Source organism: Phyllobates terribilis, unplaced genomic scaffold, assembly GCF_046119375.1.
Source record: "Phyllobates terribilis strain yellow unplaced genomic scaffold, ASM4611937v1 Scaffold_1__5_contigs__length_1240528914, whole genome shotgun sequence".
In the NCBI taxonomy this organism is placed as follows: Eukaryota; Metazoa; Chordata; class Amphibia; order Anura; family Dendrobatidae; genus Phyllobates; species Phyllobates terribilis.
Genome location: NW_027362761.1, coordinates 366,072,554 through 366,360,911, shown reverse-complemented (window position 1 = coordinate 366,360,911; position 288,358 = coordinate 366,072,554). Strand labels below are relative to the sequence as shown.

General features: G+C 44.1%; 1 protein-coding gene across 2 annotated transcripts; it reads left to right on the top strand.

The window, feature by feature from the left end:
• The first annotated feature begins 53,316 nt into the window (after window positions 1-53,316).
• HECTD4 (HECT domain E3 ubiquitin protein ligase 4) lies at window positions 53,317-267,998 on the top strand. Of its 2 annotated transcripts, none has more exons than XM_073676353.1 (76): window positions 53,317-53,794; window positions 97,033-97,547; window positions 100,704-100,793; window positions 104,721-104,851; window positions 107,225-107,333; window positions 116,525-116,663; window positions 119,041-119,211; window positions 121,165-121,357; window positions 122,183-122,344; window positions 123,646-123,759; window positions 124,139-124,279; window positions 125,608-125,840; window positions 127,710-127,855; window positions 128,653-128,723; window positions 129,463-129,568; window positions 133,103-133,223; window positions 135,511-135,633; window positions 151,515-151,639; window positions 157,081-157,234; window positions 157,796-157,896; window positions 180,166-180,364; window positions 180,481-180,600; window positions 181,619-181,723; window positions 182,776-182,939; window positions 183,129-183,362; window positions 183,823-184,015; window positions 188,284-188,388; window positions 188,475-188,563; window positions 188,812-188,987; window positions 189,078-189,213; window positions 190,453-190,594; window positions 190,725-190,891; window positions 191,852-191,998; window positions 192,769-192,953; window positions 195,482-195,635; window positions 197,981-198,261; window positions 198,555-198,744; window positions 201,340-201,421; window positions 203,346-203,548; window positions 203,791-203,926; window positions 204,869-205,051; window positions 215,574-215,738; window positions 219,331-219,500; window positions 219,745-219,860; window positions 221,880-221,983; window positions 222,064-222,225; window positions 222,702-222,850; window positions 223,160-223,239; window positions 223,453-223,616; window positions 223,789-224,026; window positions 224,118-224,254; window positions 224,524-224,650; window positions 225,107-225,244; window positions 225,512-225,648; window positions 226,560-226,720; window positions 227,458-227,639; window positions 227,802-228,007; window positions 228,139-228,269; window positions 229,128-229,333; window positions 230,465-230,644; window positions 231,671-232,959; window positions 238,815-239,022; window positions 244,082-244,305; window positions 244,523-244,674; window positions 248,966-249,069; window positions 249,155-249,278; window positions 249,452-249,642; window positions 251,984-252,130; window positions 252,534-252,653; window positions 258,303-258,458; window positions 258,754-258,857; window positions 262,198-262,419; window positions 263,418-263,584; window positions 265,173-265,368; window positions 265,462-265,684; window positions 265,809-267,998. In XM_073676353.1, exons 1-76 carry the CDS (start codon window positions 53,645-53,647, stop codon window positions 265,943-265,945), a joined length of 13,203 nt encoding a protein of 4,400 aa, XP_073532454.1. In that variant the 5' UTR covers window positions 53,317-53,644; the 3' UTR covers window positions 265,946-267,998. The 2 variants fall into 2 exon arrangements, with proteins under 2 accessions (XP_073532454.1, XP_073532453.1); XM_073676352.1 differs by having other exon boundaries at window positions 135,511-135,639.
• The last annotated feature ends 20,360 nt before the right edge of the window (window positions 267,999-288,358 follow it).

Sequence of the window (288,358 nt, the reverse complement as noted above, 5' to 3'; positions counted from 1 at the left end):
AATATAGGGACAGTAGTTGAGACAGGGTGACACTAGACCTAGCTGGGAGGTCTCCACTCCCCCCCCTTTCCCTAGTGTCTGGACTCCCTGTCCCTCTTCCCTCTGTGTTGCACTAAGTCTTTCTCACACCCTGCGTGACACCAGGATTGGGGGATGAGGGGTGCCATACATACCAGGATTGGGGGATGAGGGGTGCCATACATACCAGGACTGGGGGATGAGGGGTGCCATACATACCAGGATTGGGGATGAGGGGTGCAATACATACCAGGACTGGGAGATGAGGAGGCCATGCATACCAAGATTGGGGGATGAGGGGTGCCATACATACCAGGATTGGGGGATGAGGGGGTCATGCATACCAGGATTTGGGATGATGGGGCCATAGATACCAGGATTGGGGAATGATGGGGCCATACCTACCAGGATTGGGGGATGAGGGGTGCCATGCATACCAGGATTGGGGGATGAGGGGTGCCATACATGCCAGGATTGGGGGATGAGGGGTGCCATACATACCAGGACTGGGGGATGAGGGGTGCCATACATACCAGGATTGGGGATGAGGGGTGCCATACATACCAGGACTGGGAGATGAGGAGGCCATGCATACCAAGATTGGGGGATGAGGGGTGCCATACATACCAGGATTGGGGGATGAGGGGGTCATGCATACCAGGATTTGGGATGATGGGGCCATACATACCAGGATTGGGGGATGGTGGGGCCATACCTACCAGGATTGGGGGATGAGGGGTGCCATGCCTACCAGGATTGGGGGATGAGGGGTGCCATACATACCAGGATTGGGGGAAGAGGGGGTCATGCATACCAAGATTTGGGATGATGGGGCCATACATACCAGGATTGGGGGATGATGGGGCCATACCTACCAGGATTGGGGGATGAGGGGTGCCATACCTACCAGGATTGGGGGATGAGGGGTGCCATACATACCAGGATTGGGGGATGAGGGGGAAATGTCTACCAGGATTGGGGGATGAGGGGTGCCATGCATAACAGGTTTGGGGGATGAGGGGTGCCATGCATACCAGGATTGGGGATGATGGGGCCATGCATACCAGGATTGCGGGATGAGGGGTGCCATACATACCAGGCATGGGGGATGAGGGGTGCCATACCTACCAGGATTAGGGGATGAGGAATGCCATACATACCAGGATTGGGGGATGAGGAGTGCCATACATACCAGGACTGGGAGATGAGAAGGCCATGCATATCAAGATTGGGGGATGAGGGGTGCCATACATACCAGGATTGGGGGATGAGGGGGTCATGCATACCAGGATTTGGGATGATGGGGCCATACATACCAGGATTGGGGGATGATGGGGCCATACCAACCAGGATTGGGGGATGAGGGGTGCCATACATACCAGGATTGGGGGATGAGGGGGTCATGCATACCAGGATTTGGGATGCTGGGGCCATACATACCAGGATTGGGGATGATGGGGCCATACATATCAGGATTGGGGATGAAGGGTGCCATACCTACCAGGATTAGGGGATGAGGAGTGCCATACGTTCCAGGATTGGTGATGAAGGGGCCATGCATACCAGCATTGGTGATGAGAGAGCAATGTGTTCCAGGATGGAGAAATTTACCAGCAGCTGCTGCATTTCACACCCTAGGCTTATACTCGAGTCAATAAGTTTCCAAGTTTTTTTAGGTAAAATGAGATACCTCGGCTTATACTCGGGTCGGCATATTTAAAATATATGGTATTTTAAAATCATTGAGTACGTGGTGCCCATAATACTGCAGGACTGTGGGTTGCATTATACTATATGGGGGCTGCATTTTACCCTATGGGGTGTGTAATATACTGTATGGAGGACTATGGAAAGTGCATTATTGTTACAGGTCTGGAACCTCTGTGCCAAGGTGCAAGGAGGGACCCAGAGGGGCGTGACTAAGTATCCACCCGAACCGGCCCTGGTCGTACGGCAGCTAACGACACCGTGACCAGGGAGGATCCGGGCTGAGGGACCAGGTGCTACTCCGGGGACGACCTTGTAAGAGAGCAGGTGGCTCCCACGGGTCAGATGGCTGGGACTGACCGGTATGGCGGATGGACACGGCAAGCAGGCAGAAGTCTCTGGTAGCCGACAGATCGTCACAGTTCGAGAAAGCAGGGCAAGTAGCAGTCTTTAGGTTTACCAGGAAGGTGGTCACAGCAAGTGACGGCAGGGTCTCCAGGCAGGCTGGCAGGAAACAGGCAGGTGCTCCCAGGTGAGCGGGCAGACAGACGTGGCGGGTAACTGACAGGTAACTGGTGGGCGCTCCCAGGTGAGCAGGCAGACAGACGAGACAGGTAACAGGCAGGTAACTGGTGGACGCTCCCAGGTGAGCGGTCTGACAGACGAGGCAGGTAACAGGCAGGTAACTGGTGGACGTTCCCAGGTGAGCGGACAGATAGCCAAGGCAGGCAACAGGCAGGTAACAGGCAGGCAACAGGCGAGCGCACCAGGTGAGCAGGCTGGCAGGCTCGGCAGGTAACGGGCAGATAACAGGCTGGCAGGCAGGACGAGAAGTCAGGCTAGCAGCGGGACCTGAAGGCTGAAGCACAGATCAGACACAGTGCAAACAACTTTGCTCGGGCACCTCCATTTTGGAGGAGGTGCCTTAAATGTGGGAAGTCCTCTGGCCATTGGCCGGGGACTCTTTAGAAAGACGCGCGCTGTCCCTTTAAGAGGGGGGGGGAGTGCGCGCGCGCCCTAAGCACTCTGCTGGAGGAAGAACGCGCGCCAGCCACAGCAGGGAACGGAGCGCAGGGAGAAGCCGCGCCAGGAGCCGGGGGTGAGAGAGACGGTGTCCCTGTCTGACATGGGGCAGGGACGCCGCTGCACCGACAGAGACAGGAGCGCTGGAGGGGCCCACGTGAGGAGCGCGGAGGTGAGAGGGACGGCGTCCCTGCCTAGCAGAGGGCAGGGACGCCGATGCTACAGTACCCCCCCCACCTTACGCCCCCTCCTCTTTAGGCCAGAAAGAAATTTATCAAGGATGAGCGGGGCATGGATGTTCTCCCGAGGCTCCCACGTCCTCTCCTCAGGACCAAACCCCTTCCAATCCACTAGAAAAAAGGTCTTTCCTCTTACCCTCTTGGTGGCCAGAATGCTCTCTACCTCAAACTCGTTTTCAGCGGAAACCGGAGCAGGAGGCGTACCTGAAGACTTGTAAAAAGACTTAAGTACCACGGGTTTGAGAAAAGATACATGGAAGGAGTTGGGGATCTGCAAGTTGGCCGGGAGTTTCAATTTATAGGCCACCGGGTTGATTTGCTTAATAACTTCCAGTGGGCTGATGAACCGGGGCCCTAACTTGTAGGAAGGAATCTTGAGCCGGACAAATTTGGACGAGAGCCAGACCTTATCTCCAGGACGGAATTGGGGTGGATCCAGACGTCTCTTCCCAGCCTGTCTCTTCATCCGCTCGGAGGACAGAAGAAGTGCGGATCTGGTACTCTCCCAAATGGTGGAGAATTCGCTAACAAGAGATTCCGCGGCCGGGTTGTCCACCGAGGCGGAGACGGGAAACGGGATCTGGGGATGTTGGCCGTAGACTGTAAAAAACGGGGATTTGGAATTGGATTCGTTCTCGTGATTATTGTAGGAGAATTCGGACCACGGTAAAAGATCCACCCAATCGGAATGGTGGGCATTAACAAAGTGCCGGAGGTAACTAGTTAAGATTTGGTTGATCCGCTCTACTTGACCATTGGACTGTGGGTGATAAGCAGAAGAGAAGTCCAAGGTGACCCCCAGCAGTTTACACGTGGCTCTCCAGAAGCGAGAGGTGAACTTAACCCCTCGATCGGACACGATGTGGAGAGGAAGACCATGGAGACGGAAAATATGATGAATAAAGTCCTTAGCCAACTCAGATGCAGACGGAAGACCCGGCAGGGGAATGAAGTGGGCAATTTTAGAGAAGCGATCAGCAACCACCCAAATGACCGTACAACCAGCAGAGACAGGGAGATCCGTTATAAAGTCCATAGTGATGTGTTGCCACGGGGCAGCAGGTACGGGAAGAGGCAGAAGGCGGCCGGCTGGCAGATGTCTAGGAACCTTGTTGCGGGCGCAGGACGCACAGGCTGAGACAAAGTCTATTACCTACTTGCGCAGGGTAGGCCACCAGTAATGCCGGGCAATAAGCTGGAGGGTCTTCTTTTGGCCAGCATGGCCCGCTAGCTTAGACGAATGTCCCCAGTGCAGAACCTTCTCTCGATCAGGTACTGTCACGAACGTCTTACCAGGTGGAAGACGATTCAGATCGAAGGGAGCCACTTGCATTACCTTGGCGGGGTCGATGATGTGCTTAGGCTCCTCCTCTAGATCGGAGAACAGAAAGGATCGGGACAAGGCATCGGCTTTGATATTTTTGTCTGCCGGGCAGAAATGAAGAATGAAATCAAAGCGGGCAAAGAACAAGGACCACCGGGCCTGGCGCGGGTTAAGTCTTTGGGCACTCTGGAGGTAAGCCCTTTGTCCGTATAAATTATTACCGGGTGAAGAGCCCCCTCGAGCAGGTAACGCCACTCCTCCAGTGCCAATTTAACGGCTAACAATTCTCGGTCTCCTATAGAATAATTGTGCTCAGACGAGGAGAAGAGTTTGGAGAAGAAGCCGCAGGTTACCATTCTTCCGGATGGCGACTTTTGGGTGAGCACCGCTCCGGCTCCGGAGGAGGAAGCATCTACTTCTAAGAAGAATTGTTTGTTGCAGTCCGGACGGTGCAGCACAGAAGCGGAGGAGAAAGCTTGTTTCAAAGAAAGGAAGGCCTCTTCAGCCTCGGGCGGCCATTCTTTGGGACTAGTGCCCTTACGGGTGAGCGCGGAGATAGGGGCAGTCCGGGAAGAGAAGTGCGGAATGAAGAGGCGGTAGTAATTGGCGAAGCCCAGGAACCGCTGAATAGCCTTCAACCCCTCCGGTCGGGGCCACTTCAGGATGGCAGAAAGTTTCTCAGGATCCATTCGTAGGCCGGTCTGGGAGATGACGTAGCCCAGAAATGGAAGCGAGGACTGCTCAAAGAGGCATTTCTCAAATTTTGCGTAGAGGTGGTTCTGCCTGAGCCTGAGCAGGACCTGACGAACGTCCCTCCGGTGTGTGGGAAGATCCAGAGAGAAGATCAAGATGTCGTCCAGGTACACCACCACGCAGGAGTAGAGAAGGTCACGGAAGATGTCATTGACCAACTCTTGAAAGACGGCGGGAGCATTACAGAGGCCGAAGGGCATTACGAGGTATTCATAGTGGCCATCCCGGGTGTTGAATGCCGTCTTCCATTCATCCCCCTGGCGGATACGGACCAAGTTATACGCCCCACGGAGATCCAGCTTGGTGAAGATTCTGGCACCCCTCAGACGGTCAAATAATTCAGGAATGAGCGGAAGGGGGTATTTATTCTTCACCATGGTCTGGTTAAGGCCTCTATAGTCTATACAGGGACGGAGTGAGCCATCCTTCTTTTTAACAAAGAAGAAGCCTGCTCCCACCGGGGAAGTAGATTTCCGGATAAATCCCCGGGCCAGATTCTCCTCGATATATTCAGACATGGCCCGGGTCTCGGCAGCGGACAACGGGTAAATACGCCCACGGGGTGGAGTAGCGCCGGGTACCAGGTCGATTGGACAATCGTATGGTCTATGGGGGGGGTAATGTCTCTGCTTCTTTCTTGTTGGAAACATCAGCATAAGACCAATAAGGAGCCGGTAGACCAGGTAGATTGGCTGGAGTAGGAGAAGGACGAGCAGGACGAGCGGAAACTAAACAAGTCTTATGACAGTACTGCCCCCAGCGAAGGACCTCTCCGGTCTGCCAATTCAGCACGGGTGCATGTCTCTGGAGCCAAGGAAGGCCTAACAAAAGGGCATGAGAGAGTCCAGGTAGAACATGGAAGAAGATCCTCTCAGAGTGCAGCATTCCCACCTGCAGAGTCATGGGTTCGGTGATGAGTTGGATGGTTAGTGGTAAGAGCCCTCCATCCACGGAGACGACAGATAAGTGTTCAGCCAAAGGTTTAGTGGGAATGTGGTATTTCTCTACCAGGGACTGGGAAATGAGGTTTCCGGCGGCTCCAGAATCGAGTTGAGCTAGTTCAAAGTAGCGGTTCTCCCCGCAGAGGATAGAGACCGACAGCATTAGAGATGGAGGGGGTTTACTTTTGTCTAGGACGACCTCTCCGAGCGATCCTAGACACTGGCGTTTCCCGGCCTCTCCGGGAAGGAACGGATCCGGTGCTCCTTACTGCCACAGTAGAAACAGCTCCCCTCGGCACGGCGTGACTCTTGACGGGTTTTGACCATCTTGGTCTGGTCGAGCTGCATGGGCTCTGGCGAGTGTGCCCAGGGAGTTACAGAGGAAGAGACGGGTCTCTGGAAGGTGGGAGCAAGGCGGGGAAACCTCCTCTCACGGGTGACCTCTTTGGTACGCTCCTGGAACCGGATGTCAATCCGGGTGGCAAGTGTTACTAAGTCATCCAGGGAGGTAGGAATATCCCGACCGGCGAGTTCATCTTTAATCCGGCCAGATAGGCCTTCCCAGAAGACGGACACTAGGGCCTCGTTATCCCAGGCAAGCTCGGAAGCAAGGGTACGGAACCGTATGGCATATTGGCCCACGGTGAGACTCCCCTGGCGGAGGCGTAGCAGAGAGGAGGCGGATGAGGTCTTTCGTCCTGGTTCGTCGAAGACTTTCCAGAAAGCCATGAGAAAGGCTGGCAGGTTGGACACCAGGGGGTCTCCTCTCTCCCATAAGGGATTTAGCCAAGCCAGTGCCTCCCCAGTGAGATGGGACATGATGAAGGCCACTTTGGCCCGGTCGGAGGTGAATTGGTGTGCCAAAAGTTCGAAGTGCAGGGTGCACTGGTTAATGAAGCCTCGTGCCAGACCGGGGTCTCCACCAAAACGAGGCGGGGCGGATAGGCGTGGACCGGGAAGGGATGCCATGGTATTGATGGACAGCGACGCTGCCGGGGTAGGAGTCGTGTGACTGGAAGCAGGTCCCGATGAAGCAGTCAGTGTGTCCAGGCGGGAGTTAACATTACGCAGGTGGCTCAGGATGGACTACTGTTGGGACCTCTGACGGGATAGTTCATGGCATAGGTCCGAGAGCGAGGGAGCTTGGGTGCCACCAGGTTCCATGGCCCGAGCAAACTGTTACGGGTCCGGGAGGTGGAACCTCTGTGCCAAGGTGCAAGGAGGGACCCAGAGGGGCGTGACTAAGTATCCACCCGAACCGGCCCTGGTCGTACGGCAGCTAACGACACCGTGACCAAGGAGGATCCGGGCTGAGGGACCAGGTGCTACTCTGGGGACGACCTTGTAAGAGAGCAGGTGGCTCCCACGGGTCAGATGGCTGGGACTGACCGGTATGGCGGATGGACACGGCAAGCAGGCAGAAGTCTCTGGTAGCCGACAGGTGGTCACAGTTCGAGAAAGCAGGGCAAGTAGCAGTCTTTAGGTTTACCAGGAAGGTGGTCACAGCAAGTGACGGCAGGGTCTCCAGGCAGGCTGGCAGGAAACAGGCAGGTGCTCCCAGGTGAGCGGGCAGACAGACGAGGCGGGTAACTGACAGGTAACTGGTGGGCGCTCCCAGGTGAGCAGGCAGACAGACGAGACAGCTAACAGGCAGGTAACTGGTGGACGCTCCCAGGTGAGCGGTCTGACAGACGAGGCAGGTAACAGGCAGGTAACTGGTGGACGCTCCCAGGTGAGCGGACAGATAGCCAAGGCAGGCAACAGGCAGGTAACAGGCAGGCAACAGGCGAGCGCACCAGGTGAGCAGGCCGGCAGGCTCGGCAGGTAACGGGCAGATAACAGGCTGGCAGGCAGGACGAGAAGTCAGGCTAGCAGTGGGACCTGAGGGCTGAAGCACAGATCAGACACAGTGCAAACAACTTTGCTCAGGCACCTCCATTTTGGAGGAGGTGCCTTAAATGTGGGAAGTCCTCTGGCCATTGGCCAGGAACTCTTTAGGAAGACGCGCGCTGTCCCTTTAAGAGGGGGGGGTGCGCGCGCGCGCCCTAAGCACTCTGCTGGAGGAAGAACGTGCGCCAACCACAACAGGGAACGGAGCGCAGGGAGAAGCCGCGCCAGGAGCCGGGGGGTGAGAGAGACGGTGTCCCTGTCTGACATGGGGCAGAGACGCCGCTGCGCCGACAGAGACAGGAGCGCTGGAGGGGCCCACGTGAGGAGCGCGGAGGTGAGAGGGACGGCGTCCCTGCCTAGCTGAGGGCAGGGACGCCGATGCTACAATTATATTCTATGGAGGACCATGGGAAGTTCATTATACTATATGGAGGATTATGGGTGGTGTATTATACTATATGGAAAGCTATTTGGGGCCATTATAATATTTTGAGGGCTATGTGGGGGCCGTTATACTGTATGAAAGCAATTATACGGTTTGAAGGTTTGTGTAGGGTCCATCATACTGTTTAGAGGGCTAGTGGGGGCCATTATACTGTATGGAGGGCTGTGTGGGAGCCACAGTTCGGGGATCATACTGTGTTAGGGTCACCATACTTTGCCTTGGGAGTTGAAGTGGGGTACAATAGGGTCATTATACTGTGCATGTAGAGGCTAATGTGGAGGAATGCACCATGGGGGTATCATACTGTGTTTGGGGGGCACTTTTATTGACATCATACTTTATTGGGGCAATGAAGGAGGAATCTAGGACTTCAGCAGGAGGAAAATTGCTATGTAAAGGCTGGAAAGTTGTGAGATCTGCTCTTCTGTGACAAGGACAACTATCCAACCAGATCTAGTAGTGTATACATAGAGAGAGACCTGTCAATCAACTAGAATGAGGCAGGGAGTAGGTTTACCAACCATCTAGAAATTCCTGGTAAGTCCATACAAATAGGACACTTTTTTCCACTGTCTGTAAAAAAAAATTAGATGTGTTCGTGATTATTTTTGATGGTGGAGAAACTTGTACAGATTATTAAGACTGTAATTATTATCATTTTACAGCTCATATGAATATTGCTAATGTCTTCATATCAGAATTATGGCCTCAAGACATATATCACTCAAAATGTTCAAAGAAATCAAAATGTTGGCTGTCCATGATTTTTGGATATGTTATGAAAAATCAAGTTGGCAACCCTGGTGGGGAGTAGCCAGTGGTGGATGCTCAGTACTAGGTATGTCTCTCACTATAGTCCCTGGTTGGCTTTTTAAATTATGCCTATGTAGACATACCTGGCTGCAATTGCACAGCCAGACTTCGATTCATGATGAGATGTCAGCTAGATTCTCCTCTGCCCACTGCATGATGAGCACACACTTCTGTTCTCGTAGAGAACCTGGTGCCTATGAGCTTGTTAAGGAACAATATTGTCACTAGGATGTCTGGATACTTGACATGGGAATTTCTCACTGATCAACATTGTAGCCTTGCAGCGTTGGGGTCCTAGGTTCAAATCCCACCAAGGACAACATCTGCAAGGAGTTTGAGTTTGTATGTTCTCCTCATGTTTGCGTGGGTTTCCTCCAGGTTCCCCAGTTTCTTCCCACACTTCAAAGACATACTGATAGGGAATCTAGATTGTGAGCCCAAATGGGAACAGGGATGGTGTCTGTACAGCTCTGTGGAATTAATGGCTCTATATAAGCGAGTAAAATAAATAAATAAAGATGATCCTGGAAATGAAGAAGTCCTAATCTGACGGCTCTCTAACAAGCATTTAAAGATAAAGGTCCACATTCATTAAGTCTGGCATTTTGTATGCTGGTCTTGATGAAGAGTACACTGCAAATATCAATTTTAGTTTATGCGGTAACTACAAATTTCTGGTGAGCTCTCTTAATAGGAACTCTGGTGGTGGCCAAAAGACCCTATTTAAAGGGGTTGTCAAGTCTGAAATGAAAGTCTGCAGTCACTACATGTGTGATGCACACACTGTTATGATTCTCCTGTATTCCTCATGCTGGTGGGTGATCACAGAACTGCATGTACAGGCGCATCTCACAAAATTAGAATATCATTTTTTGTTAATTATTCTCATTTATTGAGAAAATGACTTTTGTGTTTTCATTGGCTGTAAGCCATAATCATCAACATTAACAAAAGTATCACTTGAAATAGATCACTCTGTTTGTAATGACTCTATATATGAGTTTCATTTTTTGTATTGAAGAACTGAAATAAATTTTCTTTTTTTGTTGATATTCTAATTTTGTGAGATGCACCTGTATGTGATTTGCATGCTGACTAGACTCATCTGGCTTCTCTGTGGGTGGGTGGTTTTGTGACTGCATATATGCAATTTGCATACTTGCAGTTGCAGTCACATGCCAACTAGATTCATCACCTAACCCCCCACCCACATAGGGAACACAGTGAAATCGTGATAGTGTGCACAGATCTGCTCCAAAAAAAATCTTCAAAAACTCAGTGTGCCTTTCAACCCAAAGATTTGTAGACTTTTGGCTGCCAAAAAAACCTTGACCTGATCTTAAACCACTAGATCTAGAAGGCTGACAGTTCAATGCACTCTTAGGGTATGTGCACACAACATCTTTTTCAACTAGCCAAAAAACATCTGTTTTTCAAGTGGAAAATGCTTCCAAAAACTCTCCTTTTCTGTGGCAGTTAAGCTGGTGTCTTTTTTTAGCACTTTTTTTACATTTTTGATCCCCCTATGGGTTTTTGGAGGATCTTTTTGCGGCTGTTCTCCGGGCTTTTTTAAACTCCATTTAACAATGAAGAAACTGCTACTGATTTTTCATGCAAAACTGCTGACAACACGCTCAAAAAGATGCCCAGGTGTCTTTTGAGCTTTCCTACTGGAAAATATAGAGCATCTTTAGAGAGGAAGACAACTAAAGAATGGTCAGGTCACTTCTTTTACCTGCTTTTGTTTCTTTGGAAACCTGAATTGGTTAAAGAGAGGCTCGAAAGCCTGAACATAGGAACAGCATATCTTTTTTACATATACGTGAACATGTTCATTCTTTTGAGGGTTTTCTGGGCACATTTCTAGGTGGTCTTCAGAGCTGCTCCAAATCCTCCAGAAAAAAAAAAAAAGTGAACATACCCATACCCTATGTGCCCACGTAGCGTTTTATAAGCGTATTTGCTGCGGATTTTCCGCAGCGGAAACGCTTGTAAAAGACTTGTCAATCCGCACCCCATGGTCCCCAATGAGAATCTGCAATTCTATGCCCATGCTGCCGATTTTTCCGCAGCTTTTTTGTTGCGCATAAAAATCCGCAGCATGTCATTTAATTTTGCGTTTCTGCATGCGGAATTGCCTTTGCAATGCAATAAAAAACGCAAGGCAATTCCGCATGTCGAAAACGCGCGATAAACGCTTGCGAAATTCCGCATGCGTTTTTCCGGGAAAGGACATGCAGAAATGAAGCGCAAATTTTCCACTTCATTTCCGCAACGTGGGCACATAGCCTTAGAGTTGAGATTTCAAGGATTCTTCTGGGCAGAAGACTAATTGAGTCTCTTGAATCTCTGTGGGATAAAAAGTCTTTCAAAACTTTACAGAAAGCACCTTCTGTTTCCCCTTCTTAAAGATGGTTGTTCTTTGAAAAGCTAGGAAACAAATTACCCTTGTCCTCATTTTTAGGATGTCTCTTGAGTAAAGTATTCCTAAAGGTTTAGAAGTGAAGGAAAATCTATTTTTTTTAAAGCCTGGTCACCACAAGATCAACCATTTGATAGTGTGTTCTAGGCTTTGAAAACGTTGTCCTTAAATTTAAAACAGTTTTGAAGCAACTTCATAAGTCAGATTAATTCAGGAAAGACCTTAGCTTTCACACTAGATAAATATATGAGATTCCATTTACTGTCCTTAAAAACTGTATATTTTAAACTTCCACTGTTATTTAAAAAAAAAATAGAAATTCCAGCAACAGAAAAAATAAATGAAAATACTGTTTATTCAAAATCCATAAAAAATATCACATTGACAACAATATAAAATGGGGGGCAAAAAAGACAGAGTGGGGCCTGTGTTTCGGACATCCATGTCCTGACTCATAGGTTTGTAAAATGAAAGTTCCCCATATATTTATACACATTAGGTTTCGCAAACATACAATCACAAAAAAGTAACGTCTGTATAAATAAAAAAATATAATTACACACATCAAAATCGAGGGAAACTAAATAAGGAAAAAAAGACATGAATAAAACGTGCATACTATACAATAAGTGTCTGAAAAAAAGAGAAGAACATTCTAATAGAAATACATAAGGTCAGAGCGGTGATTTAAACCCATAGGCACACGTGCATTAAGTGGGAGTATCCAATATGCTTCTATGCTAAGCAAAGCTTTGTGCCAATCACCGCCCCTTGGCCTGTCGACTCATTCCATGCCGATCAGGGCCGGCGTCACCACCCGGCGCACCCGGGCAAGTGCCAGGGCCCTGGACAGCGGGGGGGCCCACTCATCTTGGTTGGCTGCTATGTGAACGCTGGTGCTGCCCGCGGCGTCCTGGGTTACCGCTGGCCGGCAGAGCCGCAGATGCATTCTTAGCCTCCCGGTGCTGCAGAGCGTATGCGCCGGCAGTGCAGACATCCGGTCAGATGATGGCACCATCTATTCTCAACTGTCTACAGCGCATGCTTACTTCAGCCTGGGTCCCTCCTCCGAGCTCGAGCTCCTCAGTATTCAAGCGCCAGCCACAGCCAGCAAACACCGACTGCCGGTAACTTTATCTGACTATCAGAGACTGCATTTCTTATGCAATGTCTTTCTATATATAGATACAGTGACAGTCACATGCATCATCATGTATCTATATATAGAAATACATAGATATATTATATATAGTCAGCATAGCACTGTCTGCAGTCTGTCTGCAGCATCTTACAGGAAATCCTGGTCTGACCTGTCTGACTGTGTGGAATGGCAGAGAAGGAAGTGGCAGGTAGGCAGGGGCAGGGATGATGGTGACAGTCTTCTCCGCTATAGGAGGGCTACACTGTAATGGTATGTGACCCTTTCTCCTGGCACTGTCTGACCACCTGGTGCCCATCTCTCCACTATGTGGGGTCACTGGGTGAGTTACTGCCATGGCTCCTGTCAGGACTTTGTGGGGCCCATTCTTCTGTATGGAGGACTATGTGGGGCCCATTCTTCTGTATGGAGGACTGTGTAGGACCATTATACTGTATGGAGGACTATGTGGCCCATTAGACTGTATGGAGGACTATGTGGGACCATTATTCTGTATGGAGGACTATGTGGGGCCCATTATACTGTATGGAGGATTATGTGGGCCCATTATACTGTATGGAGGACTATGTAGGGCCATTATACTGTATGGAGGACTATGTGGCCCATTAGACTGTATGGAGGACTATGTGGGACCATTAGACTGTATGGAGGACTATGTGGGACCATTATTCTGTATGGAGGACTATGTGGGGCTCATTATACTGTATGGAGGATTATGTGGGCCCATTATACTGTATGGAGGACTATGTGGGGCCATTATACTGTATGGAGGACTATGTGGGGCCCATTATACTGTATGGAGGATTATGTGGGCCCATTATACTGTATGGAGGACTATGTGGGGCCATTATATTGTATGGAGGACTATGTGGGCCCATTATTCTGTATGGAGGACTATATGGGGCCTTTATACTGTATGGAGGACTATGTGGGGCCCATTATACTGTATGGAGGACTATGTGGGGCCATTATACTATATGGAGGACTATGTGGGGCCCATTATACTGTATAGAGGACTATGTGGGGCCATTATACTGTATGCTGGACTATGTGAACACATTATACTGTATGGAGGACTATGTGGGGCCATAATACTGTATGGAGGACTATGTGGGGGCATTATACTGCATGGAGGACTATGTGAGGCCATTATACTGCATGGAGGACTATGTGGGGCCATTATACTGTATGGAGGACTTAGTGGTGCCCATAATACTGTATGGAGGACTATATTGCCCGGTCTGCACTGAGCGCTGCGAGGATTTGCCGGTTTCTGAGCTATTGTAGAATTTACAATAGATATCACTCATGTAATGTAAGAAGTGAAATCTTTGCCATTGTTCTATATATATCTATATTTCTCTGCCGTATCTGTGCATCATGAATCGTGGTATGTGTTAAAGGGGCCCACTGAGACTCTTTCGCCCGAGGCCCACGAAAACCTGGAGCCGGCCCTGATGCCGATGACCCTCAGTGAAGAAACATTACCCTAATGAACATCCAAAAAATGTTTGGACAATCCCAAAGATGAACGGCCGGACTGCATACAGTCGGGTGAGGCTGCGGTAACATGTTCAGCAATTCTTTTTTTTAACATGCGCGATCTGCAACCTATGTAATATTTATCGCATGCAGTGCAAATGGTAATATAAACCACATATGTGGTGCTGCAATTTATATAGGAATTTGTTATAGGTTTTATCCGTATTGCTAGAAAAAACATTTGTTTTGATCATATGTTTACATAAATTACACTTGTTACCTTGCATTTGAAGGATCCTATCATGTTAAGCCAAGTATAATTATGAACTACATTGTTGGAAAAAAGACTAGGTGACACTAAATCGTCGATGTGGAGGGCTTTATTAGCTGCACATCTGATCCCTCCCGATAGTAATTTATATAAGATCATGCTGATAAAGTATTGGTAAATATTTGTGTAATAACTGTATGATGTTTGAATAATATGTACTAAAAAGTGATTTTTTTCCCCCTTTGTTAACCTGTTCCCATTATTCCTCTGATGGTCCATTAACCGGTTCAGGACCGCCCACTGTACATAAACGTCGGCGCTGCCTGGGCTCTGTGCAGCGCCAACATTTAAAAACGGTGGGTGGTCCCGCAGCGCTCAGGACCCCCAGGGTCCTGCAAGCGCTGCAGTTCCGGTGCCGAGCGATAGCTCTGACATGTGACATCATGGGGACCTGATTGGATCAGGTCCCCATGATGTTAACTCGTTCCTATCTTCTAGATGCCGCAATCCATACCGATCGCGCCATTTAAAAGATAGTGACAGCCGGTGGTCAGTGATCGGGACCCCCACATACCTTAATAGCGAGGGGATCCCGCTGCAGAGCGCTTGCTGTGACCTCTGACCTCATCGAGACCTGATTGGCTCAGGTCTTGATGATGTCAGCGTCACACCAGTAAATCAGAGAGATCACTGGGGAAGTTTGTTGTAGCAACAAACTTTCCCGGGTGATCTGCCTGATAAATACACTGTTTCTCCTCAGATCTCAGTGAGAGAGCAGAGGAGAAACAGTGTGACAAGAGCTGTGTCAGTCTTGCCACTGTGACATAGTAAAAAAAAAAAAAAAAAAAAAGAAAGAGTTAGGCTAAAGTTAGGGTTAGCTCAGGGTTAGGGTTAGTCAGTCCGCTCAGTCAGTCCCATCAGTCAGTCCAGTCAGTCGGTCAGTCGAGTCCCGTCCCATCAGTCCAGTCCGGTCAGTCAGTCCCGTCCGGTCAGTACAGTTCCAGTCCGGTCAGTCAGTCTCGTCAAAAAATATAAAAACAAATAAAATGGCCCGTCAGACTTATATCGCAGAGGAGGTGTATGCCCTGCTGTGTTCTGACACTGATGACAGCGCAATCTCAGATGGAGATGTGGATTTTGAGGGCTTTAGTAGCGGCGACAGTGAGAGCTCAGACATGAGCAGTGATTCTGGTCCATCCTCAAGCCCAAGGACCAGTACAACAATAGGGGCAAATAGCGCTACTGGAGAAACGTCTCCAAATCAGGTAACACTGCCCAGTACAAGCGCTGTCCCTGCTACTAGTGAATTGGCGCACGCCAGTGTACAAAGGGCTTTGCCACTTGATATAGCATTTCGCAGATGGGAGGCTTTTTATTCGGCTGCTCCATTCAGCCCTGATTTCAATCCCATTCCTGGTATAAATGTGGAGGTGGAAGATTTTGGACCAATTAATTTTTTTAATTTTTTTTTTACAGACAGCTTGCTAGAGCATATTGTCGTGCAAACAAATTTATACGCGTCCCAATTCATAAGCCAGAATCCCCGATCTTACTATGCTAGGGCAAATTTATGGACACCAACTAATGTCCCGGAAATAAAAAAAAAAATTAGGACTTAAATTTGCCATTTGCCATGGGACTTGTTAAAAAACCGAGCATTCGATCCTACTGGTCCAACCGCCCTGTTCAATCCACCGCTATGTTTTCAGTCGTTCTTCCTAGGACCCGTTATGAAATGCTCAGGATGTTTTGGCATTTTAATGACAATAGTCAATGCCTGCCCAGAAATGCCCCAGAACATGACAGATTATATAAAATCAGACCCATCATTGAAAATTTGTCAGAAAAATTCTTAAGGCTCTACACCCCAACGCAAAACATTTCTATAGATGAGTCGCTTGTAAAATTCAAAGGAAGACTGCACCTCAAGCAATTTATCCCATCTAAAAGGGCAAGGTTTGGAATAAAGCTCTATAAAATGTGTGAAAGTTCAACCGGATACACATCCGCTTTTTGCATATATGAGGGGAAAGATAGCCAACTAAAATCGCCAGGAAGCCCTACTTATCTGGGGACATCTGGAAAAATTGTTTGGGAGCTGATAAGTCCATTTTTACAAAAAGGATAAAATCTGTATGTGAACAATTATTACACCAGTATACCCCTATTTAAAAGTCTGGTTGAACACAACATCGGAGCTTGTGGGACCATTCGTAAAAAACGTCAGGGGTTTCCACAACCATTGGTCAACCAAAAGTTCCAAAGGGGGCAGTCAGGGGCTGTACGCAACAGAGAGCTGCTTGCCCTCAAGTATAGGGATAAGAAGGATATCTTTGTCCTCAGCTCGATCCACACAGATGCCACAAGGGCCACTGTAGAACTAGGATCCACCACTCCGAAGCAAAAACCTGTGTCAGTCATTGACTACAACAAACACATGGGGGGTGTGGACCTTGCAGACCAGGTTCTACAGCCATACCAGCTATCAAGAAAGTCCTATACCTGGTATAAAAAGTTGGTTATTTATTTGTTTCAGGTGGCCACATACAATTCTTTTGTGTTGTACAAAAAAGCAGGAAATTCAGATACTTTTCTTGATTATCAAGAAAAGGTAATTGAAAATCTTGTTTTTGATAATGTTAGCCCCGCTCATCCGTTAGAATCTGAGGATGTGAAAAGACTCACAGAGCGACATTTTATTGCACTTATTCCAGCAACAGAAAAGAGAAGGAACCCCCAGAAAAGATGTCGTGTATGTACTAAGAGAGGAATGAGGTGTGATACCCGCTACTATTGCCCACAATGCCCATCATTGCCAGCCTTATGCGTCACTGACTGCTTTAAAATCTTCCACACAGAACCACGTTTTTAAACTGTAAAAATGTATCCCATTTTGTCATTCAAACATTTGGTTCATTTATTGAATGACACATTCGAGTAGAGCTCACTTAATTTCCAGGGGGGGGGGGGGGGGGGGGGGTTCTCCAGAATCTAAACCTTCCATTGCGTGCTTGTTTCTGGAAATCATCCATTTAGTTAAAATGATCACTAAACCCATAGATGAATTCCCAGAGGGGTGTCATTTCCAAAATGGGGTCACTTCAGACGGGATTCTGCAGTTCTGGTACTTAGCGGCTCTGACAAGTGCCAGAACAGCAGAATCCCCCCTGAAGTGACCCCATTTTGGAAATGACACCTCTCTGGGAATTCATCTATGGGTTTAGTGACCATTTACCTATCTACCTATTTTCCCACCACTAGATTAATTTATACAGAGGAGTAGATTGTAAAATTCGGTCACTTTTGGGGATTTCTGCTGTTCTGGCACCTCAGGGGCTCTCCAAATGCAACATGGTGTCCGCTATCGATTCCAGCCAATTTTGCATTCCAAAAGTCAAATGGCGCTCCTTACCTTCCGAGCCATGCCGTGTGCCCAAACAGTGGTTTTGCATCACATATGGGGTATCAGCGTGCTCAGGAGAGATTGCACAACACATTTTGGTGTCCATTTTTTCATGCTGCCCTTGTGAAAATTAAAAATTTGAGGCTAAAGTAGCAGTTATGTGTTAAAAAAGTGTTTTTTTATTTTCACACTTCAACATTATAAAATTCTGTGAAGCCCCTGGGGGTTTAAGGTGCTCACCATACATCTAGATAAGTTCCTTGAGGGGTCTAGTTTCCAAAATGGGGTCACTTGTTGGGGGTTTCCTCTGTTTAGGCACCTCAGGGGCTCTCCAAATGCAACATGGCGTCCGCTATTTATTCCAGCCAATTTACCATTCCAAAAGTCAAATGGCGCTCCTTACCTTCCGAGCCATACCGTGCGCCCAAACAGTGGTTTTGCACCACATGGGGTATCAGCGTGCTCAGGAAAAATTGCACAACACATTTTGGGGTCCATTTTTTCTAGCTGCCCTTGTGAAAATTAAAAATTTGAGGTTAAAGTAGCAGTTTTGTGTTAAAAATTAGTTTTTTTTATTTTCATACTTCAACATGATAAAATTCTGTGATGCCCCTGGGAGTTCAAGGTGCTCACCACACATCTAGATAAGTTCCTTGAGGGGTCTAGTTTCCAAAATGGGGTCACTTGTGGGGGTTACCTCTGTTTAGGCACCTCAGGGGCTCTCCAAATGCAACATGGCGTCCGCTATCGATTCCAGCCAATTTTTCATTCCAAAAGTCAAATGGCGCTCCTTACCTTCCGTATGGCATATTAGCGTGCACAGGAGAAATTGCACAACACATTTTGGGGACCATTTTTTCCTGTTACCCTTGCGAAAATTAAAAAATGTTGGGCCTAAGGTAAATTTTTGTGAAAAAAAGTTAAATGTTCATTTTTTCCTTCCATGTTGCTTCAGTTCCTGTGAAGCACGTGAAGGGTTAATAAACTTCTTGAATGTGGTTTTGAGCACCTTGAGGGGTGTAGTTTTTAGAATGGTGTCACTTTTGGGTATTTTCTGTCAAATAGACCCCTCAAAGTGACTTCAAATGTGATGTGGTCCCTAAAAAAAATGGTTTTGTGAATTTTTCTGGAAAAATGAGAAATCGCTGGTCAACTTTTAACCCTTATAGCTCCCTAATAAAAAAAAAATTTGGTTCCAAAATTGTGCTGATGTAAAAAGTAGACATGTGGGAAATGTTATTTATTAACTATTTTGTGTGACATCTCTCTCTGATTTAAGGGCATGAAAATTCAAAGTTTGAAAATTGCGAAATTTTCGCCAAATTTAAATTTTTTTCACAAATAAATGCAAGTAATATCGAAGAAATTTTACCACAATCATGAAGTACAATATGTCACGAAAATCTTTGAATCAGGGGGATCCGTTGAAGCGTTCCAGAGTAATTACCTCATAAAGTGACAGTAGTCAGAATTGTAAAATTTGACCTGGTCACGAAGGTGAAAACAGGCTCTGGTGTGAAGGGGTTAAAAGGGAATCATGTGATTTGTGAGAAGTAACAGATAAAGCTCTATTTAAGGTAGAATGTTTATATCCCGTTTTTTTACAGTATTAATACATTCAACTTGATATTCAGAAGCAGCAGAAAACACACGGCGAGACCTAGTGAATTCGCCAATGGATAAATTGCAAATAATGTGAGGGGGCTGGCAATCGTGGCATGCAGAATCGAATTGTATGTTTCCTATTTAATGTGGTGTGAATGGTGCCCTGGTAGTGTCCTGACTCCCAGGGGGACAGAGAGTGTGGTTGCTAAGGGACCCGCTCTTAGAGGGACCACCCGAGGCTAATGCAGGGGCCATAATACAGCTTGGGGACTAATGCAGGGGCCATTATACAGCTTGGGGACTAATGCAGGGGCTATTATACAGCTTGGGAACTAATGCAGGGGCTATTCTACAGCTTAGGAACTAAAGCAGGGGCCATTATATAGCTTAGGGACGAATGCAGGGGCTATTATACAGCTTGGGGACTAGGGACTAATGCAGGGGCCATTCTACAGCTTAGGAACTAATGCAGGGGCCATTATACAGCTTAGGGACGAATGCAGGGGCTATTATACAGCTTGGGGACTAATGCTGGGGCCATTCTACAGCTTGGGGACTAATGCAGGGGCCATTCTACAGCTTGGGGACTAATGCAGGGGCCATTCTACAGCTTGGGGACTAATGCAGGGGCTATTATAGAGCCTGGGTACCAGTACAGGGGCCATTCTACAGCTTGGGGACTAATGCAGGGGCTATTATAGAGCTTGGGGATTAATACAGGGGTCATTATACAGCTTGGGGACTAATGGAGGGGCTATTATAGAGCCTGGGTACAAATACGGGGGCCATTCTACAGCTTGGAGACTAATGCAGGGGTCATTATACAGCTTGGGGACTAATGCAGGGGCTATTATAGAGCCTGGGTACCAATGCAGGGGCCATTCTACAGCTTGGGGACTAATGCAGGGGCCATTCTACAGCTTGGGGACTAATATAGGGGACATTCTACAGCTTGGGGACTAATGCAGGGGCCATTCTACAGCTTGGGGATTAATGCAGGGGCCATTATACAGCTTGGGAACTAATGCATGGGCCATTATTCAGCTTGGGGACTAATGCAGGGGCCATTCTAAAGCTTGGGGACTAATGCAGGGGCTATTATAGAGCTTGGGGATTAATGCAGGGGTCATTATACAGCTTGGGGACTAATGCAGGGGCTATTATAGAGCCTGGGTAACAATGCAGGGGCCATTCTACAGCTTGGGGACTAATACAGGGGCCATTATACAGCTTAAGGACTAATGCAGGGGTCATTATACAGCTGAGGGACTAATGCAGGGGCCATTCTACAGCTTGGGTACTAATATAGGGGCCATTAAACAGCTTAGGGACTAATACAGAGCTATTATACAGTTTATGAATTAATTCAGGGGCCATTATACAGCTTGGGGATTAATGCAGGGCCATTATACGGCTCGGGGATTAATGCAAGGGCCATTATACAGCTTGGGGACTAATGCCAGGCCATTATACATTATACAGCTCAGGGACTAATGCAAGGACTATTATACAGTGTGGGAGCTAATGCATGGGCCATTATACTGCTCGGGGACTAATGCAAGGGTTATTATACAGTGTGGGACCTAATGCAGGGGCCATTATACAGCCTAGGTACTAATGCAGGGGCTAATGCAAGGGTCATTATACTGCTTGGGGACTAATGCCAGGCCATTATACATTATACAGCTCAGGGAATAATGCAAAGACTATTATACAGTGTTGGAGCTAATGCAGGGGCCATTATACAGCTCGGGGACTAATGCAAGGGCTATTATACAGTGTGGGACCTAATGCAGGGGCCATTATACAGCCTAGGTACTAATGCAGGGGCTAATGCAAGGGCCATTATACAGCTTGGGGACTAATGCCAGGCCATTATACATTATACAGCTCAGGGAATAATGCAAAGACTATTATACAGTGTGGGAGCTAATGCAGGGGCCATTATACAGCTCGGGGACTAATGCAAGGGCTATTATACAGTGTGGGACCTAATGCAGGGGCCATTATACAGCCTAGGTACTACTGCAGGGGCTAATGCAAGGGTCATTATACTGCTTGGGGACTAATGCCAGGCCATTATACATTATACAGCTCAGGGAATAATGCAAGGACTATTATACAGTGTGGGAGCTAATGCAGGGGCCATTATACAGCTTGGGGACTAATGCAAGGGCTATTATTCAGTGTGGGACCTAATGCAGGGGCCATTATACAGCTTAGGGAGTAATGCAGGGGCTAATGCAAGGGCCATTATACAGCTTGGGGACTAATGCCAGGCCATTATACATTATACAGCTCAGGGAATAATGCAAGGACTATTATACAGTGTGGGGGCTAATGCAGGGGCCATTATACAGCTCGGGGACTAATGCAAGGGCTATTATACAGTGTGGGACCTAATGCAGGGGCCATTATACAGCTTAGGTACTAATGTAGGGGCCATTATACAGTGTGAGAGCTAATGTTGGGGGCATTATACAGCTTGGGGAATAATTTAAGGGCCACTATACAGTGTGGAGGGTAGTGTGAGGGTATTATACAGTTTGGGTGCTAATGTGGGGGCCATTATACAGTTTGGAAGCTAATGTGAGGGCCATTATACAGTTTGGAAGCTAATGTGAGGGCCATTATACATTTTGGGGGCTACTGTGTGGGCCATTATACAGTTTGGGAGCTAATGTGGGGGCCATTATATAGTGTGAGGGCTACTGTGGGGGTCATTATTTTGTGTTTTGGGGGAGCCGTGGGGACATCATACTATTGTAGGGGACTGTGTAGAGAGCAATTGTGGGACCATCATATTGTGTATAGCAGAGCTGTGGGCCCACAATACAGTGTATAGGGGAGCTGTGGGCCCATTATACTATGTATAGGGCAGGTGTGGGCACATCATATTGTGTATATAGGAGCTGTGGGTGCATTATACTGTGTATAGGGGAGCTGTTGGCCCATCATAATGTATATAGAGGAGCTGTACATTGGGGGAATCAGGGGACATTATTAGATGTTAAGTGGGCACTTAAGAAGCATTATTGTTATAGAGGCATTCAGAGTACTATGACTGTCAAATGTGCACAGGGGGCATTATTATTTTATATGGGCAGAATGTAGATGCTGTTTTCTAAGGCACTTGCACTAATATTTTTTAGGGGGCAAATTTACCACCTAGAGCACATATGTCAAACTCTGGCTCACAGGGTGAGTATATTTGGCCTTCGAAGTGGGGCGGGTCACCCGAGTACATTTGGCCCGCGACTCCTGGCCGGTCCTCAAACCGTCATCACACTTTCAACTATATCGGCATCCTAGATGCCGATACAGTTGAAAGCAATGATGGAGGAAGGAGCGCCAGCTGATGCTCCCTCTCCCATCAATCCTGTTCTGCCTCTGACGTCTCAGTGTAGCGAGCGCAATGACGTCATTACAACACACCTGCTGAGATGGGCGGAGGATCAGAATACACCATGAAGAGACCAGAACAGCGGGAGAATGTGAGGCCATTATACTGTATGGAGCACTGTGTTGTGCTTATTATACTGTATGGAGCACTATGTGGGGCCCATTATACTGTATGGAGGACTATATGGGGCCATTATTCTGTATGGAGGACTATGTGGGGCTATTATTCTGTATGGAGGACTATGTGGGGCCATTATTCTGTATGTAGGACTATGTGGGGTCATTATTCTGTATGGAGGACTATGTGGGGCCATTATTCTGTATGGAGAACTATGTGGGGCCATTATTCTGTATGGAGGACTATGTGGTGCCAATTATACTGTATGAAGCACTATGTGGGGCCCATTATGCTTTATGGAGCACTCTGTGGGGCCATTATACTGTATGGAGCACTATGTGGTGCCTATTATGCTTTATGGAGCACTATGTGGGGCCATTATACTGCATGAAGCACTTTTTGTGGCTATTATACTGTATGGAGGACTATGTGAGGACATTATTCTGTATGGATCACTATGTGGGGCTATTATACTGTATGGAGCACTTTTTGGGGCCATTATACTGTATGGAGGACTGTGTGGGAATTACAGTTGGAGAATCATACTGTGATGAAGTCACCATTCTTTGTCGGGGGAGGTTGGGTGGGGTATAGTAGGGTTATTATACCATGAGTGGAGGGTAGTATGAAATAATTCACTGTGGGGGTATCATACTGTGTTTGAGGGCACTTTTGTTTGCATCATACCTTATTATCTGTATTATTCAAGGTTTTTTATCCTTTGTTATTACATATTTAAATTAGACCATTGGGCCATATGCTTTTTACTGCTCTTACATAACATAGTATATTATTAAAATATTTTATTAATTTGATCAATTAATTAAAATGCACTTTGTTCGGGGGACAGTCACTTTAAGCTTGTTTCCATATGAAAATGTTTATCGTTATATTTGATAAGGAAAAACTTCCTCAATTGTAGAGATTTTTTTAATACATTTTTTTTTAAATCAAGGTTGGCCAGTGCTACCAAACCCATGGGTATATTTTTGGCAGCACAGTCCCAACATATTAGAGGGTGGGCACAGAGGGCAGTGAAGGGGACTATTCAGGCGGTTATGGAACTTCATCTTAAAAAGAGTCCATTGGTAATGGGTCTAGAAACGGGACTTTTTGGGAGGATGGGCAAGTCATACCCGACCTGTGGCCTAGTCCATAAATTGTGGACAAGGGTGAAGAAGATTAGAGGCATAGTGGGGCTGACGATGTATGCTCCTATTTGGGATAATGAAAACCTATGTGAATTTTACAAAATAAGAGAGCTGAGAGGCTGGGTGGCAAAGGGTATACAATATATCTACCAACTGATGGATAATCAAAGCATCAAAACCCTAGAGACGCTGAAAGAGGAATTTCACTTATTGGACAGACACAGCTATCAATATACACAGGTTAAACATGCGTTTATTAAACAAGGGAAAATTAGGAACCTATCTGTTCAAAGGGATATCGTCATTGATTATACAGTATTTGTATGGGGGGATGTACAACAGGTGTCATATGTACGGTGTATGCGGATCTGCTTCACACCTTTCTACTGAATTATCCTGTTTTGGCTAAGGGAAAGTGGGAAGCAGATATTGGTACCATTGAGGATGACAAATGGGAATCCATATTAGAATATATCCCCAAGCTGTCTCTAAGTGAACCTGCCAGAATGTCCCAACTACTTCTTATTCACAGAGCGTATAGGTCGCCTGATTTTTTGTTCAGAATAGGAGTACGGGAGACCTCGGATTGCCCGAGATGTGGGTCAGAAGCTGCCGGTATACTACATGTTATGTGGAGTTGCCCAAAACTTGCAAGCTATTGGTCTGAAGTAGTTGCCCTAATTGAAGGGCGTTATCACTGTATAATTCCTAGAAATCCAATAGTTTGCCTGTTGGGATATGTGGAGGAACTTGTGGGGAATGATATTGCAAAATTGGCAATTGCCAGACTATTATATGCAGCTAGAAAGGTAATAGCTAGGTATTGGGTGCGAATGGAACCTCCCTCTAGACAAGAGTATATAAGGCAGGTGGATTATGTGGTACGGATGGAGGAAAAAAATATTTTAAAAGGAAAAATGCCAAACTCAGTGACAACCTATGGGCACCATGGAAGGTGTGATTAATGCTATTGAAGGGAAGATTCCGGTGAATACACTACGGAATGCATTGAAATGGTTATAGGATGTTTTGTGTGATATTGGATCATATCTTATATAATGACGAGGGATTATTGTTGTCTGTTAAAGGGGAGGGGGGTTGAGGATGGGGTTCCTTTTGCTAATAAGAAAATGGAAAATTGTTATACTGAAGTTGTATTTCATTATTGTTTTTTTCTAAATGAATAAAAATTTATCTGATTTAAAAAAAAAAAGGTTGGCCAGTGACTTTGTCCAAGCTTTTTTTTTATTTTGGAACTCTGTGTATATGAGTTTGACATACCTGACCTAGAGGGCATGAAGGAGACATTATTACTATGTTAAGGACACAGTGGTGGGCATTATTATATTGGGCACTAAGAAGAAGGCTTGGGGCCCTTGTGCAAATAATGTGTCTGAGCCCCGCTCCTTTTATGGCGACAAATCTCCAGATATATATATAGCCACACACCTACAGTGGTGTGAAAAAGTGTTTGCCCCCTTCCTGATTTCTTATTCTTTGCATGTTTGTCACACTTAAATGTTTTAGCTCACAAAACAAATGTAAATATAAGACAAAGATAACACAAGTAAACACAAAATGCAATTTTTACATGAATGTCTTTATTATTAAGGGAAAAAGAAATCCAAACCTACAGGGCCCTGCGTGAAAAAGTGATTGCCCTCACTCCTTGAAACATAAATTAACTGTGGTTTATCACATCTTTGGGAAGCGGAGTTCAATTTCCCTAGCCACACACAGGCCTGATTACTGTCACACCTGTTCTCAATCAAGAAATAACATAAATAGGACCTGCCTAACCCTGACAAAGTGAAGTAGACCAAAAGATCTCCGAAAGCTAGACATCATGCTGCAATCCAAAGAAATTCAGGAACAAATGAGAAACAAAGTAATTGAGATCTATCAGTCTGGAAAAGATTATAAAGCCATTTCTAAAGCTTTGGGACTCCATCGAACCACAGTGAGCGCCATTATCCACATATGGTGATAATTTAAACACTTAAGTGTAACAAACATGCAAAAGAATAAGAAATCAGGAAGGGGGCAAACACTTTTTCACACCACTGTATATATAACTTACATAGTCTCCTCTATTATGTATATTACTGTCCCTTATTAGTGCCCTCTCTTTTTATGTACAGTACCGTAGCTTACATATTGGATTATATAGAGCCCTGATTTTTATTACATATCGTCCTCTCTTGTTAGATATATAATGCAATGACGGCTGATGGAGCATGGGAAAGCTTCTTTTCTGATTGAGGCGCTGATGGACTGGTCTTCTTATCACCGGCTGCTCCATCAGCTCCTTCATCAGCAGTTATTTTATATCTAACAAGAGAAGACTATGTAATAAAAGAGGGCGCTGTGAATAACAAAAATAACTAGAATACGCTATATAAGGGACGATGCTATACATAACAAGAGAGGGCATTATGAATAACGATAACAAGAATACACTGTGTAAGAGACAGCACTGTACATAACAGCAGAGGACGCTTTATAATAAAAAAACGCCTGCTTTTACAGACGCCATGAGCATGCACTATTCTGATCCCCAAAATCGTATCAGAACAGGACATTCTCTGACCCTCACGGACCTCATTCTCAGATCCATAATTTTCATCGATGTGTGAATGGATCTATAAAACTCTACGAGTCCATGCATCGTCCAATAAAAAATATCTGGCAGCTGATGTCTCGTCTGATTAGAGCCGTTTTCTGCTGTTTCTTCTCCATCTGGTCAGACCTTCATGTCGACAACTCCCAGCCACCACTCGTCTTGTCACGATGATCACCACAGCCCTAAAAATAGCAAGATCACATATATTGTATACATACATATGTCTCCCCGCACTGCGCCCCTGACTACAGATATGTACCACACCATTAACATGCTATTAGCCATGCAGCAATCAAAATATAAAGTGATAAGAAGCACTGTTCCCTCTATTAACTATAATCTCCACTGACCAATAATCAGTCTCTGTGACTCTCCCCAATTAATTTTAAGCTTATTTGCACACGGTACGTTTTTGTTATGGAAAATATGCAAGGCTTTATAGTACAAGCAAAATTAATGAGATCCCTGAAACTTATGAACATGTTGCTTATTTTTTTCCTTGCAGATTAAAATCTGCATACTGTTAATTCTTGCAGTGCATTTCACGCATACTAATGAGTGGAGGAAAATATGCAACAAAAGCATATCAAAAACTTGGCAAAGAAATGTATTTAACCGGTTCAGGACCGCCCACTGTACATAAACGTCGGCGCTGCCTGGGCTCTGTGCAGCGCCGACGTTTAAAAACGGTGGGTGGTCCCGCAGCGCTCAGGACCCCCAGGGTCCTGCTAGCGCTGCGGTACCGGTTCAGAGCAATAGCTCTGACATGTGGCATCATGGGGACCTGATTGGATCAGGTCCCCATGATGTTAACCTGTTCCTATCTTCTAGATGCCGCGATCCATAGCGATCGCGGCATTTAATAGATAGGGACAGCCGGTGGTCGGCGATCGGGACCCCCCACATACCTGTCAGCGGCGGGGATCCCGGTGCTGTGACCTCTGACATCATCGAGACCTGATTGGCTCAGGTCTCGATGATGTCAGCGTCACACCAGCCAATCAGAGAGATCACCAGGGAAGTTTGTTTTAGCAACAAACTTTCCCGGGCGATCTGCCTGATAAATGCAGTTTCTCCTCCGATCTCAGTGAGAGAGCAGAGGAGAAACAGTGTGACAAGAGCTGTCAGCCTTGCCACTGTGAAAGTAAAAAAAAATAAAAATAAAAAAGAAAGTAAGAGTTAGGGTTAGTGAGTCTGTCAGATCAGTCAGTCCTGTCAGATCAGTCCAGTCAGATCTGTCAGTCCTGTCAGATCTGTCAGTCAGATCTGTCAGTCCTGTCAGATCTGTCAGTCAGTCAGTCCTGTCAGATCTGACAGTCAGTCCTGTCAGATCTGTCAGTCCTGTCAGATCTGTCAGTCAGTCAGTCCTGTCAGATCTGTCAGTCAGTCCTGTCAGATCTGTCAGTCAGTCAGTCCTGTCAGATCTGTCAGTCAGTCAGTCCTGTCAGATCTGTCAGTCAGTCAGTCCTGTCAGATCTGTCAGTCAGTCAGTCCTGTCAGATCTGTCAGTCAGATCTGTCAGTCAGTCAGTCCTGTCAGATCTGTCAGTCCTGTCAGATCTGTCAGTCAGTCAGTCCTGTCAGATCTGTCAGTCAGTCAGATCTGTCAGTCAGTCAGTCCTGTCAGATCTGTCAGTAAGTCAGTCCTGTCAGATCAGTCAGTCAGTCCTGTCACATCAGTCAGTCAGTCCTGTCAGATCAGTCCGGTCAGTCCAGTCCGGTCCCGTCCTTTCAGTCCGGTCCGTTCAGTCCAGTCAAAAAATATAAAAATAAAATGGCCCGTCAGACTTATACCGCAGAGGAGGTGTATGCCCTGCTGTGTTCTGACACTGATGACAGCGCAATCTCAGATGGAGATATGGATTTTGAGGGCTTTAGTAGCGGCGACACTGAGAGCCCAGAAATGAGCAGTGATTCTGTTCCATCCTCAAGCCCAAGGACCAGTACAGCAATAGGGGCAAATAGCGCTACTGGAGAAACGTCTCCAAATCAGGGAACACTGCCCAGTACAAGCGCTGTCCCTGCTACTAGTGAATTGGCGCACGCCAGTGTACAAGGGGCGTTGCCACATGATCTAGCATTTCCCAGATGGGAGGCTTCAGATTCGGCTGCTCCATTCAGCCCTGATTTCAACGCCATTCCTGGTATAAATGTGGAGGTGGAAGATTTTGGACCAATTAATTTTTTTAATTTGTTTTTTACAGACAGCTTGCTAGAGCATATTGTCGTGCAAACAAATTTATACGCGTCCCAATTCATAAGCCAGAATCCCCGATCTTACTATGCTAGGGCAAATTTATGGACACCAACTAATGTCCCGGAAATAAAAAAATTTTTAGGACTTACATTTGCCATGGGGCTTGTTAAAAAACCGAGCATTCGATCCTACTGGTCCAACCACCCTGTTCAAGCCACCCCTATGTTTTCAGTCATTCTGCCTAGGACCCGTTATGAAATGCTCATGCGGTTTTGGCATTTTAACGACAATAGTCAATGCCTGCCCAGAAATGCCCCAGAACATGACAGGTTATATAAAATTAGACCCATCATTGAAAATTTGTCAGAAAAATTCTTAAGCCTCTACACCCCAACACAAAATATTTCTATAGACGAGTCCCTTGTAAAATTCAAAGGAAGACTGCACCTCAAGCAATTTATCCCATCTAAAAGGGCAAGGTTTGGAATAAAGCTCTATAAAATGTGCGAAAGTTCAACCGGATACACATCCGCTTTTCGCATATATGAGGGGAAAGATAGCCAACTAAACCCACCAGGATGCCCTACTTATCTGGGGACATCTGGAAAAATTGTTTGGGAGCTGATAAGTCCATTTTTTCAAAAAGGCTACAATCTATATGTGGACAATTATTACACCAGCATACCCCTATTTAAAAGTCTGGTTGAACACAACATCGGGGCTTGTGGGACCATCCGTAAAAACCGTCAAGGGTTTCCACAACCATTGGTCAACCAAAAGTTTCAAAAGGGGCAGTCAGGGGCTGTACGCAACGGAGAGCTGCTTGCCCTGAAATATAGGGATAAGAGGGATATTTTTGTCCTCAGCTCGATCCACACAGATGCCACAAGGGCCACTGTAGAACTAGGATCCACCACTCCGAAGCAAAAACCTGTGTCAGTCATTGACTACAACAAACACATGGGGGGTGTGGACCTTGCAGACCAGGTTCTACAGCCATACCAGGTATCAAGAAAGTCCTATACCTGGTATAAAAAGTTGGTTATTTATTTGTTTCAGGTGGCCACATACAATTCTTTTGTGTTGTACAAAAAAGCAGGAAATTCAGATCCTTTTCTTGATTATCAAGAAAAGGTAATTGAAAATCTTGTCTTTCAAAGTGTTAGCCCCGCTCATCCATTAGAATCTGAGGATGTGAAAAGACTCACTGAGCGACATTTTATTGCACTTATTCCAGCAACGGAAACAAGAAGGAACCCCCAGAAAAGATGTCATGTATGTACTAAGAGAGGAATGAGGCGTGATACCCGCTACTATTGCCCACAATGCCCATCATTGCCAGCCTTATGCGTCACTGACTGCTTTAAAATCTTCCACACAGAACCACGTTTTTAAACTGTAAAAATGTATCCCAATTTGTCATTCAAACATTTGGTTCATTTAGTGAATGACACATTCGAGTAGAGCTCACTTAATTTCCAGGGGGGGTTCTCCAGAATCTAAACCTTCCATTGAGTGCTTGTTTCTGGAAATCATCCATTGAGTTAAAATGGTCACTAAACCCATAGATGAATTCCCAGAGGGGTTTCATTTCCAAAATGGGGTCACTTCAGGGGGGATTCTTTAGCTCTGGTACTCTGAAAAGTGCCAGAACAGCATAATCCCCCCTGAAGTGACCCCATTATAGAAATGACACCTCTGTGGGAATTCATCTATGGGTTTAGTGACCATTTACCTATCTACTTATTTTCCCACCACTAGATTAATTTATACAGAGGAGTAGATTGTAAAATTCGGTCACTTGTTGTGGGTTTCCTCTGTTTAGGCACCTCAGGGGCTCTCCAAATGCAACATGGCGTCCGCTATCCATTCCAGTTAAATTTCCATTCCAAAAAGTCAAATGGCGCTCCTTACCTTCCAAGCCATGCCGTGCGCACAAACAGTGGCTTTGCACCACATATGGGGTATCAGCGTGCTCAGGAGAAATTACACAACACATTTTGGGGTCCATTTTTTCTGGCTGCCCTTGTGAAAATTAAAAATTTGAGGTTAAAGTAGCAGTTTTGTGAAAAAAAGTTAAATGTTCATTGTTTTCTTCCACATTCCAAAAATTCCTGTGAAGCACCTGAAGGGTTAATAAACTTCTTGAATGTGGTTTTGAGCACCTTGAGGGGTGCAGTTTTTAGAATGGTATCACTTTTGGGTATTTTCTGTCATAAAGGCTCCTCAAAGTCACTTCAATTAAGATGTGGTCCCTATAAAAATGTTTTTGTAAATTTTGTTGTAAAAATGAGAAATCGCTGGTCAACTTTTAACCCTTATAGCTTCCTAACAAAAAAAAATTTTGGTTCCAAAATTGTGCTGATGTGAAGTAGACATGTGGGCAATGTTATTTATTAACTATTTTGTGTGATATATCTCTCTGATTAAAGGGCATGAAAATTCAAAGTTTGAAAATTGCAAAATTTTCAAAATTTTCGCCAAATTTCCGATTTTTTCACAATCAAACGCAAGTGATATCAAAGAAATTTTACCACTATCATGAAGTACAATATGTCACAAAAAAACAATCTCAGAATCAGGGGGATCCGTTGAAGCGTTCCAGAGTAATTACCTCATAAAGTGACAGTGGTCAGAATTGAAAAAATTGGCCCGGTCACGAAGGCAAAAACAGGCTCTGGCGCGAAGTGGTTAAAGCAGCGTTCTTCCTGCCAACAAGACATGCAGCAGAATTTTCTCCTGCAAATCCTGAACGTGTGCACACAGCCTTAGTCCATGTCCTGTGTCCCGCACATTCATTATAAGTCCTTGATAGCATTATAATGAACATGAGGGTGGGAGAAGACATTATCAGGAACTGAGCATCCTCTGCCACCTCCCAATTCATTACAAGTCCCTGACAGCGTCTTCTCCCACCTTTCAATTCATCTTCCCCCCTCCTCTCCTACTTCCCAGTAAATTTTAAGTCCCTGATAGCATCATAATGAATTTTGAGATGGGGAGAACACTATCAGGCACCTTCCTACACCACCCAATTCATTTTACATCCATAACTAACGTTCTCCTCCCCTGTTCATTGGTCTATTGTGAGTCCCCCTTACTCCCATTCCAATCCCCCACATCCTTCATTGTGTTCTCCCCCACATCCCATCATTGTCCTCTCCCTCACATCACATCATTGTCCTCTCCCTCACATCCCATCATTGTCCTCTCCCTCACATCCCATCATTGTCCTCTCCCTCACATGCCATCATTGTCCTCCCCCTCACATCCCATCATTGTCCTCTCCCTCACATCCCATCATTGTCCTCTCCCTCACATCCCATCATTGTCCTCTCCCTCACATCCCATCATTGTCCTCTCCCTCACATCCCATCATTGTCCTCTCCCTCACATCCCATCATTGTCTTCTCCCCCACTCCCATCATTGTCTTCTCCCCCACTCCCATCATTGTCCTATCCCCACTCCCATCATTGTCCTCTCCCCACATCCATCATTGTCCTCTCCTCACTCCTATAATTGTCCTTTCCCTACTCTCATCATAGTCCTCTCCCCCACTCACATCATTGTTCTCTCCCCCACTCCCATCATTGTCCTATCCCCACTCCCATCATTGTCCTCTCCCCACATCCATCATTGTCCTCTCCTCACTCCTATAATTGTTCTCTCCCCACTTTCTCATTGTTCTCTCCCCCACTCACATCATTGTCCTCTCCCCTAATCCCATCATTTTCCTCTTCCCACTCCCATCATTATCCTCTCCCAAGTGTATTAGAAAAAAAAAACACACTCACCTCTCCGTCTGATCCCTCGCAGCATCGTTGCTTTCTTCATCGTCAGCAACTTTCAAAATGACACAGGTGCACTGCATGCTGACGTCATCAAGTTACGCGCACCTGTGTCAGAGAGAAAACGCAGGTCAGGGAGCAGAGGACGGATTCCTGCAGCTCCGCTGCCATTTTCTCCTGTAGCCAGCGGAGCTGTAGAATTGCTCCCTGCCCAGCATGCTGCACATGACGAGGGCAATCTGGCTATGCGCCCCTGGAGCCTTGGGCCCTGAGCAACAGGCCAGATTACCCTCATTATTAGCGACCCTGCAAGGGCTCCCCTACACCTTCGGGCCGGTGCTGCTGCATCAGCAGTATGTACGCCCCTGTACCACACAGCAGATGCAGTAATAGGGACACGACAACAGCAGCTCAGTATTGGGGTACCAGTAGGATGAGGAGTTTGTGCAGGTTTGAAATAGATGGGAATTGTGCTGAAAATGTGATAAGTCAACAGTGTCTTTGTTGTAATCTCTGAAGACGAGTCATGGCTGGAGAAGTTGTTATGTATGTCGGGGCCAGATGGAAAACAAGGGAAAAGTGAACGACTCCATAAGGCCGTGGTCCCACTAGCGTATGGCATCCGATGCGATATGCTAATGACATTCGGCTGCAAGCGGGAGCCGAATGTCAGTGCTCCGATCCTCTCGCACAGAGAGGATCGCAGCACAGCTGCGGAGGAGACAGAGAAAGTAATTTCTCCATCTCCTCTGTTGCAGGCACCGGCAGGTATCGCACTGCACTCAAGTGATATCCAAGTGCAGTTCGATGTTTCACACGCACCCATAGGCTTATATGGGTGCGTGCGATCCGAATGCAGCATGCAATCACAGCATGCTGCGATTTTTTTCCAGCCCGATCGCAATCCTATCGGCGCTTGAAAAAAAGAACGCTACTGAGCACACCATCATAGGATTAAATTGGTCCGAATGCAATCCGATTTTTTATCGGAGTGCATTAGTCTGATTTAATCTTGTTACGTGTCCGGGAGGTGGAACCTCTGTGCTACGGTGCAAGGAGGGACCCAGAGGGGCGTAACTAAGTATCAACTCGGACCGACCCTGGTCGTACAGCAGCTAACGACTCCGTGACCAGGGAGGGACCGAGCCGAGGGACCAGGTGCTACTCTGGGGACGACCTTATAAGGGAGCAGGTGACTCCCACGGTACAGATGGCAGGGACTGACCGGAATAGCAGGTAGGCACAGCAGGCAGGCTGGCGAGCAGAAGCCTCCAGATAGGCTATCAGGTAGACACGGCAAGTGACGGCAGTAATCTCTAGGTGGGCTGGCAGGTGGTCACGGCAAGTGACGGCAGGAGTCTCTAGGTGGGCTGGCAGGTGGCCACGGCAAGTGACTGCAGGATCCTGCGGGTAGGCACGGCAGGTAACAAGCGGGTAACAGGCAGGTCACAGGCAAGTGCTCCCAGGTGAGCGGGCTGGCAGGCACGGCAGGTAACAGGCAGGCAACAGGCAAGTGCTCCCAGGTGAGCGGGCTGGCAGGCACGGCAGGTAACAGGCAGGCGACAGGCAAGTGCTCCCAGGTGAGCGGGCTGGCAGGCACGGCAGGTAACAGGCAGGTAACGGGCAGGTAACAGGCTGGCGGGCAGGACTGGTAGTCAGGCTAGCAGCGGGACCTGAGGGCTGAAGCAGAGGTAAGAAACACTGTGCAACAACTTTTGCTCGGGCACCTCCATTTTGGAGGAGGTGCCTTATATATGGGAGGACCCTCGGCTATTGGCCGGGGACTCCTTAGGACGGCGCGCTCGGCCCCTTTAAGAGGGAGGGAGCGCGCGTGCGCCCTAAGCACAGTGCCCAGGGAGCTGCGCGCGCCAGCAGCAGGAAGAGGAGCGCTGGAGAACGCAGAGCGGGGAGTGAGGAGGTGAGTGGGACGATGCTATAAATCGCAAGTGAGAGTGAGCCCAAAGAAAGAACGTCAGCTGTAAGTCATTATCAATAACTGCACAGTAATTTCCTATATGTTATGCAGGAATGATATCTGCTACCATATGGTCACCATATGGTGGTAATATACTGTCGATTTTGGTCTTTGTAGACACCTTTACCAGTAACAGAACAGTCATCTGCTGAGGTTTCCCTATATCAACGATTAGGCTGCGCCGCCGTAGCTGTAATCAGGATTATTGGTTAGGGGCCCACTGAGATGTTTCACCTCTCCCTGAGCTGAACCCCTAGCTACGCCTCTGGTCCTGATCCCTGCAACTTTAGCACTCTGGATTCTCACTTGTCTCCTCAGCCTGAGGAAATCATCCAGCCATCTGCTGCAACATCTGTCAGACATGGTATAAACTTTATACCATAGAAATAGCGCCGCTCACAGGCAACAATGACCACGCAAGGTATTTACAAAAACACTTGTTTACACAAATTAAATCGATGGGGACATTGTTAATAGTCGTGAACAGCCTCTTTAATAAACCATACGTTTACCGTCTACCTGAAAGCTAATCCTTTACAAGGGGTATTCTCAAGTTGTCTATTGAGCAGCTCAAAGCTATACAGTCTCCTTACTTCTTAATTGATTGGGGGGTGCTCCTCCTTGAGTGATAGTTCTAGCCAGGGGTTCCTTCCTGCAACAACACATTAGCTGTCAGTGTTTGTACTGAAGTTTACACTATTATCACTATATTTACATATAGAGATAACAATGTATTTGAACAAGAACATGGCCCAGGAAAGTGAGAGCCATGATTATGAGAACTGCTCTGGAAAATGCTGATGAAGCAGGTTGTGGGATTGTGATTCTACAGGATTGATAAGCACACCTTCGTCAATAGTTAAGAGGGAGTGGGAGGGAGGTTAGCAGCTAGCTGCTGTATAGAAATCAATGGGCTGGAGAGAGCTGACTGGGATGTTAGGAGTTAACTCCTCTCTTGGAATGCAACTACTGCACACACTTGGCCAAGCTCTGGTGGCCCAGTTCCTTGGAAACAAGCTATACACTAGGTAAAATAAAAGTTGTCATTGCAGGAGAATTACAAAAGATAGAAAAAACAAGATAATAGCAAACATGGTTATTTTAATTCTAAAGCAATTTAATAACATGAGAAAGTCCTTTTAAACCCCTATGGGTTGCATTTGTGTGTAAACTGTTTATGCTTAGACGTCTGCTACATTTTGTATAGTTGCCAACATTAGAAGTATTTATTTGGTATATCACCTGTATTAGTGTAAGGGCTTGCATTGATTGGCTGTCTAGTAGCTCCTCTCTACAATACAATATATTACTGTACTGCGTGTACCGTACCATTCTTTACATGTGTCAGGATGACCTGGTCCTATTGACACCAGGTGAGAACAGCTCAATTTTATTTTTCTGGAATACTATTTTTGCACAGGACCAAGAAAAAGCTTCTGCTATCAGTATAAAAAGTGATAGATTTTTTGTTCCTTTATTTCTTTATATTTTAGGTTGAAATTTTGTAGGCTTTGGAACTTACTTCTCACGTCAATATATGTTCAACATGCTATGGCTGACAAATTAGTATTATAACTTAGAGAAACCATAGTGTATGTATAACTCACCACTTCTTGGCACTCAATAGGATTAATGAAAGGCCATCAATTGACCACTGTTTTGAAGAGGGGGGAGCACTGTATACACCATCCATATAAATAGTGACTAAAGAGCTGTAACTGGGAATTGCTGGGCCCCTCATTATTCACCTACCGAGTCAGGGTAAACCACTATATAAGATAGGCCAATACAGAAGTAGCCATGGAAGGTGATTGCTGGAAGTGCCATAGATCTGCAAGATGGTGGAAGTTCTGAGACGTGCCCCATATGCTTTGCTTTTAAACTAAATCTCTGCATCTATTTAAGGGAACCTGTCAAGTGAAAAAATTGTGTTAACCTACAGATATGGGGTTAATCTGCAGGTTAATAGTGTTCAGGGGCTGTGCAGCCGCCACAATGAAAGCCCAGCTTCCGGGAGAAAATTAACTTTATTTTCCCCTGCAGCCTCGGACTTTCAGTCATAGAGATGTGACTTCAGTCACCGCTCAGTACATAATGAGTGGCGGCTGTAACCACGCCCTGGCACTGACTGACAGCCAGCTCAGCACTGTAGCACAGCTGAGCTGGCTGTCAGTCAGTGTCGGGACTTGGTTTAAAGCAGCTGCTAATTATGCATTGAAACAGTGACTGAAGCCACGCTGGCGACACCTCTAAGGCTATGTCCACACGTTGCGTTTTTGCTGCGTTTTTTTTAATGCAAATTTTAAGCTGCGTTTTACAGTACCAGCAAAGTCTATGAGATTTCAGAAATCTCATGCACACACATTGTTTTTTTTTCCTGACTGATTTGGCAAACTGCTACATTTTTGAAAAATGCAGGATGACACTTCTTTCAGCATTTTTTCACCCATAGAAAGCAATTGGTAAGCGCAAAAACTCAGCAAACAATGCAGGTATCAGGTTTTGCTGCAGTTTTGGTGCAAAAACCTGAGGAAGTTGAATCATGCCTTTTTATGTACTAAACTTTATCAGCAAGAGAGAAATGTACCCTGTCAAAAACACAGCAAAAACGCAGTTAAACCTGTTTTTTTTAAGCAGCTTCTTTACTGCCAAGAGGGCAGGTTTTGCCTGTGGAAAATAACCCAGCAAAAACACAAAATGTGAACTAAGACTGATAGCCTGAGGGTGCAGGAAGGTATAAAGTTAAAATGGCATCAGAATGCCATTTTGACATTACAGGTTCCCTTTAAAACCTTTTCCTGCCATGGCCAGTTTTTGGTTTTATACTTTCATTTTTTCTTCCGTCTTCCAAAAGTCATAACTTTTGTATTTTGCTGTTAACATTTACAAATGAGGATTTGTTCGTATGTTTTTTTTTTGCGGGATTAGTTTACATTAAGAAATTATTATATATTATATATAAAATGAAAAAAACAGGAAAAACTGCAAAAAAAAATTAGTTTGTGTCATCATTTTCTGAGACCCACAATTTTTTATATTTTCATCAATGGAGCTGCTCAAGGGCTTATTTTTTTTGAATGGCAAGCTTTGGTTTTCATTGGTATTATTTTGGGTAACATCAAAAGTTTTAATTGCTTTCATTGCATTTGTTTGGAGAAGTGAGGCAACCAAAAAGCAGCAATTCTGGCATTTCATTTTTTTTTCCTTTACAGCATTTATCATACAAGTTAAATAATTTAGCATTTTTAGATATCAGATATTTGTGGACATGGTGATGCCAAATATGTTTTTTTTTAATTTTTTGCATTAGGAAAAATGGGGGGAATGCAATTTTTATGATTTTTTTTACTTGCCACATGATACTACCATCCTATCACATTCCTGCATTGAGTATTTAACCTAGCACTTGCAGCTTAAAGGGGTGTTCTCAAGTTCTTAAATTTCTCTAATTAGACAGCATGAAAATAAGCAAGTAGTTTACTTGCTTTGTCTGTATGCTGTCATTCTCCTGCAATGATAGATTTGATCTGGTATAGTGTACAGCTGGATTCCATGGAGCCCTACCGCTAGTGCCTGGACACAAGTGCTCCGTAGTTACATTCCAGGAGAGAGGATTACTCTTAAGATGGCAGACTGATGGCCGTATTTCTCGTGTGATGATTGCATCGCAATCCTCGGATTGACCGTCGGCTCTCCTGACCTGAGCGTGATGGCTGCATAAAAATACATCACACTGTCACGCTCAGGTCAGAAGAGGTACCGGGCCAGTCCGTTCACTGCGATGCCATCCTCACACAAGAAATACGGCCTTCTGTCAGCTCTCTCCAGTGCATCACTGTCAGAGCCAGCTGTCAGTCAGGGCCGGGCATTCTTATAGCTGTCGCTTTCTGTGCTGTGAGTGGTGGCTGTAATTGCTCTGGGCACAATGAATGACTGAAAGCTGTCGGCTCCCAGAAAAAATAATGTTCATTTTCTTCTGAGTGCCGCACTTTCAGTACTGCAGCCGGGCACCTTCATAACGCTATTTACTTGTAGATTAATCCTACATCTGCAAGCTAATAGTGTTATCCAACGTGACAAGCTCCCTTTAACTATGTGACCTGATGGACAGCAGAGTAATTAAAGCTAAAAGGGAAGCTATTTTGAGAAAGATGACCTATTGTTTAAATGTTTTTTTGTTTATTTGGCAATGTTATTTTTTTTCTCATATCACAATCTTGATTCAAAATAAAAGTAGAAATCTTGCCATTTTCACACTGGCCACTGGGGCTTTTTTAGACTACCTTCAGAATACAGTACAGCCCTATCTTTTGTACTGAAGCATCTAATGAGTGTGTACAAAGGTCATTGTGAAGGGGGGAGCAGGGACAGCTGTGACATCACCTATTGTGATTGTTGGATCCTGTGTAATCAGCTGTGTACAGAGGGGTCTTGTCATGACTCTGTTGTCAGATGTCCAGAGGCCAGGGGCTCCTACCCTGTCCCTAATGCTTGGGGCGCTCTAGCTATCCCTGTTTCCCGGATTACTTTTAATGGTGAAGACAACGGGGCCACGTATCTTGCTGAGCTCCTGAATCTACCCTCTGTCTGTTCCCTCCCCCCACCCAGGGAAGAGGGGAGTAGTAGTGTATGGAAGTACACCAACTAGTTTAACAAGGTAATACGAACAGGGATAAAGGAAAATACCAATCATGCAATTATGCTCTCACAAACAACAGAGGGAAACATCGGGGAGTGAAGAATGGGGGAAAAAAAGTACAAGAAGGAGAGTATTTGCACGCAACCAAAACCAAACAACAGTCTTAGATAAATCCACTAAACGCCTCCTCAAACAACAAAACTCCACCAACTTTTGAACCATGCAGCATGAAGCTAACTCTGGCACTTCCTGATTGCCAGAGGCCAGAATATATAGGAGAGGGGAGTGGCCAACACTGAACAGCTGGGAGCATCAGCACAAGCAAGCTTCCAGGAGCTATCAACTGAAACAGATTAACCCCTGCACTGCTAGAAGAGACCTGCACCGTTTAATATGAAGGTGAAGTGCTTCTAATCAGTGGAGGAGTAGGAGAAATCAGACGCTGCGGTCTTCTGGCTCCTCTCTATCGCAGTAAACCCGTGACAGGTCTCCTGTCATTGTAATCCTGCCTCTGCTGATAAGGAGAACTCTTCCTGAAAGAACAGGAAGTATGAGTATAAAAAAGCCCCAGTGGCCTGTATGAAATTTGAAAGATTACAAATTTACCTTTTTTTTTTAAATAAAGATCGTGATGGAAAAAAAAATATTGCCAAAATGTTTCAAAACTGCATGTAGCACAAAAACCTGATGAAAACAATAGGTAACTTTCTGATGATGGCTTCGCTTAAACTGCCATCTAAAGGCAGATCTTAAATAGACTCTGTGCATATATAAGCCACTTCTATGGGCTGGCAGCTGCATTCTCATGTGCATCACCTACAAATGGAAACTTTAAAACACTGCAAACATGATGAGGTAGTTGACATCTCTGGTATATTTAAAAGGAACATACACATCAACTTTGGTGTATTACATTTTGCGTTTTATTCCCTTACCAGGCACTTTATGTCTGAGTGGCATTGTAACACTTGACTCCCTCACCACCCTTAAAGAGAACCTGTCACCAGGTTTTCCCTATTTAAACTATGACCACCAGCTTTAAGGCCTCTTTTACAGTATTCTAGTAAACTGTAAGTAAATCCCTAATCCCCTCTGCATAGCAGAAAAAAGACATTTTATTATACCCATATACGGTGTGGTCCGGTCCAAGGATGGGTGTCACTGGTCTTGCTTGCTTCATGTGGATGACGTGTCCTATGTAATCCATACAGTGTTCATCAATCGCGCTCCTGCACATGTGTACTTCTCTCTGCCCTGATGAGTTCAGAGCAAAGTACTGTAATGCTCATGCCCCGGGAGAGGCCAAAGTGCGCCAATGACCCTGAAGAGTTTTGGGAGAGCCATTTTTCTTACAACCTTTTTTTGCAACCTTCTGATTGGACATTGCCTAGTTTGGAGCAGATTCCATTAGGAGCCACTTTAAAGACAACGGATGCACTTTCTTTTTTCCCACCAGGAATTTTTCAAAATCTGAAGGAGAAAAAATGTTCAAAACACTGTATGTTACACGCACGCCGCTAGGTTCAGATAGGGCGAGACGGGTTTCATGAATTCTTTGGAATCCTGGGGGAACCGTTACTCAGGGCGACCCTAGGCTGCAGCTTCTCTCAGGCACACAATAGATTCAATTGCTCACCAAACACATCTGACTAGAGTCTTTTTCAACAGTTTAACAGTGGAATTTAATCTGAATCACTGTCAGTGCAATTCAAGGATATTACAGCAACAATCTTCATTACAGTACAATCCGATTTTCTTGAGCAACCGGCTCCAGTAACAATACAGTAGTTTCTTCACAAGGCACAGTATTATAGTCTCTTCAGTAGCATAATTCAGCATAGATTAGATCTCTTAGCAGCACACTTCTATGCATATACAACCACAGGCTTTTCTTTTACAAGGACACAATAGTACACAGCATTCTTTTTTTCCTGCATGGAGATGGAGGGGGGAGGGTTTGATGAGGGAGATGATCCCTTTGACACAATTCTTTCCAGTCCTTATCTTCCTGCCCGATAATACTCTGCACTGTTAGTTCAGGGAGTTTATCTGACCTGTGTTTAGTTTCTCTCCAGATCTGAATCCTGTTCAGTTGCCTTCTGTCAGATACAGATAACACACTACCTTTCTCTTCGGCTTCAGCCAGACTACAATAACAAGTTCCCCACAATCCCCCTGGGGCTCTGCTAAAACACTCCCTGTCTCCTGTGACTGTGTTAACTCTTATAGCTGCTGGATGCTTTTGAAGCAACAGCACTACTTCTGCATGTTACATATACATCTCAACAGCAAAGTGGTTTTACAATAGAAATGAATAATACGAGTCTTTCAAGTACTCCCAAAACACTACTCAAAAAGCTCTGTGTGCACATAGCTTAAAGCAGCCACTTTGCAGTGTCAATGACTCTCTTAGGCTAGGGCTACAAGGCAACATGTGCCATGTGACATTGAAATCATAGTGTCGCATTGCGACTTGCCATCTAATCATTTCCTATGTTGTCACATTGCAGTCAACTGCAACTATGATACAGAGTCGCAACTGTTCCAAACGTGTTGGATTTTCAATCGCTGGCCGCAAGCAACATGTGACTCACTTGCAATAGATTTTAATGCAAGTTGCATGAGACTGAAACGTGTGAGCTAATTATCTGTGGTTTGGCTATTTTATTTACAGCAAAATCTCAGCTCTAACATAGTCAGGTGACACTTGTCCCCATCTAGCCTCCAACACTTGTCACCATCTAGCCCCCGACACTTGTCACCATCTAGCCCAGCAATACTTTTCATCATCTAGCCCCGACACTTGTTCCCATCTAGCCCTGTGACACTTGTCCCCATCTAGCCGCGCAACACTTGTCACCATCTAGCCCCGCGACACTTGTCACCATTTAGCCCTGCGACACTTGTCACCATCTAGCCCTGCGACACTTGTCCCCATCTAGCCCCGCGACACTTGTCCCCATTTAGCCCCGCGACACTTGTCCCCATCTAGCCCCGCGACACTTGTCACCATCTAGCCCCACAACACTTGTCACCATCTAGCCCCCGACACTTGTCCCCATCTAGCATGTGACACTTGTCCCCGTCTAGCCCCGCGACACTTGTCCCAATGGAAGCCCCGCGACATTTGTCACTGTCTAGCCCCACGACACTTGTCACCGTATATACCCGCGACACTTGTCACCGTCTAGCCCCGCGATACTTGTCCCTGTCTAGCCCCGCGATACTTGTCCCTGTCTAGTCCCGCGATACTTGTCCCTGTCTAGTCCCCGACATGTGTCCCCATCTAACCCCGCAACACTTGTCACCGTCTAGCCCCGCGACACTTGTCCCAATCTAGCCTCGCGACACTGGTCACCATCTAGCCCCCGACACTTGTCACCGTTTAGCCCTATGACACTTGTCACCATCTAGCCCCGCGACACTTGTCACCATCTAGCCCCCAACACTTGTCCCCATCTAGCCCCGCGACACTTGTCTCCATCTGGCTCCACGACACTTGTCTCCATCTAGCCCCAGCCATATGAACACATATAGAAATTGACGTCTGCTCCACATGCTGGCGAATTCTGTTTATCAGAGTGCGTGTTGTGGGGTCACCTTGTATGCTGCCAGAATGGAATGTAGCTCATTATCAATAAGATAATTACCACCACTACATTTTAGATCATGTTCTTTATAAACTTTATGAATGAGACATATAGAAACACCCAAAGCATCAATCTGCCCTCCATAGAAACCTCAAGGGGTTTTCCACTTTCACTACAATGGTGCCCAAACGATTGCATCGTTGTAAAACAACAAACACACATATTGCTCATGCTGCTCTGGTCTCTGTGTTGTAGCTGCAACGGTGACATCACGTCACGACTACAGACAACATCACCGCTGCAGCTGCTCACTGAGCTCAGCGGTTTGTGCCATCATCAGTCACTGAGCTTAGTGATTAACTGCAGAGGTGTTGTAGTCGTGACGTCACTGCTGCAAAATAAAACAAAGGACCAGAGCGCTGAGCTCTGGCCCCGAGGTGGGTGAGTACTATTTGTTGTTTTAGAACTGTGTCATTGAGCACCTTTTTTGTGAATGTGGAAAACTCCTTCTTTAATACATTAACCCATTGGTGATGTGCTGTACATCTACAGCAGAAGTGTGCTATCATTCTATGGAGAGGAGTCAGGAACAGAGCTCACTCCACATATCGCAGGTGCCAGTGGAGTTATACAGCCAGCACCTGAAAGTAACAGCTGCAACAGTTATCTTAAATGCCGCTATCAATGGTGGCATTTAGGAAGGGGGGTGTTGCTATTAATACCCAAACACAAATGTGGGGTGCCGATGGGTTATCATGACGTACTGAAAGCCTGTGTGTCTGCCATATTACTACAATAGACTACAATACTAACACTACTGTATAACAATGTGTTGTGTAGGTAAGCAAGAGATCGTGGTTCAAAGGACTAATAAAAATATTTAAAATATAGATAAAACCCCAATAAATATAAAAGTTTAAATCGCCCCACCCGCGATTACCAAATAGCAAAATCTAAAAAATACAGCAACATTGTCGTGCGTGTAATTGTCTGAACTAAAAAACTAATGTCAAAATATCTAACAAATATGGTTGCAAAGAAAAAAAAAACATAAAAATGACTGAACTGCTGATTTCTTTGATCACATCACCTCTTCCAAAAAATAGAAGAAAGAAAATCAAAAAGACAAATGTACCCCAAAATTCTATCAATTAAAACTACAACTGGCTCTGCAAAAATAAGCCTATCAGCCAAAAAATAAACGTTATGGCTCTCAGGACTGAAGCTATATATTTTTTTTAAGGTATAAATAGTTTTATGCCCCAAAATGATAAAAGTATTCTAGGAGTGAAACATATATTGGCTAACGTGAAAAACTGTATTTGCAAGCTTTCAGAGCAGAGGCTCAATCGTCAGGCAGGTTTTACAAAATTTTTTTTTTAAGCAGAAAGAAAAACATTATATAAATTTGTTATCCCCATGACTGCACTGATCTGAAGAATACTACGAATAATTGCTGTAAAAAATGACTTGATAACTTCTAAGTGAACGTTGCAAATGCAAAACTCAAAAACAAAGGCTGAATTTCAGATTTCTTTTTCACCCATTTTGAGTTTTTTAATATTATACTGTAAAATGAATAGTGATTCAAAACTACAACGTGTCCAGCAGAAAAAAAACAACTAAGCCCACTCTGCAGTCCGCGCACCACTCTGTACTACATGCACCACTCTGTAGTCTGCGCCCCTTTCTGTACTACATGTACCACTCTGTAGTCCGCGCACCACTCTGCAGTCCGCACACCAATTAGTCCACACCGCACTCTGTACTACATGCACCACTTTGTAGTACATGCACCACTCTGTAGTCCACGCATCACTCTGCAGTCTGTGCACCACTCTGTACTATGTGCACCACACTGCAGTCCGTGCACCACTCTGTACTACATGCACCACTCTGTAGTCTGCGCCCTACTCTGTAGTTCGCGCACCACATTAGTCCGTGCACCACTCTGCAGTCCACGCACCACTCTGCAGTCCATGCACCACTCTGTACTATGTGCACCACACTGCAGTCCACGCACCACTCTATACTACATGCACCACTCTGTAGTCCATGCACCACTCTGTAGTTTGCGCACCACATTAGTCCGTGCACCACTCTGCAGTCCGCGCACCCCATTAGTCCACGCCCCACTCTGTACTACATGCACCACTCTGTACTACGTACACCACTCTGTAGTCCACACACCACTCTGCACACCACTCTGCAGTCCACGCACAACTCTGCAATCTGCGCACCACTCTTTACTATGTGCACCCCACTGCAGTCTGTGCACCACTCTGTAGTCCACGCAACTCTGCACACCACTCTGTAGTACGTGCACCACTCTGTAGTATGTGCACCACTCTGTAGCCCACGCACCACTCTGCATTCCGCACACCACTCTGTAGTACGTGCTCCACTCTGTAGTCCACGCACCACACTGCAGTCCGTGCACCACTCTGTAGTCCGCGCACCACTCTGTAGTCCGCGCAACTCTGCACACCACTCTGTAGTACGTGCACCACTCTGCAGTCTGTGCACCACTCTGTAGTTCACACACATTAGTCCGTGCACCACTCTGTACTATCTGCACCACTCTGTGGTACGAGCACCACTCTGTAGTACATGCACCACTCTGTAGTCCGCGTACCACTCTGTAGTACGAGCACCACTCTGTAGTACGTGCACCACTTTGTAGTACGTGCACCACTCTAGTAAGAGCACCACTCTGTAGTACATGCACCACTCTGCAATCTTGGTACAACTGTCACGGGTGTCTCAGAGGTGACAGTCGCCCTGCAGTGGGTTACAGGAGATCTCCACGTTTGGTATTGCATACAGCTGCTTAGATAGGAGGCTGTCTTTAGGACCGAGCGACTACCACTCTCTTGCTAATTTGCTCTCTGGCCTTAGTGTATATATACCTGGTGTGTCTGAGAGGGCGTCGCCGGTTATATTCATTTCTACTTGTGAAGCTTAGCAGGAGCAGTACCTCGTCCTCTCTGGAGCTTGAGGCCTTGTGCACATTTGGAGTTCATCTACAGCTAAGCAATTTTCCCCTGTTTTGTCTACCCTTGTTGTCTTTAGAGTTTTAGTCGAGGTTGACTAGTGCTCATCTCCTTCCATCCCTAGCCGTAGTCTTACGCCAGGGAAAGTAGGGCGAGGCACGCGATCGGTGATAGCTGAGAAGGCTATATAGGGACGTTAGTTGACACAGGGTGATGCTAGACCAGACTAGGAGGTCTCCACTTCCCCCTTTCCCTAGTGTCTGGGCTCCCTCTCCCTTTGTGTTGCACTTACACCTAACGTGACAACAACCCTCCATGGACTCAAAGCACTGGACAATCTCCCTTGGATAGTCACTTACATGCGACTTATCTGCCACACGGGGCCTTTATCAGGCCACACCTCTTATTTTTATGCCGTGATAAAGGCCCTGTGTAGCTGAAATGTCGCATGTAAGTTTTTTTTGTACATTGTTATTGTGATGATACAGCGTAAAATCTTAATAAGACAGACGTTTAGATTTGTTAATCCAAGAGAAATACCCTATTATCATTGCGTATTTGTGTCTGCTCAATAAGAACAGACCAGTATTTATATAACCCTGAATGTTGAATTCTATTCCTTTGGAAACAATCATGTTTACAATGCTAATGACAAATTGTACTAGGGGTCAGATAAATGTTTGTTTGCAACAGCCCCTGTGATACCAACTATGTAAATAAATTAGCTAAAACAATGATAGCTGAGCCTTGCACCTTTACCTCTGAAATGTGACTGATGACGCTTGACCTGTGGATGTGTACTTAAAAAGGACATGTGCTTCTGTAGCAGTGAGACTTGAAACAGAGATTGGAGAAATGAGAGACATCCTTCAGGACAGCAGATGGATTGCATGGCATTACCCAAAGAGACACAGATTTGAATTCTATATGATTCTAGCCTAAGGGTACGGCCCTGACTGGAAAGATACGGATCTGTTCCATTAACCATCAAAGAGACCATGGATACATTTTGGGGAGACCAGGAGAGGACGAAGAAGTCACCTGGCCCCATGGATATGTTGTTTGGGGTTGCCAGGAGGGACCCACCAGTCGTCTGGCCCCATGGATACTCTCGGAGAGGCCAGGGTGGGACCCTCGAGTTTCCTGGCATTGTACCTCGACGGACTGCTAGCTTCCTAAGCTTGCCGCTACCTTCTCTCTGTGGGGGCCCACCAAAAGCGGGGGGCCACTGGTTGAGGTAGTCGGCCCTGGAAGTCTCCAAAATAGCAGCTGTTCTATCCCAGGTGGGTGGAGAAGGAAGGGTGAGACTGTGTAATGTTGTACCATCTTGGGTATTTGCTGGGACTGCTCTGTGTGTTTATTTTCCGCTTTGTGGTTCAATAAAGTATTGCCACGCTGTTTTACCCTCACCCTGTGTTGTCTGAGTAGCTTTACACCCAAGGAAGACCCCCGGTCTTCACAGTTATCAATAAAGTGATTATCGGAAGGAGCGTGTCTGCTGCTGGGAGTCCTGGATTTTTCACATCGTGGGCGCCATCACATACATCTAGTTGGATCTCTGGTATTAGGGGTTCCCAGCAGTGCAGTGCCCCCATAGTAGCCAGTTACAGTGGGAGTCTAAGCCGTGACAATGACTAGTCCTGGATTGGTAGTGAAGCGACGGTGATAACTGTGGCTCCAGATACATCCATCTTCCTGAGCACTGGTACTCGTGTATACAGCCATGTATGCAGGGTCGTACTGGGCTGGCGGGATACCGGGAATTTTCCCGGTGGGCCCCGCCCCCTGCTGCAGAGGAGAGGGGGAGAAGAGAGCAAAAAAAAAATCCTGCGGTTTTAAGGGGCACGGGCCCTTTAAAAGCGCAGGCACAGTGTATGCGGGGACGCGCGCACGCGGCGTTCATTACCTGAACCACCGCGGCGCACATCCCTGTGAAGCAGCTGAAGCGTCTCCCTTCGCCGGCCGGCTTATGACGTCATCGTCATGCGCCTGCTGTGAAGGAGGCGCGCAACTCAGGAGGAGGACGCCGCACGGGATCGCAGGAAGGTAAGAGGTGTATGTGTGTGTGTGTGTATGTAATGGTCTGGGCCCCTGGCTGGACACACAAGGGGGGAATCCCAGCTGGACAGTGGACAGACACACAAGGTGGGGAAGCCCAGCTGGAAAGACACACAAGGGGGGAAGCCCAGCTGGACAGACACACAAGGGGGGAAGCCCAGCTGGACAGACACACAAGGGGGGAAGCCCAGCTGGACAGACACACAAGGGGGGAAGCCCAGCTGGACAGACACACAAGGGGGGAAGCCCAGCTGGACAGACACACAAGGGGGGAAGCCCAGCTGGACAGACGCACAAGGGGGGAAGCCCAGCTGGACGGACACACAAGGGGGAAGCCCAGCTGGACGGACACACAAGGGGGGAAGCCCAGCTGGACGGACACACAAGGGGGGAAGCCCAGCAGGACGGACACACAAGGGGGGAAGCCCAGCTGGACGGACACACAAGGGGGGAAGCCCAGCTGGATGGACACACAGGGGGGAAGCCCAGCTGGACGGACACACAAGGGGGGAAGCCCAGCTGGATGGACACACAAGGGGGGAAACCCAGCTGGACACACAAGGGAGGAACCCCGGCTGGACTCACAAAGGGGAACCCCGTCTGGACACACAAGGGGGGAACCCCGTCTGGACACACAAGGGGGAACCCTGGCTGGACACACAAGGGGGGAACCCTGGCTGGACACACAAGGGGGGACCCTGGCTGGACACACAAGATGGGACCCAGGTTGGACACACAAGGGGGGACCCTGGCTGGACCCAGGCAAAGGATGGGTGAGCAGGATGGATATATGGGGGGGCAGGCTGGACTCATGGAGGCCAGGATGACATATGGGGGGCAGGCTGGACATATGGAGGTCAGGATGGATATATGGGGGGGCATGCTGGACACATGGGAGGCCAGGACGGATATATGGGGGGCAGGCTGGACACATGGGAGGCCAGGATGGATACATGAGGGGGGCAGGCTGGACTCATGGAGGCCAGGATGGATATATGGGAGGGGGCAATCTGGACACATGGAGGCCAGGATGGATCTATGGGGGGGGCAGGCTGAACACATGGAGGCCAGGATGGATCTATGGGGGGGGGGGAAGGCTGAACACATGGAGGCCAGAATGGATATATAGGGGGGGGACAGGCTGGACTCATGGGGGGCTAGGATGGATATGTGGATGGGCAGGCTTGATACACGTGGGCTAACATAAATATATGGAGGGGCACGCTGGATATATGGGGGGTGTCAGGATAAATATATATGAGGAGGCAGGCTGGACACATGGAGGCCAGGATGGATATGTAGGGGGAGCAGGCTGGACACATGGATATATGGGTGGGGCAGGCTGGACACATGGAGTCCAGGATGGATATATGGGGGGGCAGGATGGATATATGGGGAGGTGTCAGGATGGATATATGCAGGGGGGGCAGGATGGATATATAGAGGGTAGGCTGGACACATGGAGTCCAGGATGGATATATGGGGAGGCAGGCTGGAAACATGGAGGCAAGGATGGATATGTGGGGGGGGGCAGGCTGGCCACATGGGAGGCTAGGATGGGTATATGGGAGGGGGCAGGCTCGATACACGTGTGCTAGGATAAATATATGGAGGGGTCAAACTGGACAAATGGGGGCCAGAAGGGATATATGCAGGGGGGTGTCAGGATGGATACATGGAGTCCAGGATGGATATATGGAGGGGCAGGCTGGAAACATGGAGGCAAGGATGGATATGTGGGGGGGGGGCAGTCTGGCCACATGGGGACTAGGATGGATATATGGAGGGGGGAGGGCAGGCTCGATACATGTGGGCTAGGATAAATATATGGAGAGGCCACCCTGGACATATGGGGGCCAGAAGGGACATATGGGGGTGCCTGGCTGGACAAGGGACTTAATTACTGTTTGGGGGCCAGATTGAGGAACATACTTTATTAGTTTATGGTGGCCAGTGGGGAACATTATTACTTTAGATTCCAATTATTATTATTACATTATTACTTCAGTAATATAATTTACTTTTTAGGAAACTGTTTTCCATGGGATGGGACAAAAGAGGAGTCCTGTTACTGTGCTGGATGGCACTATGTTGCTTTTTTTCTTCAACTGGTGTAGTGTAGAAGTCGGGGGGGAGTGGGAATATTCTCTAGAAGAGATCAGTTATTGATAACTGTGTGTTATTTTCTGCATAGTCGATTCCTGGCTGGAAGAAGTGATGGCCGTCTGTGCCTGATGAAGAAGAAAAGCGAAGATGAAGGACTTCACCTAGAGACGTCACTGGTGAGTCAGTGTATTACATGTACACTTACACTACACACGTGGTCAAAATTGTTGGTACCCCTCGTTTCATGAAAGAAAAACCCACAATGGTCACAGAAATAACTTGAATCTGATAAATTACAAACTTTTGAAAATGAACAAATGAAAGTCAGACATTGCTTTTCTGCTTCCACAGAATTTAAAAAAAAAATTAACCTCATGAAATCGGCCTGGACAGAAATGATGGTTCTTCTTAACTTAATATTTTGTTGAACAACCTTTTGAGGCAATCGCTGAAATCAAACGATTCCTGTAACTGTCAATGAGACTTCTGCACCTCTCCACAGGTATTTTGGCCCACTCCTCATGAGCAAACTGCTACAGTTGTCTCGTGTTTGAAGGTTGCCTTTTCCATGTTTCAGCTCTTTCCAAAGATGCTCAATAGGATTTAGGTCAGGGCTCATAGAAGGCCACTTCAGAATAGTCCAATGTTTTCCTCTTAGCCATTCTTGGGTCATTATCCTGTTGCAAGACCCATGGACCTGTGACTGATACCAAGCTTTCTGACACTGGGCAGCACATTTCTCACTAGAATCCCTTGATAGTCTTGAGATTTCATTGTACCCTGCAGAGATTCAAGACACCTTGTGCCAGATACAGCAGAGCAGCCCCAGAACATAACAGCCTCCCCCATGTTTCACAGTAGGGACAGTGTTCTTTTCTTGATATGCTTAATTTTTCTGTCTGTGAACATAGAGCTGATGTGCCTTGCCAAAAACTTCAATTTTTGTCTCATCTGTCCATAGGACATTCTCCCAGAAGCTTTGTGGCTTGTCAACATGTAGTTTGGCAAATTCCAGTCTGGCATTTTTATTATTTTTTTTTTCAACAATGGTGTTCTCCTTGGTCGTCTCCCATGAAGTCCACTTTGGATCAAACAATGACAGATGGTGCGATCTGACACTGATGTTCCTTGAGCTTGAAGTTCACCTTTAATCTCATTAGAAGTTATCCTGGGCTCTTTTGTTACCATTCATATTATCCGTCTCTTTGATTTGTCATCAATTTTCCTCCTGTGGCCACGTCCAGGGAGGTTGGCTACAGTCCCATAGATCTTAAATTTCTGAATAATATGTGACACTGTAGTCAAAGGAACATAAAGCTGCTTGGAGATGGTCTTATAACCTTTACCTTTAACATGCTTTTCTATAACTTTCTTTCTAATCTCCCGAGACAACTCTTTCCTTTGCTTCCTCTGGTGCATGTTGAGTGTGGTACACACCATGTCACCAAACCTCACAGTGAGTATCTGTAGCCCTATATACAGGCCCACTGACTGATTACAAGATTGTAGACACCTGTGATGCTAATTAGTGGGCACAACTTGATTTAACATGTCTCTTTTGTTACATTATTTTCAGGGGTACCATAATTTCTTTCCAGGCCTATTTCATGAGTTTAATTTTTTTTTAAATTCTGTGGAAGCAGAAAAGCAATGTCTGACTTTCATTTCTTCATTTTCATAGATTTTTAAATTTATTATTACTTTTGTCAGATTCAAGTTATTTCTGTGACCATTGTGGATTTTTCTTTCATTAAACGAGGGGGGTACCAACAATTCTGATCACGTGTGTGTATAGTATATACAGAGCTCCTGTGTATGTCACTGGTGATCACTGTATTATGTATACACTATATACAGAGCTTCTGTGTATAATGTCACTGGTGACCACTGTATTACCTGTACACTATATACAGAGCTGCTGTTTATAATGTCACTGGTGATCACTGTGTTACCTGTACACTGACACTATATACAGAGCTCCTGTGTATAATGTCGCTGGTGGCAATAACAGTGTTGTTAGTATTGTGGTTTGTATTCATGATCAGTATTGTAGTATTTGGTCACTTTGGGGTGGTAATATGTGGTCTGGTCATGGTGTGGCCGTATTTGTTCCTTGTATGTGGTATTATTCAGTCACTATGTGGTGGTAATATGTGATCTAGTCATGGTGTGGCGATATTTGTCCCTTTTGTATGTGGTATTATTGGTGTTGATATAGTGAACTGTGTTGTGTATGGCGGTCATTTTGTTCTTGCTGATATTTACTAGGAAAAGATTTTTTTCCATTAGGCCACAGCCCCACCATCAGTATTTGGTTAGTATTTTTTCTCAGGAGTCGCTGCCAAAACAAGTAGTGGGAGATAAATACAGAATTGGTGACTTGTTTCTATTATACCTTTTGTCTGATTGTTCCTCATCTAGTTTTGGCTCCCACTCCTGGAAAAAAAATACTGACCGGATACTGACCAAATACTGATAGTGGGGCCGTGGCCTTAGAGATTAAATACTTGGACCAGAGTGGCAGAGATGCACTTACAGGGGTTCTCCGGTGAAAACAAGTAATCACCTCTCCACAGGATCAGTGATAATATTGATTGGTGGGGGCCTGACTGCTGGGACACAATTGGCAGAATGTGGAGCTTTTCTCCCCATTAGACTGGAGCTCATGTGAGATGCGACCACTGATCCATTCATTCCTAAAGTGGCTGTGAGCGCTGCTCTTTTTTGGAAGACCCCAAGAGAATGACTGGAGCTGCGGTCAGACGTCCCACCTGCCGCTGCATTTTAAAATGGGGATAAGTGTCCTGTCAGGGATAAAACTTCCCCATTCTTCCGATAGGTGCGTTTTCCAATGTTCGGACCCAAACGATCAATAAGTTACCACCTATCCTGTAGAGCCCATGGATCGGTGATAACTTGTTTTAACCAAAGAAGCCCTTTAATGCAAACTACAGTAATTGTACATCCCAGTCATAGTATGTGCACAGTAGATGTGCAGGAGCCGCCAGTCAATGCTCCACTATAACAGGGATAGCGGATATCAGATATTTGCATATGGCTGTAGGTGGGCCCCTAGAGTCAGTTCTCCCTGTGGGCCCCAGACACCCCAGTCCGACCCTGCATGTATGTCACATGCATGCCCCTGCCCGTGCCCAGCCCTGCGCCCTCATCTACCTCCCACACAATGACTAATGACGCCTCTCAGCAGCAGCAGCAGGTACAGGCAGCGCGGTGCACGCCGGGATCGCCTCACCAGCCAATATGGCGTCTCCGTGACAGCTGTGCCGTTGCTGCGCTCCCGGTCACCGGTGTGTGTGGTACGGACGGGTACGGGGCTCTGCCCATACTGCCGCTAGCTCGGAGGACATTGTTTGCCCCTTGCCTGGCACAGGCTGCGGAGCTGAGCGGTGGCTGCCCCACCCTGCGCTGTGTGTGATGCTGCGGGTCACCGAGTGTCAGTGACTGTCGGGGGATGAGGGAGCGGCCCGCGGGCTGACAGCAGGGCAGACATGGGCTCGGTGGCGGCCGGGGATTCGGCTCAGTGGCTGTCGGTGAAGGAGGAGACCATCTTTTTACATGACGGGCTCATTCGGGTCACTGATCTGGCGGAACTACCGAGCGAGATCGGGGTGACGGAGGCCGGGGACACGGACCTGGAGGTAAGGCCGCCCCCCGCCGCGGGTGTGATGTGTCGGTATCTGTCACCTGCGTCGTGTATGTATGAATACACTATGTCGGGACATATCGCAGACGCGCAGCCTGGGAGCACAGCTTCTCCTCTGGGACCTCCAGGACATTTACATCGCCCCTTCTGCAATTCCTGGGTCAGGAGGTCAGATCGCGATATATCGCTGTCATAGCTGATCGGGAGAATCCCGTGTGATCCATGTAGTAAATGATAATGTGTCATCCCTGGGCTGTTATCTGCATGAGCGGCCATCACACAGGGCAGTGTATGAGGGGATGGTGGCCCCCTCACCGCTGGGGCCCTACACCCATCACACAGGACAGTGTATAAGGTCCATAGTCTGCTCTGGAGGGATGGTGGCCCCCTCACCGCTGGGGCCCTACACCCATCACACAGGGCAGTGTATGAGGGGATGGTGGCCCCCTCGCCGCTGGGGCCCTACACCCATCACACAGGACAGTGTATGAGGTCCATAGTCTGCTCTGGAGGGATGGTGGCCCCCTCGCCGCTGGGGCCCTACACCCATCACACAGGGCAGTGTATGAGGGGATGGTGGTCCCCTCGCCGCTGGGGCCCTACACCCATCACACAGGGCAGTGTATGAGGGGATGGTGGCCCCCTCGCCGCTGGGGCCCTACACCCATCACACAGGGCAGTGTATGAGGGGATGGTGGTCCCCTCACCGCTGGGGCCCTACACCCATCACACAGGGCAGTGTATGAGGGGATGGTGGCCCCCTCGCCGCTGGGGCCCTACACCCATCACACAGAACAGTGTATGAGGTCCATAGTCTGCTCTGGAGGGATGGTGGCCCCCTCGCCGCTGGGGCCCTACACCCATCACACAGGGCAGTGTATGAGGGGATGGTGGCCCCCTCGCCGCTGGGGCCCTACACCCATCACACAGGGCAGTGTATGAGGGGATGGTGGCCCCCTCGCCGCTGGGGCCCTACACCCATCACACAGGGCAGTGTATGAGGGGATGGTGGCCCCCTCGCCGCTGGGGCCCTACACCCATCACACAGGGCAGTGTATGAGGGGATGGTGGCCCCCTCGCCGCTGGGGCCCTACACCCATCACACAGGGCAGTGTATGAGGGGATGGTGGCCCCCTCGCCGCTGGGGCCCTACACCCATCACACAGGGCAGTGTATGAGGTCCGTAGTCTGCTCTGGAGGGATGGTGGCCCCCTCGCCGCTGGGGCCCTACACCCATCACACAGGGCAGTGTATGAGGGGATGGTGGCCCCCTCGCCGCTGGGGCCCTACACTCATCACGCAGGGCAGTGAATGAGGTCCATAGTCTGCTCTGGAGGGATGGTGGCCCCCTCGCCGCTGGGGCCCTACACCCATCACACAGGGCAGTGTATGAGGGGATGGTGGCCCCCTCGCCGCTGGGGCCCTACACCCGTCACACAGGGCAGTGTATGAGGGGATGGTGGCCCCCTCGCCGCTGGGGCCCTACACCCATCACACAGGACAATGTATGAGGGGATGGTGGCCCCCTCGCCGCTGGGGCCCTACACCCATCACACAGGACAATGTATGAGGGGATGGTGGCCCCCTCGCCGCTGGGGCCCCTGTTCCCATCACAAAGGACAGTGTATGAGGCCATAGTCTGCTCAGGAGGGGATGGTGACCCCCTCATCACTGGGGCCCCTGTACCCATCACACAGGACAGTGTATGAGGTCCATAGTCTGCTCTGGAGGGATGGTGGCCCCCTCACCGCTGGGCTCCAATGATATGTCCGCCCTTGCACCCATCACTCAGAAAGGACAGTGTATGAGGCCCATAATCTGCTTTGGAGGGGATAATGGCCCCCTTACCTATGGGGCCCCTGTGCGGCTGTACTATTGGTATGTCTGCCCCTGCACCCATCATACAGAACAATGTATGAGGGCCATAATGTGTCTGACAGCTGCTTAGGAGGGGATAGTGGCCCCCTCATCTATGGGGCCCCTATGTGGCTGCACCAGTGGTGTGTCCGCCCCTGCACCCATTACAGCTCATCTTATAGTATTGGGCTGCATGATGACAGCTGGCAGTGAGCGGACAGTATCATTGTTTATAATGGTTTTATAGAAATGTAACATTACTGGTAATGTCTTTGCTACAATTGTGACAGTGATGGCTGGCTGTAATGCCCCTGGTGATGGCTGGCTCTGATGCCCGGCTGTGATCTGACTCTGACTACATGGGTGCTGCCACCATAGCTGGCATGTTCCCTTCCACACCCATCTCACACCGGAGATGCTCCCAATAAGCCTTTGTCCAAGTATCACTGCACATGGATTTTGTCAGTGGTTGAGGCCTTTGTACTGATCTCACTCGGCTCAGAGAGCAGGTGCTCTTCTCCCTCTCCTTCCTAATGATGAGCGCTCATAATAGTCATTCTCCCTCTGCTGTAATGCACGGCATCTGTCCAGGTTGTCAGGCTCCGAGTCTGTCAGAATGAGCTCATTAGGATTTCAGCACTAGAATAGTCTGTAGAGCTCGTGTCTGGGAAAAATACACCCGTGACATACCAGGACATGGGTATCTATATGTGACATCCGTGCACATGCCCCCGAGACGTGTCCTGTCCTGGTGTGTATGTGGACACTACATGCTATTTTTTGAGCCAGTGCCAGAAGAGGGTAAAAAAAAGAAGGAAAAGCATAAAGGAAAGATTGCTGTCTCCTCTCTTATGTATCCGCCTGTGTCTGGCTCCATACTATGTTATTACCAGTTCCAGCTGTATATTTGGCTGAGGGAACCTTTCACCATTAGTTTGGCTTATAAACCGTCATCTTTGATTCCATTCTGATTCCACTGCGCAAGCGCGAGACTTCAAGCACTGTATAGATGACATAGAGACGTCACCCACTTTCTTCCAGATAGAAGATTCAGCATTTGAAGGGACCAGGGTGGCTCTGATCGCTGTCTGGGTTCGCCCATTAGACCGGATCACACAGTCTACATTGCTGCACAAGACACATATAAATCATTTTTTCAGTACTATGCAAGGGCGCCTTTGATGATATAAAGGATTTGTGGGAACCCCATTTACATGATTTTCATAGAATAGAATCATAGAATAGTAGAGTTGGAGGGGACCTCCTGGGTCATCTGGTCCAACCCCCTGCTCAAAGCAGGATTCACTAAACCATCTCAGACAGATGTCAGTCCAGCCTCTGTTTGAAGACGTCCATTTTAAAGGTGATGAGCATGGTTTATAAGTCATAAAACTAGCGACAGATTTCATTTAATTGAAAAGGATTAAATGGCAAACAACTTCTCTAAATTGACTAAAATGACAGTTTGTAGCCTACAGACTGTATGTAGATTATCCACATATGTATTCTTGATATAACCAGATGAATATCTCAATCGGTATGTTCCCATTGTTTGTTTGGCCCTGTTCACACTGCAGTTGGGTTCGGAGCCTCCATCGACAGTTCAGGCAGGGAAGAATAGTGCTCCATGGACAGCTAATGAAGAGAAGGGGTGATGGGTCACAGTGTTGGGAGGTTTTCAGGTTCTCTTCACATCTTTGTTGCAGATTTTATCATTCGAGATAAATTACAAGGGACTTTGGGACTAACTCAACTCTAACAAAAAATAAGGTTACTGGGTAGTGCCCCAATAACCACTTACCATCTATCCACAGGATATCTGTATTCTAATGGCAATAAGGTGATGGGGGTCCTGCCATTTGATCTGAATAGTGCAGTGGTCGAGAATGCTCACTGCTCCTATGAATGAAAGGGCAGTGAAGGGGGACCCCCAGCAATCGTTACCTTATTAATATTAGAGTACAGATATCCTGTGGATAGATGGTAAGTGGTTATTGGGGCACTACCCAGTAACCTTATTTTTTGTTAGAGTTGAGTTAGTCCCAAAGTCCCTTGCAATTTATCTCGAATGATAAAATCTGTAGCTGCGGTTCTGCTGTGATTTGTATTCATGTAACCTAAGCCTGTGCGGTTTACATCATTACTTGTGCAGAACTCAGCCCAACGAAAAAGTACAAAAGAAATGTAAGATTCTGTCCATTCCTCTGTTTTTGCTGACTTTTCTGCCCTAGTACAAAATATATCACATGTTCAGGCATCTTCTATTAGAAAGGCATTGACAAGAGCATGCTCAATCACAGGCTGGTAGAGACGTTTCTAAATTCTCACGATTTTATTTTTTAAAAGCACTCTCAAATTTTTGATTGTGAATATGGAGGTATCACTATTGCGCACATGTTGTATGGCTTAATCCAAAAGGGATAGCCCTAAAGATAGTCTCCTGGACTTCAAAGGGGTATTCTCGGGTTGTCTCTTGACCATCTCATAGCTCGGCAGTCTTCTTACTTCCTGATTGCATGGGGTGGGGGGGCGGGTTTCCTCCTTGAGTGACAGTTCTAGTGAGAAGCTTTGTTCTGTTACTATACATTAACGGCCTGTCAGGATTTGTTATTAGTCCACACTATTATAACTATATTTACATATGAAGATAGCAAGGACTTTGAAAAGCACACCGTTCAGGAGCTGTGATTAGGAGGACTGCTTTAGAAACTGTCCATGAGCGAGGGGATTGTGATTTTTGTTTTTCAGGACTGATAAAAGCAGCTCCGTCGCTATGAGGGAAGGAGAGGCAGGTGAGCAGCTAACTGCTGCGTAGAAATCAATGATGGGGTGAATAGAAGTGACTGGGATGTTAGGAGTTAACTTCTCTCCTGGAATGTAACTACTGCCCACACTCGTCTCTGTCTAGGTAGGCACTAGTGACCAATCTCAATGGAAACTGGCTGTACACTATGTAAGATAAATGCTCTCACTGTAGGAAATCCGCAGCAGATACAAAAAGCAAGTCAGTTGCAAACTTGCTTATTTTCATGCTAACTAAAGAAACGTAATAACATGAGAATACCCTTACCCCTTTTCACAATGATGGCCAATCTGTAGACCCTGCCTCATTCGTTGATTACACAGGGACAGTGGCTCACCTTCTTTATTGGTGGCTGTACCTGGTACTGCAGCTAGTCAGCCTGGGAGTAAATGAGATGAGCTGCAGAACTAGGTAGAGCTGCAAAGATTGCCAAGCCACTGTTCTTATCGAGACAATAACGGAGACATGATTCTCACTGAAGCTGGGGAAAAAATTGAGCTTGAAACATGGTGAAATAATCAATGCTTTCCTTTGCAGTACCCCAGTGTTCAGGCGTAGTTGCCCTGTTGATTTGTGGGGGGTGTTTGTGTACTTTACTAGTCATGCTTAAGGCTATGTGCACACGATGCAGAAATGAAGCAGAAAATTTCTGCATCATTTCTGCATCTCCCTGGCAGAAAAAACGCATGCAGATTGTGCATGCGTTTTTCCTGCAGAATACATGCGGATCCACATGCGTTTCCGCATGCAGATTGACAAGCGCTTTCCAGGCGATTTTAGCATCACCTGGAAAGTGCTTGACAACTAGGTCACACTATATAAATCCATGCAAACAGCATGGATTTATATAGTGTGACCCGAGAGAGTGTATATACTTACCTCCGATGGCCCGCGCTGTCCTGCTCACTCCGTTCTCCCGGCAACTTTGAATTGAAAGACCTGCCGACGTCAGCGTCACGTGACCCGTCACATGACTCTGACGTCACCGCAGGTCCTACAACTCACTGCAAGTGCCGGGAAGCAAGCAGGAGCGGTGCGCGGGCCGACAGATGGTAAGTATATATATATATATATATATATATATATATATATATATATATATATATATATATATATATATATATATATATATATATATATATATATATATATATATATATATAATATATATTTTATTCTTGTTTTTACAGCTTTTTTAATGGTACCTGGGTGTGGATGAGACTCTCCTCTCCTCCACACTCGGGTACCATCCGCACATTAGAACGCGCCAATAACGCAAGTACAGATGCAGTCTTGCGGAATTGGCGCGTTCTAATGCAAGTCAATGGCGGCGAAAACGCCGCATTTCCGCAAAATTAAATGAAATGCTGCGGATTTTTGAGCGCAGCGTTTACGCTGCGGAAAAATCCACATCATGGGCACAGCACATGCGGATTTCAATTGAGGAACATTGCTTCCCTTCTACCATGCGTTTTTCATGCGTTTCCGCGGCGTTTACGCAACTGCAAAAACGCCGCGGAAACGCATGAAATACGCATTGTGTGAACTCAGCCTTACAGCCACATGTCTGCTGCAGACAATAACTGACCTCTGTGATGAGGCTGGCAAGTATGGCCCGAGACGGCTGAGGCCAGTGATAAGCCAAGTGACCGCTGCGACTCAAATACTGACCCCAGCAATGTTAGTACGGTCATGGATTGGTTGCAACAGTCACATGGTTATTAATGAAAGTTATTACAGCAGAACAGTAAAGAAAATCCTACAGGGAGGACCAATGTAGGAAGGACTGAGCATTTATGCAGTAAGCAGTGTGTCTTTATCTCTCCAGACTTGTTCACCCCGGAGGCCAGTAATGGCTCGTTCACAGGCCCTAGAGTTAGTGTGGATTTACGAGCAGAAAATCCTCAGCATTTTAGAGTAGCAGCAGTGGATGAAAATTAATCATTTAAACACCGCTGGTATTTTCTTTGAATTTTAATTTGTAGCATGTTAATTTCGTTCCGAAAAAAAAAAATGGAGTTTTATTACAAAAAGAAACTCTGAATTTTTTTTTGCTGACTTACTTGTCTAGAATTCTAGAAAAAAAAGTTGTGTAAAGTTAAATGGTCACTGTTATTTCAGCAAATTAGGCACAAGTCAATAATTCAGGCAAATATAAGAAACCTTGTAATACATTTTATAGAAACCTGCTTCTTTTTTCACGTCTAAATGACTTCTTACTCTTTACTCTGGCCTACTAAACGTAATATTCATTCTGAAAAGAACAGCTTACATCCATCTTGGTGACGGCAAACTGCCAGCACAGTGAAGTTTCAGGCTACACTCTGTGCCCTGCTCTGCGCCCCAGAGAATGAAGAGCAGAAAGCATCTCCATGGTTCTACCGAATCTTTTCTCTCAAAACTATATATTAATCTACTCCGCTATCCATGCTTTATAGCAAGGTGCCTGGAGATAGGACTGCAATTTTCTGGTGACCGATTCCTTTTAAAACAGGACATACCAAGAAGACGAAAAACACAGCGTCAAAAATGCAGAAAAAACCCGCACGTGACTTAATTTACATAATAGGTGCAGAAATTCTGCAACATCATAATTTGGGGAGTTTTTGATGTTGCAGATTTTCTGCACCATTTCTGCACCCATTAAGTAAGATAGGTTAGCTGCTTTTTTTGAAAATACACAGTTTTAAAACCTCACCAAAAACTTGCCTTAAAGGGCTTTTTTGTCACGCAAGGTGAGGGAAGGAACAAGTGTACAACGACAGGAAGTGGAGCAAGGGAGGCCAACAACTAGGGAAAGGGGGAGTGGAGACCCCTAGGCAGATCTAATATCACCCTGACTACCCTATCGTCCCTATATAGCTCCCGCACCTATCGCTGAGCAGGAAAACTAATCCCTGAATGTCCCTAGAGCTAGGCCCTAGGAAGGGACGGGGTGAGCACTAGTCAGGCCCCACTGTAACTAAAGACAACAAGGTAAAAAAAGGGGATACACTTAGCTTGAGAAGACACCAGAGAGAGAACTCCAACTGTCCTCCAAGGGAAGTCCAAGAAGAAACTAGCCAACTACTAGTACTCCAGGCATGGACAGAGGAACATAAAACTATCACCCGCGACTCTCTGGAGATACTGAAAGTTTATAACTACCAAGCAAGGGTGTGTCAATTAGCAGCAGAAGGTGGAGGTCGCTGCTGGGTCCTAAAGGAAGAAGGATATCACTACACTACAGAGATGAGAGGATCAAGAAGGTGTCCGCAGTGCCAAGCACAGTGACCTTCTACAGCCGGATCCAGAGCGACTGTCTGTCACACCTGACACACCCATGACATTTTTCAGGTGTGTTCCAGGCAAAGTATGAATGAAAAAGACAACTTGTGTAGATACGGCAAGGCCTCCTTCACGTAGTCTAATATTCCAACAATTTTAAATACAATTTAAAAATAATACTTTTTTTATATATAAGAAGCATTTTTCTGACATTTTATTTTTATACATTTATGTAGTGTAATTTCTGCATGCATTTTATGGTGTTTCTTAACAAATGGCAGAAGAAGTGCCATACACGGCATACTGTGTTTCACTCGCCCTATAAAATGTCACCTAAACTTTGAAACATTTGTTTTATTTATTTATGTTGGCCATTAATAGAACCGGTCAGGATTTAGTTAATTTTTCATGTATTTTTGTTTTCCATTGTTCATGTTGCATAGCTTCGAGGTGCTAATTGCTCGCTCTTTAATTCTGATTCCCACTGTGTTTCTCTTAGAAAATGACATGAGCGATTGGTGTTAGAATTGCAGCAGGTGAATGCATCAAACACAATGACATTTTCAATAAAGATTTTACAGAACTGTAAATTGTATACAAAGTTAGGTGGGGGTGGTCATGTTTTTAGTGTGATTTAACAATCCCTTTTGCTTAGTCAATAAAACTGGCTGTACACATTAGATGTATTTTTGGCAAACCTGCCAGCCACCTAATGTGTGTGGAGACCCAAACAGCAGAAGAATATCTAAAATATTGAAAACTTTTAAAGTCCAAAACATGAAACGTTGTACACTGTTTTGCCTTCCTTCTAGCTATGTCCATCTTTTTAGCTGGACACGATATCCTGAAGATGTCCATGTGTAGTCTGACTGCTGAACCATACTTTGGAAAACAACTTTGAAAGCTGTAAGCAAATGACATGAGAAGAGTCCTTCTTGGGGCCACCACTGATTTTCTTGAGCGAGTACTATCCATGGTTTTCACGGATAGTACTCATACCTATGATATTCTATGGGGCAATCGGCAATGCAAGTGTATGGGTCCGTGATAAAAAATCTGAGATGACATCTGTGTGCGGTCCGATTTTCACGGATTGACAGAATGGAGAAGGTGGAAAAACTTTTTTTGTTTTTTTTTCTCCACTTCCAAGAAAAACTGATCAGAATAATCAGACCTTTTTTCTCGAATGTGGAGAAATCGGTCGTGTGACCCTACTCTTAAGCGTCAGGTAGTTGGCTTCCTAAACACTTGCTTCCAGACTTGATTTACAGCTGCCGTCCCATCCTGAATTATCTCACTCCAGCTACAAGCGTAGTTGGGGGACATCGAGTGTGATCAGGAGCTGTTGCTGGACCCTTCTGCATTTTGGTTACTCCTCCATGACTCTTAGTGTTGCATTTAGCATGCAAATTACCTTTCAAATTGGTTTTTGAAGGTTTGATTCATCATTTTACATAAGTATCTTTTAAAAATGTGTTCACATTATGTGATGCCATATGTTGATGGCTAATAGTGCTGGAACCTAATGACCGCTTTCCATGGCTGTGTTACTTATCCATATGGTACAAGAAAGCTCCAATAGGACTGATTTATGAAGGGCCGACATTCTGCTGTTACTGTGCCTTGTGAGGAGCCTTGGGCAATATTTCCTCTCTCCCTTGTGCCACAGTCCAATCCTAATTGTGATCTAAAGAGATGTTCAGGAGAACGGCCCCAGGTAACGGGTGCTTTTAGGCTGGGGATGATGAATATAGGATTAATGTTACTTGGGGCTCTTAGGATGGACAGGATTATTTGTTCTGTCCAGTTTGCTATTTGTCTCTTCAGAGAGGAAGAGGACCAGAACTCTAATGCCACCTACAGGAAGTAGTAATCCTAAAAGTCAATAGTGACCCTTTAACGAGCCTTATCACATGACTTAGGATATAAGCCAGAACCAGAAAATCAGTTTGCAGACACTGTGTTTCGGGGTACTGCCCCTCATCAGTGCAAAGTGTGAGTTCTGCTTTGGCTGGATAAGAGGCGTCAGTCGGTATCTAAGGGGTAACATTTCTCCTTCCGGAGAGCGACATGTTAAGCATGTCACTGTGAGGAGACTTTTAAAGCCGCAATGCTCCTCTGGGAAATATTGTGTGTCCTGTTTGCATGGACACACAAAGTTTCTCCTTAGGCTGGAATTACACAGTTTTGCAAACTTTTCTGCTGATCTGTCTCCTGTGAACATGGCCTCACCATTATCAAATTCTCTGGAGTCAGTCAGCAAGCTGGATGCTGTTGTTTTGCAGTGTGCTGTCCAGATTAGTCTGCTGTAAAACCCTGGGAAATGCTTTTCTTTAACTTGTCAGAGTAAATCTGGACTGGAATATGGTGTACACACATATTCAAAGAAAAAAACAAAACATTTTCATAACATTTTTTGAGTTAAATGTATCTAAAATTAAAAGCAAAGCCACAATGAGAGGAATCCCCCCAAAAATTCAAGTATTAGCACAGAACAGAAGGTCAGCAGTATTTACTTGCCCAGGTCTCAGAACTAATGCACTATCAGGATGCAGCTAACCCATATAATAAAGATGGCGGCTACACGGGCAAAATACTGATGAGACAACCACTCACAATCTACCAATACATAGGGGGGCGATAGCTTAATATTAAAATTGCACACAAAAAAGGCTTGTATAGGGCGCTGGTCACACAGGTAGGTCTTAGTGTCTGGCTTATAGCCTATTAGTGACGCCCATACTATTAGATCAGGAGGGCTGCCCAGCACTATATAAGTGCACCCCAGTTTACAAAGACCAACATTTATGGGGCCTGGCTGCACCATGAATATAGATGACGTGCAAAAAAAAAAAAAAATATATATATATATATATTGCTCAAAAAATTAAAGGGAACCCTTAAACAACAGAATATAGCTCCAAGTAAATCAAACAGCTGTGAAATCAAACTGTCCACTTAGGAAGCAACACTGATCGACAATCAATTTCACATGCTGTTGTGCAAATGGAATAGACAATAGATGGAAATTATTGGCAATTATCAAGACACCCTCAAAGGAGTGGTTCTGCAGGTGGGGACCACAGACCACATCTCAGTACCAATGCTTTCTGGCTGATGTTTTGGTCACTTTTGAATGTTGGTTGTGCTTTCACACTCGTGGTAGCATGAGACGGACTCTACAGTCATGGCCAAAAGTTTTGAGAATGACACCAAAATTATATTTTCACATGATCTGCTGGCCTCTGGTTTTTATTAGTGTTTGTCTGATGTTTATATCACATACAGAAATATAATTGCAATCATATTATGAGTACCAATAGGTTATATTGACAGTTAGAATGAGTTAATGCAGCAAGTCAATATTGCAGTGTTGCCCCTTCTTCTTCAAGACCTCTGTAATTCTCCCTGGCATGCTCTCAATCAACTTTTGGACCAAATCCTGACTGATAGCAGTCCATTCTTGCATAATCAATGCTTGCATTTTGCCAGAATTTGTTGGTTTTTGTTTGTCCACCCGTCTCTTGATGATTGACCACAAGTTCTCAATGGGATTAAGATCTGGGGAGTTTCCAGGCCATGGACCCAAAATCTCTATGTTTTGTTCCATGAGCCATTTAGTTATCACCTTTGCTTTCTGGCAAGGTGCTCCATCATGCTGGAAAAGGCATTGTTGGGCGCCAAACTGCTCTTGGACGGTTGGGAGAAGTTGCTCTTGGAGGACATTCTGGTACCATTCTTTATTCATGGCTGTGTTTTTAGGCAAGACTGTGAGTGTGTCACGGGTGTGTCGCCACGAAGATCGTCACGATTACACAGCCTGACTTCTCTCAGCTGACTTTTTGGTGCTTTGTGTTTTCGGCAGTGAGGGAGTTAATTCTCTCTCTCTCTGTGCTAGACGAGGTCCAGCCTCGCCCAGCTGCAATCAATGTTGCTGTAGTGAGACTCCTTCAAATGCCTGCTGGTCTGTTTGGGAAGTGTCGGTGAAAGCATTTCATACAGACTAACAGAGCGGATCGTGGTATTTGGAGTTTCTGAGATAAGTGTATTTGGAGTGTTTTTTCCCTTCCTCGCTTTATCATTTATCTCCTTTCCCGTTGGTGTTCCCTCTGTTGTAGTTGTGTAGTTTTTGTATGCAAGGTGGTTTTGGTTTTTCCCTTGTACTGTCTCGTTCGTCTAAGTACTGTGTGTGGGCATATTATTACTTGTCCTCTTTTGTTGTGATCGGGGTCCTTCTCAGGACTAGATTACTTAGGTGCAGGGATCCTCAGGAGGTAGGGGTTACGCTGGCGGCCTGGACCTCTGTACCTTTAACAGTACCTCCAGGTTGAGGGATTAGTCAGGGCCCCAGCTTAGGGTCAGCTTAGGCCCCCTACCTCCAGTATACAGAGACAGCGTGACATTTTCACCGACCCACTTAGTTTTTCTCCAGCTACCATGGATCCAGTAGCCGGTCTAGCTCGGCAGTTGCAGAGTTTGTCCATGGAGCTGGCGGACGTTAGGTCCAAGGTTTTGCATCCTCAGGAGCAAGCCGGACCAGAACCTAAAGTAGCTCTCCCTGACAGGTTCACTGGGGGGCGGGACAAGTTTTTTGTTTTCCGGGAGGCATGCAAATTGTACTTTCGGCTGCGGCCTCGGTCATCGGGGAGTGAAGAACAAAGGGTGGGAATTGTCATCTCGCTCCTACAAGGGGACCCACAATCTTGGGCGTTCTCTCTTCCCCCGGGCTCCCCGGCTCTCCAGTCAGTGGATAGGTTTTTCGCTGCTCTGGGACTCGTATATGATGACCCAGATCGGATCTCCCTTGCTGAGTCTAAGTTACGTAGGATCCAGCAGGGAGATCGTCCGGCGGAGGAATTCTGTTCGGAGTTCCGTAGGTGGGCCACGGACACCCAGTGGAATGACCCGGCTCTTAGGAGCCAGTTTTGTCAAGGTTTATCCGACAAATTACAGGATGTGTTGGCACAGTATGACTCTCCCGCGTCACTGGAAGCCGCTATGGCCCTGGCTATTCGCGTTGACAGACGGCTTCGGGAGAGGTGCGGGATAACTCGACCCCCTGTGATGACTCCACCTCCTACAAGGTCCCCTCATATGGTGGTTCCCCTGGTCAGTCCAGAGGAGCCTATGCAATTAGGAGGGACATCATTTCGGGGGAGGGGACCGGTGGTGCGCCATAAGACAGGAAGGTGTTTCTTCTGCGGGAGAAAGGGACATTTTATTGGGGGGTGTCCATCCCGTCCCTTTCAGAGTGAAGAGTCGTCGGAAAACTGTCGATCCCAGGTTGTGTGGTGGACGGCAATCTGGGAGTAGGTATTTCGTCCCTAGGTTCGTCTCAGTTTCTCGTACCGGTGGAGGTGGTGGTGGGTACGAGAACTGAGAGGATATCTGTTCTTCTGGATAGTGGGGCCGGGGCTAATCTGGTTGATGCTCGGTTTGCCCGGGTTCAAGGTATGCGATTGAGTGAGTTGGCTAAACCCATCCCCATATTCTCGATCGATGCCAGGCCTCTCAGTCAGGGAAGTTTTTTGCAAGCTGTGCATGACGTAAAACTTCAAGTGGGGGCGATACATAAAGAACTGTTGTCTTGCTACGTGTTGGAGGGTCTTCCCACTCCTATAGTGTTGGGCCTTCCTTGGTTAACTAAGCATAACCCGGTTATTAATTGGCAAACCAGAGAGATAAGCCAATGGAGTAAATTCTGCAATAAAAACTGCATGAACACGGTCATCGGTGCGGTTACTCCTTGGGTCTTACCTCCATTTCTGGCGGACTTTGAGGATGTATTCTCGGAGAAAGGGTGTCAGGAACTACCTCCTCATCGCGAGTATGACTGTTCTGTAAAACTGCTCCCTGAGGCCAAGTTACCTAAAGCTAGGTTGTATAACCTTTCTGGTCCTGAGAGGCAGGCCATGAAGGATTATATTTCAGAAAGTCTGGCTAAGGGGCATATTAGACCTTCATCTTCACCGGTGGCTGCGGGGTTCTTCTTTGTTAAGAAGAAAGATGGAGGCCTACGCCCTTGCCTGGATTTCCGTGAACTTAATCGGATTACGGTCCGAGATCCGTATCCGCTCCCACTTATTCCCGATCTCTTTAATCAGATCGTGGGCGCCAAATGGTTCTCTAAGTTGGATCTCAGGGGGGCGTACAATCTGATTAGGATGAAGGAGGGGGATGAGTGGAAGACGGCGTTTAACACTCCGGAGGGGCATTATGAGAACCTTGTCATGCCATTCGGTCTGACTAATGCCCCGGCGGTGTTCCAACACTTTGTTAATGACATTTTTCGCCGCCTGGTGGGACAGTTTGTTGTCATATATCTGGATGATATCTTAATTTACTCGCCGGATCTGGTGTCTCATCAGGAGCACGTTAGGCAGGTGTTACAGATCTTGCGGGATAATAAACTGTATGCCAAATGGGAAAAGTGTGTGTTCGCCGTACAGGAACTCCAGTTTTTAGGCTTCCTGGTTTCAGCGTCTGGTTTTCGTATGGACCCTGGGAAAGTGCGGGCAGTTCTTGAGTGGGATCGGCCAGAGAATCTTAAGGCACTACAACGTTTCCTGGGGTTTGCTAATTATTACCGGAAGTTCATTCGTAATTTCTCGTCCATGGTTAAGCCTCTCACAGACATGACTAAAAAGGGGACGGATTTTTCTAGGTGGTCTGACAAGGCTTGTCAAGCATTCTCCTCCTTGAAAAAATGTTTTGCCTCGGCACCCATACTCATTCAACCTGATGCGTCACAGCCATTCATTGTAGAGGTAGACGCTTCCGAGGTAGGGGTGGGAGCAGTATTGTCACAGGGTTCGTCCCCTGGTAAGTGGCATCCGTGCGCCTTTTTCTCTAAAAAATTGTCGTCCGCTGAGAGGAATTACGATGTCGGCAATAGGGAACTCTTGGCCATTAAGTTAGCTTTTGAGGAGTGGCGCCATTTTTTGGAGGGGGCAGTCCATCCGGTCACCGTCATCACCGATCACAAGAACCTGCTATATCTGGAGTCCGCGAAACGTCTGAATCCCAGACAAGCTAGGTGGTCATTGTTTTTTACCAGGTTTAATTTTGTCGTTACATATCGTCCTGGGTCAAAAAATGTAAAGGCGGATGCCTTATCTCGTAGTTTCCCTGGGGCCGGGAATACGGACGACCCGATTCCTATCCTTCAGGAGGGGGTGGTGGTTTCGGCAGTATGCTCTGAGCTGGAGGAGGAGGTATTGGAGGCTCAGGGGGACGCCCCTGTTGGACCTCCGGGGAGACTGTTTGTTCCAGATCAGTTGCGACAAAAGGTGATCGAGGCACACCATAACTCAGTTTTGGCAGGACACCCGGGGAGTAAAGCAACTGTGGATCTCCTCTCGCGTCGGTTTTGGTGGCCTAACTTACATAAGGAGGTAACTTTTGTCGCGTCCTGTGGGGTTTGTGCGCGCTCTAAGACCTCACATACCCGTCCGTCTGGGGCCCTCTTACCTTTGAAGATCCCGGAGCGTCCTTGGACTCATCTGTCTATGGACTTTATTACGGACCTCCCTCCGTCTTCGGGTAAAACGGTCATACTCTTTGTAGTGGACAGGTTCAGCAAGATGGCACATTTTATCGCTCTGCCGGCTCTCCCTAATGCTAAAACTCTTGCGCAGGTGTTCATTGGGGAGATTGTGAGGCTTCACGGGGTACCCTCCGATGTGGTGTCTGATCGGGGGTCTCAGTTTGTGTCCAAGTTCTGGAAGGCGTTTTGTGCACGGCGGGGGATGCATTTGTCATTCTCATCGGCTTTTCACCCTCAGACCAATGGTCAGACGGAACGTATGAACCAGAGCTTGGAGACATATCTCCGGTGTTTTGTGTCAGAGAACCAGGAGGACTGGGCTTCTTTCTTACCTCTGGCAGAGTTTGCTCTTAATAATAGGCGGAGCGAGTCCACTGGTAAGTCCCCGTTTTTTGGGGCATATGGTTTTCACCCCCAGTTTTGTACTTTCAGTAGGGGAGGCTCTTCGGGGGTTCCTGAGGAGGAACGATTTTCCTCATCACTCGCTTCAGTATGGAGAGGGGTGCTGAAGAATCTGAATACTATGGGGAACCGATACAAACGTATGGCTGATAGGAGGAGAGTGTCTGGTCCGGACCTAAGTGTGAACGATCGGGTATGGTTGTCTACCAGGAATATTAAACTTAAGGTTCCCTCCTGGAAACTGGGTCCCAGGTTCATCGGGCCGTACAGAATCAGTTCTATTATTAATCCGGTGGCATTCCGTCTTGACCTCCCCCCTACGTTTAAAATTCACAACGTGTTCCACAGATCGTTGCTTAAGAGGTATGTGGCGCCGGTGGTACCGTCACCTTTACCTCCCCCTCCAGTGGTGGTCAATGGTAACTTGGAGTTCCAGGTATCAAGGGTCATCGATTCACGTTTTAATCGCCGGTCCCTTCAGTACCTGGTTCATTGGAAAGGGTATGGTCCTGAGGAGAGGATGTGGGTTCCTGCGTCGGATATTAACGCAGACCGATTAGTTCGGGCCTTCCACACGACTCACCCGGATAAACCTGGCCCTGAGGGTCCGGAGGCCCCTCGTAGAAGGGGGGGTACTGTCACGGGTGTGTCGCCACGAAGATCGTCACGATTACACAGCCTGACTTCTCGCAGCTGACTTTTTGGTGCTTTGTGTTTTCGGCAGTGAGGGAGTTAATTCTCTCTCTCTCTGTGCTAGACGAGGTCCAGCCTCGCCCAGCTGCAATCAATGTTGCTGTAGTGAGACTCCTTCAAATGCCTGCTGGTCTGTTTGGGAAGTGTCGGTGAAAGCATTTCATACAGACTAACAGAGCGGATCGTGGTATTTGGAGTTTCTGAGATAAGTGTATTTGGAGTGTTTTTTCCCTTCCTCGCTTTATCATTTATCTCCTTTCCCGTTGGTGTTCCCTCTGTTGTAGTTGTGTAGTTTTTGTATGCAAGGTGGTTTTGGTTTTTCCCTTGTACTGTCTCGTTCGTCTAAGTACTGTGTGTGGGCATATTATTACTTGTCCTCTTTTGTTGTGATCGGGGTCCTTCTCAGGACTAGATTACTTAGGTGCAGGGATCCTCAGGAGGTAGGGGTTTCGCTGGCGGCCTGGACCTCTGTACCTTTAACAGTACCTCCAGGTTGAGGGATTAGTCAGGGCCCCAGCTTAGGGTCAGCTTAGGCCCCCTACCTCCAGTATACAGAGACAGCGTGACAGAGTGAGCCGATTCCCTTGGCTGAGAAGCAACCCCACACATGAATGGTTTCAGGATGCTTTACAGTTGGCATGAGACAAGACTGGTGGTAGCGCTCACCTCTTCTCCGAATAAGCTGTTTTCCAGATGTCCCAAACAATCGAAAAGGGGATTCATCAGAGAAAATGTCTTTGCCCCAGTCCTCAGCAGTCCACTCCCTGTACCTTTTGCAGAATATCAGTCGGTCCCTGATGTTTTTTCTGGAGAGAAGTGGCTTCTTTGCTGCCCTCCTTGAAACCAGCCCTTGCTCAAAGAGTCTCCGCCTCACGGTGCGTGCAGAAGCACTCACACCAGCCTGCTGCCATTCCTGAGCAAGCTCGGCACTGCTGGTAGTCCGATCCCGCAGCTGAAACAGTTTTAAGATACGGTCCTGGCGCTTGCTGGTCTTTCTTGGGCGCCCTGGAGCCTTTTTGACAACAATGGAAGCTCTCTCCTTGAAGTTCTTGATGATGCGATAGATTGTTGACTGAGGTGCAATCTTTGTAGCTGCGATACTCTTCCCTGTTAGGCCATTTTTGTGCAGTGCAATGATGGCTGCACGTGTTTCTTTAGAGATAACCATGGTTAACTGAAGAGAAACAATGATACCAAGAACCAGCCTCCTTTTAAAGTGTCCAGTGATGTCATTCTTACTTAATCATGACTGATCGCCAGCCCTGTCCTCATCAACACGCACACCTGTGTTAATGGATCAATCACTAAAACGATGTTAGCTGCTCCTTTTAAGGCAGGACTGCAATGATGTTGAAATGTGTTTTGGGGGTTAAAGTTAATTTTCTGGGCAAATATTGACTTTGCAAGTACAGTAATTGCTGTTAAGCTGATCACTCTTTGACATTCAGGAGTATATGCAAATTGCCATTACAAAAAATGAAGCAGTAAACTTTGGAAAAATTACTATTTGTCTCATTCTCAATACTTTTGGCCATGACTGTACAACGCACAGAAGTTGCTCAGATAGTGCAGCTCATCCACATCAATGCGAGCTGTGGCAAGAAGGTTTGCTGTGTCTGTCAGCGTAGTGTCCAGAGGCTGGAGGCGCTACCAGGTGACAGGCCAGTACACCAGGAGATGTGGAGGGGGCCATAGGAGGGTAACAACCCAGCAGCAGGACCGCTACCTCCGCTTTTGTGCAAGGAGGAACAGTAGGAGCACTGCCAGAGCCCTGCAAAATGACCTCCAGCAGGCCACAAATGTGCATGTGTCTGCACAACCGGTTAGAAACCGACTCCATGAGGGTTGTATGAGGGCCCGACGACCACAGATGGGGGTTGTGCTCACTGCACAACACCGTGTAGGACGCTTGGCATTTGCCACAGAACACCAGGATTGGCAAAGTCGCCACTGGTGCCCTGTGCTCTTGAGTGTGTCAGCAGTTCCTGCAAGATGAAGGCATTGAAGCTATGGACTGGCCTGCCCGTTCCCCAGATCTGAATCCGATTGAGCACATCTGGGACATCATGTCTCGCTCCATCCACCAATGTCACCACAGACTGTCCAGGAGTTGGCGGATGCTTTAGTCCAGGTCTGGGAGGAGATCCCACAGGAGACCATCCGCAACCTCATCAGGAGCATGCCCAGGCGTTGTGGGGAGGTCATACAGGTACGTGGAGGCCACACAAAATATTGAGCCTCATTTTGACTTGTTTTAAGGACATTACATCAAAGTTGGATCAGCCTGTAGTGTGTTTTTTCCACTTTAATTTTGTGGGTGACTCAAAATCCAGGCCTCCATTGGTTAATAAATTTGATTTCCATTGATGATTTTTGTGTGATTTTGTTGTCGGCACATTCAGCTTTGTACAGAACAAAGTATTCAATGAGAATATTTCATTCATTCAGATCTAGGATGTGTTATTTGAGGGTGCCCTTTATTTTTTTTGAGATATATATATATATATATATATAATTTTCATGACTATGAAAATTGTACATTCACACTGAAGGCATCAAAACTATGAATTAACACATGTGGAATTATATACTTAACAAAAAAGTGTGAAACAACTGAAAATATGTCATATTCTAGGTTCTTCAAAGTAGCCACCTTTTGATTTGATGACTGCTTTGCACACTCTTGGCATTCTCTTGATGAGCTTCAAGAGGTAGTCACCGGACATGGTTTTCACTTCACAGGTGTGCCCTGTCAGGTTTAGTAAGTGGGATTCCTTGCCTTATAAATGAGGTTGGGACCATCAGTTCAGTTGTGCAGAAGTCAGGTGGATACACAGCTGATAGTCCTACTGAATAGACTGTTAGCTGCTTTTTTTCTTGCCATAATACAAATTCTAAGTAGAGAAAAACGAGTGGCCATCATTACTTTAAGAAATGAAGGTCAGTCAGTCCGAAAAATTGGGAAAACTTTGAAAGTGTCCCCAAGTGCAGTTGCAAAAATCATCAAGCGCTACAAAGAAACTGGCTCACATGAGGACCGCCCCAGGAAAGGAAGACCAAGAGTCACCTCTGCTTCTGAGGATAAGTTTATCCGAGTCACCAGCCTCAGAAATCGCAGGTTAACAGCAGCTCAGATTAGAGACCAGGTCAATGCCACACAGTTCTAGCAGCAGACACATCTCTACAACAACTGTTAAGAGGAGACTTTGTGCAGCAGGCCTTCATGGTAAAATAGCTGCTAGGAAACCACTGCTAAGGACAGGCAACAAGCTGAAGAGACTTGTTTGGGCTAAAGAACACAAGGAATGGACAATAGTCCAGTGGAAATCTGTGCTTTGGTCTGATGAGTCCAAATTTGAGATCTTTGGTTCCAACCACCGTGTCTTTGTGCGACGCAGAAAAGGTGAACGGATGGACTCTACATGCCTGGTTCCCACCGTGAAGCATGGTGGAGGAGGTGTGATGGTGTGGGAGTGCTTTGCTGGTGACACTGTTGGGGATTTATTCAAAATTTAAGGCATACTGAACCAGCATGGCTACCACAGCATCTAGCAGCGGAATGCTATTCCATCCGGTTTGCGTTTAGTTGGACCATCATTTATTTTTCAACAGGACAATGACCCCGAACACACCTCCAGGCTGTGTAAGGACTATTTGACCAAGAAGGAGAGTGATGGGGTGCTACGCCAGATGACCTGGCCTCCACAGTCACCAGACCTGAACCCAATCGAGATGGTTTGGGGTGAGCTGGACCGCAGAGTGAAGGCAAAAGGGCCAACAAGTGCTAAGCATCTCTAGGAGCTCCTTCAAGATTGTTGGAAGACCATTTCCGGTGACTACCTCTTGAAGCTCATCAAGAGAATGCCAAGAGTGTGCAAAGCAGTCATCAAAGCAAAAGGTGGCTACTTTGAAGAACCTAGAATATAAGACATATTTCAGTTGTTTCACACTTTTCTGTTAAGTATATAATTCCACATGTGTTAATTCATAGTTTTGATGCCATCAGTGTGAATGTACAATTTTCATAGTCATGAAAATACAGAAAAATCTTTAAATGAGAAGGTGTGTCCAAACTTTTGGTCTGTGTATGTGTATATACAGTTATATGAAAAAGTTTGGGCACCCCTATTAATCTTAAGCTTAATGTTTTATAAAAATTGGTGTTTTTGCAACAGCTATTTCAGTTTGATATATGTAATAACTGTTGGACACAGTAATGTTTCTGCCTTGAAATGAGGTTTATTGTACTAACAGAAAATGTGCAATCTGCATTCTAACAAAATTTGACAGGTGCATAAGTATGGGCACCTCACCAGAAAAGTGACATTAATATTTAGTAGATCCTCCTTTTGCAAAAATAACAGCCTCTAGTCGCTTCCTGTAGCTTTTAATGATTTCCTGGATCCTGGATGAAGGTATTTTTGACCATTCCTCTTTACAAAACAATTCCAGTTCAGTTAAGTTTGATGGTCGCCGAGCATGGACAACACTCTTCAAATGATCCCACAGATGTTCAATGATATTCAGGTCTGGGGACTGGGATGGCCATTCCAGAACATTGTAATTGTTCCTCTGCATGAATGCCTGAGTAGATTTGGAGCAGTGTTTTGGATCATTGTCTTGCTGAAAGATCCATCCCCTGAGTAACTTCAACTTTATCACGGATTCTTGAACATTATTGTCAAGAATCTGCTGATACTGAGTGGAATCCATGCGTCCCTCAACTTTAACAAGATTCCCTGGTGCCGGCATTGGCCACACAGCCTCAAAGCATGATGGAACCTCCACCAAATTTTACTGTGGGTAACAAGTGTTTTTCTTGGAATGCTGTGTTTTTTTGCCGCCATGCATAACGCCTTTTTGTATGACCAAACAACTCAATCTTGGTTTCATCAGTCCACAGGACCTTCTTCCAAAAAGAAATTGGCTTCTCGAAATGTGCTTTTGCATACCTCAGCCCACTCTGTTTGTGGCGTGCTTGCAGAAACGGCTTCTTTCGCATCACTCTCCCATACAGCTTCTCCTTGTGCAAAGTGCTTTGTATAGTTGACCGATGCACAGTGACACCATCTGCAGCAAGTTGATGCTGCAGCTCTCTGGAGGTGGTCTGAGGATTGTCCTTGACTGATCTCACCATTCTTCTTCTCTGCCTTTCTGATGTTTTTCTTGGCCTGCCACTTCTGGCCTTAACGAGAACTGTCCCTGTGTTCTTCCATTTCCTTACGATGTTCCTCACAGTGGAAACTTACAGGTTAAATCGCTGAGACAGCTTTTTGTATCCTTCCCCTGAACAACTATGTTGAATAATCTTTGTTTTCAGATCATTTGACAGTTGTTTTGAGGAGCCCATGATGCCACTTTTCAGAGGAGATTCAAACAGGAGAACAACTTGCAAGTGGCCACTTTAAGTAGCTTTTCTCATGATTGCATACACCTGGCTATGAAGTTCAAAGCTCAATGAGGTTACAAAACCCAAAAAAGTGCTTTAGTAAGTCAGCAAAAAGTAGGTAGGAGTATTTAAAACAAGAAAATGATAAGGGTGCCCATACTTATGCACCTGTCAAATTTTGTTTGAATGCAGATTGCACATTTTCTGTTAGTACAATAAACTTCATTTCAAGGCAGAAACATTACTGTGTCCAACAGTTATTACATATATCAAACTGAAATAGCTGTTGCAAAAACACCAATTTTTATAAAACATTAAGATTAATGGGGGTGCCCAAACTTTTATATATATATATATATATATATATATATATATATATATATATATATATATATATATATATATATATATATATATATTAGTACAGACCAAAAGTTTGGACACCTTCTCATTTAAAGATTTTTCTGTATTTTCATGACTTTGAAAATTGTACATTCTCACTGAAGGCATTAAAACTATGAATTAACACATGTGGTATTATATACTTAACAAAAAAGTGTGAAACAACTGAAAATATGTCTTATATTCTAGTTTCTTCAAAGTAGCCACCTTTTGCTTTGATGACTGCTTTGCACACTCTTGGCATTCTCTTGATGAGCTTCAAGAGGTAGTCACCGAAAATGGTCTTCCAACAATCTTGAAGGAGTTCCCAGAGATGCTTAGCACTTGTTGGTGCTTTTGCCTTCACTCTGCAGTCCAGCTCACCCCAAACCATCTCGATTGGGTTCAGGTCTGGTGACTGTGGAGGCCAGGTCATCTGGCGTAGCACCCCTTCGCTCTCCTTGGTCAAATAGCCCTTACACAGCCTGGAGGTGTGTTTGGGATCATTGTCCTTTTGAAAAATAAATGATGGTCCAACTAAACGCAAACCGGATGGAATAGCATGCTGCTGCAAGATGCTGTGGTAGCCATGCTGGTTCAGTATGCCTTCAATTTTGAATAAATCCCCAACAGTGTCACCAGCAAAGCACCCCCACACCATCACACCTCCTCCTTCTTGCTTAACGGTGGGAACCAGGCATGTAGAGTCCATCCGTTCACCTTTTCTGCGTCGCACAAAGACACGGTGGTTGGAACCAAAGATCTCAAATTTGGACTCCTCAGACCAAAGCACAGATTTCCACTGGACTATTGTCCATTCCTTGTGTTCTTTAGCCCAAACAAGTCTCTTCTGCTTGTTGGCTGTCCTTAGCATTGGTTTCCTAGCAGCTTTTTTACCATGAAGGCCTGCTGCACAACGTCTCCTCTTAACAGTTGTTGTAGAGATGTGTCTGCTGCTAGAACTCTATGTGGCATTGACCTGGTCTCTAATCTGAGCTGCTGTTAAACTGAGGCTGGTGACTCGGATAAACTTATCCTCAGAAGCAGAGGTGACTCTTGGTCTTCCTTTCCTGGGGTGGTTCTCTTATGAGCCAGTTTCTTTGTAGCGCTTGATGGTTTTTGCAACTGCATTTGGGGACACTTTCAAAGTTTTCCCAATTTTTCGGACTGACTGACCTTCATTTCTTAAAGTAATGATGGCCACTCGTTTTTCTTTACTTAGCTGCTTTTTTCTTGCCATAATACAAATTCTAACAGTCTATTCAGTAGGACTATCAGCTGTGTATCCACCTGACTTCTGCACAACTCAACTGATGGTCCCAACCCCATTTAGAAGGCAAGAAATCCCACTTGTGCCCTGTCAGGTTTAATACCTGTGAAGTGAAAACCATTTCCGGTGACTACCTCTTGAAGCTCATCAAGAGAATGCCAAGAGTGTGCAAAGCAGTCATCAAAGCAAAAGGTGGCTACTTTGAAGAACCTAGAATATAAGACATATTTTCAGTTGTTTCGCACTTTTTTGTTAAGCATATAATTCCACATGTGTTAATTCATAGTTTTAATGCCTTCAGTGAGAATGTACAATTTTCATAGTCATGAAAATACAGAAAAATCTTTAAATGAGAAGATGTGTCCAAACTTTTGGACTGTACTGTATGTGTGTATATATATATATATATATATATATATATATATATTTGTAAAAGTCAGAAGGCCGGTAAAACCTAGGATTTACCGGTCAATCTGGACATTTACCGAGGCCGTCGGTAAAAGCTCAAAATGAAAAGTAAAATTGGACTTTTACCTGTGAAGTCTTGGTAAATGTTTACCGTCGAGCGTGGTAAAAGTCAGAAATATCAGGTGTGAAGATGGAACATCTGACTTTAACCAAGCGCAGTTGGTAAATGTGCACATTTACCACGGCTTCTTGGCAAATGTAGCTGAGAAGGGTGTAAGAGTCAGAATTCTGTGACTCAAAGTTACTTTTACCAACACATGCTGGTAAATGTAAAGATTTACCAATTCGCCCAGGTAAAAGTCCAAAATCTTTCGTTTATATGGAATACATCTGACTTTTACCAACGCTGTTGAAAAATGTTAAGATTTACCAAGACTTCACCGGTAAAAGTCCAATTTTACCTTTCATTTTGAGCTTTTACCGACGGCCTCGGTAAATGTCCAGATTGACCGGTAAATCCTAGGTTTTTACTGGCCTTCTGACTTTTACAGTAATATATATATATATATATATATATATATATATATATATATATATATATATATATATATATATATATATATATATAATATAATATAATATAATTTTGGTTCTAGACATTACCACAATGAATTTTAAACAAAACAATTCAGATGCAGTTGAAGTTCAGACTTTCAGCTTTCATTTGAGGGTAACCACATTAAAATTGGATGAAGGGTTTAGGAGTTGGACAGATTAAATAATTGTAAATAAAATGTTAATTTCTAGTACTTGGTTGAAAACCCTTTGTTGGCAATGACTGCCTGAAGTCTTGAACTCATGGTCATCACCAGACGCTGTGTTTCCTCCTTTTTGATGCTCTGCCAGGCCTTCACTGCGGTGGTTTTCAGTTGCTGTTTGTTTGTGGGCCTTTCTGTCTGAAGTTTAGTCTTTAACAAGTGAAATGCATGCTCAATTGGGTTGAGATCAGGTGACTGACTTGGCCATTCAAGAATATTCCACTTCTTTGCTTTAATAAACTCCTGGGTTGCTTTTGCTTTATGTTTTGGGTCATTGTCCATCTGTAGTATGAAACGATGACCAATCAGTTTGGCTGCATTTGGCTGGATCTGAGCACACAGTATGGCTCTGAATACATCAGAATTCATTCGGCTGCTTCTGTCCTGTGTCACATCATCAATAAACACTAGTGACCCAGTGCCACTGGCAGCCATGCATGCCCAAGCCATCACACTGCCTCCGCCGTGTTTTACAGATGATGTGGTATGCTTTGGATCATGAGCTGTACCACGCCTTCGCCATACTTTTCTCTTTCCATCATTCTGGTAGAGGTTGATCTTGGTTTCATCTGTCCAAAGAATGTTCTTCCAGAACTGTGCTGGCTTTTTTAGATGTTTTTTAGCAAAGTCCAGTCTAGCCTTTTTATTCTTGATGCTTATGAGTGGCTTGCACCATGCAGTGAACCCTCTGTATTTACTTTCATGCAGTCTTCTCTTTATGGTAGATTTGGATATTGATACGCCTACCTCCTGGAGAGTGTTGTTCACTTGGTTGGCTGTTGTGAATGGGGTTCTCTTCACCATGGAGATTATTCTGCGATCATCCACCACTGTTGTCTTCCGTGGGCGCCCAGGTATTTTTGCATTGATGAGTTCACCAGTGCTTTCTTTCTTTCTCAGGATGTACCAAACTGTAGATTTTGCCACTCCTAATGTTGTAGCAATTTCTCGGATGGGTTTTTTCTGTTTTTGCAGCTTAAGGATGGCTTGTTTCACCTGCATGGAGAGCTCCTTTGACCGCATGTTTACTTCAAAGCAAAACCATCCAAATGCAAGCACCATACCTCAAATCAACTCCAGGCCTTTTATCTGCTTAACTGAAAATGACATAACGAAGGGATTGCCCACACCTGTCCAAGAAATAGCCTTGGAGTCAATTGTCCAATTACTTTTGGTCCCTTTTAAAAACAGGGTGGCACATGTTAAGGAGCTGAAACTCCTAAACCCTTCATCCAATTTTAATGTGGATACCCTCAAATGAAAGCTGAAAATCTGAACTTCAACTACATCTGAATTGTTTTGTTTAAAATTCATTGTGGTAATGTCTAGAACCAAAATTAGAAAAATGTTGTCTCTGTCAAAATATATATGGACCTAACTGTGTATGTGTGTATGTATGTATGTGTGTGTGTGTGTGTGTGTGTGTGTGTATGTGTATATATATAATATATATATATATATATATATATATATATATAATACCCCCCCCCCCCCAACATTCGGAGGAAAAAGTGCGTCTTGTAGTCCGAAAAATACGGTATACAGTGCCTACAAGTAGTATTCAACCCCCTGCAGATTTAGCTGGTTGACACATGCGGAATTAACTTGGCATTGTGACATTTGTACTGTAGATCAGCCTGGAAGTGGGAAATGCACTGCAGCAAATTTTTTTTTTTTTTTTTTGTTAGTTTTTTTTAAAAACGTTAAAAGTTAATTCAGAGTGTCATTTATTATTCAACCCCTCAAACCACAAGAATTCTGTTTGGTCCCCCTAAGTATTAAGAAGTAGTTCAGGCACCAAGAATAATGAGCTTCACATGTGTGGATTAAAGATCTCTTTTGCCAGCCTTTTCTGACTATTTAAGACCCTCCCCAAACTTGTGAACAGCACTCAGACATGGTCAACATTGGAAAGACAAAGGAGCATTCCAAGGCCATCAGAGACAAGATCATGGAGGGTCACAAGGCTGGCAAGGGGTACAAAACCCTTTCCAAGGAGTTGGGCCTACCTGTCTCCACTGTTGGGAGCATCATCCGTAAGTGGAAGGCTTATGGAACTACTGTTAGCCTTCCACGGCCTGGACAGCCTTTGAAAGTGTCCTCCCGTGCCGAGGCCAGGCTTGTCCGAAGAATCAAGGCTAACCCAAGGACAACAAGGAAGGAGCTCCGGGAAGATCTCATGGCAGTGGGGACATTGGTTTCAGTCAATACCATAAGTAACGTACTCCACCGCAATGGTCTCCGTTCCAGGCGAGCCTGTATGGTACCTTTACTTTCAAAGCGTCATGTCAAGGCTCATCTACAGTTTGCTCATGATCACTTGGAGGACTCTGAGACAGACTGGTTCAAGGTTCTATGGTCTGATGAGACCAAGATCGAGATCTTTGGTGCCAACCACACACGTGACGTTTGGAGACTGGATGGCACTGCATACGACCCCAAGAATACCATCCCTACAGTCAAGCATGGTGGTGGCAGCATCATGCTGTGGGGCTGTTTCTCAGCCAAGGGGCCAGGCCATCTGGTCCGCATCCATGGGAAGATGGATAGCATGGCCTACCTGGAGATTTTGGCCAAGAACCTCCGCTCCTCCATCAAGGATCTTAAGATGGGTCGTAATTTCATCTTCCAACAAGACAACCACCCAAAGCACACAGCCAAGAAAACCAAGGCCTGGTTCAAGAGGGAAAAAGTCAAGGTGTTGGAGTGGCCTAGTCAGTCTCCTGACCTTAACCCAATTGAAAACTTGTGGAAGGAGCTCAAGAATAAAGTCCACATGAGACACCCAAAGAACCTAGATAACTTGGAGAAGATCTGCATGGAGGAGTGGGCCAAGATAACTCCACAGACCTGTGCCGGCCTGATCAGGTCTTATAAAAGACGATTATTAGCTGTAATTGCAAACAAGGGTTATTCCACAAAATATTAAACATAGGGGTTGTATAATAATTGACCCACACTTTTATGTTTAAAATTTAATAAAATTCAACTGAGCAACATAACTTTTTGGTTTGTAAGATTTATGCTTCTGTTCATAAAACCTACTCTCGTTTGCAGTTTGAAGGCTCTAACTTATTTGCATCTTATCAAACCAGCTAAATCTGCAGGGGGTTGAATACTACTTGTAGGCACTGTATCTCTTTTAAGCCCTTAAGCCCGCAACTGCGCCAGCACGGGCAGGATTGATCTTTATAGGCCTTGGATAACAACCTGTTGGGAGTTAGATACCATCTTGGAATGATTTTAAAATGGCATTCATGTAAGCTTGAACAAAGATTAGATGAATAGGTAAGATTAAGGCTATGTGCCCACGATGCAGAAATGCTCCGGATTTTTCCTGAGCGTTTCTGCTTCTCCCTGGCAGAAAAAACGCATGCGGATTGTACATACGTTTTCCTGCCAGGGACATGCGGAAGTGAAGCGTTCTTCACTTACATTTCTCCATGCGGGTTAGCAAGCACTTTCCAATCGATTTTAACATCACTTGGAAAGTGCTTGACAATAGCATGGATTTATATAATGTGACCGAAACAATGGTAAAAAATAAAAAATAAATCTATACTTACCTTCTGATGGACCCCGCAGTCTTGATTCCCTCCGTCCCGGCTGCCGGCAGCGGTACACTGAAGGACCTGCCGACGTCAGCGTCGCGTGACCCGTCACATGACTATGACGTCAGCGCAGGTCCTTCAGTCCATCGCGATTTGCCGGCATGAGAGGAGGAGTGCAGCGGGGGCCATCAGAAGGTAAGTATAACATTTATTTTTTATTTTATTCTTTTTTTTACTTTTTCTATGGTACCCGGGTCCGGAGGAGAGTCTCCTCTCCTCTAGACCTGGGTACCATCCGCACATTGGAACGCATGGATTCCGCATGTACAGATCCAGTGATGCGGATGACATGCGTTCCAATGCAAGTCAACGGCGGCGAAAACGCAGCACTTCTGCAAAACAATTGGTAGTGCTGCTTTTTTTTCCGCAATGATAATCCGCAGTGGAAATTTCCGCAGCATGTGCACAGCACATGCGGATTATCATTGGGGAATATGGCAGGCCTTCTACCATGCGTTTTTTAAGCGTTTCTGCAGCGTTTTTGCCGCTGTGGAAACGCTTAAAAAACGCATCGTGGACACACAGCCTAAGACTGTTATTTCCATTGTTCAATAGTGTGACTTTATTTTAAACCATTGACTGCGAACCCCAAAAAGCACAAGGTAAGGCTACAGTCACACATCCGTGTCTTTTTACAACAGGACTTTGTCTTCCATGTGTCATCCGTTTTGCATCTGTTTTTTTCTCATCCATGTTTAAACACTGAAGCTGGTAGACTGTCTAACCTTCTTCTGTTTCTCCATGTACTCCTTGCAATGGATCAGTGAGAGCACCACAGTGCAACGTCTGTCTTCCGTGCTTAATCCATTTTGCACAGATCCCCATAGACTTTAATGACCGAGTCGGATCTGAAAAACTAACTAGGATAGGGACATGCTGTGAGTCTCACGGACCAGAGGAACGGACCCTTTTTAAAACTGATGTGTTTATGGATCAATGAAACTCTAGGGTCAGTGAGCTGTTGGTCTTGAAACTGGACAGCACATGGATGTGTAGAATTAATGTGTGAATATAGCTTTAGTATCAGTGACATTTCATGGCTAATTTTTTTGATTGGATAAAAAAAAGGTATCTATCTGGTAACAGATCAATGAATATTGATGGTGGAGACGGTCTGGTCTGTCATTCATTGTTTGCCTATAGCCCGACTTCGTAAACATGTTTATCTTCCTTTCTTTCTAGGAAAAGCTGTATTGATGAAGCACTGTAGTTACTGTTTTCTTTTTTTGTATAAGGAACTTGCTGCTTCCCTTCACAATAACATCTCGTCCGCAGTGTGCTCAGGATAGATAGCAGCGTGCACGCCTCTCCTGGGCACCCACCCTGCTGCCATTAATGGGTGATCGCTTTACAGGCTGACAGAATTAAGCAATGGCATTTACATAGGGCACATTCAGACGGTGATTTTTCTTGTAGGCAAAAATCGGTCCACTTTTCACCATTTGTTTTTCGATCAAAGCATTCATTAGAGTTTGGCGTTTGTGTCAGTCTTTACCAACCGTATGGAGGTTTCTCAAGCTTCTATCAAACAGTCCGTGAAAAACAGATGGCGTCCGAGTGCTGTCCGATCCTTTTTTTATTTTAACGGATTCCTAGACTTGTATTAGCCTTATCCGACAAGGCTTCATGCTTTTGTGTTGAACTCACTTTGAGAACAAAACCGGACATGTACTACTGTCACAGGCAGGTACTATGTGTGAAAAATACGGATAGCACAAGAAAAGCTCAGCCCTTACTGAAAGGTGGCATGGCCGCTCAGTGGTCGCTCTCTAGGACATTACAGCAAGTGTCCCACTAATAGGTGATCACATTGGATTGCAGTACGATATCACATGCAGTATACTATGGTATCCTGTACTTTTGCAGGTATACATGTATTTGGATGCGACTGCAATATCACAATTGCAAAAAAATCAGTTGGATTTTTTTTTTTTTTTGCAGCTATCCGAACTCGCATGTGTTACTTCCCCACCCCCACTCACAAAAACTATTACAGACCAGGATATGGGACTTTCCTGCGGAATTTTTCACCCCTAAGTAGCATAAAATTCTATATAAAATCAAATACAACATTCTGCCTTTAGCGCCGCGAGCCTCTGGCAGTATATTCATGTACATGAGCAGATAATTGGCCACATTATAATGGAAGGATGCGTGCATGAACAAGAATACTCGTTTTGGCATTTTTGCCGAGTATTTTTCGCCTTGTTAGAGAATGTAATTTAATAGTAACTGGGCATACATGCTGCCGAGAAGTATAGCTATATTTTATAACCATGCTCCAATGCCTACATTGGGAGTGTTAGACAGTATATGGCATTTTTCCTCTGCACAGATCTGAAATATTCCATGCATTTCTCTGTAAAGCATTATTAGCAGATACTAAAGGCTTCTTTCTATACTCCTAATTCATCCAATGTTTTCCCCCACTATGGGGGACTTCTTTGCAGAAATTGCAGTGATTTTTCCTGTGTGGTCATTTATGTGCATTGCTGCACGTGTATCTATTCACAGCAAGAACAGTTAATTATCCCCAGCCCAATCTCAGAGGCAGATCAATTGTTTGGTTTTTCATTAAGGAGCACAAACCTGATCTATACAATTCGCTTATAGATAAATCCATTCCTTTCCATGCTGGATCTAGGGTGAGGCTGAAACAGTGGAGACCTGAAGAGAGACTTGAGGTTCTTTCACTCTGCGTTCAGGCACCCGATCAGTGGCCCTGTGGGGGCTTACATCAGAACCCCTCACAAAACTGGATTCAGACGTATGTGCCAACGGGGTCATAGACTATAATGGTGTGGGCAGAGCTTATGTGCACTCTGACGTGCATCATTTTTGGGCGTCTACCCCTACTGGAGACTGACACCCAGATGTAGTCTACTACTCATAGTTTAATTGTTCCATGCACTGATCAGTTTAATAAAAGGGTCCATGAGACCTTGAGCATGTCCTATTCTGACCAGACTTGGCCATTAATATCTCTGGGGATCTGTGTAAAAAAGGATGACGCAGAAGACCTACCTTGTACTTCAGAGCTCCATCCCAGTTTCATCTGCTTTTAAATTATGAATTGTTAATGGGAACCTGTCATGTCAAAATCTGCGGGTTAATAACATTCTGAAGCTGTGCTGCCTGGCTACCTGTAGGAAATGAGCTTTATTCCTCCCAGCAGCCTCAGGCTTTCAGTCATAGAGGCGTGGCCAACACTGCTTTAGTCAAACGCATAGTACATAGTGAGCTGCGACTGTAACCATGCTCCGGCACTGACTGGCAGCCGCTTCTGCAGTGCATCAGTACAGGGCCGGCTGTCAGTCTATGTCGCGGACTATGACTGAAAGCCCGAGGCAGCCAGGAAGAAAAAAGGCTCACTTCCTCCCATGCAATCGGGAGGTTTCAGTCTGGTGGCCGCACGGCTTCAGAATGCTATTTCCCTACAGATTAACCCAATGTCTGCAGTTGACTAGTGTTTTTTTACATGACTGTTTCCCGTTTAAGAGTTAATGGATAAAAAATGTCAGAAAGTCTACCTACTTAAGTGAAAAAACGGATGAGGAAAAGAAATGGAAGCAATTAGGATGTAACTCTCTCTGTTGGATGGTAACAGTCTCACTGATGTGTGAATGTAGCCCTACTGCTAGGTGACCAAACAATGAATTCCCAGTGATTATTCGCATTGTGTTATGTAACTGCACATCTGTAATTGCTCTCTGATCACATACAGCAGTCGGATTGGTGGTCACAATTACCGATTTCTGTTCATGTAAATGGACCTTTAGCGATTGGCAAAGTATTTGATCAGACCAGCATTGCCGAGCTGATATTTTGTGAAATGAACAGTTTTCAGCATCCGTACAAAGCATTGTGCACATTGCAGAGCATGTGGATGAAGCCTACACCGTGTGCACAATTATTAGGAAAGTGACCATAAGGGAGGCTGACCACCACTGAACAAGAAAAATAAGCTGAAATGGCAAGACTGGGCTAAGAAATGTCTGAAGATGGGTTTTTTCAAAGGTTTCATGGATTGATGAGATGAGAGTGACTGTTGACGGACCAGATGGATGGACCCGTGGCTGGATCAGTAACGGACACAGACCTCCCCTTTGGCTCAGACGCCAGCAAGGTAGAGGTGGGGTACTGCTATGGGTGGATATTATTGAAGATGAACTAGTTTGACTTTTTCGGTTGACATGGGAACCAAAATAAACCCCCAAACCTGCTGCCAGTTTTTAGAAGACACTTTCTTCAAGCAGGGTTACAGGAAAAATCTGCATCTTTCAAGAAAACCATGATTTTTATGCAGGACAATGCTCCATCGCTTACATCAGAGTCTCCACTGCTTGGCTGCCAGTAAACTCCTTAAAGATGAGAGAACAGTGACATTTGCTAACAGGCTACTTATTGATAATAAAAATAAGTATTGATGGAATATAGATATGTTACCAGTATGTGATCAACTGATCACCAGAACAAAGGGGTCATTGAGCTTAGTGAAGCACCGCACCATCTTTGGCTTTTACCAGACACAGCTCCACATTTACCTAAGCGCAGTGTCTGAACGCTCAGCTCATTCTCCTAATTTACATCTGAAAAACTCATCTATGCTGCTGGGTATTTTGGGAAAAAAAGCCTTAAAACTTCAGTGCTGAATAGTCATTACTTTCCCGTAAATGCGTGCACTTCTCTGGGAGTTAGGTTACTGATAGGGATATATCTAAAGTAAATGAAATTTCACGTTTGTGTCATGCAGCACAGTCACAGCTTATTTGGGCTATTATGAAAAGTGCTGATATTTTTAGATATCCATTAGTGCAGACGGTGGAAGATCCTGCACACTATAGTAGATCCATTCTGTGCAATGCAGCTGCTGAGAAAATACAATATACCCTTTTTATATCATTATATATAGGATACCGTATACACAGGTTACCGTACGACAAGTTAGTGTCGGTTTATCAATACATACAAATTACCATATACTCATGTAGGTTAATAGGACTTTCTTTTCTATCCTTCTACAGTTGCCCACCATAGTTGAGCTGCAGTATTTGTTAGGGGCCACTACACAATGAACAGAGTTGTGTTTAGATCCAGCTGATCAATGGGGTTGTAGGTTTCCGACCCCGCCTGCTCTCACGTATGTGAAGTATTCTAAGGATATACTGTCTAAGGAGTAACATTCTTCTTGAGAAGAGTGACATGCTAGGCCTGACATGCTAGTGTAAGGAGATTTATAGGCCATACAGTGCTCTGCTGGAAAATTAAATATGCAAATTGCCTCTACAGAGAGGAAGAGGACTTGAACTCTATCGCTACCTATTGGAAGTAGCAATCCTAAAAGTCAATATCGACTCTTTTACGAGTGTAGGGTCGTTAGTAAGCTTGCTAAAGAGTTGATATGGACTTTTAGGATTGCTACTTCCAATGGGTGGTTCTGGAGTTCAAGTCCTCCTCTTCTCTGAAGAGGCCATTTTCATAAGGATATACAGTTACCACTTTTACTCAACTATGCAACAAAAGTGGCAATATATTAACGATGGGGGAAGCTTGCTGGTGAGTGCAAGTCTTTTCTTTGATCACTTTAAGTCATTTTTTTCATGCTTTATTTGTATGTAATAGATATTTTGGAAACTGACAAATGGAGTGCAAAATAATCAAAGATTCCCCCTCTGTAGCAGATTCAAGTTCAAGGGTTGTACATTCAGCACCAGTAGTGAAAGTTACATGTTAAACTGTTGTTAGTAGCCGCAAGGCCAGCACATTTCAAGCAATGCTGCTCTTTGTCATGGCCACCGTCAGTATTAGCCAAACAATATTTAAAGGCAATGGCCAACCAATCAGGATGTAAAGATATGTTACCCTGGGTACCTTTCCCTATTTCATTTCATAATATACAAAATCCATAATAATATTACCAGGCATGGACACTGAACATCGAGCCCACACTTGAAGAAAAACTCCAAAGTAAGTGCGTATAATGTGCCATAAGTACACATGCAATATTGGTGTATTAAAGCCACTAATAGTGCGACAGCAATGAATATATTTCACCCCAATAGTCTAATACTGCTGTGCAGGTGTACATTTGGTCCATTATACACACGTACTGAGGAGTCCTCCTTCAGGTGCAGGTTTGATGTGCAGTATCCACAATTGTCATTGGATAATATAGAAAACCCATAATATTATTAACAATTTAAAATCTGTCACATTAAGAAAAGGTGGCTACATTGTTTTATTGGTCTAGTTTAATATATGACTGATTCTTGCATTCTAAGTGGATGGCCATTGCTTTTTAATTATTATTGGTATCATACTGATGGCGGCTATGAACAACATTTCTCAAGACAAGCCCTACTGCCAATAGCATTATTTATATGTATTGAAGGCGTCTTCCGTTTTGAGAAACCTCACGTCACCAAGTGCAGTTTTTATTTTTTTAAAAAAAACATACTATACCTTATTCACCCTCCCCTGGTCCATCGCGGAGTCTCTGTCACTGATCCCAGTGTCTATTGTCTGCAGCACTGACATCTAGTTGACAGCGATACAGCCGATCCGCAAGCTGAGCGTCTCGTGCCATCTACTCAGGCAGAGGCGATGAGACAATAACAGACACTGGGAGCTGCAGCGGGGAGTCTGCAGTGGACCCTGGGAGGGTGATTAAAGGACGCTTTTTTTTTTTTTTTTAAAGAAGCTATATAAATAGAGGTTTTGAATTTTCACTTTCACCCTTGAAGTTGAATGTAAAATCCCTGGATTCACTCCTGCTCTGAATTTCCATCAAGCCATCCATACAGCCTCCCAGAATCTAGACTAGAAAGACTAGAAGCAATGGGATGAAACTAAATGGGAGGAGACACAGATTAAATATTAGAAAAAACTTTTTGACAGTTAGGGTGATTAATGAGTTGAACAGGCTGCCACGAGAGGTGGTGAGTTCCCCTTCAATGGACGTCTTCAAACAGAGGCTGGACAGACATCTGTCTGAGATGATTTAGTGAATCCTGCTTTGAGCAGGGGGTTGGACCAGATGACCCAGGAGGTCCCTTCCAACTCTACCATTCTATGATTCTATGATCTCCTGGGTCACTGCTTTACACTTTACAGTTGTTACGGCAGATATAAGGCTACGGCCATACAAGCAATTTACGATTAATTACTTTGTTTTTCCATGGAGTTACTATATATTTTTTATGTTTCACTTGTAAACAAGGCACCAGTTCTGTCTGCAAAACAGTCCAGAGTTGGACTTCTCAGGTGTTTTTGTTTTTTAATTAAACTAATGTACAAATAATCAAAACGGAGCCATGTGACTAACCCTAAAGCGTAGCGTATAAGTGGAAAAAGCCCGGATATATGAATAAGGCCTAATATTGAGACCAAGTTGCAATAATTCATTACTGTATAAAGCTTAACATCACAATTTCACATCCATTGGGTATTGTTAATTTAAATACTATTTATACAGTACAGACCAAAAGTTTGGACACACCTTCTCATTTAAAGATTTTTCTGTATTTTCATGACTATAAAAATTGTACATTCACTCTGAAGGCATCAAAACTATGAACTAACACATGTGGAATTATATACTTAACAAAAAGGTGTGAAACAACTGAAAATATGTCTTATATTCTAGGTTCTTCAAAGTAGCGACCTTTTGCTTTGGTTACTGCTTTGCACACTCTTGGCATTCTCTTGATGAGCTTCAAGAGGTAGTCACCGGAAATGGTCTTCCAACAATCTTGAAGGAGTTCCCGGAGATGCTTAGCACTTGTTGGCCCTTTTGCCTTCACTCTGCGGTCCAGCTCACCCCAAACCATCTCGATTGGGTTCAGGTCTGGTGACTGTGGAGGCCAGGTCATCTGGCGTAGCACCCCATCACTCTCCGCCTTGGTCAAATAGCCCTTACACAGCCTGGAGGTGTGTTTGGGGTCATTATCCTGTTGAAAAATAAATGATGGTCCAACTAAACGCAAACCGGATGGAATAGCATGCCGCTGCAAGATGCTGTGGTAGCCATGCTGGTTCAGTATGCCTTCAATTTTGAATAAATCCCCAACAGTGTCACCAGCAAAGCACCCCCACACCATCACACCTCCTCCTCCATGCTTCACGGTGGGAACCAGGCATGTAGAGTCCATCCGTTCACCTTTTCTGCGTCGCACAAAGACACGGTGGTTGGAACCAAAGATCTAAAATTTGGCCTCATCAGACCAAAGCACAGATTTCCACTGGTCTAATGTCCATTCCTTGTGTTCTTTAGCCCAAACAAGTCTCTTCTGCTTGTTGCCTGTCCTTAGCAGTGGTTTCCTAGCAGCTATTTTACCATGAAGGCCTGCTGCACAAAGTCTCCTCTTAACAGTTGTTGAAGAGATGTGTCTGCTGCTAGAACTCTGTGTGGCATTGACCTGGTCTCTAATCTGAGCTGCTGTTAACCTGCGATTTCTGAGGCTGGTGACTCGGATAAACTTATCCTCAGAAGCAGAGGTGACTCTTTGTCTTCCTTTCCTGGGGCGGTCCTCATGTGAGCCAGTTTCTTTGTAGTGCTTGATGGTTTTTGCAACTGCACTTGGGGACACTTTCAAAGTTTTCCCAGTTTTTCGGACTGACTAAGAAATGAAGGTCAAAGTAATGATGGCCACTCGTTTTTCTTTACTTAGCTGCTTTTTTCTTGCCATAATACAAATTCTAACAGTCTATTCAGTAGGACTATCAGCTGTGTATCCACCAGACTTCTGCACAACACAACTGATGGTCCCAATCCCATTTATAAGCCAAGAAATCCCACTTATTAAACCTGACAGGGCACACCTGTGAAGTGAAAACCATTTCCGGTGACTACCTCTTGAAGCTCATCAAGAGAATGCCAAGAGTGTGCAAAGCAGTCATCAAAGCAAAAGGTGACTACTTTGAAGAACCTAGAATATAAGACATATTTTCAGTTGTTTCACACTTTTTTAAGTATATAATTTCACATGTGTGAATTCATAGTTTTGATGCCTTCAGTGTGAATGTACAATTTTCATAGTCATGAAAATACAGAAAAATCTTTAAATGAGAAGGTGTGTCCAAACTTTTGGTCTGTACTGTACCTTTTTAATATATGTTTGCCATTTACCGTATTTTGCGGATTATAAAACGCACCGGATTATAAGACGCACCCAAAATTTTTGGGTGCAAAATAGGAAAAAATGTGTTTTTTTTTTTTTTTTTTAAATAAAATGGTGCACCTTATGATCCTTTTTACCTGGGGGGCAGCAGTGGTGGAGCGGGGATCACACATTCTGGAGATTGGCGATGCTACAGGCCTGTCCTCAGAAGTGTCACTTATTCAAGTTAGTGGTGGCGGGGCGGTGAGCGAAACAAAGTTCCCTATCCCATACATAGCCCTGCGCTGTTATTCGGTAAAATGGCCACCGGAGCATGGGCAGATCGAGATCTCGGGAGATCTCAATCTGCACATGCTCCAGCAGCCATTTTGCCGAAGCACAGTACAGCGCTATGTACGGGATAGGTAACCTTTTTTGCTACATTCTCAGTGCAGGGGAACCATCCATAAATCAACATGTATGCTATAGATAAGTGAATCTTTGGGTTGGAACATTTCCTGCAGTAATGCAGCAGCACAGTTCTACTTCTGATTGATCTCCTTTACAGCTTCTGGTGCCAATTTCCAAACTTGATACCATTGCAGATGGCCATAGACATAGCAAGTAGCAGTCAGTCTCCTGACTGATGGCTTGCACAGGAGAACTTTAATAGAATGATGAATGCCTTTATTTTCTCATTTGTAGGAGCAGTTTTATTTATTTTACTCACTTATATAGTGCCATTAATACCACAGCGCTTTACATTGGAGCTCACAATCTACATTCTCTATCAGTATGACTATAGAGTGTGGGAGGAAACTGGGGAACCCTAATGAAAACAACAAAAACACAGGGAGAACATACAAACTCCTTGCAGATGTTGTCCTTGGAGGGATTTGAACCCAGGACCCAACTCTGCAATGGTAACCACTGAGCCACCGTGCTGCAGTTAAAGGTTTATTCACATTTTCATAAATGGGTATTGTCAGAAAGTGCTTATTGCAATTTACTGCTTATTAAAAATTTCAGCCACTCTTGAGATATTAATTCTTATGTTTACAGCTCGTTGCTTTGGAGACCGACCACCACTGCTAGACAGTAGAACATGTGCAGTTTCGAAGCTGGTCTGGATCGCTGAGTGAGTTGTTACCTCCTAATCCTGTCCAGCTTTGGCGCAATGGTCTGTCTCCTAGGCAACGGGCTGTAAATAAAAGTTTTATAGCTCTGGATCGGCTGCTAATTTTAATAAGCAATACGTTACAAAAGTGTGTTGTTTTTTTTTGTTTGAGCCCAATCCAACAATCTTAAACTATGAAGATGGGAGTAATCCTTTAAGGCTTTTTTTTCCACATTAAAGCGCACCTGTCACGAAGATTGTGCTCCGTAAACTACATACACTGTCAGGTGGGCGACATTACACCGATGATTGATTCCTTGGTTGATGAAATCCGTGCTGTGGTGTAATCTTTACTTTCAGTTTGGAGATAATGATATGCTCGTGCTTTGGGGCGGCCTGTGGGGGGGTGCTCTATCTGGTGCTCTGCTTATATAGATAGATAGATAAAAATCTTAATCACCTTCCGTTTCCCCATTAAAGCAATAAAAAAAAAGCTAAAAAGCTGTGCTGAGAAGAAAAAGTGTAAACTCTCCATGTAACTTGGATCTGCCTAATTGTGACAGTCTGCACACGATATACAGAGGAGAACACAGGATCCACCATTCACAATAGATGATGGGCACAGCTCACCTCCTCTTTCTCCCTGCACAATAAGGGCATGTTCATGAGGAAACAGTGCGGTTACATTGTGGACATTCAGCCCAGATTCTGCAGGAGGAAAAATGAATAATAAAGTTTTGCCTTCCAAGTCCCCCTAAGGGGCTCTTGAACCTGTTATCGTATCGTTTGATATCTTGTACTTTGTGCTGCAATACTTCAGCACACGTGGCCTCTGCAGTCAATCACTGGGATCAGAAGTCATGTTAATATAGATAGTATGTGCTGCTGATGGTGATGAAAACAGTATATCCGGAAAACTAATAAACATATGTGCTGTAATAACACATAAGGTTAAAGAATAACTATATAGAGAAAGCAGTTATGTTGCAGATCTGATTTTTTTACACCAGCGTCCACCCAGTTCCAGCCTTACTCTCTTTATACAAGCTTTACATTGCTGTCGTCATAAACACACAGTTTATTGTGTCCTAATATCAGCAACCTTCATTTTCCCCACACAAACATGTGATTGTCCAGCACTGTTTGCCTGCGTCACATGAGCATGCAGTGACCATGTAGCATGCATTTGTCCATGCTGTGAAGGGATCTCTGGTAAGTGGCCCATATTCTACACCAGCTAGAACATAGCTCCCTTGTTCCTGCACAGATCATTTACCTTTCACACAGTGTCTTACAGAAGTAGAGGTAACTGGTGCCAGAAGGTAACCCTAATATTTCATTGCACCCCTAAAAGTAATTTACAAGGGCTCAAGGACGTGTTGTCACAGGTGTATAAGATATGACAGTCGCCCTGCAGTTGGTTGCAGAAGATCTCTTCGTTTGGCATTACAGACACCTTCTTAGATCTGTCTCACTCTAGGACCCAGCGGCTACCTCCCTCCTGCTAATTGACACCCAGGCCTGGGTGTTTAAATACTGTTTGCTACAGGGAGATGCTGATGATATTCACATTTTCCCTTGTGAAGGATTGGAGCTATTGCAGTCTGCTTACTTCCTCTCTGGTGCTAAGAGGACATTTGGTGTAATCTCTCTGAAGTCTGCTCAAGCTAAGTTACTTTCTCCCGTGTTTGTCTCCCTTGTTGTCTTTAGTTGTTAGTGGGGACTGACTAGTGCTCACCCCCCCTTCCCAATCCAAGGCCAAGCTGTAGGGAAATACATGGTTTAGGTTCCTGTGTGGCGATTGGTGAGGAACCAATATAGGGACGTTAGGTGAGACGGGGTGATATTAGATCAGCCTAGGAGGTCTCCACTCCCCCTTTCCCTAGTGTCTGGGCTCCCTTCCCCTCTTCCCTTCGTGTTGCACTTAGTCTTTCCACACCTTGCGTGACATGTTTTGGGATTATTTTAGCAGTCCTTCTAAAAGGCAATATGTTTATGTATCCTAGGGTACTTTAGTTCCAGTAATTTTATCTTTTTCCATCAGTTAACTGCTACTTTGTCAGGTATGACTTTTAGGGGCTTGTTCAGGTGAGTGTATAATTGGCACTCACGCAAGAAGAGCAGATGGACTCTTTATAGCTATTGTGTCAGTGCACATGGCCGATTTTCCACACAGATCATCTCCGTATGCACATCTTTGGTCCATTTTACGGGCCAGAATAATGCATGTATTGTAAAGGCAGATGTAGCACCCATCCACAATGCGGCGAGCAGGGAGCCAGTCACATCTGCATCTTATCGGCTTGACTAGCCTGTTGTCCAATATAGCCATCTGAACACGGCCTTAGGTTGAGCACCTCGTTAAAGAGAACCTCTCAGGTTTTCCCAATATAAACTACGACCACCAGCTTTCAGGCCTCTTACACTATTCTAGTAAGCAGTATATAAGTCCCCAATCCCCTCTGCATAGCACAAAAAGACCTTTTACTATCTCTCCGTACATCGCAGTCCGGTCCGACGGGTGTTGCTGGTCTTGCTTTGGCGCATCTTCTCTCCTCGTAATCGCCGTCCGCTCGCTTTATGTGGATGACGCATTCTATGTCATCCACACAATGTCCCCCAATTGCTCTCCTGTGCAGGCGTACTTCGCACTGCCCTGTTGAGGTCAGAGTAAAGTACTATAATGTGCATGTGCCGGGAGAGGCCAAAGAGCGCCATTGACCCTGAAGTGAAGCCAGCGCATGTACAATACAGTACTGTGCTCAGCCCTGAGCAGAACATAGCAAAGTACACCTGCGCAGGAGCATGATTGGGGGACACAGTGTGTATGACGTAGGACAGGGCAGGAGGACGGTGATTTGTGACGAGAGCGAAGGCGCCAAAGCAAGACGAACGACACCCATCGGACCGGACCACGCTGTATAGGGATTCTGAAAGATATTTTTTGTGTGATACAGAGGGGATTGGAAATAATATATAATTTACTAGAATACTGTAAGAGAGCCCTTAAAGGTGGTGGCCAGAGTTTGTATTGTGAAAACCTGGTGACAGGTTCCCTTTAAGGAAAGTTGTTGGAGTTCTCCACAGACAGGAAACCTTTACATCTGTGGCCTGTAGTGGAAATGTATAATCTACCGGGTCTCCTAGTCTATTATAGCTGAGGCAGCACATGACTGTGGGGGGATAGGAATGCAGAACTCTGGTATATTTTATTTTCTCTTATTTCATTTAGAATTTTCATATATAAAGATTTTTTTCTAGATTTTGATATTGATTGCTCTTAAGGATGGACCATGAGCATTAGATTGGTGGCAGTTTGGTTTGAGTCACTCATTAGGCTGAAGGGTCTCCTTTTTATTCTTTACCAAGTACAACTCCGTACATTCTGCAGCAGATGTGCCTGGTACCAGGGCTGTGGGGTCAGTAAGCCAAACCTCCGACTCCTCAATTTCTCGACTCCACGACTCCAACTCCACAGCCCGGCCTCACTGTACTGTAGCTCTCTCGCCAGTGAACATCACTGAGCTGTAATACGAGTGCTACTAAATTACGGACCTGTACATGGTTCATAATGAAGATGATGTGGCATTCATCAAAGCCAACAGATTTATGGAAGATGGTGGGAATTGAACCACTGCAAATTTGATTTTGATGGTCTTGACTAAGGGGTCATTTACACTGCATCGTGTAGTGTAAACAATCTGCCGATCACACGACAATTAAATGATATGCTTACAAATAAAAATTGTTTTCGGCAGCACATCATCTTGTGTAAACAGGACATGTGCTGCAGAGAAACATCTAGTTCTGATCTTTCTGTGTATGGGAAGTGCGGTCTACCTGTGCGAAAAAGACTGAATAAGCGATTGTTTGGTGCCTCAGATATTCAGTGTAAACCCACCTCAAGGGTTGGCCATCAATGTGCTAGAAATCCCTGTAAATGTTGTCAGGACTTGTAGATAAAGATGGATCCACTTTAGTCTTCCCTGACAGCCTTTCCTGCAGCAGCTTCTATACAATCACTCTGTGGCTGGGGGAAGCTGCACTTGGAGGCTTTCTCTGAGGCCTGATGCCATTGAAACATTTCTTTACTTCAGATTGGAAAACTATATCTCTGCGATCTTAGTGTCTCTTCTATCACAGAGGAGTCTACAAGACCTGACAGGCACTTTAATTTAAGCAATCCCATCAGCTGAATGTATTTGTGATATATGTTATGCCCTCCTGGTAAAGTTAATTGTATATATTGTTAGCTTGAAGGCTATTATACCTGATTTCAATAAGCTACAAGTTTATGCATTTCAGTTAAATGCATTCATCTCTTTCCTTTTTAACATGGGCATAATTATTTTCACACTTGTAGTTTGTCTCCCATTCCCTGAATCAATGTTAAATCCACACTCCAGAAAATCAGTTTTCCATATCAATGTTTGTATCTTTTTTATTTCATTGGTCAAAGTGATCTCTTAACATATTAGTGCATTTATATATTCTTTTTTCTAAGGTATATATATATATATATATATATATATATATATATGTATGTAATATTTTATTTATTTACTTTTTGTAGATTTTAACATTTGAGACCAAGAGTCCTACAGAATTGTCAGAACGCCTAAGAGCCGTGTGTGGGAACCAAAGCAATGCCTATGCACGATTACTGGAGTATCGCCTCAATGCTTTGCGTGGATTATGGAACGCACAACGTCAACTGGCTCTGGAGGAACAACATGAACGAGAAGGCTCCGATGAGGAAACCCTCTCATTGCTCAAGAGACAAGGCTTGTTACAGCAACCAGAGCAGGCTCCATTCACTTCGCGGATGGGACTCCTGTTGGTCTTTCCTCTTATTCAGTCTCAGAGTAAGACAGACCCCTCTCTTTGTAACATAACTGCAGAGGTGCTATTGAATTGCCTTCGGGACTGTCAGCCATTAAGTTTGACTAAAGAACCAGCAGACTGCTTGAATGGTATCGAGTCTTTGCTTTGCTCCTGGTTGGAAGACACTTCTACTTTGGACCAGCAATTCTCTTACAAGCAGAAAGAAAACTCTGCTGCCGCCCTAGTCGCGTTGGCATGTGCTAGGTAAGTGTACCTTGGACTTCAGTGAGTATTGTTTCTATCAAACAAAGTGCATGAATGGTAAAAAAAACATCCTTTACTCCTATTTCTTAATGTACTTGTCCAAAATTATTATGCATTTTTATAAGTTTTTTTTTTTTTAAAAGGAAAAAACAGAAAAGCTTTCTCATCCAATCTACTTGTTTTTTGTGATTTATGTATTTTGTCTCATATTACAATTAAAGTAGAAATATAAAGTAATCCTCCCTGTGTCTCAAGATCATCCATATCCACCGTCCTCCACATCACTATCCTGTTGTTGACTTAAAGGGAATGTGTCAGCAGGTTAGATTACTATTATGTATCACTTAGATTACTGGGTGCAGCTGTTGTCCCACAATCGGAGCTTTTAGATTTAGCATGAAGCAAAGCTGAGAAAGCTAACCCCGCCTACACCAGGCTCTGTATATACAATGTCCATAGACAGTGAGGTGCCCATCACAGGAGGGAGTGTTTCTGGGTTTGTTCGGCAATGATAATCTCCTTGTGATAAATCCTTCACAGTTAGTAAACAACAGCACGCACTTTGACAAGTGACACATCCATGAATTCTGTGTTTCAGCCTCTGTCTCCTGCTGTCTTCAGATTACATAGAAAAAAACTGCTGACAGATTCCCTTTAAATGAAGTGTATCATCAGAAAATTAACTATAGTTAAATCAGGTTTTCATGTAACAAAAAATTAAACTGTAATTCTGCAACTTTCACACTGGCCATTTGGGCTTTTTAGACAAATGCAAAATTTTTACTGAAACTGAATTGCAAAAATAATTTTTAGTCTCAAATACATGTATTTAACCCTCAACTGGTGAGGTGGGGTTTTTGTCACGCAACTGGTGATGTGGGGTTTCCTATACCCCAGTGTTTAGAAATCTCTTATTTTTACAGAAAATGCAAAGATCACGTTTTGTTTTAATCGTTTTCTTATTGGCGACTGATTACACATGAGTATAACAAATTTTTGACACCCACAAATGGATGGAAGCTAGTGAGACACGTATCCTCATACCAGCATTTTTCAATGAATGGCAGCCGAACAAAAATTCCCTGGGGTTTGGCAAACCCCACCTCACCAGTTGAGGGTTAAGTGAAAAAAAAAAGTGTTCAAAGGTGGCAGCCATTTTTAAGCAGTGCCCCCAATTGTTCCCCAGCAGGTAGTTACCAATGATGATTCCCTGGATACTTTTATCACCTGTTTCGAGGTGTAGTGTTACTTTAAGACCGAATTCTACCCTTTAAATGTTAAGCACTTACAAAGCGCATTAGCAAATATTGATGTAATAAGCTATAAAAACGCATTGACAAGGTGCAATTATCATTAAGATATGAACAATTAGGAGTATGCTCAACCACTTGGGAACCAATCAACAACTTTAGACTTCGGAGAGGTCTGGTAATTTTTCAGTGTCATTTATAAACAGCTAAAGTTGCAGGGTGGCGCTGCTGAGCAGTATTCACAGGGAAGGCCCGGCAGGACAGCACTGCTAGATTAACTTCTTAGATGCCATCGTCATTAGCGATTCCATCACTTCTACATTTTTGGTGGCATTGGGTTTGAAGCAGTGTTTATAAGCAAGAAAGACTGGCGAACAAATCCTAAATCAAAACTATTGGCTAGTGAATGTTGACCCTTCACCCTTTCATTGCTGCCCAGCTACTCTCTATTCACTTCTTGATGTCCACTGTCCTGGCCTGGGATTCTCTGTTCTGGAGAAGGGAGAGCAGGATGTCATAAATAATGAGAATACTTGTTAATAAAGGGCAGCTGAACTTTTGCATAGAACTTATATAAAGACATAACACAGGCCAAATAAGTGACTGTACTTTCCAGCTCCTTACATGTACAGGAGGAAAGTAGTTTACTGGTGGGTTATTGGAGAGACTTAAGGGGGCGGCTCTATGCTTTTCATTTCAAGTGCAGGGGGGGTCATATAATGTTGTCTGTCTCTATAGGGACTGTAAATATGTCTGTAGTGTATGCCTGTCATAAACCAGTGTTTTGTTTCTGCGTGAGCCCGGGCTGGAGTCACATCATCATTATGGCTTTTTGAGATAATTTTTAAATAATTGTCTCTTTATTTTGTATTTGATTAAATTGAAATTCTCTAAAGCTATTAGTAGTATTAGGAGTTTTCCTTTTAGCTACAGGCATTATCCAATAATGGCACTGAGCTCTGTAACCTGATGACTGGTTCACTTTAAGCCCAGGCTTCAAGTTGCCCTTCCAGAGAATCTGTTGATACGTGCCGCCTAAACCGTGGGTCCAATCCGTGGGCAGCATGTATCAGCCACTGGCAGTACGATCACAGCCATGTATGCTTGTCTCTGAAACGCCGCACCTCAGTCTTATAGGCGCCTCCATGGCGGCTTCTCTCCGCCCACTGACGGTGACTGACAAGCCTCGGCCTATACACACCTGGGCAGAGACTTGGTGAACGGGGGAAGCCGCCAGGGACCCGCTGGTTGGTAGATTTTAACACTTCAGAAACTGTGACTATGCAGTTGTCAAGCAGGGCAGCTATGATTGACAGATGCCCCTCCCCCACTGCACTGTTCACTGTGTATAGGAGTGGTGGTTGCATGTGGTTTCTACCACTCCATTCGCACAGGGGACTTTGTGGGGGTCCCAGGATTTAGCGGTAGCAGTTATACACTTGTTTTCTATCTGGTGGATAGGCGTTATCTTGTTTATGGGACATCTCCTTTAATAGCCGTAGAACCGCCAAGCTCAGTGATTGTCTGCAGCTCTGTTAATGTGACTTTAGAACGCCAGACAAACAATGGAGAATGGGGCAGCAGCAGAGACACGGGAAGGGTAACTAAAGTATAGGTTTTTGTTTTTACAAAAAGCAGTTCTTGCGTACAAAAGTTTACCAAAACGCGTTAGGCGTTTTTTTTTCTTTGCTGTCAAGAATCATGTGTACATCCTTTATATATTAAACATATACATTACAGACATAACCGACATTTATGTCATCATTCTACTATTAGTTGCAGTGCTGTATGAAGGTCACAGCAGTGCAAAGTTGTGTTATGAATGACATTTTTTCATAATACGTGTTTTGTATGTTTTCTAATGTATGTTTTCTCTTCTCCATTTTGATTATTTTTTGCATTTTAGAGGATCTTTGAAAACGTTCATTCACACTGTACACTTGCTACAGAAACAGACTGATCTAGGATCCCTGCCGGTGGCAGATGTATTGTATAGGTGAGTACAACTGATGTATATCTTTTTATCTGAGAGTCTGTTAATTTGACATTCACACAGGCACCAGATTCTTGCATTAAAACAATGTAACGTTTGTTTTTCACTGGTTGCATAGCAACAAAACCATAAACATAAACCCCAGCCTTGTCCAGGCGCTAACTAAACCATATAGACCCTGTCTACTCAGACGCTTCTGAGCTAGTCTGTCCAGTCAACCAAAACAGGTATGGTCCATAGCAACCAGTGATACTTGCAGTTTGGTGCACATGGCCTGTGCAGTCTCTTGGAGAGATTCTGGCTTGTCCCTCTCTTCAGCTCCAACACAAATACATTCTGGTCAGCTTCCCTGAGCTGACTGACTGGAGAACAGCTAGCCTGGTTATATTCAGGGCTAGCCAGGTAATCTGATCAGGACCTGTAGTGCTAGGATTTAACCCTAGCTTATCTGACTTTGCTACATAACAACCCCTGCCCAAAGCCGGGGGCTGGCACCATGTGCCAATACACACAGCCTACAGTGCTTTAAATTGACTCAAACGTGAGGCTAAAGGCTTGGAGACATGAGGGTGACCTTGTGACTGCAAGAAACTACCCCTATTTTTGGGTTCCGATTTTCGGTTGTGCTGAATTTTGGAAGGTAGCAAAGTTCCTGCCATTGATACCAGCAAGGTTGACTTCTGACGTGGCCAACCAGCAAGGAGTTTAGAGCGGGTCCCTATCCTTCCAGGGTTTTAGTAAGTTGCCATAATATATGGGAAAGGCCTTCCTTTTCCCTGGTCGGTGTACTTTATAGTTGACCTTGCTCACCTTTTCCACCACCCTATAGGGTCCCTGCCACTGGGTAAGGAACTTGCTCTCCCCTGTGGACCCTAACACAAGTACCCGAACCCCCAGGCTTAAATTGTCTCATTCGAGCTGACCGATAATACACCCTGGACTTTTCCTCTTGGGCCTTGAGGAGGTGCTCTTTTCCCTGTTCCTTCACTTTGTTCCCATGACAGGCAGTAGGTAGCGTTCACACAGGCACTGAATTTTTGCATTATAACAATGTGACCTTTATTTTTCACTGGTTGCACAGTACCAAACAAAACCATAGACATAAACCCTATCCTTATCCAGTCAAGAAACAGAAAGATTGTGCTGAGTTTTCTGACAAGTCTTTTACCTTACCCAAGAGATGGATTCACAGCTACACTGCTCAGTACAGCTATATAATTACCTCCCATGTTGCTGCACCTTCTCTCCTTGTGCTAAAAAAAGAAATGAAGAGCAGGAATCTCTCCCTAGTGCAATGTGTGTATGGGAGACATCACTTCCAGCTAGCCTTTTCCCACAAGCTCAGGGTCAATTGCCAATTAAAGCTCGATCATACAGAAGGGAAAACAAGTGAAAACACAGGATACAAGTTATATAATGGCCTGAAATAGTGTTCTTCCTCAAGTACACACAAAGGACAGTTTATTCTGAATAGTTGCAAAAAGTACAGTTGTGTCATTCAGTGCAATAGCTGTCACTTGTTCTGTCCTATGGCCCGCATATTCTTGCCATTGTTTTAGCTCTCTTCTTTCCACAGACTTGATTTAGAATGATTGCTGAAAGCATTGGCTACATTTCTTATACATGGTTAGAGCAAAACCTCTTGTATGATGAACAGAAATAACCCACAGTGTCATACTTTTAGTCTTTCTGCAATTTGGAAAGGTTTGACAACCCTGCCGAGCACAGTACATAATACTGTGCTTTACCATAAAGGAGCTCAGTATTTTACTTACTTAGCTATTTTACTTGATTTTCCTGAGATAAACAATCTTGGTATCTTTAGCTCGAGAACCCTTCTAACAGTCATTGGATGGAAACATTCTTATTTATTTCCAAAGGTAAAAGTCCTCTGTAGAGCAAGAACAGCGACCAAATGTCTCTTGTCCTGGACTTAATACTGATGGCTTTTTATCTGGCCATACACCTAACTGGGTATTCCTAAGGTATAAATGACGGCTTATTTATTGCTCCATACAAGTAAAATCAATATGTATTACAAATGTATTCAAGTTTCTAAAATGACCGTTTTTGTGGAGAGGCCCTCCAAATGCCAGAAGAAATATAGATGTTGTCATCTGGCTACTACTGGACATGTCCATCCCATAATTCTGTGCTGTGCAGGTCGGGCAGACGCATGTGATCACAGTAGGTCGCCTTGTGCAGCCCATCCAATGTGTTGGCTGCTCTTCCTCCTTTTGCATCTCTTCGGCTGTACAGAAGAACAACTGAATCCCCAATGAAATGTATATAAAAGGGTGAAATGTCCATAGTGCAGCCGTGTCTGCAGAGCACATGATGGTAATGCACAGGAGGTCCTTCTGGGAACTGAACTTTCCCAGGTAAAAGAGTGATAATGGTGGCTGAGCAGCAGGACCGCCCTGTTTACTCAGTGAAGAAGCCTACAACAGGGGAAACTTTCCAAATATACAGACCGAAGAGCCTTAAAGGGAACCGGTCAGCTGATACATGCTGCCCAAACCGTGGGCACTAGCTGTCCTATCCCAGCCATGTACGTTTGTCTCTGAAACGCTTCGCGGGTGACTAGTTGTATAGGCAGGTCCCCGACGGCTTCTGCTTATACGGGCACACAGGCAGAGGCTTGCCAGTCACTGTCGGCGAGTGGGGAGAAACCGTCGGGGATCTTCATATACGACTAGTCACCCGCACAGCTTGGACCCTGACGGCTATTACAAGTATGTTTTTCTCTGAAATGCCGCAGCATTTCAGAGACAAAAGTACATGGCATGGTTCTGCAAACCTGTACTGCCAGTGGCAGATATATGCTGCCCACAGTCTTGGCACCATGTATCAGCTGACAGGTTCGCTTTAATAAGTCTGTTTATTTTTTTTACTCACTTGTATAGTACCATTAATTCTGCAGTGGTTAATGGACATCATCATCACTGTCCCCATTGGGGCTCACAATTTGCATTCCCTATCAGTATGTCTTTGGAGTGTGAGAGACACGGGGAGAACATACATACTCCTTGCAGATGTTGTCCCTGGTGGGATTTGAACCCAGGACCCCAGTGCAACCACTGAGCCACCATGCCACCCAGTTATACGGGCATGTGGCGGTTTCCTCTCATACAGTAGATTGTGGATTAATCCCAGTTGTCAGTTGTATGAGCATTTATCTGACAACCATCTCCCTCACCCTTCCCTATAAACTCCACAAAGTTTGCTTAGCCTGCTGTTCCCTGTGCCACCTGATGTCTGATAGCAGCACGAAGCAGGAAAAAAAATAAAACGGGGGTTCTGCAGTCCTACACCAGCTCTGTACTCCCCTTCATTCTCAGGATTGGTGGTTGTCTTACAAGTTGCCATTTGCTGGCAGATGGAAAAACTGGATTTTAAAAATAGGATCTGAAAAGCAAAGTATAGTAGCACATTTTAGCTTTCATTATACAGTAAAAATCTTCTGTCTCATAAGACTCATAAGTCATAAGAAAACAAAAGCCTTTTATCCTGTCTTCCCGTAGTGCTTTTTTTCCCTCCAGTAATTCACTGTAACAGCCATCACTCATCCCGATCAGGTCTTTGATGCGCTGAATCCTGTTTTTACTGTTTGATACATTTTATACCAATCTCACCAGCCCAAGACAAATATTGATTCTTTATTTTGCCATTTGTTTAATGTTAGAGGCAGCATCCTAATACACTCGGGCAATAAAAGCATTATTAAGAAGTACATGCATCGCATGGCCATAGCACAGCTTGTGTTCTGCCGCGATGAATTATGAATGCTCGCTCATCTAGCGCGGCTTACCTTCTTCTCACTTTTCTTCTTTGTGCTTTTTTGATTTATTCATTTTCAACTTCCATCTTGTCTAGCAAACTGCAGACAGACCGTGCTGGTAAGCTTGTTCTGCCTTTCATTTTCCTAAGGTTGCTGCTTCTGGAAGGAGGGCCGGGGTCTCCCTCTTGTTTACTAGGAAGTAAGCACATTGTATCCTGGGGTTTTGAGGATATGCTTCCAGCTCCTGATGGGACCAGTGGCTCAAACAATGAAAACAAAGGTAAATGATCACGGCTAACAATATAGGATGAAATCACTTCAGGAGTGTACTAGAAATACATTTGCTTTAATAATAATAATTTTTCTTTCTATAGCGCCAACATATTCTGCAGCACTTTACATTTTAGAGGGGACTTGTACAGACAAGAAGACATTACAGAATTACAATAATCACATAAATCAACAGATACCAGTAGGAGTGAGGGTCCTGCTCGCAAGCTTACAATCTAATTTGCTTTTTTGTGGGCAGCTTTACAATTAGATGAATAACCCATTTTAACAGGCAATTGTCAGTCTAAGCCAAAGTATTATGGAAGTTCCCTAGTGAAACAAAAATAAGTAATAAGAAAATAACAATGAAAAAAGGTTCATTTTAAAATGGATTCTAAGTAAAATTTATGCTGCAGAAAACAGGTTTTCTTCTCATTCTCCCCGAAAAGGGATAATATAAGTTTATCAAAAAGATCTAAAAAAGAGCAAAAAAAACAAAAAGAAGTCCTCAAACAGTTATGTCAGTACACAAAATAATGATTTCTGTAATCCAAGAATAAAAAAAATATATAACATGCTGTGATTATGCCTGCATAGTTCCAAGCACAAAATCCGCTCATCTGTATGCAAAATCTTAAACCTATGAAATAAACGTTTTTTTGTTTTCTCGGATATTTCTCTTTAGTCTTGCAGTTACAAGTTTAGTCCTGGTACACTATACATGCTTTACCCCCCAAAAATGTTGCCACCGCTGTTTACAATCTGTTGGATATTGCTGTAAAGCTTAAAGGGGTTGTCCAGGGTTGAGAGCAAAGTCTGCTGTCACTCTATGAAGTTTGCCATTTGCATACCCGCAGTCACGTGAGGACTCACTCGCTTCGAAAATACCAGGGAATCATGACAGCATGCACACCATATGCTGTCACGATTCACATGCAGTGACTGCAGACTGTTTGTAAACCCCTTTAAAGGGAATGTGTCACCCCCCCTGGGCGATATCAGACCTCTACTATGGCCATACAGGGTATAGAAAAGTAAATCTATACATACCTGTATGGCCCATAGCAGAGGTTTGATTGCAGAGAATAGCACTTTAATCATTTTTTTTCCACAGGCTTGGCGTCCGGGGGACGGGAAGAAATCCCCGCCTATGCCCTTATTATTCCCCCAAAACCCTGCCTCTTTGCTTAATTATCATATTCCCCCCTCCCCTGCACGTCACAGAGCCCTGTGACATCCACTGTGCTCCCTGACTTCCGGGCATGCGCAAAGCGCTGCTCACATAGAGCGCGCTTTGCTTCATCCCGGCCCCGTCTGCCTGTGCACTGTGCTGCAGGGTTCTATTGCGCAGGCCCCAGGAAGTGACAGTAACTCCCCGGCGCCTGCGCAATAGAAACCTGCGGCGCAGAGCACAGGCAGACGGGGCCGGGATGAAGCAAAGCTTTCTGTATGTGAGCGGTGCTTTGCGCATGCCCGGAAGTAAGGGAGCACAGGGCCTGTCACAGGGCCTGTCACAGGGCCTGTCACAGGGCCTGTCACAGGGCCCTGTGACGTGCAGGGCAGGGGGGACATATGATAATTAAGCAGAGGCAGAGATTTGGGGGAATAATAAGCACATAGGCGGGGATTGCTTTGCGTCCCCCGGACGCCAAGGTCTGATATCACCCAGGGGGTGACACATTCCCTTTAAATGGAATGTCATGAGAAAATGACCTATTGTGTGAATCAGGTTTTTATTTTAGGTGTATGTATTTTTATTTACTTATTTTTTTCGATTTTCCATATCGCTATTTCTTTGTATTTAAAAACATATAGAAATGGAATATTTCAGAATTTTTTTCTTAATGGATATTAGGCCATATAATAGATTCCCGCCTCCTGTTCTGTACAGATGATTTTTCAGCATTCTCATTATCCTTACAGCCATGTACATGTAAAGAACAGGCGATAGGAGTCTAATAGGCTTAGTGGACAGAGTGGAGCTGATGTATAGGACCCGTTACAACCCATGGACTGGTGTGCAGCTGTTTCTGGAAGACGGCCTTCATGCTTTTCTGATCTGGGAAAAAAAACATTTAAAGCTCAGTCTCCAGTACATAGTGCATTATGTTCAATTCCTTAATTATGTTTAAAATTCACCCAATTGCTCCTGATCTTGGGTAGAGTGATCTGCTAATGTTGTAGTTGCCCATAACAGATCAAGAGGCCTTTGGCAAATAGCCATATTGTACACTGGTATAAACAGTTATGAAGCTATAAGAAACAGTGAGTACAGTCCATTCCCGTGCAATCCCTCTACCGACTGTGGGTGCTGATATTTTAAAAGCACATGGTTGAAAACTTACGCAAAACTCTTCCTTCTATCTGATGCTTTTTATTACAGATGCAGACCTGGGTCGCTGCCTTGCATCTGATGGACTTTACCTATATACAACTAACTCAGTGGGAAGAGGCTTAAGTAAACTTGGCTCCGGACTACATGGCACTTTACGGTAAGTGTGTGGACGATGTGTATCTCTTACACTGCCCATGCTTCAGGGATTTCACACTACTGTTTATGGAATAACTTCTTTATAAGCTTGTAAAGTAAAACATCTCTGCTATGTGGATGGTGGCTTAGGCTGGATTGAAATAAAGTCTGTCATTGTGATGAACCTGTAGCCGCCATCTTGGTAATGATAAATCATATCCAGGGATGGCCACACTTCAGCAGCCCCCACCCTTGGGACCTTCTGTTAAAACGTCAACTAGATAGTTTCCCCCCATCCAGGCTCCTGTAAGATAAGAAGCCTACTTAACACTTGAATGCTAGGAGCTTCAAAGACTTCGAGAGGAAACACAGCCAGCAGGGGGGGGTGCTTCGTCTATCTGTACCTGACCATTTGTCCCATAGGACTAGTTTCTTTGTCTGTCACAAGCATGGAGGCATAAGATATAGAAACATGAAAAGTACACGCATGTTGCATGGGATGGGCCAATAAAAAAATATCACGGCGTCCCGGAGCCATTGCGCACACAAGCCTCCGCGGTAGACGTTTGTACGTGCTCTGGAAGCCAAGATATAGCGCGGAGCCATTCCTGAGGACCGTATGGTATCATAATTGATATCAAAAGGTCGGTTACGGCGGCCCGAATCCATGGGAACCCCTGGGGGTATCCTGAGACCATCCCAGAAGAAGTTATTGGGTTCCTTAGAATTTGGGCTTCTGATCGAAGTTAGACCTGAGGGTGGAGACTGAGTCAGCTGACCTCACCAGCAGTGGGCGGGACAGGGCAGGTAAGATAGCAGGACAGACAAGAGACAAGTCAGTTTTTGACCCAAGAGTGGTGTGCTGAACATCTGAGCACCAGCTGAGGCCACCAAGGGGAGGAGCAGTTTGACCATGCGGTGGTAGGCCTCAGCCTGTAACAAAGAACCGTGCCTGCGACCGCAGAATCCTCTCCCTGCGTCACAAGAAAATCAAGAAACCGGTAACTGATATGCTGTGGTGATTCTGTGTGTTGTATTCCATTGTTGTATAGTTTAGCCTGACCTTATACCTGTGTATATTTAGTTGTATATCGTGTATCTAGTGTATTATTATAATCAATTACCTCAAGTAATTGTGGGCCTGCCTTTTATTCTGCATAACGAACGCACGTCCGTGTGAGCTCGGCTCAAGCCAAAAACGCTACCCAGGGTTGGTTCCTGACCCGATATAGGCCCATTCACGGACTGGGCGTATATCTAAAATAGGGACTGGTGGCAGCATACCAACTGGGGATTGGGGAAGGCTGGTAGTGACGGTCGGAGGTTCAGATATATATATTCCTGGCGCGGCCAAGGAAGATATATATACCGCCCTCACTACAGAGGGCCCCGATACCCAGTAGGTTACAGGACAGTCTCTCTGGCGACCGCTTATCCTAGGTGCAGTTCCTTGACTGACCTGAGGCTAAGAGGGCGCTAGCGAGTTGTGCTGTGTAGTGACGTTGAAGGGATAACACACTACCGTGTTCCCTGCGCTGGTTGCAGCTACCTGGCACTACTTTCTCTAGGTGCAGTACCTTGACTGACCTGAGAGGTAAGGGGGCGCCAGAGAGCTGCACCCACCGGCCGGCTTTCATCACATTGGTGGCAGCGCGGTGGGATTGCAGAATAATAGTGTTGTGGGACCCCTACTCCCAGGCACTAAAGACTGCCAGTGGTAACTTCCACTGCTGGAGTCTTAAGGTCAGCCCAACGTTAGACGGTCAGGCTAAAAGTATAACAAGGTGTGTGCAAACTCAGGGTTGCAGCGGTGTCGGTTACCAAGATGGCAGACGGCACCAGGAGCAAGACCCTGCAGGAGGCTAATGCTACGGTCCGTGTGGCAGGAGGGGAGGACATTGTTACTCATGGCGAGGAGGAGTCCAGCCCGGGCACCTCAGGGAGCCAGTCCCCAGTATACGGTCCCGCAGTGGGCTGCCCACCACCTACCCAGCCCAGCCTGTCCAGATCACAAGCCCTTTTACAAGCGGCTATGGCAAGTCTCCAGTCTCATGGCGATGCCGTCTACAAAACCCTCCTGGCAGCATCAGAGAAGGCAGCGGAGGAGGAGCGTGCAGAGCGGGCTGCGGAGCGGGCTGCGAAGCGGGCTGCGGAGCGTGAAGCTGCAGAGCGCCGGGAGGCTGCGGAGCGTGAAGCTGCAGAGCGCCGGGAGGTTGCGGAGCGTGCAGAGCGAGCTGCGGAGCGCCAGCACCAACTGGACCTGGCCCAGCGGGGGCTTCCGCTAGAGCAACCAACCCATCAGGAGACCAAGTCGTCCAAAGTCCGAGCTGAGGACTTCCCTCTACTGGAGAAGGATGGGGACCTGGACTCCTTTCTGGTGGCATTTGAACGGACCTGTCTTCAGCACCATCTGGCCCGGGATCAGTGGGCCAGATACCTGACCCCCCGTTTGAGGGGTAAGTCCCTGGATGCCTTGGGGGACTTACCTGCCGGGGAGGTACAGAACTACGACTGCATCAAGCGGGCCCTGATCCGGCAGTACAACCTCACTCCCGAGTCGTACCGCCAGAAGTTCCGGAGCCTGCTGCGTGGCCCCAAGGACACCTGGACCGATCATATGCGGGCGCTGTTGAGAGCCGCAGAGCACTGGACCTCGGGTCTAGCGCTTACTACCCGCCAGGAGGTCCAGGAACTGTTCGTCACGGAGCAGTTCTTGTGGAACTGCCCAGAGGACCTCGACCTCCGACAGTTCCTCCGTGACCGAAAACCAACAGGGGCTTCTGCTACAGCCGCCCTGGCAGACGAGTATGCCAATAACAGGGCGCCTGAGCTGAAGAAGTCTGCCAGCAGCACCTGGAGAGGGGGTAAGCCCAGTCATGCCCCTGTTTCCCCGGCCCCTAGAACACAAGGGGTGTATCCCCCTGTTGCCCTCTCCAGGCAAGGACCAGACGTAAGACGTTGTCATCTATGCCACAAACCAGGACACTTTAGGGCTGAGTGTCCCCAGCGCCAAAAGACCCCATCCCAGTCCCAGAGAGCGCCCAATGTTTTGTGTGTGGGAGGGGGTGGTGGTAGGTCCCTGGACAACATCCAACCCGTCACCATAGGCCGTTCTGCGGTCATGGGACTGCGGGACACGGGCGCTGAACGAACACTGGTACGGCCTGAGGTGGTGTCCCCCCAGGACTTGGTACCAGGAAAGACTCTTTCCGTCTCCGGGGTTGGAGGCGTGGAGCCGGCACTTCCCGTTGCCATGGTGTATTTGGACTGGGGTGCCGGAAGGGGGATGCGGGAGGTGGGAGTAACGCCAAATATTCCCGCAAATGTTTTATTAGGGACCGACTTGGGGCGTCTAGTATCGCCGTATGTACCCTCTGAACCCCCAAGTTCGGCCCCCCAAGAGTGTATTGATTTGTCTGCTGCTAATGCCAACCATGTTGTATGTAGTGTGCGTCCTGCTGAGGAGGAGGGAGTGAAACCTGAGGGTAACACCTGCACAGACACAACACAAACAGGGTTAGTGAAAGCAGGTGGGGAGTGTGGGGATGCCCGCAGAGGTGCTCAGCCGGCGTGCCGTGACCTCTTGTCCTCCGGTGAGGGAGGGGGCGGGCAGGATTCTGTAGAGGGAAGCTCAGGGATGGAGAGGGGGGCAGCTACCGGCAGTGTAGGGCTCCCAGGGGTATCCAGGCTGCTGAGTATAGGCCCACTGCAGGGGGAGGAACAGGCCATGGGAGGTGGGGGTGTCCCAAGAGAGGAGCCGCCAGGTAAGACCCCAGGGCAGGAGTTCCCCACATCCGAGATGTCCAAAGGCCTAGGAAGCCTGCCTGATCGGGCGGCTTGGTCAGAAACAGAGGGGAAGCAGGCACTACCCACGGTCACAGCGGTCATAGCCGCTGTCACCAGGAGTGGGAGCGCCGGAGCCCAAGGAGCCTTGCAGAGGTCCGACGGCTTCCCCACTTCTGACCAAGTGTCTGCCGGGTCAGACAGCGGCCAGGTGACATGCCCGGAGGGGCTGACGGAGGATGTGGCAGTTTCGTCGATTCTGGCCACATCAAGTCAGGAATTTCAGGCTGCGTTGGAAGCAGACGACAGCCTGAAAGCTCTCAAGGAACAGGCGGCACAGCCTCCCATGGAGTCAGACTGCGAGCGTGTGGTCTGGGACCAGGGACGGCTGTACCGGGTAACGGTCCAGCAGGGTTCACCGGAGGCGTGGCCCAGGGACCGACAGTTAGTGGTACCCTATCCGTTCAGGGCGGAATTGTTGCGGATCGCACACGAGATTCCGATGGCCGGACACCTAGGGATCGCTAAAACCAAGGCCAGGATAGCTCAGCATTTCTACTGGCCTGGGATGGGAGCCGCGGTGGGTGCCTACTGCCGTTCGTGTGACACCTGTCAGAGGGTGGGGAAGGCGGGGCCGCGCCCCAAAGCCCCACTGGTAACTCTGCCAATCATCGAAGAGCCTTTCTCGAGGGTCGCTGTGGATCTTATTGGACCTCTGTCCACTCCCAGCCACTCCGGGAAATGCTTCATACTCACGGTAGTGGACTATGCCACCCGGTACCCGGAAGCGGTAGCTTTGTCGTCCATTCGGGCCGACAAGGTGGCTACCGCCTTACTGGAGATCTTCTCCAGAGTGGGTTTCCCCCAAGAAATGCTCACCGACCGAGGGACCCAGTTCATGTCGCGGCTGATGGAGTCCCTCTGTAAGCAAATGCAGGTGCAACATCTGGTGGCCAGCCCGTATCACCCACAGACTAATGGCCTGTGTGAGCGGTTCAATGGCACCTTAAAGCAGATGCTTAAGATGTTGGTCGACTCCCACGGGAGAGACTGGGAGCGTTACCTCCCACACCTCCTATTTGCTTACCGGGAGGTTCCGCAGGCCTCAACGGGGTTCTCCCCCTTTGAGCTCCTGTACGGGCGACGGGTACGGGGCCCCCTGGCTCTGGTGAAGGAAGCATGGGAAGGGGATTTGGCCACCCCCGAGGTGTCGGTCATCGAGTATGTCGTGCGCCACCGGGACAGGATGATGGCCTTGGCAAAGCTGGGGCAGGACAATATGGCCCAGGCCCAGGCCGACCAGAAGCGGTGGTACGACCAGAATGCTTGTGAGAGGACCTACCAGGTGGGTCAAAAGGTGTGGGTACTGGTCCCCGTACCACAGAACAAGCTTCAGGCAGCCTGGGAAGGTCCCTACTTCGTGCACCAGAAACTCAATGCCGTCACCTATCTGGTCACCCTGGATCACGCCCGTGGAAGGAGGAAGGCCTTCCACGTGAACATGATGAAGGCTCATCATGAGCGGGAAGCGACTGCCCACCCAGTGTGCAACCTTCCCGAGGAAGGAGAGGTAGAAACCCTCCTGGATCTGCTCACCCAAGCCAAGGCGGGTGGGTCCATCGAGGATGTGGGGGTTGGCCACCAGCTCACGGAGGACCAACGGTCCCAGCTGGGGACCACCCTGCACCCCTTCCGGGGGCTGTTCAGCAGTCTGCCCGGAAGGACTGAGATGGCTGTCCACGACGTGGACACTGGCGATCACCCGCCGATCCGGCGTTCAGCATATCGGGTCTCTTTCGAGGTGCAGGGAAACATGCGCCAAGAGATAGACGAGATGCTGAAGCTGGGGGTGATCCAGGCATCCAGCAGCGCGTGGGCCTCGCCTGTAGTCCTCGTACCAAAGAAGGACCGAACTACACGGTTCTGCGTGGACTACCGGGGGCTCAACGCTGTAACGGCCACCGATGCGTTCCCCATACCACGCATCGATGACCTGCTCGATCGGATGGCCGGGGCTAAGTACCTGACCATCATGGATCTGAGCCGGGGGTACTGGCAGATTCCTCTGACCCCCGCGGCAAGGGAACGCTCTGCCTTTATCACCCCTTTTGGACTGTACGAGTCCACAGTGATGCCATTCGGCATGAAGAATGCCCCTGCCACTTTTCAGCGGATGGTCAATACGCTGCTTGAGGGACTTGAAGGGTACGCGGCTGCGTACTTGGACGATATTGCAGTCTTCAGTCCCACTTGGGAGGATCACCTAGAGCACCTGCGGCAGGTGCTCGGTCGGATCCACCGGGCAGGCTTGACCATCAAGCCGGAAAAGTGCCAGCTGGGCATGAGTGAGGTCCTCTACCTGGGTCACCGGGTAGGCGGGGGGGTTCTGAAGCCAGAACCTGGGAAAGTGGATGCCATCGCATCCTGGCCCACTCCTAGGACCAAAAAGCAGGTGATGTCCTTCTTGGGGACCGCCGGGTACTATAGGAGGTTCGTCCCACACTATAGCACCCTGGCCAAGCCCCTGACGGACCTCACCAAGAAGAAGCTGCCCGTCGCAGTCGACTGGACAGTCGCCTGCGAGACAGCTTTCGGGGCACTCAAGGCCGCCCTAAGTAGCTCCCCTGTACTGCAAGCTGCCGACTTCGACCGGCCGTTTGTGGTACAGACCGACGCCAGTGACTTTGGCCTCGGTGCTGTGCTAAGTCAGGTCAACACGACAGGCCAGGAACATCCTGTCTTGTACCTGAGCAGGAAGCTACTGCCCCGGGAGGTGGCTTACTCCACGGTGGAAAAAGAATGCCTGGCAATTGTATGGGCCCTGCAGCGTCTGCAGCCCTACTTGTACGGGAGCCATTTCACCGTGGAGACGGACCACAACCCCCTCAGCTGGTTACACACGGTCTCTGGGTCGAATGGCAGGTTGCTACGCTGGAGCCTCGCTCTCCAGCAGTACCACTTCTCCCTTCGCCACAGAAGAGGCCGTGACCACGGTAACGCTGACGGGTTATCCCGGCAAGGGGAGAGTGCAGAAGGACGCACGGGGGAACACAGGAATGTGCTACCCCCTCGCGCCCTCGTATAGGGGGAGGTGTGATGAACCTGTAGCCGCCATCTTGGTAATGATAAATCATATCCAGGGATGGCCACACTTCAGCAGCCCCCACCCTTGGGACCTTCTGTTAAAACGTCAACTAGATAGTTTCCCCCCATCCAGGCTCCTGTAAGATAAGAAGCCTACTTAACACTTGAATGCTAGGAGCTTCAAAGACTTCGAGAGGAAACACAGCCAGCAGGGGGGGGTGCTTCGTCTATCTGTACCTGACCATTTGTCCCATAGGACTAGTTTCTTTGTCTGTCACAAGCATGGAGGCATAAGATATAGAAACATGAAAAGTACACGCATGTTGCATGGGATGGGCCAATAAAAAAATATCACGGCGTCCCGGAGCCATTGCGCACACAAGCCTCCGCGGTAGACGTTTGTACGTGCTCTGGAAGCCAAGATATAGCGCGGAGCCATTCCTGAGGACCGTATGGTATCATAATTGATATCAAAAGGTCGGTTACGGCGGCCCGAATCCATGGGAACCCCTGGGGGTATCCTGAGACCATCCCAGAAGAAGTTATTGGGTTCCTTAGAATTTGGGCTTCTGATCGAAGTTAGACCTGAGGGTGGAGACTGAGTCAGCTGACCTCACCAGCAGTGGGCGGGACAGGGCAGGTAAGATAGCAGGACAGACAAGAGACAAGTCAGTTTTTGACCCAAGAGTGGTGTGCTGAACATCTGAGCACCAGCTGAGGCCACCAAGGGGAGGAGCAGTTTGACCATGCGGTGGTAGGCCTCAGCCTGTAACAAAGAACCGTGCCTGCGACCGCAGAATCCTCTCCCTGCGTCACAAGAAAATCAAGAAACCGGTAACTGATATGCTGTGGTGATTCTGTGTGTTGTATTCCATTGTTGTATAGTTTAGCCTGACCTTATACCTGTGTATATTTAGTTGTATATCGTGTATCTAGTGTATTATTATAATCAATTACCTCAAGTAATTGTGGGCCTGCCTTTTATTCTGCATAACGAACGCACGTCCGTGTGAGCTCGGCTCAAGCCAAAAACGCTACCCAGGGTTGGTTCCTGACCCGATATAGGCCCATTCACGGACTGGGCGTATATCTAAAATAGGGACTGGTGGCAGCATACCAACTGGGGATTGGGGAAGGCTGGTAGTGACGGTCGGAGGTTCAGATATATATATTCCTGGCGCGGCCAAGGAAGATATATATACCGCCCTCACTACAGAGGGCCCCGATACCCAGTAGGTTACAGGACAGTCTCTCTGGCGACCGCTTATCCTAGGTGCAGTTCCTTGACTGACCTGAGGCTAAGAGGGCGCTAGCGAGTTGTGCTGTGTAGTGACGTTGAAGGGATAACACACTACCGTGTTCCCTGCGCTGGTTGCAGCTACCTGGCACTACTTTCTCTAGGTGCAGTACCTTGACTGACCTGAGAGGTAAGGGGGCGCCAGAGAGCTGCACCCACCGGCCGGCTTTCATCACAGTCATCCCCAATCTTGGTTGCACTAGGGGCTTCCGTCTGAATGACTTTATTTGAGGTTTCAGCCAGACAATCGTTTGGTAGACTTGTCAACCGTGTCTGGCATAAGAGATGGACATCACTGTGAAGAAATGTTTTGAATTCAGATTACATAATTGAAATCAATGACTCAGTCAAGGCCTCTGTTTGTTTGTTTTTTGGGGGGAGGGGAGTGATTTGGGCGGAGGCTCCCGACTGAGCCATGGGCGGAGGCTCCCGACTGAGCCATGGGCGGAGGCTCCCGACTGAGCCATGGGCGGAGGCTCCCGACTGAGCCATGGGCAGAAACACAGATGTGGTCTGAATCCTACCTTTAGGTTTTTATAATCATTAGCAACTTTTCAGCAACAGGACCCGACCATGACTGCCGAAAAACGTCTTGGCAGATCACTTTTTTGGCAGGTATCTGCTTTTCATTATTTGCATCAGGAAAAGGTGCTGACTGTCAGCAGATGATGGTGTGAATAGACATATTTGGCCATCCTTTAGCTCTACTGCATGGTCAAGCTGAGAGTAGGGTATGCCCCCATTTCTGAACGCTGTAAAATTGAAATCTAGAGGTTTCCAGTTTTGTCAGACCTCTTACAAATGTCAGAAATCGTCCATGGCTTTTTACTTATAGCGAAGCATTGTGGTTTTATGACAGTCATGGTTGCCATAACCTATGGTGAATTGCAAATAGTTGGCGTTAGTTCCCTTAGTTCACTGTTCAGTCTGTAAATGGGAAAATACAAAGAACCTGGATTCCTACCTAAGTTAATTTCCAATAAAAACTAAAAGTAAAGAAAATAAAAGTAATAGAATTCATTGGATGTACTCAATATATTAATTTTCAGGGGGTTTGTCTACTGTCGAAATGAGGAGCTGGAAGCCGGCTGGATTGCGTATGGAAGTGGAAAGCTGCTGCACCGACCAGCGTCTTTTGACAACAAGCCTCATTTTCTTTTCCAAATAATTGATCAGTTCACACTACAGGTAACTCTGAAACCCAGAAAGCACCGCTTTGTCTTGTCCTTTTGTACACTTTGTCATAAGTGTAAAAACTCTCTTGTCAGAACTGTCTCATAGCAGAAGATATAGTAGAATAATCTTTAAAAAAAATCCTGTTTAGTATGGTGAAAATATGGTTATGGATAAAGTCAGTTCTCATTTCAAGAATAAAGTTATGGGGTAGGTTGAAATCTTTATGGGCTGCCCCACCGGCACGTTCCAGGCTGTTATATGGGAGGCTGTACGTTACGTCTTATCTAATTCCTATTTACTGACTCACTGTAGTTTACCATTAACAACCGAGACACCAGCTGATTTACAGTGAGCCGTCTTGGCTCATGAACCTTTGCTCTTGCATTTTTATGGAGCAGGTTTATCTCACAGACCATCGACCAACAGATAAAAGAAGTTTTCATTGTAACTTGGTTCATGGGCCCTGTAAGTAAAGCTACTCTGGCAATCCAGTTTATAGTGGAAAATTAAATTGTATGTATTAATGACTTTTTATGTACAGACTATGTAAAATAAAAAATAAAAAACTGTCCTACTAAAAACCATCCCGACCAATCTGCTCTAACCATTTACCCTATATCACTAATATGTATGATTGTAAGATATTAGTGAATGCAGACATAAAGCCTGTTTTAGGATAATGCCATATTCCTACCTAAAAGGCTAGGATTTAAAAAAATACTATTTTTACAGACCAATTATTATCTACAAAATTTAGTTCAATACCTTGTAAAGATGCAAAGTTTTGCTCTGCATTGCTTCATTGCTGAGATTTTCACATTTTATTTTTGGAGCGCAGTATGAGAAAACTCTGCTTGTAGTTCAACTGGGTTGTGCTGTTCCCCCAGAGATGATAATTATTCGCCTGCTTGGTTTGCATCTTAGAAAAATAAGTTCTGCATTTGTTTGTTACCTGCTTAATGTATTATCTTACTAAGTTGCCATCTGCTGGCCTGCATTTGTTTACTGCTTGCTATTGTTCGTTCCAATTAAGTTGGTTCAAACTGGGTGTGGTTTTGCATGGCAGTTGGTGGGTCACTTGCTATAGGCAGCCATTTTATAGCCAGAGTTTGTGAGACAGGGTTCACTTGCTGGGCTTGTGAAGTTATCAATTTCTGACCAGCAGCAACCGACGACAGCAGCCTCAGAGAAAGTTACAGTATTGTACCGACAATTATTACTTCTGTATCAGAGTTTAAATAAACAAAGTCTTGAATTTCACCCATGCTGTGGTTCTACATTCGAGTCTACGGGCGCTGAGTCTGCCCTGGTCCTGTCTGCTCCTCATATTGGATACGGAGGTAGGAAAAAAAAATCTCACAGCACCTTATCAGTCAGGTACACCTCCATTCGCCTTATGTGGAGGCAGGACATGGGCATTTCATCAAAGTCTTCTCTGGAGGCGTATGCTTTTACTCCTCCCTCCCAGACTCTGACAACGACTGCTCAGCAACTGATCTATGAGGTTCAGGCGCTGCTATCTCGGAGGTAGGTGTAAAATACACGCCCCCAGAGGAACCTCTGAAGAAACACCCAGTTGCACTACAAGCAGAGATTTCACATACTGTGCTTTAAAAGCAATAAATGTGAATAGCTCTACAATGGAGCGATGCAGGATAAGATGGAAAAAAGCTGCAAAACCAGCAGAGCTCAGGGATCTTTACAAGGAATTTAACTTAATTTTCTTGCGCAAGTTACAGATCATCTTCAATGTATCGCCTAAACACGTTAAATCAGACAAATTTCTGATTGCCTACTTTTGCCCTTCAACAATTACAGAGCAGCATGAATGGATTCATGGGTTTTACATTAACTCTCTCCTTTGTCATGCTATTACTGGTTTACCAGAGCTCCTGTTTAGAAAAGCATACAGTCTGCATTGCGCTATGCCTTTAAGCCCAAAAATGCTGAGTCTTCTGTTGCTTCAGCAGTTTAAAATTAACTTTTTGCTGAACCATGAAGCAATTTGATATGCCAGCTAAAGAACTACCCGGGTATTGTCATAAGAAAGCACAATATAATAATAGCCACCCTTACAAAAGCACATTACAATGCACTATTGTATGTCTCCTCACACACTGGTGGATGCATCTTAAAGGAGAACGCTGACATGGCTGTCCTGGACTGGGGCTTTACTAGGAAAAGTGTGAATAGAGGAAGAGATGAAAAAGGATGACCTTAAAATAAGAAAAATGCTTTGATAAAAAATGTTTTCAAGTACATAGAGACTGGTATACACCAGGGGTCCTAATCCCTCATTCTTCCTCACTTCGGTTGGGAATGAATGGAGCAGTTTAGTCACGCAATATTTATCTGTGCCTAATGGTAAATGTGTTCTTTTTTTCTGTAGATCTCTCAGATAATCACCATGCCAGCCAATCATTTTCCTGTTGGGAGCAACATGACGACTGTCCACCTATGCTCTGATGGCTCTTATTTCTACTGGATCTGGTCTCCAGCCAGCCTAAACGAGAAGACTCCAAAGGGCCACTCCGTTTTCATGGACATCTTTGAACTAAATGTGAGACCCTTGATGACATTTAACAAGTTTGTTTTCTCTGTGTAGTATATTTAGCCCCTTAGTGACCACTAGGTGTCTTTTTATTGACCTGCGATATAAGAGACTAGCGTTCTCGAACAGGTGACAATAGTGTAGCTGTCGGCTCTACACTATAGGTGACAACTTGCTGCATCAGCCATGATCAGTGTTGGCACCAACCATGGACTTTTAACCCCTTAGATTCTGCTGTCAATAGTGACTACAGAATCTAAATAGTTAACAGTGTGGGGGCTCCCTCTTTAACCTCATCGGCACCCTGAGATCTTGCTTGTATGGTCCTGATGTTTGCCTTGGCAGGTAAAGGCCAAATGACAGCCTTAGAGTCTGCTGGTTATAGCGGCCTGTTCAGAAGTTATCAAAATTTAGGTGGTAAAAATAAACTTTTTCATTCCTGTCATGCCACTTTGCATTACTTCCTGAAAAGAACCAGAAGGGTTAATGAACTACCAGAAAGCACTTTTAAATACGTTGCGGGTTGCAGTTTTTAAAATGGTATGACTTTTAGGTGGTTTCCAACATATAGGACCCCCAAAATCACTTCAAAACTGAACAAGTCCCTATAAAAATAAGTTTTGTAAATTTCCTGGAAAAAATGAAAAAATACTGTTACATTTTTAAACCTTCTAAAATGCTAACAAAATAAAACAACACGTTACAAATGGTGCTGATGTAAAGCGGACATGAGGGAAATGTTATTTATTAATTTTTTTGTGTGGTATGACTATTGAGATTATAGGGATAGTCATTCAAAGTTTGAAAATTGCAATTTTTGTCAAATTTCTGATATTTTTTTATAAATAAACGCAAAACATATCAACCTAAATTTACCATTATTATAAAGTAGCATGTGTCACAAAAAACAGTTTCCCAATCAATGGGATTTGTTGAAACGTGACAATGAAATGACAATGGTCAGATTTAAAAAAATTGGTCCGGTCACTAAGGGGTTAGATGTTGTCACCAATATGCGTATATTTCTTATGGTTGTACTGATGAAATACGTAATTACATCAACATTTGAGCTCTGACGTTGAAGTAGTTTATTTATACTGGGGTTTATATCCACTGCAGATTTGATCGTTTTAACCAGAAAAACAATGCCAGCATGCTTCACTATTTTTTTTTCCTGTACTGTAGAATGATAGACACCCTACAGTGACCCAGTAAACCCCATTTTTATTCTTTGGGGTCCATCTGGCACCCTTTAGTAGAAAAAAAATATATATTGTTTTTGTTTGACAGAGTATCAGGAAACATTTGTAAAATTTCTAAGAAAATAATATTGTTTAATAATGTTATTTGTAGTTGTTTTTTAGTTATAATAGCAGTACTTATGATAAAACAGAAGCAGAGTCCACTGCACAGAGGGAGATGTCAGCTATATTGCATGGTTGCCATCTGCAGCTAACAGTAGTGATCTGTGTGCTCACCGATTTCTGCCGTCCACCTCTTAAATGCTGCTGTCAATCACTGATAGCTGCATTTAAGCCCTGTGATCCAGCCTGGATGTTAGTTTTGACACCTATCGGCCCTCTGTGGTGCCATCACTTTTTCACACAGGGCCCTGTAGGTTTGGATTTCTTTTTCCCTTAATAATAAAGACCTTCATTTAAAAACTGCATGTTGTGTTTATTTGTGTTATCTTTGTCTCATAATTAAATTTGTTTTGTGATCTGAAACATTTAAGTGTGAAAAACATGGAAAATAATAAGGAATTCGGACGGGGGCAAACACTTTTTCACACCACTGTAGATTCTGTTACTCACTTTGTCTTTACTGTGTGTACAGAAAGATTGTAGTGCGTGGTATTTTGTACCAATCTCTTTAGGGCAGTTTCTTGGGCTTTATAAGCCAAAGAGAAAATTAATATATTTTAATACTGTTTTAGTTAATGCATCTGTGTACACTTTTTAGGTTGAAAATGGTGTTTATACAGCTAGTCCTCTTCATGAGCGTGTCATACTAATGAGAAAAGAGGGGGAGTCTGCGAAAAGTATCAATGAAATGCTGCTCAGTCGATTGTCTAGGTATAGGGCTTCTCCATCAGCTACTCTGGCTGCCCTTACGGGATCGACAATCTCCAACACACTGAAAGAGGACCAAACTGGTGAGTCTGTCCTGAGATTTCTTTTCTTGCATGCATTTTCTGTTCATGACCATCTACTACTGTTTATATTTATTCCTTAGCCCATGTAAAGAGTTTCTTGCGTTCTTTTTTTCAGTTTTTTAGTTGCGAGTAGTTGTACTTTTCACAAGAAGTGACTTAGAAGGAGTTATCCTTTGTTGGCAATGAATGCAGGAGACCAAGTGACTGCTGTAGTGGGCAGTCTTACCAGTGACTGACAGCCATCCCTGTATACATAGGCATGCATTAGTAGCTGTCAAGTACAGATTAGGATTGCCTACTGAACCTCTGAGCCAAGAACAAGCATGGATTATACTAAATTTCCCCCTACTTTAAAGCAATCTGATCAACTCTTTCTGGTCGGTAACATGTTGCTGAAAGATCAGATGGTTTGTTTAATATGTCAAGTTCCCTTTAAATCTTCTAGATTGCTGATGGGTCAGTTTTGACCTGTAAATACCGGAAGGTTGCGTTGACTTTTTGGTGAGTCTTTGTAGTGAAATAATTGCTAGCAACCATCAAATCCTTGACTTACCTGGTTAGGTCATGATCATATATATTCTTTACGAAGCTATTATGCAACCTTAACCACCCCCTTCACCAATTGGGTCAGTTAGGCACTGTTGGTCAAGGTGGTATGACAGATCTGGTGGAGCTCCACATCTTCCATTATAAGTGGAAGCTCTGATGCAAATGTGAACAGCTTCAAGGGAAAATATTTTATTGTAACTGGGATCATACTAGTGGTCTGTTGTGAAACTGTGACCTATTAATCTAACTGTAGATGCGCCTTGTTGTGTCTTGTAGCTGCAAACACAAGCTGTGGGCTTCCTCTGAAAATGTTAAGAAAGACCCCAATGTACACATGTGGAACGTACCTGGTACTTATTGTACCCCCTCCTGGAGGCTCGGGAAGTTCAGCAACAAGGTCTCTCTTTGGTGGAGCCAGCGGATTGTCATCGCTAAAAAGTACGGCATTGCATCGGTTTACTCATATTTTTTTTATTTTTTTCTTCTGTAATACTATGCTTTTCATGGACTTGTTACGGTCACTGCTAGAGAACACAGAACGAGAACATATGGTCTTACCGTACAGCACATTTCAGTGATCCAGTGGATTATTTCAGTGATTAGGTGGATTGAAGCATAACGTGTTACTTTACTGCCTTACCTTAACTGGATAACTACATATTGTAAACTTGCTTTTGTGCTTTTTATCTTATCCACTATGTGTTTCCTTCTGTTCTTAAAGTGATTACCTATCTTTTGAACATTATTGTTTATCTCTAGGATAAGCCATCAATATTATATTGGGGTGTCCAGCTTTGGCACCCCCTTTGATCAGCTGTTTGAAGCTGCTGCAGTGCTCATTTTGCAGGACAGGTATGTACCGGTCTGATGTGAAGATTGAAGTGGCAGTGGTGCTCACATGAGCGCCACAGCCTTTTCAAACAGCTGGCTGAAGGTGGTTCTTATAGCCAGACACCTACTGATCTAATATTGATGGCTTATACTTTTTACCAGGGCTGTGGAGTCGGAGTACGGTGACCATTTTGGTGGAGTCGGTATAAAATGGACCGACTCCTAAAACATATAATAAATTGGGTACAGTAATTCAGTGCAGTTTGTGGGGAATATTTTTTTTTCATAAGAATTTGGGAAAGTTATGAAATGTCCTATAAATGTTCTGTCCTATTCCTGATCTAAGGGTCTAGACTTTTAGCTGAGATGAGTCTGTGCTACAGTAAATTTATCACAAGCATGAGCCATGTATGAGGGAGTCGTAGAACAGTGTCATGGAAATTGAGGAGTCGGAGGTTTGGCTTACCGACTCCACAGCCCTGGTTTTTACCTAGTAAATATAATGAATATTGCAAGGTGTGACATGGTGGTTAGGGTCTTGGAAACGCAATGAGATTTCTTACAGCTGTGAAAAACTTAATGCATATAAAATGCTCTTTTTGTTAGAATCATTCTCTTTCATATTTGTCCTATTCTTCTCTTCATAAGGTTTATTTTGTAGTTTTACATTCTTCCTGATCCTAGGGATTTTTTGAAGGACAGGCACACCTCCATATTAGCTTCTTAGTGCTGACTGAAGAGGTTTACCTGCGTTAGGTCTTGCACTAAGCTGATGGTGTCTCTGTGTCAGACTCCCACTGCTGCCATCATTCTGATTGTACTGTATAATTGTGTGTGTATATAATATATTATATATTTTCTTACTGAAAGTTGCCTTGTCGGTTTCATGACGGCCTGTATTCTTTCAGTTCTGGCTTCCAGTCTGGTGTTTAACATTTCTGATGGACAGTTCACAAACAGGGCTGACCTGATTGACGCTGCTGGCAGCTCCCTGGGCCGTGGGGCACTCGTAACTGGACTTGGTAAGAGCTAAAAGCTATACTTCTACTCGATTATAGTAAACGCCTAAGCAGAATGATTTATTACATAAAATCAGCGGAAACTAAGCTGCATTTGTTAGATTAGCTGCCTTGTTGGTTTATCTCCGCTTAGAATCCTAGAATGTTAGAGTTGGAAGGGACCTCCAGGGTCATCTTGTCCAACCCCCTGCTCAATGCAGGATTCACTAAACCATATCAGACAGATGTCTGTACAGGCTTGAAGACTTCCATTGAAGGAGAACTCAACACTCACCACCACAGTTTGCTAAGCCAAGGCATGCTGTGAAATATAATCCTATGGATGGTACTTTGGTGGGGGTTAGGTCACAATGAAGTAATCCAGATTCCTGTGTTCTTGTAGGGGCTTGTTACGATACTATGAATAATATGATCTGGACCTGCTCTAACGACTACATTGACCAATGGTGTAACCCCGGAAACCAGGCTTTCCATGTTGTGTGTCAGAGACTCGGAGTCACCCATGTCATTGCTGACCCCAGAGGTAGTTTCTTTTGTCTTTTTCTGATGTAGTATACAATTTTATAATGCATATGACTAATTAAGAAAAGTTGATTTTCCAAAATATTTTCTGGTGGGATAATTGACTCGTTCTTGCAAGTCGCCTATTTTATTGAAGTTCAATACTAGTGTTTACCACCTGTTTAAAAAAAATCTGGCTACTAAATATGTGTAAAAATAAGAGAACAGATTGCCCTGACCTGTTAAATTTCTTACCAATTTTGCACCAGTGCTTCCATCGTCCCCTGCTGGTCTCCATTTCCATTGCATTACATGTTCTGGTGTTTTGGATGTGACTGCAGCTGCCACTCATTGGTATGTACTGGATGTAGAGACATCACTGGAAACTGAGACCAACAAGGGACCACAAGAACATTGATGTAGGAATGGAGGGGAGTGAAAAGGTTGGTGCGGACCGCTTTTTTAGAACACATACTCAGTAGCCAGATCTATTTTTTTTACAACCACTTTAGTGCTGCCGCTGTGATGGAGAACAGTCTACTTGATTGCTGCGTAAGAAAATAATGTTGGTGAGTCCCAAAAATAGTTAAAATCCTCAATTGATTACAAAATAATTTAAAAGATTATACCGGTTGGGAATACATCTCAACGCGTTTCTGGCAAAAAGCCCTGAGCTCAGTGAATAACCTGTATGATCTTTTAAATTATTTTGTAATAAATTGAGGATTTTAATTAGTTTTGGGACTCGCCAAAATTATTTTCTTATGTGAAGCCGTAAGTCACGGCTACTGTTTGGAGACCCACAACATTGTAAGACGGACTGAGTCATATAAATAGGACGCGGTGAGGCTGCTTTTTTGTTTATCTTGATTGCTGCCTAGCTGCTTTTCCCAATCTGTGTTCTCAGCACAGTGGTCTTCTAGTCATACTGGACAGTTCAGTTGTTGGGAATTTACTCCTTAACCACCACCGAGGATATAAGCATTCAGTGAGCTCCGGACAAAGCCACGTGTCACTTATTTTCATGAAGTGTTCCCTTAGCCAGCTTTATATTCTTGTTTTTGTGGATGTTCTCTACTTATAAGCGGTTTCATGGCAAGCAGTCTGATATTCTGCCATCTTCAAAATTACGAATTATTTTTGTTCATCCATTTGAGGGCGCAGTCAGACGTCCATGCAAATCGGATCTACATCATACTGCAAAGCACGGACTGGCCAGCGGGTCTCCTGACAGCTTCATAGAAATATAGTCAGGAGACCCTCCGGGCAGTCTGTGCCTTGCGGTCCGATCTTGGTCCCATTTATACGGTCGTCTGACTGCGCCCTAATTCTCTTTGATCTATTCTGCAGGAGAGGCAGTGACCACAAATGAGGTTATAAACCAATTACTTCATCATGTGGGGGCCATGTGCATTCACCAGCTCAACCTATTGGCCAACAGCAACAGTCTGCCAATCACTACCTTCCTCGGAAAGCAGCACCCAATCGAATCCCATCATCTGAGCAGCATATGTGATATCATGGAGAAAGCCATGGTCAATGGAGATAAATGTATCATCCGCTGCATCCTTGTGGTGTTTCAGGTACTTTAGTTTGTTACTTTTCTTTTTGGAGTTTACAAAAAAAATACAAATGACCTTCTAAAAGATGCCTATATATAATTGCATAATCTATGTAAATACTGCTATAGTTGGATAGTCACAAGTTAATCATTTTAATGCAGCCTGTAGCTCCATTCTCTATCTACATCCATATATTTTTTCTTTTTGTTTTCTGCATTCAAGAAAAAATTAGTTGTTATTCAGCAACAGTGTCCTGTCATTTTGTCCATGTGTCCTTTTTTTTTAACCATCAAAGTGACATCCATCCTTCTCATACGTACAAGCGTGTTTTTAAAATGTCTCGTACCAATGAAACAGTAAAAAACATACAACGCTCAGATGACACATGGATTCCATGGAGCCATGCACTTAAATGGGCAAGTTTGTTCTGCAGGTCCGATCAAAAACAGACATTTTTGTTTCTTTTTTTCTGTATTTTGGGCGGACAATTGATCTGCAAAAAAAAGGACATGTGAACTCGTGTATAGTCTATAATGGGTATGTGTAATATCAGTCAAAACAATGAATAAAATATGGACGTGAAACAGATGCAGGTGCCAGACTGTTGGGGCATGCCATTTTGATAAAGGGAATGATGGCTCCCGCATGTTAATTTATTTATAAATATTCAGGAGGAATAATTGGAATAGCGAGATTCTCAAGGTGAATTCAGATATTTAATAAAACATTAAATCACTTTCTGATCTTGTGCAGTCATAACATGAACAAGAAACAGTAGTCACAGTGTCACATGATGCTTGGCCTGTAAGTCTCCTCACTCTTGGCATGCCAGGCCTGGCTTGTCACTCTGCACAAGGAGAAACGTTACCCCTTCAAGCCCATGATGCTTTTCACTGTCTGGCAATCACTGTGGCTTCCGGTGACTCCACAGAACCAAGTGATTTTTTCTCCAGCCCTACTGTTTGGCTCATTAGGCTACCGTTCGCATGAACTTTTAATCGGACTCTGTCAGCACAAAATGACTGTTCAAACCAAGAGCAGACGCCTCATGGTGGGGCCAATCATTTATATACACCTTCTTCCCACCTGCTAGGTTTCCATCTATCTCTGTCCTTCTCTCGTTCTATGAAGGCAGAGCTGTCAATAAAAAAGAGGGGGGAATGGAGGGAAAAACTTATCAGGTGTATATAAATGATTAATTCCGCCGTGAAGCACCGAGCTCCTGTACTTAGTTTGAACAGTCATTCTGTTCTGACAGTCTCTTTAAAGGGGTTTTTTACTACTATTTCACCCTCTTTCATAAGTCCTAACTCTTCCTAAGAATCACTTTTCTAATATTCTTTTATTACCTGTGCCGCCTCATCAGTGACAGCCTCTTGTCATAGTGTCCGATTCCGGTGCAGAAAGCAGTGGTTACATGACAGCTAAGGGTTATGTGACCCATACAGAGAAGGTAATAAAGGTATAGTAGTTTATTATTAGGAAGAGAGAAGAGTTACAAAAGGGATTAAATAGTCTAAAACCCCTAAAAGTATAACCCTACTGTTCCTATTTTAATAGATCTGTTTTAGTGTCGGGTTTCCTTTACATTAGGTCACTGATTCCTTCTATGTCTTTCTATGTGTATGTTATATTTTAACAATTACATGGCATTGTCTCCTCAGACGGAGACACTTTTATGTATGTAGTTTGGATGTTTTCCAGCTTTATTTTTTGCACTTTTTGATCTCTTGTCTTTTGACATTTATTTCAATCCTACTAACGATTTGGGAGTCACTCTGTGATTATTAAAACTGTGTGGTAGAAACTGAAATGTACCTACAAAATGAATGCTAATCATAGAATAATTCCTATTATATTTATTAAAGTAGAGCAACATTGTATTTTCAGGTTGTCTTCAAATTTTTCCTTAACCCTCAAACCGAGAGAAACCGAGATACAATCCGCAGGGCTGGGTTGTTGTTATGGCAGCTGCTTATGGCACCAAAGGACCAAATCTGCCCTGAAATCCAGAAGGAGGTCTGTCTGGCTATTAGGTAGGTCACTTTGGCTTGATTATAGCATTTAGTTGACCGGATCAGAGCTTTGTTGTTCAGAATCCTAGCTGTGTGTACTATCACACTATTTTCTTTTTTTTATCTTGCGTTTAATCTTTTTTTCTCAAAATGCTGTATTAATATAAATTTATATAATATAAAAGATACATTATTTTTTTTTGCTACAATATATTCACGATGCACAATATATGAAGGGAAATAACCAGATATTTCTCTTAACATAGACACAAGGTCTACATGGCCAGGCAAGTGATGTTTGTACAAAGAATCTAATTTCAGTCAATCTAATCTTTACGTTTTTGTTGCTATTGCTACTTTTTGAGAGCTTTCACTAAAATCGTGTCTGAATTGGCAACAAAACTGCAAAATAAATAGCACTAACACTAATCAGAGTGGTTGTGTTGTTTGTCCTAGCAGGAAGGCCACACAATAATTATGCCCAGGTTAACAATCGGGCCATGTTGGGTGCCAGTAATCCGTATATCTGACAATCAGAGGAATTTATCACCGCATAGAGCAGAATGCCATAGTTCTCTGGGCCATGTAAACAATCCATTTATTGCCTGCTAAGCCTATTTAGCCTTCACAAACTGCGTAGATATCTGCAGAATAAACGATGAATAATGACAGATTTACAACCCTATTTTCTACCCAATGCTGTGCATGGAGATTTGCAACATCCGTTATGGTAAATTATATGACTGCAGTGTATGTCTCAATTAATGGCTGTCCTCTGATGTTAGTTTATCTTGACCTTGAATTTGTTGCTTCTGCAGCTTCGGCTTAAACATTTTAAACCCTGGAGAGATGGAAATCAATAACTTACTCAAGCTGATTTTAACAGAAGGTAAGAATGCTTTTAAGTGACACGATCAATCTTAAGGCATTTATTTAGATTGTAATGTGTTAGTAGTTGTGAAAAATAGATTTTCATATCTGTAAAAAAAAAAAATGATGTTCACTTACAGTGGGATCCTGTACTGCACTTGTAAAATTGCAGATATGTTATTTAAATGGCTGTTATACGATTTCTGAATTGTAATTTAGTTGGAATGGACCATCCCCCAACCTCCAAAATATAAAAAGCCTAATGGATATGTAAAGAATTAAAACACAACGAAAAACGGATGAAAAACATATGGGCAAAATAACAGTAATTCTATTGCTTGATTTTGCAGAACATATTTAAAGTGGTTATCCACTACTAGGACAACCCCTTCTTAAACTAAATGTTCGGCCCTGGTAAAATAAAAAAACCTATACTCCCCTCCCGTGCTGGCTCCATTCCAGCAGTGTCAGCACTTGTGGTTTCGGGGCTGTGATGCGGTGGAATGACACGTGATCCCCGGCACCCAATCAGCTTTGGCATTACTGTCCCCGCCTTCGGACAAACAGACCCGGGACCGCGAGTGCCGACACCGCTGGAACAGAGCCAGCACGGAAGGCTAGTATAGGATTTTTTATTTTATTGGGGCCGAACATTTAGTTAAAGAAGGGGTTGTCCTAGTAGTGGACGACCCCTTTAATATAAGATATGCGAAAAATAACAGTAGTTGTATTGGTTGATTTTTTTTTTTTTTTTTCAGGTGACCGGAATTGTGGGCTTTCCCAACTCCGAGATGTTATTTTGACAAACTTGACAGAACAGCTCCAGAATAACCGGTTTGGGAGTGATGAAGATGAGCATTACAGGTATATTTCTCTTACAGAAGCAAAGTCATTTTAAAGAACCAAGTGAACAGAATTACCAACTTAGACTTGTAGAAAGTTGTTAGGTATTTCTGCATATTTCTAAATCAATGTCTTTCTATTTATCTATCTAAAATTTTGTGTGTCTTATTTATAAAGATTCAATGTATACATTTTAGTAGTCTTTTTGGTTGTTACTTTTACATTAATTGATATTATTCTGCCTGTTGACCAATTCTTAAATGACCATTATCTTTTGATGTTGTTACATTAACTCTTCTGTCTAGCAGTAGCCTTTGACTTGTCTGTTAAAGACATCTGAGGACTTTAGGGAGAAGACTGAAATGGTTTATTACTACTTCTGCCTTTTCAGTTTCAGGCTTCACTTCGCTTCATGAGTGCTACATAGTGAATAGATGCATCAATATTTGACCTGGAGATTGGATAATCAATGTGTGTCTACTTTGCATAGACAGTGACATGTGGAGTGGCAGGAAGCTGTTTTTGCTGTAGTGGGAGATTTTAAGATGTCCAAAATAAAGTGGAAAACTGAGCAATATACATTACGAAATAACTAAAAGCTTATATATTCTAGGAATCCATGCGACCGTAAAAAACCTGAAAAATATTTTAATCATGTTATTTGGATTCATGAATGGTAAAAAAACAAACAAAAAACAATACTCAAAATACCTTTTTCTAGATTCAGATCACAAAAGAAAAAAAAAAACGTATACCGTATATACTCGGTATAAGCCGAGTTTTTCAGCACATTTTTTATGCTGAAAAAGCCCCCGTCGGCTTATACTCGGGTACATACCCGAGAATATATAGATTCCATTGGTGGATAGTGGGGGGGAGGGGTTTGCGGAGGAGCCGGGCACACGCAGTAGCCTCTGCTGCAGCTACCACGTGTGCCCGTTACTAAAGAGAAATGAATATTCCCTCTTCTCCACTCCCATGTGCGTGGAGAAGAGGGAATTTTCATTTCTCATTATCAGCGGGCACGAAGGAGTGCTGACCCGCGGCTTCTGCTGACAGTGCCCGCTACTAAAGTGAATGCATATTCGCTCCTCTCCACACACGTTCCCGTGTGTTTATTTTTTTAAGTGTGCTGTGATGGGGTCACACATACCAGGATTAGGGGATGAGGAGGCCATGCATACTAGGATTGGGGGATGAGGGGGCCACACATACCAGTATTAGGGGATGAGGAGGCCATGCATACTAGGATTGGGGGATGAGGGGGGCCATACATACCAGGATTGGGGGATGAGGAGGCCATGCATACTAGGATTGGGGGATGAGGGGGGCCATACATACCAGGATTGGGGGATGAGGAGGCTATGCATACCAGGATTAGGGGATGTGGGGACCATGCATACCAGGATTGGGGGATGTGGGGACCATGCATACCAGGATTGGGGAATGAGGGGGCCATACATACCAGGATTGGGGGATGAGAGGGCCATGCATACCAGGATTGGGGGATGAGGTGGCCATGCATACCAGGATTGGGGGATGAGGTGGCCATGCATACCAGGATTGGGGATGAGGGGGCAATACTTACCAGGATGGTGAAATTTACCAGTAGCTGCTGCATTTCTCATCCTAGGCTTATACTCGAGTCAATAAGTATTCCCAGTTTTTTGTGGTAAAATTAGGTACCTCTGCTTATACGTGTGTGTGTGTGTATGTATATATATATATATATATATATCTCAGAATATAACGCCAAGGAAATCAAACTGTCCACTTAGGAAGCAACACTGATTGACAATCAATTTCATATGCTGTTGTGCAAATGGAATAGACAATAGATGGAAATTATTGGCAATTATCAAGACACCCTCAAAGGAGTGGTTCTGCAGGTGGGGACCACAGACCACATCTCAGTACCAATGCTTTCTGGCTGATCTTTTGGTCACTTTTGAATGTTGGTTGTGCTTTCACACTCTTGGTAGCATGAGACGGACTCTACAACCCACAGAAGTTTCTCAGGTAGTGCAGCTCATCCAGGATGGCACATCAATGCAAGCTGTGGCAAGAAGGCTTGCTGCGTCTGTCAGTTTAGTGTCCAGAGGCTGGAGGTGCTACCAGGAGACAGGCCAGTACACCAGGAGACGTGGAGGGGGCCGTAGGAGGGCAACAAGTCAGCAGCAGGACCGCTATCTCCGCCTTTGTGCAAGGAGGAACAGGAGGAGCCCTGCAAAATAACCTCCAGCATGCCACAAATGTGCATGTGTCTGCACAAACGGTTAGAAACCGACTCCATGAGGGTGGTATGAGGGCCCAACGTCCACAGATGGGGGTTGTTCTCACAGCCCAACACCGTGCAGGACGCTTTGCATTTGCCACAGAACACCAGGATTGTCAAAGTCGCCACTGGCGCCCTGTGCTCTACACAGATGAAAGCAGGTTCACACTGAGCACATGTGACAGACGTGACAGAGTCTGGAGACGCCATGGAGAGCGATCTGCTGCCTGCAACATCCTTCTGCTTGACCGGTTTGGCAGTGGGTCAGTAATGGTGTGGGGTGGCATTTCTTTGGAGGGCCGTACAGCCATCCATGTGCTCGCCAGAGGTAGCCTGCCATTAGGTACCGAGATGAGATCTTCAGACCCCTTGTGAGACCATATGCTGGTGCGGTTGGCCCTGGGTTCCTCCTAATGCAGGACAATGCCAGACCTCATGTGGCTGGAGTGCATCAACAGTTCCTGTAAGATGAAGGCATTAAAGCTATGGACTGGCCCATCCGTTCCCCAGACCTGAATCCGATTGAGCACCTCTGGGACATCATGTCTCGCTCCATCCACCAACGTCACGTTGCACCACAGACTGTCCAGGAGTTGTCTGATGCTTTAGTCCAGGTCTGGGAGGAGATCCCACAGGAGACCATCCACAACCTCATCAGGAGCATGCCCAGGCGTTGTAGGGAGGTCATACAGGCACGCAGAGGCCACACACAATACTGAGCCTCACTTTGACTTGGTTTAAGGACATTACATCAAAGTTGGATCAGCCTGTAGTGTGTTTTTCCACTTTAATTTTGGGGGTGACTCCAAATCCAGGCCTCCATTGGTTAATAAATTTGACTTCCATTGATGATTTTTGTGTGATTTTGTTGTCAGCACATTCAACTTTGTACAGAACAAAGTATTCAATGAGAATATTTCATTCATTCAGATCTAGGATGTGTTATTTGAGTGTTCCCTTTATATTTTTGAGCAGTGTGTGTATATATGTGTGTGTGTGTGTGTGTGCTTTAGGGCAGCGCTTACAAGCCGTTGGAAAGAGCTTGCAAGCGTGCTTCTTGTCTAGTTAAATGACCGCCTCCTGATAGACAGCAGATAGCTGGTAACTTAGGCAATGTGAAGTAGACAGTGGAATTCCCTGGTTTCTTGAGACCAGCGAGGATTTTTCATAATTAAATTGAACAGCTGCTTGTTTTTGTTGTTATTAGTAGCATTACTTAATTTAAGTATACTATAGGGTTTTTTGCTGCATCCACATTTTTTGTTTTTTATTTCTTTTAGGCTAAATGATGAACTATTGCACTATATTTTGAAGATTGTTGTTCGTGAATCTTGTGTTCTCATCACCAAGTGCCAAACTGTGTCTAAAGAAGAATTCCAAAGACTCTTATCAACCGTGCCTGTAAGACCGGTGTCCACCATGTAACTTCTTGTTCTGTACTTTTGTATTTATTCATACTGTTGCTTCCTTGTCAACAATTTTTCATAGTAGGTTAAAGGGAACATGTCGTGTCCCTGAACGCTATTAACCTACAGATATGAGGTTAGTCTACAGGTTAATAGTGTTATAATTCTGTCCGGTCGCCTTACTGAAAAATTGGCTACAGGGACAAAATTATCTTTATTACTCACGACAACCGTCGGCTTTCAGTCATATATTTGAGTAAATATGGCACATCTAGGGTATGTTGTGTTTGAATAGGGTCACACTCTGTAAAAAACTGTAGAAATGAATCCATCTCTCTTTAGATAAAGAATATTTTATTGGTATCATCTTTAGGCGTATAGTGTACAAGATGACGTTTCAGTCCCAAAAGACTTTTATCAAATACACATGATTGAACTGGCATCTAAACACGAACTAGATCAGTTGGTTGATAGGTTTTTCTGGTGCATGATATGATGATGTACCAACAAGTTACTTAATGTGACTCAATATTTTTCATTTGCTTTCTTGTACTTTTCCCTGCTCTTTTCTATTTTTTTATGTGCCCTCACTGAGTGATTTAATTCATATGCAATGAATATGATTTTCTAACATTGCTATATTTGTTTCTTTTTCAACTAAATACTTTATGTTGAGATATGTCTTTCATGTTCCAATACATTATGTTGTATTTTTTATAGTGTATTTTTGACAAATGTCTTTTGGGACCAAAACATAGTTTCATAGTTTTTAAGGTAGAAGGTAGACTTAAGTCCATCGAGATCAACCTATAGCCTAATATGTTGATCCAGAGGAAGGCAAAAACCCCATGGGGAAGACACTAATAGCGCCAGAATTAGGGAGAAAATTCCATCTTGACTCCACATACAGCAATGAAACTAGTTCTATGGAATCACAGAATCTAATGCCCTTATACCTGTAATATCATATTTCTTAAGACAGGCATCCAGGCCCTTCTTGAATTTTAATAGTGAATCATCCATTACAACACCATGTGGCAGAGAGCTCCATAGTCTCACTGCTCTTACAGCATACATGTCAAACTCTGGCCCATGGGACAAATCTGGCTCGCGACAGCAGAACCACCACCCTTATGTGGGGCCATTATTCTATATGGAGGACTATGTGGGGCCATTATTCTGTATGGAGGACTATGTGGTGCCATTATTCTGTATGGAGGAATTTGTGGGGCCATTATTCTGTATGGAGGACTATGTGGGGCCATTATTCTGTATGGAGGACTATGTGGGGCCATTATTCTGTATGGAGGACTATGTGGGGCCATTATTCTGTATGGAGGACTATGTGGGGCCATTATTCTGTATGGAGGACTATGTGGGGCCATTATTCTGTATGGAGGACTATGTGGGGCCATTATTCTGTATGGAGGACTATGTGGGGCCATTATTCTGTATGGAGGACTATGTGGGGCCATTATTATGTACGGAGGACTATGCGGGGCCATTATTCTGTACGGAGGACTATGCGGGGCCATTATTCTGTACGGAGGACTATGCGGGGCCATTATTCTGTACGGAGGACTATGCGGGGCCATTATTCTGTACGGAGGACTATGCGGGCCCCATTATTCTGTACGGAGGACTATGCGGGCCCCATTATTCTGCATGGAGGACTATGCGGGCCCCATTATACGATATACTGGTTGGCCCGCGACTTTGTCCAAGTTTTTCATTTTGGCCCTTTGTGTATTTGAGTTTGACATCCCTGTCTTACAGTAAAAAATCTGTGTCTGTGAATATAATTAAACCCTCTTTCCTCTAGACGTAGAGGATCATCATCTTGTACACTATACTCCAATACTTTGGATGATGCCAATAAATATTCTCTACCTACAGAGTGCAGGATTCATTCTATATTTTGGCTTTCAGTCCCCGCTCGGTCCACAGTGAGTAATGGCTATAAGCACGCCCCGGCACTATGATTGACTGCTCGCTCTGTGGCGTTAGACTAGAATCCCTGCACTTACTAATACTTTATTACTACTTTAGAAATGAGAATTTCAGCTCCTAATAAGGACAATTTGTCCATGAGTAGTTCTCTGCAAGTAATATCAGAGCAGGTCGGGCCTTGGATTTAGAACTGCTTTATCTGCAAAGATTCCTCGTTTATGTAAGTGCAATATGGAAAAACTGGCAGTAGCACTTTTCTGCAATCTATGCCGTTGAGAAGGAGGCGATATTTGTAAAGTTCACACATTTAAAATGTTTTTGTGTGTTTTAAGGTTGCCTCACCATGCCTGCGCTATCTGATGGCTGTACAAAATCACCTACTTAGTAATACTGTCTTAATCAAACCTGATGAGAGTGATGACAGTGACAGCTCCCTGCAAGGGGAGACATTGAAGGTACAGGTAAACACCAGCTTTTATTCTAATAATGTTCTCTTTTTGTTTGTCATTGTCACTTGTAGAACATTTCATTGACCATCACAATTTCCAGTATGAAATCACCATGTCAAGTAGTATACTGCCGAAGGCGAACTCTATAGTCGTGATATATCCTCGCCATTCATAGTCAGAGCAGGCATAGATCCCCCTTACAACCACCAATATATGGCTTAAACATGGCCGTGCAATGACTTTATGCTTGAACACTGTAAGAAGGTGGCGCTCAGGAACAAATGCTGCATAGGACAGCCATAGACTCCGTACAGACATCTATGTGAGAAACATATTGTGCCGGGAACAAGATGGCAGAAACAATGAGAGCTGTGTATAAAATAGAATTGGTATCTGTACATTTTGGGGTGTACAATAGGGAGCATTTTTGCATGTTTCTATTTCGCTTTATTAGATGGTTGGCAATATTACATTCAGAAATAAAAAATAAAATGGACTATGTAAATGATTTTAGATTAGTGCATGGTTACATTTCCTGGAGGAGGTAATGAGAAAAGGACATTTTTACGTATATGTGCCGAGCCTAATGTGTCCCCTGGAGGGCTCTTAATAATGTAAGCTGAGCCTACAGCGTCACCTGGAGGGCTCCTAATAATGCAAGCCGAGGCTACAGTGTCCCCTGGATGGCTCCTAATAATGCAAGCGGAGCCTACAGTGTCCCCTGGATGGCTCCTAATAATGCAAGCCGAGGCTACAGTGTCCCCTAGAGGGCTCCTAATAATGTAAGCTGAGCCTACAGTGTCCCCTGGATGGCTCCTAATAATGCAAGCCGAGGCTACAGGGTCCCCTGGAGGGCTCCTAATAATGTAATCCGAGCCTACAGTGTCCCCTGGAGGGCGCCTAATAATGTAAGCCAAGCCTCCAGTGTCCTCTGGAGGGCTCCTAATAATGTAAGCCGAGCCTACAGTGTCCCCTGGAGGGCTCCTAATAATGTAAGCCGAGCCTACAGTGTCCCCTGGATGGCTCCTAATAATGCAAGCGGAGCCTACAGTGTCCCCTGGATGGCTCCTAATAATGCAAGCCGAGCCTACAGTGTCCCCTGGAGGGCTCCTAATAATGTAAGCCGAGCCTACAGTGTCCCCTAGAGGGCTCCTAATAATGTAAGCCGAGCCTACAGTGTCCCCTGGATGGCTCCTAATAATGCAAGCCGAGGCTACAGGGTCCCCTGGAGGGCTCCTAATAATGTAATCCGAGCCTACAGGGTCCCCTGGAGGGCTCCTAAAAATGTAAGCCGAGCCTACAGTGTCCCCTGGAGGGCTCCTAATAATGTAAGCCGAGCCTACAGTGTCCCCTGGAGGGCTCCTAATGATGTAAGCCGAGGCTACAGTGTGCCTGGAGGGCTCCTAACAATGTAAGTAGTGTTTTTAGGGTGGTTCTGAAAGATCTTTCCTCTATAGTTATTTTTTTTTTAATGCTGTACAGATGCCCCTTCCTGAGATTCGTAGATTAGATTAAATATTTATGGTTAATGTGATATAAAGACTAATGTTTTTGCAGGCAAAATTTCTTTAACAAAATGTTTATTTTTAAATATTGCATGTAAAATTTCACACAAAACAGGCCAGCAATATTTTTTTAACATGCATTTAATTTGAATTTTTACATGCTTTTTTATTGCCATTTTTTGTTTGTCATTTTGAACATGCATTTTTTAAAGCCTATAGGAGAAACACCAGTAGAAGATGTCCTGCTCAGCACTTACTGCATTTTAACATTTTTGTCACTGGCCCCCAAAAGCTCACAAACCAAACTTTTTGTAATTAGTGCTTTTTATATTTCGTGGTAGACTTGAAAGGGAAGCGACTAGAAAAGAGGGATTTTTGGTACTCACCGTAAAATCTCTTTCTTGGAGCCTTCATTGGGGGACACAGGACCATGGGTGTATGCTGCTGTCGCTAGGAGGTTGACACTAGGCAAAAAAGAAAAATAGCTCCTCCTCCGCAGTATGCACCCGCCTACAGGCACCAAGCTCACCAGTTAGTGGCTAAAGCTGTAGGAGAAGCATAAAAAAACCAACAATGCAATGCCCAGCGGGACACAACCGTGAAAACTGAATGAGATGCCCAACAGGGCCAATTGGACATATGCCCAACAGGGCCAATTGGACATATGCCCAAAATCAGGGAGGGTGCTGTGTCCCCCAATGAAGGCTCCAAGAAAGAGATTTTACGGTGAGTACCAAAAATCCCTCTTTCTCTATCGCTTCATTGGGGGACACAGGACCATGGGACGTCCCAAAGCAGTCCCTTGGGTGGGAGAACACTAGATAGTCACAGACTAGGTCAGACTGCGGCAACCGCCGCCTGCAGGACCTTCTATCCAAGACTGGCATCAGCCGAACAATAAGTGTGGACCTTGTAAAACCTTGAAAAGGTGTGGAGTGAAGACCAAGTTGCGGCCTTACAGATTTGAGAGGCCGAAGCCTGATGGCGGACCGCCCAAGAGGCCCCCACCGCCCTGGTGGAGTGAGCCCTTACTCCCTGAGGGGGAGGTTTGTCCGAGATGCGATATGCCTCCAAAATGGTCGAACGTATCCAACGGGCGATGGTTGACTTGGAAGCAGGAACACCCTTGCGATTCCCTTCAGGGATGACAAAAAGGGCATCCGAACGCCGAAGGAGGCCGTTCTAGAAAGGTACACACGTAGCGCTCTGACCAGGTCCAGTTTGTGCAGGGACTTCTCCCGTGGATGCACTGGAGTCGGGCAAAAGGAAGGCAAAACAATGTCCTCATTAATGTGAAAAGAGTAGACCATTTTTGGCAAAAAGGAAGGCACTGGCCTGAGCACTACCTTGTCCTGATTGAAGACCAGAAAAGGCGACCGACAGAGCTGCGAGCTCTGCCACCCTCCTAATTGAGGTATCCGCTACCAGAAAAGCCACCTTCCAGGAGAGAAGAGAGGCTGAGATGTCCTGAATGGGTTCAAACGGGGGCTGTTGTAGAACGCTTAGGACCATATTAAGGTCCCATGGGTCCACTGGAGGGCGATAACGAGGCGCCAAGTGGGCCACCCCTTGTAGAAACGTCTTGACCTGAGGACGGCCAGCCAAGCTGCGTTGGAAAAGAATGGACAAGGCCAAAACTTGGCCTTTGAGAGTGCTGAGAGAGAGTCCCGCCTCCAGGCCAGACTGAAGAAAGGCCAAAATGACTGGTAAGGAAAAAGACATGGGAGCCAGCTGATTCTGTTCGCAGTGACGAAAAAAGGCTCTCCAGGTTCTGTGGTACAGTACAGACCAAAAGTTTGGACACACCTTCTCATTTAAAGATTTTTCTGTATTTTCATGACTATGAAAATTGTACATTCACACTGAAGGCATCAAAACTATGAATTAACACATGTGGAATTATATACTTAACAAAAAAGTGTGAAACAACTGAAAATATGTCTTATATTCTAGGTTCTTCAAAGTAGCCAGCTTTTGCTTTGATGACTGCTTTGCACACTCTTGGCATTCTCTTGATGAGCTTCAAGAGGAAGTCACCGGAAATGGTCTTCCAACAATCTTGAAGGAGTTCCCAGAGATGCTTAGCACTTGTTGGCCCTTTTGCCTTCACTCTGCGGTCCAGCTCAGCCCAAACCATCTCGATTGGGGTCAGGTCTGGTGACTGTGGAGGCCAGGTCATCTGGCGTAGCACCCCATCACTCTCCTTCTTGGTCAAATAGCCCTTACACAACCTGAAGGTGTGTTTGGGGTCATTGTCCTGTTGAAAAATGAATGATGGTCCAACTAAACGCAAACTGGATGGAATAGCATGCCGCTGCAAGATGCTGTGGTAGCCATTCTGGTTCAGTATGCCTTCAATTTTGAATAAATCCCCAACAGTGTCACCAGCAAAGCACCTCCACACCATCACACCTCCTCCTCCATGCTTCACGGTGGGAACCAGGCATGTAGAGTCCATCCGTTCACCTTTTCTGGGTCGCACAAAGACATGGTGGTTGGAACCAAAGATCTCAAATTTGGACTCATCAGACCAAAGCACAGATTTCCACTGGTCTATTGTCCATTCCTTGTGTTCTTTAGCCCAAACAAGTCTCTTCTGCTTGTTGCCTGTCCTTAGCAGTGGTTTCCTAGCAGCTATTTTACCATGAAGGCCTGCTGCACAAAGTCTCCTCTTAACAGTTGTTGAAGAGATGTGTCTGCTGCTAGAACTCTATGTGGCATTGACCTGGTCTCTAATCTGAGCTGCTGTTAACCTGCGATTTCTTAGGCTGGTGACTCAGTTAAACTTATCCTCAGAAGCAGAGATGACTCTTGGTCTTCCTTTCCTGGGGCGGTCCTCATGTGAGCCAGTTTCTTTGTAGCGCTTGATGGTTTTTGCAACTGCACTTGGGGACACTTTCAAAGTTTTCCCAATTTTTCGGACTGACTGACCTTCATTTCTTAAAGTAATGATGGCCACTCGTTTTTCTTTACTTAGCTGCTTTTTTCTTGCCATAATACAAATTCTAATAGTCTATTCAGTAGGACTATCAGCTGTGTATCCACCAGACTTCTGCACAACACAACTGATGTTCCCAACCCCATTTATAAGGCAAGAAATCCCACTTATTAAACCTGACAGGGCACACCTGTGAAGTGAAAACCATTTCCGGTGACTACCTCTTGAAGCTCATCAAGAGAATGCCAAGAGTGTGCAAAGCAGTCATCAAAGCAAAAGGTGGCTACTTTGAAGAACCTAGAATATAAGACATATTTTCAGTTGTTTCACACCTTTTTGTTAAGTATATAATTCCACATGTGTTAATTCATAGTTTTGATGCCTTCAGTGTGAATGTACAATTTTCATAGTCATGAAAATACAGAAAGATCTTTAAATGTGAAGGTGTGTCCAAACTTTTGGTCTGTACTGTATATGCGCGAGGTAGCGGGTTTTCTGGCGTTAAATAGTGTCTGAATGACGTCAGTAAAACCCGCCTTCTTCAACACCATGGCCTCAGCGGCCATACCATTAAATTCAGAGAACGAGAACTCTGATGAAGAATAGGCCCTTGAGAGAGAAGATCCGGACGGTCTGGTAGTCTCCAGGGGGAGTCGACGAGCAGGTTTACTAGATCCGCATACCAGATGCGTCTCGGCCAGTCCGGGGCTACTAGGATGACCGGTACTCCCTAGAGGGGGAAAGAGAGAGGGCAGCTGGAACTGTAACCATGATATGGCTAGCGCGTCCTGAGCGATCGCTAGCGGATCGCGGGACCGAGCTACAAAGGATGGGACCTTGTGGTTTAACCGAGACGCCATGGGTCAACGTCCGGCGTGCTCCACCGTAAGCAGATTTGGTGAAACACCTCAGGATGGAGAGACCATTCTCCTGAGGCAAGGCCGCCCAATTGTCTACCCCTGGGATGTGGACTGCTGAGATTGCTGGAACGGTCTTCTCGGCCCAAACTAGCACTCTTGCCACCTCTCTTAAAGCGAGCTTGCTTGCGCGTTCCTCCTTGATGGTCTATGTATGCCACGGTCGTGGCATTGTCCGATTGTACACGGACTGGGAACCCTGCTAGGATCTCCTGCCAGTGATGCAACGCCAGGTAAATTGCCCTCATCTCCAAAATGTTGATCGGTAGGGAAACTTCGTGGGGGCTCCACCGGCCCTGCACCGTGTGGTGAAGGAAGACTGCCTCCCAACCGATAAGACTGGCATCGGTGGTGACCACCTGACAGCGCAGCGGTAGGAATGACCTCCCGGGTCTGAAGGAAGAAGGGCGGGACCACCAGGTTAGAGACCCTCTCATTTGACGAGGTAACCTGATTCGTCGATCTAGAGATGACGGGTTCTTGTCCCAAGCTGAGAGAAGGGCTAGTTGAAGAGGCCGGGTACGGCAGTGCTTCCATGGCTGCCACCATTTTTCCCAGGACACTCATGCATAGACGAAGGGAGTGTGGACTTGGGTCGGAGAGAAGGTGGATCCCTTGCTATAGAGAGTTTATCTTTTCCCTCGCAAGGAGGGCACGGGTCGTGTCGAATTGCATCCCTAGAAAGGTTAAGCGTTGGGATGGGACCAGGGAGGATTTGTCTGTGTTGATCAACCAGCCTAACCGAGAGTGTGTTTTCAAGGTGATCTGGATGCTGTGGAGACAGTCCCTGAACGTGGGGCCTTTGATTAACAGGTTGTCGAGGTAGGGGATGATTACAATTCCCCTTGTTCGAAGAATGGCCATGACTGTTTCCATTACTTTCGTGAAGACCCTTGGGGCTGAGGCGAGGCCGTAGGGGAGGGTAGTGAACTGGTAATGTGCGTTCTGGAAGGAAAAGCGAAGGAACTTCTGATGTGATGCGCAGATTGGGATGTGAAAATACGCGTCCTGAATGTCCACTGAACATAGATATTCCTCGGTTTCCATCGAGGCTATTACCGACCTGAGGGACTCCATCCTGAACTGCCGGATGCGTACTTGTTGGTTTAGCTGTTTGAGATCCAGAAGCGGACGTAGTGAGCCGTCCTTTTTTGGAACAACGAAAAGATTGGAGTAAAAACCGGAAAACTTTTCCTGAAAGGGGACGGGGACTATGACTCCTGAGCGCAGAAGTAAGGCGATGGCCTGAAGGAAACCGGGAAGCAGAGATGGTTGAGGAGGGCGGACCTGAGGAATTGTTTTCCTGGGCTGGAGTTGAATTCGATTTTGTAGTCGGAGGTAACAATCTCCTTGACCCAGGCATCCTCTATTGCCGATAGCCAAGAGTCTCGGAACAGAAGCAGATGGCCGCCCACCCTGGGAGAAGTCCCAGGTGGGAGTGACCCGTCATGCTGAGGAAAACCTGTTGGATCATGATCGGGACCCAGAGGACTTGGAGGAGCGACCCTTTGGGCGCCAGTTAGGAGTGGGCCTAAAGGAAGGCTTACGTCTCTCCCTCTGTGCTGGAGTACGGTCCTGTTGAGAGGAGGGATTTGGTTGAGCGAACTGACGAAAGGACCGGAACTGAAGGGAACGTCTCCTAGGAAAAAGGCGTTTTGGTCTGGGCTGGGGAAGGGAGGTGCTCTTGCCCCCAGTGGCATCAGAGATGATCTGGTCTAACTTAGACCCAAACAGCCTTGAGCCTTGAAAAGGGAGATTAGTCGGAGATCTTTTGGAAGCCGGGTCGGCGCTCCAAGCCTTAAGCCAAAGAATTCTACGTAAGGCAATAAGATTGCTAGAGACCCGGGCTGAGCATACAGCGGCGTCGAGGGACGCCGTGAGTAGATATTTCCCTGCGTGGCCAATTTGATCCGCTAGGTCGGCCAGATCGTCCGGGGAGGCCCCCGTTAGGATGCCCTGCCTGAGCTGTTTGGCCCATGCAGACACCGCTTTAGATACCCAAGTTGATTCGAAGGAAGGGCAAAGGGAGGTGCAAGCGGGCTCAAAGGCTGACTTAGCCAGGGCCTCAACCTGTCTATCCATAGTATCTTTAAAGGAGGAACCGTCCGGAAGAGACAGCACCGTCTTGGCTGAGAGGCGAGAGACAGGAGGATCCACAGCTGGGGACTCCGTCCATTTACTGATAAGGTCGTGGTTAAACGGGTATAGGACGTTTAACTGTTTCTTTCCTGTAAAGCACTTTTCTGGATGCTCCCACTGTTTTTGAAAAACACCGTCAAATTCTGCATGGTTGGAGAAAGTGCGTGCGGGTCGCTTAATTCTTTTGAAAGAAACGGAGTAGTCCTGAGAAGGGCTCTCGTCCTCTTTAACATGCAGAGTCTGATTGACGGCCGTTATAAGACTGTCAATCATGTCCTGGATCTTGGAATACTGGTCTGAGTCGGAACCAGAGTCTGAATCTGATACAGAGTTAGATCCCAGGGCGACCTCCGGGGAAGAGGTGTGAGACGCAGAGAGCATCTTGGAGTCTGGAGAGCTGGAGGACGAGCTTGTATGAGTCCGTTTCTGAGAACATGCTCTCAGTCTGCCCCTGGGAGGAGGGGACAGGGGTGCCTGCGAACCATCTGTGGGAACGTTCGGAGCACTGGTGGCCGTGGATAACATAGGCAAGCGTTCTGGTAAGCTTTCTAAGACCTGCACCAGAGATTGATATACCTTGGTGAGGTCAGAGACAGATTGGTACATAGCAACAGCCCACTCCGGAGGTCAGGGAGTTCCTTCGTCCTGGGTGGTGGGGGGATCCTGGGGTGCCAGCATGGTGGGAGGTTTGTAAATCGAGCAGAAAGCTGTTGTGAGACCCGCGGACCACTTAGTACCGCAAAGAGTACAGGCGTAGTATGTGACAATGTGAGAGGGATGGACTGAGAGCTCCCTGGGTTTGGGCATATGTGCCCCACCAGGGAAACTGCAGAGGAGGGCGGCTCTGGGCAGGAAAGGGTGTGGGTCGGTGTTAAGACAGAGCCTACCCGATCCTGAAGAAAACACTGTCCCGTGTCCCCCCAACGGAACTCCGGAGGTGAGTCTGGAGCGGGTCACTGCTGGAAGACAAAGTAGGTGCCGCCGGAAGAAGATCTGCGGTGAGGCAGAGTGATGGAATCGGCGTAGGGGAGGAGTAAAGTAAGCTGCCCTGATGACGAGGAGTGCCGAGGCTCTGATAGGCGGATGGGAAGGGGACGGGCCAGAAGGACCCGACCTGATAGGCCCGCGGGAAACCCGAGGGCGTAGCGGAAGTGTCACCATGCTCCTCGGCCCTGGTTGGTCGATATCGGAGGGGCGTATACCTGTCGGTAAGAGGGGCCGCCCCCCGGAGACACCCCCCCCCGGCGGAGAAAAGCGCGGGCAGAATTGCCGCGCAAAATGGGGAAGAAGGAGGGAGGGCGCAGAAGATGTGGGCGTGACCCGGGAAGCGCTGTAGAGTAAGCGACATGTTTGGTGAGAGGGGGGGGGGGCCGCAACGCTGGGGAACTGGGACCTGCGACTGAAAGACGGTAAGAAATACCTCTTTGTGCTCTTAGGATCCCATACGTCTTCTTCCTCTTCCCCTCTGAGGATGGTCTCAGGATGTCCTCTGTGGAAAAGGGGGGATTCTGGCTTTTCCTCCTTCCCGCACTGTCCGTTCCTGGACAGTGCAGGAGAAGGTGTCAACCCCAGAATCTGGGGGAAGGTCACCCGCAGGGACCACAGTCTCCCTCCCAGGCCGCTCCGAGGAGGGGGCTGGGGTGGGGAACAGGCAAGGACTGGCCACCAGAAATCACCCTGAGACACCCTGAGGTGACAGGGGATAAGTCCTGCCCAGCAGGTCCGAGAGTGGGCGATGTGGGGGTTGCCACACTGCCCTCTCGGTCGCTTGTGAGATGGGTTAACAGGGGTCGCAGTGTTCCCTGTTAGCCCTGAAGAGCTGTATCTGAAAAAGAAAGAACAAAGATTAATAAAACACAACAGGGTTGGATCAGTTAGGATCCAGGTCTACCTCCTACTGACACTAAGCTTAAAATGGTGAGCTTGGTGCCTGTAGGCGGGTGCATACTGCGGAGGAGGAGCTATTTTTCTTTTTTGCCTAGTGTCAACCTCCTAGCGACAGCAGCATTCACCCATGGTCCTGTGTCCCCCAATGAAGCGATAGAGAAATGAACTATTGATTTAAATCAGGTTTTATGTTACCCCATAATTTAAAAAAAACATGTAAATTATTAATATCTTTATTAAACTGAATTAGTAATCTTGCTATTTTTAGTGGATATTGGTGCTTTTTTTTTAGAATCGTATTTACATTCTTTTAGAAAGGGTTTACATGAGTTTTCCTATCACTAGAGGCAGGATTGCAATGACAGATAATGCCTATATACACATCTGATAACACAGGATCCACCAAATATCCTGTTCCCCCTTTCTTAACAATGACTTTTGCACATGCTAATTAGATACTTCAATACAAAGGATAGGATAGGGGTCTGACTATTGTGACTAATGTACATGTGTTGTTTCCTGAAATCGGAAGATGGTCTACAAAAAGGTAACTTTGCTAGTGTGAAAACTGCAAGATTTCTATTTTTGTATTCCAAATCCAGATTGTGAAACGTGGAAAAATAATATTACCCAAAAACCTGATTTTAACAATAGGTTTTTTTCTGATGATAACTTTGTTGTAAAGTAGTATTTTACCTCGGAAATCGCTACTAACATTTCAACGAAAATATTATAAAATAGTCTATAAAGCACCGAGGGTAACTCCAAAATAAGGGCATATTCTCATGTTAAGTACTTATGGCGAACCCATGAGATACACCATAAATAGCTGGTTTCCACTTCTGGGAAGATGCCATATCTATACAAATGAGGTCAGTCTTGTGATCCCTATTTGCTAATTTGCACCACTCCAGGGATTTGTTTTTTTTATTGCACTGCTGGAGTGGTGCTTCTAATTTAAGGCACCTGCACTTAGTCTGATACTTGCCCTCCACCATCTTAACCTTCTATCATCGTCGCTCCGATCAGTCTCCTGCAGTTTGTGACCTGCTGGATTGCTTCAGTATTTCATGGAGCGCGCCAAAGGTCCCAACTCAGTGTAAGTCTGAGATCCTCGTTCTAGCTCTCATAGACTTGTATAGAGAGCTTGTGACCTAGCTTCTGACTTCCGGCCACTTAGAAGCTGTGGTCAGAAGATGGCGCTGCAGGACAAAATCGGCGCCGAAAAAAAGGAGAAGACCTCTGCGGGTAAGTATAAGATTGGGTGGGGACCTTTATTTAGTAGCACCACTCCAGCGTTGAAAAAAATTCCGCTGAAGTGGTGCTTTAAGAAATAGTTAAAACTATACGACTTGTTCAAAACTCTATAAAAATCAAACTCACCAAGTTACATTGATACATTGGACAATGGGAAGGGAGAAGGTTAATGGTATATGGTAAGAATTCTTGAAATTAGGCATTTTTCAGTTGTGTCGTAAGTACTTAAGATGGGAATAGCTCCTCTTTAGAGGGAATCTGTCATCAGGGTTTTGCCATCTAATCTGAGAGCAGCATGATGTAGAGACAGAGATCCCGATTCCAGTGATGTCACTTACTGGGCTGCTTAGTGTGGTTTTGATAATCTCCTGTTGCTAAAACAGTGATTTTATCACTACAGGACTAGTAAACCTGCTGCCACCTAGCCCTCAATATGCCTGAGCTCTGTATAACCCCACCCTCATCACTGGCAGCTTTCTGTCCATGTACAGTGTATAGAGAGCTGCCAATCAGTGATGTGGGTGGGATTATACAGGTGTCCGCCTACAGGTAACTGCTAGATCTGCAGCAGATAAAATGCATCATGCTGCTCTCAGATTGGGTAGTAAAAGCCTGGCGACAGCTTCCCTTTAAGTATTTACATTCAGTGGCTATTCTGAGTTGTTTGGTGCAGGAGAGAACTGCGTTTTGTTCCCATATTTGAGAATAATACATGAGTATAACATGAGCTTTTAGATGGATGAGAAGAGAACCGTGAAATCCATGAGAAGTGCATTTGGCAGACCTGCTACCTCAATGATACAATATCATTGTTCCCAGGAACATATACATGAAGTGCTTCATTGATATCTGTCGACTGTTGAATATATATTATTGTTGCATGTCACTTCACGGACCATTGTCATGTTGGATCTCGTCTTCTCACTGACCACTGTTACGCTTGTTTTGTGTGTTTCGATAGAGTATTTAAAGAAAAACACATTCAAAAATTGTACGATACATTGCGTCCCTTATGACAGACAGCAGTAATTCTATCAAACAAAAGCTCACTTGGTTATTTGCCATTATTTTTTCTTTCCATATTTAATGACACTTTCAAGGGTATAAATCATCTAGCCATAACTCCTGGCTATAACATGTGTAAAAAATACTACAAGTATGAACTGACAATACTACTTTGAGGATCGGTCGTAAAGTAAAGCGCTTGCATTTTTTCCTTGTGCTCTTTTTGAGCTTGAACCATTCTGTATTTCCATACCTGGTTCGCACTTTAGCATCTTGCTCGTTGTAGAGTGACCTGATTAACCTAATAATGTGCGCCGGCTCCTACTCCACTCAGTGCTTCCCAAAGCTTACTATACTCAGCACAGTCAAAAGCTTTGGTATAATCAATAATTCACAGGTTGAGCTTCCTTTGGTACTAATTTGTCTTTTCTATGATCCACCTCAGCTTTGCAAGATGATCACGGGTCCCTCTGCCCTTACAAAACCCAGCGTGGATGTCAGGAAGTTCTCTATTAAGTTCTCTATGTAAAAGTACAAGTTCTTCTCACTAAATTAGAATATCATCAAAAAGTTAATTTATTTCAGTTCTTCAATACAAAAAGTGAAACTGATAAATTATATTGAGTCATTACAAACAGAGTGATCTATTTCACGTGTTTATTTCTGTTAATGTTGATGATTATGGCTTACAGCCAATGAAAACACAAAAGTCATTCAGTAAATTAGAATACTTTATAACAACAGCTTGAAAAATGCTTTTAAAATCCGAAATGTCCTCCTGAAATGTATGTTCAGTAAATGCGCTCAATACTTGGTCAGGGCTATTTTTGCATCAATTACTGCATCAATGCGGCGTGGCATGGAGGCGATCAGCCTGTGGCACTACTGAGGTGTTATTGAAGCCCAGGTTGCTTTGATAGCAGCCTTCAGCTCGTCTGCATTGTTGGGTCTGGGGTCTCATCTTCCTCTTGACAATACCCCATAGATTCTCTATGGGGTTAAGGTCAGGAGAGTTTGCTGGCCAATCAAGCACAGTGATACTGTTGTTTATAAACCAGGTATTGGTACTTTTGGCAGTGTGGACCGGTGCCAAGTCCTGCTGGAGAATGAAATTTCCATCTCCAAAAAGCTTGTCGGCAGAGGGCAGCATGAAGTGCTCTAAAATTTCCTGGTAGACCGCTGCTCTGACTTTGGTCTTTATAAAACACAGTGGACCTACACCAGCAGATGTCATGGCTCCCCACCATCACTGATTGTGGAAACTTCACACTAGACCTCAAGCAGCTTGGATTGTGTGCCTCTCCACTCTTCATCCAGACTCTGCAAAATTTACTTTCATCTGAAAACAACACCTTGGGCCACTGAGCAGTAGTCCAGGTCTTGTTCTCCTTGGCCCAGGTAAGAAGCTTCTGGCGTTGTCTATTGGTCATGAGTGGCTTGACACAAGGAATGCGACACTTGTAGCCCATTGCTCTCAAAGCAATGACTCCAGCAGCAGTCCACTCCTTGTGAATCTCCTCCAAATTTTTGAATGACCTTTTCTTAACAATCCTTTCAAGGCTGTGGTTATCCCAGTTGCTTGTGCACCTTTTTCTACCACACTTTTTTGTTCCACTCAACTTTCCATTAATATGCTTGGATACAGCACCCTGTGACCAGCCAGCTTCTTTAGCAATGACCTTTTGTAGCTTACCCTCCTTGTGGAGTGTGTCAATGACTGCCTTCTGGACATCTGTCAAGTCAGCAGTCTTCTCCATGATTGTGGAGCCTACTGAAACAGACTAAAGGACCTTTTTAAATGCATCGGAAGCCTTTGCAGGTGTTTTTTGATAATTATTCTAATATACTGAAATAATGACTTTTGTGTTTTCATTGGCTGTAAGCCATAATCATCAACATTAACAGAAATAAACACTTGAAATAGAGCACTTGGTTTGTACTGACTCTATATATTATGTGAGTTTCACTTTTTGTAATGAAGAACTGAAATAAATTAACTTTTTGATGGTATTCTAATTTAGTGAGAAGCACCTGTATTATTGGTAGGAAAATTGCCCCCATCTGTGATCTGAAGCTTTTTTAAAAAAAAAAACAGGTTTAGAAACAATATTAAATGAATCTGAGTGAACGGAGGGAGCTTTCCCGGTCATGACCTTCACTTATTGGCCGCAGCGACTGCAGAGTGTCTTTTGCAATTATGATGAAGCTGGACTTAGGGGATTCAAGTATAGGGTGTGAAAATAGGTGGTAGAATCACCAGCAATCTGAGATAAGCAGATAAAACCCTGCTGGCACAGATTGAGAAGGACCTGAAGAAGCCTATCCTGAAGTTGAAAGAAGAAAGTGTGAAGATGGGGACTTTACCTGAACATCAAGAACAAAATCCTGGCTGTCACCAATGAGGAAATCCACATAAAGATCAACAATGAAGAAATAGAAGTGTTGGCTGCTTTGTTTTCCTTGGTTACCTTGTTGATTGGAGTATTCATGGTAAGCATGGAACAAATAAGGACATCTCAATCACCATCAAACAAAAATTGATCACTGTAATTGTGTCTACAATTGCTACATGTTTCTGTGAGGCGAGTACACTTATAAAAGCAGAGCTATTGTGCTGGAGAAGACTATTACAAATTCCATGGACAGCTAGGTCACCAACAAAGAACATAAAAACCGAGAGTTGTCCCTGGAAGACAAGGTCACCAGACAGAAGCTGTCTTATTTTGGACATGTGATGAGGGCCAATCCTCTACAAAAGGAGATTCTACTGAATGGTCAGTGGTAAAAGGAAACGGGAGCCCAAAGACCCATTGGCTAGACACCATCAAGAATGACACAGTAATGAACATCAAGCGATTTCAAAGAAGCTGTGGAAACCTGAGAAGCTGCAAGAAGTGGCCTAGCCTAAAGAATATCAAAGGGTTGGGCAAGACTGAGCAGAAATGGTGCAAAAGAAAAAATAAATGCCAGATTCAGGAGAACAGTGGCATTTACTCCAAGAAAAAAAATTATATATTTATGGCAAGGGACAAGTCCTCTTAAGTGACTCACCTGACATCTCTTCACAAAGGCTCAGTATACATGTGGCAAATTCTTATCAGATGGAATAGTTCAGGACAAGGAGGATTCAAGCTTGTCCTGGTTCTGCTACTAGTAGGTCGATCAGCCTGGGTATGTTTAAAGGGAATCTGTCAGTAAGATGAACCCTCCTATATATATTATACAGGGTGGGCCATTTATATGGATACACCTAAATTAAATGGGAATGGTTGGTGATATCAACTTCCTGTTTGTGCCACATTAGTATATGGGAGGGGGGAAACTTTTCCAGATGGGTGGTGACCATGGCGGCCATTTTGAAGTTGGCCATTTTGGATCCAACTTTATTTTTTTCAATGGGAAGAGGGTCATGTGACACATCAAACTTATTGAAAATTTCATAAGAAAAACAATGGTGTGCTTGGTTTTAACGTAACGTTATTTTTTCATGAGTTTTTTTTCAAGTTTATGACCACTTATAAAATGTGTTAAAAAAATGGATTTCTCAGGAACAAGACATCAGATTGCAGATCTTAAGGTATCATTTTATTCAGCTTCCTATGACCTACTTGCCCATATAGATGGCTTAGGAGGGTTCATCCTACTGACAGATCCTCTTTAAACTGCTTTAACCCTCACCTATCAAGTGTTGTCATGAGTTTTGACTGCTCTAAAAATCTCCATATTTCTACTAAAAATTGCTTTAGTCTTTATTTTTTTTTTTACATTTTAGAGACTGATGATCATCCTTTTCTAACAAGCGCCACGAGTAGCTTATTGTCAAAACATTGATTGCTTGGGTGTTGAATGTAGAGAAGTTTTTTCTTCCTATTCTTTTTAATGAGAATATTCATTATTACTAAAGACCGTAAATCAGTTTTTTGTGTTTTTGTTTTTTTCTTTTTTTTTATAAGATGTTTTTTCTAAAAATGTCTTAAATTGTCATCTGGATAAAAATTCTCCTATATTTTTTTTTCTACTATCACATGCACATGCATTCATGTTTTATGTTCTGCAACATAAGTGCAGTGTCAATGTGAGTAAGTCTGAAACTTTTTTTTGGGCAACTCAACATTGTATATTCTTATGTCCCCACACTTTGCACACATTTAGCTGTATTTATTTTTAGGTGAATATTAACTAATGTGGGATTTGTTTGATTTTTTCTCTTTTTCTATTCCTCCATGTCTTTCTTTTTAGGAACTTCAGACTAGCATTTTAGGCTTAGCAACACAAATATTAACGGGATGTGATGAAGTCCTGGAAATGCTTCAACGTGTCACAACTGCTCTCATCAACAGTGATTTCCCAGATAGGGATGTTAGGTATGTGAGTTTGTAACATTTTTATGCATGGTAGAAAAAAAAAGAAACTTCCATTGTCATAAATTAGCCATAATAAATCTACATTTCATCAGAGACAACCCTTTTCAAGTGCTTCTCCTTGAACCCCCTGTAAACGGCTAATTTTGCCTTTAGGACCGTGTAGCCAGTCATTATAATACAGTATTACATGGTAGCCATTAAGAATGAAAAACAGCGAAGATGAGTAGTAATGGCATAAAACAGCGAAATTGTATTGATCGATTAAAAGTATACAATCATGATACAAAAGATATATAAATACATATAAATGTAAAGACAATGGGTGAATATTGGATCAACCAGGAAGAGAGTATAGGATCTCAATCAGAAAAACAGGATGAGATCACCCTTAATTGTAATTCCCAAGTGGGAGACCATAATAGTAAATAGATCAGGGCACTCACCGAGCTGATTGATAACTCTCACAAGTGTGGAGGGCACAGAGAGGCAGTCAGTGGACATCCACTATGGGCCTCGACGCGCGTTTCGCGTTTGGCTTTATCAAGAGGCACGTGTTTTTCTGATTGAGATCCTATACTCTCTTCCTGGTTCCACCCTCCCCGCGTACTCTTGTCTGTTCTTTCCCCTCTACTCTTTCCCTCCCCTCTACTATATTTTCCTGTGGATTTCAACTGTACCCATTGTACCCTGGAACATATATGTATGAGGGGTTTTGAAGATGTTACGGGGGTTTTTCTTCTTTTGATCCAATATTCACCCATTGTCTTTACATTTATATGTATTTATATATCTTTTGTATCATGATTGTATACTTTTAATCGATTAATAAAATTTTGCTGTTTTATGCCATTACTACTCCTCTTCGCTGTTTTTCATTCTGTTTTCTGAGTAGGCATTTTTTACTCACGGTCATGAGTGGTGAACTGGTCTTTGTTGTCACCACTGACCCGTGAGTTCTAATATGTTGGCCCAAGTGTTTTCTATATGGTAGCCATTAAGCTGGACTTAATTCTAGCTCAAAAAGGGGGTTATGAGCCAGAGATCCCACAATCTGACAGCTATGTTCTCTATTAGCTCATTTGGTTGGGGGCCGTATTCATGAGATGATCCCTTTTAAAAGGAATCTGTCCACAGGTTTTTGCTACTTAGACTGAGGGTAGCATGATGTAGGGGCAGAGATCCTGATTACAGCAATGTATCACTTACTGGGCTGCTTATTGTAGTTTTTCTAAAAATCATTGTTTTACAATCAGGAGGTTATCATTGAAGGACTAGTAAACCTTCTACCATATAGTTCTGCATATTCTTTCTATAGCTTTCTGCCTATGCACAGTGTACACCGAAAGCTGCCAATCAGTGATGTGGGTGGGGTTATACAGAGCTCACCATCCAGTAAAGTAAGTGACACATCGCTGGAGTCTCTGCCCCTCCTGCATCATGCTTCTCTCAGATTAGGTAGCAAAAACCCGGTGACAGTCCCTTTAATTCCAATTGAACATATAATTTATTTCTTGCAAACAATTGCTGTCTTGATCGAACCATTGTAACTATTATTTGCCATTTTAAGAATAATACATTATGTTGTGTATTTTATTTTTTATATATAATCTGAGAGAATGGTAAGGTAAGAAAGCTTTTATCTTGCTTTCTACTTTTTTGTTAATTTATACAGTGCTGCCATTCTATTTAAATATGTAACTGGCTTAGCTCTTCTGAATTTGATGATATATAAATAGACATAAATGGTAATTGCAGCCAGAATCAGATCATTTTTTAATTTTATTCAATATATTATTTAAGCATTTTGTGTGGGGTTTGCTTTTAGATAAAAAAACAATAATTTTGGCAACATATTTATTTTTTATTACATTGTTTAAGTTTTTAGTACATTTTTAAAGCTCATATGAAAGATGCAAGGAATGAGTTGCATCAGTTGTTTTTTGGCTAAAGATTAACTTTTGCTAGCCATACACATGAGATGCATGTCCATCACTTCGGACTCTTATACAAATGTAAGCATATGTGAAAAGTTATTGACCTCTTTGCACTGTTTTTTTTTTGGTGTTCATTTGCTTTCGTAAATACAGATTTGGGATACTTTCAAAATAATCTTTAATAAAAAGTAGCTGAATTTCTGATACTGTAGTCTATGTAACTCTTTGTCAAAGGTAGCCGAACAGCCAGCTATGCTAAGATTTGATAGCACACTTCTGGTTTTCCTTTCCTTTCTCTTTTGTTTTGAGATGCCAAAAGGGAGGCTGAGAAGGATGTATATTGCTGATCAGAACATGAGGAAAGCATCCAAGTCATCAGAGAGGGCAGATCACACACTGTAGTGTATCAGACATATCACACATAATAGCACACATTGCACTCTCAATTGGGAGGGATAAAAGATCACACTGGGTAGACACAGAGAAGAGCACCTACAGTCATGGCCAAAAGTTTTGAGAATGACACCAAAATTATATTTTCACATGATCTGCTGGCCTCTGGTTTTTATTAGTGTTTGTCTGATGTTTATATCACATACAGAAATATAATTGCAATCATATTATGAGTACCAATAGGTTATATTGACAGTTAGAATGAGTTAATGCAGCAAATCAATATTTGCAGTGTTGCCCCTTCTTCTTCAAGACCTCTGTAATTCTCCCTGGCATGCTCTCAATCAACTTTTGGACCAAATCCTGACTGATAGCAGTCCATTCTTGCATAATCAATGCTTGCATTTTGCCAGAATTTGTTGGTTTTTGTTTGTCCACCCGTCTCTTGATGATTGACCACAAGTTCTCAATGGGATTAAGATCTGGGGAGTTTCCAGGCCATGGACCCAATATCTCTGTTTTGTTCCATGAGCCATTTAGTTATCACCTTTGCTTTATGGCAAGGTGCTCCATCATGCTGGAAAAGGCATTGTTGGGCGCCAAACTGCTCTTGGACGGTTGGGAGAAGTTGCTCTTGGAGGACATTCTGGTACCATTCTTTATTCATGGCTGTGTTTTTAGGCAAGACTGTGAGTGAGCCGATTCCCTTGGCTGAGAAGTAACCCCACACATGAATGGTTTCAGGATGCTTTACAGTTGGCATGAGACAAGACTGGTGGTAGCGCTCACCTCTTCTCCGAATAAGCGGTTTTCCAGATGTCCCAAACAATCGAAAAGGGGATTCATCAGAGAAAATGACTTTGCCCCAGTCCTCAGCAGTCCACTCCCTGTACCTTTTGCAGAATATCAGTCGGTCCCTGATGTTTTTTCTGGAGAGAAGTGGCTTCTTTGCTGCCCTCCTTGAAACCAGCCCTTGCTCAAAGAGTCTCTGCCTCACAGTGCGTGCAGAAGCACTCACACCAGCCTGCTGCCATTCCTGAGCAAGCTCGGCACTGCTGGTAGTCCGATCCCGCAGCTGAAACAGTTTTAAGATACGGTCCTGGCGCTTGCTGGTCTTTCTTGGGCGCCCTGGAGCCTTTTTGACAACAATGGAAGCTCTCTCCTTGAAGTTCTTGATGATGCGATAGATTGTTGACTGAGGTGCAATCTTTGTAGCTGCGATACTCTTCCCTGTCAGGCCATTTTTGTGCAGTGCAATGATGGCTGCACGTGTTTCTTTAGAGATAACCATGGTTAACTGAAGAGAAACAATGATACCAAGAACCAGCCTCCTTTTAAAGTGTCCAGTGATGTCATTCTTACTTAATCATGACTGATTGATCGCCAGCCCTGTCCTCATCAACACCCACACCTGTGTTAATGGATCAATCACTAAAACGATGTTAGCTGCTCCTTTTAAGGCAGGACTGCAATGATGTTGAAATGTGTTTTGGGGGTTAAAGTTCATTTTCTGGGCAAATATTGACTTTGCAAGTACAGTAATTGCTGTTAAGCTGATCACTCTTTGACATTCAGGAGTATATGCAAATTGCCATTACAAAAAATGAAGCAGTAAACGTTGGAAAAATTAGTATTTGTCTCATTCTCAATACTTTTGGCCATGACTGTACAGCAGGCTGTATGGGTTTTAGAAATGAAAATTGATACAGGAATGAAGATATGCTAGTACATAAGAGCTAGTGAAGGCTGCAGCACACTGTGCACCCAGACCTCATATGTAACATTTATTACTAAGAGGATCTCACCTGTAATGAGAAAAGTCTGAAACTAGGAGTAGGTTGCAAAATGCTTATTGAGTAGGCTGAAAATCGATGAAGGAATAAAGATTGTGGCCTGAAACTTAGTGCAACTTTTTTAAAGAAAGGTAGGTAGCTTATGGCACATTTAAATATACTTTTTGCCTTGTCAGATGTGGCCATAACCTTTAAATTAATAAAGGAAGGGTAGATACATATACATGTACAAATACACACTCCTCAACATTGCAATTGTAACAATGGAGAAGTCATGGATTTCAGTGTATCAGTAAACTTTATTAATGATGCGCAAATGATGAAAAAATGGAATCCAAATTTTCAAATCATCTTGATTTATTCAGCATCGAGTATGAGCGCTAAGCTCAGAAATATATGCACTTAAACGCTTTGGCTGCTAGCAAAGAGGTTATTAATGGTTGTCTGAGGAATGTTCTGTCACACTGAATGCACTTGGGCAAATCATCAAGATCCGCTGCCGGCAGCTCCCTTTACAGTGGTCGACCAATGACATCCCTGATGTGCTCAATGGGGAAAAAAGTCTGGAGACTCTGCAGGCCATGGTAGCACAATTGGGCTGCTCACAGTACCATGAGCAACAATGGCCTTGTGTTGATGTATTGAAAAAAGAGCTTAGCTACACTTTGGAGATATGGTCATAACACTAGTTCTATTATTTATCCAGTCTGTACTGGAAGTGAAATTGGACGTCACTTACCAAGCTAAAGGCACCATTGTCTACACAAACCATTAGAAGGTGGTTGCACAAAATTGGGCTACGAGCTTGATATACAGCTATAGGTGTTCCACTGACCTCATGCCATTTTTCAACACAACAGTTCTAGGCCGCAAGTTACTTGTGCTGCTGTGAGCAGTCTACATGGTCTAACCATATTACCATGGCCTCGAATGTCATTGGTAGGCAATTGCAAAGGGAGCTGCCAGCAGTAGAGCTTGATGACGTGTGTCTAAGTGCATTAAGCGTAGCATAACACTCCTCAGACAACCACTAATAACGTCATTGATAGCTGCCAAGGTGTGTAAGTGTGTGTATCTCTGTGTGTGGCGCTCATGCTTGATACTGAATAAATTGAGATGTTAAAAGTTTTGTTTCTATTTCTTTTATATTAACATGTCTGTCGATCCTGTGATTTTTATAATTCCACTCCTTTTCGTTCTTGGTGTTATTTAAATATTGAGGTGTGTAGATATTATGTATGTAGATATATATACATGTGTAGCTAATCATAGAATATGCACAATTTTTTAACATGCTTTTGGTAACTATATTTTGTTTCAGATTAAAGGGCTTAGAACAAATTACAAAGTCCACCATGCTTGGCCATCTCCTTCCTGTGCTCCTTACATCCCTCATGCATCCAAATCTACAGACGTTAACAATGGCAGATGCCCTGATGCCCCAACTTGTACAGCTAGTACTGTATACCAGCCAGGTATGGAGCGAAGTCTGTCTCATGTCTTTATTCTCCGCACTGAGGAAAGCTTGTTGCAGCCCAGGCTGTGGAGTCTGTAAGCCAAACCGCCGACTCCGACTCCTCACTTTCCATGACACCAACTCCAACTCCACTACTCCGACTCCAAGACTCCCTCATACATGGCTCATGTTTAAGTGATAAATTTATTGCAGCACAGATTCATCTCAGCTAAAAGTCTAGACCCTTAGATTTCCCGAATTCTTATGAAAAAATATTCCCCACAAACTGCATTAAACTACTGTACCTAATTTATTATATATTTTAGGAGTTGGAGGAGGTCCATTTTATACTGACTCCGACTCCACAGCCCTGCTTGTAGAGTTTAAAACACATTATTAGAAATTGAAATGATCACATCATGTGTAACGATGCACCAAATAATAAAGGTTTATTTTAGTTTATATGTTAAGCACGTTTTCTAATAACCTTTTTTAAATTATGTTAATATAGAGTTTCCTTTTGTCAATAATTTTAATAATATTTCTGTATTTCTTGTTTTTCGAATTCGCTTGAGATTAGACGGCTCTTCTTCTAAAAACCCAGTGCACGGCTTTGGCAGATATTGGGAACTCTCCAAATGGAATTTCTGATCAGAAGAGCAAATTTTTATCAGATGATAGGTGAGTTTTATTCTATTGCTAAGGAACTGCTGAGAACTAGGTTTTATTTTTTTATCTGTTTAGTTTGTGACACCTAATTAAACACTAGCCAAAGATAGAAAAACCATGGTTAGCTGTATTTGCACAAACACACAGAGGTTGTCCATCTTGTATGTAGCTCTCATCATTACAGATGTTGTGAAGACCTAAAGGAGACCCTAAACCTTTAGATATCTGTTACTATTTCGCTGAGCTTGGAGTAGTGGGGCACGAGTTACTGCCTTACAGCTCTGGTGCTGGCTTATTTCTAACGGGTGCAAAGGATTGAGCATATGCCCAGACTGCCCAATACTCATCCCCCCCAACATTTACCATTGACGGTGTATCTGATGGTTCGATGGTCAGCCAGTCCTTTCTAAATCTATGGGTTCGGACTGCATGTATCTGTGTATGGCCATCTTTAGTCTTAGTGATTCTTTCCTGTATACACTACCGTTCAAAAGTTTGTGGTCACCCAGACAATTTTGTGTTTTCCATGAAAGCTCATACTTTTATTTATCAAATGAGTTGCAAAAGGAATAGAAAATATAGTCCAGACATTGACAAGGTTAGAAATATAACGATTTTTATTAGAAAGAATAATTTTCTCCTTCAAACTTTGCTTTCGTCAAAGAATGCTCCCTTTGCAGCAATTCCAGCATTGCAGATCTTTGGCATTCTAGCTGTTAATTTGCTGAGGTAATCTTGAGAAATTTCCCCCAATGCTTCCTGAAGCCCCTCCACAAGTTGGATTGGCTTGATGGGCACTTTTTGCGTACCATACGGTCAAGCTGCTCCCACAACAGCTCAATGGGGTTGAGATCTGGTGACTGCGCTGGCCACTCCATTACACATAGAATACCAGCTGCCTGCTTCTTCACTAAATAGTTCATGCATAATTTGGAGGTGTGCTTTGGTTCATTGTCCTGTTGTAGGATGAAATTGGCTCCAATCAAGCGCTGTCCACAGGGTATGGCATGGCATTGCAAAATGGAGTGATAGCCTTCCTTATTCAAAATCCTATTTACCTTGTACAAATCTCCCACTTTACCGGCACCAAATCAACCCCAGACCATCACATTACCTCCACCATGCTTGACAGATGGCGTCAGGCAGTCTTCCAGAATCTTTTCAGTTGTTCTGCGTCTCACAAATGTTCTTCTGTGTGATCCAAACACCTCAAACTTTGATTCATCTGTCCATAAAACTTTTTTTCCAATCTTCCTGTGTCCAATGTCTGTGTTCTTTTTCCCATATTAATCTTTTCCTTTTATTAGCCAGTTTCAGATATGGCTTTTTCTTTGCCACTTTGCCCTGAAGGCCAGCATCCCGGAGTCGCCTCTTCACTATAGACGTTGACACTGGCGTTTTGCGTGTACTATTTAATGAAGCTGCCAGTTGAGTAGCTGTGAGGCGTTGATTTCTCAAACTAGAGACTCTAATGTACTTGTCTTGTTGCTCAGTTGTGCAGCGGGGCCTCCCACTTCTCTTTCTTCTCTGGTTAGAGCCTGTTTGTGCTCTCCTCTGAAGGGAGTAAGTAGTACACACCATTGTAGGAAATCTTCAGTTTCTTGGCAATTTCTCGCATGGAATAGCCTTCATTTCTAAGAACAAGAATAGACTTTTAGTTTCACATGAAAGTTCTCTTTTTCTGGCCATTTTGAGAGTTTCATAGAACAAACAAATGTAATGCTCCAGATTCTCAACTAACTCAAAGGAAAGTCAATTTTATAGCTTCTCAAATCAGCCAAACCGTTTTCAGCTGGGCTAACATACAGTGCCTACAAGTAGTATTCAACCCCCTGCAGATTTAGCTGGTTGACACATGCGGAATTAATTTGGCATTGTGGCATTTGTACTGTAGATCAGCCTGGAAGTGGGAAATGCACTGCAGCAAATTTTTTTTTTTTTTTTTTTTTTTTAAACGTTAAAAGTTAATTCAGAGTGTCATTTATTATTCAACCCCTTAAACCACAAGAATTCTGTTTGGTCCCCCTAAAGTATTAAGAAGTAGTTCAGGCACCAAGAATAATGAGCTTCACATGTGTGGATTAAAGATCTCTTTTGCCAGCCTTTTCTGACTATTTAAGACCCTCCCCAAACTTGTGAACAGCACTCAGACATGGTCAACATGAGAAAGACAAAGGGGCATTCCAAGGCCATCAGAGACAAGATCGTGGAGGGTCACAAGGCTGGCAAGGGGTACAAAACCCTTTCCAAGGAGTTGGGCCTACCTGTCTCCACTGTTGGGAGCATCATCCATAAGTGGAAGGCTTATGGAACTACTGTTAGCCTTCCACGGCCTGAACAGCCTTTGAAAGTGTCCTCCCGTGCCGAGGCCAGGCTTGTCCGAAGAGTCAAGGCTAACCCAAGGACAACAAGGAAGGAGCTCCGGGAAGATCTCATGGCAGTGGGGACATTGGTTTCAGTCAATACCATAAGTAACGTACTCCACCGCAATGGTCTCCGTTCCAGACGAGCCCGTAAGGTACCTTTACTTTCAAAGCGTCATGTCAAGGCTCGTCTACAGTTTGCTCATGATCACTTGGAGGACTCTGAGACAGACTGGTTCAAGGTTCTATGGTCTGATGAGACCAAGATCGAGATCTTTGGTGCCAACCACACACGTGACGTTTGGAGACTGGATGGCACTGCATACGACCCCAAGAATACCATCCCTACAGTCAAGCATGGTGGTGGCAGCATCATGCTGTGGGGCTGTTTCTCAGCCAAGGGGCCTGGCCATCTGGTCCGCATCCATGGGAAGATGGATAGCACGGCCTACCTGGAGATTTTGGCCAAGAACCTCCGCTCCTCCATCAAGGATCTTAAGATGGGTCGTAATTTCATCTTCCAACAAGACAACCACCCAAAGCACACAGCCAAGAAAACCAAGGCCTGGTTCAAGAGGGAAAAAGTCAAGGTGTTGGAGTGGCCTAGTCAGTCTCCTGACCTTAACCCAATTGAAAACTTGTGGAAGGAGCTCAAGAATAAAGTCCACATGAGACACCCAAAGAACCTAGATAACTTGGAGAAGATCTGCATGGAGGAGTGGGCCAAGATAACTCCACAGACCTGTACCGGCCTGATCAGGTCTTATAAAAGACGATTATTAGCTGTAATTGCAAACAAGGGTTATTCCACAAAATATTAAACATAGGGGTTGTATAATAATTGACCCACGCTTTTATGTTTAAAATTTAATAAAATTCAACTGAGCAACGTAACTTTTTGGTTTGTAAGATTTATGCTTCTGTTCATAAAACCTACTCTCGTTTGCAGTTTGAAGGCTCTAACTTATTTGCATCTTATCAAACCAGCTAAATCTGCAGGGGGTTGAATACTACTTGTAGGCACTGTACTTGTGCAAGGGTTTTCTAGGGTTTTCTTAACATCCAATAGCCTTCTTACACAGTTAGCAAACACAATGTACCATTAAAACACTGGAGTGGTGGTTGTTGGAAATGGGCCTCTATACACCTATGTAGATATTGCAATAAAAACAAGACGTTTGCAGCTAGAATAGTCATTTACCACATTAACAATGTATAGAGTGTATTTCTGATTCATTTAATGTTGGCTTCATTGAAAAAAAAATGTGCTTTTCTTTCAAAAATAATGAAATTTCTAAATGACCCCAAACTTTTGAATGGTAGTGTATGTGCAGCCCGCTAAGGTTACAGAAAGAGATTTAAGTATAAAGTAGACAAGGAAGACCTTTTTTCTTAAAAGGGATTGAGGTTTGCCCACAGAAATCAATAATTAATATTAGGTCTGGATTTACCTATATGCACCGTAGCGGCTATGCCCACAAATCTTCTTGTGAAAATCAAGTTATAAATCTGGGTTGCAGTATGCTTTAGCCAGTACTAGCCAGCGGGGCTTTGATCACCCTAGACTAGTCCTGCCTTGGATCTTATAATCACGCCCATGGGGTCGTGTGCTGCCTGGGGTAATCAATGCCCCACTGGACTAGTCCTGGCTATTCTGCATGCCGCAAGCCAAATTTATAACTTTATTTTTTAGCTTTAGAAATAAGTGTATGTCACATAAAGTAGCTACTTATAATCCAGTAATAGGCTTGGATACAGTTTTGGTAGCAGTTTAGGAGCTGACAGGTTCCCTATAACCCCTTACTGACATCTGCTGTACATGTATGGTGCAAGTCGGTAGCAGCTGTATGTAGCAGGCTACCTGGCTGAGCCTGACCCATGCCTGGCAGATAATGGCTGTGACACATGGCCAAGACTGGCCTCTAACAGCCACTCAGCTCAGCTTGTGACTGTTAACCTGTTAACAGTGCACCCATCGGCACCACCGTGACGATATGACAGCCGAGCTCTGATGAAGACCTACGTGCCTGTCATGATGGAGCGCCTTTGAAACCTAGCCTGTAGGCTTCAAAGGAGACCATGATTTTTACTATATGCAGCAATATTGTGGTATTGCTGTATACAGTACAATCGATCAGACGATCGCAGTTTCAAGTCCCTTTAGGGGACTAATAAATACAGTGATTTAAAAAAAAAATTAAAGAATCAGAAGTTGAAACCCCCCCCCCTCCCTTTTCCCTGTTAAAAATAAAGATAATAAAGAAGTACACGTGTTTATCACCAGAACGCTAAAATTGCGTGGGTCATTTTTGGTATCAGTATATCAAAATTTCATATCTGTCCCAAAATTTTATCAATAAAAATGTTGTTGTGCCCTGCAAAAAATAATCCCTCACACAGCTCTGTTAACGAAAAAATGAAAGCTTTCTGGAACTCTGAAAATGGCGGGAAAAAAAAAAAAAATGTCTCCAGTAAATAATAAAAAAAAAAAAAATGTACGTGTTTGATATAGTCGTAATCCTACTGATGAGTAGAATCATATTGGCAAATCATTGGCAGAATTGTGGGTTTTTCCTCAATTTCACCACACATGGTGTCATTCAGTTAGTACAACTTGTCCCGCAAACGCATAAAATAAGCGTTCATAAATCTATGCAGATGGAAAATTAAGAAAGTTATTGCTCTGGGAAGAAGGGGAGGAAAAAAACAGAAATTGGCCATGTTGGAAAGGGATTACAGTGTAACATAGTAACATAGTTTTTAAAGCCGAATAAAGACTTGCGTCCATCAAGTTCGACCTGTTAGTTCTGTAATTGCTAAAGTTGATCCAGAGGAGGGCAAAAACCCCAAATGATTTAGCCAATCTTCACCTGAGGAAAAATTCCCTCCCGACTCTGAAACCAGCAGTCAGAATAAATCCCTGTATCAACCTACTATTTTATTTTATTTTTAAGTATATGCTGAAATCTGCCTGGTATCTAGAAATGCATCCAGTCCCCGCTTGAACTGGTGTAGTGAATCCGACATTACCGTCTCCTCACTCAGTGAATTCCATATTCTCACTGCTCTTACCGTAAAGAACCCCTTCCTATGCTGGTGCTGAAACCTTTTCTCTTCCAGTCTTAGTGAATGCCCTCTTGTTACCGTAATATCCCTCCTTTTGAAGAAATCCCGGGCAAGATCTCTATACTGTCCCCTAACATATTTGTACACATTTATTATGTCCCCCCTCAACCTTCTCTTTTCCAGGCTGAATAGTCCTAGTTTTGCCAACCTCTCTGGGTATTGCAGTCCCTCCATTCCCCTTATTAATTTTGTTGCCCTCCTTTGTACCTTTTCAAGCTCATTTATATCCTTTCTATATATTGGGGCCCATAACTGAGCACAGTATTCCAAGTGTGGTCTGACCAGTGCTTTGTACAGTGGAAGAACAATGTTCTCATCCTTTGCAGCTATACCTCTTCTGAAACATCCCATTACCCTGTTTGCCCTTACAGCAGCGGCCTGACTTTGGGCACTCCAATTTAGTTTGCTATCAATCAAGATGCCCAAGTCCTTCTCCATCTCTGAATTCCCCAATGATTTCCTATTCAGTGAGTACTGGTGACTTCCATTTTTCCTTCCCATATGTATGACCTTACATTTCTCCTCATTAAACCTCATTTGCCATTTAATGCTCCACCTACCCAGCTTATCCAAATCCCTCTGTAGGTCTTCACTATCCTCTTTTGTATTAATTGTTTCACATAACTTTGTGTCATCTGCAAATATTGATATTTTACTATTTATCCCGTTGACTGTCGTTAATAAAGATATTAAATAACATTGGGCCTAGTACAGACCCCTGTGGTACCCCACTAGTGACACTTACCCAATTTGAGTATATTCCATTTATAACCACCCTCTGCCTTCTATCCTTTAGCCAGTTAGCTACCCACGTGCAAACATTTTCCCCCAGCCCCATCATTCTCATTTTGTATACCAACCTATTACGTGGCACGCTATCGAACGCTTTGGAGAAGTCGAGATACGACATCCACTGGTTCCCCCTGATCTACTCGAGAGCTAACCTCCTCGTAGAAGTCAATCAGGTTTGTTTGGCAGGAGCGATTCCTCATGAATCCATGTTGGTTCGGGGTTAATAGATTATTAGCATCAAGATGCTCCGTAATCGCCTCTTTAATGAAGCTTTCAAAAATTTTGCCCACAACGGACGTCAGACTCACCGGCCGATAGTTTCCGGCGTCACTTTTCGCTCCCTTTTTGAATATTGGCACTACATTCGCCTGTCGCCAATCAAGTGGCACAGACCCAGTCTCAACAGAGTCCTTAAATATAAGATATAACTGTCTGTCTATCACATTACTTAGTTCCCTTAGTACCCGTGGGTGTATGCCATCAGGTCCTGGTGATTTGTTTATTTTAATGTTACTGAGGCGTTTCTGTACCTCAACTTGGGTTAGATTTGTCATACTTAGTGGAGGATTAAGTTTGTCACTTCTCATTTCTCCTGTTAGTTATACTTCCTTTGTGAAAGTTGTCGAAAAAAAATTATTTAATAGATTAGCTTTATCCTCATCTTTCTCTATGATTTTGCCTTCATCACTTTTTATCGGTCCAATATTATCCGGTTTAATCCTTTTACTATTTATATACGTAAAGAACAGTTTGGGATTTGATCTACTTTCCCTAGCAATACGTCTCTCTGTTTCCTCCTTCGCTATTTTTATTTGTTTTTTGCAGGTTCTCGTTTTTTCCTTGTAACACTTTAGTGCCTCCTTACTGTTTTCCTGTTTTAACCTCTTGAATGCCTCTTTTTTGCTATTTAACGCCCCTTTTACGTTCTTGTTCAACCATATTGGTTTCCTCTTATTTCTGGCCCTTTTATTCCCATACGGTATATATCTCTCGCACTGAGTATTCAGAATTGTTTTGAAGGTTTCCCATTTACTATTCGTATTCCTTTGATTAAGAACTTTGTCCCAGTCAATAAGTTGGAGGTTTTCTATCAGCTAATCAAACTTCGCCCTCCTAAAGTTTAATGTTTTTGTTGTTCCCTTATTGATAACCCTACTGAAGGGCATTTTGAAATCGATAATATTATGATCGCTATTACCTAGGTGCCCCCCTATCTGTACCTCAGTTATTCTATCAGGCCTATTAGTCAATATTAAGTCCAACACGGCCTTCCCTCTCGTTGGTTCCTGCACTAGTTGGGAGAGATAATTATCCTTAATATTTGTCAAGAATAGTGTTGAGCGAACATGCTCGACACTGCTCGGTACTCGCCCGAGCATCACGCTACTCGGGATGTTCGGCGAGCACCGAGCTTTTCCGGGTTACTCGGGCGGGAGCTCGGGTCTCCGCCCTGCATGTTTGGCGCTCTTTACAGAGCCAATGAACATGCAGGGATTGCCAGCCAGTCACTGTAATGCCGCAGCCATGTTTGTGGGCATTGATTGGCTGGCCGCACAGCGTCACCTCGAGTATTTAAAGCCGGGCGCCGCCATCTTGGACACAGTCGCTCTGGATCAGACAGTGTAGAGACAGCGCTGCTGATTTAGGGAGAGATATAAACAGTGAAATAGTTAGTGTAGGGTCTGTAAAGGCTGCCAGATCAAACAAACAGTCCTTCTCAGGACTAATATCCATCCCAGGTATATCAGGCACGCTGCATTACAGTCCTGTGTGATGCTCCTGTTGCTGGACTTTGTTCCAGGTCCCGGGGGCCAGGAAGAATCCTTTTTTTTAATCTAAATCCTCTTTTTTTTTTTTTCCTCCTTCACAATGTACAAATACCCATCTTATTAACCTTTTGGTGCCCCCCCCCCCCCCCCCCCCCCCAAAAAAAAAAAAGTGTGCCTCTGATTTTTCAGACACAAATATATCTGTTGAAAATAGTCTGGTGTAGGCCCGAGAAATACAAGTGTGGTTTTGCAGTTCCACGGTACAAACCTCTGTATTATCCACTTTTGGGCCACTTGTATCTAAAAAAAACAGTTTGAGTGTGTCGCTCACTGTTCAGCTGCAAATATATATATATTTTAAAAAGCCTGGTATACACCAGTAAATTATAACTGTGGTTTTGCTGTTCCACGGTAAAAAATCTCTATTATTCAGGTTTTGGTAGTTTTTTCCGTAAAGAAAAACAGTAGTGTCTCCTGACAGTTGTGACACAAAAATATATCTGTTGAAAATAGTCTTGTGTAGGCCCGACATCCCAGTGTGGTTTCGCAGTTCCGCGGGTCAAATCGCTGTACTATCCAGTTTTGGGCCTTTGGTATCTAAAAAAAAAAAGCAGTTTGAGTGTGTCGCTCACTGTTCAGCCACAAATATCTCTATTTAAAAAAGTGTGGTATACCCCAGTAAACAATAACTGTGGTTTTCCTCTTCCACGGTTCTAATCTACTCATTATTACCCTTTTTCCATTGATAGTGCAAGTGTAAGCTATTTTACTTCATTTACAATGGGCAAGCCGCGTGGCAAGGGACGTGGAAGTGGACGTTCTGGTGATGGTTCGTGCAGAGGACGGGGCCGTGGCCAAGGTGAAAATGTGCCACAACCAACAGCCACATCTTCTCGCTCCCACTTCTTGACCGAATTACTAGGGAAGCACAGAACAACACCAGTATTGAGAACTGATCAGTGTGAACAGGTTATTAATTGGATAGCAGACAATACTTCCAGTTACCTGGGAACCACCACCTCGGGTCTGTCTTCCACACGGTCAACTCTTAGTAGCCGTGAGTCTCGACCGCATACTCCTCCTCACCCTGATGCTCCTTCCTCCCACCATGCCGAGTGTCGTCAGACAGCAAGTGATCCCACACTTGGACACTCTGAAGAGCTGTTCACTGGTCCATTTCCATATTTGGGCCCCTCGCCTGATACGCTTGAAGTGGTGGAAGAGGAGATCCCATGTTGCGATGCCCAAATATTTGAATAGCCACGGCCACAGGAAGTCGACGTTGGCAATCTGTCACAAGAGGTGGACGATGACGAGACACAATAGCCAGGAAGTGAGGAGGAGGATCGTGGTGCGCAAGTGGAAGAGGAGGAGGTGGTGGATGATCTAGTAACTGACCCAACGTGGAAGGAGGACATGCAGAGTGAGGCCAGCAGCACACAGGGGGAGGGAGGCAGAGTACCCCAACAGGCAGGAAGAAGCAGTGTGGTGGTCGCAGACAGAAGGCAGGCAACCGTTCCCCGTAACACCAACACGAGGGACGTTGCCAGTACAAGCGGTAGGTCTTCCAGAGTCTGGAATTTTTTTAAAGACTCTGCTGATAACCCCAAAAAGGCCATATGTTCCACCTGCCATGCCAGCATCAGCAGGGGTGACAAAACTACCAGCCTGACCACCACCAGCATGATCAGGCACATGGCAGCAAAGCACCCGACTTTGTGGGGCGAACCCCAGGGTCCACGACCAGTGTCAGCGGGTGTCACCACTGCTTCTTCCACTGTTGTGCGTGCAATAGAACCCCCTGTTGTGTGTGCAAGGCAATCCCCTGTCCATACTGCATGTAAAGATGCCCCCTCCTCTCAGTCTTCACTTGTTATGGCAGTTTCTCAAGAAACAGCATCAACGTCCACGTCCCACCGCAGCGTTCAATTGTCCATATCCCAGACCTTTGAACGAAAGCGGAAATTCGCAGCTAACGCCCCACAGGCCACAGTCCTAAATTCGCACATTTCACGACTGCTTGCATTGGAAATGCTGCCTTTTAGGCTGGTGGAGACGGAATCCTTCCGCAATCTTATGGCGGTGGCCGTCCCTCGGTACTCGGTCCCCAGCCGACACTATTTTGCCCGGTGTGCCATCCCCGCACTACACAAGCACGTGTCCCAAAGCATCTGCCGTGCCCTCAACAAAGCCGTTACTGGGAGAGTCCACCTGACAACGGACACGTGGACAAGTGCTTGTGGCCAGGGACAGTACATCTCTCTGACGGCACACTGGGTAAACATAGTGGAAGCCGGGACCCAGTCGGACCTTGGGACGGAACACATCCTCCCCACACCGAGGATTGCGGGCCCTATGTCAGTCAGAGTTGCCCCCACAGTGTACAGCTCCTGCGCATCCTCCTCCTCCTCCTCCTCCTCATGTTCAGCCTCCATCTCAGATATCACCACATCAGTTACAAGCTGGAAGCATTGCAGTACTGCCTCCGGCAAGCGGCAACAGGTTGTGCTGAAACTCATAAGCTTAGGTGATAAACCTCACACTGCTTGTGAGTTGTGGACAGCTGTGAAAGAGCAGGCAGATCTGTGGCTGAGACCGCTGAAACAACATCCCGGCATGGTCGTGTGTGACAATGGCCGTAACCTGGTGGCGGCTCTGAGGCGAGGTGAGATCACACACGTACCATGCCTGGCTCATGTGCTTAACCTCGTGGTTCAGCGGTTTCTTAAATCGTACCCCGAGTTGCCAGATCTGCTCGTGAAAGTACGCCGCCTGTCAGCTCATTTTCGCAAGTCGGCTACAGCTTCCGCCGCCCTTGCTGTGTTGCAGCAGCGTTTGCAGCTTCCGGCACACCGACTGGTGTGTGATGTCCCCACACGTTGGAACTCTACCCTCCACATGTTGCAAAGGATTTGTGAGCAGAAGAGAGCTGTTGTGGAGTACCAGCTGCAACAAGGCCGTCGATATTCAGGTCAGACTCCACACATAAGACCTCAGGAGTGGACCTGGATGTCTGACATATGTACCATCCTGACAAACTTTGAGGAGGCCACCAAGATGGTGAGTGGCGATGACGCCATCATTAGTGTCAGCATCCCACTTGTCTGTCTTTTGCAATGCTCTCTGCAGAGAATTAAAGAGGAGGCATTGCAGCCAGAGTATGATGAGATGGATCAAGAAGCCGTAGCGGGTGATTACACACAGCCCAGCCTCATCTCATCCCAACGTGCATTGGGGGACAATGAGGGAGAGGAGGAGGAGGAGGAAGAACAGGAGCTGCTATCATGCGTTGTAGTCAGTAGTACCTGTACAAGTGTCATACCGTCGGTTCAGCGTGGGTGGCCTGAGGACAGGGGGGAGGGGGAAGAGGAGGAGGAGAGCATGGTCAGTCGTCATCTTGGTGAGAACACGGAAATCTTGCCCGTTACCAGTCTGGCACGCATGGCTGACTTTGTTACGCTGCCTTAACCGTGACCCTCGCGTTGTCAAAATGTTGGGTGACAGTCATTACTTGTAGACCCCCGCTACAAGGAGAACTTTCACTCTCTTATTCCTGAGGTGGAGAGGTCTACAAAAATGGGGCAATACCAGAAGGCCCTTGCTGCAGAACTCTTAAAAAAAATTCCCATCTGAACACGCTAGCGGCAGAGGTCACAGTTCGTTGCCCAACCAAGGCGTACAGGCGAGAGAGATGCAACTCCATTCCAGCAGAGGCAGGGGAACACTGTCAACGTTCTGGGACAGTTTTCTGACACCCGCCCAGCTTACAGGCCCTGAGGCGCGGGGTACTCTCACAAGGAGTGGAAAGTTTCAAAAGATGGTGAGGGAGTACCTTGCCGATCGTACCAGCGTCCTCCGTGATTCCTCTGTGCCTTTTAATTATTGGGTATCCAAGCTGGACACTTGGAATGAACTCGCGCTGTACGCCTTGGAGGTCCTGGCCTGCCCTGCCGCTAGCGTGTTATCGGAGCGTGTTTTTAGTGCCGCTGGGGGAATTATAACTGATAAGCGCACTCGCCTGTCAACTGACAATGCTGATAAGCTGACCCTTATCAAAATGAACAAGGGCTGGATTGGGCCAGACTTCTCATCACCACCAAATGACAGCAGAGTAACATAAAGTCAAATCCACTGTGTTATTTCGGGAGGTGTATAAATATGCACCGCTTCACACCCACACATGGGTATACGCTTCCTCGTTTCGGCTGTTTAATCTTCTTCTCCTTATCCTCAGCCTCCACCACCACTATACCACCAGGGTGCCAGCATTGCAAGTTCCTCCGTCCTAATTTTTGGCAGCTTTTGCTGGGAAAGCATAAGCAAATACCATGGGACACCCACTCCCCAATAATGGGACTTATGTTTGTAATATGCTGTACTGCATGGCTCTTGTAAGGGGCATTGCAAGTTGCTCCGTCCTAATTTTTGGCAGCTTTTGCTGGGAAAGCATAAGCAAATACCATGGGACACCCACTCCCCAATAATGGGACTTATGTTTGTAATATGCTGTACTGCATGGCTCTTGTAAGGGTCATTGCAAGTTGCTCCGTCCTAATTTTTGGCAGCTTTTGCTGGGAAAGCATAAGCAAATACTGTGGGAGACCCACTCCCCAATAATGGGACTTATGTTTGTAATATGCTATACTGCATGGCTCTTGTAAGGGGCATTGCAAGTTGCTCCGTCCTAATTTTTGGCAGCTTTTACTTGCAAGGCATAAGCAAATACTATGGGACACCCACTCCCCAATAATGGGACTTATGTTTGTAATATGCTGTACTGCATGTGACGCGCCCCCTGGGCCGTGTGTACACGTGTGTGGGATACTCGGTGCCGGGTCTCTGGGGTCTGTAGTCTCCGTGGCGGTGACCCGGTCCCGTGGCTCAGGCTGGTCAAACCAGTGGCAGTCTTTCTTAGGTTTTGAGGTTAATTGTCCGACTGCGCCACCCGTGGATTGCGGTCAGGGAGTACCACCGCTGCGAGGCAGACCGCTGAGGCTGGTGTTGTGTGCGCAGCATAGAATGGGATAACTCCCCTCGGGAGGAGTATAGCCTCAGGGCAGTGAGTGTGGATGATGGGGGTGATGGTGCATGAGCGCAGCAGGAACGACTCAGTCTTTGCAGTGCAGTTCAGGGTCTTTACTGATGATTATAAGGTAGACCCTCCCGGGAGTACTGGCTAGCATAAGAGGCCTCGTCAGTCTGTGAGCAAGCAGGAGTTCCCCTGGCCAGGTGGAGTTGTAGGCCTCCCCGTCTGTCTGCACTCTTCCTGGCTACCTTGCTGTAAATGGGTAGAAGTAGCCCACGTCCCTGAGTGTACCGTGTAGTGCTCACCCTTATGGCTGGTGACTTGGGGCCTTCTGTTAGCCTCCGCTCCACGACGGCGGTGCTGGTCCCTTGCTTGTGACTGAGCCTCCGGGCTTCTATGGCCAGAGGACCTGAAATCCCCTGCCGGCTGGTTTCTGCTGCTGGATATATAAGTCCTCACAGCTTCGGACTCCTGTGTCCGGTTCCTATGGTCTTCTGCCAGGGCGAGCTCTGCTCAGCTTCCAGCCCCTGGTCTTTAGCTCCTAGCTCCTACAGAGCTCCTTGCTGTTACTTTCCCTTGCTCTCACTCTGACTCTGACTGTTCTCTGTTCTCTGACTCACTCAACCCCGCCCCAGATCCAGTTTATAAGGACAGAATTCTCCCCTCCCAGGACTGGGGCAGGAGGATGTTGCATGTTTAAGGGATCCTGACCAGGAAACCTCCCACTTGCTCTCCGACGTAATATCTCTATTACTGTGGTGACCAGACCCCTGGGGTGCCACACATGGCTCTTGTAAGGGGCATTGCAGTTCCTCATAATTTTTGGAAAGCCTTCCATTCACTGCTTAGGCCAACAGTGCACGGGAGACCCAGTTGCTATAAATCGAAAAAAAGGTTTAGTTAACGCCCTCTGACCTCCATGTCATTTCCAAGGGGCATTGGAGTGGCTCGAAATTTTTGGTAGGCATTGCACTCACTCTATGCCCTATAACTGTGTAGCCGAACCGCTCCTTTTGTTACAGAAACATATCCTACAAGACATATATCTGGTTGGCTGGCCTGATATTGATGTGAATGGTCCCTGTTCCTCCTGCTCTTTCTCCTTTGCCACCACCTCATCCATCATTTATCACCTGAAGCTTTGTTTTAACGGGAGTCATACAACTGGGATAGTAGCAGGAAAACATCCAGCAATCCTCGGAGGAGGTAGGATATGAGCCAAAACGCGGACCACCTCAGGCCTAGCCGCTACTACATACATGCGCTTGCATTCCAAGAAAACAAAGCAGATGCTAACTTCTATCATCATCATCATGCTCCTCACCTAGGCACTCTCAACTCCCCTGATGGAGAAGCCAGGGCCCACCGGAGGAGTCTGGTTCTCTGGTGGGCTCGTCCAATGCTGCCCTAAAGCAGGCCAGGCTAAGAAAAGTGTGGGGGAAGGTGAGAGGAGAAATCAGGGCGGCTGGGGACCGAGTATGGACACCTGGCCGCCACCTGGCGGCTGGGGACCGAGCGTGGACACCCGGCCGCCGGGCGGCTGGGGACAGAGTATGGATACCTCGCTGCCGAAGCGTCCATGAGGTAGTGGCCAGCTTCGGCCTCCTCCAAACTAAAAGGCCCCATTTCAAGTGAAAGCTAGCAGTATGATATTGCAGCCTGCGGGTGGGTGAGTGGTTGGCTGCATATTTTCGCTTGCATTGCAAGGAATGGGGGAGGTACAATTGAACACTGCCCTGGGACAAGGACTTGCACGGGGATAGTTGCAAGTCTGCATCTTCTGATGCGGCAAGGATCACTTCTGATGGGCACACTTTTAGACAGTGACCTGGGGGTCAGAGATGCTTCCAGGGGTCTTCCCCATGCTGATCCCTTGTCTTTTCAGCACTGTATGCATGTGTTACACAGCACATGGCCAGATAAGGTTGTAAAATGTTAAAATGACATTTCCCGGTGAACGCATTTGTCACGGTTGAAAGCAATACAAAAGTGCAAAAACGCATGAAAAATGCTACTTGTGAACATAGCCCAAGGTGTGGAGGAATATTTTTGTTTTTGGTTATTTATTTTACCTTATACACAAGTTTTTACCCTGGAAAGGAAATTCCTTAACATATTTCACAGGAAAACCGTTTCAGTTTCGTTTTTGAACGTTTTATTGTGAGCCCGCAAAAGTGGCTTAATACCTCTGACCACGTTGTTGACAGCAGTGACCTGGGGGTCAGAAATGCTTCCAGGGGCGATCCCCATGCTGCCCCCATGTCTTTTGAGCACTGTCACTATCGTTTTGGGCACTTTTTAGGCTTTCGGGGGTGCTTCCGCAAAAATGCTCTGGTCTCTCATAGACTAACATTGGGCTCGTTGCTCGGGTCGAGCACCCGAGTATCACGGTAAGCTCGGGCCGAGCTTCGAGCACCCGAGCATTTTAGTGATCGCTCAACACTATCAGTCGTCATCTTGGTGAGGACACGGAAGTCTTGCCCGTTACCAGTCTGGCACCCATGGCTGACTTTATGTTACGCTGCCTTAACCGTGACCCTCGCATTGTCAAAATGTTGGGTGACAGTCATTACTGGTTGATGACACTTTTAGACCCCCTCTACAAGGAGAACTTTCACTCTCTTATTCCTGAGTTGGAGAGGTCTACAAAAATGGGGCAGTACCAGAAGGCCCTTGCTGCAGAACTATTAAAAAAAATTCCCATCTGAACACGGTAGCGGCAGAGGTCACAGTTCGCTGCCCAACTAAGGCATACAGGCGAGAGAGACGCAACTCCAATCCAGCAGAGGCAGGGGAACACTGTCAATGTTCTAGGACAGTTTTCTGAGACCTGCCTAGCTTACAGGCCCTGAGGCTCAGGGTACTCTCACAAGGAGTGGAAAGTTTCAAAAGATGGTGAGGGAGTACCAGCGTCCTCCGTGATTCCTCTGTGCCTTTTAATTATTGGGTATCCAAGCTGGACACTTGGAATGAACTCACTCTGTATGCCTTGGAGGTCCTGGCCTGCCCTGCCGCTAGCGTGTTATCGGAGCGTGTTTTTAGTGCCGCTGGGGGAATTATAACTGATAAGCGCACTCGCCTGCCAACTGACAATGCTGACAAGCTGACCCTTATCAAAATGAACAAGGGCTGGATTGGGCCAGACTTCTCATCACCACCAAATGACAGCAGAGTAACATAAAGTCAAATCCACTGTGTTATTTCGGGAGGTGTATTTCCATGCATCGCTTCACACCCACACATGGGTATACGCTTCCTCATTTCGGCTGTTTTTTGCTCTTCTCCTTATCCTCAGCCTCCACGACCACTATACCACCAGGGTGACCGTGGTCCATCTTGCCAGCATTGCAAGTTCCTCTGTCCTAATTTTTGGCAGCTTTTGCTTGGAAGACATAGGCAAAGACTATGGGAGACCCACTCCCCAATAATGGGAATAATGTTTTTAATATGCTGTACTGCATGGCTCTTGTAAGGGACATTGTAAGTTCCCCCTTCCTAATTTTTGGCAGCTGTTGCTTGGAAGGCATAGGCAAAGACTATGGGAGACCCACTCTCCAATAATGGGAATAATGTTTTTAATATGCTGTACTGCATGGCTCTTGTAAGGGGCATTAAAATCGTCTTGTTAAGCTACTGTGACCTCCACGTCTCTTCCAAGGGTCGTTCATATTGTCTTTTTTTTCCACTGCGACCTCCACCACTCTTCCAAGGGGCATTAAAAGCGTCTTGTTAAGCTACTGTGACCTCCACATCTCTTCCACAGGGCGTTGATATTGTCTTTTTATTCCACTGTAACCTCCACCACTCTTCCAAGGGGCATTGATATTGTCTTTTTATTCCACTGCGACCTCCACCACTCTTCCAAGGGGCATTAAAACAGTCTTGTTAAGCTACTGTGACCTCCACGTCTCTTCCACGGGGCATTGATATTGTCTTTTTATTCCACTGTAACCTCCACCACTCTTCCAAGGGGCATTAAAACTGTCTTGTTAAACCACTCTTCACTCCACGTCTCTTCCAAGGGGCATTAAAACCATCTTGTTAAGCTACTGTGACCTCCACATCTCTTCCTAGGGGCATTAAAACTGTCTTGTTAAACCACTCTGAACTCCACGTCTCTTCTAAGGGGCATTAAAACCGTCTTGTTAAACCACTCTGAACTCCACAGCTCTTCCAAGGGGCATTGACATGTTGTTTTTAATTACCTCTAACCTCCACGACTCTTGCAACGGGCATTGCATTTCCTCCTAATTTTTGTCAGCTTTTTCTTTTCAATGCATAGGCGAACACTAAGGGAGACCCTCTCCCCAATAATGGGTAGAAGGTTTTTAATACGCTGTAATCCACGTCTGTTTCAAGGGTCATTGCAGTGCCTAATAATTTTTGGAAAGCCTTCCATTCCCTGCTTAGGCCAACAGTGTACAATAGACCCAGTTGCTATAAATGGAAAAAACGGTTTAGTTAAGGCCCTCTGACCTCCATGTCACTTCCAAGGGGGATTGGAGTGCCTCGAAATTTTTGGTAGGCATTGCATTCACTGTATGCCTTATAACTGTGTAGCTGAACCGCTCCTTTTGGTACGGAAACATATCCTACAAGACATGTGTGGTTGGCTGGCCTGATATTGATGTGAATGGTCCCTGTTCCTCCTGCTCTTTCTCCTTTGCCACCACCTCATCCATCATTCATCACCTGAAGCTTTGTTTTAACGGGAGTCATAGAACTGGGATAGTAGCAGGAAAACATCCAGCAATCCTCGAAGGAGGTAGAATATGCGCCAAAACGCTGACCACCTCAGGCCTAGCTGCTACTACATACATGCGCTTGCATTCCAAGAAACAGAAAGCTAAGGAGGTGGATGGCCTCATGATCATGAATAATTTACTCGTTGTGTAGGAGGCCGACCACTGCTTCTGTCTACCTTCTGAACTGTGTGTTGAAGCCTGATTGACCCAGGACACGCAATCCTCTATGTCTGGAGGACGTGTTGCATCCCAGTGTCCAACTGTGTCCCGGCTTCCGCAATATTAACCCAGTGTGAAGGCGTCAGTGAGATGGACCATTCCTGGCCACATTCACTTGTCCACGTGTTTGTGGTTAGGCTGTCCTTCCCACTAAATGCACTGGGGAGGGCACAGGTAATGTTTTGGTATGCGCGCTTGTGTATAAGACGCACCGGGACAAATAGGGGCGGCTGGGGACCGTTTATGGACACCCGGCCACCCCCACGCGGCTGGGGACTGAGTATGGACACCCGGCCGCCCCCTGGCGGCTGGGGACCAAGCGTGGACACCCGGCCGCCGGGCGGCTGGGGACTGAGTATGAATACCAGGCTACCGACGCAGCCATGACGTGGTGGCCAGATTCCACCTCCACATGCCTAAAAGGCCCAATTTCAAGTGCAAGCAAGCTAGCAGTATGGTATTGCAGCCTGGGGGGTGGGTGGGTGGCAGGCTGCATACTTGCACTTGTATTTCAAGTTATGGGGGAGGTACAATTGAACACTGCCCTGGGACAAGGACTTGCACGGGGATAGTTGCAAGTCTGCATCTTCTGATGCGGCAAGGATCACTTCTGATGGGCACACTTTTAGACAGTGACCTGGGGGTCAGAGATGCTTCCAGGGGTCTTCCCCATGCTGTTCCCATGTCTTTTTAGCACTGTATGCATGTGTCGCACAGCACATGGCCAGATAAGGTTGTAAAATGTTAAAATGACATTTCCCGGTGAATGCATTTGTCACGGTTGAAAGCAATACAAATGTGCAAAAACGCATAAAAAATGCTACTTGTGAACATAGCCCAAGGTGTGGAGGAGTATTTTTGTTTTTGGTTATTTATTTTACCTTATACACAAGTCTTTACCCTGGAAAGGATGTTCCTTAACCCCTTTCCGACCTGGTCAGTAATAGTACGCACCAGGTCGGGAAGGCCGGTTCAGCGGGGGCTCCGGCGGTGAGCCCGCACTGAAGCGAGCACATGTCAGCTGATTATTGGAATCGCAATCCACCCGCGGCTGTTAACATGTTAAATATCTGACAGTGGCATTTAACTCGCGCTTCCGGGAGTCCTAAGCCCCGCCCATCAGTGACCCCGTCACGTGATCGCGGGTCACCAATGGGTGGGCATGACAACTCGGGGTCTGCAGCAGACGCCTGTGGTTGTCATGTCTCAATTGCTATGAGCGCCACCTAGTGGTCAGCGCTCATAGCAAGTGAGCATTTCTCCTGCATACAAGCGATCTGCTCATCGCTTGTATGCAGTAGAAGCAATCAGACAACTGCTGCTTCTAGTCTCCTCTGGAGACTATAGAAGCAAGCAGAAAGTGTAAAAAAAAGTTTTAAAAAAAAATAAAAAAATATATAAAAGTTTAAGTCACCCCCCTTTCGCCCCATTCAAAATAAAATATATATATATAAAAAAAAAACACATACACATATTTGGTATCGCCGCGTTCAGAATCGCCCGATCTATCAATATAAAAGAAGAATTAATACAATCCGTAAACGGCGTAACGAGAAAAAAATTTTAAACGCCAGAATTACGTTTTTTTGGTCGCTACAACTTTGCAATAAAATGCAATAACGGGCGATCAAAACATCGGATCTACCCCAAAATGGTTTCAATAAAAACGTCAGCCCAGCACGCAAAAAATAAGCCCTCACCTGGCCCCAGATCCCGAAAAATGGAGAAGCTAAGGGTCTCGGAAAATGGCATCATTTTTTTTTGTTTTTTTAGCAAGCTTTGGATTTTTTTTTCACCACTAAAATAAAAAAGAACCTATACATGTTTGGTGTCTATGAACTCGTAACGACCTGGAAAATAATGATGGCAGGTCAGTTTTAGCAATCTGTGAACATGTTAAAAAAAGGACCCAAAAAACAACTGTGGAATTGCATTTTTTTTGCAGTTTCACTGCACTTGGAATTTTTTTCCCATTTTCCAGCACACCATATGGTAAAACCAGTGATGGTGTTTAAAAGTACAACTCGTCCCGCAAAAAATAAGCCCTCACATGGCCATATTGAACGAAAATTAAAAAAGTTCTGGCTCTGGGAAGAAGGGGAGCAAAAAAGGAAAACACAAAAACAGAAAGACCCATGGTCGTTAAGGGGTTAACATATTTCACAGGAAAGCACTTTCACTTTCGTTTTTGAACATTTTATTGTGAGCCTGTAAAAGTGGCTTAATACCTCTGACCACGTTGTTGACAGCAGTGACCTGGGGGTCAGAAATGCTTCCAGGGGCGATCCCCATGTCATTTGAGCACTGTCACTATCGTTTTGGGCACTTTTTAGGCTGTCTACAGACTGCCGGGGGAGCCGCCGCAAAAATGTTCGGGTCTCCCATAGACTAACATTGGGCTCTTTGCTCGGGTCAAGCACCCGAGTATCACAGTGAGCTCGGCCCGAGCTTCGAGCACCCGAGCATTTTAGTGCTCGCTCAACACTAGTCAAGAACCTTTTTCCTTTCTGAGATCTACAGGTTTCTGTTTCCCAGTCAATATCCGGGTAGTTGAAGTCCCCCATTACAATCACTTCATTATGTTTTGCTACTTTGTCTATTTGTCCTAATAGCAGATTCTCATTCTCCTCTGTTATATTTGGTGGCTTATAGCAGACTCCCAGTAATATTTTATTATTATTTTTTGGCCCCTCTATCTCTACCCACATGGACTCGACCCCCTCTTCTCCCTCTCCTATATCTTCCCTTAGTCTGGGCTTTAGACATGACTTTACATATAAGCAGACTCCTCCGCCTTTCCCCTGTTTCCGGTCCCTTCTAAATAAACTATAATCTAATAAATTTATCGCCCAGTCGTAGCTATCGTCTAACCAAGTCTCTGTTATACCTACGATGTCATACCTCTCCTCCGATATAAGCGCCCGCAGCTCATCCGCCTTATTGGTCAGGCTTCTTGCGTTGGTCAGCATGCAAGATAAAACTTTGGGGTTATTTAGCATCCTATTCTTCTCTAACGATCTAACTGTACTATCCCCACCCCCTCTCCACCCTCATTATATTCACTTCTCCCCTTCCCCCTTGCTTGCCTCACATCCCACCTATTTCCTTGGTTCCCCCCCCCCATCTCTAGTTTAAATACTCCTCCAACCTATTAGCCATCTTCTTCCCCAGCACCGCTGCACCCTCCCCATTGAGGTGCAGCCCGTCCCTACGGTAGAGCCTGTAGCTGACAGGGAAGTCGGCCCAGTTCTCCATGAACCCAAACCCTTCTGCCTTGCACCAACTCTTTAGCCACTTATTCACCTCCCTAACTTCCCATTGGCGCTCCTGTGTGGCTCGCGCGATTGGTAGTATTTCTGAGAAAACTACCTTGGAGGTCCTTGCCCTAAGCTTCCTACCTAGGTCCCTGAAATCATTTTTAAGGACCCTCCATCTACCACTCACTTTGTCATTGGTGCCGATGTGGACCATGACCGCTGGGTCTTCGCCAGCCCCACCCAGTAACCTGTCAACCCTATCCGCAATGTGCCGGACTCGAGCGCCAGGGAGGCAGCACACCGTTCGGCGATCCCGGTCTTTGTGACAGATTGCCCTGTCTGTCCCCCTAATAATAGAGTCACCCACTACCAGGACCTGTCTTGTCTGCCCTACACTTCCCCCCTCCCCCTCATTACTGGAGCATACACTCCCCCGGCGGTCAGAGGATCTGTCGTGCTCCAATAATGCCGGTTCTGAACCAGCCTTCCTATACTTCTTCCCTCTATCCCTCCTAACTGTTATCCAGCTCCCTGCCTGTTCAGGCTGCACTTCCCCTCTATACTCCACCCCCAGTATTGACCCATTGAGTGTCTGCTCGGTGAGCAGCAAACTCCGTTCCATGTTGTCGATGCTCCTCAGTATCGCTATCTGAGCACTTAGATCCAAAATTTGGGCTTCCAAGTGCACGATATGCTCACATCTCTCGCAGCAGTATGGATCCTCGAGCGGTAGCTCACGGAATGCATACATTGCGCAATATGTACACTGCACGGCTCCGGCCAACATGGACGTCATTCTAAATATGGGGATACAGTCAGTATATATATACAAGTAGAAAACACAATTATTTATATATAGGTGTATGGACGGGGATCAATTAGGGATGTGTGGCTTGCCAGAGTTGGATTCTGCTCTTTATATATGAATATTTCCACTTTAAATTTTCTTATATACCTATATACTATACCCTTACAATGTTGCAGGATGTTGGAGGAGAAGGAGGAACCCGGCTTTCTGACAGGTCTGAAGATTCCCGCCCCGTGGGCTGCTGGAAAGACAGTAGAAACATCCCATCCCGTTAGAGACAACTACAAGTTTAAAGAGAGTGTCCATATACCCGGTGCTCGATGTCTGTATCTCCGCTTTGACAGCCGGTGTTCCTCACAGTATGATTATGATAAGGTTAGTGAACAGGTTGTTTTTTTTTGTGTTTTTTTAGGATTATAGATGTTTGATGCTTAGGAATAAGTACGTTTTACCCCACAAAAGCATGTTTTTCTTTTTCCAACTATGCCTAGCTGGTGATCTATGCCGGGCCCAATACAAACAGTCGTAAAGTAGCAGAGTACGGCGGAAATACCTTAGGCTATGGAAGTAGAAGCGTTCTAGGAACCGGCTGGCCAAAAGATTTGGTGAAGGTAAGCTTGTGATAGATTAGTTTTTCTGTATATCTGGAGGCAGCATATGATGGAGGGATAGACTCAGAGCTCTGAACTATAGGTTGATATGATTTTGTGCTTTACTAAGGCAGTAAAAGCAGACTGAGCTCTGAGGAAAGATTCTGTAAGACCTGCTGATCTCGCCCCGCTGATTGACAACTTTTCCTGTAGCAGCTTATAGAAAGAAGCCTGTCAATCCCTATCTGTGGGGGCGGGTTATCAGGCTTTCACTATCTCTCCTAGGTGGTCCCGTTATGATCTTCTCTGCTTTATACTTCAAAACCATAAATCATATACATTACAAAGCTCATCTTCGTTCCTTACATCATATGCTGCTCAAGTAGGATAACATTAAAGGGGTTTTCAGCTAATAGCTTTCTATCCTTTGATATCCACCACTGGGTTAAAATAATAAAATCAGATGTTACTCCCTCTCCCCCGGTCCAGGGTTGCTTTTCTGTTGCTGTTCCAGTCTGTTTACTGGCTGCAGCGGTGACAGCGCAGATCAGTCAATCACTGAGCTCCGTAGTCGTGATGTCACCGCTGCAGCCAGTAAACTGACACTGGAGCAGCAGCGCTGAATCGTGGGGACAGGGTGAGTAACATCTGATTTTATTCTTTACCCCAGCACTGGCCATTAGAGCACAAACCCCCTTTTAATCACAAACAGGTTTGCTTTAAGGGGCAACTTGCTTTTGAACCCAAATTTACAGCATTTCACAACCAATTATAAAGAAAAGGTAATTTTCCTATACTCCAGCTCCAAGAAGTCTGACTGCAGTATCCTATCTAGCATGGTTATCGTATAGCCGCATTATAGTGTTTATCCTTAAAGTTACAACACCTGAACCTTTTACTGAAGCAAATTTGGATAACAATGTGCCATATTGTGATCATGTGAAGCTGGTCAAATGGAAAGGTTTTGGCTCTATATGCTAAAAATTTCTAAACCAGATCTGGTGTTAATTTGTGAATTGTGCTTGTTATGTGTTGTCAGGTAGAGGGCGACACTGTCACATTCTCTTTTGAGATGAGAAGCGGTCGTGAACACAATACTCCTGATAAAGCAATGTGGGGATTCTCCTGCACTGTCAGAGCTCAGGTGGGTTTAGTTATATAGCATATATGTAAGAATAATAGTGAGGTCACCCCCAAATAATAGAGAGGTTGCTATTCACTCGATGTAGTCATTATTTAGAAATAATAATATTTTATGCTGTTGTGCATGTGTTTGAACTGTTAAAGGGAATCTGTCAGCAGGTTTTTGCTATGTTATTTGAGTACAGCATGAGGGAGGGGTTAAAACACTGAATTCAAGGTTGTGTCCCTTATCAGGCTGTGTGCTGTTGTTTACTTATAATGAAGGTTTTATCACTAGGAGTTTCATTGCTTATGTGCAAGACTTCTAGTCCGACTCCGCCCTCTCCTTTGATAAACACCTCACTGTCCATAGACATTGTATATACAGAGCCTGGTGTGGGCGGGATTAGCGTTCTTAGCTCTGCTGCATTCTACATGTAAGAACTCTGATTGTGTCAGAATGACTGCACCCAGTAAACCTAGTGATACATCATTGGATTCAGGGTCTCTTTGTCTACATAATGCTGCTCTCAGCTGAGGTAGCAAAAACCTGCTGACAGATTCACTTTACAGGGGTTTTATACTATGTTTTTTTAACTTTAGAAATGGCCCCATGGTGGTCTTAAAGGGATTGATCACTTTAGTTAAAAAAAAAAAAAATGTGTAGGGCACTCACGAGTTTATCTGTATTACAGATTTTCCTCATGCTTTTTTAGTACAACCTTCCTCACAGACTGCACAGCTCTCCTGTCCATAAAATATCTGTTATTGGAGGAACATATGACCAGACCTGTCCATCAGCCTCTTCCAATTGAAAAACTTAGCAAATGGGAAAGCTGATTTTTAATTTACGTAGGCTGATGGACAGGTCTGGTCATATGCCTCTCCATTAGCAGCCATTGTGAGAACAGGAATGCTGTGCAGTTGAAGTAGCAGGGTTAACTATGAAGTGGATAGAGACCTGTAATAACAGCCCACATGTTATTTCCACAATGGTCTTAAAATAACACAATAAAAAAAAAAAAAAGTCACCCACCTGACCCCTGAGGTTATATCATTATTGTATCATTGCAGGAATCCTCAGAGGACGTGTCGGGAGGACTACCGTTTCTGGTCGATCTTGCTTTAGGATTGTCTGTTCTAGCTTGTTCCATGCTCAGAATATTATATAATGGCCCAGAGATCACAAAAGAAGAACTGACCTGCCATGATCTTTTAAGATCGAAGCTTTTACAGAGGCAAGTTTCGTACCTCCATTGCATTATGTAACTGCCATTCATTTTGTTTTGCCCTTTAATTGCAGACTGAAAAATTATTCCAGTGTGCAATGCGCATACTGTCACGATTTCTACAACATGTGACCGTGTGATTTTTACATGTTGCTTTTATGTTATATGACTTAAAATGTTTTTTTCTTTTACTTTAAGGTGTCAGTGGCAGGTGGAAGCAAATGGTGCATTATCCCCAGCACTTACTCCAAGCCCATCTCCTCTGCCCCTTACCATAGAAGAAGATCGAGAGTTTACTTACCCTTCTGACATTCTCTTGCCACCATCAGGAAATTACTTTGAGCTGCCTAGAATTAGGCTTCCTCCTGGCATAATGATCAAATTACGGGAAATATCTGGTCGCGCTCGACCTCAGTTTAGACCAAGTATAAAGTAAGATGTGGAAATTTTACATCATGTTCCCCACCCTCCCTTTAATATTCCTATGTTATGGTAGCGGTAAAAAAAATGCTTATGTATTTGAAATGGTCTGTTAGCGGTTCTCTAAGACTTAAAATTTGCTGGCTCCTTAGAAGATGCCCACAGAGCCCCATTAATGTCTCACAGAACCTACCATTAAAAGCACAAGCCACCACTGGTGGCCAAACAACCAGTTTGCAAATCAAAAAGAACTGATTTGGTTCTTCTTATTTCCACTATGATATAGATCTGTTGACTTAGTCAAGTAGTTATCCTGTTTTTCATCGTAACTGGCGGCATGTGGACAAGGGAAAACAAATCTAACGACTCTTTCTCTACTCCTTTTTCCTATCCCTCTTACTTTCATATCTAATATTATAGAAATTCTTTTCTTCTAAATATCTGAAATTCTAATCCATATTTTACCATACAGAGAAATAATCCAGCCTGATGTGATGGAAGAAATGGTTGTATCCTGTGTCATCAAACACTTGAACTTGGTGGACGCTCTCCAGTCCTTGATAAACTATCAGTATCGGGAGGAGCACCTAGAGGAGTATGACTTATTGTGTAAGATCATGGGAGAAACCTTCAAGAAGCTGAATGCAATGGAAAGACAATTACAGGTAAACCTGGCTATTTTCTACTCTAAAGATTGAAGAAGGCGGCAAATATTACCACATTTTTGGGTCCTTCAGGTGGTAATTTTAATAGTAGGAATATTATGGAAAAGTCTAGTGGTATTTTCAGATTATGCAAGTGACAGAAATGTCACTGAATGGAAGGCACAGAGGGGCAAGGATGCCGTACCTTCTTCTGTCTTGTATAGTCACATCCAGCACATCCTTTGCACTTGAATGTGGTGTTTCTGCCGCAAACAGACTAGATTTCTGCAAGCTCAATTTAGATCAATGTCTCCAACAAATCTGCGGCATGTCTTACACACACGGGTGGATGAAGAGTAGCCAGGGCCCCGGGCAGTTTGGAAGGTGTGGCCCCCCCCAACTGCTGACAAATAGCGGCACGCTTAGCACGTCGCGCACATCTTTTCCTTATGTACAGAACTATATATAACCGCGCTATACATAATACAGCAGGGGTGGGAGATAAATTTTCCCAAGGGACACATGAGAAGCTGTGACTGTTATGGAGGCCGAACCAATAGGCTGGAATTCATTCTGCTCAATGTTAACATATTAATTAGAATTATTTTTCTTTTTATTAATTGTATGATTTAATATTGAGCAGAATTAAAGGGGTTTTTCCACAAACAAAAGTTCATTTTAATCATTGTCTGTGTCTGACCGTGTACGGAACATACCACATCTCCTGGGCAGGGGGGGGGGGAAGCAAAAGACAATACAGACATTACAGCAGGGGATCGCAGAGGATTCATTTTGTGAGGTAAAACATTTCACTGCCTGTTTTTAAACAATATTTTACCTCACAAAATGAATCCTCTGCGATCCCCTGCCATAATGTCTGTATTGTCTTTTGCTTCCTCCCCTGCCGAGGAGATGTGGTATGTTTCGTACACGGTCAGATACAGACAATGATTAAAATGAACTTTTGTTTGTGGGAAAACCCCTTTAAGTATGCTGACATATCTCTATATATAATATGAGCCCCCACATAGCCCCCTCAATCAACAACCAAAGCAATCAACCTATGGGGCCCTTTTACACGTACACCATAACTAAAAAAAAAAAAATCTAAAAATTTCTCTTTATTTAATTATTTAAAAAACTTAATACATATAGACATAAATGCACACACATCTTCACAGAAAAACAGTGATTTAAAAAAAAAAAAAAAAAAGCAGAAATGAATGGAGATAGGGACTACTTTTGCCCTTCACAATTCCCTTCCTGACAGCGGAGGTTGGCACCCTAAGTTTACACGGTATGGCGCCCCCTCTCCTTGTTCACTGCCCCTATGTAGCCCTAATACTACTCTAACTGACCAAGCATCCTCAATAGGTGACAGCCATAATTAAAAGGGCATGCTTTACAGGTGGATGGCTAAAGTGTGGGCGGGAGGCCATCCACCATATCTCCACCCCAGGGTGTGGTTTGGGGCTATAAAGAGCCAGCCTTTTGACTCAGGTGGTGTTCAGTATCTGGAGAGACTTGCTCCAGAGAGGAGCTTGCATGTATTGTGCTGAACAGTGTGTGATTAACCCTGAGTGGCCAGACCTTGGCCGATATACGGACTGTGCTGCAACTTTAGTATTTTGTTGTGCCTTTATGCCGAATGGGTTGTTTTTTTCTTTATGGACTCCAGGTTAGTTTATGACACTTAAACTAACCCAAAATTTAAAGAGACAGTGTTCTGTGTCTACCTCCGTGTACAGCCAAGCAAGCCTCTTTACCACACTACATAGAGGTAGCAAAGAGGGAGAGGAGGACAACTCTTGCAAGCCCTAATATTAGCCTTGCACTTTCTGTTCTGTAAATAGTCATCTCACGATCACTTACAGGCTTACAATAACAATAATACCTTTTAAGTAGATAACACAAGGTCCACCATTCACAACAGGTAATGGTCACAAATCACTTCCCTTCCTCCCTGCACAATGATCTCTGCACAGTCCACAGAGCATGCCCAAATAACTCTCCTGTAGAAATCAATAAATGATAAATAATAAGTGGCTGATGTGAAGTATTTCACTGAATGCTTTTAAAAGCACTTTAGCCAATATGGTCCCACCCATAATCATGTAGAGAAAAGAGAAAAAAAAATCTACAATCAGAAAATACATATTAGAAATGTATCTTGTTTTTATTGGTAATAATAAATAGATGGAATATTACCTTAAAGAGTTTGTCCGGCCTAAAGAGTACATGGAGTGACTCCAGACTTGTACCCCATGTGACTGCAGACTTGTGAATCCTCACATTGTGCATGCTGCAGTAATATTTGCCGTATGCTTTTCTGATGCTGCCCATCACTTTTCTCTAGTGATCAGGTGGGTCTTATCAACCTGTCTAGTGATAACTCCTTTTTAAAGGGATTCTCTTGGAATAGAAAAAAAATACTAAAGAAAATATTAATAAATTCCAAATACTATTAATAAGCAATACACATTCCTTTTCTCCATGGAGATAATCACTTTAGAATTAAAATGGCTGCACTCTTGCTGCACTGACAGAAACTTGTCCTAGAATGTTATTAGGATAGGTGCCTGTGTAATAGGAAGCTCTGCTCCTTCTCTTCATGTGGAGGATGATGTGCTCCCAGTGGATATTCTGATCTAACACTGGGTTACCCAGGGTACTGTCCACCCTGTCTTTCTGATCTAAAACTGAAAATACCAGGGGTGCTGAGGTAAGAAGTTGCTGCTCGCCCTTCTATCCACCCTGTTTTTCTGAATGCTGAGCAGTTGCTGTGGCCTGGTGATAGCTTGTCTGCATTTGGCATAGGTTATTTTCCAGTCACAGCAGATGTTCAACATTCAGAAAGTCTGGGTGGAAAGCATTTTGTAAGTGGAGCCTTCTTACCTCAGCACACCTGGTATCTCGAGTATTAGATCGAAAAACAGGATCGACAGCAGTGTGAGCAGCTTCTTCTTACAAAGGCATCTCTGATAGCTCCAGTATTATATCAGAAAGAAAGGGTGTACAGCGTTGTGAGCAACCTCTTCTTAACTCTGCACCCATGGTATCTCCAGCATTAGATCAGAACGACAGAAAAGATTGCAGTTTGATCAGCCTCTTACCTCAGCACACCTGGTATCTCCACTATTAGATCAGATGGATATGGTGGAAAGCAGTGTGAGCAGTCTCTTCTTACCTCGGCAGGCTTGACATGTCTAGTGTTAGATAAGAAAGCCATGGTGGACAGCAGTGTCAGCAGCCTCTTCTTACCTCAGCATCCTTGGTGTCTCCAGTGTTAGATTAAAATATCCACTGGGAGCATATTTTCCCACACAGAATGCAGAGTGTGGCGCATCCTACTGACCATGCTCTCTGGCCCCTCTTCTATTTACATTCTAGGACAAGTTTCTGTTAATGTAACAAGACAGCGGCAATATTAATTCCATAGAGATTATCTATATTTAGGAAATTATTTACAATGACATTTTCTTTAGTTATTTTTTTTTGTCTAACCCTGGAAAACCCATTAGTCAGTTTTATGGCTTTCATCTTTGGTTAACCTTGTTTAATTAAAATACTAATATAGATAAGATTCATATCCTATGTAGATGACCAAGATTACTTTCTGACAGTAATATTATGGTTTTCATTGATATCCTATCGTTAAAGGAGTTATCCACTTACTAGGACAACCCCTTTTCAACCTGAATATTTACCCCCGTTAAAATAAAAGCACATATACTCTCCTCCTGTGCTGGTGCCCTTCCAGCGGTGTCGGCACTCGCGTTCCCGGGTCTCACGTAAGGTTATGTCATGTGAGCCCTGCGCTTGCGTCACTGTTCCGGCATTCAGACATATAAGTAATCAAGTGGCAGTCAGAGCTGCGGCTGGCCACTCACTTCCACTTGATTACTTATAAGTTCAAAGGTGGGGACAGTGACGCCAGTGCTGATTGGGCACCGGGCTCACATTAAATAACTTCACGTGAGCCCTAGGACCACGAGTACCGACATTGCTGGAACGGTGCCAGCACGGGAGGGGAGTATAGGTGGTTTTATTTTAATGGGGTAAAAAATCTGATTGAAAAGGGGTTGTCCTAGTAGTGGAGCACCCCTTTAATGTTAATGTTGTATCTGGCAATGTTTGCATTTTGTATTGATCTGTTCCATTATATCACTCTTACACATTATTGTGTTGTTTAAAAATCTGTTTTTTCCTCAATCTTTTTTTCTTGTAATCCTTATATTAAAAATAAATGCATTGAATAAGTTAGCTTTGGAAATGCACATTTTTGACAGAGTGTTGCTGAGCTAGAACAGAAATGGCACAGTGAGGTGGAGGACGCATCTAATGGAAAACTGGAGAACAATGCTCCGTTCTTTTATGACTATCATTTTAATGAGGTAACCAACCCCTCCCTCTATCCTTTCCTATATACCAAGCCAGAACTGGCAGGATTTAATTCATGTTTTATATTCTATATCCTTAGAGCAAAGTAAAAGAATTAGAGCTGTTGTGTTCAATGAAAGAAATTCATTTTGATGGAAGTGATCCTGAGAATATGGTTTTATCTCTCAGGTAAGTCAACTTACAACTTTTGGCTACTGAAGATTCTATGTTTGATTTGCTATAATTGCCCCCATAAAGAGGGTTGTATTATTGCTTCTTTATGGGGGGGGGGGTTATTCAGTAATACCCTGCACTCATATAGTAACAATATTGTGCAATATCTAATAATATCTGGTACATCCTGTTGTAGCTCCTGTGCACAGTGCAACTTGTACATCTAGTAGAATGCTTATTTTATTTTTTATTTTTTTTTAAAGAGAGAAGTTTTTCCAAGAGGTGAACTCCAGCATACAGAAATCCTCACATGCCATGGCAAAAACTAAAATTCTAGTAAAGAGTTTAATGAACCGAGCAGAGCTACTATTGCATGTCACCATTGCGGCGCAAGCTGGCCTCACTAGAAGTATATCGGGCACACCTACAGAACCGCCAGGTATTGATAAATCTAGATATGTACACTTTATACTTTTAGGTATGGATTTTCTTGTAGCATTTCTAATTATCTGCCAATGACACATTTCAGCCTGTAAGTCTATATCTGAGGCCAAGGCGATAGCCCATGCAATGCGTCAGCCAGTCTTTCTACGAAGCATGTCTGCACCCTCTGATCTCGAAATGATCGGCAGTAATGACCTGGAGTTTAATCGATCAAATTCAAGGTAAGCCTCCTAAGTCATGTTTATCTCGTTTTACACCCTAACTCTATAGTTTATACATCTAGTCACACTTGGTGTAGTATGTAAAATGTGTCTAGCACCAAGAAGGTGTAAGATCTGTTTGATTGTTATGTGTGGATGGAGTTTTTGAGGCATTTTTCAAGTGAAAACCACTTCAGGAATCGCTCCTTTTTGGAGGAGTTTTTTTTTTTTCTGCAGCAATATTTTTTTGCAGTCTTTTCATTGCTCTGTGCCTAGTTTGGAGCGGATTACATCAGGATCAGCATCAAAGAAGTGATATAGATTATCTTTATTTCCACCAGGTGTGGAAATAAACATTCAACAAAATCTACCTATGAACAGCCAACAACATTAACTTTGAAATGAATAGGAAGAGTCCTTGAAGCGTTTTATAGGCGATATTTGTGGCTTTTATTTAGAACCAATGTGCTAAAAAGCCCTCCATCTGCACAAAGCCTTATGGTATGTTCACACATAGGGGGTGACTTATTGCCAGGGGTCATGGAAATTTGCAACTTTTGGTATTTTTATACCACTTTAAAGCAACTCCACCAAAATGGACTGAACTGGGAAGGGGTCGAAGTGTAGCTACACCTGCACAGCAAATTTATCAAAAGTGCTGATATTTTGTATGTCAGAAATGTTACACCAGCCCTTGACTGGAGTACCATTTCTGGAGAGTCACACGGAGCCTTAAGCCATTGATTAAGAAGATGAGCTGAATTCATTAAGTGGTTTGCACCTCTTAATGAATTTGGGGCACCGGGACCTCATCTTTAAAACTAGCGTGCACAATGCTATTGCCAACGCCATGAATTAGCTGTCACCTGAGTGTTTTTCAGGACTTTTTGGACAGAATTTTTTTAACAAACAAAACTTGTAGTTTTTGGAGGTTTTGTTAGAAAAATTCCTGAAACCTGAAACCAGCTTTGGTGAATCATCTTCATTGCCATAAAATAAAAAATAACAACTTTTGCTTTACTCAGTTACTTTCTAACAGCCTAAGAAGAGTATAAAACCTCCAGGTGTTAAGAGAAATCAGCAATAACCTTAAATTACTTTGCATGTTCTCATTCTTCGCTACATTGTTTTCAGACAAAATTATTTGAAAGAGGTTAAAAAGTCTGTTTTTCTGATAAATAGCTTTGGATGGAAACATTTTATTCTGAATTCGGGTCTGGTAAGAAAACATTTCCCACCTTGCAATGTGTCCTTTTCCAGGAGACGCAATGCAGCGAGTCACAGGAGCAGCTCCTTCACGCTCTTACAGTCCCTGGCTATTGAAGATAGCAGAGATAAGCCCACATACAGTGTCTTGTTGGGTCAACTGTTCGCATTCATTGGGACAAATCCTGATCAAGCTGTAAGTCTTCTTTAGTTCTGAGCATTTCTTGCATTGCTTTTTTGTTTATATACTTCATCAATATAGTGTTAGGTTCCAAATGACCGTGTGACCAATGTTGATTTTTATTGTTCCATTCTTCCAAATTAAGGTATCCAGTAGTGGCTTTTTACTTGCTGCTCAAACAAGATGGCGCCGTGGAAATACGCGGAAGCAAGCCCTAGTGCACATGAGGGAGCTGCTGACTGCCGCAGTACGTGTTGGAGGAGTAACGCATCTGGTTGGACCAGTCACCATGGTGCTGCAAGGAGGACCAAGGCAGGATAAACTTTTTCCACATTATTATATTTCACTTTCTAAAAAGATATAGCAAGTCACAATGGTTACAGATGTTAGTACAACTTAGTCATGCACTAGTTTAACTATATTTATGTTTATTATAAATTGTTAATTATGATTTCTTAACTATTTTAGACAGCTGGCATTAAAGGAGTTGTCCATCCTAGATATTGATGACCTATTCTTACAATAGGTAAACGATATCAGATTGGAGGGTGTCGACACCTATCGGCGGCCAGTTGTAAGCAATTTAGAGAGTCAGAACAGCACAGCTCCATACATTGTGTAGTGGTCGTTCAAGGGTACTGAACCCCACCCCTTACTTCAATAGGACCTGAGCTTTAGTACGTGAGAACAGCTGATACAGTGAATGGAACCGTGCTTTTCTGGCTCTGTGTACTTCTTACATTTCGTCAGCGCCTCAAACGGTTGAATTTTGGGTGTGCCGGCGTCAGACCCCCATTGATCTGATGATGACCCATCCTAAGGATATGCCATCAGTATCTGATAGTAGTGGACAACTCCTTTAATGAAAAAATTGTTACTTGCAGTTGACTAAGCTTTTGTCAAATTTTTGACGTTTAGCAAACATTCTTATACCGGCACAAAATGCCTACCGTTTTATTATGAGTATAAGTATTACTTAAAAACAATGCCGAAAGCGTATTCCAGCCTGAAGCATTTTTCACTGGTTGTCAGATTAAGGGACTCCAGTAACCTTTATTCCCCATGGCACAACATGGTTAGGAGAGGGTTGAATAAAGTGCCAGTGCTTTAAGACTTTAAAAGTAGTGGCTGGTCAACTTATAGGTAGGGCAGCCCTGGTGGTGATCCTGCAAAACAGAACCACTAGGCTCAGTAATAATTATGGGTTTTGCCCTCAATATTTACCTGTATGTTTTATTACATATCTGTTATTAAAGAATATTTTCTTTCCAGAATTGAAGAGCTAACATGCGGAGGAATGGTGGAACAAGTACAAGAAGCCTTCGGGGAAACCATGACTTCAGTTGTTTCTTTATGTGCCCGTTATCCTATTGCCTGTGCGAATAGCATAGGTCTGTTATGCACCATACCTTATACTCGGTAAGTTTTCTTCACTTTGGTTTTCTCCCTCAATCCAAAGACATACTAATAAGGAATCTAGATTCTGAACCCCAATGGGATCGGTGATGATGTCTGTAAAGTGCTGTTTAATTAATAGTGCTATATAAACAAGTAAAATAAATACATAATCACGTCGATTTTGACAGATATTTTCAGTTCTGGACACATCCCAATGTTATATCTTAAAGTCTAGGCTTTGTATAGGACTTTGTCACATAGGTGGATCATTCCGCAGTAATATTTACTATGAACAGTAAATAGAGAAATAATGTAAAATAGCTCTTGTCAGCTTGCTTAATGATTTTCATGGTGAAAATGAAGGGGTAGGGCCATAAATGAGATTATAAATTCACTCACTAGTTAATAGTTGCTGTTTGGTAAGTTTATACACCTGGAATCCCACCAATTCTGAGAATTAGGCTCTAAAGTCCTCCTATTTAAGGAGCTATGATCCCGCATGCACACCAAGGCTCCATTCATTACCTTTGGGACTGCCGCTGATAGCCCAGCACAGCACCCTGCTACCCCTGCCAGTCACATAACAGAATTGGAAGAGAACAAAGCTGTTTTTTTTTTTGTAGATTCTATATTTTTAGGTTGATACTGATTCAGGAACGTGTAAGGAGAGTAAATAGGACATTGTTGGTACTTGTATTTAACAATGAATGAGAAATACTTGCACATGTTAAATGACTATTTTTTTTTTTTTTCTCTGAAAACTAAGTTATCTTGTGTGTTTTATTGTGAAGGAGTGAAGAAAAGTGCTTGGTACGCAGTGGTTTGGTACAGCTCATGGACAGATTATGTAGCTTGAGCAACCAGACGGAGTCAAGTTCCAGTGAAAAACAGACCAAGAAGCAGAAAGTGGCAACCATGGCATGGGCAGCATTCCAGGTCCTAGCCAACAGATGTGTAGAGTGGGAGAAAGAAGAAGGTTGGGGCTCTTTTCTTGCTATAAAGTGTCTAGATTTACTGTTCCGTACAGAAATATTTGGATAGTGACCTAATCTTTGTGATTTGGGCTTTGTATGGCATTATTTTTGCTTTAAAATGAAACCACTGAGATGCAATTGAAGTTTATACTTTTTAGGTATAATTACAGGGGTTGAACAGAAAAATTCTGTGAAACGTTTAGGAATTGCATCCATTTTTCTACAAAGCCTCCTCATTTCAGGGGCTCACAAGTATTTGGACAAATTAACTTTACTATACATAAAATGTTCAATGTTAATACTTTGTAGAGAATCCAGTGCAGGCATTGATTGCCTGAAGTCTGGAAGACATGGACATCAACTTTACTGCAGCTGACTACAGTTGTAGCTTGTTTGTGGGTCTTTCTGCCTTAAGTTTTGTCTTAAGTGAAATGCTGCTCAATGAGGTTGATATCAGGTGACTGACTTGGCCATTGCAGAATATTCCACTTCTTTGCCTTAAACTCCTGGGTTACTTTTGAAGTTTGTTTTGGATCATTGGCCATCTGTATTTTGAAGCGCCGTCCAATCAATTTTGCTGCATGTGGTTGAATCTGAGCAGAAAGTATAGAGTATAGCCTTGTGTACACTTTTTAGAATTAATTTGTCCTCAGTCCCATCATCCATAAACACTGGTGACCTAGTGCCATTGGAAGCCATGCATGCCCATGCCCATGCCCATCACACTGCCTCCACCATGTTTTACAGAGGGTGTGGTGGTGCTTTGGATCATTAGACGTTCCAAGCCTTCTCCATACTTTCTTCTTCCCATCATTCTGGTGCAAGTTCATCTTAGTTTCACCTGTCCACAGAATGCTTTTCCAGAACTGGGCTGTCTTCTTTAGTCTAATCTGGCCTTTCTATCTTTAAGGCTGATTAATGGTTTGCACTTTGTGGTGAACCCTCTGTATTTTCTCTCATGAAGTCTTCTCTTAATTGTAGACTTAGATACTGAAACACCTACTTCCTGTAGAGTGTTCTTCCCTTGGGTGGAAGTTGTGAAGGGGTTTTTCTTCACCATGGAAAGGATTCTGTAATCATCCACCATTGCTGTCTTCCATTGACGTCCAGGTCTTTGAGTTCCCAAGCTCACCAGTGCGCTTTTTTTTTTTTTTTTGCAGAATGTACCAAACTGTTGATTTAGCCACTCCTAACATTTCTGCTATCTCTCTGATGGATTTCTTCTTTTTTATTCAGCCTAATGATGGTTTGTTTCTCTTCCACTTAGAGCTCCTTTGTCCACATGTTGTGGGTTCACAGCAACAGCTTCCAAATGCAATTGTCACACCCGTCATCAGCCCCAGAACCTTTACCTGCTTAAATGACGATGAATTAATGAGGGAAAAGCCCATGCAGCCCATTAAAGAACTTTTGAGATACTTCTCCAATTACTTTTGGCCCCATGAAAAAGAGGCAGCTACATATTAAAGAGCTGTAATTCCTAAACCCTTACTCCAATTAAGATGTGAATACCCTCAAATTAACACGGAGAGTCTGCACTTTAAGCCCATATTGATTATATAACCGTATCTTGAATATGTGTTTGTGAACAGCTAAAATGCCAAAACTTGTCACTGTCCAAATAGTTCTGGAAATAACTTTATATGTATGTGCAGCCATTAAAGTCTTCCTGTAAATGTATAATATATGCTTTTGCTTGTTTTCTGTAGCTTGCACCATGATTTTTTTTATATTCCATTGAAGATGAAAGAAGACATTAAATATTTTTATTTTTAAATGCATAGGCTTTAAAGGGAATCTATGAGCTGTTTTTTGCTATGTAATCTGACAACAGAATGAGGTAGGGACAGAGACTGTGATTTCACCGATGTATCACTTAAAGGGGTTATCCAGGATTATTTTATTTTTTTACTATGGGCCTAAAAACTAACAGGCTAGTAGTTGCTAATCAGTGCTGGGAGTGTGTTTGGACTATTAGGCAGGAGACCAGTTGCCTTGTAGTGATGATCTCCAGCTGATAAAACACTGATTGTACGGAAACAGCAAAACCCAGCCTAGAAAGTGACACATCACTGAAATGGAGTCTCCACTCCTACATCATGTTGTTCTCCGAATACAGAGCAAAAACCTGGTGACAGACTCCCTTAAAACACACATCTGACGTGCAATGTGTACAGACACCTTTCTGTCATAGTCAGTATTTACTTTTTTTTTTTTTAGCAATTTACTATAGCAGCCCTTCTGTGGGATGAGATCAGACTGGTTTTCCTTTGCTCCTTAAATGCATATTAGTTGTAAGCACCCTTTTTTCTTCTATCACATCAACTACAAAAGCAGACTGTTGGCTTACTGCATAATACGAGTGCCACTGTCACTCACTGTTATGTTATGGCTGATCGGTGTTTAACATGCCTCCTTTTATATTATAGTTTGCTTTTCCAATTATTTTATATGTATTAATTCACAAAAATGACCACTATGAATGTTACTGACTTTTGTTAAAAATTTGTGTTGCGGTCACTATTTGAAGGAGGATCAACAGAGGCGGTACATTCAGGTTTGGCTCGGCAAGTCTCCACTCTCCTCACCAACCATCTGGCACGAGCCACTGAGTGCTGCGGTAACCAGGCTGCTGGGAATGATGCTCTTCAAGACGTTCTTAGCCTTCTTAACGATCTGTCTCGGTAAAGATGGAGTTTCACCTTATAACACTAAGTTTTATCTCCTTTGCAGATTTGAATAGTCACTGTTTTGACAAATGTTGCTTACTTCTATCCATAGTACCAGCAAAGTTGAGAGACTTCAAACAAATTTTGAAGCAAAAAATGCACTTATTCTCACTGCTAAGACCCCTCTTCTCATATCTTCCTCATTTACTCTTATTCACTGCTAAAATCTGTCTTAAAGGGAGTTTCTCATGAGAAAATAACCTTGTTTAGATCATGTTTTTATTTAAAATTTATTTTTTTATTTTGGCAATATTTTTTTCTGTATCACACTGTATTAAAAATGAGCAATCTTACAATTTTCTCACCGACCAGTGGGGCTTTTTTATACTCTTAATTACCTGCTTTGCTTTTTCTTCAAAAAAATCCACATGTACATTATCCGCAAACGCAAATACTACTTTTTGTGTTTAAGTATCTAATGAGCCATTGTGAAGTGGGGGAGCATTGTCAGGTGTGATATCGCTCATTGGGAATGGTGGATCTCGTGATATTAGTTGTGTATAGAGGTGTCATCATTATTGTAACCCTGACTCTGATGATAACGAGCCTGCTAAAAACACTTCCTGAAAGAACAGGAAGGATATATCTAAATTAGCCCTAGTGGCCAGTGTGAAAATTGCAAGATTGCTAATTTTGTTAATAAAGATTGAGATATGGGAAAAAAGGAATATTTCCAAAAATGTTTAGAAAATACACAAACTTGATTTAAACAATATATTTTTATGAAGACACATTCCCTTCAAGGGAGGTAGAGATTAGAAAAATTTTCAGTTTGATTGAGAGATCAGGTTACAGCTACTTCTGCAAATGTGTGTGGCTGACAGAGCTCAGGAAGCTGGCCGGATCTCACAGCAGCTAATCACTGCCCGCTCTACAGATAAGCTCAGTGAGGGCTGAGTATTATGGAAGGAGCCTGAGAGATGGGCTGATAATCTTATTTATATCGATTTTAAACAGTCTAATAAAGAGAACCTGTCATCACTCTTGACATGTCTGTTCTAGGAAATAATGTTGTTCCTCACAATTTAAAGGGAATATGCCACCATGAAAGCAGCATAATGTAGAGACAGAGACCCGGATTCAAACTATGTGTCACTTACTGGGCTGCTTAGTATAGTTATGATAAAATCACTGTTTAATCAGCAGTACATTATAATTCGAGGACTACCTGGCCTGCTGCCAGGTAGTCGAGCATATTCATGAGCTCTGTATAACCCCACCCCCTCCACAGATTGGCAGTTTTCTATATCCACTGTACATGGGCAGAAAGCTGCCAATCAGTGGTATAGGCAGAGTTATAGAGCTCCACATTCAAATAACGGCAGCAGAAAAAACTGTGATTTTATCAAAATGACAGCAAGCAGCCACAAGTGATAAATTACTGGAATCAGGGTCTCTGTCTCTCCTTTATGCTGCTCTCAGATGGAGTAGCAAAAACCTGGTGACAGATTCCCTTTAACAATTCTGCTGTATCATATCTTAAGACTTTTTTCTCCATTGATACTAGATATATTACTTTTAAAAACGTATGAGTAAATTGCCATCTGGGTGTTAGCAGTTGGGGGCTTGTCACTACACAGTTTGACACCATCCAATCAGTGCTGCCATTGACAGTGTGTAGCCACTCCCAGCGCCGCTCGGGCCCTCTTCTGCTACTCCCAGCGCCGCTCGGGCCCTCTTCTGCTACTCCCAGCGCCGCTCGGGCCCTCTTCTGCTACTCCCAGCGCCCCTCGGGCCCTCTTCTGCTACTCCCAGCGCCCCTCGGGCCCTCTTCTGCTACTCCCAGCGCCCCTCGGGTCCTCTTCTGCTACTCCCAGCGCCCCTCGGGCCCTCTTCTGCTACTCCCAGCACCCCTCGGGCCCTCTTCTGCTACTCCCAGCGCCCCTCGGGCCCTCTTCTGGACCACGTGTACACAATTGTAGCAGGCTGGCTCATTCCATTGTTTGTTGGGTGGGCCAGAAGTCGCTTTGCAATGTATAACTCAGAACGAGACTCTAATAGACTTATACTAAGACAGTAAGTGACCTTTAGCAATGACTTCCGGACAGTCACAAGATTGAGAGGAACTGCAGTGATGCCGGAAACAATATAAGATGGCCACTGGTCAGTATGTTACTACACACCAGTAATCTATATTCCTGATACCTATCTGGTGATGAAATTTAAAAACAAAACCCTTATAGCAATACCTTTTTAAGTCATAAAGCCAATTGAATCGAGGCCTTGTATTGAGAAGTGTTGGATGTTTGTTGCATGGATCATTTATTGCATGCACTAATTGTAATAACTTATTTACACAGGAGTCAAATAGGAAAAGCAATACTGAGCCAGCCCGCTTGTGTCTCTAAGCTCCTCTCCCTGCTGCTGGATCAGCGCCCGTCCCCAAAGCTTGTGCTCATAATCCTCCAGCTGTGCCGCGCAGCTCTGCCTCTCATGAGTGTAGAAGATTGTGGCAATGTGGAGCTTCCACCATGGAGCTACTCTGTACCATCACTCAGCAGCGAGCAAGAAGATCCTAGTGATCCTGCCTCGAAAATTGCATCACTCTTATTGGCAAAACTGGCAGATTATGTGGTACCAGGTATGTTCGGAATGTATTCAGGGAGTGAAGTACTTGGGGGGGGGGGGGGTAAGTGTTAAAACGCTGATGAGACTCACGACAATGAAACCGATATATTCAGATCACATAGAATATGACAACGAACAAAGCAGTGATTGGAGTAAAAAATATTTTTATTTTACAAAGGGAAACATAGTAGTTAAGAACTAGTTGTCCTGGCAGTGGACAACCCCTTTAATATTGAGCTATTATTACCTATTACCAACACTTATGACATTTTTGTCTTTGCTCTTGCGTGCTGCCTTGTGTTGCAGGTTGTCAGACCGTTCTCTCCCCAACTGCTTCAGAGCCAGACAGCAGCTTGTCGAAAAACAGTCCTAAGGGCTCTCAGAAGGGTGATAAAGATAACGGGGAAGAGAGTGAAGCTGTGGACGGCAAACTTTCCATTTTTATTCACAAACGGGAAGATCAGTCGTCTCATGAAGTCCTGCAGCCTTTGCTAAGGTAATAAGCGGAGTGCAAGGAAAAGAATATTTTATTTACTTGGATACATTGTCGTGATTGTAAGAGAGAAAGATTACTGCTTTAGCAATAGTTAGGAAAAAGAAAGTAGGGTAAATCAACCAGCCTGTTCTCCTTCCCTATATGACCTGCTATATTATCATTCTGTGTGAAGTTCGCTGTCCATTTTCTGTAACATTGGCCATTCCTATATAGTTGGCATGTCTACTCCTCAGTTATGACCCTATATGCACATACTCTAAACCAGTCTCATTTGTGCGCATTTTTAGACTGTGATCTTAAATCTGTTAAACCCCCATAGGCTCTTAATTCTCTAAACCTGTTTTCACATACAACTTTTCTATTTTAGTGGCAGCTCATTAATGACTGGGAATATTATATGATCTGTATTATTTTTTGAATGTGTTCCATGTTTTTATGTTTAGAGTTCAAATAGTATTTTAAAAATATAATGAGAATAGACAGACAACCACAAAATAATGCTACATTATACTCTGCCTATGCATGTGTAATAATTTAGCCGAAGTCCCCTAAAGCAAGATGCTAATAATGACAATTCATACACAATCTACTAAAGGTATGTGTCCTACTGTCATATGCCTGAAATAAGCTATACATATGTCTAACGCCACAAAAGGGCCTATCAAAGAGATCACAAGTAAACCGGGACTCTGTGGATGCGAGTTTGACTATTGTTAGCTTCATCAGGCGATAAAAAGGAGGAAAGCATTCAAGTTATTAGGGGAGGCTGCTCATTCAGATTGTAGATAGGGACAAAAGCATATGAACTCTTATGCGATTTATGAAGATAAATTGCTCCAGGAATTAAACTGTGCTTATACATGAGAGCTAGTGAATGCATCCTTGAGTCACATACCTGCCATTCAGCATGTATTACTGGGAGGACAAACACACCAGGGAAATAGGAAACAAATAGAAGGCTGAAAGCTGCAAATGAGGAGAGAGGGATCTGAAAATTAATGAAGGAATAAAGTTTTCAGATATTACTCTTTCGAGCACATAATAAACAGAAAGCATATGTATGGCAAAGAAAATTAGCAAGATATGTTTTAATTATTTGAATAATTAGTGAACCTAGATTGCATTTGTTTATCCCCTGAGGCATAACTTAAAGCTCTTAGGTCTTGTTAAATGTTTTAGAGGCTCCCCCACCCTTACTGCCATTTATAGTACTTGCTGCTCCTATGCGCCAAAGGGATTATTGGATTTCTTAATGAGGTGGTCTCACCATGGACTTTTTGGAGCTCATTGCTCCCCAGCTTCCTGCTTGCCAGAGGAAGGTTGCGCTTCTCCTTGATTTGTCAATTATGATGGACCGTATTGTCCCACTGCTCACCCGAACTGTTCTCTCTGCAGTGCAGTACTGCAGGCATTGGGAGCTTTGCCTCTCAGAGACACACAGTGAGGCCGGGGTCACACAAGCGCATATTCTCTCATGCAAGAGTATCGGATCGATTATGTAAATTACACAGATCAAAGTCAGATCCAAGTGTCCGCTTATTGTGATCCGACTCTCTTGGATGAGAGAATCATAGCACTGGTGAGGAGAAGATTAAAGGGGTTGTCCGGTATTTTTTTTTAAGTTGCCCAATGTATTCAGCATGTGGGTATAAGTATCTCTGTAAATACCTTGTGGTGCCTTTTCTGCTTCACGTGACCCCCGGCTGCAGCTGGCTCTGACATCCGCTGACGTCGTGACAAGTCCAGGCTGCAGCCTAGGGTCCCTCTTCCGCGTTCCACCGGTGGCTGCTGGGTTGTGGGCGAGGTTATTCCCGTTTCACACCCGGCATCCACCGCGCGCTCTCCCTCTCCCCATTCATTGGGAAAGTGCGCTGTGGATGCTGGGTGTGACGCGGGGAATAACCCACAACCCAGCAGCCACCGCGGGAACCCCAGCGCTGAGTCACGCCTCACTCGTCGTGACGTCAGCGTGCGGTCACGTGATGCCTGTGAGCGGCCACTGATAGCGCCGCTCACAGGCATTATCAGCAACACAAGGTATTTACAAATATACTTATGCCCACATGCTGAATACATTGGACAATTTAAAAAAAGTACTGGACAACTTCTTCAAGAATAAGATTTCTCCATCTTCTCCATTGTGTGAGTATGCATAAATCGGACTGCAAGTCCGAAATCTTGAATGGCCGAGTGTGATCCGATTTACACAGCAACTTGCAGCATGCTGCTATTTTTTTATGCTGAGATTATTATTATTTATTATTATAGCGCCATTTATTCCATGGTGCTTTACGTGTGAAAAAGGGGGTATACATAGCAAAAACAATTACAATAATCTTGAACACTACAAGTCAGCGACTGGTACTGGAGGAGAGAGGACCCTTCCCGCAAGGGCTCAGTCTACAACAGATGGGTGAGGGTAGTGCTGGTTGTGCAGAGTTATGGTGGTGCGATGGTTACTGCAGGTTGTACGTTTGTCGGAACCCTTTATGCAACCAATTATTGGATCTGTTATGCAGCCAAGCCCAGATGCATTTGCAATCTTCGTTCCTCTTAGTCACTTCTCTGGATTTCACTTATTTCTCTGTTTTATAGTAGTTCTGAGGGACGTCCATTTCGACTTGGCACTGGTGCAAACATGGAAAAAGTCGTAAAAATGGATCGAGATATGACTAAAGTTAGTATTATTTTAATTTAATTTACAATTTTAAACATTCTATACAAGCAGAAATGTATTCTTGGTGCTATGCTGCTAAAAAAAAATGTATGGGATAAGAAAACTGTCTACATAGTGATCATAAAACCACAAATACTGTTCTTTGGGCAAACAGTATAATGTCTACATCACAGTATCTAGGATTGATGTGCTGTATGAGAAACCCAGCATGAATCTTTTCACACTACTTACATGAAATATAATATATACACTACCGCTCAAAAGTTTGGGGTCATTTAGAAATTTCATTATTTTTGAAAGAAAAGCACATTTTTTTTCAATGAAGCCAACATTAAATGAATCAGAAATACACTCTATACATTGTTAATGTAAGGTAAATGACTATTCTAGCTGCAAACGTCTTGTTTTTATTGCAATATCTACATAGGTGTATAGAGGCCCATTTCCAACAAACACCACTCTAGTGTTTTAATGGTACATTGTGCTTGCTAACTGTGTAAGAAGGCTAATGGATGTTTAGAAAACCCTTGCACAAGTATGTTAGCCCAGCTGAAAACGGTTTGGCTGATTTGAGAAGCTATAAAATTGACTTTCCTTTGAGCTAGTTGAGAATCTGGAGCATTACATTTTTTTGTTCTATGAAACTGTCAAAATGGCCAGAAAAGGGGAACTTTCATGTGAAACTCGAAGTCTATTCTTGTTCTTCGAAATGAAGGCTATTCCATGTGAGAAATTGCCAAGAAACTGAAGATTTCCTACAACGGTGTGTACTACTCCCTTCAGAGGAGAGCACAAACAGGCTCTAACCAGAGTAGAAAGAGAAGTGGGAGGCCCCGCTGCACAACTGAGCAACAAGACAAGTACATTAGAGTCTCTAGTTTGAGAAATCGACGCCTCACAGCTCCTCAACTGGCAGCTTCATTAAATAGTACAAGCAAAAAGCCAGTGTCAACGTCTACAGTGAAGAGGCGACTCCGGGATGCTGGCCTTCAGTGCAAAGTGGCAAAGAAAAAGCCATATCTGAGACTGGCTAATAAAAGGAAAATATTAATATGGGTAAAAGAACACAGACAGAGGAAGATTGGAAAAAGTTTTATGGACAGACGAATCAAAGTTTGAGGTGTTTGGATCACACAGAAGAACATTTGTGAGATGCAGAACAACTGAAAAGATTCTGGAAGAGTGCCTGATGCCATCTGTCAAGCATGGTGGAGGTAATGTGATGGTCTGGGGTTGCTTTGGTGCTGGTAAAGTGGGAGATTTGTACAAGGTAAATGGGATTTTGAATAAGGAAGGCTATCTCTCCATTTTGAAACGCCATGCCATACCCTGTGGACAGCACTTGATTGGAGCCAAATTCATCCTACAACAGGACAATGACCCAAAGCACACCTCCAAATTATGCATGAACTATTTAGGGAAGAAGCAGGCAGCTGGTATTCTATGTGTAATGGAGTGGCCAGCGCAGTCACCAGATCTCAACCCCATTGAGCTGTTGTGGGAGCAGCTTGACCGTATGGTACGCAAAAAGTGCCCATCAAGCCAATCCAACTTGTGGAGGGGCTTCAGGAAGCATGGGGGGAAATTTCTCAAGATTACCTCAGCAAATTAACAGCTAGAATGCCAAAGATCTGCAAAGCTGTAATTGCTGCAAAGGGAGTATTCTTTGACGAAAGCAAAGTCTGAAGGAGAAAATTATTCTTTCTAATAAAAATCATTATTTCTAACCTTGTCAATGTCTGGACTATATTATCTATTCATTTTGCAACTCATTTGATAAATAAAAGTATGAGCTTTCATGGAAAACACAAAATTGTCTGGGTGACCCCAAACTTTTGAACGGTAGTGTATTTAGAAAATATTTAGTATTATGTATAATTGTATCTTATATACTGTTTTGCTTCTATGTGATCTCACTGTGCAGAGTGGCTGCTGTGAAGTTATCACTGAGGAATCAGCTGCTGCGCTCCGCAAAGCAACCAAGTGGGCCCAGTCTGGTTTAATAGTGAGCGTGGGACCACCAGTGGAAACAGTCAGTCCAGAAACAGCAACTGGTCTGTCTACTGGAGACAAGAAGAAAACTGCCCAGACTTCTGTCTGCAGAGAGAGAAATTCTGACCTTGCCAGGTACAGATATATTCACATAATAAAGTTAATTTTGTATATTATCATAGTGTCATGTAACCATACTGCCAGATGGCAGAAAATGATCCACATCGTCCTTTAAGGGTCTCTATTATCTTTAGGCCATGGCTATTTTTAGATATTATCTGTAGCTTTCTCCACACAGCCTTCATGCATTGAACACATTTTAATAAGTTTATCATGCATTCACAATCTTATTAGTAAATGATTCCTGCTTTTCTTAGAACTGATCCTGTACGTCCTTTTATCAGTGGACATGTAGCGAACAGCATGGCTGCTGAAGTCATTGCTTTACTTCATAGTTTACTGATGGCACCAGAGTCTAATGCAGCCCAGATATGGACAACAACAGCAGAAAAGGTGACGTCTTTACTGTTATGTTATAGTCTTCATATTATCTCCATAATGTTTGTGGTTTCACAAGATGTTATGATTTTTTTTAAGGCATGTTGACTATTGGGAAAGGGAATCTGTCAGCAGGTTTTTACAGCATGAGGTAGACGCCGAGACAGTGATTTTAGCGATGTGTCACTTATTAGGCTATGTGCTGTTGTTTCAATACAATGAAGGTTTTATCAGTAGACGATTAATGCTAGAGGACTGAAGCTCGCATGCATCTTGGTCCAGCTCCACCCCACCTCTGATTAGCAGCATACTGTTAATATACAATGTGCATAGAAAGCTGTGGTGTGGGCCGGGTCATATTTCTGAGCTCTGCTACATCTAATAACTCTGATTGTATTGCAACTGCTGCACCCTGTATACTAAGTGACACATCGCTGGAATCAGGGTCAATCTTCCTAAATTATGGTGCTCTCAGATGAGATGGCAAAAACCTGGTGACAAATTCCTTTTAATTTTACCTTTCACAATTACCTTCTGCTTCCAGATAAACCGAAACAAAAACCTGTCACTGCTGAGAAATGCATTGGTAGAATACCTGTGTCCTCAATTAGTAGTCCCCTTCTGCTCCACCAGTTCCCTGTTCATCTACAATCGCTCCCAACTTCTCAGACTGCCCTGTACATACTGTACTTTGGAAGTCTGACACTTTTCCCAGGGTCCCAGATTGTCCAGTGCTGCTGAGACGACGCCACTTATTTTGGGGCAGTGCAGAGGGGCAGTGAAGGATTGGCTCTGGGGCAGAAGGACACAATACAAGGACACTAGGTACTTTTACTATGGATTCTCCAGTTTATCTGATTTGTTGTTTTTTTTAAGCCAGAACAGTTAGAGCTTAGAGTATACTATTTGTTAGATTTCATAACGTGGGCTTATTTTTTTTTTCTTTCTGTTTTGTAGGTTTTGTCACGTGCCCTTATGCATATACCCCAATTGGGCAAGTATGCTGAGAGCATATTAGAGAATGGATGTGGTAGTGGCAGGAAGCTGGCCAAACTGCAAAGCATATCAAGACAAGCTGTTGCTGCTCTCTGTGCCCTAGGAGGATTCAGGGAGACTATTAAAATTGGTTCTGAGGTCCAGGTAATGCAATTGTTTGGCTTAGTGTTTGGACTGAATGGGATTGCTGGTTCTGTTCTGCCATGAAAAAACTCTGAAATCACGTAATGAAATTCTTGTTCTGTTGAATTTTAAAGAGGTTGTCCACTACTTTTTCATTGTTGACTTATAAGTCATCAAGGTCTGATCGGTCGGGGTCCGACACCCGGGACCATCGCCTATCAGCTGTTGTCGGTGGCGGCCACCGTTCAGAACTGCTAGATTGCGGAGCTGCTCCGACTTCTGGTAGTGGCCGCGGCAGGGTACTGTACATCCGCCTCCTATTGATTTGAAGAGGAGGCAAATGTGCAGTACCCTGCCGCGATCACTACCAGAAGACTGAGCAGCTCCACAATCGAGCAGTTCCGGCCTGCGGCCGCTGACTCCAGGATCAGCTGATCAGCGGGGGTGTCGGATGTCAGACTCCAATCAATCAGACATTGGTGACCTATCCTAAGGATAGATTATCAATGAAAAAGTAGTGGACAACCTCTTTAAGACTGTGAAGTCTAGGATTGCACAGTCTAAGAATAGACAATCTACCCTAATGTGTTCAATTGGATTGATTTGAAAAAGGCTCCAATGTCAAGATATTGCTGGGAGTTAATTGCGCACTTTGTTTTGGCTGATTCCTAGCCATGAGTAATGAACACACATTTTACAGGTGCATCTCACTAAATTAGAATATCATCAAAAAGTTAATTTATTTCAGTTCTTCATAAAAAGTGAAACTCATACATTATATAGTCATTACAAATAGAGTGATCTATTTAAAGTGACATTACTCTGTCGCCTCATTGGGGGACACAGGACCATGGGTTATGCTGCTGTCCACTAGGAGGCGACACTATGCTTAATCTGAAAAAGATTAACATTGGCTCCTCCCATGCAGTATACACCCCTGGACGGCGTCAGCCATCTTCAGTTTTAGCTTAGTGTCAGTAGGAGGCACACCGTTTCATCTTCACTTAGTAACATAGTAACATAGTTTGTAAAGCCGAATAAAGACTTGCGTCCATCAAGTTCGACCTGTTAGTTCTGTAATTGCTAAAGTTGATCCAGAGGAGGGCAAAAACCCCAAATGATTTAGCCAATCTTCACCTGAGGAAAAATTCCCTCCTGACTCTGAAATCAGCAGTCAGAATAAATCCCTGTATCAACCTACTATTTTATTTTATTTTTAAGTATATGCTGAAATCTGCCTGGTATCTAGAAATGCATCCAGTCCCCGCTTGAACTGGTGTAGTGAATCCGACATTACCGTCTCCTCACTCAGTGAATTCCATATTCTCGCTGCTCTTACCGTAAAGAACCCCTTCCTATGCTGGTGCTGAAACCTTTTCTCTTCCAGTCTTAGTGAATGCCCTCTTGTTACCGTAATATCCCTCCTTTTGAAGAAATCCCGGGCAAGATCTCTATACTGTCCCCTAACATATTTGTACACATTTATTATGTCCCCCCTCAACCTTCTCTTTTCCAGGCTGAATAGTCCTAGTTTTGCCAACCTCTCTGGGTATTGCAGTCCCTCCATTCCCTTTATGAATTTTGTTGCCCTCCTTTGTACCTTTTCAAGCTCATTTATATCCTTTCTATATATTGGGGCCCATAACTGAGCACAGTATTCCAAGTGTGGTCTGACCAGTGCTTTGTACAGTGGAAGAACAATGTTCTCATCCTTTGCAGCTATACCTCTTCTGATACACCCCATTACCCTGTTTGCCCTTACAGCAGCGGCCTGACTTTGGGCACTCCAATTTAGTTTGCTATCAATCAAGATGCCCAAGTCCTTCTCCATCTCTGAATTCCCCAATGATTTCCCATTCAGTGAGTACTGGTGACTTCCATTTTTCCTTCCCATATGTATGACCTTACATTTCTCCTCGTTAAACCTCATTTGCCATTTAATGCTCCACCTACCCAGCTTATCCAAATCCCTCTGTAGGTCTGCACTGTCCTCTTTTGTATTAATTGTTTTACATAACTTTGTGTCATCTGCAAATATTGATATTTTACTATTTATCCCGTTGACTATGTCGTTAATAAAGATATTAAATAACATTGGGCCTAGTACAGACCCCTGTGGTACCCCACTAGTGACGCTTACCCAATCTGAGTATATTCCATTTATAACCACCCTCTGCCTTCTATCCTTTAGCCAGTTAGCTACCCACTTGCAGACATTTTCCCCCAGCCCCATCATTCTCATTTTATATACCAACCTATTATGTGGCACGCTATCGAACGCTTTGGAGAAGTCGAGATACACGACATCCACTGGTTCCCCCTGATCTGCTCGAGAGCTAACCTCCTCGTAGAAGTCAATCAGGTTTGTTTGGCAGGAGCGATTCCTCATGAATCCATGTTGGTTCGGGATTAAAAGATTATTAGCATCAAGATGCTCCGTAATTGCCTCTTTAATGAAGCTTTCAAAAATTTTGCCCACAACGGACGTCAGACTCACCGGCCGATAGTTTCCGGCGTCACTTTTCGCTCCCTTTTTGAATATTGGCACTACATTCGCCTGTCGCCAATCAAGTGGTACAGACCCAGTCTCAACAGAGTCTTTAAATATAAGATATAACGGTCTGTCTATCACATTACTTAGTTCCCTTAGTACCCGTGGGTGTATGCCATCAGGTCCTGGTGATTTGTTTATTTTAATGTTACTGAGGCGTTTCTGTACCCCAACTTGGGTTAGATTTGTCATACTTAGTGGAGGATTAAGTTTGTCACTTCTCATTTCTCCTGTTAGTTCGATTTCCTTTGTGAAAGTTGTCGAAAAAAAATTATTTAATAGATTAGCTTTATCCTCATCTTTCTCTATGATTTTGCCTTCCTCACTTTTTAACGGTCCAATATTATCCGATTTAATCCTTTTACTATTTATATACGTAAAGAACAGTTTGGGATTTGATCTACTTTCCCTAGCAATACGTTTCTCTGTTTCCTCCTTCGCTATTTTTATTTGTTTTTTACAGGTTCTCGTTTTTTCCTTGTAACACATTAGTGCCTCCTTACTGTTTTCCTGTTTTAATCTCTTGAATGCCTCTTTTTTGCTATTTAACGCCCCTTTTACGTTCTTGTTCAACCATATTGGTTTCCTCTTATTTCTGGCCCTTTTATTCCCATACGGTATATACCTCTCGCACTGAGTATTCAGAATTCTTTTGAAGGTTTCCCATTTACTATTCGTATTCCTTTGATTAAGAACTTTGTCCCAGTCAATAAGTTGAAGGCTTTCTTTCAGCTGATCAAACTTCGCCCTCCTAAAGTTTAATGTTTTTGTTGTTCCCTTATTGATAACCCTACTGAAGGGCATTTTGAAGTCGATAATATTATGGTCGCTATTACCTAGGTGCCCCCCTATCTGTACCTCAGTTATTCTATCAGGCCTATTAGTCAATATTAAGTCCAACAAGGCCTTCCCTCTCGTTGGTTCCTGCACTAGTTGGGAGAGATAATTATCCTTAATATTTGTCAAGAACCTTTTTCCTTTCTGAGATCTACAGGTTTCTGTTTCCCAGTCAATATCCGGGTAGTTGAAATCCCCCATTACAATCACTTCATTATGTTTTGCTACTTTGTCTATTTGTCCTAATAGCAGATTCTCATTCTCCTCTGTTATATTTGGTGGCTTATAGCAGACCCCCAGTAATATTTTATTATTATTTTTAGTTCCCTCTATCTCTACCCACATGGACTCGACCCCCTCTTCTCCCTCTCCTATATCTTCCCTTAGTCTGGGCTTTAGACATGACTTTACATATAAGCAGACTCCTCCGCCTTTCCCCTGTTTCCGGTCCCTTCTAAATAAACTATAATCTAATAAATTTATCGCCCAGTCGTAGCTATCGTCTAGCCAAGTCTCTGTTATACCTACGATGTCATACCTCTCCTCCGATATAAGCACCCGCAGCTCATCAGCCTTATTGGTCAGGCTTCTTGCGTTGGTCAGCATGCAAGATAAAACTTTGGGGTTATTTAGCATCCTATTCTTCTCTAACGATCTAACTGTACTATCCCCACCCCCCTCTCCACCCTCATTATATTCACTTCTCCCCTTCCCCCTTGCTTGCCTCACATCCCACCTATTTCCTTGGTTTCCCCCCCCCCCCCATCTCTAGTTTAAAAACTCCTCCAACCTATTCGCCATCTTCTTCCCCATCTTTTTCTTCTTCTTCTTCTTAGCTGCACGCAGAACGAGACCAGCCAGCTCTCCGGGGAGGCACAGGACCAGGTTTAATCAGCGCTCACAGGGGCACACTAAGGGGGGGTAAGTGCACAGCCTGTGTTTACCTCAGCTGTGAAACTCTGCATATACTGCATCCTCCTCTGCACAGACAGCCCCTCTGCATAGCCACTCCAGATGCACAATGCTGGGCTCAAAGCCTATGAAACCAGGCAGGACAGCTTCTACGCTTTCCTACAGGCTGTAGCATTGCTCTCCCCAGCGGTAGCAGTTATTCGCATTGTAAGGATTGCATACAGGCTACTGTGCCAGAGTCCCAAGCAGCCCCTACTATATCATGTTGCCACGCCAGAATCGGTCACTCAAGAAACAATTTCGTTTCAGGGACCTCCAAAACCGGCTAAGTTCAATTTCTACAGCCTAACAAGAAGGTCGCCACTCGCAAGCTTGTGGGAATCCGATACCCCTTTCCTCAGGAAACTTTCAAGGAATGGACAAACCCCCAGCAGTGGACCCACCAGTATCCAGGCTGGCAGCACAGGCACTTCTTTCTCCGCCAGATAGCTCAACCCTCAGGGATGCAGCAGATCGGCAGGTAGAAAGTTTGGCAAGCTCCCGAGTTCGCTTCAGTTTGGGCATCTAAAGCCATAATAGCTTGGGCTGACAATTTACAAATTAGCCTTCAAGCTTCTGCCCCTGAACTGTCTCAACAAGCAGTTCAAATAGCAATTGTGGCAGATTTCCTAATCCATGCGGCTCTTGATTTAGCAAGATGCGCAGCGGTAGCATTCACATGCCGTCACTATTAGACGCATTCTCTGGTTACGTGAATGGAAAGCGGATGCAACCTCAAATAAGTCTCTCACATATCTTCCATATTTCAGAGGTTGACTGTTTGGTGAAAGGTTGGACACACTGATATCCAACGCCCCAGGGGGTAAGAGTACCTCTCTTCCCCAACTGAAGTCAAAACGTAATTTTAATAAACCTAACCAAACTAGGTTCCGGTCCTTTCGGAACTCTTCCGGCTGGTCCGTCTCTCGTCCAGCACAGACTAACAGCCGCTTCACCCGCAAGCAAGTCTCCAGGTCGACCCAAAAGTCGGACAAGACATGGCGGTCAAAGACAGGCCAATCAAACGCTCACGGTCTCTAAAGGAGTCCCCACCAGTAGGCGGCCGACTTTCGCTATTTTGCCAAGTCTGGCTGCCTGTTACAAAAGACTGGCGGGTCAGGGAGCTAGTATCTTCAGGATACAAAATAGAACTCCCTCCAAACAGATTCATCATTTCTGTGCCCCCAAAGCCGCTAGAAAAAGCCCAGGCTTCTCACCAGAAGGTCTTCTCGCTACTTCAAGCGCAAGTCATAATGCCTGTCCCAACAGCCGAGCGCTTTCACGGGTCCTACTCCAATCTTTTTGTAGTCCCCAAGAAAGGAGGCGGAGCAAGGCCCGTTCTAGATCTCAAACATCCACAAGTATGTAAGAGTACGTCATTTTCGAATGGAATCGCCTCGCTCTATCATAGCATCCATGGAAAAAGGAGAATATCTCGCATCCCTAGACATTCAGGATGCTTAATTACACATACAATTGCACCTGCCCATCAAGACATTCCTCAGGTTCGCAATCAATCAGAACCACTACCAGTTCGTGGCTCTCCAGTTCGGGCTCGCCACAGCTCCCAGAGTGTTCACCAAAGTCATGGCAACCACCATGCAGGTCTTACACTCCAGAGATATAGTAGTCATCCCATACCTAGACGATCTCCTCGTCAAGGCTCCCACCTTCAGGGACTGCGAGTTCAGCGTCTCAATCACGATCGTCACTCTGAACCGCCTAGGTTGGTTAGTCAACTTGCAAAGCCGTCACCAACACCAACCCAATCCTTGACATTCCAGGAATGCTATTCAATCCTCCCGATCTCTCCGATTCGCTATGAGAGTCCTTGGCAGGATGGTGGCGTCAATAGAAGCAGTTCCATTTGCTCAGCTTCACCTCAGACCTCTCCAATTAGACATTCTCAGGTCTTGCGACAGGAATCCTTCTTCCCTCGACAGGAGATTACAACGGAAGTCGTCAGCCGAGAAGTCCCTTCATTGGTGGTTCAACCGGTCCTCTCTGACAAAAGGAAAATCTTTTCTCCCAGGTCAATGGAAGATCCTGACCACCGACGCAAGCCTGACGGGTTGTGGTGCAGTATATCTACACCACAGAGCACAGGGCAAATGGTCTCCAGCGGAAGCAACCTTGCCCACCAACATTCTGGAAATTCGGGCCATCCTCCTGGCGCTGAGAGCATTCCAGCACTTACTGGCAGCTTCCCACGTCAGAGTCCAGTCGGACAATGCCACGGCCGTGGCATACGTCAGTCACCAAGGGGGGACCCGCAGCGCTCAAGCAATGTGAGAAGTGACACACATTATCCACTGGGCAGAGACAACGGACTCGGTTATCTCTGCAGTCCACATTCCGGGTGTAGACAACTGGGAAGCAGACCTCCTCAGCCGACAAGAAATACACTCGGGAGAATGGGCTCTCCACCCCGAAGTCCTCCAGCAGATCTGCCATCGTTGGGGCACTTCGGATGTGGACCTAATGGCATCTCACCTCAATGCCAAAGTCGCCAACTTCATGGCTAGATCACACGATCAGCGAACTCTGGCGGCGGACGCCCTGGTTCAGGATTAGGCCAAGTTCCAACTTCTGTATTTTTTTCCGCCTCTCCCTCTGATTTCCAAGTGGTGAGAAAGATCAAACAGGAAGGAGTTCCAACCATCCTAATCGCTCCGGACTGACCCAGGCGTACATGGTACGCCGACATAGTACGGCTCATTGCAGACGCTCCCTGGCGTCTTCCCGACCGCCCGGATCTTCTGTCACAAGGTCCGTTCTACCATCAGAACTTTGAAGCCCTCAGTTTGACGGCGCGGCCATTGAAACCTGGGTGTTAACACAAGCAGGTTTTTCGCCAGACGTCATTACAACCACGTTCAGAGCAAGAAAACCAAACTCTGCCAGGATTTACTACCGTACCTGGAAAGCCTTCTTTACCTGGTGCGAATCTTGTAACCAAGCCCCACTACCCTATTCCTTTCCTAGGGTACTCGGCTTTTTTTCAATCCGGCCTGGAAGCCAAACTATCTCTGTCCTCCCCTAAAAGCCAAGTATCAGCTCGGTCTGTACTTTTTCAGAAAAGCATTGCACACAGATCGCAAGTCAGAGCTTTTTCTTCAGGGGGTTTCATGTTTGATTCCACCCTACAATCGACCACTAGAAACGTGGGACCTTAACCTGGTGCTCACAATACTACAGGAAGCACCCTTTGAACCACTTAAGGAAACTCCACTCCGTCTTCTATCTCAGAAGGTGGTTTTTCCCTGTGGCGATCTCGTCACTACGAAGAGTGTCTGAGCTCACGACACTCTCCCGCAGACAACCGTTCCTAAATTTTCTCCAGGATAAGGTAGTCCTTCGTACGCTTCCATCCTTTCTCCCAAAGGTTGTCTCAGGCTTCCATCTCAACAAAGAGATTTCATTACCATCCCTCTGTCCGGCTCCGGTTCATAGAGTGGAAAAGGCTTTGCATATGCTTGACCTCGTTAGGGCACTGCGTATCTATGTGTCTAGGACTGCGCCCTTCAGAAAATCGGACTCTCTTTTCCTCCTTTTGGAAGGTGGTCGCAAGGGTCTTCCAGCCTCTAAGGCTACCCTCGCCAGGTGGTTTAAGTCCACCATACAAGAGGCTTCCCGCCTCAAAAATTCTCCCCTTCCAGCAGGTATTAAGGCCCATTCTACACGTACGGTAGGGGCCTCCTGGGCCACTCGCCACCAGGCCTTGGCACAACAAGTGTGTAAGGCAGCCACCTGGACCAGCCTACACATATTTACCAAGCACTACAGCGTTCATACCCAGTCCTCAGCAGACGCGAGCCTGGGCGGACGCGTGCTACAAGCGGCGGTATCCCAATCCTAGGGAACCGCCCACATGATATTCGTCCATTGCTTCCCACCCAGGGACTGCTTTGGGACGTCCCATGGTCCTGTGTCCCCCAATGAGGCGACAGAGTAAAGGAGATTTTTATGTACTCACCGTAAAATCTCTTTCTCTTAGCCTCTAATTGGGGGACACAGCACCCACCCTGCTGCCCTTCAGGGCCGTTAAAGTTGAGTTCTCATATTGGTTTTCCTTTGAGTTCTTATATAGTTACCTTTTTTATAGGCATAACTATATTATTTATCTATAGTTGCCTTTTTATAGGTATGACTATGATATCTATGTTACGTTTCTCCCACTGCTTTTGCACAAAACTGAAGATGGCTGACGCCGTCCAGGGGTGTATACTGCATGGGAGGAGCCAATGTTAATCTTTTTCAGATTAAGCATAGTGTCGCCTCCTAGTGGACAGCAGCATAACCCATGGTCCTGTGTCCCCCAATTAGAGGCTAAGAGAAAGAGATTTTACGGTGAGTACACAAAAATCTCCTTTTCTGTTAATGTTGATGATTATGGCTTACAGCCAATGAAAACACAAAAGTCATTATCTCAGTAAATTAGAATACTTTATAAAAACAGCTTGAAAAACGTTTTTAAAATCCGAAACTTTGTCCTCCTGAAATGTATGTTCAGTAAATGCACTCAATACTTGGTCGGGGCTCCTTTTGCATTAATTACTGCATCAATGCGGCGTGGCATGGAGGCGATCAGCCTGTGGCACTGCTGAGGTGTTATGGAAGCCCAGGTTGCTTTGATAGCAGCCTTCAGCTCGTCTGCATTGTTGGGTCTGGTGTCTCTCATCTTCCTCTTGACAATACCCCATAGATTCTCTATGGGGTTAAGGTCAGATGAGTTTGCTGGCCAATCAAGCACAGTGATACTGTTGTTTTTAAACCAGGTATTGGTACTTTTGGCAGTGTGGACAGGTGCCAGGCCCTGCTGGAGAATGAAATTTCCATCTCCAAAAAGCTTGTCAGCAGAGGGAAGCATGAAGTGCTCTAAAATTTCCTGGTAGAAGGCTGCGCTGACTTTGGTCTTGCTAAAACACAGTGGACCTACACCAGCAGATGACATGGCTCCCCACCATCACTGATTGTGGAAACTTCATACTAGACCTCAAGCAGCTTGGATTGTGTGCCTCTCCACTCTTCCTCCAGACTCTGGGACCTTGATTTCCAAATGAAAATTGGAACTCTGGGACATCTGTCAAGTCAGCAGTCTTCCCCATGATTGTGGAGCCTACTGAAACAGACTAAGCAACCTTTTTAACCGCTTTGCAGCGGCTTTTTGTTAATTATTTTAATTTACTGAGATAATGACTTTTGTGTTTTCATTAGCTGTAAGCCATAATCATCAACATTAACAGAAATAAACACTTGAAATAGATCACTCTGTATGTAATGACTCTATATAATATATGAGTTTCACTTTTTGCATTGAAGAACTGAAATAAATTAACTTTTTGATGATGATCTAATTTAGTGAGATGCACCTGTAGGATTCAGGTCTGTTTACCAGTTCCAGGGGTTATCAAGCGACCACAAGTGTGAGATTTGTATAGTCGTACAGCTAACGAGAGTCTCAATGGTTTATCTCAATGTTCTTTTGAGAAAAGGAGCAGATTTTAGTCGACACGTGACTGCAACTATGTAAATCATATATTTACCGTCACTTTACAACTGCTGGAAACAGCAAGCTGAGCCGCATCCTAACTGTGTATACATTACACTCCACTAAGATTTGCCAAGCAGCAAGGCTTGCTGAAAATTTCCTCCAAAGGTGGAAAGCCCCTTTAACATGTATTTAGTATTAAAGGGAATATGTCAATAGAATCAACCCAACTAAGCTGTCTATATGACTATGCAGGTAATCGAAAGCTGAATAAAGCTATACATGGATATCTGTAATCCAATGTCTTAATTCAGAGAAATCTTAATCCTACTATGCAAAAGAATTATGCGCTGTATACTTATCTCCCCAAGGATCTGCCTTCAGAGATAATTATAAATGAAAGGAGGCGTTACCTGTTTGACAGTCTGCTCTCCTGATCTACATGTCAGTCATTACATGTCTCTCACTGGTAACACCTTCTTTCACTTAAAATAAGCTTAACAGCACATATTAGAAAAAAAAATGTGGATTTCTCTGGAATAAGACATCAGATTGCAGATATTAAGGTATCATGTTATTCAGCTTCCTATGACCTACATTCCCATATAGACGACTTAGGAGGGCCTATCCTACTGATAGACTCCCTTTAATGTCTACTGTAGTTTTGCCATGTATCAAGTGATCAGACCTGTATCATCTCCTTGTTCCACTAGGTACTTGGTAAAGGTGTATCTGGGAGTGTTGGAGTGGTTGTATCTATTAATGAACAAGAAGGTATTGCAACTGTGAAATTTCCACCCCTAGATTTTAGAAAATCATCCAAAGCATCTGATACACTGACTATCCCGTTGTTTAGACTCTCTGTCCCGCGCTCTGAGGTAAGAATTTCTATTCTGTCAAATATATGTATAAAGCTAATAGCCACGTGTGTAAGAGACTGTACTTCTCGGCTTTTTACTGTAGCCAGCCTAGTACAGTGAAACCTCTTTGAGATAACCACCTAAAATGGTCATAAAAAAGGGAAAATCCTGTCTTGATCGGTGGTGGGTTTTTTCAGATATTTGGTGTCTTGTATTTTCCTTATTTGATTGGATTAATAAAGGTAACATATTTTGGCCTCCTAAAACCTGCTCAAATCTAAATTGATATGACTACATGGCTATTTAATCTGATTAAGATTTCCCTGCTGAATTACCACTGTGGTATGCCATGAATGTAGTGATCTATCAGACCACAAAACTATAGATGGAATAGTATTTCATTTTTCTTTTTTTAACATTAAAGAATTCAAATTAATAAATTGAATATATCATTAAAAATGTTTATTTAATATTGTAGACACGAACAGCCAGTTCAGGCCAAATATAGATTTTGTGTATGTGTAAACCTAGTTTGTTTTTGTATATTTATTCTGGTTGCTCTTGTTAAGTACTTTATTTAATAATGTTTGAATATGTAATGCTTTTAGGCTTTGTATGTATAGATCTGCATTGTTTATTATAGGGGCACAAACTATAGGCAATTATTACTTCTATATTAGATGATGTATATTTTACGCACTATGTGGCTTCTGTCTCTCAATACCACCCCAACCCCATAGCAGATAACTGAGATAGAAGAGAGCAGTCATTGATGATTTCGGTCCAAAAGAACCCTACGGTTGTGATCTGAGCCTCGCAGAACTATGGAGGAGACCAGCATGGTGTATCATAGAGGCAACTTGTGTAGAGCTTTTAGATAACTACATTACAGGCCCAAATATTTCATAATTTGATGGTCACCACCACAAACGCCACTATAGATGGCAACTGTGATCTTTGTCGATCTTATAACTCTACAATTTAGAAGATTTTTTTAGCCAGAAATCTCAGAACATAGTATTGTTTGGGTACAACCAGGGCTGTTTTTTGGATATGTCACCTGAGTAATTATGGGTGAGGCTTTCATGCGACAGATTTCTGCACCATCTGTCCACCACTATACTATAATATACTGCTGTGTACTGTAAATATTCAGCTATTCCTATAGGCCTTTCTAGGTGAATGCTTGTTGTTGTACCAGACATTTTATTAGTTGAATAATACTTTGACTGAAAAATAAGATGTCTCAAATTTGCCTGAATAAACGGAGTATATGTTGGGTGCTTGATTCTAATTGCTCTGTTTGCCAGTAAAGTCCACAAGGTCCCATAATGAATAAAGGGAACCTGACCGGAGATTCAAGCTGCCCAAACGAAGAGCAGCAAGTAGCAGACCCTGACTGCGTTATTACACTTGTGTACGTTTTACTCTGAAAGGCTGCCCTACCTTAGAGAATACATAATTAAAGAAGCCAGCCATGAGCAATTTGTGTTAGATGGTTAGTCAGAGGTCTGCTTTTCCCTGCCCTGCTCCCCATGACTGTCAGATCTACATACACATACATAGAAAGAGAGCTATCTGTCTAGTGGAGCAGGACAGGGAGAAACCACCAAGCACCAACTTCTGACTAGTCATCCAAGACGCATAGTCCACGGCCAGCTTTTCAAAGTATATCTTCTCTAAAGAGAAGACACATACACAGTTAGTGTCTGATTCATGCTGCCCATGGTTCAAGCAGCATGAATTTCCTTTTAAAATATTGACTTAAAGGGAATGCATCATCAATGGGTTTTTTTTTCTATAGTAATTATAACCAGATCCTGACACATTATTATATCCTGACACATTCTGATCTTTTTTTTTTCTTGTATTTTTTTTATTGCAGATGTAATTTTAATTATTTTTTATGTACATGAATTTGAGGGGTTCCATTTTGTCTCTGTATTCCAATTCTGATTTATAGCTGCCAGAAAACCCATAGGAACCTATTGATGACTAATTGAGTTCTGTGGGATAGTTTTGTGGGCAAGCTCTGTAACCTGTGCAAAAGTTATACAGTTTAGCATAATGGTTATCTGGGACCATTACCTACTATTCATGGTGGATCTTGTGGTGTTTGACTGTAGCTTTATAAAAGAGTTGCTACCTGTCATTGTAATCATGTCTTTGATGATAATGAGATGGCTATAGAAAGCATTAACTTGTTTCCCCGAAAAAAAAGACAAGGTCTTGTATTGTTTTTTGGTTCGAAAGATGGGTTAGGGTTTATTTTCAGGAAATGTCTTATTTTTTATCCATGAACTACAATCCACATTTATTCTTTAACAAAAAAAACATTTATTCAAATATAATCATGTTAACACACACACTACACACATACATGTATATACACAAACTCACACACACTGCACGTGTATATACAAACACTACACATACATACACGTGTATATACACACACTGCACATATGGTACACACCAACCTGTCTTCTCTTCAGCTCCTCTAGAATACCACAATTAAAGGACCTTTGGTGGCATCATGGTCACATGACCGTGATGTCACCAAAGGTCCTGAAGCAGTCTGAACCTCAGAGTAGAAATGTCGGGGCCCGCTACTAGAGTGGGGTCCCTGGGCAGTTACACAGTATGCCTCCCTTTCATCCCCCAAATGCTGGCCCGGACTGTAACAAAGGCTTATTTTTGGCTTTTATTTCAAGCATACTCCAAAAATCCTGTAAAATCATGCTAGGAAGATCTTATTCTCCGAGAAACACTGTCGATTGAGGCTCAGTGTGAAAACTGCAAGATTTTATATATTTTTTTTTTTTTTTATAAATATAGATGGCGGCAAATAGAAAACTACTAGTGATAGTCTTAAAACATTTGTTTAATATACAAATCTGAAATAATTTTTTTTTTTCTGATGAAACATTCCTTTTAAATTAAAGTTAAATTAAAGGGGTATTCCCATCTTCAAGATCCTATCCCAATATGTAGTAGTTGTAATAATAATATTAGCAAATACCTCCAATTAGAGATGTAGTATAGTATTTTTGATTCGCTATGCCACTTACCTCATGTGCATGCAATACAGGTCCTTATGTATCCACGGTTACGACCACTAGCAGCTAGCTAACTGTCACTTTATCAGTGGACGTAACCATGGATACCTAAGGTCCTGCAATGCCTGCACATGAGGAAAGAGATAGCGAATCAAAAATACTATACTACATTTCTAATTGTAGGTATTTGCTAATATTATTATTATTACACCTACTACATATTGGGATATGATGTTGGAGATGGGAATATCCCTTTAAGCTTTTCTCAGTCGTGGCGGAGAACTACCACTGTTTATTCAGGCAAGAATGATGCAACTCATTTTCCCATAAAATGGTGATGAGCTGTCATGTCTGCTTTCTCGGCATTTCTGGCGATGCCTCTTCCAGCCTAGCACATGACAGTACACCTTTTTATTGATACCAACATGTAAGATTCTTATTTTATAGTGGAGATTTAATCAGAAATGACTCCAGTTAATGACATCCCTCATTTCTTAGAAACTAACTGCTTGAATTTAACTTTTTGCCGCACCAATATCCATCCCCATCAGGCATTGCCTCTTCATAAACTGTCCATTACTGAGAAGGTAGTGCAGGCAGTCCAGTCCATGTTACTCCCCCAGGAAGGATGCCTGTCTATTCACACCTCACTTCCTGCAACAGGAGATGCCTCAACTCCCGTTATGGCTGTGGTTCGCCTTCTAGCAGAGATCAGGACAAGGTAAGAATCTGTGCTGCAGTTGTACACTTATATAGTCTACCTATTTTATATGCTGACTTTTTATGTGTTTTTTTTTTCTTTTTTTTTCATCTACCGCTAAATTATTGCAATACTGTATTCTATTTTAATGCACTATAAAACAATAAGTGTCTTGCAGGGTTATGACCTGAGTGGTTTTATACTTTTAATTATTACTATAGCTCTCACTTGACCATTGTGGTTATTTCTTGTTTTTCCTGCTTAGGGCTTGCCTGGTCATGGCTCAGCTGTTAGATGACAGTTCATTTTGTGAAGAATTCATACAGCAATGCCCTGCCGCTGTAGAAGTGCTAAATTTAGTGGCCCAGGATTGTAGCCCTGGTAAGTATGCAACATTGCACAAGACTAAAATTCTCAGAATAGAGCACTTATCACTTAATGTTTCATCTTGGCTTGTCTTATGAAGACTGCTCCGATCTATAGGCCCCAGTTGGGACACTCGGACATCAATCAAAGTGTTTGGGGCTGATGAACACAGCTGAGCGAATGTGCGATCAGTCGTGCAGTGAAGAGAAACTGGAACTTTAGGGCCTCTGCTCTAGTGATTAGTGGGGCTGTAGAGATCACACCTTGTAAACCTAACCTGGAAATTGGTGATAAATGTCCTTTGTGAGACAACCTCGTCAATACATTATCGAACCTGATAACAACCAAGCTCCATAAATTTATGGAGCGTGGTCGTGGACTTTACTCATGGGCCATTGTAAATTTGCGTCCTCAAGGATCAGTCCTAGGCCCCCTTCTTTTCTCCTTATACACCAATCCCATTGGACAAACAATCAGCAGATTTGGTTTTCAGTACCATCTCTATGCTGATGACACCCAATTATACACCTCTGCTCTGGACATCACCCCTCATTACTACAAAAGACCAGTGATTGTTTTTCTGCTGTGTCTAACATTATGTCCTCCCTCTGTCTAAAACTGAATCTGTCAAAAACTGAACTACTCGTATTTCCTCCCTCACTTAACCTATCTGTGCCCGATATTGCCATTTCCATTTGTGGCTCAACCATTACTCCCCAGCAACAAGCCCGCTGTCTTGGGGTCATTTTTGATTCAGATCTTTCCTTCACTCCTCACATCAAATCACTCGCTCGTTCATGTCATCTACACCTCAAAAACATCTCAAGAATCAGGACTTTTCTCACCTTTGACTCGGCAAAAACTCTTACTGTAGCTCTTATTCATTCTCGTCTGGACTACTGCAACTCTCTACTTATCGGGCTCCCTCTTACTAAACTCTCCTCTCTCCAATCCGTCCTTAACGCAGCAGCCAGGATCATATTCCTCGCCAACCGCTACACCAATGCCTCTTCCCTGTGCCAGTCATTGCATTGGTTACCCATCCAATATAGAGTTCAATTTAAACTTATCACTCTTACCCACAAAGCGCTTCATGCTTCAGTACCCGCCTACATCTCCTCTCTTGTCTCAGTCTACCACCCTACACGTGCCCTCCATTCTGCCAATGACTTAAAACTAAAATCCTCCATAATCCGAACTTCCCACTCCCGTCTCCAAGATTTCTCGAGTGCTGCGCCAATTCTTTGGAATGCACTACCCAGGACAATTCTATTAATTCCCAATACCCACAGTTTCAAGCGGACCCTAAAAATCGCCTCCACACACTATCTGTCCGTCCCAGTTTTCCCCCATATTAAAATCTTCTTCAATTTCAGGTTCATACCAACCATGCACTTAATAGCCTCGGTCAGGACTGTACACATACTGGCTGGCGACCAGTCCATGTATTATTATTTATCCTATTTAGTATATCAAGGCTGCATTATACAATATATGTACTTTTTACCTTTTGTGTCTCCCCCATTTCCTCATAGACTGTAAGCTTGCGAGCAGGGCCCTCACTCCTTTCGATATGAGATATGCTTATTCTGTATTGTCTGTATAAGTCCCCCCTAAAATTTGTAAAGTGCTGCGGAATCTGTTGGCGCTATAAAAATAAAAATTATTATTATTTACGTCATGAGTTTAAATCTCCTGCAATCTAGTAAGTCCCCTGGCTGTGAGGCACATCCGGGGACCCCGCATAGCAGACAAGACCAGCTTATCACCACTACTTTGTTGCATAGCTCTCAGCGAGCATTATGAGTTGGATAGAAGTTTTGGTAATATCGATGCTTCTTTTAGATCTGGTGATCATTTGAAGTCTGCCTGGCATAGCAGAGCGACTGAGCCCTGCCAGTGATTTGTGTCACTATCCGTAGTGGGCTTGTTTCCCTTTTAAAACGTGCACAATAGAAGAACAAAATATGTTCTCCAAGATCTTTTATGACCTTCTAGAAACCATACAGTACACTATGGTTTTGTAAATTTCAGGTGAACGTTTGTCTGTGGTGGAAGTGCAATGTGAAAGATTGAGGATGCTGTATCGGGATTGTGCTCGACCACCGCCACCACCGCTTCAGACCGAGCGTAGACAGGTAGGGATTTCTTATTAATTTTTATTTAATGGTTACATAAAGTAAATATTGCTTGGTAATTCCATGTGTTTTCTGAACAGCCGAAAGAGATTACATGGTGCCCATCACGAGTGTTCCCACCGGTGCGAGCCTGCATGTTTTCATCACATCTGACAGCTGTAACTTTTCTGGCTGACCCAAGTGCAGGAGGAGGATTACCACGGGGTACCTTTATCTATGCAACTTCACCTGTACCTATACAAGTAAGGACTTTGTGAAAAGTGTTAGTGGGCGCCATGTTTTTGTTTTACCGAACCAACAATATAATTGTATAAACGATTTTATTGTTTCAATTGAAACCATAGTAATAATTGGTTAATATTATTTATTACTCTTTACCGCATTTCTGTATTTTAAAATCTATTTAAATACTTTTATATCAGGAAGGAGAAAGATATTCTTGGAGTGATCCCTTTATTGACGAACCATAAAGATTATTTTTGCAAGCTTTTGGAGCACAGAAGCTCCATCAGGCAGGTTCTATTTGTTACTTTGACTGAAGAGGGGACATCTGCTTCCCTGGCTAGCCAAAAAATATCACTCCCTACAATACATTTGTTATAAAATTATTTACCACCAAATAGTTTTTTATTGTTCACTATCTTTTAAAAAAGCTAAATAATACAAAGCATGCTACATGATGACGGTGACCTAGGGTTACATCTTTTTGTTTTACTAGGCTCCATCTTTTTATTGGGAGATCGAAGTTGTTTCTTATGGAGACATAGATGATGACACTGGTCCAATTGTCTCATTTGGATTTGCGACCGAGGCCGAAAAGCGGGATGGAGCATGGACTAACCCTGTGGGTACATGTTTATTTCACAAGTAAGTGTTTAGATTTTGTATAGACCAATTTACCTGGCACTCTGGGAAGTGACCTAAGCTTAAAAATGCATCTTGTGTTCTGCAAAGATGTTACCTTCTGGACTATATTCAACACTATCTGCTTAAAGAGGACCTGTCAAAAGTGGGCAGTTTTTGTTTTTATTTTATTCCTGCTGTTTCTCTGAGTATTCTTTTTTTGTTTATTTTTTATTTAGCTTTTTTAAATCCGCCATAGAGTTCCCGAGATGTGGGCCTTTTTATTTAGTTCTACTTTTAAAAACCTTACCACTTTTCCTTCTTCTTTTTTAGCAATGGGCGAGCTGTTCATTACAATGGTTCCAGCCTTTTGCAGTGGAAGAGTGTCCGGTTAGATGTAGCGCTGTCACCTGGTATGGACTTTGTTTATATGATTGATACCCATTTCTTGGATTTCTTCAAGCTCCAGTTGATGTTTGTCTAAAGTAGGAAAGATTGGGTTATGGCGAACGTTTCAGCTAGTATTACTCCACTTCTATTTACTTAAGACTCTGCATGATGATGATGGGTCTTCTAATGGCCTAAGTTTGCTTAGATTATTTGATGAGGTTTTGGTTGTGTTTTAGGCGATGTGGCTGGTATTGGTTGGGAGAGGACAGAAGGCACACCACCACCTCCAGGCCAGCCGTCAAAGGGCAGAGTTTACTTCACTTACTGTGGCCAAAGGCTTGGACCCTACTTAGAAGATGTTTCGGGAGGAATGTGGCCAGTTGTACATATTCAGAAAAAGGTAAATTATTCTGTCTAGAACCTCAGAAGGAGACCTATGCCATTAAGTAAGGTAATAAACTATTTCCGACACAAATGAGCACCAATGTACGCGATCACAAAGTGATGTATTTCCAGAAAATATAGGGATATTTTGGAAGTCATCATTTTGGACATCTTTGTATTTTTCACAGAATACAAAAATCCGGGCAAATTATGGATCACGCCAGTTTGCCTTTGCTGAGGGTCAGGCTCATCGCAATGCTGCTGATTTATGCATTGACCTTGCTGAAGAAATCAGTGCAAATTTTGAAGCATTACCATTTGCTATGGCGTCGGACAGTGATAACGATGCTGGAACTAGCATAGCATCCGACCCAGGAAATCACGGCCCACCATGCCGCATTGCTGCAGCAGCCACAGTTTTACAACGTAAGTACTATTTTCAGGAGCCGCTCTTCTCTGGTTTGGGTTCTGCTAGTCCATGCTTCCCCGTGAATACATCTACATGTCCTTCTTTCAGAATATGACAGCGATGCTTCCTGCAGATATAAGGTGGAGCTGAGCTATGAAAACTTTATTACATCTGGACCTGATCCACATCCCCCTCCTATTGCCGATGATGAAAGTGACGATGACGATGATGATGACATGCCACGGGTCAGAGATTTTAAAAAGAAAAATCCTTTTTTTTTTAATGATTGAGGGAAAAAGGCTTTATGTAATAGAAGAAACATCAGTTCTAAAAATACAATACTATATTTAGTAGATTTGGTTGTTGAAAATGTGAATAATGATTTTCTCCTTTTGCACATGAGGTTTATATGTGAACATGTTCAAGTCTTAGGGATTTTTTTACATTCTACATTGTGTGACTTGTATGCATATTTTTTAATACTAAATTTATTATTCATTCCTATGTTTTAAAGGAGGATCACTATGCCTTACTGGTGAAAGCCTGGGAGACCAAAGTATTTCCAACCATTCGGAGACGTTTTCGTAATGAGGCAGAGAGAAAATCAGGCCTGGACCAGATTAAAGGAGCTTTGCAGCTTGGTATGAAGCTTGTGGTTGCCATTTATTTGCACAAAAGATGCATTCCTGTTTTTGTTAATTGCTTATATTACTGTTGTATAAAACTGTATTTCACAAAAAAGGGCAGGTTAAAAGATGAGCTTCCAGCAGGGGGCGGACAGACGATTGTGATATATGGTGGAGGGTGCACAGCTGCAGAATACTGAGACAAACTCTCGCACATCTATTATACGTAAGGGTGCAATACTTCATACTGAAAATGCACATAGATGAGGCCACTCATTGCAATGGCCTGACATCTTCATTTATTAATGTGGCCACTGTCTCCTTCAATCTTATGTTCCTAAGTCTGATACTCCCTACACCACCAAGGCATTAGCACAAGTAATAATACATTTTCTTTGTTATATTACCATTAGGTATCGCTTCATCTGTGAGCTCTTCTTTCCATAATCATCATGTTGTTTTCTCTTACAGGAATGGTGGATATAGCAAGGCAGACCGTGGAGTTTTTGTATGAGGAGAATGGTGGAATCCCTAGAGATCTATATCTTCCAACCATTGAAGATATCAAGGATGAGGCAAATAAATTCACTATTGACAAAGTTCGCAAAGGTATATACTAAAAAAAAAAATCTAAATCTAAAAACAAAGGACTTTTGTCATTAAAATGACAGAAACTGACCCCCATTGTGCAACTCTTTTAATATAGCCTTCTTAGTAATAGTTCTGTGGTACGAAGATACCATAGTTTAGGCAGCTATTGATGGTGGTTTTCTCATGATCATTGCCCTGTATGATACATCAGCACAGTAAAGATGCCTCAGTACTTCTGGGCAGATCACATTGAATTTACAAACTTTTTATCTGTGTTTTTTTTAGGACTCACTGTGGTCATTAGATCTCCAGACAGCAACAATGTTGCCAGCACTGCTGTGGGAACAGCTCTACCAAAATTTGCCATTAGGGGTATGCTCAAGACCTTCTCCCTGCATGGAGTGGTTCTGGATGTGGATTCGGTGAGATGATGCGTTGTACTGGTGTTGTAGTAACGTGTCTGTGATTGAAGTGCTCGTGTATTTTAACCTTCACTTACAGGATTTCTTGGTGTTTAAATTAATGGCACGCAACCATGAGTTCATCTAATGCCCCGTTTCCATGGGGTGTATAATATCTTAAAAGTTATGTCTGCTGACATTGGGAAGAATACTAAAATTCTAATGCATGCTTCCATGCCCCTTACATTTATATTATTTTAGGATTATTTTATTGTTTAAAGGGAATTTGCCACCTAATCTGAGAGCATCATAATGTAGAGACAGAGACCCTGATTCCCGCGATGTGTCACTTACTGGGCTGCTTAGTGTAGTTTTTCTAAAATAACTGTTTTATCAGCAGGAGATTATCACTGAAGGACTAATAAACCTGCTGCCAGGTAGTCCTCCATATTCTTGAGCCCTGTTTAACCCCACCCCATCACTGATTGGCCGCTTTCTGCTTATGCATACAGAGCTCAGCATTTAGAGAACTGTTAGATCTGCAGGAGAGAACACTGATTTTTATCAAAATTGCAGCAAGGAGCGTAGTAAGTATTCATCACTTGCATCAGAGTTTCTGACCCTACATTATGCGGATCTCAGATGGGTAGCAAAAATCTAGGGACAGCTTCCCTTTAAGAACATCAATTGCAGCTTTTGTTTGTATTTAGACCAGTCCTTTATGAATGATTGATACATTTGCAAAGCTCCAGCTTATAAATAGACCTTTCAGATGCATTTGCACCTTATTAAAATGAAATTTAGGATGCATAAATTTACCTATAATAACAATTTAGAACTGTGCTATGTGCTCTAAAATATGTTTTAAAAGCCCACACACGCTTGCAGATGTTCTATCTTCTAGCAGGATATGTGTTTTTTTTTGCTTTTAGGTAAATGAATTGGTGCAAGTAGAGACATATCTCCGTAGTGAAGGCGTATTGGTCAGGTACTGGTATCCTATAGACATGTTGGAACGTCCACCTGTGGGATACAGAAGAATGGCCACCAATGGTTTAGTGACTTTAGATAGCGCAAACATCCAAATTCACAGGTAAGTGAGCAGTTTATAGCAGGACTGAACGCATATCAATGCTCACATGTAAAGTGGCATAGAATAAATGGCGCTATAATAATAAATAATAATAATGTAGCATAGACATAATCTACAGATTTGTCCTTTCTTTTTCATTTATTGTATGATGTATTGTATTTAAAGGGGTTTTCCATTTTCATTTTTTAAGTAATTTATTGTGGGAGTGTTAAAAAGAATATATGCATTTGTTACTTGCCCTCACCATATCCAGGGCTGCTTCTCTAACACTGCTCCTATGATTCTGTACATGCTGCAGCAGTGACATCACGTCATCAACGCTGCATCCAATCACTGGACTCGGCAGCTCTGCTGATGTAGACGTCGAGAGCCGCTGTGTCAGTGATTGGCTCCGGCGGTCGTGTACCATTGCCGCCTATGTATAATTACCAGATCTGCGGTGGGGAGGGCAATTAACATGATTTTTATTCATTTTAAAATGACCACAACAAATTACTAAAAAAACTTTGAAAGGGGAAATCCCTTTAGTCCTACAATGGTTTGACGGCTTCTTGGGACCTACTGATTGACTGAGGGGATGTTCTTTACAGAATGCGGCTTGTTGTAGGCAAATAAATTGATATTGATGAGCATGCGCTATATTCATGTTTATTTGTACATTTTACAAGATTGCAGACAAGTGAACACAGCACAGTTACATGGCTCCATGAAATGTGCTTTATATTTCTTCATTTTAGGGAGCTACTAAGATGTGAATCTGCACTTGCCAGGCTTTATTGCCGTGTTGCACTTCTCAATATTTTTGCACCAAAGTCTCCACACACGTTTACACGCTTGTTCCATATTCCTGCCATCCGGGACATCACACTGGAGCATCTGCAGCTGCTGTCAAATCAACTTCTAACACCTCCCCTTACTGGTAAATTTATTCGTCATTGTTTCCATAGAAAATTGAATATCAACCATATAAGATTTTGATAATGAATGTTCTCTCTCCTTTTTTTAATTCAATAATTTCCTTTTTGAGCTCATCACATTTACTATTATTATTCTTTTAAACCTTTTGCTGTTCTCTACATAGATGGCACCATCAGCTCCTCCTCTATCCTCATTGCACAGTCTTTGCAACATTGCATCCATTCTCAGAACTGCTCAACCACAGACTTCTTTTACCAAGGCAATGCTCAAGCAATCAGAGAATGGCTTGGGGTTGCCATCACTAGAGCCTTACATCAAGGAGAGGACAGCCTTCTGGACCTAACCAAACAGATCTGTTCCTTCCTACAGGTCAGTGGGCTAATTATTCTAATCATTTTAAAGGCCTAGTGACACAGAACACCTTACATTATGGTAAGGTTTGCAATTGTAGAATTTCTTTGTTTTCTAGTTCTTTTATTGGAGTTTTTTTTTTGTTCCAGAATGCTCCAGAGCAATTTCCATCAGAAGAATTCCCAGTCACTGAATCCAAAGTCAGTATGGATGTTAATTTTCCTGGAGCAGCATTTGTTGTGGTGTCTTGTAAAGAAAGCCAGTCTGGTTTCCGCAAAGAGTAAGTGACCTAAATAACCACAATGCCCTTTTAATGGGTTATTCCCATCTTCATAAATCTGCTAAATGCTTGTTACTGCTTATTAACATTTTTAACCATTCTTGAGATATTATCACATTCCTTTTCTTTTGTTTACACCTTTATTACCTTGGAGACCAACCACCACTGCTAGACAGCAGAACATGTGCCGTGTTTACCAGCTCTTTTTTGCTGAGCTTGTAAGCACTGTTTTGAAGCTGGCTATGATCACTGGAGCGCGCTGTTGCCCTCCTAATCCTGGGTAGCTTCAGCGCAGTTCATACAATCTAAACAGCAGCAGTGGTCTGTCTCCTAAGCTACGAGCTGTAAACAAAAGTTTTAATATCTTAAGAATGTCTGCAAATTTCAATCAACAGTAAATTGCAAAATTGCTTACTGACAATATCCATCCATTAAGAAGGGAATAATCATACTCCTTTTAATCTTCCTAAATAAAAACGGTTCCAGGATTTCAGAATGGAGGGGAGGGGGGGTTATCTTTTCTGTTTTTTGTGCGTGATCTATTTGGGGAGATGTTCCCCGTGGTTATAATTATTTGAAAAATGTTTAATAAAAATAATCTGATTTATAAAAAGAAGGGGATAGTCCTTCAAGACAAAAGCATCATGTTCAGATGTCAAACTAGAATTGAAAATTAAAGGTCGCTGTCATTTCAGCTAGAATTGTACAAATTGAATATAAGAAAATGTGTGCTATATTTGAGAATACCACTTCTTCCTGAGTTCATTATCTATTCTAATCAGAGGCCCCACTAATGACTTAAGTTTATTTATTTTAGCTGTTTTACTATAATAAATATTGCATTTCTTTTTGTTCTAGTTCTTCATTATATAAAGCTCCCTGGGCTCGAGTTTTGCTCTATGGACTTGGTCATAAAGTGAAGAGAAATGGACAACTCAATTTAATTGAAACGGCGTGTTACCCACGTGATGCCTCCCCCAGCAATACAGGCCTCACACCACCGCCTACCACCAATCAATATCCAACCGCCCTCATTCCTACTGACAAGATCCACGTCAAACTAGGTATATGGTCTGAGAGTTAAAGGCAGTGGCAGGGATTAAAAAAAAATACTCACCTGTGAAACCTCCTGCCAACCCAGCACCAATGCTATAGTGGCCCGTGCCAGTGACTGCTGCAGTCACATTGGTGTACGGTGCATCGTCACTCCAGGAATTTAAGCAAAGACTGGCGGGGACCATCTTAGCATTGGCACTCGAGCGGCAGAGAATATTAAAAGTGAGTATGTTTTATACCTCTTATAATTATAATCTCTAGAATATATACAATGAAGATGGCATAAGCTCAATGGATGTTATGTAAACAGCAATGAGAAGAGTCACTAGAAAAAGAATCTATACATGGTTGGTGTCTAAGAACTTGTAATGGCTTGGAGAATAAGAATGGCAGGTCAGTTTTAGCATTTAGTGAATGTGGTATAAAAAAAATGTAAAAAAAAAAAACTGTGGTATTGCACTTTTTTTGCAGTGTCACCGCACTTGGATTTTTTTTCCCGTACACGATATGGTAAAACCAGTAATGTCATTCAAAAGTACAACTCGTCCCGCAAAAAATAAGCCCTCACATGGCCATATTGACCAAAAAATAAAAACGCTATGGCTCTGGGAACAAGGGGAGCAGAAAACGAAAACGCAAAAGCGGAAAATCCCAAGGTCCTTAAGGGGTTAACCTCTCATTGTGCTCTAATCCCACGGGTCATCTAATACTATCTAGTGACTATTATTACAGGTATGTTAGCATAACATCCGCTGAGCCTGTGCGATCTTCATATTGCGCAACACTACTTTTCACATATCGTCTTTGTAACTTTATCATACTGTGACGCTGTTCTGTGCTATTTAATATGGTAGTGTCTTTTATAAATTCAATAAACAGAACTATTTTGATACATATGTATTCTTCATTTATATAAACATCAGGTATTTGTAGGTAATATTATGTGGTTGGTGGCCTGACCTTTACTTAGGGGGTTCATCTTTTGGTTTTATAAGTGTTGATTTATTTGACAGTATTTACCTACAAGTTTTCTATCAACGCTGAAGAGATGAGGTTCATGTATGTGTTGCCAAAATGATTTAATTGATGCAGAATATATTAAGTTATATCATGTATCATTTGGAATTCCTTACTTCTAGGTGTGTCTCCGGCTCCGGGAGCTGTGCTGGTAGTTCATTCCCTTCCACTGGAATTTCCGCTTGCCATGGCTTTTACAGAGCAGGTTTTATCATGGAAGCTTGAAGATGTAGATGAGAAGTCAGAAGATGAGCTTGATACCATTCCATCATCTATACTCCTGCAAGTGGTGGAATTTTTATGTAAGAAAAATATTTATTTATTTTATTGTAATGAAATAAATTAATCTTCAAGTGTTTTCAAAACTTAAAATTTGCTTTAAATGTTTTTTTTATATGTACAGACCTTTTGTGAGGCACAACCTCATATCCTCTTTTCTAGCTAGAATCTCGATGGAATAAGTTTTTTTTTCCTTTTACATGACTGTGATCACGATGACCAGACTTCATAAGATTTGTAGCATAGTTTTAAGAAAATGAGGATTTAGAGATTTTTCAATTTCCAATTATGGCTGAGACTACAAGTCAACATTGTATTAGACTTGGCCCTTCCATGTTTGTAAAGTAGTTTTTTTTAGCTGCGTCATTGTTAATTTTACCAAGGAAGATCATTAACTGCACAACGTGTGGTTTGCAGAAACTCATTTTTCAGCAAGAATAGTAAGTGCTTCATCTCTACCCATATTTAGTCATTAAACAGTTAGATAATTGCATTTTTTTTATTAAACGCATACTACAAAGTAGTGGTTAATATTTTTATTTTGTCTAAATATGAGGTGGGCTAACTATACTTTTTTTAATCTGTTTTTATTGAGTTTTAAAGGGGTTGCCTATTTTTGCAATTGTTTTATTATAAATTTTATACCGTTTGGCTTTTACAGATTCTTTGTTTTGAGTGGAACTCCTAAAAAGATGGGAACTACAAACTCTCCATCTGACATCTTAGGGAACTGACTGATAAAATCTTGGTAAACTCATTCTGCAGCCAGCAACACGGTTCAATACAGGGAGCTAGAGAAGGCAGACGATGCAAAATTTTGAAGGACTTCAAATTGCAAAAATTATTTTTAGCCCCAATTACATCATGCATTTAAGTTTAAGAAAAAAAAGTGTACCCAAATGTGTACAACCTCTAAATGGCAAACCACTAGCAAAAAAAACAAAAATTAATAAATTAATTTTGTGTTAACCTCTTGTTAGTAAACATTTAGGATCTTGTGTTCTTAATGGTAATTGGTATAAATTATTTAATTTGTGAATTTAATTTAGGTAATTTGCTCTGGACAACAGACTTGGCGGCAACTGTGAAAGAGTTACTATTCCACTTACTGGCTGAACTGCTTCGGAAAATTCACCATCTAGAGCAAAAGAAGAATCCTGCAGGCTTGTCCTCCTCAATAGCTCTTCAGTTGAATCCATGTCTAGCAATGCTGATGGCTCTACAAACAGAATTACGCAAGTTATACGATGAGGAGACCCAAAATTGGACTTCTGGAAATGCATGCGGAGGCTCTGTTCCTGGGATTACTGACCATGGACGTTTTTCTACCTATTTTCATGCTTTAATGGAGGTTTGCCTCGCTGTGGCAGAAGTTACTCTTCCCATTAATATGAGTTCTGCAGTCAGTGTGATGACCTCAACAACTGCAACGAACCTTAGCGACTCATCCTCGTCATCATCATCTTCCCCTGGCCAAACACCACAAAGTCCAAGCCTGCTTTCAAAGAGGAAGAAAGTTAAGATCAAACGTGAAAAAGCAGCAACTGTAAAGCACACATCTTCACGAGGTGCTGACAATGACCCTGCCTTGCTTAGTATGGGTGGCAGCAAGCCAGAAGATATGTTGTGGTTTCATCGGGCTCTTACTTTGCTAATGATTCTCAGACATCTGACAAATAAAGATCCACAAGGGTTGGGTGTTACAAATGATGCCATAGCTGATGCCAGCCAGGCTCTTGTAGTACCCACAGCGCACAGCCGCTTGCTAGTTATTTCCGGTATACCAACTCACCTGGAAGAATCTGTTGTCAGAAGTGCTATTCGAAAAGCCTGCAATGCCCATGGTGGTGTTTTTAAAGATGAGATCTACATCCCCGTTCAAGATGTTGAATTAACAAAAGCCAAAGGAACTGAAGGAGCTGAATGCAAAACTGAGGCTGAAAAAACTCCTGGAGTCCCAGTGACTGATAACATGGATATCAGTAGTTCCAGCAGTGTGACCCCTGCAGTTAGTGTCAGTGCTTCTGCCTCCACAAGTCAGGCTTCCTTGTGTAGCTCTCAGGGAGTTTCACAAGCTACCAGTGAAGCATCCATGGAGCAGTTTGTGCCAGAACTTGCTGTACCTCAAGGTCTTTTGGAACCAAATGCAGTGTCCAGCCAGGAGAGTCTGGACCTTTCCATCTGCAGCACAGGAAGTATGGGCAGCTTGGGAAGTCTTGTAGAACAACTTGATAATGTAGAAACAGCCTCTTTACCAGATGTTGGAACCATATTTACAGCAGGTCTATTGGATAACCAACCAGTGTCAAGGCCAATCAAAGGTTTTGCAGTTGTGGAGGTAATTATACACATTAGACTATGGTTGACCAAACTTCCCAATTTCGCCAACTTACTCCCCATTCCCTGTTTACAACACTTGCATGCCTTGTTGAACCAAGCGTGCAAAAGTACATGTTCTTAAATGGAGTCTGTCACACAAAATGACTGTTGAAACAGAGTACAGGCGCTCGGAGTGGCCAATCAGTTCAATGTACCTTCCCACTTATTTTTTTCCATCTTTTTTCTCCCACCTCTTCTTTGATGGACAGCTTTGGCATTAGAAGAGTCAAAGTAAGGCAGAAATAGATGGAAAATAAGTAGGTGGGAAGGTTTGTTAACATTTAAACTATGGTTTAAAATAAACATCATATGCAAGTTGGTTCACAACTTTATATTTAAGAATCCCTGTGGTTCCAGCTTAAAAGAACCTGTCAGCACAAAATGACTGTTCAAACCAAGCACAGGCACTCGGTGCACCCTTGACTTGGCCAAACAGTGCAGTGCACCTCAATACCTACTTGTTTTCCACATATCTCTACACTCGTCTTGCTGCTATAAAGGCAGAGTTGTCTCTCAAGGAAGAGGAGGGCAGAGATAGGTGGAAAACATATAGATGGGAAGGTACACTAAATTGCTTACCTACACCAAGGTTGCACAGAGTGCCTGTGCTTGGTTTGAACTGTCATTTCTGGGTGGCTTAATTGGGGGACACAGAGAACCATGGGTTAGTCTGCTGCCACCTGGAGGCTGACACTGTTATTACATTCTAAATTAAAATTGGCTCCTCCCAGCAAGACTATACCTTGCCTGCTAGCCTCAGGCTCCCTCAGTTTTGTCTAGTGTCAGTTGAAGGCAAGGTCTGTCTCATACCTATCTTAGTCGTTAGGATAGGCATTAACCATTTTTCTTTATCTTGTTTCAGATTTTACTCAAACCTGTTTGTCATCCCCAAGAAAGATGGCTCGGTTTGGCCCTTCTTGGATCTAAGGCAACTGACTACACAAGTGGGTGCGGTTGCAGCATTTTTGAATGGAGTCCCTCCGTTCAGTCGTGGCATCCATGGAAGCCGGGGAGTTTTCAGGACGCCTATCTTTGTGCCGATCTTTCCTGCTCATCAGCAGTTCCTTCGCTTTGCAGTCGGTTAGGATTATTTTCAGTTCAGGGCCCTTCCTTTTGGGCTGGCTACAGTGCCCAAGGTGTTTACAAAGGCCCTGGCCCCAGTTATGGCTCTACTCTGGACCAGGGGGATAGTAGTTATCCCCTATCTGGACGATATTCTGGTCAAAGTGCCTTCCTTTTCTCAGAATCTGGAGAGTATGCGGATTGTCCTAGATTCCTTGGTACAATTTTGATGGATTGTCAACAGGGCAAAGTCGGAGTTAGTTCCAACACAGAGGCTTCTGTTTTTACGGATGATATTCGACACAGTTTAGGCGTCAATCTTCCTTCCAGAGGAAAAGAGGTTAGCTCCTTCATTCTTCTCTGGTTTTGCATGAGAGTCTTGGGAAAGATGGCGTCAAAGGTCGAGGCAGTCTCATTTGCACAGTTCCATTCAAGACCTCTACAGAAAACGCTTTCGACCTGTTGACAGGTCAGTACAGTCCCTATATTGTCCAGTCTTCCTTCCACTTTTCTATCCCCAGTTCCTCAGGTGGTGGCTGATGTCGCACCAGTTAACCTAGGGTCACTCCTTTCACACCATCAGTGTGTTGGTGATGCTTGCATCACCATGCTTTACTGTCTTCAAAGTGTACTGTGGCTTGAATGCAGAGTTTGGGGGTTGTCTGATGAATTGTCTGCGGCTCTTGGACCCAAAAAGAACATTTTTACTTTCAGCAGTCCACAAAATGTTTCTCCATTTCTCTTTAGGCCAGTTGATGTGTTCTTTGGCAAATTGTATCCGCTGACGGATGTGAGTCTTATTCGATGGGAGGCCATTTTGTGCCACTTTCGGTCCTGAGATCCTGGAACAGTCAGGAGAGGCTCCTTCCGATCAATGTGTTGGAGCTCAGAGCTGTCCATGTGGCTCTCTTGCATTGGCACCATTTGCTGCTGGGATTGCCGATAAGGATCCAGTCAGACAATGCCACAGTAATGACCTATATCAACCGTTAAGGAGGGACTCGGAGCCTATCCACGATGTCAGATGTCGCGTAGATACTGAAAGGGACAGAGGACAAGGTTCCTCTGATCTCAGCGGTGCATATACAGTAGTGTTCAAAATAATAGCAGTGTGTTCAAAAATATGAGTTAAGCACAAAATCTTTATGCTAGTTTTAATTTCTATGCATTGGGAACATTGCACACTGTTTTCTAATTCAAAACATGAAGGGAAATGTATATAATTTTAACTACACTACGTCTTTTACAAACTCACAATATGTGAGTTGTTTTTTTTTGAGGATTTCGCATTCATGTGAATCACTAGCCTAATATTTGGTTGTATACCCACAGTTTTTTAGAACTGCTTCACATCTATGCTGCATAGAGTCAACCAACTTCTGGCACCTGTTATCTACTATTCCAGCCCAGGATGCTTTGACTACATCCCAGAATTTTGTGGCATTTGTTGGCTTTGCCTCAGAAACGACATTTTTGATGTCACCCCACAAGTGTTCTATCGGATTAAGGTCCGGGGATTGAGCTGGCCACTCCATAACCTCAATTTTGTTGGACTGGAACCAAGATTTTGCTTGTTTACTGTTGAGTTTAGGGTCATTGTCTTGTTGAAACACCCATTTCAAGAGCATATCCTCTTCAGCGTAAGGCAATATGACCTCTTCAAGTATTTTAATATATGCAAACTGGTCCATGATACCTGGTATGTGGTAAATAGGTCCGGCACCATAGTAAGCGAAACATGCCCACATCATAATGCTTGCATCACCATGCTTCATTGTCTTCAGAGTGTACTGTGGCTTGAATGCAGAGTTTGGGGGTTGTCTGATGAACTGTGTGCGGCTCTTCGACCCAAAAAGAACATTTTTACTTTCATCAGTCCACAAAATGTTTCTCCATTTCTCTTTAGGCCAGTTGATGTATTCTTTGGCAAATTGTATCCGCTTCAGTACATGTGTTTTTTTATGTTTGTTTGTTTTTTTAACAGTGGGACTTTGCGGGGACTTTTTGGTAAGAGATTAGCTTCACACAGGCGTTTTCTAACTGTCGCAGTACTCACAGGTAACTTGAGACTGTCTTTGATCATCCTGGAGCTGATCATTGGCTGAGCCTTTGCCATTCTGGCTATTCTTCGATCAATTTGAATGGTAGTCTCGCTGGTTTTGCTTTCCATTTTAAAGCATTGGAGATCATTTTGAACAGCCTATCATTGTCTGCACTTTTTTTTTTTTTTTTTTTTAACTTTTACCCTCTCCAATCAACTTTTTAATCAAAGTACGCTGTTCTTCTGAACAATGTCTCGAATGACCCATATTTCTCAGGCTTTCAAGGAAAAATACATGTACAACATGTGCTGTCTTCACCCTTAAATAAGGGCCACCTGATTCACACCTATTTCCTCACAGAATGATTGACTTCACTAATTGAATTCAACACTGCTATTATTTTGAACACCCCCCCCCCCCTTTCAATTAATTATTAAATACACTGACTCAAAAGCCTGCAGATCATGCATGCGAAGTCTGTTGGTTTTCTTAGAATCTACTGCACCAACTGGTAAATTGTTTGACATGTGTTAATTTAATTTATACCAAAAACAGTGATTAATCTGGTTAGTCATATTGGACTGCTATTATTTTGAACACTACTGTACCTGGAGTTGACAACTGAGCGGCAGACTTCTTGAGCCGCCAGCAAGTAGTGGCAGGAGAATAGGCTCTTCACCCAGAAGTATTCTAGCAGATATGTACCAAGATTCGGCACAAGATCTCTGGATCCTCAGGCAAATGCGACCGACGCATTGGCAATTATCTGGTCCTAGTTCTCCCTGCCTTACCTATTTCCACCTTCCTCTTCTGCCCAGACTCCTCAAGAAGGTCAAGGAAGAGAGGATTCCAGTCATTCTCATCACACCAGACTGGCCTCGGAGGGCCTGATACGCGGACGTGATAAACCTTTTGGCAGATGTCCTTTGGACTCTGCCTCAACTTCCAAACTTTCTGTCTCAGGGTCTGTTCTTCCATCAGAATTTACAGTCTCTCAATTTAATGATATGACTGTTGAGACCGCAATTCTGAGGGCTGCAAGGTTGTCAGACCCAGTCATCCAAACCATGATCGGAGCACAGAAGCTCTCTTCGGTGCGTATCTATCACTTGACTTGGAGGATCTACTTCCGTTAGTGTGAGTCTTCTGGCATTTCCCCAATGTCCTTTTCTCTGCCTGCTCTGCTCTCCTTCTTGCAGTCTGGACTGGTGTCAGGTTTGGCGCTTGGTTCTTTCAAGGGACAAGTGTCTGCCCTGGCTATTTTGTTCCAGATTGATTTGGCCTCTAGACTCAAGGTCAAGACCTTTTCCATGGGTCAGCGCACATTAAACCACCCAGTCTGCCTCCCCTTGATCTGTGGGACCTTAATGTAGTCTTGGAGACTCTTCAGTCCCCACCTTTTGAGCCCCTCAGAGAGGTTTAGGCGCTTCATCTTTCTTATATGGTAGCTTTCCTTATAGCCATCACATCCATCTATTTGGAGGGTATTGGACCTTGCAGCTCTTTCTTGTCGTGCTGCTTACCTCATCCTGCACCAGGACAAGGTAGTGTTGAGACCTGTTCCGTCCTTCCTCCCTAAGGTGGTTTTCGGCTTTTCACCTTAACGAGAACATTGTCTTGCCTTCCTTTTGCCCTGCGCCGCTTCATTCAGTCGAGAAGGCTTTGTACAAATTGGACGTGTTCAGACTTGTGAGGTGCTATTTATCATCCACCACCCCATTCAGGCTGTCTGATTCCTTATTTGTCATACCAGACTGCCCTCCAAGAGGTCTGGCCACCTCTAAGGCGAGTATTGCCCGTTGGATTAGAATGGCCATCATTTAGGCTTACAAAGCAAGGGCCTAAGGCGCCTCCTTTTAGGGTTAAGGCGCACTCAATATGGGCGGTGGGAGCTTCCTTGGTGGTTCGTCACCAGCCATCGGTCCTGCAACTTTGTAAGGCAGCTACTTGGTCATCTGTACATACCTTCTTGAAGTTCTACAGGGTTCACACATTTGCTTCGGCAGATGCAAGTTTTGGCAGGAAGATATTGCAGGAGGCAATTGCGCAGACTTCGGCTTGAGCAAGAATGCAGAATTTGGTGGTAACAGTATATTATTTAGTTTTCCCATCCCAGGGACCGCTTTAGGACATCCCATGGTGTCCCCAATGAAGCAACCAAGAAATACAGATTTTTGGTACTCACTGTAAAATTTGTTTCTCGTTCGCCTTCATTGGGGGACACAGCACCCACCCTTTGTTGTTCGGTCGCGACGTGCATTTACGTTGTTTTTTCTCTCAGGTATAATTGATTTTGTTTTCCTTTAATGGTTTTGCTTCTTTCACGCTTTCTCACTAAACTGAGGGAGCCTGAGGCTAGCAGGCGAGGTATAGTCTGCTGGGGAGGAGACAATTTTAATTCAGAATGTAATAGTGTCAGCAGACTATCCCATGATTCTCTGTGTCCCCCAATGAATACTAAAGAGAAACAGATTTTACTGTGAGTACCAACATCTTTTGTTTCTGTTGACACTCCTTTAAGCTGGAACCAAAGGGTTTCTTAAATGTACAGTTGTGAGCAAATTTGTATTTGATGTTTTTTATCTAAGCCGTAGACTATTATGGTTAATATTTTAATGAACCGCGTAGAATGAGATATAGAGCACTGGTAATTCTCTTGATGGTGTGTGTGTGTGTGTGTATATATATATATAATTATATTTTTTAACAGGTACGTTCTCGAGCCAAAATTGAAAAAATAAGAGCAAGTTTATTTAACAGCAGTGATCTTATTGGTTTATCCAGTCTGGATGGTGAAGATGAGCTGATGGAAATGTCAACTGAAGAAATCCTTACTGTGTCTACTGTAAATCAGAGCTTGTTTGATACACAAGGAATTCCGGGTTTGGGAGATTATTTCGCTGATAAGTCCTTGAAAGGTGCGCTGAACTTGAGCCATAGATCAATTACACAGTTCTACAAAAAAAAAATTCAGGTGCCAAGGTTTTTTAAATGGATTTAGGGTATTTCGAATGGTGCTGAATTCAAAAATCCTATTACTTTTGCTGAATTGGTTCTAGTTTTTGAGATTATTCATCTATGAAAATAATGCATTCTCCAATTTTGACTTGCGTGTGATAAATGCAATAGCTTTTGGTCTGCCTTTTGACTCCTTTAGCAGTGTCTTAGGTAATGAAATAACCCATATAATTATTTTGTATTTCAATTTGTAGGCTTACAATGCTATAAAAGCGACTTTTTAAAGCCAGAATTCTACTGTAATTAACAAGCATCTCAGAAACTAGAGCCAATCTGGCAAAACCGAAATCATATTTTTAATCCGCACCATAAACTTGATATAAAACCGTTCAGACATTGTTGGCACCAAAATGACATTATGCCAGTGTAATCAATTAACAGAAGATTGACAGCAGAAAAGGACCACACAATCCATTTAGTCTGCCTTTTCATTTTTCTTAGGCTAGACAAACTTAGTCACATCTGCTGGAAATTTCTTAAAAGCATCAACTACTCTTTATGTAAAAGGTTATTTTCCGACATTAATTCAGGTCTCTCATAACTAATTTTGGATTCTGTCCCCTTGTATTTAGTTTTTTATTAAAAACTATTTCCTTCTGAACCTTATGTAAAGTTCTTTAAAGGGCAGCTATCATCAGAAAATTTCCTATTGTTTAAATCAGGTTTTTGTGTTTATGGCTGTGTGCCCACGATGCGTTTTTTAAGCGGCAAAAAACGCTGCAGAAACGCTTAAAAAAAAAACGCATGGTAGAAGGCCTGCCATGTTCCCCAATGATAATCCGCATGTGCTGTGCACATGTTGCGGAAATTTCCGCTGCGGGTTATCATTGCGGAAAAAAACGCAGCACTGCGGAAGCGCTGCGTTTTCGCCGCCATTGACTTGCATTGAATCGCTTGGATTCTGCATCACTGGATCTGTACATGCAGAATCCAAGCCTTTCAATGTGCGGATGGTACCCGGGTGTGGAGGACAGGAGATTCTCCTCCGGACCCGGGTACCATAGAACCTGTGAAAAAAAGAATAAAATAAAAAATAAATATTATATTTACCTTCTGACGGCCCCCGCTGCGGTCGTCCTCCCTTGCCGGCAGCTCACGGTGGACTGAAGGACCTGCGCTGACGTCATAGTAATGTGACGGCAGGTCCTTCAGTGGAGTGTACCGCGAGCTGCCGGCAAGCCAGGACGGAGCGAAGCAAGACTGCGGGGGCCATCGGAAGGTAAGTATAGATTTATCTTTTTATTTTTTACCATTTTTTTACGGTCACACTATATAAATCCATGCCGTTTGCATGGATTTATATAGCGTGACCAAGTTGTCAAGCACTTTCCAAGTGATGCTAAAATCGCATGGGAAGCGCTTGACAACCTGCATGCGGAAATACATGTGAAGAACACTTCACATCCGCATGTCCCTGGCAGAAAAAATGCATGTACAATCCGCATGTACAATCCGCATTCGTTTTTTCTGCCAGGGAGATGCAGAAACGCTCAAGAAAAATCCGGAGCATTTCTGCATCGTCGGCACATAGCCTATATGTATTTTTTCTAAATTGTTGGCAGTTCTTTTTTTTTTTTTAGAATTGCACTTTTTGTCCTTATCAGCATGTGTAGGATAACAATGACAGGAGACCCCTCTATACGCAGCTGAAAACACAGGATCTACCAATCACAATAGGTGGTCACAGTGACCTTTGCACACACTCATTAGATACTTCAGTACAAAAAATAGGGTCAGTGCCTGATCATTGTGGCTAATATACATTTGTTTGTTTTTTTCCTTAAAAAAATTGATTTGTCTTCTTCTTCTATTATTATTATTTTATTATGGTTTTTTTTTTTTTTTTAATACAAAAACCTGATTTAAAGGGAACCTGTCAGCAGGATTTTGCTAAGTAAGCTAAAGACATTGTCATGTTGGGTCTGCTGCACTGATTAAAATGATGTAGTTGTCTCTAGGTACAGTATCAGATTAGTTAAAATTTTTAACCTTTATTAATTATTCATTAAAAACCAAAATATAAAGTGCAAAAAATAGTGCCACAGATGAACCAAACACCGCCACAAGTGATGAGATGACCAGTGCCTCCAACGACAGGTCAAGTCTCCTGTCAGAGACAGTGACAAGCAAGAAACCGTAATAATGTCATTGACCAATATATGCCAAAATGGTCATTCCTTTTCAATAATTACCAGTATTGCTTGTATAGTTCAGGTATAGTGTTACAGCCAGTCTTAATCAGATCTGACCAAATTAGATCACCTTCAGGATACACATCCTCATTCCTCAAAACAAGTGTCTTAAAAATTACTATACTCTGATGAAATACAATCCAAGAAAAACTCTACATTCAAACATTGAATATTAGTTTGTAGAGGTAGTTTCAAACTAGATTATTCCATATTTAGATGCAGATGCAGCCACAACAATTCTCTGCAAATGCTGCAGAACCCTAATTTTTAAGACACCTGTTTTAAGGAATGAGGATGTGTATCCTGAAGGTGATCTGATTAAGACTGGCTGTAACACTATACCTATAGCTTATAGCAAAGAGAATCACTCGGGCAAAGAATGGATGCAAATGGTTTCAGGTGGTAAAAAATGAATAGATCCCTCACAAAAGAACAACACAATAGTGCTTTTAAAAGATAGCGTTCAACCAGAGGCACAGAGGACTGAGAGGGGCAAGAAAACATCATTTTGGAATACACAGACTTGGATGATTAACCTATAGGATGGCACAAGGAAGGGACTATAATGCCCTATTGTATAAACCTCATCCTTATTGTCCCTCCGTAACGCGGAGGTTGGCACCCTACAAACCTGGGCCAGTGGCGCCCCCACTCAACGCCGCCGTAGCAAACAATCACTTTGCCCGAGTGATTCTGTTTGCTATAAGCTATTTCATGGGTATGACTTAAAGGCATTATATATAATACGTCTTAGTCAATTAAACTGATCCAACGTGGCCTTGCTCTGTTGTAACACAGTGGCCATTTGTCTTGATCAGCACACTTAAGTCCATTTGCGGCAAGGTGTAGAGGGAATGATTCACTTCCCTCTGTCTTTATGGTGACCTCTTTAGACAAATCCGGACGATGCGAGTGAGAGCACCGGAAGTGGTGTCATGGCTTGCGTTCCATCGAATCGGATATGCGGTTCACGCACTGGAAGTATGGGTTACAGGCCGGTCTCTTCATCACATGCCGAGGGCGGAGCCAAGATGGCGCGACGCTTTTAAATCACACATGTGGTGAGCCTGCAAAGCAGCGATCCCTGGCAGCAATATGCGGTCTGCTGATAGACAGACCATCTCTCTCTAAAAAACGTTCCCTTGATGAGTCTAAATGCTGATGAAATGCGTTGGGAATAATTGCTGAGGACAACTACCTCATCTCTAGCTATGTATGCTGCAAGTATAGAGTTCCCCATGATGGTCTCTGGCAATGACATTGAAGATAAAAGGGGTGAGATCGTTCCAATCTTCTGATAATGTCTGCCATTTATATATCTGAAGCCTATATGTGCATAATTTAGCATGTTTCCAAGGGTTCTGCAGCATTTGCAGAGAATTGTTGTGGCTGCATCTAAATATGGAATAATCCAGTTTGAAACTACCTCTACAAACTAATATTCAATGTGTGAATGTAGAGTTTTTCTTGGATTGTATTTCATCAGAGTATAGTAATATTTAAGACACCTGTTTTATTAAGGAATGAGGATGTGTATCCTGAAGGTGATCTAATTTGGTCAGATCTGATTAAGACTGGCTGTAACACTATACCTGAACTATACAAGCAATACTGGTAATTATTGAAAAGGAATGACCATTTTGGCATATATTGGTCAATGACATTATTACGGTTTCTTGCTTGTCACTGTCTCTGACAGGAGACTTGACCTGTCGTTGGAGGCACTGGTCATCTCATCACTTGTGGTGGTGTTTGGTTCATCTGTGGCACTATTTTTTGCACTTTATATTTTGGTTTTTAATGAATAATTAATAAAGGTTAAAAAATGTAACTAATCTGATACTGGACCTATAGCGATAACTACTTTATTTTCTGAGGTATCTATACCCTAGCTTTAGCTACTGATTAAAATGATACCTGCGGTGAAGAAATATATCCCGAAGCACAAGAATGTGCCTCATCATAGAGACCGGAAGGGAGAGACAGAGAGAGGGAGCCTCTGTCTGTTTCTATGATGAGGAACTCTCTTGTGCTTCGGGGCGGCCTGTGGGCCGGTCTTTACTTGCTGATCTGCCCTAGAGTATAAGATAAGACACTGCCTACAATCCTGCCCCAGAACACGAAAATCTCATTAACTGAAAGCTGCAAACACTGATTACACAAGAAGCAGAAAACGGATTTCTTCACCTCAGGTATCATTTTAATCAGTGCAGCAGCCCCAACATGACAGTGCCTGTAGTTTACTTGGCACAATTCTGCTGACAGGCTCCCTTTAATTAATAAGTAATTTTCTGATGATAGTTTTTGTTTAAAGGTTTCAATCATACCCCCCCCCCCTCTTTATCCTCTATCTCTAGGCAATAAAACTTCTTAAAATCTTACCTGATACGTTTTATGCTTGAGACCTTCCACAATGTCTTTGTAGCTTTTCTTTATTGTTTTGCATTTGTTAGATGAAGTTAAAAATCTTATTTTGTCTGTATCGCCCAAACCCCAAGAACTGCTACTAGTGTTGATTGTTCAACATTTTCCTCATCCTTGTATGGTTTGCCTATGGACTATATTGTCTCACTGCGGACGTGACAGCCACAGATCATAACTCTGCTTGTCTTTAAGAGTTACAATGGCATAATTTTAATTGCTGCAAAGTCACATTAAAATTGCATCACATTTGACACATTTCGATTCTGGAAAAAGTTGTATAATGCTTGTCTTTTATACATTTATATACTTTCTTCCAGTTTCACACTTGTTTGTATACTTTTAGGGGATAAGTTGGTACCAGAGGCAAGAGATGTTCTTACTGAAATATTCAAGAGCTGCATTCATGCTGAGCAGATGTTAAGCCTGACTCCTACTAAGTACATCAAAGTGTCAGATATTTATCTCAGTAAAGAGCAAATCAATTCACAAACTCCAGGAAATCTGCTCCATACCTTCTTCACAAATGTTCGCCCACCAAAAAAAGTATTGGAAGATCAACTGACACAGGTAATTCCTTTTCTGAAAATGACTCCGCAATATATGGTATTTCCAGAGGATAATATATTTTCTAGATGAACAAAATAAAAGTTCAGTTTAAAATTCTTTATATGGTCTTATGGGATCCAACCAAATTACTCCCTTTGGCACTAACACTTGTTGAGCTTTGATTCAAATCCTTTGCAGATGTATTGTACTTCTCATGCTTTTAATTTTTCTGTTAAAGATTCTACGGAAATATGGAGTTCCTAAACCAAAGTTTGACAAAAGCAAATATAGTAAAACTGGAAAGGAGCAGCACCCAGTAAAAGTTGTAAGCACAAAGAGGCCAGTGGGGAAGCCTTCTGCCAAAGACAAAGCTGTCCTAAATAGTGTGAGGTGAGTATCCTCTAAAAGCTCTCTCCCGTTTGAAACTAAAGTGGAAACCTGGACATACATCACACAGAAAAAAATTATTGTCCTTGTAACTGGGGGACACAAATGCTGACCTTCGTATAGCTGCTGTCACTAGGAAATGAACACTTAAGCCCCATTATTTGCAATTTTTTTAAGTCCGTTTCCTTTTTTGTCTTGTGATATTAGTTGCCGTTTTTGGCACCTAATTCATCTTGTGATGAACATGATTCATGAATGTGGCGCAAAGTGAAAAATGGTATTTTGTCAGGTCTTAAACTGTTCTGGTGACTTTTAGCACCAAAAGTTGCACTTTGGCACAAAAGGTAAAAAAAAAAAAAAAAAAAAAAATGCACCAGAATGTTGACGTACTTGAAAATACACCCGGGGGGAACTGGAGTGAAATTGCGCCAAATTTTGTGACTTTTTAAAAGTCGCAATTGATGAATCAGACTAACACATCTGGATTTGCAAGACTGCCCACAGAGTGAAAAAAAAACAAAAAAAGACAGGCAAGCAAATATAAAATAGACTTAAAGGCGCAAATAGAATAATAATTGGTGCAAGCAAAAAAAAAGGCACAACAGTAGACAAAAGACAGGCGCTAAGGCATGGATGAATCGGAACCTTAGTAATCAAATTGTTAGCTACAGCCCCTCACAGACACTGAGCTTATCTGTTGTAGTTTTGTCTGTAGAGGCACACCTACACTATTACAAGTTGCATCTGCTTTTTTATTATTTTAGTTTATTTTCACCTAAAAAATAAAAAGAAAACTCGTCATCCCTCTTCCAAGACGGTAAAGAGGAACACAGCAGCTTAACCCCTGTCATTTTTTTTCTACTCTCCATTTCTGTGTACTCTCACAACGAAGTAACAATTGCTGAAAAGGGGTGACCCAACAAGCTCTCTAGGGGAGCTGAATTTAAGAGGAGGAGGTGGGGAGAATATAATCTGAATTAGTTAAGTATCTTTCCCCTTCTTGGTACCTAGCAGCTTTAGTTCAAGTTTCTGCCGAAACTCCAATGAATTCCGATGGATGTTCTTAGCCTTATTTTAGCTAGCCTCCATTAATATAGTTTATCCAAAACCTAATTTATGGCCTATATATCACACTCGTTGCAACATTTTGAGTTGACCTCCTAGCGCAGCCTCCTTTTTCTATGATTTAATGCACGGTTGGCCGTGTGACCATTCAGTTTGGCTACAACTGCAAGACCTGCTAGGCTGCACCATGCTTTTATTTATTTTGTAGTGGTATGTGAACACTGGTTGCTGCCACACCATCTTTTCAGGACTACTTGATCTCACTTTGCCTCTAATTATCCTCAACTCAAGAAGTGACTGTGGTCCTACTGCACCCTGGTTAACTGCAACATGATAAACTATACTACCTATTCTGTCGTCTTTTCACCGCCATGCCACACTCAACCACATTTGTTGTTTTGGCTGAATGTCACACACACTGACCACAGGAAACCTGTTTTAATTTCTGGTTTTAGGTCTTGTGCTGTAGTAATCTGTAAATTAGCGTGGAGGTGGTCATCAATGATGTGTGGTCTGTGCTTAGTCTTCTTTAGATTCATTATTGAAAACCTCTGATAGAGCTGTGCCCCTGGGTAGGGGCTCTTGGAGCTGTGCCACCACCTGTGAGATGTTGAACAAAGTGGTTTGGAGGTGCGCTCCCAGTGGTGGCACCAACCCCTCTGCGGAGTGCTAGCTGCATCCCACCACACCCATCACTTAACACAGGTGGTGGCGCCAGCACATTGATCGTACGCAGAAAGTGGAGAGCTGGTCTTCCGGTCTGTAGCAGGCCAGATTAGATCCGCAGGCCTTGAGTTTGACACTTGAGCTGTAAATAAGGTCTTCATCTGTCCTCCCTATAAATGTAATGTGAGGTGGAATTTACAAAATTTTGTTTTGTTGCTCTTTTTTTTTCAACTTGTTTTGCTTTGTTCATGATAGATCAGTAGAGAGACGCTGGAAATGGTAACAAACATCTGATCAGTTCCAAAGCCAAAAACACTCAGCTGGTTTCTTTTCTGCACTTGTTCTTTTGTACAGTGGGTACGAAAAGTAATCAGACCCCTTTAAATTTTTCACTCTTTGTTTCATTGCAGCCATTTGGTAAATTCTAAAAAGTTCATTTTTTCTCATTAAAGTACACTCTGCACCCCATCTTGACTGAAAAAAAAACAGAAATGTAGAAATTTTTGCAAATTTATTAAAAAGAAAAACTGAAATATCACATGGTCATAAGTATTCAGACAGTTTGCTCAGACACGCATATTTTAGTCACATGCTGTCCATTTCCTTGTGATCCTCCTTGAGATGGTTCTACTCCTTCATTGGAGTGCAGCTGTAACTGATAGTACTTGATTTGGAAAGGCACACACCTGTCTATATAAGACCTCACAGCTCACAGTGCATGTCAGACCAAATGAGAATCATGAGCTCAAAGGAACTGCCCAAGGAGCTCAGAGACAGAATTGTGGCAAGGCACAGATCTGGCCAAGGTTACAAAAGAATTTCTGCATTACTCAACGTTCCTAAGAGCACAGTGGCCTCCATAATCCTTAAATGGAAGAAGTTTGGGACCACCAGAAGTCTTCCTAGACCTGGCCGTCCAGCCAAACTGAGCAATCGTGGGAGAAGAGCCTTGGTGAGAGAGGTAAAGAAGAACCCCAAGATCATTGTGGCTGAGCTCCAGAGATGCAGTAGGGAGATGGGAGAAAGTTCCACAAAGTCAACTTTCACTGCAGCCCTCCACCAGTCGGGCCTTTATGGCCGAGTGACCCTACGGAAGCCTCTCCTCAGTGCAAGACAAATGAAAGCCCGCATAGAGTTTGCTCAAAAACACATGAAGGACTCCCAGACTATAAGAAATAAGATTCTCTGGTCTGATGAGACGAAGATGGAACTTTTTGGTGATAATTCTAAGCGGTATGTGTGGAGAAAACCAGGCACTGCCCATCACCTGCCCAATACAATCCCAAGAATGAAACATGGTGGTGGCAGCATCATGCTATGGGGGTGTTTTTCAGCTGCAGGGACAGGACGACTGGTTGCAATTGAAGGAAACATGAATGCGGCCAAGTACAGAGAGATCCTGGATGAAAACCTCTTCCAGAGTGCTCTGGACCTCAGACTTTGCCGAAGGTTCACCTTCCAACAAGACAATGACCCTAAGCACACAGCTAAAATGACAAAGGAGTGGCTTCAGAACAACTCTGTGACCATTCTTGACTGGCCCAGCCAGAGCCCTGACCTAAACCCAATTGAGCATCTCTGGAAAGACCTGAAAATGACTGTCCTCCAACATTCACCATCCAACCTGACTGAAGTGGAGAGGAGCTGCAAGAAAGAATGGCAGAGGATCCCCAAATCCAGGTGTGAAAAACTTGTTGCATCATTCCCAAGACGACTCATGGCTGTACTAGCTCAAAAGGGTGCTTCTACTCAATACTGAGCAAAGGGTCTGGATACTTATGACCATGTGATATTTCAGTTTTTCTTTTTTAATAAACTTGCTAAAATGTCTACATTTCTGTTTTTTTTTCAGTCAAGATGGGGTGTAGAGTGTACTTTAATGAGAGAAAATTAACTTTTTAGAATTTACCAAATGGCTGCAATGACACAGAGTGAAAAATTTAAAGGGGTCTGAATACTTTCCGTACCCACTGTACATGATTTTAAGTATATTCCATAAGATTGGCTAATTATCTAATACAATTTATACAATCATACAATATTTTACAACATAAGGGATTTTAATTTTTTGAAGACTATGAAGTGTTGCTGAGCTACTGAATGTGAGATCCTTCTGATTCACTCTAGATACGGAGTATTCATGTACAGTACACTTTTACCCCACTAGAGAGGATTCCTAAACTCTAGCTCTTTTATGAGATGTCCTCAGGCAAAAAAAAAGTTGAGCTGCCTTTCACAAGAAAGCTACCAGAATTGAATGTGGAAAGGCCCCGCTACCCATGCAGTAGAGCAAAGTTTTTCCAAAGAGCTTATTACATCATAAAGGGTGCGGCAATGGGCTGACGGGCGCCACTACAGCACCTCTGCTATTGATAATATTGCAAATGGTGTCTTTTTCTGCCAAAAGCGTTGAGAAAGTATCCTAAATTTGAAAGTGGCAATTATACATTTGGAAATGACTTGAGATTACAGCTTTCTAATAAGTGGTTTATTGTTGGAACCTCTTTAAATTTAAACTTAGATTTGGGCATAAAATTAAGAAAAATGTGCTAATTTTTTACAGAACTGCCTTAAGTGAAAAGAAGCCAACTGTGAAGCCAAAATCTCCTGATAAAAGTCGACCGGACGAAAAAGATCCTGATAAATCTCCAACTAAGAAGCAAGAAAGTATGTCTCATCTTTATGGGTTTCTCTCTGGATATTGTATATTGTGTTCGTTGTTTAATCCATGAGGCTTCGTGCCATTGTTTAGTTGCAGAGGAGAAGTTCCTAACATTAGATGGATTCCAAAAATTTGTGGTTGACAAAGCTAAGCAAGACATAAGAAGCATCTGGAGGGCCATTTTGTCATGTGGATATGACCTCCACTATGAAAGGTATGAACTGGTGCAATCTTTAATTCAATCTTTATCTTTAACCTTAAATAATGTCTATTGATTTTTTAAATACATGATTTTTGGTTGAGGTTCCATGCATTTGGAATTCTTTAGTGAAGCACCCATACCATGGCCATGCTGAGTCTTTTTTAAATTTTTTTTTCTTAATCTAGGTGTGCGTGCATTGATACACGACATGCTCAGAAATCTAGTAGAAAATGGACACTTGAAATGGATGTGGCCCTGGTTCAATATATCAACCGGCTATGCCGTCACCTTGCAATAACACCGGCCCGGCTACACCCTCATGAGGTGTACTTGGATATGTCTGACACTGCTGATCCCAGAGTGTCTTGCCTACTGAGTAAGTGATTTCTTACTTGTATGTACTAATTTCCTAAGTACAGAGTGAGTTTGTACCTATTAACCCATTACCGCTAAGGACAATGTTAATTTTTGCACTTTTATTTTTTCGTCAACATAGCTGCATGAGGGCCTCTTTCTTGTGGAATTAAGTTGTAGTTTCAAATTACATCATTCATTTAACCATACAATGTGCTGGAAAACTGGAAAAAAGTGCTGTGTATATAAAAAACAAACAAAAAATAAAACACACCGTTCCTCCATTTTCTTATTTTAACAGTTCATTGTGTGGTAAAAACGACTTGGCAACATGATATTCCAGGTCAGCACAGTTACGGAGATATCAAGCAGACTTCATTTGCATTTTTCTAGATAATAAAAAGAAAATTTGGAAATTCAAAAAAAAAAAAAAAAAACAGAAAAATGTTATCACCTTACCTTTTTTTATTATTCGGTCAATAGCTGTGATTTTTCATGATACCATTTTAGCATACATAGAACATTTTGATCCCTTTTTGTTGCATTTTTTTTTACGGAGGTGCAGGACCAAACTATTTTTCGTGTTTTGAGTTTTTTCTCTTTACAGTGTGTATCATATATGTTAATTATTTTTATATTTTGATTGAACTTTTTTGTCTGTTTTTCTATATGTTTAAAGGGGAAAAAGAGGGTGATTTGAATTTTTATATATATATCATTTTTTATTTTTCAGTCCCTTTAGGTTGCGTGCCCACTATGCGTTTTTCAAGCGTTTTTTCTGCGGAATTTCCGCAGCGAAAACACTTGGTAATACGTGCCCCATGGTCCCCAATGATAACCTGCATGTGCTGTGCACATGCTGTGGAAATTTCCGCTCCAGATTATCATTGTGGAAAAATACGCAGCATGTCCATTAATTTTGCGGACACGCAGCGTAATTGCCGCCATTGACTTGCATTGAATCGCTTAATATCCGCATCACTACATGTGCACATGCGGATATTAAGCGATTCAATGTGCGGATGGTACCCGGGTCTGGAGAATCTCCTCCAGACCCGGGTACCATGGTACCTGTTAAAAAAAAAAAAAAAGAATTTAAAATAAAAAATAAAGATTATACTTACCTTCCGACGATGGCCCCCCGGTCTCCTCAGCGATGCGTCCGGTGTGTTGGGCGGCTTGCGATGGTCTAAAAGGACCTTTCATGATGTCATTTAGTTGTGAGACAGTTCACGCGACCGCTGACGTCGGCGCTCGCGTCACCTGTCACATGACTAAATGACGTCATGAAAGGTCCTTTCACACCACCGCAACCAGTACAAGAGACCGGACGCAGGGGAGAAAAGACCGTGGGCCATTGGAAGGTAAGTATAATCTTTATTTTTTACCATTTTTATTCTTTTTTTTTAACTATTACTTGGTCACACTATATAAATCCATGCCGGTTGCATGGATTTATATAGTGTAACCAAGTTGTCAAGCACTTTCCAAGTGATGCTAAAATCGCTTGGAAAAGCGCTTGATAACCCGTATGCAGAAATGCATGTGAAGAACACTTGACAAACGCTTCTACCTGGCAGGAAAAACGCATTTAAAATCCACATGCGTTTTTCTTGCCAGGGAGATGCAGAAAACTTATGCTGCATTTCTGCATCGTGGGCACTTAGCCTTAGGGGACTTGCACATGCAATGGTTTATTTTTTCCTATATATTGCAATACTACTGTATAACAGTATCTAGTGAAAATTACATTCTGTTATAAAGCCCAGGCATGTAGGCCTTTTAGTAAGGGGTGTATTGTAGTGGGGGGTACCTATGAAAAGCAGTTCATGTGCACCCCAGAATCATGTTTAAATACCGCTGTCAGTGAACGGTTGACTGTGTAATTTAAATGTTTAAACCATATAGATTGGAGCATGATCCTGTTGCTGCTGTTACAGGCAGATGCCGATGGTTTGACACATGGCGTGTTCAGGGTATGCTGCGAGTTCAGCTCCTGAGCCCACTTTATACATTGGCACCTGACATTTATATCACATTGGGAAAGGGTTAAATAATTATTTCCATCTTAAACATTGATGGCAGATCCAATTTCCTCACTGCATTTAACGCTCAGATCTCAGATCAGTAATTTCCATAGATTGCAATGAGAGCCTGTGTAGCCACTCCCTTGTTGAAGTGTGACAGCTGTCTCCATTTTCCCAATAGGTCAGGGTCCCAAAGGTATTTATGACCTATCCTGTATAATGATATAGATATGGAAAAACCCCTTAACAGCCATGTATTTCTAGATAAAAGCCATGTATGTATTACAATAAATGCATTTCATTTATATTTCCTTATAAATGTCTTGTCGCTCTCAGATGTGCCCATTGAGAGTCTTCGACTCCGGTTTGCCCTTCTTCAGTCACTGAACACCACTTTAGAAACCTTTTTCCTGCCTCTTGTGGAGTTACGACAGACAGACATGTATATGCACAGCATTGCCGCTTTACTACAACAAGCAAAAGGTGTGAGAATATTTTAATGTTCAACTGTAATTTGAAAACAGTTTGTCGCTTGCATTTTACCTCTTTACCGGAAAGCATTGTACTAAGGCCTATACTTCTAACAGCTCAAACCTGGATCTGCTGATCTTTTTATTTTGCCTTTCAACCAAGTTTTATAGAACTATTTTAGGAGTTAAAGATGCTGAGTTTCATATGCAAGATGATTATTGTATGTATGTTCTGTAAGAGGAGACTAGACAGATGTATCTTCGGTGGCCTGCACCACAGTATTTAGCGGGACATCGCCATCATTTTAATTCCTTTACATTACTATGATTACTGTGTGAGCAATCAGATTCATTGTGTAAGTCACTAATTATCTAATGGGGTAGTATAATGTCTATCTTGTATATTCTGCAAATAGGACTGATCTTCTATGATACAAAAGTAACTGTGATGAATCGGGTGTTAAATGCAACTGTGCAGAGGACCGCTGACCATGCTGCACCTGAGATCAGCCTCGATCCTTTGGAAATTGTAGGAGGTAAATAGATTACATGTTCATTTTTACATCTGAAAGGGCATATATTGTTTAAAGCCCATTGAGCAAAGGGTGGTCCCTACAAAATAAGCCATTGTGTGTGGTAACACAATGGCTTATTTTGTAGTGACCACCCTTTGGAGAACACTGAGAGGTGTTGAGTAGATATTGTGCAAACTGATTCACAGGACCCGGACCAGTGACCACATCGGTAATCTGTGGCCACTGGACAGGAACCCTGCAAACCACTTCCTACTTGTTAACATCCACAGATCTTCTTTTGATTAGCTAGCCTGGTGTCATGTCCTCTTTGACGTTATACCAGGCCAGCTAATCAAAAGAAGATCCACGGATGCTGGCAGGTAGGAGGAGGTTCAGAGTCCTACAGTCTTGCAGCCACAGATCACCATCCCTAGTTTTGACGTATAAAGTCTTTTATAACCCATGCTTGTGCTACAATGGTTTTTAGTGCATTTTGAAGTAATTCTTAAGCCCCAATTAGAAAATAAGTCCTTCATATTAAAAGTAACGTTTTACCTCGGCTACCAGCCAAATAATCACATATCTCCCATTATGTATGAGACATAACTGGAATGAGCAGGTTCCCAAAATGGCTACCTTCAAGATTATTTTAGAGTCTTCAGTGAGAGCATTGTTTGTGAGTTCCTGAAATTTTACTATCCCACTAATTGCTGATTATGGGATGTATGTAATATGAATGCTCACCACTACTAAATGTGATTTCTCTATTGCTTCATTGGGGGACACACAAGACCATGGGTGTATGCTGCTGCCACTAGGAGGCTGACATTAGGCAAAAAAAGTTGTCTGTTCCTCAGCAGGGTACACCCATCGACTGACACGAAGCTAATCAGTTTTAGCTTAGTGTCAGTAGGAGGCAGACATGGGTCTTCTTTCAGACCCATCTCTACCTGTTTAGGTTTGTTGTTTTCTTCTCATGTTTTCCTCTTTTCTTTTCAAATTGCTTCGTGGAGGAAACAGAGTGGAATATGTCACTCTTGTTATCCCACCCGCGACCGAGAGAACAGTGTGGAATATGTCACACTGTCCCCTCTCAGGTCTGCACAGCAGGACCTTAACCCCTAACACATAAAGAGCGTTTAGATGACCAGGAGTTCGGTCCTTGCCTTCCCTTCTCTGGCCCGATTGTCCTCCAGAATGAGACTGTGCCTGGAGCAAAGATGGCCCTTGGTCCCAGGAAGCAGTTTCCAGAAGTCTCCAATGGCCATCCACTATTTCAGTGAAGAAGGAGCCTAACTTGTCATCTTCAGAGAGTGTGAAGGTAAAATCCTCGTCTCTCCCTAGGAACCGTGTATTAGTAGGGTTTCTGGGCCCTCTTTTCCCCATCAGTCTTCATCAGCCTCTCACAGTCCAACCATGATTCTGAGTCTCACTCTGACTCTGACCTGGATTCCGACCAGGCTTCAAAGCTAAAAAACATGGTTGACAGTCAGATTTTGCCATTAATAAGTCTTTGAATGTTAAGGACAACCATTTTCGTCCATCTGACCAGTCCGTCTCCTTTAAGAGATTCAAACAAGTATCCAGATTCTTTGCTAATCATAAGCAGTTTGATGGGGTTCTATCTAAGGAGAGGGAGCACCCAGTTAAGATATCAAAGGAAGTGTTATGATATTCTGTTTCCCTTCCCCCCCCCCAACTTCCTGAAGACTTGGTCCAAATCCCCTGTTGTGGACCCTCCAGTTTCCAGATTATCTACTAAGACCATTCTCCCTCTATCTGACGGAGCATGCCTTAAGGATCCCACTGATAGACACCTCAAGTCTCTGGCCAAATCTGCATTTCAGTCTGGGGGCTCTGTTCTGTCCCCAGCCTTCACTGCCACTTGGGTGTCAAAATCAGTGTCTGCTTGGGCTAAGCAATTACGACAGGGCATTCTTCCTGGTGCTCCTCCTGACGATCTGGCGGACCTTGTCACACAGATTGCCCTCGCCGGGAAATACCTCAATTACCTACTCTTGGCTTTCTAGATGCCGCCAACTGTGCAGCCCAAGCCTCCAGCAACCTAGTAGCCATTCGCAGGGTCATATGGCTAAAAACGTGGCATGCAGACCCAGCTTCCAAAAAGTCCTTCACCAGCCTCCTCTTTCAGGGATCTCATCTATTCGGAACCAAGCTGGACCAGATTATTTCAGATGTTACTGGCAGGAAAAGCACCCTTCTTCCTCAACCCAGACGCCCTTCTGCTAGGCGTAGGCCTTTCCTTTTTCGTCTTTCACTACTTTCCCTCGTGTGAAGGGTTTACTGTCAGGACAAGCCATCCAACTTACAGGAAAAAAGGAGACCTTCTTTCAAGCCAGACCCCTTGTGATGCCTGCGCAGCACGCCGAACAGATCATCCAGAAACAGATCCAACAGGTTCTCTTCCGTATGGTGGATCGATCCCACCTGGGAGCTCTCTCAGGGTGGGCGGACGTCTCCTTCTCTTTCAGGACATGTGACTCTCCAGACTCGAAGACGCTTGCGTCAGAGAGGTCGTCTCTGGATACAAAATAGTTTACTTCTCTGCCCTAAAACCTTTTTTTCGACTCCCGTCCCCCAAGAGACTCTTCTCTCATCTCAGATATTTTCAAAGCCATTTCATCGGCTATCCAAAGTGTTTCTTCCAGAGGACAAGATCTCCTCCCTCTATCAAGGCATCCTTGTCCTAAGGTCCTCTCCTCCACGCTCTACGCTTTTGCATGAGTGTCCTAGGCTGGATGGTGTCCGCCTCAGAGGCGATTCCCTTCGCCCATTTCCATTCCAGACCCCTGCAGCTTGCTTTCTTGTCTCAGTGAGACAAGACTTTCCCCTCCCTGGAGTGACGGATCTCCCTTCTGAGTCGGCTCAAACAGTCTCTAGTCTGGTGACTGTTGTCCCCTCTCATTCACCGTATACATTAATTTCTACCGATCCACTGGCAGATCGTGACAACAGATGCCAGTCTCCACTGATGGGGAGCAGTGTTCTGGAACCTCACTGTTCAGGGTCATTGGAGCAAACAGGAATCCTTCCTTCCAATCAATATCCTCAAGATCAGAGCCATTCGTCTGGCTGTCCTCCACTGGCAGGACCTCCTGACTGGCCTCCCTGTTCGCATCCAGTTGGACAACATCACAGCTGTAGCGTACATAAACCACCAAGGAAATCTGAGCCGTTTGGCCCTGACAGAAGTCTTTCGGATCCTCATTTGGGTATAGCACAAAGTCCCAGCCATATCTGTGGTTTGTATACCCCGAGTAAACACTTGGGCTGCCGACTTTCTAAGGGTCTGACAGCGGGAGAGTGGTCCCTTCACCCGTCCGTATTCGCCCAGATCTGTCTTCGATGGGGCACCCCTGACATCGACCTGATGGCATCGAGAATGAACAACAAGGTTCACCTGTTGGTTTCCAGGGCACGCAACCCGCTCAGGTCCGACGTCCTGGCGATTCATTGGTCCCAGTTCGCTCTTCCTTATCTTTTTCCCCCTGCTTTCCCCTCTTCCCAAACTGATCAAAAAGATCAAGGCGGAAAGCGTTCCTGTCATCCCCTTAGCTCCAGATTGGCCTAGAAGATCTTGGTACGTGGAGGTCAACCTGCTCGTGGACACTCCGTGGAAGTTCACAGACTTACTATCCCAGGGTCCTCTCTTCCAGCAGAAGCCTCAGTCTCTCAATTTAACGGCATGGCTGTTTTGGCCGCTGTGTTGAGAGCCTCAGTTTTTTTGGATCAGGTCATCCCAAACGATGATCAAGGCCCACAAGTCTTCCTATTCCCGTATCTATCATCGTACCTGGAAGGCCTTTTTCTGTCGGTGTGAATTCAATCACACCGCCCCCATGAACTTCTCCCACCTGTCTTTCTCTGCCTTCTTGCAATTGGGCCTTGAGTCCGGTCTTGCTCTCTGCTGTCTTAAGGGTCAGGTCTCTGCTCTGTCCATCCTGTCCCAGAGAAACTTGGCCTCTTGTCCTCAGATCAGGACTTTTCACCAGGAAGTGGCCCATTTGGTTCCCTCCTACGGGTCCCTTGTGGACCTGTGGGACCTCAACCTGGTCCTGGATGTTCTTCAGTGCTCTCCCTTTGAGCCTCTTTGGAAGACCTCTCTGCTTTTTCTCTCCTGGAAGGTGTCTCTTCTGGTGGACATCATGTCCGTCAGACAGGCTTATGAACTGGCAGTTCTCTCCTGCCGCTCTTCCTTCCTTATTCTCCATCAGGACAAGGTAGTCCTGGGGCCAGTTTCCTCCTTTCTTCCAAGGGTACAATCAGCCTTTCATCTGAACTAGGAAATTGTTCTTCCTTCCTTTTGTCCTTCTTCTCCTGTTCATGCTTTGGAACGGTCCCTAAAAAGCTGGACCTCATTAAAGCAGTTCCCATCTACCTTTACCTTTTCCCTCATCATCATTTCCGAAGCTGCCTGGGAGGGCATGCCGACATCCAAAGCGACTGTCGCTTGTTGCATCTGTTCCGCAATTTTGGAAGCGTATCGGACAAAGAACAGAACGCCTCCCCCGGGGTTATAGCTCATTCCACTCGGGCAGTGGGGGCTTCATGGGCTGTGCATCACCACACATCCACTCTGCAGCTTTGCAATGCGGCTACCTGGTCTCCTGTTAAGGGTATGTGCACACAATCAGGAGCTGCTGTGGGTTTGAAGCTGCGTGTTTATGCAGCGTCAAACCCGCAGCGTCCAGATGTTGCAGCATAGTATGCTTCCCTGTGCACCTGCGGATCACCCGCAGAAACTGACATGTAGCGCATCTTTCAGACCCACAGCCTGTCAGTTTCTCTTTCGGGTCCGCATGTTGACTTCCCCCATAGACTAACATCTATGAGGAAAGTTCGCATGTGAAAAAAAAAAAATTGCGGCCGCTCATTTGCATATATGATTGCGGAAACCGCGTGGCTGCTCTGCAGCGTTGGGGCCGCTGGTGGCTCCAGATTGTGGGAAAATACCCTACCACTTTTTCAAAGTTTTACAGAGTTTCTTACCTATGCCTCAGCAGATGCCAGCCTGAGCAGGAGGATTCTCCAAGCGGCAGTTGGTTGTCTCCCGACCTGAAGGAAATATGCCTACTTGTTGTTTCCTGGATACTCTTGTTTTTTCCCTCCCTTGGGACTGCTTTCGGAAGTCCCATGGTCTTCTGTATCACCCAATGAAGGAATAGAGAAAAGAGAATTTTGGGTACTCACCATAAAATCTTTCTCTGAGCCTTCATTGGGGGACACAGCACCCTCCCTTTCTATCATGATGGTTTGCTCTTTGTGTGGCTTCTCCTACTGCTTTCTCACTAACAGATTAACTTCGTGCCAGTCAGTAGGTGTACCCTGCTGAGGAGGAGCCAACGTTTTTTGCCTAGTGTCTGCCTTCTAGTGGCAGCAGCATACACCCATGGTCTCCTGTATCCTCCCAATGAAGGCTCAGAGACAGATTTTACAGTTAGTACCCAAAATCCTCTCATCACCTCCTTCTTCTGTAACAATTGATAAAGTTAGACTAAAGAAATGTGCCAACGTCTGACGATCAACAGATTGGTTTGATGAGACATTTTGGTATATCTTGATTTGATAAGACTGAACGTCCATTTTCTGTCTTTCTTTTGCTTGTGTATTTATGTTCTGGTCTGTGAAACATGTTTACTTCTCCCACAGGTGAAATTCGGGGCTCAGAGAACTCTTACTTCTGCCAAGCAGCTCGACAATTGGCATGTATACCTTCCTCCCAACTCTGTGTTAAACTAGCAAGTGGAGGAGACCCAACCTACGCCTTCAATATTCGTTTTACTGGGGAAGAGGTGCATGGAACAAGTGAGTGTTAGGAGGACCTTTCTGGTTGAGCTAAACATGATCTTCTCCCTTCTTTTCACTTGGAGCACTAATAAGACTTTTGACCATTGCTTTCTTCTTTAAAGGGATTTTTCTGAGACTTATTTGGACTTTTCTAATATATCTGCATATAAAAGTGCTTGCATTAACAATCACCTATTATTAAAATAGTTTTTCATTAGGACAAATGTTCACTATGTCATCTTCAAATATCCATCATAGTTAAAAATGAATATACGGTAATATGCTTCCATGTAATGCTAGATGTGTTTCTCAGGTGGATCATTTCGGCATTTCCTCTGGCAAGTGTGTAAAGAACTGCAGAGCTCTTCTTTGTCCCTTCTGCTGCTGTGTCCCAGCTCTGCTGTTAATAAGAATAAGGTAAGACATCAGGGCGATGCTTTGTATCTTCAACCTACTATAATGAGGTGCAAGAAAAGATCATGAAAAGCCATGTATTTCTGCTGGTATTTGATCTTAATGTTCTAATACACATATGGCCTGATGCCTGTAGGCCCTGATTCATCAAGACTGGCATGAACAATGCTAGTCTTGATGAGGGGGCATGTTGAATCAGGAGCGTCTGACTACATTAATAGGAGCACTTGTCTTAATGAATCACGCGTATCTTAAAAAGGGCATGTGCCTTGTCACAAATCTTACGTCGGTGACTAGAGTAAGATTTCTGGCATAAGGCAGTAGCGTATCTAGGAGGGGGCAGCCGGGGCATATGCCCCGGGCGTAGCCGGCAGGGGGTGCAGTCAGGCCACCTAATGCTGCTGTCCAATGTGTCTCCCCCAGCGGCTGCGTTCTGCCGCCCCCTGGCATTTCTCTGAGCCCAAGGTGTCAAGCTGACACCCAGCTCAGAGAAGCTGCAGCGCACCGATTCCCAGCGTCGAAGCTCTGATCTCAGGGTCAGAGCGACGCCAGCAGCGTGATCAGGTCATGTGATCACACTTCTGACGTCGCTGCAGCTGCAGAGGCGCACATTGGTGGAAAGTGCTCTGTGCTTCAGAGCTGAAGACACTGAAGATGGAGTGGAGGTGAAGATTAATTGGGGGAGGGGTGATTTACTATGGGGGTGGGTGATATATTGTATGGCTGGGGGGTGACTTACTATGTGGGTGATTTATGCTATGACTGGGGGGTGATTTATGGTTTGGCTGGGGGTGATTTATGGTATGGCTGGGGGTGATTTACTATGGGGGCGATTTATGGTATGGCTAGGGGGTGATTTACTATGGGGGGGTGATTTATGGTATGGCTGGGGGTGATTTACTATGAGGGTGATTTATGGTATGGCGGGGGGCAATTTATGGTATGGCTAGGGGGTGATTTACTATGGGGATGATATATGGTATGACGGGGGTGATTTACTGTGGGGGGTGATTTATTGTATGGCTGGGGGAAAATTTAGTGTGGGGGAGATTTAGTGTGGGGGAAGGGGTGGGGGAGATTTTGTATGTGGGGGATTGCAGACACAGAATGGGGAGGATGGGTGCGTACGCAATATGGGGAGCGAAGGCGGGGAATGTATGCGGACACAGTATAGGGAGCGTGGGTGATATGATGTGTGCAGACACAGTATGGGGAATTGGGGGGATGTGTGAGGGTAAATATATCAGGAGACAGTATGGTTAGCAGGGGAATGTGAAAGCAGACAGTATGAGGAGGAGGAGGGGAGGGGGAAATAATGGGGGGAGAAAAGTGTGAGTGGGCACAGAATAGAGACTGAGTAGTGTGGGGGGACAGTGTAAGGTCACAGCCAGGAGGAAACAGTATGCCAAGGAGGGGGAGTGTGATGAGGGGGCACAGTATAGAGACTGGGCCTTATAGGGGGGACACTGTGTGAGAGGACAGTGTGAAGAGAAAGCCCAGTATGATAAAGGAGAGGGCAGTGTGGAGGGCATGTACTATAAGAGGGACAGTGTGGGGGTCATATTTTGTGCAGGGAATATAGTGAGGGGCAGTCAGTTATTCAGGGGCTCAGCACAGGGCAGATATTTTTTTTCAGCAGCATTATAATGACACTGCCATCTTTAAGGGCATCGTGTGGGGATGTGCGGCAGAAGACCGGAGAAGGTGGAAGTCTGCAGAGACGAGCTGTGGATGCGAAAAGTCATAATGGAGTCTGGACAAGATGAAGAAGAAAAGAAAGAGAACAACTCTAGAGACATGGTCATCTATCAGGTACCTGGATGTAAATGTTTTTTGTGATACTGACTAATTCTCGTATTTTTGTTTGTTAGGAGCGTTAAAGGGGTTGTTTAAGTTTGTGATGAGTCTCCAGTCATACTATGTGACTGCAGAATTCTGATTTCTCACAGTGCGCACTGCACTGTCTGGTGAGGGCGATTTGTATACTTGCGGTCACATGCTGACTAGACATGCGTGGCCTCACTTAATGTCAATAAATTGAGCGAGGCCGGACACATCTAGTCGGAATGTGGCCAGAAGTATACAAATCACATACTTGTGCAAGGCAGAATCCTAAAAGTGTGCAGTGCATGCACTGAGAATTCAGAAGCCTGTAGTCACATAGAGTGACTGCAGACTCATCTCAAACCCGGACAAGCCCTTTAATTATAAAATGAAGCCCTGTAGCCAATCCTAACAGTGAGTATTATACTCGCTGTCTGGATTCAGCTCTGCTTGCAGGTTCCAGCAGTCATCACATGGATGCCTCACTCATATGCAATTTTCATACTGTCACGTGACAACTCACTTCTCTCTCTGCTTCTCTGTTTTTCACTGAACATTGTCAGAATTAGGGAGAGCAGCTCGTCGGCACGTGACTAAGTGTGTAAATCGCATATGTGTTTGGGGTGGGTTGCAGGGAGCCACACTGAACTCTTGCCCTGGGTGCCAGAAAGCCTAGTTACACCTCTGGCTTAAGGGTATGCCACAACTCACCCTGAATTAGACGAGCTGTGGTACCACACCCCTGTCCCACCACAGCTTTACTCATTTGGGTGGAGCTGGGTGAAACTGGCTTGAAAATGCTAAAAGTCACAACATTTTTGCACAACCTCGAGATAACCCAAAAGTTTATGAAAATGTGTTATACTAAAATACTGGTGAAAACACTTTTATGAATCAGGGCTTAACTCTGGCGTTTCATACGCTAGTCTTAATTATGAGCATGCAGGAGTAAAATGCGCCTAATTCTTTAAGAGACTCATACTGCTTAATGAATTAGGCGCATCTTATCATTGACATGCACATCCCTGCAGCTCGCCAGAAATTTTACACCAGTCAGGGACTGGAGTAACATTTCTGGTGTAAGTTATGTCACAACCTTTGATGAATGTATCGGGTGGGCCTCCCCACCTCCTCTCACTTTGGTGGAACTGGCCGGTTCTTTCGTGATGATGCCAAAAGTCACAAACCTTTTTGAGTTTTGAAAAGGTTTTGCGACTTTTCAAAGTGTTTTATGTTAGAAATCTGGCAAAAACTGATGAATCAGAGTCTGTCTGGATAGGAAATGTAGTAAACAGGTAAGGGCATTGGACTTTAGTTTTCTATTATGCAGCTTAGACTAATGCCACATAAGACTAGATAAAAATGTAAGTTCTGCATTGATAAGACACTTGAGAAAAGGCCTGCACATATGATACAGAGTCCTGCCTTAAAGAAAAATAAAATACATATTGTCATCATTGACACAAATGCTCTTTCATAATATATGTCCTACCCACATATGCATGCTTGTGTTTTACAGGGGAAATACCTTCTTACTCCCACCCCTATAACCTATGCAGAGGAGCAGTTGCTCCATTTCTTTGGTCAGCTCCTGGGTATAGCTATCCGAGCCGACGTGCCCCTTCCTCTTGATCTCTTGCCTTGCTTTTGGAAGATGCTTGTGGGAGAACCATTGGATCCTGAAACTGATCTCTATGAAGCTGATATTCTAACCCACAACTACATCAAGAAGTTTGAAAATGTAAGTATCCCACTTAGTATCTATTTATTTCTTTACATAAGGTGGTTTGTCCCTTCTCTTGTGTCTACATAGCTTCCACACACTACAGAACATACACATCCCTGGAGCGTGGGCTTGAGAGCTGTAAAGCAACCAGTATTGTACTCTGAAGCGGACACATTTATCAAGCTAAATGCGCCAGAATTCTGGTGTAATGTGCTCCCAAAATCTGTCTTTCTTGACTAGCATCCTATTTATTTGCTTTAGACACTTTTTGTGCTATGTTATAAAAGGGGACATGGTCTTCCTGTAAATGGGTTTGACTTTCTGGAAAAGTGATCCAAAGTGTGATACCTTGGTCCAAAATTTAGGCACAAACTTGTGGCATAAATTAAGCCAACTGGTAGGTGGTGTAAGCTTAGATTAGATGGTAAAAACTAGTTAAAATTATATTTATCAAACAGCATGAACCACTATGATAAATCTGGCACATTTTAAGACTATCTACTCTTAAGTTTGCAATGCCAATAAGAATTAGACAGTGTTGATAAATCTGCAGTGTTTCCATTTAGTGGTCAATCACATTTCCCCATCTGACAAATCTGCGTGCGGCATATATTAGATGAAGCTTCACGACTGATGGCTCAAATTGTTGTCTAAGGTTTAGACTGGGCTCTCAAGATCTGGTGAAGGCAATGCCTTGGTGCTGCAGCATAACCTGATGTTCAGGATAAATGTTAGGTTCCTTTCCTGTAGGAGTAGAAGGCACAACTTGACAGACGTACACAGATTACTGACATTAACCATATTGAACACTGTAGGATCAATTAGAATATGATTCCGTGTCAGGGCATCACATAACATCAGTGCCCCACCTCACTAATGCTCTTGTGGCTGGATTGATAGCAATATCGTGTTATGTGTTTGGGTATAGTGATTTACTTATGCCTGCGTTTGTGTCCTTGTTATCTGGTACATGAAAGTAACGACTCTAATCTGTCACTTTTCTGTTTTGATAGGTAAATGATGAGGCTGAACTGGAAACTCTCTGCGCTGAAATCGCATCACAACATCTTCCTACTGAGAGCCCAGAGTCCCCCAACAAGCCAAGCTGTAAATTTACTTATCCAACTATGACCGGGGAGGTGGTTGAACTGTGTGCAAATGGGAGACACATTCCTGTTATGTAAGTACCTGATGCAATGACACTTGTCAATAGGGATCATTAAACGGAACCTGTTATTAGATTCTTAATGCCTGATCTGCGGGCAGCATGAATCAGAGCCTTGCTGAGCGAGTGCAGCCAGGTATATTTTACTCTGAAACATTGCAGGGTTTCAGAGAAAACATGGCTTGCTCAGACGGCAGGTGCTATAAGAAGAGACCTGACTAGTCTGATGATGTCCATGGCTGGGTTTCCCCACACCGCTCTAGTAAATTGACAGGTCTCTTTTGTGTGTAAATATGAAGAGAACTGTCAATCAACTCTAGAGGGTTGGGGAGAAGCCGGCTGGGGGCCACACTGAACTTGTCCTATCTCCCTATAGACCCCAGCCATCTTTTCAAACTTTTTTTTTTTCTAAAATGCCGCTGCTATTTAGAGTAAAACATCTTGGCTGTCATTGCCAGGCTCTGATTAGGGCAACATGAATCTAGTGGCAGTTTCTTTTTAAGAAATCCTCAGAATTAATAGCAATAAAAGTAGATATTGTCCAAGTTTATACCTACAGACATTTCTAAAATTGTAGGGGAGACGCTTCCAGTGGAAGCCATAGTTTCCTTGACCGTTTCTTAGATGCCTGATGCCTTTAGCTGTCAGTGGTCTGTAGAGACGACATTTGCCAACCAGTACTTTCCTCTAACACTGACACATTCCACTGTGACCTCTGTTAACTGTGATGACGTGGGGGCCTGAACTAGGATTAGTGATGGTTGTATTTCTACTTGTACTTGTGGTGAGATGGGCCATACATGAATTAAAAAAAATGGCTTGAGCCTATGAGACCCTGGACATTAAAGAAGACCTAGACTAGTGCAGTATTTACTTGCAAGATAGCAAATATTCCCAAGTACTATTGTCACTGAGACTATTCTTACCTCCCAGTTAATGGCATGGATTTCTTTAGGGTACGTCCAGATGGTGTGGCCAGCTGCATGTGCCCAAAACTGGACTCGCTATGATGGCCAATTGCCATACGATTTTCTTTTCCAATCGTGCCGCTGTTGTCCCAGAATTGGTGGGTGGAAGGTCCACTGCACCACCGCCGCACTGTCTGTACTTATCTTTAGGCTGCTCTAATTTTCTTTTTTTCAGAATTTTATCCAACTTTAATAAATAAGGTTTCAATCCCTTTAATGCCATATTTATGCAACGAATCACCTCAGTTTAGAAATATGTTTAGTGTTGAATAAACTAAGTTTGAGTAAATGTCATATTTCGTAAAGTACCCTAGTCTTAGTTGCAGGAGCATATGGAAATAAAACCTAAATGTTTTGAATACAGTGGTTAGCACTGCAGTCTTGCAGTACTGGGGTCCTGGGTTCAAATCCCACCATGGACAACATCTGCAAGGAGTTTGCATGTTCTCCCTGTGTTTGTGTTGGTTTCCTCTGGGTTTTCCGGTTTCCTCCCACACTCCAAAGACATACTGATAGGGAATGTAGATTGTGAGCCCCAATGGGGACAGTGCCCATAATGTCTGTGAAGTGCTGTGGAATTAATGGCGCTATATAGGTGAGTAAAATAAATAAATTTATGTATGGCTTTATTGCAGCTGGGAGAACAAGGATATATACGCAGCAGGAATCCGTAATCTGCGTATGCGTGAGCTAAAGAACCAGGAATGTATGAATGCTGTACGTGCCGGTCTGGGCTCGATCATTCCCCTGCAGCTTCTAACCAGCCTAACAGCCCTAGAGATGGAGCTTAGAACATGTGGGCTACCATTTATCAATCTGGAGTTTTTAAAGGTATAGGTCTTACAAAGCAAGCAAGATTAGACCACAGAACGGTGAATTATTTTGTTATATCCCTCAATGTTCCATTTCTTTGTCCTGTTCTAGGCTCACACCATGTATCAAGTCGGTCTAATGGAGACTGATCAGCACATTGAGTTTTTCTGGTGTGCTTTGGAGATGTTTACTCAGGAAGAACTTTGTAAGTTCATTAAATTCGCCTGCAATCAGGAGCGCATTCCCTTCACATGCCCTTGTAAAGATGGGGGGCCAGATACTGCACACGTTCCTCCTTACCCCATGAAGATTGCACCACCTGATGGAGCCACAGGTATTCACTGATAAGTGACCGTAAGGTCTTCTGTATTTTGATAGATCATTGTATAGTGCTGAAGTCTATGCACAGAACACAACAGAGATCTCATATTAGCTAATGATTAAAATATATTTTTCAGGTTCCCCAGATTCCAGGTACATCCGTGTGGAGACCTGCATGTTCATGATAAAGCTCCCGCAGTACTCTTCCCTCGAGATCATGCTGGAGAAACTGAGGCATGCCATTCATTATCGAGAAGACCCACTCAGTGGTTGACCCTGATCCTAACAAATCAAAGGAAAAATCTGAAAAGACCAGACTGTTTATATGGGAGCCCTTCTAGCTCACAAGCTTACCCCATGGACAGAACTCTGAAGATTACTGAACTCTTTGTTTTGTTCTGCCCAAACCTGCACATTTACCTTTGTATTTGTGAAGTCTCTGGTGGGGTTTTTGCCTTGTTTGTGAATTGGTTGTAGAATAATTTTAGTAGTGATGCTGTGAGCAGATGACTCAATTTACTCCTCAGATTCTACAGAAGAGTCTCTGAACTCTTGATGTTTGGGGTATAAGTAAAAAAATATATATAAATAGTTATTTTATACATTGAATGGAGGAACATGAACAAATGAAAACTAGGTTATCTGTAAATAAGAATACACAAGTTAATATAATTTAATGATAAATTATTTCCAGAGTACAGGAATGTAACACACTGGATATAGAGCTGTGAAAAAGTTTGTTATTTTTTTATTTTAGTTATGTAGCTCAATAGTATTTAAGTTATTCTAGTTCTACTAAGTACTGGATACTGCTGGTTGTGAACAGTCCCATGCTTAAGGGAATTCAGCATTAATATTCTGAGCTTTCCTCTGTATATAGGAGTACGAGCTGCACAAGAACTTTTCTTTTTGTGGTTTTCTTATGTTTTTTTTTTTTTTTTTTCAATTTAAACTATTGGTTTAATTTGAGGTTTGCTGGTTTATTTTTGGGCTGTGAGGGGTTCAGCTGAGGGTGAACATTCACTGGAGAACTTGAATTTGTGGCCTTATGCTGGGGAGAATTGGAAGGTGTTGGAACAGATGCAGAGTTCTACACAACGCACTGTATTTATTAAGGGCTCGGACCTTATGCAGCACGGAAATTGCAGAAGCCCCTCCAACTTTGTGATCATCATAATAAGCACATGACATTACATTTGTCAATGGAAATGTGTTCATCTCTGAGGAGTTTCCCATTGGATCAGCAAGTTAAGAATTAGAGTTTATGCTACAGATCCAATGCTGACCGAAAGTATTACGCGATCACCCATCACATGGATAAGCTAAATTAATATTTATAACCTGTTCCCAATAAGTGAGTAAAACATGTAGTAACACTATAGAAGAAAAGCGCAGCATTGCACTAACCCTATGTCAGGAATAAATACCTTGTTTTCCAGTAAATGTATTACCTTGTTGATGCATTTTAATGTAAAGTTTTTGCCATAAAGAAATTTTAGTGGGAAGATGCACCTTAACTAGTTAGATGATTGGTATTTTTTAATCTGATCTTCACTGAATATTGGTGCATATAATCCCTTGCTACCAAGAAGATAATAACTAATCTCAAAGATGATAGGAAACTTTTCGTTGATGCCTTATTGCAATTCAACCTTTGGACTAGAAATGCTTCTGAGTGGTGGCAGCCCCCTTTCTCCAGCTCAGAATATGTTTGCATATGCCGGGACGCTGTATTACTTTCTATGCAGAGACGCCAGTGCAGCACAGCAGTGACCAGTCCGCTCTCCGCTTTAACATTATACTCGTCCTTTTATGATGCTGCTATAATTCATCTTACAAGGCATCCATAGGTGGTGTCTGATTAGAAATAGCCCAGATCATTATTACGGCTGCCACCTTCTTATTAAATGGCCTCATGATATTGTTTGTGCTGAGAAAGAACACGACCAATTAAAAGGCATCCGCTAAGGAAACTGAGATGTGAAAGCCTTAATCTAGAAATGAGAAAGGGGCTAAACAGCCAGAACTGCTGCTTTTCACCAACACTACAGTCCCAAATAAACCCCACCAGTCTTGCCAAATACAAGGCTTATTATATAGCACTTCAGTTGGAGAGTGGCGTACCAGACATAAAAACACTTTACCAATGGGTTTTAGTGCAACATATCTACTTTTCAAGCCCTAAAAAAGTTTGCTGTACAGTTGATGTATATTTATTATTGCAGTTATCTATGGTTGCATTTAACAAATCCTTTAACGCAATGCCATTCCCCTTGTCTGTACCGGTATTTAAAAAAAAAAAAAAAAAAAATGAAAAAAATGCTGTGTAAATGAAGCATACTAAACAAGGAAAGTGTCATGAGAATAAAAAAAATGATTTTGAATGTCCTCCGGTTTGACACTTTTTTTTTCTTTATTGCATACACTATATAGTAGAGGTTGGTAAAAAGATTGACTGGAACTAGTGTAGCAGTATAAACAAATACCATATATAAGGAGTGTATTCACATATATTAATCCATAATACAGTTTTTCAGTCAAGTGAATGCCCTTTCCATCCAAGAAACGGCCAAATAGCTCAGATGGAAGGTGCTTTCAACCCTTCCAGAGGAACCTAACCCAGCAAAGTATAAGCTATAATAGCTTTGTTGGCCGCCCTACCACTATTTGTGCTCTGAATCAGAATAAACAATTTGTCTTCCTCCAATTTGAAGTGTGGATTTCACATTACAAGACATAACCAGTAGAGATGAGTGGATAGATTTAGAGTGGAATTTCCTAAAATTCGCAGTTCCCCTCGAAATCGAACACTTTGCGATTTCATTCATGAAGATCGGACAAAATGAAAAGGTGTCCAGCGATATTTCACACACACATGAAAACCCAGAGAGTAGGCTAATGGTGTCAGGAGCAGCCACGCGGGCTTCACCATGAAGCCCTGCAGGTATTGCAACACATGGACTACTGATTACCAATCACGGGGGCTATCACAGGCAGTACAATAGATGTTGGTCAGCCAAGGAGTGCCATTTTCTGCATTATACAGTGCAGGGATAGGAGGTCAGAGCGAACGACTCATTCCATGTACGGACAGGAAAAGGCCAAATCTGCATTGTGGTCTACTACTTTCAGTGCTCAAGCAGATTGAAAATGGGAGGGCTAGTCTTAGTCTGTGTATACTAATCCAAAGATTTAAGTAATACATACACGTACGGAAAGTATTCAGACCCCTTTAAATTTTTCACTCTTTGTGTAGTGGGGTAAAAGTGTATTGTACATGAATACTCTGTGTATCTAGAGTGAATCAGGAGGATCTCACATTCAGTAGCTCAGGAACACTTCATGGTCTTCAAAAAATTAAAATCCCATATGTTGTAAAATATTGTATGATTGTATAAATTGTATTAGATAATTAGCCAATCTTATGGAATAATAGTAATAAAATAATAATGTTTATTTTTATATAGCGCGAATATACTTAAAATCATGTACAGTGGGTACGGAAAGTATTCAGACCCATTTAAATTTTTCACTCTTTGTTTCATTGCAGCCATTTGGTAAATTGTAAAAAGTTCATTTTACTCTGTCGCCTCATTGGGGGACACAGGACCATGGGTGTTATGCTGCTGTCCACTAGGAGGCGACACTATGCATAATCTGAAAAAGATTAACCGTGGCTCCTCCTCTGCAGTTTACACCCCTGGACGGCATCAGCCTTCTCCAGTTTTTGCTTAGTGTCGCATAGGAGGCATACCTAAAACTTTTACTCCGTTTTCACCGACGGGATTATAGATGAAGAAAAGTGGGTCTACTGCGAGACTCCCGGCATGGCTCCTTCCTCGGCCCCTTATTACGGGGTGCACGGTTGAAGTCGAGATGGCTATTCCCCATGTCGCTCGTTCCCCAGCCCCTCGGGTGCTGGTTCGAAGTCGAGACCCCCCTCCTTCCCCAATTCCTTTTGGTTTCTGGGTTGAGGTCGAGGTGAGGATATAGCCCCCTGATGGTGACAGCAGCACCTCCCTAATCCCCCCCTGGGGGTATTAGGTTGAAACGCCTCAGGTAGGGCCTGTACAGGCAGCAGCAGCCAGCACACTACGGCTGAATCCAGAGACCCCAGCCCTGCTGCGGGCTCCTGTCGGGGCCGGGGGGAGTGCAGGCAGGCATGACACACATACTGGACCTAAAACAGCTCAACAAATATCTACGGGTACGTCACTTCCGCATGGAGTCCCTTCGGTCCATCATTGCGTCCATGGAAAAGGGAGAATTTCTCGCCTCCATAGACATACAAGACGCATACCTGCATATACCAATTGCACCCGCCCATCAGAAATTTCTCAGGTTCGCAATCGACTAGGACCACTACCAGTTTGTGGCTCTCCCATTCGGACTCGCCACAGCTCCCAGAGTGTTTACCAAAGTCATGGCAGCCACCATGGACATCCTGCACTCCAGAGGCATAGTAGTCGTTCCATACCTGGACGATCTCCTTATCAAGGCTTCCACCTTCAAGGACTGCCAGCTCAGCGTCTCAATCACAATAGACATTCTGAGTCGCCTGGGCTGGTTAGTCAACCTACAAAAGTCATCACCAACCCCGAGTCAGTCTCTGACCTTCCTGGGAATGCTATTCAACACCTTCAGGGGTCTAGTGCTCCTTCCCAAGGACAAGGCACTGCCTCTCCGTCTAGGAGTTCGCACCCTCCTCAGCAAACCCCCTTGATCTCTCCGGTTTGCCATGAGAGTCCTTGGCAGGATGGTGGCGGCAATAGAAGCGGTCCCATTTGCCCAGCTTCACCTCAGGCCTCTCCAACTAGCCATCCTCAAGTCATGGGACAGGAACCCTTTTTCTCTCGACAGGGAGTTCCAGCTGACGTCGTCAACCAGGAGGTCCCTGCACTGGTGGCTCAAGCCAACCTCACTAACAAAGGGGAAATCCTTTCTCACGGGTCAATGGAAGGTTCTGACCACCGACGTGTGCCTGACGGGTTGGGGTGCGGTACACCTACACCACAGAGCACAGGGCAAGTGGTCCCCGGCGGAAGCGACCATGCCCATCAACATCTTGGAAATTCGTGCCATCCTCCTGGCATTGAGAGCCATCACTTACTGGCAGCCTCTCACATCAGAGTACAGTCGGACAATGCCACGGCTGTGGCATATGTGAATCACCAAGGGGGGACCCGCAGTGCCCAGGCGATGCGAGAAGTGACACACATTCTCCACTGGGCGGAAGATACAGGTTCGGGTCTCTCTGCGGTCCACATTCCGGGTGTGGACAACTGGGAAGCAGACTTCCTCAGCCGGCAAGGTATGGACTCGGGAGAGTGGTCTCTCCATCCCGAAGTTTTTCGACAGATCTGCCATCGCTGGGGGACTCCGGACGTGGACCTAATGGCATCCCACTTCAATGCCAAGGTCTCCAACTTCATGGCCAGAACACACGACCTGCAGGCGCTAGGAGCGGACGCCCTGGTTCAGGACTGGACCCAGTTCCAGCTCCTGTACATTTTTCCACCTCTCCCCCTGATATCCAGAGTGGTGAGGAAGATCAAGCAAGAGGGAGTTCCAACCATCCTAATCGCACCGGACTGGCCCAGACGTACATGGTACGCCGACATCGTACAGCTCACAGCAGACGTCCCCTGGCGTCTCCCCGACCGCCCGGATCTTCTGTCACAAGGCCCGTTCTACCACCAGAACTCGGGGGCCCTCAATTTGACGGCGTGGCCATTGAGACCTGGGTTCTAACCCAGTCAGGGTTCTCGCCGGACGTCATTGGAACCATGATCAGCGCACAGAAGCCAACCTCTGCTAAGATTTATTACCGTACCTGGAAAGCCTTCTTTACCTGGTGCGAATCTCGTGGCCAGACCCCATTCCCTTATTCCCTCCCCAGGGTACTTGGGTTTCTCCAATCGGGTCTGGAGGCCAGACTCCCTGGCCTCCCTTAAGAGCCAGGTGTCAGCTCTCAGTGCTTTTTCAGAGGTGCATTGCTAACAAGCCGCAAGTAAGGACATTTCTTCAGGGGGTTTCCCGATTGGTTCCCCCCTACAGACGACCACTAGAAACGTGGGACCTCAACCTGGTGCTGACAGCATTGCAGGAAACACCCTTTGAACCCCTTAGGGAAGTCCCACTCCGCCTTCTATCCCAGAAAGTGGTTTTCCTGGTGGCAATCACCTCGCTACGCAGGGTGTCTGAACTGACAGCACTCTCCTGCAGACGGCCCTTCCTGGCTTTTTACCAGGACAAGGTAGTTCTCCATACGGTCCCATCCTTCCTTCCGAAGGTTGTGTCCAACTTCCAAATCAATGAGGAAATTTCACTGCCATCCCTCTGTCCGGTCCAGGTTCATAGAGTGGAGAAGGCTCTGCAGACGCTTGACCTTGTCAGGGCATTGCGTATCTATGTGTCTAGGACTGCGCCCTTCCGTTAGTCTGATTCTCTTTTCCTTCTTCTGGAAGGCAGCCGCAAGGGTCTGCCAGCTTCCAAAGCTACCCTTGCCAGGTGGATCAAATCCACCATACAAGAGGCCTACCGCCTCAAAAATTCTCCTCTTCCAGCAGGTATTACAGCACACTCTACACGTGCGGTAGGGGCCTCCTGGGCCATTCGGCACAAGTGTGTAAGGCAGCCACCTGGACTAGCCTACACACGTTTACCAAACACTACAGGGTTCATACCCAGTCCTCAGCAGACGCGAGCCTGGGTAGACGTATTCTGCAGGCGGCGGTACCCCAATTGTAGGGGCCTGTCTACACAATATTCGTCCATTGCTTCCCACCCAGGGACTGCTTTGGGACGTCCCATGGTCCTGTGTCCCCCAATGAGGCGACAGAGTAAAGGAGATTTTTGTGCACTCACCGTAAAATCTTTCTCTTAGCCTCTAATTGGGGGACACAGCTCCCACCCTGTTGCCCGTTCCGGGCCGTTGTTATGTTGAGTTCTCATATTGGTTGTTTTTTTTAGCTCGTACATAGTTGCCTTCTTATAGGCATGGTTATGTTATCCATGTTACGTTCCTCCTAATGCATTTGCACAAAACTGGAGAAGGCTGATGTCGTCCAGGGTTGTATACTGAAGAGGAGGAGCCACGGTTAATCTTTTTCTGATTATGCATAGTGTCGCCTCCTTGTGGACAGCAGCATAACACCCATGGTCCTGTGTCCCCCAATTAGAGGCTAAGATAAAGAGATTTTACGGTGAGTACACAAAAATCTCCTTTTTCTCATTAAAGTACACTCTGCACCCCATCTTGACTGAAAAAAAACAGAAATGTAGACATTTTAGCAAATTTATTAAAAAAGAAAAACTGAAATATCACATGGTCATAAGTATTCAGACCCTTTGCTCAGTATTGAGTAGAGGCACCCTTTTGAGCTAGTACAGACATGAGTCTTCTTGGGAATGATGCAACAAGTTTTTCACACCTGGATTTGGGGATCCTCTGGCATTCTTCCTTGCAGATCCTCTCCAGTTCCTTCAGGTTGGATGGTGAACATTGGTGGACAGCCATTTTCAGGTCTCTCCAGAGATGCTCAATTGGGTTTAGGTCAGGGCTCTGGATGGCCCAGTCAAGAATGGTCACAGAGTTGTTCTGAAGCCACTCCTTTGTTATTTTAGCTGTGAGCTTGGGGTCATTATCTTGTTGGAAGGTGAACCTTCGGCCAAGTCTGAGGTCCAGAGCACTCTGGAAGAGGTTTTCATCCAGGATCTCTCTGTACTTGGTCGCATTCATGTTTCCTTCAATTGCAACTAGTCGTCCTGTCCCTGCAGCTGAAAAACACCCCCATAGCATAATGCTTCCACCACCATGTTTCATTGTTGGGAATGTATTGGGCAGGTGATGAGCAGTGCCTGGTTTTCTCCACACATACCGCTTAGAATTATCACCAAAAAGTTCTATCTTCGTCTCATCAGACCAGAGAATCTTATTTCTCAGTCTGGGAGTCCTTCATGTGTTTTTGAGCAAACTCTATGTGGGCTTTCATTTGTCTTGCACTGAGGAGAGGCTTCCGTCGGGCCACTCTGCCATAAAGGCCCGACTGGTGGAGGGCTGCAGTGAAAGTTGACTTTGTGGAACTTTCTCCCATCTCCCTACTGCATCTCTGGAGCTCAGCCACAATGATCTTGGGGTTCTTCTTTACCTCTCTCACCAAGGGTCTTCTCTCACGGTTGCTCAGTTTGGCTGGACGGCCAGCTCTAGGAAGACTTCTGGTGGTCCCAAACTTCTTCCATTTAAGGATTATGGAGGCCACTGTGCTCTTAGGAACGTTGAGTAATGCAGAAATTCTTTTGTAACCTTGGCCAGATCTGTGCCTTGCCACAATTCTGTCTCTGAGCTCCTTGGGTAGTTCCTTTGAGCTCATGATTCTCATTTGGTCTGACACGCACTGTGAGCTGTGAGGTCTTATATAGACAGGTGTGTGCCTTTCCAAATCAAGTACTATCAGTTACAGCTGGACTCCAATGAAGGAGTAGAACCATCTCAAGGAGGATCATAAGGAAATGGACAGCATGTGACTTAAATATGCGTGTCTGAGAAAAGGGTCTGAATACTTATGACAATGTGATATTTCAGTTTTTCTTTTTTAATAAATTTGCAAAAATGTCTACATTTCTGTTTTTTCAGTCAAGATGGGGTGCAGAGTGTACTTTAATGAGAAAAAAAATTAACTTTGTTTCATTGCAGCCATTTGGTAAATTCTAAAAAGTGAAAAATTTACAGGGGTCTGAATACTTTCCGTACCCACTGTAGGTAGGTGCTGTATAGTCACTCAGCGTGACTGAATTGGTTAATCCAACAAACAAGGAGAGCAGTATTAAACCCCCTCCATTCTTTTTCTTTTCAGGACAATTATTGGCTTTTTTGTATTGAGATCAAATTTAGGGAGAATTCAGTGAACTTGAATTTCAAAGTGTCCGCTCAATCATTAGATATTTACACAAGTACAACTTGCTTTTGAGATCAACACAGTAAGAAGTAAGGACAATTTCCTAAAGCCTCTGAAATTTGGAAGACTCCTTAGGAAGGGAGGTCAGGTCTGGCTACTAAACCTTTAATTTAAAACTAGTAAAGGAGGATTAATGGAAGTTGCCAGTAAATCACCGAACCTCCTATAAATTTAGAGAACCCAGCAGTCCGGATTCAAAGGGACTTACTTATCTACATTAAGGACCAAATTAAAGTCTCACCAGGGCCAGGGTAACAAATAATTATCCAAGGTAGTTAATAAGTTTATGATGAAATAAGACCTATTGAAGGAGAAAATTGGATTCATACAATCTGCTGCCATACATTACATTCTCTGCTTACAAACCATTAGCTACATAACAAAACGTTCAATAAACACATGCGGATTCACCTGCGGTCATATATTGCAGCGTCCAAAACGCGGCCTGACCGGATAGTGTGCATATACCCTAATAATGCCAAACAGGACATTGGGACAAGAGATTAGTATTTCTAGAAGAACCACAGGTTGTTTTTTTGGTAACCCTGTAACAACAAAAGAACCCTTCCCTGATTCTCCTGAATTTTCCAGTACAGCTTGAATAGGTGAAGTCTTGAGAAAAAGCAGATTCCTTTCTAATGTCCCCAGAAGAGGAAAAAAAATACACTATTTTGTCTGCTTTGGTTGAAAATAACAACTAATTGACCAATAGAAACTGGTTTAAGTTAAATGTTTACCGCCAAAGTAAGTTTATAAAGGGGCTGTCTAACGCTGAAATAATTTTTTTGTTTTGGTGGGGGAATGGGAGCATCCAAAGGTCTGGTCCAGAAGCAATGTTTGCATTATTTGGAAGTCAACGAGGTCACTCCAGCAAAGAGCATCTTATGAGATACTCTTCTAGTCATCTAACTGCTGCACTGGCTCTGTTCGATTTTCGATTGGAGCAGACATTGCTGTAGGATGAAGGACAGAACTCCGGAGTAGTTTGCCTCGGTTTGTATTATAACATTCACGTTTTAAAGGGAACCTGTCACCAGAAAAAACTATATTAACCTGCAGACATGCTGATAATCTGCAGGCTTATAGCGTTACTAACCTGCTGGCGTCTGCACGTAGCCGAACACTGCGGAGAGCAAATTAACTTTATTTCACACCCCTTCCCCCCACCCTCCCGGCAGCATTTGATTTCAGTCACAAGGGTGGTGCCAGTGCTGGTTCAGTCACTGCACCGTGTAGACAGAGCGGCGGCTGTAACCGCGCCACTGATCCTGACTGACAGCAGATCCTAATGCAGAGCGAATGTCAGTCAGGTCTCTATACTCAAGAGTGCTGACTGAAACCAGAACACTGCGGGGGGAGGGGGATAAAGTTAATTTTGAGGGAGTACAGTATTGACTTTTTCCCCTGCATGACATTGGCCAATCATAAGCAGAAGCCAGGGTTCATGCCCGAGAGAATGCCAGACCCAGCTTTCTCTGTGTGAGACCTGTAATGACAGCCCTGCTTTCCTCACTGATCTCACTGCCAGCATTTCCTATGATTACAAATGAGGAAGGGAGTAGAGCAGAGCTGTCAGTCATTACAAACACCTCAGCAAATAAAGCTCTCAACCCACAGAACTGTCAGCTCTGCTCTACTTTCCCTTCTCCCACACTGACAGTGCATGGGATGAAAACTGTACATGCAGAGGTGTTTGTAATGAGACAAAGCTCTGCTTTACTCCCCCCTTCTCCACTGGTGATCACAGTGTACATAGCTACCAAACATGTTCCGGCTTCTAATTACTCACTTCTCTGACATCTTCATCGCTCCGTAGCTGCTCATCCTTGGTGGGGCAGGGGCACTTCTCTCTGCTCAGTACATAAATTATATTATTCACTTTTTCTTTATCCTGTGATCAGGGCTCTCTGGGACCCAAACTCCCATCTCCATGTTCGCAAGCTGTACCTCTATCTAGGAGCCACAGCCCACAATGATGTGGAAAGGAGAATTTGGTAATCTTGACCTCTATTGCAGGTAGTGAACCCAGCAGCAGATTATACATGCCAATAAAAATATGTTGTGTTTAACAATCAATGTATTTCTATGGTCCCTGTATAGTGAGGTGAAGAAAATTATTTTTTTTTGTTCTTATAAAAGTAGTAATAAGTCTTTTCTTCTTTTTTGGGAGTGTCCCCAGATCCCAAACCCACAAATTTAACATTACAGGCAGGAGCTAAAGCTACTGAGCCACAGGCTCTACTGATGTAATGAGAATTTTGTATACTTGGTCTGTACTACAGGCTCTGATTCCACAGACAGATTGTACTGATATATTGTACACAGCAGTGTATTTGTATTCTAGAGGGAGAATAAAAGTTTTTTTTTCATCTTCTAAAATTACTAAAAACGATAAACACTTGATAATGAAAAAAATATTGTTATTTTTAATGCAATTTTTTAAAAAATAATAAACATCATCAATCCGAAAATAACAGACACATTTAGTGTCCCTGTAATCGTCACGACCCACACAACACAGCCATCAGATTATTTACGGGAATCTGTAAGTGACGTAAAAAAAATGGTGTGATTAATACTTTTTTTTTCATGGGTTTAATGGAGAAAAAATAATAAAACTGTAACGCTGAGGCCATGTTCACATGTAGCGTAAATGCTGCTTTTTTTTTTCTGCAGATGTAAGTATCACACAACGCAATAACAATTTTCTCTGATTATTGCATGTTTGCTGCTTTTCTTTTATGCCTTTCCCCCCTTATTTGATGTGATTTTGGTGCAGATGTAGAGCAGTGTTTAACGCTTTTTTTTTTAGCTTTGATTCTGCACTTAAAAATGCAACGGCATTTTTTTTTTTCACGTTTTTTTCAGAAGAAGCAAAAACCGCAGAGTTCAGCAGTGTCTTCAGACCACAGGGGGTGGGATTTATAGAAATCACATCCATTTTGGTTCGAAATTTACACCATGTTCACATGTAGCATAAATGCTGCGTATTTTCTGCTGCTTTTTTGCACAAAAATTCTGCTGTGTTTAACTGTCCAAGCAAAGTGGACGTGATTCATGAAAACTGCGCCCCTGTGCATCTACAGATGCCGCTGAACTATGCGGTTTTGGTGCTTTTTTTTTTTTCCAGATGCTTCCCTATGGAGCCGAAAAAATGCATGTAAAAACTGCAGTTACTTTTCTTTTCTGTATTATAAAAAAACACATTAAAAAGCGACTTCACATCTGCACCAGAAATGCATCAAATAAGGGGAAGAAGATTGTTACTGTATAGTTTGGCGCAGATCCTGCAGAAAACACACCATATTTATGCAACGTGTGAATACGATCTTACAGACACAAAAAGCAACCTGTTGTATAGAGAAGCTACATAAGGCCTCCGTTTTCACATGTGCTGGAGACATTTACACACGTAGGCCCATTCAAATGAATGGGTCTGCTCACATGTCAGTGTGTTTACGTGGACCGTCTGCAAAACACTGATATGTCCGTTTTCCCGGGAGCCCAGTCCACAAAACGTCTCACACGTGCACACTGATGACACACGGGTGACAGTTGTGTGTCACCGCTGTGACACATACCAGCACCTGGGAAAAGCCGTAAATTTAGCGTTGTCCCCAGGCGTCGGGTGCTATATCCTACTGTCATCACTAACCAGCTAAGTGAAAGCTGACAGCTGGGAGCTAATCTTAATATTCTGTGAGGGGGCCAATAGCCATAAAGGTTCCCAGGCTATTAACAGCTCACAGCAGTTTGCTTAGCGTTTACTGGTTAATAAAAGGGGTACCTCAAAAAAAAAAAAAAGAAAAATGACGTGGGGTACCCCTATTATTACTAACCAGCAAAGACTAAACAGACAGCTGTGGGCTGATATTAATAGGCTGGGAAGGGGCCATGGATATTGGCTTCCTCCCAGACTAAGAACATCAGCCCTCCACTGCCCCAGAAATAGCACATAAGATGCACCAAATCTGGCGCTTAGCCTCATCTCTTCCCACTTGCCCTGGTGCGGTGGCAAGTAGGGTAATAGAGTTGGGGTTGATTTCAGCTTTGTAATGTCAGCTAACATTTGGGTAAAAGAGGTTTGGAGAGTTTTGATTTTATTTATTATTATTATTATTATTGCTTTTCTAGAACCCACGACCGCACCAAGCCAAGAGAGAGGATCTGCCCCCAAGGACAGGAAACCTGCAGATTAAAAAAGGTGGAGTCTCTCTTCCCGCTTCAGTGGTTTACAGAGCATGAGAGAATCTCCATTTAATTAGTTAGGTAGAGAACAACACACACACATATAAATGCACTATATGATAGGAAATCCTTCTTTCCTCCATTTCCCTACTAATTTTTTTTTCTGCTTCACACAGTGAGCAATTGTGAAAGGTATAAAAGAACCCAAAACCATATAAAAGGGAATAAGAAGGGTGCCCTCGTGGGTTCTGTAAAATCAAATTACCAGTACGTAATTATCATTTTTCCCATCCTAACAACAGCACCATACGAGAGATGACAAAGAAATCCTTAGGGAGGGACCACTGCTTAAAGAACCTTTCTCCCAAAGGAAAGATCAGAAGCACCCAAATCAAACTGATAGTGCTTAAAAAACGTGATGGTGAAGAAGACCAAGTTGCTGCTTTACAGATTTGTTCAAAAGAGGCATTGACCCTTTCTGCCCATGAGGTAGATACCGCTCTTGTAGAGTGGGCTTTCAAATTTTCAAGAGCTGGGTGTCCGCCTGAAGAATAGGCTAGAGAAATTACCGATCTAACCCATCTAACAAGGGTCACTTTAGACGCTGCCTGGCCTTTGTTTGGACCCCCCTGAAAAATAACAAAGAGAGAAGTAGTTTTCCGCCACACAGATGTGTTTTCTAAGTACTGTATTAAACACCTTTTGACGTCTAGGGAATGGAATCTAGCCTCCTTCTCATTTTTGGGGTTATCACAAAAAGAAGGCAGAATGATCTCTTGAGACCTATGGAAGGCTGAGGCCACCTTAGGGAGAAAGGCCAAGTTTAGTCTAATGACCACTCTATCCGAGAGAATATTAGTGAACGGTAGGCTGACTGATAGAGCTTATAATTCCCCTATCCTTCTAGCTCAAGTGAGAGCCACCAGTAAGATAGTTTTATAGGTCAGTATTTTAGTTTCTATATCAGCTAAATGCTCAAATGGGGATCTCGTTATGGCATCAAAAACTAAATTAAGGTCCCATGGTGGAACCTGAGACAGAGCCACTGTCTAGCCCTACCTACCGACTTTATGAACCTCACTACCCATGGATGGTCAGCAATTTTTTGACGCCCAGGGCTGATATCTGTATTTTCAGAAAGGTCCTGTTAGTCCACGTTATGCCTTATACAGTGCACAGTATAGGAAGGTCCTTCTGGAACGCACATGCATTTCAAAATGCCGATAATGCAGCTGATAAACAGATATCTATGCACACTGAAACGCAAAATGCAATATACGAGGGTCAGTCAATAAGTAATGCCTCCTATTTTTTTTTCTCCTTAAATAAGGTAGTTATGTTAAATATTCGAATTTGGCACAATTCCTCAAACCTTCTTCTCCAATCCACAGCAATTGCAACTTCCTGCACCAACAGGTGGCAGGACTGTATCCGTTTGCAAAATGGCTGACATCGATGTTCGTATTAGACAACGTTCTATGATTGAATTCTTGCATGCAGAAGGTGAAACGCCCATTCGAATTAATGAGAGACTGAAAAATGTGTACGGTGATGCAACAGTGGATGTCAGTACTGTTAGACGATGGGTTCGTCGCTGTAACACAGCTGAAGGGCCATCACCGTTGGCTGACAAAATGCGGAGTGGCAGGCCAGTAACCGCAGTGACTCCAAGCAACATTCAGCGAGTCGATGACATCATTCGTGGTGACCGCCGGGTGACTGCAGATGAATTGCGTGGCATTATCTGCCTCAGTAAAGGCAGTGTGATGAAAATTATTGGACAACTGGGATACAGAAAAGTTTGTGCACGGTGGGTCCCAAGAATGCTTTTTACCATGCTGGAATACATGCCCTTGTTAAACGGTGGACCAAGACTGTGTAAATGGATGGAGATTATATTGAAAAGTGACAAATTAATCGTTAATGTTGTGGTTTTCAACCTATGTAATTGCATTTGAATTTCTTGCCAATTAAAAGGAGAAAAAAAATAGGAGGCATTACTTATTGACTGACCCTCGTAAATGCAGGAATCGCCAATCAGATAATGACAATACCAGTGTGGAGGGGGTTACCAAAGAAAATGCAGCTTTCAATGCCTTATTATAGCAGACCTAGAAATGCCCCAGTAATAGTAATAAATAAAATATACAGTACAGACCAAAAGTTTGGACACATCTTCTCATTTAAAGATTTTTCTGTATTTTCATGACTTTGAAAATTGTGCATTCACACTGAAGGCATCAAAACTATGAATTAACACATGTGGAATTATATACTTAACAAAAAAAAGTGTGAAACAACTGAAAATATGTCTTATATTCTAGGCTCTTCAAAGTAGCCACCTTTTGCTTTGATGACTGCTTTTCACACTCTTGGCATTCTCTTGATGAGCTTCAAGAGGTAGTCACCAGAAATGGTCTTCCAACAATCTTGAAGGAGTTCCCAGGGATGCTTAGCACTTGTTGGCCCTTTTGCCTTCACTCTGCGGTCCAGCTCACCCCAAACCATCTCGATTGGGTTCAGGTCTGGTGACTGTGGAGGCTAGGTCATCTGGCGTAGCACCCCATCACTCTCCTTCTTGGTCAAATAGCCCTTACACAGCCTGGAGGTGTGTTTGGGGTCAGTGTCCTGTTGAAAAATAAATGATGGTCCAACTAAATGCAAACCGGATGGAATAGCATGCCGCTGCAAGATGCTGTGGTAGCCATGCTGGTTCAGTATGCCTTCAATTTTGAATAAATCCCCAACAGTGTCACCAGCAAAGCACCCCCACACCATCACACCTCCTCCTCCATGCTTCACTGTGGGAACCAGGCATGTAGAGTCCATCCGTTCACCTTTTCTGCGTCGCACAAAGACACGGTGGTTGGAACAAAAGATCTCAAATTTGGACTCATCAGACCAAAGCACAGATTTCCACTGGTCTAATGTCCATTCCTTGTGTTCTTTAGCCCAAACAAGTCTCTTCTGCTTGTTGCCTGTCCTTAGCAGTGGTTTCCTAGCAGCTATTTTACCATGAAGGCCTGCTGCACAAAGTCTCTTCTTAACAATTGTTGTAGAAATGTGTCTGCTGCTAGAACTCTGTGTGGCATTGACCTGGTCTCTAATCTGAGCTGCAGTTAACCTGCGATTTCTGAGGCTGGTGACTCGGATAAACTTATCCTCAGAAGCAGAGGTGACTCTTGGTCTTCCTTTCCTGGGGCGGTCCTCATGTGAGCCAGTTTCTTTGTAGCGCTTGATGGTTTTTGCAACTGCACTTGGGGACACTTTCAAAGTTTGCCCAATTTTTCGGACTGACTGACCTTCATTTCTTAAAGTAATGATGGCCACTCGTTTTTCTTTACTTAGCTGCTTTTTTCTTGCCATAATACAAATTCGAACAGTCTATTCAGTAGGACTATCAGCTGTGTATCCACCAGACTTCTGCACAACACAACTGATGGTCCGAACCCCATTTATACGGCAAGAAATCCCACTTATTAAACCTGACAGGGCACACCTGTGAAGTGAAAACCATTTCCAGTGACTACCTCTTGAAGCTCATCAAGAGAATGCCAAGAGTGTGCAAAGCAGTCATCAAAGCAAAAGGTGGCTACTTTGAAGAACCTAGAATATAAGACATATTTTCAGTTGTTTCACACTTTTTTGTTAAGTATATAATACCACGTGTTAATTCATAGTTTTGATGCCTTCAAATGTACAATTTTCAAAGTCATGAAAATACGGAAAAATCTTTAAATGAGGTGTGTCCAAACTTTTGGTCTGTACTGTACATTCCAATATATCTCGAATAATGTTAATAAAAAGATGGCGTGGTTAAGAAACCTATACACCAAGGCTATGGATAACGGTAAAGACCCCAATTAATAGACACAGACAGAGGTTATAAAAAACTGACGAAACTCAGCTCATTTATCCTCTTGGGGGCCATGGATTCTAGCCAGAACGTCCACCTTGCCTCACGCGGTAGGATCATTCTATCCCAATCTCCAAATCTAGCAGAGGAGGGGGTGACCTCTATGATCTTAAAAGAGATCTCTTTCACATCCCCACCATGTACCTGGTAAGGTGCCTAGCCAGGGGGGTTTCCCTACCATTGTGAACATCCCTCAAATGCTCACTACTACGTACTCTGAGTTGCCTTTTGATCTTGCGCACATAGTCCATGGGGCAAGAACAAGTGCAAACATACAGTAGTGTTCAAAATAATAGCAGTTCAAAAACATGAGTTAGGCTATGTGCCCACGATGCAGAAATGCTCCGGATTTTTCCTGAGCGTTTCTGCATCTCACTGGCAGAAAAAACGCATGCGGATTGTACATGCGTTTTTCCTGCCAGGGACAAGCGGAAGTGAAGCGTTTTTGCATGCATTTCCACATGCGGGTTGTCAACCGCTTTCCAAACGATTTTAGCATCACTTGGAAAGTGCTTGACAACTTGGTCACACTATATAAATCCATGCAACCTGCATGGATTTATAAAGTGTGACCGAAAGAATGGTAAAAACAAAAACTAAATATATACTTACCTTCTGATGACCCCCGGTGTCCTTGTCTCGGCTTTCCGGCAGCTCGCGGTAGATTAAAGGACCTGCCGTCGTCAGCGGTCGCGTGACCAGTCACATGACTAAATGACGTCACCGCAGGTCCTTTTAGTCTACCGCGAGCTGCCGGCAAGCCGAGACAAGGACACCGGGGGCCATTAGAAGGTAAGTATAATATTTATTTTTTATTTTATTCTTTTTTTTAGAGGTACCATGGTACCTGGGTCCGGAGGAGAGTCTCCTCTTCTCCAAACCCGGGTACCATCCGCACAATGAAACGCATGGAATTCACATGTACAGATTCAGTGATGCGGCTGACATGCGGTCCAATGCAAGTCAATGGCGGCGAAAACACAGCGCTTCCGCAAAATAATTGGTAGTGCTGTGGATTTTTCCGCAATGATAATCCGCAGCGGAAATTTGCGCAGCATGTGCACAGCACATGCGGATTATCATTGGGGAACATGGCAGCGGAATTGCCGCTGCAGAAATGCTTAAAAAACGCATAGTGGTCACACAGCCTTAAGCACAAAATCTTTCTCCTAGTTTTTATTTCCATGCATTGGGAACATTGCACATTGTTTTCTAATTCAAAACATGAAGAGAAATGTATATAACTTTTAACTACTTTACAGAAAATAACAAAAAATGAACATTGGGCTGTTCTAAAAAAAATAGCAGTGTCTGCATTTGTCTTTACAAACTCACTATGTACTCTTTTTTTTTTTTTTTTTTTTTTTGAGGATTTAGCATTCCTGCGAATCAGTAACCTAATATTTTGTTGTATGCCCATATTTTTTTAGAACTGTTTCACATCTATGTTGCATAGAGTCAACCAAATTCTGACACCTGTCAACTGTTATTCCAGGCCAAGATGCTTTGACTACATCCCACAATTTTTTAGTATTTGTTGGCTTTGCCTCAGAAACCACGTTTTTGATGTCACCCCACAAGTGTTCTATCGGATTAAGGTCCGGGGATTGGGCTGGCCACTCCATAACCTCAATTTTGTTGAACTGGAACCAAGATTTTACTGGTGTGTTTAGGGTCGTTATCTTGTTGAAACACCCATTTCAAAGGCATATCCTTTTCAGCGTAAGGCAACATGACCTCTTCAAATATTTTAATATATGCAAACTGGTCCATGATCCCTGGTATGCGGTAAATAGGTCCAGCATCATAGTAAGAGAAACATGCCCATTTCATGATGCTTGCACCACCATGCTTCATTGCCTTCAGAGTGTACTGTGGCCTGAAAGCAGAGTTTGGGGGTCGTCTGACGAATTGTCTGCTGCCCTTGAACCCAAAAAGAACAATTTTACTTTCAGCAGTCCACAAAATGTTTCTCCATTTCTCTTTAGGCCAGTTGATGTGTTCTTTGGCAAATTGTATCTGCTTCAGTACATGTCTTTTTTTAAACAGTGGGACTTTGCGGGGACTTCTTGATAAGAGATTAGCTTCACACAGGCGTTTTCTAACTGTCGCAGTACTCACAGGTAACTTGAGACTGTCTTTGATCATCCTGGAGCTGATCATTGGCTGAGCCTTTGCCATTCTGGCTATTCTTAGATCCATTTGAATGGTAGTCTTCCGTTTTCTTCCACATCTCTGGTTATGCTTTCCATTTTAAAGCATTGGAGATCATTTTAGGTGAACAGCCTATCATTGTTTTACCCTCTCCAATCAACTTTTTAATCAAAAGTATGCTGTTCTTCTGAACAATGTCTATAACGACCCATATTTCTCAGGCTTTCAAAGAGAAATGCATGTACAACATGTGCTGGCTTCACCCTTAAATAAGGGCAGTGTCGGACTGGGGTGTCTGGGGCCCACAGGAGGAATTGATCCTAGGGGGCCACTCTACAGCTATATGCAAATACCTGTTAGCCGTTATCCCTGTTATAGTGGAGCTTCGACTGTAAGACACAGGCGGCTCCTGCACATACACTGTGCACATGCTATAACTGGGATATACAATTACGGTAGTTTGCATTAAAGGGGTTCTTTGGTTAAAACAAGTTATCACCGATCCATGGGAGCCACAGGATCGGTGATCATTTATTGATCGTTTGGGTCTGAACATTGGAAAACGCACCTATCGGAAGAAAGGGGGAGTTTTATCCCTGACATGACACTTATCCCCATTTTAAAATGCAGTGGCAGGTGGGACGTCTGACCGCAGCCTCACTCATTCTCTTTGGGGCTTCCAGAAAAAAAACAAGAACAGCCACTGAGGGAATGAATGGATCAGTGGTCAAGTTGCACATGAGTTCCAGTCTAATAGGGATAAAAACTCCACATTCTACCAATTGGTGAGGGTCCCAGCAGTCAGTCCCCCACTAATCAATAATTTATCACTTAACCTATGGAGAGGTGATTACTTGTTTTCCCCGGAGAACCCCTGTAAGTGCATCTTGTTCCAAGTATTTAATCACTAATGAAATTAAAGAATCTTCTCCTAATTAATATCACACAGAACAAATGACCGCCATACACAACACAATCCACTATACCAACACCAATAGTACCACATACAAGGGAGAAATACCACCACACCATGATTGGACTACATATTACCACCACATAGTGACCGAATAATACCACATACAAGGGAGAAATACCACAACACCGTGACCAGACCAGATATTAACAGCATATAGCGTCAAAATAATTCCCCATCATTTCTCTCCCCAACCTTCTCCATCATTGCTCTCCCCCAGCTTCTCCAACATTGTCATATCTCCCCCACCTTCTCCATTATTGTCATATCTCCCCCACCTCCTCCATCATTGTCATATCTCCCCCACCTCCTCCATCATTGTCATATCTCCTCCATCATTGCTATATCTCCCCCTCCTCCTCCATCATCATTGCCATATCTCCCCCACCTCCTCCATCATCATTGCCATATCTCCCCCCACCACCTCCATCATCATTGTCATATCTCCCCCCACCACCTCCTCCATCATCATTGCCATATCTCCCCCAACCACCTCCTCCATCATTGCCATATATCCCTCCACCACATCCTCAATCATCATTGCCATATCTCCCCCCACCTGCTCCGTCATTATTGCCATATCTCCCTCCACCTCCTCCATCACCATGCCATGCATATCTCCCCCCACCTCCCCCATTGCCATGCCATATCTTCCCGCACCTCCATCATCATTGCCATGCCATATCTCCCCCACCTCCTCATCACCATGCCATATCTCCCCCCACCTCCTCCATCACCATTGCCATGTCATATCTCCCCCCACCTCCTCCATTACCATTGCTCTCTCATCTCCCCCACCTCCTCTATCACCATTGCTCTCCCTCATCTCCCCCCACCTCCTCCATCACCATTGCTCTCCCTCTTCTCCCCCAACCTCCTCCATCACCATTGCTCTCCCTCATCTCCCCCCACCATCAATATTGCTCTCTATCTTCTCCCCCCACCATCACCATTGCTCTCCCTCATCTCCCCCCACCATCACCATTGTTCTCCATCTTCTCCCCCACCTCCTCCATCACTATTGCTCTCCCTCTTCTCCCCCCACCTTCTCTATCACCATTGCTCTCCCTCATCTCCCCCCACCTCCTCCATCACCACTGCTCTCCCTCTTCTCCCCCCACCTCCTCCATCATCATTGCTCTCCCTCATCTCCCCCCACCATCACCATTGCTCTCCCTCATCTCCCCCCACCATCACCATTGCTCTCCCTCATCTCCCCCCACCATCACCATTGTTCTCCATCTTCTCCCCCACCTCCTCCATCACTATTGCTCTCCCTCATCTCCCCCCACCTCCTCCATCACTATTGCTCTCCCTTTTCTCCCCCTACCTTCTCCATCACCATTGCTCTCCTTCATCTACCCCCACCTCCTCCATCACCATTGCTGTCTCACCAAATGCTGCCCATTTCCCCCCATCTCCAGTCCAGTGTATTAGTTTAAAAAATCATCATTGCCATGCCATATCTCCCCCACCTCCTCCATCACCATGCCATATCCCCCCCCACCTCCTCCATCACCATTGCCATGTCATATCTCCCCCCACCTCCTCCATTACCATTGCTCTCCCTCATCTCCTCCCACCTCCTCCATCACCATTGCTCTCCCTCTTCTCCCCCCACCTTCTCCATCACCTTTGCTCTCCCTCATCTTCCCCCACCTCCTCCATCACCATTGCTCTCCCTCTTCTCCCCCCACCTCCTCCATCACCATTGCTCTCCCTCATCTCCCCCCACCATCACCATTGCTCTCCCTCATCTCCCCCCACCATCACCATTGCTCTCCCTCATCTCCCCCCACCATCACCATTGCTCTCCCTCATCTCCCCAACCTCCTCCATCACCATTGCTCTCCCTCATCTCCCCCCACCTTCTCCATCACCATTGCTCTCCCTTTTCTCCCCCTACCTTTTCCATCACCATTGCTCTCCCTCATCTCCCCCTACCTTCTCCATCACCATTTCTCTCTGTCTTCTCCCCCACCTCCTCCATCACCATTGCTCTCCCTCATCTCCCCCCACCTCCTCCATCACCATTGTTGTCCCCATTTCCCTCCATCTCCAGTCCAGTGTATTAGTTTAAAAAAAACAAAAAAAAAAACAGTTACCTTACCTCTCTGCTTGTTCCCCCGTAGTATCATCCTCTGCTTCCTCCCTGACATCTTTCTTCCTGACACAGGCTCGCGCTGCATGATGACGTCATCAAGCAGCGTGAGGCTGTGTCAGGGAGGAAGCGCCGGGCAGGAAGCAGAGGACGGATCCCTCAGCTCCGCTGCCATTTTCCTCCTGTCGGCAGCGGAGCTGAAGGGATCGCTCCATGCCCGCCGCACACTATGAGGGCAATCTGGCCATGGGCCCCCTGGAGCCTGGGGGTCCGAGAAGCAGGCCAGATTGCCCTCATCAGCCGCACTGCAAGGACCCTCCTGACCCTCCGGGCCCTTACAGTGTGGACCACCGGCGGCCATGTTAACCAGGGGTCCCCGTTCGTCCTGCTCGGGGGCC

Excerpts from the sequence above, each read along its gene's own strand:
- HECTD4 (XM_073676352.1), top strand. The coding sequence starts at position 53,645 with ATGGGCTCGGTGGCGGCCGGGGATTCGGCTCAGTGGCTGTCGGTGAAG. Across the intron at positions 124,280-125,607 it reads TGTCATTGCTGACCCCAGAG|GAGAGGCAGTGACCACAAAT; the intron begins GTAGTTTCTTTT and ends TCTATTCTGCAG. Across the intron at positions 226,721-227,457 it reads GCAAACATCCAAATTCACAG|GGAGCTACTAAGATGTGAAT; the intron begins GTAAGTGAGCAG and ends TCTTCATTTTAG.